General features: G+C 43.6%; 6 protein-coding genes, 2 long non-coding RNA genes and 2 pseudogenes across 19 annotated transcripts; 6 read left to right on the top strand and 4 right to left on the bottom strand.

The window, feature by feature from the left end:
* The first annotated feature begins 10,151 nt into the window (after nt 1-10,151).
* Nucleotides 10,152-10,270, top strand: LOC133497393 (5S ribosomal RNA; annotated as a pseudogene).
* A 61,374-nt stretch (nt 10,271-71,644) lies between these two features.
* On the top strand, nt 71,645-97,120 carry LOC133513854 (uncharacterized). Of its 2 annotated transcripts, none has more exons than XR_009798638.1 (3): nt 71,645-71,774; nt 87,780-87,858; nt 96,986-97,120. It is a non-coding gene; the product is annotated as an uncharacterized LOC133513854 (long non-coding RNA). The 2 variants fall into 2 exon arrangements; XR_009798640.1 differs by having other exon boundaries at nt 71,765-71,903.
* Nucleotides 85,625-91,517, bottom strand: LOC133513833 (transmembrane protein 26). Of its 2 annotated transcripts, XM_061844981.1 has the most exons (4): nt 91,351-91,517; nt 91,031-91,236; nt 87,705-87,846; nt 85,625-86,597 (listed from the first exon to the last, which is right to left on the bottom strand). In XM_061844981.1, the coding sequence occupies exons 2-4, from the start codon at nt 91,219-91,221 to the stop codon at nt 85,908-85,910; spliced, it is 1,023 nt and encodes a 340-aa protein (XP_061700965.1). In that variant the 5' UTR covers nt 91,222-91,236; nt 91,351-91,517; the 3' UTR covers nt 85,625-85,907. The 2 variants fall into 2 exon arrangements, with proteins under 2 accessions (XP_061700965.1, XP_061700955.1); XM_061844971.1 differs by lacking the exon at nt 91,351-91,517 and having other exon boundaries at nt 91,031-91,320.
* On the bottom strand, nt 97,085-124,345 carry gabrd (gamma-aminobutyric acid type A receptor subunit delta). The gene is made up of 9 exons (XM_061844956.1): nt 124,218-124,345; nt 110,566-110,681; nt 104,843-104,910; nt 102,517-102,737; nt 102,016-102,098; nt 100,190-100,327; nt 99,655-99,810; nt 99,270-99,481; nt 97,085-97,405 (listed from the first exon to the last, which is right to left on the bottom strand). Exons 1-9 carry the CDS (start codon nt 124,283-124,285, stop codon nt 97,085-97,087), a joined length of 1,383 nt encoding a protein of 460 aa, XP_061700940.1. The 5' UTR covers nt 124,286-124,345.
* Nucleotides 124,346-128,194: 3,849 nt separating this feature from the next.
* cfap74 (cilia and flagella associated protein 74) lies at nt 128,195-200,031 on the top strand. 6 transcript variants are annotated; one of them, XM_061844903.1, is made up of 40 exons: nt 128,195-128,337; nt 128,520-128,634; nt 128,812-128,902; nt 129,694-129,846; nt 131,995-132,093; nt 132,196-132,300; nt 135,226-135,399; nt 137,267-137,386; nt 137,676-137,778; nt 140,153-140,310; nt 141,004-141,214; nt 141,287-141,427; nt 145,378-145,533; nt 145,607-145,725; nt 150,105-150,171; nt 150,332-150,421; nt 150,768-150,950; nt 151,083-151,194; nt 152,595-152,701; nt 154,897-155,019; nt 155,108-155,229; nt 160,543-160,671; nt 169,655-169,742; nt 173,049-173,222; nt 174,446-174,579; nt 174,644-174,893; nt 176,149-176,277; nt 176,353-176,474; nt 177,511-177,645; nt 180,008-180,120; nt 180,224-180,279; nt 181,344-181,463; nt 181,528-181,683; nt 181,827-181,965; nt 184,632-184,786; nt 186,139-186,271; nt 188,391-188,509; nt 190,615-190,749; nt 190,935-190,977; nt 199,109-199,482. In XM_061844903.1, exons 2-40 carry the CDS (start codon nt 128,541-128,543, stop codon nt 199,444-199,446), a joined length of 5,196 nt encoding a protein of 1,731 aa, XP_061700887.1. In that variant the 5' UTR covers nt 128,195-128,337; nt 128,520-128,540; the 3' UTR covers nt 199,447-199,482. The 6 variants fall into 6 exon arrangements, with proteins under 6 accessions (XP_061700887.1, XP_061700900.1, XP_061700918.1 ...); XM_061844916.1 differs by lacking the exons at nt 128,195-128,337; nt 199,109-199,482 and adding an exon at nt 199,804-200,031 and having other exon boundaries at nt 128,368-128,634; XM_061844934.1 differs by lacking the exon at nt 128,195-128,337 and having other exon boundaries at nt 128,368-128,634; nt 190,643-190,749; nt 199,109-199,201.
* Nucleotides 180,454-182,521, bottom strand: LOC133513840 (uncharacterized). Of its 2 annotated transcripts, none has more exons than XR_009798631.1 (4): nt 182,432-182,521; nt 181,727-181,956; nt 181,531-181,650; nt 180,454-181,410 (listed from the first exon to the last, which is right to left on the bottom strand). It is a non-coding gene; the product is annotated as an uncharacterized LOC133513840 (long non-coding RNA). The 2 variants fall into 2 exon arrangements; XR_009798634.1 differs by having other exon boundaries at nt 181,316-181,446.
* Nucleotides 200,032-205,029: 4,998 nt separating the features above from the next.
* Nucleotides 205,030-238,057, top strand: gnb1a (guanine nucleotide binding protein (G protein), beta polypeptide 1a). Of its 2 annotated transcripts, none has more exons than XM_061844882.1 (11): nt 205,030-205,597; nt 223,900-223,999; nt 224,083-224,121; nt 224,275-224,381; nt 225,476-225,539; nt 225,995-226,157; nt 228,276-228,342; nt 230,040-230,241; nt 230,625-230,841; nt 234,050-234,166; nt 236,112-238,057. In XM_061844882.1, the coding sequence occupies exons 2-10, from the start codon at nt 223,943-223,945 to the stop codon at nt 234,154-234,156; spliced, it is 1,023 nt and encodes a 340-aa protein (XP_061700866.1). In that variant the 5' UTR covers nt 205,030-205,597; nt 223,900-223,942; the 3' UTR covers nt 234,157-234,166; nt 236,112-238,057. The 2 variants fall into 2 exon arrangements, with proteins under 2 accessions (XP_061700866.1, XP_061700873.1); XM_061844889.1 differs by lacking the exon at nt 205,030-205,597 and adding an exon at nt 205,717-205,737.
* Nucleotides 208,769-208,887, bottom strand: LOC133497368 (5S ribosomal RNA; annotated as a pseudogene).
* Nucleotides 238,058-238,523: 466 nt separating the features above from the next.
* Nucleotides 238,524-261,518, top strand: nadka (NAD kinase a). Of its 2 annotated transcripts, none has more exons than XM_061844864.1 (12): nt 238,524-238,683; nt 239,379-239,530; nt 243,000-243,083; nt 251,986-252,115; nt 252,196-252,304; nt 253,727-253,812; nt 253,894-253,996; nt 254,075-254,187; nt 254,843-254,942; nt 257,617-257,774; nt 260,112-260,194; nt 260,439-261,517. In XM_061844864.1, the coding sequence occupies exons 2-12, from the start codon at nt 239,379-239,381 to the stop codon at nt 260,584-260,586; spliced, it is 1,266 nt and encodes a 421-aa protein (XP_061700848.1). In that variant the 5' UTR covers nt 238,524-238,683; the 3' UTR covers nt 260,587-261,517. The 2 variants fall into 2 exon arrangements, with proteins under 2 accessions (XP_061700848.1, XP_061700856.1); XM_061844872.1 differs by having other exon boundaries at nt 238,531-238,688; nt 260,439-261,518.
* Nucleotides 261,519-262,087: 569 nt separating this feature from the next.
* LOC133513755 (solute carrier family 35 member E2A-like) lies at nt 262,088-279,117 on the top strand. 2 transcript variants are annotated; one of them, XM_061844831.1, is made up of 9 exons: nt 262,088-264,712; nt 267,538-267,997; nt 269,103-269,238; nt 270,742-270,869; nt 270,982-271,102; nt 271,173-271,226; nt 271,302-271,374; nt 273,740-273,885; nt 276,015-279,117. In XM_061844831.1, the coding sequence occupies exons 2-9, from the start codon at nt 267,715-267,717 to the stop codon at nt 276,163-276,165; spliced, it is 1,092 nt and encodes a 363-aa protein (XP_061700815.1). In that variant the 5' UTR covers nt 262,088-264,712; nt 267,538-267,714; the 3' UTR covers nt 276,166-279,117. The 2 variants fall into 2 exon arrangements, with proteins under 2 accessions (XP_061700815.1, XP_061700804.1); XM_061844820.1 differs by having other exon boundaries at nt 275,577-276,146.
* Nucleotides 279,118-288,358: the final 9,241 nt, after the last annotated feature.

The following is a 288,358-nucleotide window of genomic DNA, read 5'->3' as shown; positions in this document are numbered from 1 at the left end:
GTGTTGTGCGGCTTTTCTGAAGTCATACCTAAATGTTGACAGCAAATCCAAAGAAATTGGCCTCACTGTTCCCCTAACTTTTGGCAAAGGCTCGCAGGGGCTACTTTACAGTATGTAACTGTCTCTTATCTAATCTTCTGCTGTCATTCAGTCAAGAGTGAATGCCACGGAAGCGCCGACTTCAGTGCAGAAGGGACCTGGCATGTACCCGCTCTGCAAAGCTCTTTATCTGTGGCCAATCAAAAATAATTGCCTCCTCCTTCCAGATCAAGCCACCTATGTATAAAAGAAGAAAGATCCTTGAAGCACCCCAGCAGTTGGAAGCACATATTTGATTATGAATATGATGATGTTAAATAGGTGCCAGAATATCAACACACATAAACAAAGAGGTCCACCTCCTCACACCCACTCGAGCAGGGATTCATTTATAAACGGCGTGAGTCAGTCAGGTCGGCTTTTTTATCGCCGCTCTCGCTCCCGCACGTGGCCGTCCTTGTGCTGGACTCGGCCAATCGCGCCCGCAGGAGCGAGGACGATGAAGTCCAGCCGCAAATGGGCACAGAACCCACCGACCAGGGGCTGTGTTCCTCTCCGGTAATTGGCTCCGTTTTAGATCTTAATTCATTCAACAGATGTACGCCGGAGCTGCGAGCCGGGGAAGCGTCAACTGCGGAGGAACGTGCCCCGTGTGCCGCGGTGGCCTTGTTTTCTTCTGCTTGATTCTTTGGCAGCGCACGCCGCGATCTACAGTACACATCGCGCTTGGTTCCGGCTACATGTTTGGTGAAGCTAAACTAAACCGCCTTGGCTGAGATCCGGATCGCTCTGATTTGCACATGAATTCGATAAAAATACCCACACGGTGGATCCCCGCTGATGAATACATTTCTGAACGGTTGTGTCGACTTTAAAACTTGTGTTTGAAATATTTTATGAATACTTTGGCACTACTCAGACGGCAAAAATATGTATAATGTTCTGATTAACTGAATACATCTGTTTGACAAGAAGGAGCACGAATGAAGACGGGGCGAGAATAAATCATGGGATCGAGGGGAGATGAAAAGTGTTTATTTCAAACATGTTGCTTTGAATATCGCAGCCGTACGAGCGTTGTGAGTAACGTACAGTTTTCTGTTTCCTTTTATAAAGGTTGGTCAGGAGTAGCCGACGCTAAAGTTGGGTTTAAGGGTTCATTAAGGTTCCTTTCCTGAGCACTTTTCAAAATATTTCAGACAACGTGTTCACCAAGTATTTCTGTGTCGTCTCGCTTGGAATGGAAAGGAAATTTCCTTAGCAAGAACGAGAATCCGAAGTTGCCCGTCGACTGCTGCATTAGCTACTCCGGTTTGCTGCCACGTTTGTCGCTTGTGATAGAAAAGCTACTTGTGTGTGTTATTGTTTTACGTTTTGCGTGACAATGTTTGATTTCTTTTTGTATTTGTCTAACATTTTACTCGAACTCATTACCCCTTCTCATTGTTTTTTTAATGAAATGTTTAAGCGTACACTTTAATGGTTGTTTATTTACATTGCAGCCTGTTCAGTTAATTAAGGTTTTATGACTGTGAAGGTTTGAACCTGCAACTAATTATTCAAACCTAATTGCCTTCCACTGATCTGTTTTCTACTGGGGCAGCACGTTGGCCTTACAGTTCTAAGTTTTTATGTTCTCCCCATGCATGCATGGTTTCTCCAGGTACTCCGATTTCCTCCCACATCTCAAAAACATGCATGGCAGGTTAACTGAAGGCGCTAAATTACCCACAGGAGTGAATTTGAGTGTGACTGGTTGTTTGTCGGCGGCACGGTGGAGCAGCTGTGGAGCGTTGCCCTCACACTTCTGAGGACTGGGGTTCAAACTCTGACAGCGTCCGTACAGGGACCGAAACGCTCGTATCAGGGGATTCGGTACCACGTGCTCCCGAAGAACCTCCCACAGGACTCCCCGAGGGACACGGTCGTATGCCATCTCCAAGTCCAGAAAACACATGTAGACCGCTTGGGCGAATTCCCATGCACCTTCGAGTATCCCGCCGAGGGTGGGGAGCTGGTCCACTGTTCCGTGGCCAGGACGAAAACCACAACGCTCCTCCTGAATCCAGATTTTTCAAAATTTAACAATATTTTTGCTCTTTTAAAAGGATGATTTCCAGATGACTTAATTACTAAAGGGGCGGCACGGTGGATCAGCTGGTAAAGTGTTAGCCTCACAGTTCTGAGGTCCCAGGTTCGATCCCGGCCCCGCCTGTGTGGAGTTTGCATGTTCTCCCTGTGCCGGTGTGGGTTTTCTCCGGGCATTCCGGTTTCCTCCCACATCCCAAAAACATGCATTCATTGGTGACTCTCAATTGCCCCCAGGTGTGATTATGAATGCGACCATTGTCTGTCTCCATGTGCCCCCCGATTGGCTGGCATCCAGTTGAGGGTGTACCCTACCTCCTGCCCGAAGATAGCTGGGATAGGCTCCAGCACTCCTGCGACACTTGTGAGGATAAGCAATGTGAAAAATGGTTCTTTGTCTATGTCCCTAGCGATTGGCTGGCGACCACTTCAGGGTGTACCCCGCCTCTTGCCCAGAGCCAGCTAGGATTGGCTCCAGCACACCCGATAAGCAATATGAAAAATGGATGGATGGATGGATGGATGGATGGATGGATGGATGGATGGATGGATGGATGGATGGATGGATGGATGGATGGATGGATGGATGGATGGATTTTGACTGCTTACTCTGTTCAAAGTTAGCCAGTGAGTTCCAACTCCAGTCCATCCAAGCTTACCTGGGCCAAAGGCAGAGTACAACCCAAACTGGTCTCTCATCGGTTGCAGGTCCCAACAAGGACCCATTTGGTCTAATATTCAAACCCATGGAAAATTACTACGCATACTACAGTGAAGCCAGTGGATGTCTGCGATGAATATCCGGGTTCCCAACCTGGTCTGCACTTTAAGCATTTTTACGCCATCAGTTCAACTTTCACAACATTGGAGCAACTTTTTCTTCTTCAGTTCTATTGTGCAAGGTAGTGATTATCATATATAATAGTTGCATTAGTTACACATGTGCCTGTGAATAACCTGGCCTGCTGTGGTCCTAAATTATTAAAATGTCATATTTATTGATATTATGCACGGTGACGGTTATGATGAATAAGTGTTCATGAACAATCACATTACAGTCACTGGCGGCAGAACTGTGGGGCCAGTTGCCACGGCCACTGTTTGGGGACGTGCCCCTCTGTGAGAGGTAAAATCCATCCATCCATCCATTTTGTTTGCCACTTATCCTCACGAGGGTCGCGGGAGTGCTGGAGCCTATCCCAGCTGCCGACGAGCAGGATGCGGGTTACACCCTGAACTGGATTCCAGCCAATCACAGGGCGCATAGAGACAAACAGCTGCACTCACAATCACACCGACGGGGCAATTTAGAGTGTCCAATAAATGTTGCATGTTTTTGGGATCTCCGAGGAAACCGGAGTGCCCACCTGGAGAAAACCCACATAGGCACGGAGAGAACATGCAAACTCCACACAGGCGCTTCCGGGATCGAACCCAAGACCTCAAAACTGTGAGGCCAACGCGTTCCAGCGCCTCTGAGGTTTAAAAAAAATAAAGAATGATCTCAATTGCCCAAAAAAAAGAAACAAAAAATGTATTTCGGAGGATGTCAAAAGAGCTCAAGCATGGTTTGAACGGTCAAGTTTCAGCACACCCTTAGTTGGGGTAAGCAATTAATCTAACATGCATGTCAAAACACAAAAAGACATGTGCCAAAATTCAGACCTAAAATTTCTTAACTGTTATGTCAGCAACACACATCATAATTGATGTATGTTTTCCAACATTTATGATGCAAACTGGCTCCAGCTTTTCTGTGTGGAATTTTCCAGCTGTTCTTTCCATGTTTGCGTGGTATTTTTCCAGGCACTCCAACTTTCCTCCCGCATTCCAAAAAATATGCATTTTAGGCTAGTCGGAGGCTCTAAATTGTCCTCAAATGTGAATATGAGCGTTAATGCTTGTTTGCCGATATTGGATATTGTACTTGCCCTGTTATTGGGGAGACGTTGTAGTTTGAAATGACCGCAACTGCGCCAAGTAATGTATAATAATATCATGGTGGCGACCATGCTGTTTGTATTCACGAGATTAATGGATTGACTTTTAACTCTGTTCTTTCGGGAAAAAAACACGAGTATCTTATTTAGTCATGACATAATTCCTATTCAATGTACATGTTTGCGTTGAGAAAAACAACCTTGTGGGCCTCTCTGCTCTCTGGTGAGTTTTCGCTGAGGAGAAACTCCTGATAAGGACGACAACTGTTGGCTTTGCAACTCTTTTAAAGCTCCATAAACCCCCCGCCTCTCGACAAAAAGCCAATTATTTGCTCGCTTTATTTTTCAAATATGGCCTTGTCAGCTGTGAGTGGCAATTAATTCTTTTCAACACAACACACATTTTAATCAGTTTAAAAAAAATAAAAGTCATTAAACTGTGTGTGTTTATACATCGTCTTGTCTTGTTTCATGATTTTAATGTTTCTTTTAATGGCATGAATGTATTAACCATGGTACGTTTGTCTCTTCTAATTGTTCACAGTGGATTTGGCCACAAAAATCCATAAAAATATATGTTCTATGATGTCAGGATATACTGCGTCCTCGTCGCATGATGGCCCGTTTGACCCCTGCCATTGTCTCCTAATAATTGCTGCTAAAAATCCAACGTCCTCAATTCATGACGATGCCGTTTTCGTTGAAAATGGTCTCAGTGGGTCGGTGAAATTGAATCTTCCCTTTTTTTTTTATATTTTGACTGCAAATGTATTGAGCGTATCGCAAGTCTGTGCTCGAGTGTCCAGCAGTCTATGCTTCCCCCTTCATATTCCATCTGAAGAATCCCAACAAAGGATTTCATCCACAGAGGACGGGCCTGTTAATAGCCGGCAGTTTAACAGGATTAAGAGTTAAATACATTGCCAGTAAAACAGAAAACTTTTTTTAAGCCATTTCCGGAGTGATATTCAAGGTCCTTTCCAAGGTTTTTATGACCTTTTTTTTTTTTTTTTTTTTTTTTACCAGTATATGAAATGAAAACATAATGAATGCTCCATTCCCACCACGTCCCTGTGGTCTTCTACATTTTCTGTCCTGTCACCAGACGTTTTTCACCCCCCCAAGAGGTGATAGTCCTCTATTCCGCACATTTTTCCCTGAAGTTACAACACAAAAGTCTTTCTTCTCACCGTGGTGATGACTTACTTGAGTCTCAAAGCTCTGCTAAGGTCGGCCGTCTTATCTAAGAAGGCTGGCTGTTGTGTTGGTCTTGACAGAAAGCTAATGACATGCCGGTGAGTGTTCTGATCCGAACGCATTTATACTTACTTACCAATTTGCTGTTTTTACTCGATTCCTTTCTCACTTTTACTCTGCTGTGCGATATAATAGCTGTTACGCTGCAACCTCCAAATGTCGTGGTCGGCTTCCAATGTATTTAATAGTTTCAAACAATTGTTTCCACCCATCCGCTTAACCTCACGAGGGTCGTGGGAGTGCCAGAGACAATCATCTGTCATTGTGCAGGAGGCAAGGAACACCCTGAACTGGTCGCCAGCCAATCACACAGCACAAAGAGACGGACAACCATTCACAATCATACTTAGAGGCAATTTACCATGTATCATGGTCCTGCCGGACCAGCCCTGGCTGTGTGTCTCCCCGCACAGCTGCACTGATTAGGAGGCGGACACCTGCGCCTCATCGGCAGTGATTAACCCCTGTATATATTGGACCCAGTGGACGGTCTGGCTTTGCCAGATTGTTGCCACACATGCCCCGTTCCTGCACTCCCGTATTCTTGATGGTGACCCCTGTTTGCTCGCGGACCTGCTCTCTACGCCCGACGTCTTAACTACCGCTGCTCCACTTGACTGTCTGCCTGATCCCCGACTCTGGAACGAATAAACACTTTTCCCAAACTGCCTCTGCGTCTCCGGAGTCCTGCATTTGCGTCCTCCTCCATACGGATGGGCCGTGACAGCGTTTCCAATTAATGTTGCATGTTTTTTGGGATGTGGGGGTAAACATGCAAACTCTACACAGGCGGGGTCTAGATTCGAACCCCCAGTACTCGGAACTGTGAGGCGAACGCGCTAAGGCTGTTCCACCGTGCCGCCCATTTTTTCCGTTAAAATTAAATTTATTTTTTAGTTTCAAACAGAAATATGATTGTGAAATATGGCTTGAAAATCATGGTAAAGTGGAAAGTTTTGCTGAACTCCAATTGCTGCAATTTGTGTAACTCTCAACGAGTTTTGTGCACCTATTCAGTAGACAAACTCCAGGGAGTTGAACATCCATCCATTCATCCATCCATTTTCTTCACCACTTATCCTCACGAGGGTCGCGGGGAGTGCTGGAGCCTATCCCAGCTGTCAACGGGCAGAAGGCGGGGTATACCCTGAACTGGTTTCCAGCCAATCCCAGGGCACATCGAGACAAACAGCTGCACTCACAATCACACCTAGGGGCAATTTAGAGTGAATTACCAGCTGAGCCACCATGCCGCCGGGGGTCCAACATAGGGACCGATAAAACAGGGGACAACTTCTTGGACTCCTGATTATTATTCCAAGTACTGAGCTACACCTTTTTGCTGACAGCGTATGCAGGAGCGACGGTGCTGTGACGGTAAACTCGTACTTTAGAGCTTGTGGACGCTCTGAGCAGAGGGCGGGTCTCCATCCCTATCTTGGAACACTCGTGCATTTGAGTCTGCACAGAAGAAATAGCGATCTCGGTCTGTGAGCAATGGAAAGTGGAGATATCAGAAGAGAGGGTGGGGAGGGAGTTTTGGGCGTTTTCACTCCAGGTAAGGTACTCCACAAAGCTGGATGGAACTGAGTCATGCAACGAATCAGTACCTCGAGCTGTTGATTGGTGTGGCGCCATTGGTCATTGGTCTGAGGCTGGTAACCAGACGAGAGAGTGACCCCAATGCCAAGTGCTGCACAAAAAGCCGTCCAGCTCTCCGAGGTGAGCTGGGGATGCCCGTCAGAAACAACAACAGATGGAATGTCTTGTAGACAGAAAACCTGTTTGACCAATAAATCAGCGGTCTTCTCAGCAGACAGAAGCTTAGGGAGTGCTAAAAAAAATGGCTGTGAAGGTGAAATACACCCATACACTCCTTAGAGCCCCTCCCTCTCTGACTTGGTCGTGGCCCAAGCCAGCGTGGCTCCACAAAGACACCTGAATAAGTTTGATTGGTCAGATCTGTGGATAGTTCAAATATCAATGAGTGTTGTACCAAGAATGCACAGCACAAACCAAAGTTTACTTGATAAAGCGTGGGAGAAGGCACAAATAGTTCTCTGGCAGTCTGTGAAGGCAGATTGGGAGCAGGTCCAAGTGGGGGGGGGCATGAATGGAAGTTGACCGTGTGTCTGCAAAGCCAACAACTGTATCTGCACGGAAGTGAGTGATACGGACAACTCTTTTACCTTGCCGAGAAGTAGACTGAGAGTTTGATCAGGTCTGTCTAGGAGAACAGCTTTTCTGTTGAGAATTTCTCTGGCGGGTCCATTTCCCTTGGCCAGCTTGCACTGTTATGGTTTGCAGTACAGGGAGGAGACCCGAGACCAGATATGGGAAAGGCAGGTCAGAGTTCAGAGTGTTTATTGAGTTCAACAAAGGGATCAGGGGTCGCTGGAATTCTGGCAGCTGGAAATGTCTTTGCGTGAGGTCTTGGCCAGGTGATAATAACAACATGGCGGGTGTGCAGGCGAGGAAGCAGGTGTGGAGATTGTGGGAAAATATACCAGTTGGGATTCTTTGTACTCTACAAGGAGAAATGTGACACAAAGCAACTGACATCGTGATTAGAGTCGATCTAGCAACCAGGTGGAATTGGGGACTGGCTTAAGTAAACCGCTGACGGCGATGATGCATTGCTGTTCATCCTGGCTCAAATTTGTCTCTATCCACACACAAAACACTCAAGTCATACGTATTACATATATACATATTTTGTTTTAATCAAGTAATCTGTGAGAAATTTAGCTCAAAGATGATGTAAAGTGAATTTGAAATTATTGTATATGATAATGTTTTGATGTTTTCCACCGAGGGTCACCAAATGTTTTGAGGCTGAGGGCTACTTCCTGAGCACTGCTCATATGAACAGCTACATGACCTGTTTGCGGCAAACAAACTCCTTTTACTTTACAAATATATGAATACTAAAATTATACAATATTGTCTTTAAAATGTCCTTAATGTAAGCAAGTCAGATTCAAAATTTAAAACACAAACAATAAAAATTTGTGACCTGTACCATGTTCAGAACATGCCTCATGGGCGCTTAAGTGGTGTACCCACGGGGACCACGTTGGTGACCACCGTTTTAGACTAAACTACACGCAATTTAGATTGGCATTAATCACTAGTGGGTTTTAACTTTTCAAGACCGGGGTTCAGCCCCTATTGCTGGGGTCTGATGTTTTGTTTCGGGCAGTTTTTGGGTGATTTTAGCTCTTTGTACTCTGCACGGAAGACCTCAGCAAAAATTACTAGTTACCCTTCTGTTTAATGTGAAACACACACACACACATTCCATTCCACTCACTTCCCAGCCGCACTCACTCATCCAATCACAAATCCAACGCAGTGGTGTCATATTTGTATTTTGACAGTGAGCCAGAGAGGTAGGGAGGGAGGAAAGTAGGATGGATAGATAGATAGATAGATAGATAGATAGATAGATAGATAGATAGATAGATAGATAGATAGATAGATAGATAGATATAGATAGATAGATAGATAGATAGATAGATAGATAGATAGATAGATAGATAGATAGATAGATAGATAGATAGATAGATAGATAGATAGATAGATAGATAGATAGATAGATAGATGAATGAGTATAAATCTTATAACAGACAGAAAGACAGATAGATCGATGAATGAGTATAAAACTTAGATAGATAGATAGATAGATAGATAGATAGATAGATAGATAGATAGATAGATAGATAGATAGATAGATAGATAGATAGATAGATAGATAGATAGATAGATAGATAGATAGATAGATGAGTATAAAACTTATAACAGACAGAAAGACAGATAGATGAATGAGTATAAAACTTATAACAGACAGAAACACAGATAGATGAATGAGTATAAGATAGATAGATAGATAGATAGATAGATAGATAGATAGATAGATAGATAGATAGATAGATAGATAGATAGATAGATAGATAGATAGATAGATAGATAGATGAATGAGTATAAATCTTATAACAGACAGAAAGACAGATAGATAGATGAGTATAAAACATAGATAGATAGATAGATAGATAGATAGATAGATAGATGAATGAGTATAAATCTTATAACAGACAGAAAGACAGATAGATAGATGAGTATAAAACATAGATAGATAGATAGATAGATAGATAGATAGATAGATAGATAGATAGATAGATAGATAGATAGATAGATAGATAGATAGATAGATAGATAGATAGATAGATGAATGAATGAGTATAAAACTTATAACAGACAGAAAGACAGATAGATAGATGAGTATAAAACATAGATAGATAGATAGATAGATAGATAGATAGATAGATAGATAGATAGATAGATAGATAGATAGATAGATAGATAGATAGATAGATAGATAGATAGATAGATAGATAGATAGATAGATAGATAGATAGATAGATAGTAATGTTGGACTAAGCATGCCATCAAACCCTTTAGAATCGGTAACAAGAGCTCCACAGAATGTCGCAAAAACTAACAGGAGCTGCCGGTTGTTGTTGTTTTTGTCACTGCATGGATCCAGCGGTAACATCAAACTGCTTAGGTCCCTCAGACTCCTCGGCCTACAAACAAGCAGTGTTTACCACGAGCGCTAGACACCCCAGGGAGCGTTGACCCCATCTATGTAAATTCGCTGCTTTGCTGTGTAGCTAAATGTCGAGTACATTGTTTTACTCGAGACTGCAGCACGACAGCACGGCAATCATCATAAGAAATATGAACAGCGAATTGTCTGTGTGTGTGCTTAGAGCTGTAATATGTTTATTGTACTGTATTTGATCATTTTTGAAGATGCTTGTAAGAGCTTACGGCGATGCAACCCTGAGAACGCCAAACCCCGTCAGATCTCGGAAGCTAAGCGGGTTTGGCCCTGGTTAGTACTTGGATGGGGGACCGCGTGGGAAAACCAGGTCCTGTAAGCTTCTCTCCCCGGCTAAATACAGGGGGGTTGTATCAGGAAGGGCATCCGGCGTAAAACTGTGCCAAAGAAATATGCGTTCACCTAAGATGACACGCTGTAGCGACCCCTAACGGGACAAGCTGAAATGAAAAGAAGAAGTTTGAAGATGCTTATTAATGCTAGAAATTCTATTCATGTTTTGGGGGTTCATCATACCAGATCGCTTCTCCTGAAATGGGTCGTGGGCATGCTGGAGCCTATCCCAGCTGTCTTCAGGCTTGAGGCAGGGTACCCCCTGAACTGGTCACCAGCCAATGCCAGGTCAGACAGTGTATAGACAAACAACCTTTCGCACTTGTATTCACATCTTCAGGTAATTTAGAGTATTGGAAATTGGAGTATCTGGAGAAAACCCACCAGGCAGTAGGGAGAACATGCTAACGCCACATAGGCAAAACCGGATTTGAACCAGAGTCCTCAGAACTGTGAGGCAGATCTTGGATGAATCCTGGAATCTTAAATGTTTGAATGCTCGTTACTTACTTCAATGTAACTAAAACCTGTGACTCAGTGCTTAGCCATAAGGCCCAGTGATGGTTCGATATCCAAAACGATATGTGACATCTCAGGCATATTTTTAATCAGTAGTAGTAGTTTACGAGCTGATTTTTCCCTGAATAAAAGCGCTCATCCATTTTCTGGCCAGGGTGTCACCTAGAGCCCCATATTCTATTACACTGATAAACCAGTGGTTAAACATTTTGGGTCCCCATTAAAACAAATAACACTCCCCCCCTTCATCAACACTTTAATATCGTGGACCAATATGTTTTGTAGCCCTCGTGGGGGAGTTCCAGGCTCTAGGGAGTCATTGGAAATGAATTGAAATTTGCCTGACAGATCTTCATTATTTTTGCGTAGATTTTTTAACACACGTGTGGGAGCGCACGGGTCAGAGAATTACCAAAGTGGGATTGATATACCATGGAACATTCTCCTATGAGAACCTTCAGCGCTCAGTTAATTAGGAAAACACCGTTGAGTGAGAGGGGAAGTTGTTTGTGGCAAAACCGAAAGAGGCACCAACATAAGGCACCTTCAGGAGCCGTAAAAACAAAATGAGGAATGCTTCCGTGGATAAATCTTTCACATTTACAGTCTGGTCCGTAAACGGCCGTAATCGAGGATATTATGATCCATTTAAAAGAAAATCAATGCTTACTAGTTAGGTGTAGGTTACCCTAACGTTAAAGTTTCACCAGCGAATTATGCCCACTGTCACTCTGTACTGCGATGTCTGAGGAGTTTGACGACCAACTTCATGTCCTCGTTATCTACTACGAGGTCTTCCACTGAGAGATTACTGATAAGTTTCACTGTGGTTTTCTTGCGTTTCATTTCCCCAACAGACGAAATTCCATGGACCTAGCCGGTCGAACTAATCAGTCCGGTCAACGGCAAGCCATCTACGTTTCCTATTCTCTAGTATTTCATCATCTTCAGCCTAATGAAACGTCATCTTTTTCATGCTGACTGTGCCTCAGAAAGCATGAACCAAAAGTAATGTTAATGCCGGAAGGTTCCTGTGACTGTCCGTTGAACTTTTGGCTCCCACTTGATGTCAGATGTCAATTCGAGTCATTATTCAGCGCCTTCCTTTGGATCTTTTTCAGCTGCAACTCTTCTCCCACGACGTCAGTATTATTTGATTCTGAGAGTCTGTGTGGTCTATGGTCTTTGATGATGAATGATGAATGACTGCATGATTTATGAGTGATGGTGACGGTTGTTCCTCTATGCATCCATCACAACTTGAAAAAGGTCAAACATACAATCGGGTAACATCCATCCATCCATGATCTACCGCTTTTCTGGGTTGGGTCGCGGGGGAAGTAGCTTCAGAAGGGATACCCAGATTTCCTTTTCCCCAGCCACTTCTTCCAGCTCTTCTGGAGGGAACCCGGGGCGTTTCCAAGCCAGACGAGAGACACGGTCTCGCCAGCGTGTCCTGGGTCGTCCTCGGGGTCTCTTTCCGGTGGGACATGCCCGAAACACCTCACCAGGTCGGCGTCCAGGAAGCATCCGAATCAGATTCCCCAGCCAGCTCATCTGGCTCCTCTTAATGCGGAGGAGTAGCGGCTCGACACTGAGCCCCTCCCGGATGACCGAGCTTCTCACCCTATCTCTAAGGGAGAGCCCGGACACCCTGCGGAGGAAACTCATTTCGGCCACTTGTATCCGGGATCTCGTTCTTTCGGTCACGACCCACAGCTCGTCCCCATCGGTGACGGTAGGAACGTAGATCGACCAGTAAAGAGCTTCGTCTTTTGACTTAGCTCCCTCTTTACCACAACGGACCGATACAAAGTCCGCATCACTGCAGACGCTGCACCAATACGTCTGTCCATCTCCCGCTCCATTCTTCCCCCATTCTTTGAACAAGACCCCAAGATACTTGAACTCCTCCGCTTGGGGAAGGATCTCATCCCCGACCTGGAGAGGGTATGCCACCTTTTTCCGACTGAGGACCATAGTCTCGGATTTGGAGGTGCTGATTCGCTTCACACTCTGCTGCGAATCGCTCCAGTGAGAGCTGGAGTTCACGGCTTGATGAAGCCAACAGAACGACATCATCTGCAAAGAGCAGAGATGCGATGCTGAGGCCACCAAACCGGACACCCTCTACGCCTTGGCTGCGCCTTGAAATTTTGCCTGTAAAATTTATGAATAAAATTGGTGACGATGGGCAGCCATGGCGGAGTCCACTTCTCACCAGAAACGAATCTAACTTATTGGCGGCAATGGCGTCGAAACTCTGACAGCAGTCGTACCGGGACCGAACAGCTCGTATGGGCTAACATTACGTACTCAAATGAGTGGCTGAGGCCACTGTAGAAAAAAAAAAAAAAAAAAAAAGATATTAACTCCGAACAACAATTGGTCGTTAAACACGGACATGATCGCTTGCGGGAGGGAAGGCCTATTAATACGCCCGTTTGTTATTTCACCATCATTAAACTCAACAAAAGGCATTCTTATGCTCCGGGTTATTACTGTGCAAGTGGATATGTGATTATATTTGTGAATATTCAAATTGGAAAGGCTTGAGGAAGTAATCTGGAAAAAGGATACATCAGAATCAGATTTAATGGCCAAGTGTGTAAAAACACACAAGGAATTTTTCTCCAGTAGTCGGTCAGCATGCAGTGGAACTTGTGGAAACGAGATGGCAACTCAGCATGGACAACAAATATCCATCGCAGGCACAGGGAGGACACGGAAACTCCACAAAGGTTGGGCCAGGATTTGAACCCCGGCTCTCAGAACCGTGAGGCCAATGCTCTACAGCTGCTCCACCGTGCCGCCCACACCAGTTTAAGTGATGACAAATGTGAATTACAGGGCGGCTAAACTACGTAGGAATTCTTGGTAGATCGTATACAAGCACAAGAACTGAGCAGGGTGGCAGGCCCAAACCCTTCTCATGAGAGACGGCACTCAAGCAAAAAGCCATTTATCTGTTAAACACACCCTCTGGATAATTTATTGCCGTTATACACGGCACCCATCCGCAGGAAACTCGGCCGCCATCACCACTCAGGTAAACCAAAGTGACTGTTCTACTGAATGAGGTATGTAAAACCATTAGAGCAAATTGCAGGACCCAAAATGGCCCCCCCTTACATTGTGCTGCACAAACCGTGGGCGTCATGTATCACCAGAGACGCATCAGCTTTAAAGGGAGGAGGTGTTGAGGTCGCTTGTCACACGGACAGCTATATAGCTAAGTGAGAAATCCCAAGAGAGGGCTGACTAATGGCTTGATATCGATGCACATCCACACACGCCTTGCGTCTCCGTGACCTTTCGCTGTTAATGCCGTTTGCCACGGTCGGGCCGTGCATCACGGATGCTTAACTGTGCTTATTTACATTGGCTGTAGAGGCTGACATTTCTCAGGGACTCCCACCGGGTCCCGCGAAAATCCCGGGAATGGGAGTGAATTTCGCCACCGATCGCACGATCGGGCCGGGAACGTGAAGTGACCGCGAGTGGGTGGGAGTGGGAACTATGACAGCAAAGTCACCGGGAGTGGGAACCATAACGGGAGTGACTTTCAAGATAAATCCCAAAATCAATTATATAAACCATATAGAGTTGATTTCCCCTGCTTAAAACTGCAAAGAACAACAACAACAAAAATATGTCAATCTCTAATTGGAATTCTAATTCAAATTAATTATAGTAATTCTAATTTAATTAATTATTATTAATAATAATAATACAATAAATTAATTATCTTAATTCTAATCTCTAATCTAATCTCTAATGTTCTCCTTTGAATGAGTTTCCACTACTCGAGCCTCGAGCTTTACAGCTTGATGTTTACGTTTGGAATTCACACATTCATTCCATATTATCTATGTGGATACAGAGCCGTACAGGAAGTGAAGCAGTTCTCATTGCACTGCACTGTGTAAACTACATTGTTGAGATTGCCGCGGGGGATTTTGTCCTCGGGGTGAGCCAGCTTTTGTCTGAGGATCTTGTCGGCTTTAAAGTGTATCGGTATGTTAGCCATCCCTCCTACACCACTTATCCTCATTTAGGTCGCAGGTGATATTGAGCGTATCCTATGCGACTTGAGGCAGTACACCCTCCCCATAAGGACAAGCAACCATTTCTCGAGGTACTCTGACTGCCTCATGCATTCCGAAAACACTCAAATTCTGTTAACTGGCCTCTAAAAGCCCAAAAGTGTAAATGTAAGTGTGAAAGGTGGTTTAAGGTGGCCCAAAGTTGACTGAAATGGGCTCCAGTTCACTCGTGACACTGGAAAGGAGAAGCAGTATAAAATCAGTCACTGTGATTTGACGGGCGTGTACGCGCCTGCGCGCCATCCCACTCGCAAATCTGCACAGTCGAGCACGAAAAATCACATGCGTAAAATTTGTTACGAGTAGAAATACATAGATATTGAAACACGTTGCTTATTTTGTGTAGTCTTGACCAATGTTCTCTCTAAGCTGCGCAATTGCGCACTTGTCGCACACTCAGCGCACATGAAAAGTGAACCACAACCTGACGTCTTTTTTTTTCAACACGGAAGCACACGGTCTCTAACAATTGCGGCTGCTCAGCCTACTTCTACTTTCTAGTTTACCTGACACCGCCCCCCTCCGCTCTTAAAGGGGTACACACATAATTACAAACAGAACACACGCCCGTAACTTTATATCTGTGGGCATGACTGGTGGCCCACACCCGTAACTTTATATCTGCGGGCATGACTGGTGGACCACGCCCGTAACTTTATATCTGCGGGCATGACTGACCACAGCCGTATATTTTTCAAATGTGACTGACTGATAAAATGGAAAGCCGGACCATACTCCAAACCATCAAATTGGAACGAATGCAACCTTGATGTCATCGTCAGTTAATGCAGTATTTCCTCAAGTGTTGGCCTCCACTATAGTTGACGTTGTACCACAATAAGCAAAGTTGGCTAGCCTCTTGGCTCTTGTGGTCAAATTTTCAGGTAGCACTGTACCATAAGTTTTTTTGTTTTTTTTTCAACTGTGAAACAGTCTAGTACATGGAGCAATAATTCAAATTACAAGCCTCAATGTACATTTTTACTGTTCATGTCCCCAAGTAAAATAAAATAAATGGGAGGTTCACTGAACATGATTTTAATGAGGGAGTGGGAAAAACTGTTTGAATGCCTGCTAGTTTCAACTTGCATTGAACGATCGCGCATGCCCTACGGAAGGAGCTGGAAGAGTTGGTGGCCAGGATGTGGAGGGTCCGAAAGCAATTAATGAAAATGTCACGATATTTTTACAATTGCAATTGCCAACCCAATTCCAATGAAGTTCGGCTATTGTGTCAAAGAAATAAAGGCAGAATATAATGATTTTCATATCATCTTCAACCTATATTTAATGTAACATACTACAAGCATAAACTATTTAATGTTCAAACTGATGGACTTTGTCTGTAGAAAGTAATCATTAAAACTTTGAAATTTATGGCTGCAACACAAAAGCTGTGACACGTGGCAAATAAGACACAAAGTCGAGGAATACTCATCAAACACCCGTTTGGAACATATCACAGGTGTGAACAAGCCAATTAGGAACAGGTGGGTGCCATGATTGGATATAAAAGGGAACTTCCCTTGGATTTGTATATTATACCAGTCACTCACATTTGAAAAATGTACGGGTGTGGTCAGTCATGCCCGCAGACATAAGGTTACGGGTGTGGTCCACCAGTCATGCCCGCAGATATAAAGTTGCCGGTGTGTGTTCTGTTTGTAATCATGAGTGTACCCCTTGGAGAGCGGAGGGGGGCGTCGTCAGGTAAACTAGGATGTAGAAGTAGGCTGAGCAGCAGCTCGTTATAGACCATGTGCTTCCGTGTTCCGTGGTTCACTGCGCCGGATCGGTTTTCGTGTGCGACGGGTGCACAATTGCACAGCGTGATTTTTTTTTTTTTTTTTTTTCCTGCTCGTCTGTGCAGATCTGCGAGTGCAACGTCAAATCAGAGCGACTGAAGTATACTGTTCACATTTGTCCTTTAACAACTTGGGTTTAAGCTTCAAACCCGACTTTTTCCCCTTATCCGTCTGGTTAGTTGTTGTTTTGCGCTCCAGACGGGATTCAAAAGGTTTCCATGTCAGTACGGACTGGGGTGGGAGACGGGCGGGGTTGGGTTTAGGGAGGGGAGGCGGGAAGGCGGGGTCATGCCCCCCTGTCGCAACCATTTTGGTCGAGGCAAGGTGGGCTGCTTTTAGAATCGAAGTGCCCTTCAGATTGCTCACCGAGGCTCTCCCTGGAAATAGAGCCACAGGCTTCCACTCCATGAAACAATTCTTTCTGCCAATCCTCAGCGATATATCACAACAATCTTCAGACCCGTCTGACTGGCAGCGAAAGAAAAGCTTATGCCCCGATGCATCGTCTGTGTGTGTGTTTGTGTGCACGTGTCCATGCGTGTGTTTCTGTCTTGGGCCATTAAATCAACGGATAGGATATTTTTTCCATACAAGTCGCTGCCCACATATTTAGCTCTAGGTTTAGGATATCTGCCAACAGTGCAAGAGGACTGCTGACAACTGAAAAGACCTGGAGAAGTGATCGTTTTTCTTTTCGATGAGTGCCTATTTATTAGGTTTCACAGATCTGAACAACAACACACCCGTCGAAACATTAAAAAAAAAAAAAAGAAGCATAACCACTGACGTGGCACGGTGGTGCAGCTGTAAAGCATTGGCCTCACAGTTCTGAGGGCCCAGATTAAATCCCGGCCCTGCCTGTGTGGCGTTTGAACCCTGGTCCTCAGAACTGTGAGGCCAATGCTCTGCAGGTGCGTCACGGAGCTGTCTGTGGTTATAACCTCCCCAACTCCATCCATCCATTTTCTTCACCGCTTATCCTCACGAGGGAGTGCAGGAGCCTATCCCAGCTGTCAACGGGTAGTAGGCAGGGTACACACGGAACTGGTTGCCAGACAATCGCACCTCTCCAATTCAATTTTTTTTTTTAAAAAGAAAAAATAAATACTTTGAACAAGTGTGCAAGTAAGAGTGTGCACCCCATTATGATTGATTAAGCTCCCGAACGCATGTGAATGTTAAATTCCATCCTCAGCTTTGTTTGAAGTCAAAGGTGAGGACGGAATTTACTTGGGGTCAACAATCCAGAGCAATGGTGAGTGTGGAAAGGAAGTGGTTGGAACAGCTGGCGGAAGGTGTCTGGTGTTCTATGTGACAGAAGAGTCTCTGCTAGGATGACGGCAAAATTTATAAAACAGTGGTGAGGCCGGCCATGATGTACAGATTAGAGACGGTGGCAGTGAAGAAGCAACAGGAAGCAGACCTGGAGGTGGCAGAAACAAAGATGTTGAGGCTCTCGCTCGGAGTGAGCAAGTTGGATAGGATTAGAAGTGAGCTCATTAGAGGGAACAACCACAGTTCGAGAAAGCAGACTTCCATGGTTTGGACATGTTCAGAGGCGAGAGAGTGAGTATGTTGGTAGAAGGGTGACGAGGATGGAGCTTCCCAGGCAAAAGAGCGAGAGGAAGACCAGAGAGAAGGTTTATGGATGTTGTGAGGGAGGGCATGAGGACGGTGGGTGTTAGAGAGGAAGATGCACCAGATAGGCTTAGATGGAAAAAGATGACACGCTGTGGCGACCCCTAACGGGACAAGCCGAAAGGAAAAGAAGAAGCCACAGCCTCTTTTACCAATCAGGTTTTGGATATTTCTTAAAGTTTTGGTTGATCTCTTTATTGCTTGGCAACTGAAACAGGTCAAGCTCCAAATAATATTAGGAAATATATATATATATATATATAAGTCAAGCATCTATCTCATTTCATGTACGGTCCTCACGCAAAGCGCAACGGACTGATGCACAATTAGGACCGAGGCGCGCAGAAGTCGACTCATCGGGATGAGTCCGCATCGTGGTTCCTTCCAGCCCTGCAGTGTGTCTCCGACAGACTAATGAGGCCTTATTAATTCAGATCAGTGTGAATGATTACCTCATCAGTTCTATTCTCCGGAGAGCTCCAGCTTCTTTCTTAGCGCCGCTCAATAAAACGCGACATGGGACTTTCATATCGAAGCCAAAGTCTAAAGTGAGCACGGTCCCTCGCATGTGCGTGCGCGTGATCCTCGTGGGATTCGGCAACGGCTTAGAATTGTTTTAGGTCAGCCTAAAGGACTTGTATCCATTTTATCTTTCATGAAAAATAATCATTTCCATTCTATTTCGGAGAGGCTGCACTCCCACTAGCAGCAGGTCTCCGACAGTAAACACGAAACGCCCGCCCCGTCTCTGTGCAGAAACTAGTTGCCTAGCAATGAAGTCTCTGATTTTATGGGCTGTGAGGCTTACATGCACGAGGAAACAAAGGAATCCGCCAGGATTACATTGAAGGTTTTTCAAGAGTCAGGCCTGGCTGGTTTGCATGTGCACCTGAAAACTCCAGGTGACTGGCTGGTGTCCGCAAAGCCGGTTAGCGACACTCGAAGTCAAGAAAAGCTCCACGTTCTGCCAAACCTCACCGATCGAGCGCTGCAGTCTCACGTTCTCATAACAGATTTGATGAAATATTTAACAAAAAACTTTATCTCCAAGGGCAACACGGGGTTGGTTGGTTTAATCGCCTTTGGATTGATTGAATTGAGAGCTTCGGCGAGATGAAATGAAGCCTTTGTTCCGTCTTGTTATTTCGCCTCCAGGATTTCATTTCCCCGCACCGTCTCGGCGGATGTTAAAATTTTAATGGCGCACTTGTTAACAATATGATGCTTGAATGTGTTTGCTGTACCCAAACAACTTAACTGTTTGGAAGAACGTATACTGCAGAAAAACAGTGGTATTTGTTTGGCAATTTTTTTTTCTAACGCCCAGATTGTCTGATTGTCTCCGCAAACTTAAAGTGTGCAGTACCTTACAATATTTATGATGGTGATTGTTTGTTTCTTCATGCAAACCATTCATCGCTACACAATTTACAGCCCATATAAGGTAGCCATCATTTTAGCAACTTCCGGAGATCCATCCATCCCTTTTCTATCGCTTCTCCCAGGTCTGGTCGCGGGGGAAGTAGCTTCAGCAGGCGGATACCCAGACTTCCCGTTCCCCGGCCACTTCTTGTAGCTCTTCCGGAGGAATCCCGAGGTGTTCCCAGTCCAGCCAAGAGACGTAGTCTCTCCTTGTCCCCGGAGTCCCTTTCCCGTGGGACATGCCCGGAACACCTCACCAGTGATCCGTCCAGGAGGCATCCGAATCAGTTGCCCCAGCCACTTCATCTGGCTCCTCTCAATGCGTAGGAACAGCGGCTCGACACTGAGCCCCTCCCGGATGACCGAGCTTCTCACCCGTTCTCTAGGGTAGGGCCCGGACACCCTGCGGAGGAAACTCATTTTGGCTGCTTGTATCCGGGATCTTGTTCTTTCGGTCATGACCCACGGTTCGTGCCCATAGGTGAGGTTAGGAACATAGATCGACTGATAAACTGAGAGCTTCGCATTTCGACTTAGCTCCCTCTTTACCACAACAGACCGATACAAAAGTCCGCATCACTGCAGACGCAGATCTCCTGGTCCAGTCTTCCCTAACTAGTGAACAAAACCGGGGATTTAAAATAAAAAATGTTTACTGGAATGAAAACTTCATTTGCCAGGAGCTAACTCTAGCTTTGGGCATCTAATCGTAATTAAGACTTTAGTGGGATTTTTTTTTTATTTTTATTTTTTGTGGAATTCATAATTCTGACATGATACCTTTTTACAGTATTTCAAGTGTACTGTATTTCACTAGCTCAAAATGTGTTTTGTTTTGGGGTTTTTTTTTGTGCAAAGATCCGGAGCAACTGACTCAATTTTGAGTTTACCATCCACAACCAAGGACAAAAATACTTTAACAACATTCAAAATTTTGCCTTATTTGTACGAAACATATCGTTGAGCCGAAAATGTTTTATTCCACCGGCTAAATTGGGAGTTTAAGTGATTTTTTTTTTTTTTTTGTTCCTTTAATGGATTTATTTTAGTTGGAAAACACACAAGAATTTAGGGTTCGTGGACCAGGCTGGATGATCGTCGTCACACATGGGTTCCAAGAGAGAATGAGTTCTTGAGTTTTTGTGTGACTTGAGTTAATTCAGACGCCCCCCCCCCACCACCACACACACACACACACACACACACACCTCACAGGCTACACTAGCAATGTTTTAAAAATAAATAAGGCTTCATGTAACTGCAGCAACGCACTATATCACCCGCCACTGCTAGAGGAGTATGGCGTCAACAACATTGTACATTATACAACATTCCTTGAAAACGGGTTGTACTGGCAGGCATTTAAAAATCGTGTATTTCTACAGAATGTTTTATTGTCATCTTATATATCTTTTTACATTTTATTTCATGTAGGTTTAAGGAAAAGTATATTGTCGGGATGGGCAGGATATCATTATCTGGGTATGAAATTTTCATCATCATTTAGTGAGGCGGCACGGTGGAGCATCTGGTAAAGCGTTGGCCTCACAGTTCTGAGGACCTGGGTTCCGATCCTTGCCCCGCCTGTGTGGAGTTTGCATGTTCTCCCCGCGCCCGTGTGGGTTTTCTCCGGGCTCTCCGGTTTCCTCCCACATCCCAAAAACTTGCAACATTAATTGGATGCTCTAAATTGCCCCTAGGTGTGATTGTGACGGTTGTCGGTCTCCATGTACCCTGTGATTGGCCGGCATCAAGTTCAGGGTGTACCCTGCCATCTTTTCAATTCTTGTGAGGATAAGCAGCTCAGAAAATGGATGCGTTTTGGTGTTTTTTTTTTGTGTTTTAAAACTTAATTATTTGTAAATCGTGAAAATATAGACTCTGTAGAAAGCTATCTAACTGCAGAGTCAAAACCAGTTCAGGCTGTACCCCGCCTCCTGCACGGTGACAGCCGGGATAGGCTCCAGCACTCCCCGTGACCCTCGTGAAGATAAGCGGCAAAGAAAATGGATGGATGGATGGATGGCACTGATCTACAATATGTAATAAATCATTCACGACAGCATCGAAACTGGAATCGAAACAGTTTAATTTCTATCCATTTCCATCCCTGTTGGCGAGAATGAAATGCAAGTTTTGCTGTGTTTTTCTTATTTTGTCTAACCAGGCCATCGCGTGGATATGCTATCACCAATTCAATCATTTTATTTTAGGCCATTTTCGGTCTTCCTACGACCGATAGACGTAGGCGAGAAAAGCAAAGTCAAGCTCATTAGTCAAGCGAGGTTATTTCTCCCACATTCCGTTGTAAAATGACATTCAAAAAGAAAAGACGGTCGAGTGTGTGTTTTGTTTTGTTTTTTTAAATCAGGCAACCAGTGAGAAATACTTAGCCGAGCTCATCAGGGACAAAGCAATCGCCTGGCTCGACTTGCTCTCCCGCATCTCGCAGAATGCACGACGGCGAGCGTGATCAGCTTGTAACGCCGACGGTGATGTACATATTTGAAAAGGCACTTTAAGTAACGCACACCACACGAGAACGTGAGAGTGCCCGCTCGGCGGAAAGGAGTCTGCTGATGTTCTGCTGCATTTTTAATTCATGTCTTCTTACACATCACCCCCGCTCGCATCGCCCCAGCTCTTGAACAAGAGAAGCTCTGGGAGAGAAAATCTGCATCGCGTGGCTCGTGGAAAACTTTGGAGATGAGCCGGCCTTCCCGCCAGAGAGGCCCGTACATTTTTTTTTTGTGTGTGCGTGCGTCCGGATGCGAGATCATCTGCAGCTCTTCTTCGGTTCAAATCAGAGCCGTAAAAAGACAAGAGGATGCTTGGGCGGTTCGAAAACGCAACTGTATTGAAATTGTGTTTTTCTTTCTCTTTGTTTTACCTCGCGGTGCCGCGGAATTCCATTAACCGCCTGACTAAATAGATGAAGACGTTATCCGAACACAGAAAATCAAAGCTATGCATAAAATAGTCATGTGAGTGTTTTATCACAGGCAACACAGACAAAAGCCCCCCCCCCCCCCCCCCCCCGCCCCCCAAAACAACCCCCCACCCCACATCTCACTGAAAAATACACACCCTACCCGTTACATTGGCATGAAGACTCAAACGCAAACATTGCAGTCGTGCTGCAAAATTTACCGTATTTTCCGCACTATAAGGCGCACCGCAGTATAAGGCGCACCTTCAATGAATGGCCTATTTTCAAACTGTTTTCGTGTATTAGGCGCACCGCATTATAAGGCGCACGGAATAGAACAGGGGTCATCAACCTTCGTGAGAACTGATTGTACGAAGGGCGACATGACTCGTTTGCAGCAAACTTCAGTAAATAAATGAAATCATTTTTCTTTTCATTTTTTTGTATGATGTGACATTGCAGTTATTTTAAAATTTTAAATCACAAGCAAGTCTGCTTCAAAATTTAAAGCTGTGGTATTTTTAGAACATGCCTCGCGGGGTGAGTTAAATTGTCCGCGCGGGGTACCGTGCACCCGCTGGCACCGCGTTGGTGACCCCTGGAATAGACGCTAAAGTAGAGACTGGGGTTACGTTATGCATCCATTAGATGGCACTGCGGTAAAGGCTCCATATTGATTCATATTTATAAGACGCACCGCATTATAAGGCGCACGGAATAGAACAGGGGTCATCAACCTTCGTGAGAACTGATTGTACGAAGGGCGACATGACTCGTTTGCAGCAAACTTCAGTAAATAAATGAAATCATTTTTCTTTTCATTTTTTTGTATGCTGTGACATTGCAGGTGTTTTTAAAATTTAAATAACATAAGCAAGTCTGATTCAAAATTTAAAGCTGTGGTATTTTTAGAACATGCCTCGCGGGCGCCTTAAATTGTTCTCGCGGGGTACCATGCGCCCGCTGGCACCGCGTTGGTCACCCCTGGAATAGACGCTAAAGTAGAGACTGTGGTTACGTTATGCATCCATTAGATGGCTCCAGACTGATTCATATTTGTAAGGCGCACCGGATTATGAGGCGCACTGTCGGCTTTTGAGAAAATTAAAGGCTTTTAGCTCCGCCTTATAGTGTTGAAAATGCGGTGCAGTAATGTAAAGCGACAAATCATTTCAGGTATCACGCAAGTTAGCTCAGATTCATCAAGAGTTGACCTTTGCCCCCAAAGACGGGCCAATCATAGTGAAGAACAGAACTCTTTCCTGGTTACTGCAGCTGGATTGGGCACTGCAGAGTTTTTCAAGGTGTCACGGTGAACCAGCTGGAAAGCATTGGCCTCACAGTTCAGAGGATCGGGGTTCAATCCCGCCCCCGCCTGTTTGGAGTCGGCATGATCTGTCCGTGCCTGCGTGGGTTTTCTCCAGGAACTCCGATTTCCTTCCCACATCCAAAAAACATGCATTCATTGTATTGGAGAGTCTAAATTGCGCGAAGGTGTGATTGTAAGTGCAACTGTTGTCTGTCTCCATGTGCCCCGTGATTGGCTGGCAACCAGTTCAGGGTGTACCCTGCCATCATTTCAATTCTTGTGAAAATAAGCAGGTCAAAAAATGGATGCATTTTTCCAGGTTTGGGTGTATTTTTTGTGTTGTAAAAGTTGATTATTTGTAAATCATGAAAATATAGACTCAATTTGGAGGTGTGTTGTTGTCTTCTCCGGGCTAAACAAAAATAAACGTTAGCCGTAACAACTAAGTTATACTGTTGTTAGCTTGACGACCAAAATGCTAAAGCTAACTTGAGGCTTTTGATACTTAGTAAACTTAGCCATCTAAACTAATGAGGCTAGCGACATGGTGCATTTAGTTTTTTAACATTCTTAACTAGAACACAAAATTAAATGAAATCAATTGCTGTAAGTCAAACAAGTAAACATTACCGGCCAGTTTACATAACGTTTGGCGGGTTGGCTTTTACTTTGGTGTTCTTTTAACACCACTTGTTGAAACTGATCTTGACTTTGAGCATGACACACCTTGATGCTTGCTTAACTAAGTTCCCGTAAGGTTCTCAGAGGCCAGTTTTCTCCAAAATGTTGGTCAAATGTTGTGTTATTGTGTCATAGCAAATAGCTTTGATCACACCGATCCATATACAGTATTTTTGGTTGCTTTTCCTCTGCCGATGAGCCGAAGCCTATCCCAGCTAACTTTTGGGTACAACCAGAACTGGTCTCCATTCAAATGCAGGGGATGCGTCACCAAAGCTGCAGAAAGAGGTTGAACTCCTCTCCTCTGCTTTGCTCATGCAAGCCTTCAATCTGGACATGTTCTTCACCTGGTAGAAGGCTGTTCTCGTGATATGACGAATGAAAGTTAGATCGAAATCTATCGGGACACCAAGGTATGCGGTTTTAAAAGAGCGTGACACCAAGGATTTACGAACAGCGATTCTCTTTTCTGTAATTCCGATAACAATTATCTGAGTTGACCTGAAGGAGGTTTGGGTTCTTCCATTTATCCGTTCTACACAGTGATACAAGAGCCCAATTGAACTGGGTCATCAGGGGACACTTCAAGATATAACTGTGTATTGTATGTATTCCTATTATAGCAACATTCAGGTTCTGAAGAGTTTGACCCAAGGTTAGCAGAAACAGAACTAACCCTTTGGGGACCCCACATTTCATTGCAATTGGATGAGATTGAAAACGTCCAAAGGTTACAAAACAACTCTCGGACTGTTCCATTTAGTCCCATTAAGAGTTCCAACCAGTTCTGGAGTATGTGGACCCATTGTGTGTATCAAAACTCACATTGAGATCCGAGAAGACCAGATATTGACACACACATACCTCCAGACAATTTAGTATTCAGTGAATCTAACGTGAAAGTATTTAGTAGGTGGAAGGAAGCAGGAGTACTCCGAGAAAATCCACACAGGCACAGGGAGAATATGAAATCTCCAACCAGAAAGGCCTGAGCCAGGATCTGAACCTCTAAATTCTGGTGTCGATGTGCTCACAACCTGGTCAAATTTGCACTTAAGTTTTGTCCAATGACAAAAAAATGAGTGGATTAGATGCAGCAGCCGCTGTCAAACTCAAGTCAAGTCAGGTTTCTTTTTTCGCGCGACCCTTGTGAGGATATGCCGCTCAGATAATGCACGGATGGAAGTTTCTTTTTCCCTCCTCATGTTGGTACCAAACAAAGAACCCGATTGAGAGCACTTTCCCATTTTTCTGTCACTGCCAATGAAAAATTGCTTTGAAGAAAAAAAAAAAACATTTACTTGTCTTACAACTTCGTTTGATTGCTTCGACATTCTTTCCTCCGAGGTTGGCCAGTTTAAAGTCTCAGCATAAATCGAGTATGTATGTGTAACGTGGTCATTCATTCAACGTTGCCCGCAACAACTTCGAGGAACAATTCCCGGCTTGTTTTTTTTGTTTGTTTCTAAGATATGATCCGATAGTTTCCCCAGCCCTCATCTGCCGGCTACAAGAAGCCACCAGGCTGTGAAACCTGATATAGTTTACCAGAATTATGAACACATAAAAGAAAAATACATCCAACAAAAACAGCTGTGTGACTACATCAGAATTTTTGAGTGACTCACTTTAATCAAAAACCTTTTTAAAAAAAAAAAAAAAACTGCCAATGCAAATAATATTCATATACTGACATTTCCCCCGAGAATAAACATTTTGTTTTTTGGGTAAGTGTGATGATAACATATCTTAAATAGTGCTAAAATATTCTGATTTTGTTCAAATTTGTTTCGGTATCTTATATTCTGACGTTGTCGTTGCTGACCTTTTTTTTATTAGACCAAAATTTGTCACTTTCTATAACCATTTTATTTTTTATATACTGTCAAGAAAATACGTATTTGAACACACTGCGATACTGGAAGTTCTCCAACTTAGAAATCATGGAGGGTTCTGAAATTTTCATCGTAGGTGCATATCCATGTGAGAGAAATAATAATCTATAAATGACAAAAATCCAGAAATCACAATGTATAGTTTTTTTTATGATTTATTTGTGTGATACAGCTGCAAATAAGTATTTAAACACCTTAGAAAACCAATATTATCATTAGGTACAGGAGCCTTTGTTTGCAATTACAGAGGTCAAACGTTTCCCCGTAGTTGTTCACCAGGTTTGCATACACTGCAGGAGGGATTTTGGCCCACTCCTCCACACAGATCTTCTCTAGATCAGACAGATTTCTGGGCTGTCGCTGAGAAAGACGGGGTTTCAGCTCCCTCCAAAGATTTTCCATTGGGTTTGGGTCTGGAGACTGGCTGGGCCACGCCAGAACCTTGATATGCTTCTTATGGAGGCACTTCTTGGTTTTCCTGGCTGTGTGCTTCGGGTCGTTGTCATGTTGAAAGACCCAACCACGACCCATCTTCAATCCGCTGACTGAGGGAAAAGAGGTTCTTCCCCAAAATCTCACAATACATGGCGGCGGTCATCCTCTCTTTAATACAGTGCTGTCGTCCTGTCCCATGTGCAGAAAAACACCCCCAAAAAAACATAATACTATCACCGTCATGCTAAGGATGGTGTTCTTGGGATGGAACTCATCATTCGTCTTCCTGCAAACACGGTGAGCTGAATTATGACCAAAAAGTTCCATTTTGGTCTCATCTGACCACAAAACTTTCTCCCATGACTCCTCTGTATCATCTAAATGGTCATTGGCAAACTCAAGACGGGCCTTGACATGTGCTGGTTTAAGCGGGGGAACCTTCCGTGCCATGTATGATTTCAAACCATGACGTCTTAGTGTATTACCAACAGTCACCTTGGAAACGGTGGTCCCAGCTCTTTTCGGGTCACCGACCAAGTCCTGTCGTGTAGTCCTGGGTTGATTCCTCACCTTTGTAAGGATCATTGAGATCCACATGGTGATATCTTGCATGGGGCTCCACTCCAATTGAGATTGACCGTCATGTTTAGCTTCTTCCATTTTCTAATGATTGAGCCAACAGTGGACCTTTCTTCACCAAGCTGCTTGCCAATTTTTCTGTAGCCCTTTCCAGCGGTGTGTAGTTGTACAATTTTGTCTCTGGAGTCTTTGGACAGCTCTTTGGTCTCGGCCATGTTACAAGTTTGAGTCTTACCGATTGTACGGGGCGGACAGGTGTCTTTATGCAGCTCACGACCTCACACGGGTGCATCAGATTCAGGATCATACATGGAGTGGAGGTTGACTTTTAAAGGCGGACTCTTTGAGGGTCACAATTCTAGCTGATAGACAGGTGTTCAAATACTTATTTGCAGCTGTGTCACACAAATAAATCATTAAAAATCATACATTCTGATTTCTGGATTTTTCTTTATAGATGATCTCTCTCACAGTGGACATGCACCTACGATGAAAACTTCTGACCCCTTCATGATTTCTAAGTGGGAGAACTTGCTATATAGCAGGGTGTTCAAATACTTGTTTTCTTCACTGTATTATATATGTATTTCTTTTTTTTTATTTTGCGCAAAGGACTTTTCCAGACATTTCTCTATTTTATGTAGGCCTTTTTTTTCCAACACTTTCTTTATGGTCATCCATAATTGAAATTCAGGAAATTAACTTTTTTTTTTAAGCAGTTCTAAAAAAAAAAAAAAAAAAAAAAAACGGAGTTTCTCTTTCTTTCTTGTTGTGATCCAAACTCTGTGAGCCAACATTTGGTGCACTCTCCAAGTTTGAGCCAACAGCCCGTGCATCCAGATGTGCTTTGCATTCTGGGATGCAGCAGAGCATGCATTTACTTTCTTGCTTCCGCCCCAGAAGATCCAACCAAAACAACACAATCAAGAACATCCGCACGCATGCCGAGTGCTCCCTTTTTTGTTTTGTTTTATTGCTTGGATTTTTTTTTTTTTTTTTTTGCGCCGAGAAAACGTTGATGATCACAAAGTTTCCTTCAAAATAAAAAACAAACACGCGCAAAAAAAAAAAACGTAATTAAAGAGCCGTTTATAATGCCTGCACAAAGCGCGGTACGACGCTGTTGCTGATTGTTTTCATAGAAAATGTTGGAAACTGAGTTGAAAACGGGGCGAATGGCAACAAGCAAGCAAATAACATCTCATCTCCTGAAGGTCAACACGCTATTACATAAGAGTTTGTGTGTATTTGTGCGTCTTCCGTGGACAATATCATGTCCGATGAGAGAGCGTGTATCAGGTCTTCACACTGCGCTCGATCCTCAAGCGCAGAAAGAATCTCATTTCCCCCTCCTCGGCAAAAGGCTCGGGGTGTATTGATGCGCGGAACTAGCGGCCCGTGTAAAATTGACCATGAAAGTCACTCAATTCAGATCAAAGTCAATACAGCACCGCTCGCGCGTTCGATAGCTGCGGTGCATCAAAGGTCGCAAGGCGCCTTTGTGGGCAACTCCCCTCTCTTACGACCTTTGTCGGTGACCACTGACGCCGACGAAAAGCCGCCGTTTTGTCGACGGATGAGCTGATGGATTGATGGCTGCCCTTAAAATAGACGGCTAACTCCCGTGAAGGGGAAATAAGCGATCTATATATCGGGAATTACACAGCAGTGTTGGAACACTCGAGACTGCTTTGACCGTAAAAACCGCATTTTGAAGGTCTTGGTTTTGTCTCGGACTCCCAAAGTCCTCCTTGTCTGTTTCAGACTGCCTGGACTCTGGATTTCCCATCAGGACCGTGACTGATCTGCTATTTTTCTGTGTTAGCAACCTTCCACCATCTCCGTAATGACGGAAACCTTCGCTAACACAGACACATACGAGCAGGCGTGAAAGGTGCGAGACGTAAAGCGAGGAGAGTCCGAAGCGGGTTATGTTAGCTAAGTCGATGATAATCAAATTTGCCTTATTCAACCACAAAGATTGTGTTGTATATCATATCTTCTACCATAGTTTTTAACATTGCATGAGCAGCGATGCCTTTAATCATGTAACGCACACTGAGTTACCCCGTGTATGAAATGCGCTACACAAATAATGCTCATAAATTGACAACTTTAAGAATGGTTTGAATCCCTCAGCGGGTCAGTGGGTGACAAGATTAGGAGGGATGTGACACCGGCTGAGATGCTGCCATCTCCCGGGGTTCATTTACTTCAGCATCGCGGCAGAAAAGCGGCAATTTTCCAGCCCAGTTGATCCCTAGTTATTAATGCATTACCTCGGCAAGGCACTCACACACACACACATATCGCCTTGGAAACTTTTGTTTTTTCATTTTTACGACAGTTTACCTTTGTATCATGGATGGTGCTGCACAGACAAACCTTATTACCAAATTATCAGATCGTGTACGCCGCTAAAATAAAGGAAAAAGCATAAATCATCCCAGTGTCTCGCCGCAGTCAGTCAGACCTCCGGGATGCAATTTGTAGCACTGGTAACTTCGCGGGCTCTCTACAAACTTAGCAGTTTACCATGAAAAAAAAAATATTGCACACACGCCAGAAAAAAAATCATTTTATAAGTAAAATATTTATCCGAATGCAAAAAGAGAGGACCAGAATCACACCGTGATTCAGTCTAGGTCAGGGGTGCTAAATGCGTCGATCGTGAAAAAAAAAAGACGTCAGCCAATGTTCCCACTAAATTGTCCACCGCTGATGCGGTCTCTTCGCAGCTATTCTGCGTTGCGTGCAAAAAAAATAATAATCCAACGCGTTTATGGCATTTTGCAATGTGATTCAATGACTGAGGAATGACTGGTTGTTACATCCAATGGCACAATTCACACACGTACTGTACAAAATGAAAAGAAGAAGCCACTGGTTTCTTTTAGGCAGCGCACAGAACTTTCTCTAACAATGCCCACTGCTCCCCCACACCTTCTTTTTCCTAGTTTACCTTCTCCATATCCTATATCCAATGGCACAATTCACATACGTACTGTGAAACATGAAAAGAAGGCACTGGTTTGTTTTAGGCAGCACACGGAACTTTCTCGAACAACGACCGCTCCTCCGCCACACTTTCTTTTTCCGAGTTTACCTTACACCCGCCCCCCATTAAAGATGTACACTCATAATTACAAATGTTACAGTACTTACGCCGCCCACCAATGTGTTTTATAATGACAGCGTGCACCACCGCTGCTTTAGTTAGCAACACAGTCTCGGCAACGTAGAGCAAAGACGAGCTAGACATGCTGCTTATGTTTACTTTCAATATTAATGGAGAAAGTTAAAAAAAAGAAATGCTGTTGTTTTCAGATGCAATGACTGTCTGAGTATGTGAATAATCAAAGAAAAAGTGATTAAACTGGACAAGATTTTTTCTTTTTCGAGTGAGAAAGGTCTGGTCTGAAGCCATAGTAGAAAGTGCAGGATGAGATGGTGTGTCATTTTAAAATTCCACCTTGGCACAGCCCGATTCTCCCCACCCCCCCCTTCCCCACCTTCCCTGTCGACGGTAGCTCACGAGAGGCTGGAAAAGTAGATCTTGGGGTAAAAAAGACTGTGCACCCCTGGTCTCGGTGCTGGAGTCAACACCAAGTTTTTTCTATTGTCCCTGAACTCCAGAAAACTCTCAAATTAATGAATCTACCATCTGTATGTGACGTATCAAACTCTTGATAGTGAACGAATTTCACCTGCAGTTGGCAGAGCGAGGCAAGCTATGGGGAGGGACGGCTCTGCAGGTGTGTTCAGGTCACTGCGGGGGCATGAGGCAGTCGCTGCAGTCCACAGAAGTTGCTCGGGGAGTGCAGCTCATCCAGAATGAGTGCGATGCTTAAAAAACCCTTTATCCTGGACCAAGTCTTGCCAGAGACCACAACTCACAAAAACATTTTTGCTTAAGACAGCCAAAAAAAGTGACCTTCAAAATGTGATCTCGAGGACTCGATTGCTCTGGAGTGTGATTCCCAAATACTTTATTTACCCTTCATGAGGGTACAATTAAATTTAAGGGCAGCCATTTATCCATCACCTCATCTATTGACACACGAAGGCGTCTTTTCATATTTTGACGATGATAATGATCAATTTTAGTCTTGTCCCTCCAAATGAATTTTTTTCATGTGGTTTTCAGGCTTGTCTGTGTCCTGTCTGGCATATTCTAAGTGTGCTGTTTCTTGGTATTGTCTCATAAATAGCTTTATTATGATTATTTCTTCTTTTTTTGCCAACTCAGCTGTGTTAGCTATTTCGGTTGAAAGTACAGAGATGCTTTTTGAAGAGAAGCTTGTATCTCGTCTGCGGTTCCTTTTGGGTTTCTTTCGACATTTCGACCAATCCTTATCCCGGATCTGGCCGAAATCCTCGTTGGTCTACCTGACAGTGGCTTGGCATCAACAGAACCACAAATTTTCCCCTTCCTTGTCCATGTTTGGATCCATTTATAAATCTTGGGATTGCTTTATATCATTGGATTTTCTTTTCAAGTTGATCAAACTTTTCTCATAGGTACTTTGGGAGTACTTTGCCTTTCCCCACGGCTCAGTATCATCCGGGAAATCCTAGAAGAAATGTGTAGGGGGCTCTCAAGGGGCTTCAAAACTTGTTTATTTACTGCATACACAGACACTAATTGCATTCAAACAAGTCACGGGTGTGGAAACTTACCCTTAACAGCCTTTTAAATCTGAGTGTCAACGAGCGTGTATAGTACATACATTTAAAGGTATGTAAACTTTTGATCGCAGCCATTTGGTGGATTTCAGTCATTGTTATGATTTAAAAACACTGCACACATTTACATAATAACCAATGGCGTTGTCTGACCAATATTGCTAAATTGTCATGGGCACGGTTTGGCCACGGCCGTGGGCGGCGCTTCCTGTGAGGGGGCGTGGCCAGGGCACTGTCCTGGGCAGTGACATCTCTGACACCTGTGTCATAGCTGTGTTGCATTCGGGACTCGAATTGACCGAGCATTTAGGTGGTGAATGTGTCACCGGCATTGGCCAGTTCGTTGCGTATGCTTCACCGCACCCTTGGTTACGCCGCTACTGTACGTAAGTTGCAAGTTTAATGTAGAACAACCGTCGCCATCGGACCTCGTTTCATATTTTTAGACCTAGCGCTTTCGTGCCTCTGCCTCCTTCGACTGCTTAAACTGTGTGTGACCTTAGTTGGGAATAGAACCACTCTGAGCATTATGCCTTTGATTGGGAGTCCTGCATTTGGGTCTTCCCCCTGTGCCGCTGGTTCATGACATAAATTAAGTGTGTAGAGACTTCAGGCAAGATTTTTGAGGAACGAAGAGCTTTGTGTCATAACACACAAAACGATTGAAAAATTAAAAAAAAAAATAGTGGCCTCCACTAAAACGTAAATCTATTTTAAATGAATAATTACAATGAAAATCATTTTATTTTATTTTTTTGCCCTCAGGAAAAAGAAAAACTCATCAGAGTTGCACGCAACATCTGAAGCGGAAGTTTAACGGTGCAGTTTAAAGAGAACCATTCAGATTCTGACCCAAAAAAGGATATGTGACTGGGAAAATAATATGTATAAAGCAGATCATATTGGAATAAATATTGTCTGATGGAAATATGATCAAAGGTATGTGTGGCAAATGAGTAAAATAGAGGCAATTTACAGATAAACTGCTCTTCTCTGCAGTTGAGTGACTCGGTTCCGTTTCAAGAAAAGCTGAATGCAATTTGTGGAGCGGATTAGATACAGTTGATGTCTTTGCCATCAAAATGTAACACCCTGTTAAGCGCAATCTTATTTTGAGGGTAATATATTGCAATGGCCAATTAACAAGAAAAAAAAAAATCTCCTTCCTACCAGTCTTGACGCAACAAACCAAACTAGCGCCGGCTTCAAAAGACCTCCGAGAAATTTCCCGCTAATGCGCATTTGCCGCGCCGCGCTGGCGGCGATACTTTATGCGGATTGAGCAGCTCTCCTTTCGGCGCGAGCGACGCCGTCGGCGCTTGCTTGGTTTGGAGCGTGCGGGACATTAAACAGGAGGCCGGATTGATGAATGCCATTTCATTTTTCCCCGCTCGCAATGCCGAGAAACCCCTCGAGTGCTCTGATGTATGTCCTCTAATTAGAACGGGTCAGCTAATGAGCCTCGTTTGGGCTTGGAAAACTAATAAGGGAAATCTAACGCGGAGGTGGCGCCCCGTGGCAATTAGATAAGATACCAGACAAGCAGTATTTTTTCCAGCGCTACTGGGCGGGGGGGCAGTTGGACATCTTCATTACCCCGGGATAAATTTGTCCATTGCAGTCATCAATTGATCAAGATTGATCAGACCGAAGACACCGTCTTGTCAGAGCAAGTCGCTTCATTAACGGCCGCCTCGTTAAAGAGCACAATAGCTACGACGCCGCGTGACTGTCTGCCCAGAGAGAAAATCTTTTGAAAATCATAATATTAAAAGTGGATTCTGGACTTTTTTGTTTGTTTGATGTGAATTCTGCCTAGCAACAACTGGCCAAAAAAATAAACGAAACTGAGCAGAGAATTGCTGTTTAATCTGATTTTTAATCAACATTGCTTCACCTATAACTTAGCTGAAAATGGATTATTATTTCTCACAAGTACAGCAGCATGAAGAAAAGAATTGCCTTTTGGGGGGCGGGGTGAAGAGGGGTGAAATGTATTCATTTCATATTTTCTACATTACAACGTGAAACAAATCGACATGAGATTAAACGAATCACGTGATAACGTAAAGCATATCATGTTATAACGTGAAAGTTTCACACTATGGCATGAAATCAATTACATTATAACGGGAAACTTTTCACATTATAACGTCAAACATTTCACGTTATAACATGAAATGATTCACATTGTGCCGTGTAATTAACCCCATTATAATGTGAAACATATCATATTATAACGGGCTAGCGACCATTTTTTTGGGGGGCGGGAGCCCACCCGGGGGGGCCCACCCGAACCAGAACTAATTGCCTTTTTGGGGTTGAAGAGGGGTGAAATTTATTCATTTATCATTTTCTACGTTATAACGTGATTCGTATCACGTTATAACGTATATTGATTTCACGTTATAACGTAGCCCATGTCATATTATAACGTGAAAGTTTCACACTATAACATGAAATGAATTACATTACAGCGTGAAACCTTTGACATTATAACATAAAACTTTTCACATTATAACATGAAATTATTCACATTATAATGTGTAATTAACCCCATTATAATGTGAAACATATCATGTTATAATGTGCTAGCAACCTTTTTTTGGGGGGGGCGATGAGGGGTGAAACGTATTCATTTATTATTTTCTAAGTTATAACGTGAAACGAATCTACATTACAATATGAAACGAATCACGTGATAACGTAACGCATGTCATGTTATAACGTGAAAGTTTCACACTACAACATGAAATGAATTACATTATAACGTGAAACTTTTCACATTATAACGTGAAACCTTTCACGTTATAACATGAAATGAATTACATCAAAATGTGAAACTTCATGTTATAACATCAAATGATTGACGTTATAACGTGTAATCAACCACATTATAACGTAAAACATATCACGTTGTAACATGATAGCAACCTCTTTGTGTGTGTGTGTGTGTGTGTGTGTGTGTGTGTGTGTGTGTGTGTGTGTGTGTGTGTGTGTGTGTGTGTGTTACGGCAATACACTTCTGTACGGCTCACAAAAAATCCAGTACACCATAAAACCATCCAGGATTTGTATATGAAATTCGAGCTTGCAAGTAAAAGGAAATAATTGACCAAATTCCCGCTCGTATCACGGAAAACTGCTAAGTCGGGTCAGTCGTACTGCAAGGCGCCACCGCGCTTGTTCTCTGATCCTGGTACAAGGTTGTTGGGCTTCTGATGGTGAGAATCAACCTTGGTTGTACACTTTTGGTAATGTATGACAGTCTCATAAAAGTCCGACACATTGTACATCCTGCGCTGATTGCTGAGGGGCTCGTGACAGATGGCTGTGGCGAGGGGAAAATATCATTTTTTCAGCATTGAATGACTCACTACAATACTTCTAAATGGGTTTGAGCCGTAACAAAAACCTAATGGATCCACTGCACCGTCCTACGAGGCGCTCCATTTCTCCACCGCTCCATTCTTTTGCTCCGGGGCACAATATTTGGAAGAAATGCTGACTTCTCCCTGAACCATTTTGTTTTGTTCATCCTCTGAGCAATCGCAATCATTTCGGAATTTCTCCACATCTGTTCCTTTTTGCTGCACGGCAAAGATGCGCAACTTTTTGGGCAGATCTTGTTTTTCCACATTATTACAGAACTCCTGCTACAGTGCAAACAACGGCTTCCATCGTGAAACCAAAATAGTAACTCAGCAAAAATGATAACCTCTATTAATACCTGCATTTAGAATGCACCGGCATTTCATATCACTGACGAAGAGACCAAAAGTATTACAGCTCAGTAATATCGCAATATTGCTAAAAGAAACAAATGTAAAAACAGGAACCATTTTTTGCACATGATGAAATGTAAGCAGGAACAACCAAAATCATTCAGCATGCATCCGGAGCGGAGTTGCGATCGTTTGGATCTTGTACCCCGCGAAACCGCGATTTCGGTTTTGTCCATCTCGAGGGTAGGGTAGCCACCAAGGATGACGACCTGTTTGTAGCCGGCCACCGCGTCTTCAACCGCCGTTGGATGGAGTCTACGTAGCCCGTCTCGGTAGGCTTGTTCGTCGAACACTATGTCAGTGGGGATGTCGTTGTCTGTGTCCTGAAAGTATTTACGGACGTCATGCCAAAGTAAATGGTTGGGGTGGTTCGTTTGACACCGGGTCGGTGACAACGTAGCAGATACTGGCGGGCGAGTAGTTCGTTGTGTTGCTTCACTAGTAAGATTTTGGTCTCACGATGGAGGTGGTCCTGGTTAGCCATGGTCAGACAGCCGGTGGTGACTCTGAAGGCGGCGTTCTGCCGGGTCTGGAGCTTCTTCCAGTGCGATGGCTCAAGCGATTGAGACCACACTGGAGCACCGTAGTTGAGTACGAGACCTTCCGATGGCTTCGTACGTCACGTTGAGCGTCTCTGCTCTCGGGCCCCAGTTAGAGCCGGAGATGGCTTTGAGTATGTTGGTTGACACGTTTGGCCATGTACTCAGCGTGAGGACCGAAGGTGATCATGGTGTCCAGTACAACGCCCAGGACTTTTGGGCGGTTGACATTTGGCATCAGCAAACCTCTGCCCAAAATGCCGACAGGGCTCTCCCGACACGCAGCACATCTTCAACTGCGCAGCGGTTCCCACTGCGCTGACTGTAATGGACCCGTGGAACCGCCAGAAGGAAGTGGCCCCCTTCCTGGAACTAGAACTGGACTGAACAATGCGATTGCCTGGCTACAACAACCAAAACCATTGACATGAATGCATTCAAGAGATGAAAATGGCTTCCCCCTTCACTGTTGCCCATTTCCTGCATGATCGACATTCATGAAATTATCTTAAAATCGATCTACAGTCATATTGAAAATACAGCCGCACATTTTCCCTCGTCCATTTTTAGACAATAAAAAACAGTGTTCCCATCATGCTTGGTCGCATTGCAACAATTGTCTGATGTCCTTTCTTTTCCACGTCTGAGTCGCATCCTCCTGTTCTTTCAGTTCTTTGGATTCCTCCAAGGTTTAACGTTTACCAGTTAATGCCAAGGAAAAAATACCACTAAAAGGCTTTATCCAATGATCACCAATAGGGAAAAAAAAGCAGGCAAGAGCCAGACTGACATTCACCTTTAATTTATTCACAGTAAATGTATTTATTATTATTATTGTTGTTGTTATTATTATTATTATTTTATTAATATTAATTTATTTACAGCTCAAACCAACCCATCAGCAAAATCAGATTCTTACTCTTTGCTGGTCACTGAATTCTCTTTATTCATTGGGTTGTTAGAAATGGAAATTTTGTTAACACTTCAGTTGTAAATCGTTTTTCTTTTTGCAAATCTAGAAAAAAAGTCTAAATAAAACCAATGCACTGCTTTTAATAGTACAGTGATGCATCGGTTCTCAACCACAATCCCGTTCCAGAAAACGGTTCGAGAAGTAAGTTGTTCGAAAACCGAATCGATGTTTCCCATGACAATGAATGGAAAAATAAATAATCCGTTCCAAACCTAAAAAAAAATTGGGCTTTTTAAAGCATTTTTTGTTGCTTTTCCTGTTAATAAACTGCATAGTAGAAATACATGTATAGTTTAAATACTTCATATCGTAAAATAATTGAAAAATTTTCTTTTTTTTTTTTTTTTGCTTAAAATGTATGCTTTAGTAGTAGATTACGCTAGGCTCGGAGTACATTGCCGTGTATGTAGCAACTTTTTTTTTATTAACAAAAGTGCAGAATAACTTTAAAGAAGCAACTTGCCTTCTTTGGAGCCATGGTTGGGGGTTAAATACAGTAGTCCTCCATAAGAAGAAAAACAACAGTTACTGCGTTATACAGAATAACAAAAGTGCGCTGGTTGCGCCACACGCGTTATGCCATTTCCAGGTTTTTTTTTTTCAGGGTGGGGCGTCAGAATTGACAATAACAAATGCATCGTGGGTGGGTCAAGCGCTTTCGGCGCGTGTGTTATGTCATTTCCGTTTTTGTTTTTTTTTCGGGGGGCGTTCAAATAGACAATAACGAAGCGCGCCGTGGGTCAGCTGGTCTGGCCGCACGCAATGTTATTTCTGGGTTTCGTCGGGGGCGTTCGTGTACCGATTTTCATTCGAAAACAGAGGCAAAAAAATGTTGAAAAAAAGGTTTCATTCGACAACCAAATTTGTTTGAAAATGGGGACGTTCGAGAACTGAGGCTTTACTGTAGTAGTAGTAGTAGCAGTAGTAGTAGTAAAATGTGTCGCTGGCCTTTAAAAAATATTAATAATAACAGAAGCCTTCAAATGGCTTCCGGGCTGTAGTTGATGAACCGAACGCCGAGTTAAGTCACCCGATGCCGACGCTCATCAGAACCCAGAAAAGGTGTTGGTCGATATAGACAGGAGGAAGGTGGCCGCGGAAGTCGGAACCCGTCAAGGAGTGTGGAACAACTCACCTGCCGGATCAAGTAAGGATACGACTATTTCTGACCATTTTTGTGTATTTTTCAATAACAGATTCTTCTAAAAGGTCTGCCACTAAGTTTATGGGGACTGGAGGTTGTCCCACAAACTGTGATAAACTTTTGGACAAACTCTAAAATTGCCCCGAGGTGTGATTGTTGTTTGTTTCTATGCGCCCCTGCGATTGGCTGGCAGCCTCTTCAGGGTGTACTCCGCCTCATGCCCGATGATAGCTGGGATAGGCTCCTGCGACCCTCGTGAGGATTAGCGGCTCAGAAAACGAATGGATTTATGGATAATATTCTTTACTTTTCGTCAAATTTCCTTCAGAATTCTCGTGATCGAACGTCGCCCACAGTCCTACATTTTTCCCAGTTCGCATGGCGTCACAGTCCTGCCTTCTGTCGTGGGACCATCTTGAGTTTGGTGCTCCGCTCGGGGGCAGATTCTTCTTTTGATTTTTTTTTTTTTTTTTTCATTTTTGCAGCTTTATCGCACTTCCTTCACTGTCAGCGTATTGAAACGCAGCGAACGCACATGTGCCAACACTCCGACCCCGATGGGGCAATGAGAGCGTAAATAATCAATTTGAGAATGCATTAACCTCTAATTTGAAATATTTAGCAGCTGTTAAAAACAATTCAACAAAGCATCTAAAATGTCATTGTGATGGTTTTTACATTTTCAACAATTCGTGTGTCGGGGATACTTATACATTCGTTTAATATTGGTTGTGTATTAACAATGAGAATTTCAGTAGAACTTGTTGTTTTAAATAATGACACCACTTATAATATACCTCCAGGATTTTGCTTAACTGCCTCACAAAGAAGATATTAATGACGCCGATATTTCAAAGAATAATGTGAAATGGCAAAAATGCAGCTGGAGTGAGTAAACCTCGTTACATTTCAAGGTATTTACTTAGATACATGTTTCGATTTAGATAACTCTGGCATCTGGGTTTATGCGGGGCCTGTAAATTTATGGGTTTTGTTTTGCTGTTTGAAACTAAAATAAAAAAAACATTCCTGTCCATTTTTTTTGGGGGGGGGGGGGGGGCTGGGTGCCTATAGAAGCCTATAACATGGTAATAAGCCATAGTGTAATATATTTCTTTTTTTTACAGATGTAATAGGGCCATATTTTAGCCAAAAAATTAATAAACGTCACAATCCTATAACCTGATACCTTTTGTCCAATAATGTAATTAATAACTTGTTATATTATTGGCTGATAGCCTGGTTAAAAAAAAAGAGGACAAAAAAGATTTCTTTTTTTTTATAGAAATTCTATAGAAATCTATTGAATTTGTACAGAACAACTTGTTCGACAGAACTTAGGCTGTGATTTTCTATAGAATTTCTACAGAACGATAGAATTTCTGTAGAAATTCTATTGGACTTGGGTCCTAAAGTTCTATAGTTCTTTAGAAACAAAATTCGCCATTGAACAAAATTTTTAGCAAGGATTATTTCCAAACACTGAGCCCATAACGTAACATACTAATACATCCATCCATTTTCTTAGCCAGTTATCAGAAGGGTTGTGGGGACATACTAATACATATTTATTATATTTGTAATTGTATATTTAATATTGTATTTATAACATATACATATTTATATTTTATTACTCTTTTTTTAACCTCTCTTGCTCTCTATGTAGTTTTTAGCCTTTCAAGCTATCCCCAAATGAAGTGGATGTTTTAGCTTCAGGACTTTAGTTACGCTATTGGCCTGTTATTACATTGTGGTCCTTATACATTTTTAAAAGTGCAAATTTATGAAATTATGATCTTTTGTTGTAGTTATGTAGTCCAGTAGTTATGTATCCATCCATCTTCTTTGCAGCTTGTCCTCACAAGGGTTGCGGGGAGTGCTGGAGCCTATCCCAGCTGTCAACGAGCAGGAGGCAGGGTACACCCTGAACTGGTTCCCAGCCAATCCCAGGGCACAGAGACGAACAGTCGCACACACAATCACACCTAGGGGCAATTTAGAGTGTCCAAAGAATGTTGCATGTTTTTGGGACGTGGGAGGAAATTGGAGTGCCCGGGCAAAAGCCACGCAGGCACGGAGAGAACATGCAAACTCCACACAGGCGGGGCCAGAATCGAACCTGCGTCCTCAGAATTGTGAGTCCAACGCTTTACCGGCTGACCCACCGTGCCGCCCCTTTAGTAATTTAGTCATCCAGAAATCATCCTTTTAAAAGAGCAGAAATATTGTTAAATTTTGAAAAAATCTGGATTCAGGAGGAGCAATGTCATTTTTGTCCTGGCGTTGGAACTGTGAACCAACTCTAGACGCTCGGCAGGATCCTCGAGGGTGCATGGGTGTTCGCCCAACCGGTCTACATGTATTTTGTGGACTTGGAGATGGCATTCGGCCGTGTCCCTCAGGGAGTCCTGTGGGGGGTTCTTCGGGAGTACAGGGTACCGAACCCCCTGATACGAGCTGTTCGGTCCCTGTACGACGGCTGTCAGAGTTTGGTCCGCTTTGCCGGCAATAAGTCGGACTCGTTTCCGGTGAGAGTTGGACACCACCGTAAAGAGACCCAGAGGATGCCCAGGACACGCCGGAGAGTCTATGGCTTGGGAACGCCTCGGGATCCCTCCGGAAGAGCTGCAAGAAGTGGCTGGGGAAGGGGAATTCTGGGTATCCCTCCTGAAGCTACGTCCCCCGCGTCCCGACCCAGAAAAGCGGTAGATAATGGATGAAAATATCTCGTTAAATATTTTATACAGCTGATTAAGGCCACATTTTTTGTGTTTATAAAAGCATATGTTGTCACTTTTTGGTGTTTTGATTCTTTCAAGTGCAACAGCCTTAACAAAACTTTCTCCCTTTGTCACTGTATTGTTAGAGGAACTGAAGAATCAAAGCATTTTGTGGTCGGGACGCTCAAAGCTCTCCCCAAAAATGTTCTATGCGAGGTGCCTCGAGCTCTTGAATACGAGATGCAGCGCAGCCAGTGGCAAACACATTGTTTTGGTGGCCCAAGGCAAACGTACACGAGGCCCTCCATATGCTCGACGCTCCCGACCCCCCCCCCCCCCGACCCCCCACCCAAAAGCATTATTGCAGGAGAGACTCTGCTGTGTTTCGTCGTTTTGTCACATCTGCTTTCTGCGAGAGGCGAAGGAATATGTTCTCAGTTAAAGAGCAGAAAAAGAATCTCTCCCGACGGTCGTGCGTGCTAGCGTTTAGCCGGCGCTGACGGGGCAAAAGTGCTTTTTGTCGCCACCGCAAAAGACAATTTGCTGGGATCATTATTAGCAGGAAACTCTGCAAACTAAGATGTTAAAGGAGACATATTATGCAATTATTTTGGAATTTTAACCCGTTTGTTCTCGTGTCGTCCAGCTGAATACGACTTTTAACCCTACATCCGGGACCGGTACTGAGTTAGCGCTTGTGCGAGATGGGAAGCTGGAGGAGCCCGGAGCGGGAATTGGGGGAAAATGAGGTACCGTAAAGAGGAAATAAAATCATCAATTGTATTTTCACTCATTGAGTCAGTACGAATTAAGAGCTAACAGAAAATGTTAAAAAGCTAACACACAATGAATGAGAAACACCAATGAAGAGCTAACGAAAATTAGCATTGAACACGAAGCAACTCAAAAACATGAATTTTAGTACGCAAATGCTGTATAACATGTACAAACGGGCAAGAATACAATCGTTTCTTGTATCTATTGTCATGTGCAGGACTTGGCCACTGCCAAGAGGGGCGTGACCAGGTCACTGACAGCTGTCACCGCCCAGAGCTGTTTCACATTAGGACTGGAATTAGATGGGCATTTAAGTTGGAGTTGTTGTCACTGGCATTTGCCAGTTCGTTGCCTCGAGTTAGTGAGTTGCGTTCAAAACCAGCAGGACTCTCCACCACCGAGAGAAAGTGTAGTTTGAGATGTCCTTGTCACAGCGATTCTGTCCCACCTCAGTTTAGTCCCGTCTTAGTTCATGTTTCCAAGTTTGACTCCTCGTCATCAGACCTTGCTGCATGTCTTTTCGATCCCGCCTAGCCTAGCGTTGTTGTGCGTATGCCTTCTTGGACTGCTTACACCGTGTATGACCTAAACAACGCCTAACATCATGCCCTCGTCTCGGAGTCCAGCATTTGGGTCCAGCCCCGCACCGTTGGTTCATGACACGATTCTTCAATAAAGTTATTAGAAAATTTTATGGTGACTCCTACTTTCTCTGATAGCCCAAGTGTGTATCTCGATCTTGATTTTCACGCATTATATCCTTCAATATATCAAAATATTTAAGTGTTTTAATCTGTTTCTGATTCTGGTTTTTGGGACAATCTACTAAGAAAACCCAAGTACCCTCTCGCGGGCAGCGTCCCATTTTTGGGACGAGATTATAAATTAGTAAAGTAATCATATGATTTAACCATAAACAAAAAAGAAGTGTTATTTCCTTGATTGTGGCCTGTTAGGAGACTTTTATCTCAATAAGGTAAAAAAAAAATTGCCACCCTGCCCATGAATGGGTTATTAAATTTCACACTCAATGGGTGAGCTCAAAGTGCAGAGAAAGAAGTATTTGTATGCAAGCAATACATTTTTTTTATTAATTTCTTTGTCCCCTTTAGTGTTTACTATAAACTCTTGCCAGTATTGCACCCGAACGAATTCAACAAACGAACTCGTCGATGGACTCGTTCATAGTTAGGGCGCACGAGAACTAAATATCGCCGCCGCTACCAGTAGGAGGGGTTACATGCATGATCCAAGGCCAATGCATGCATGTAGAGGGCGGGGGAGTAAAAGAACGCAGCACAGTCTGCCTCCACAAATCCTCCAATTGGAAATATTTACAATGAAAAGTCGTTTAAAAAAAAAAAAAGTTACATTTTTGGTTTGCATTTTGAGATGCATCCTTAGTTTTGTCGCTCTGTCTCATTCCTTCCTCAGATTGTGTTGGTGTTTGCGCATTTAGGAGTGTAGTCCTGTGTTTTTTTTTGTTTTTGTTTTTGTTTTTTTTTTGCAGTAAGTCCTCATTAAAAAAAAAATAGAACATTAAAGCAGCAAGTTTTTCTTTACATTTTTGAGACTGTAGGGTGAGAGCTGCAGTGCGGACTGAATGGGTGTCAACAATGTGGAAATCAGAAAAAAATACAACAACTGTGATCTACTGCAGTTCATTTTTCAAAAATCCGAGCTTACTTCTTCATGTTAAAGGTCTAGTGCCATCCCTATAAACTTTCTAAAATAGATATTGAAATGAAAAATACATATAACATTATTCACTTCGATGTCTATATGAAAAAATAAATATGAGCGGAGAGCGCGTCATCCATGCGCAAAGTTGCGGAAGTGTCATTCGACGACATCCAAGTTGTCGCCATATTGGCTGCATCTACTTCCCGTGACGTCACCCCAGACATTCGCCATTGAAAACACGCGGTGGACCTTACTATGGGAGACGGACCACGCCCCTTCTGACACGGAAGAGAACGCCACACCGGGGCATTATTACCCTATTGTTTCCAGCCATATTTAGATGACATGCGGATCACCGCCAAACCACCTCCCCTCCCTATACACCTCCGCGGGGCGGTGATAAACGTCGACTTCCGCGGCGGACATGAGCCACCGTGGCGACGAGCCACCCCGGCCGACAAGGCCGGTAGCGATCCACGAGGCCTGCGGAGGCCGTCGTTCAGCGACAAATTTAGCAACCCAGATTTATGGTTTAGGCCCCCCCGCCCCCAACTATTGTTTTTTTTGTTTTTTTGGTTTTTTTTAGTAGCTTAAAAAACACCTACCAGTCATTTGGAACCCACGAAGCTCTCGTCCATTGCACCCTTGCGATCCATTTTTCATGACGAACCGGGTCTCTTCCAAACTTATGAAGGGTAAATCCATCCTCCCAAGTGTTCAACCAATGTCCAGCAATGCAACGAGCCGGCATTTTGGCTAACACGAAGGAACAACGAGCTCCCTTCCCAGAGGTAAAACTGATAGAAACAAACGAGTCCGCTTGATGGAGGTCCCGCCATGTACGTCACTTCCTGCTTCTTCTTGAAAACAAATCCCTCGAGGGGATTTTCATGGCGGGAGTTACAAAAAGCTGTTTGTCAAAATCATGTTTTGTGGTGAAAAAATGCATGGGTCCATGTCGGCTGCCGTTTTTTCATTAATAACCTACCAAAAATCATGCATTTCATGACAGTGGCCCTTTAAGTTTGAAAAATTTGTATTTAATCTTTTAACATTTTTTTCTTCATATTTTGTTGAATACATTTGACCTTAATCATTAAGTACCGTAATTATTATTATTATAAATTAATAATGTGCACCCATGTGTATAATACACCCCCCTCCTACCCCACGTTTACCTTAAAAATCTGGAAAATATGTATAATCTGTACAATGTAGAATGTATTTTTTATTTTCTATTATATATACAATAGAACCTCTAGGGTTGAACCTAATTAGTTAATTAATCATAAACTAAAAATCATGCATTTCATGACAGTAGCCCTTTAAGTTATAATTATTAGCTGACAAGATAATATGAAATTTTTCAAACTTTCCCACACCGCCTTTTGCACGGTGTCTTGTTAAACTTGTTAAACTTTAATTTATTTGCGTAAAACTCATTTTTACAAGCATCACATTGCAGCACGCTATTTTATTCCCGTCATGTCAAATTCATCTCATAATCAAAATGATGGGCGAAGTGACAAGAATGCCAAGATGATGTAACAACCGAGGAGAAGACGGTCGCCCCCCCCCCTCCGAAATTGTCCAAAATGTATTCCATTTTAACATCGGGTTGTCAGACAAAATATGTTGCGAGAGATCATATTTTTTTAAAAGATATTTGTGAATGAATAATTGATCATCCCAAGATTCATATCAAGAGAGGGTTATCACTTTGAACAAGCTGGGTGGAAAAAGCGAAACGCAGAAGTTTTGTTTTTTTTGCAAAACCCGAGGAAGTCGGGAACTGTCGGAAACAATAATAAGCCGCTTGAGGGTTTTTTTTTTTTTTTTTAAGGGGAGTTCACCAGATGTCAAAGTGGGAAGTTGAGTTCATTGCCACCATGCAGGGCTCGGATCTCAGGTTTTGGTCCACAAGACAAAGCAATAATCATCCAAATGGGCAGTTGGGGTCGTAGAGGGAGATGCAGGAGATAGGCTAAGATGGAAAAAGATGACACGCTGTGGCGACCCCTAACGGGACAAGCCGAAAGGAAAAGAAGAAAAAGAAGACAGTACTTATGCAGCCCATCAATGTGTTTTATCCGCTGCTTTAGTTCGCAACACAGTCTGGGCAACGTAGAGCAAAGACGAGCCAGACGTGCTGCTTATGTTTACTTTCAATATCAGTGGAGAAAGTTACAAAAGAAATGCTGTTGTTGTAAGATGAAATGACTGCCAGAGTATTTGGATAATCGAAGAAAAAGTGCGTAAACTGGAGGAAATTTCCCCTTTTCCGAGTGGGAAAGGTCTGGTCTGAAGCCAAAGTAGAAAGTGCAGGATGAGATGGTGTAAAATTTTAAAATTCCACCTTGGCACAGCCTGATTATCCCCACCCCCCGTTCCTCATCTTCCCCGTCGACGGTGTCATGCTCCTGGATTCCAGCCAGGGCTGGGCGTGGTCAGCTAATCTGAAGGTGCACACCTGCGCCTCATGACCTTTGATTAAGACCCAGTACATATAGGACCCGGGGGACGACTATTACTCTGCTAGATCGTTGCCTCTCATGCCTCGTTCCCGCACTACCGTACTCCTGAGGTCTACCTCCCGTGTACCGACCAACGCCTGTCTCCCGACCTACCCCGTAAGCCTGCCGTTACTGATCTTGCTGCTTGTTTGGACTGACTCCCTGGTAACCGACATTGGAACGATTAAAGGCTTATTCCGCACTGCTTACCTCTCACCTGAGTCTCGTCCGTGACAGACGGAAGCTCACAAGAGCCTGGCTGCTTGAAAAGTAGATCTTGGGGTAAAAAAAAGTCTGGTCACCTCTGGTCTAGGTGTTGGAGTCAACACCAAGTTTTTTTCTATTGTCCGTGAACTCTAAAAAAACTCTCAAATTAATGAATCTCCCATCTTATCCGTGTTGTTATTTAAAAATTCCACCTTGGCGCGGCCCGATCCAGGATGAAAGCTCAACTCTAAGGTTTTAGTCCACAAGACAACGCAATAATCATCTAAATGATGGTTGTTGTTGTATGTCGCTCCAAACTCTCGGAACCGCTTCACAAGTGTGATCGCAACCTGAACAAAGGAAAATTTTTTAAATAGTTTCGGTCCATCTACTGTTTTACGGTCACCGCCGTTCCCTAATGATAGCGCCAACTCTTGATCAAACAAACCACATTAGCGAAGCAATCGCAATGGAGTTTGTTGAAATAGTAATAATGAACTGTTAAGTGTGAACACACTCATAGAATATCATTCCAAAAAAAATTGAGAGTAGTTTTACAGTGGTTGCAATAGTAGCGGCTCTCTAGTGTATAATACTTTGAGGAGAGGTGTCTAACCTGAGTTCTTTCCTCAATCAAAATTAGGAACTAATCAATTAACTTCATGGTAGTTACTCCATACTTCTATTACAACTTTCCCCATTACTTGTGCACTTATTCCCTCTCAAAAGGTCTCCGAAATAATATTTCCTCTTATGAGTGAAGGTTGGGCGTCACGGTGGATCAGCTGGTAAAGCGTTGGCCTCAGGTTCAATCCCAGCCCCGCCTCTTTGGAGTTTGTTGTTCTCCGTCGGGCCTGCGTGGGTTTTCTCCGGGCACTCTGGTTTCCTCCCACATCCCAAAAACATGGAACATTAATTGGACACTCTAAATTGCCCCTAGGTGTCATTGTGAGTGCGACTGTCTCTTTGTGCCCTGCGATTGCCTGGCGTTGACAGCTGGGATAGGCTCCAGCACTCCCCGCAACCCTCGTGAGGATAAGCGGCAAAGAAAATGATGGATGGAGTTAAGGTTGTCCTAATTCAAACAACCAGGCTACCATATAAACTCCCCACCTTTTAAACTGAATTTCAGACAATCAAATAATATACCTGGTTATATAAAACAAAGTCAACATTTAATGATAAAATAAAGATTAAAAATTCAAAGCTGTTAACAAAACAAACACCCATTCAAATAAAAGTAAAAATAAAAAGTACACAATGCACAAATGACCTAAGCTGAGGGCCCAAATAAATGTGAACATAGCCAGCAAACAAAAGAAATTCAAAACCCAAATGTCCCTGCAGGGTTTCAAACGGCAGGAGTGAAGAAAGTCGAGGGTCGTGTCCACTTGTCCAGCACCATTCAAGTCCTCACGGACCGGTCCATTGCGAAGCTTTCGTCCTAGTTCGCGTCTTTTTCCTCGTGGTCCAACACAGGGCTCGCTAGCTTAATTGTCGCTAGCATCCTTGCGAAGTTCCATGCATCCACTTATCCTCTATATTAGCGGCTAACTCCACCACGTTACGACGTGATTTGAGTAGTCCACTCAAGTGACACACTATCACAATTGAACTTTCAACTGTCCTTGTCAAACACGTTGATTAATTTTGATAAATGTCCGCCATTAACTTTCCTTTTCTTCAAACCAGCCACGAGTCCTTCGCACTCCTTCCCGCTTCTCCCTCTCGCCTCCTCAACACGTCCCTTCCTGTCCATCTTAAACACAGGTTACAATAATAAAATGACAAAAGTATTTCTTTTCGCAAATTAATAAAACACATGAATACAAATCCCTCCAAAAGAAAATAAATTCAGCACTGTATAAAGAACATCTATAACCTAATTTCTACTCTATTTATTTGAACTTTTAACTGTAGCGATTTTTTTTTTTTTTAACCGGGTTACACGATATTAGTTATTTTGGTGTCGTGAGCAAACTTCAGAGCACTTTTGGAGTTCAAAAACCAAAAGAGCAAAGCTTAAGTTTGCACACCTTCAAAGCTAAAAATCACGACGCGCGCGTACATGTCAAGAGTGCGAGGGCGTTGACGTGCTTTGTCGCTGTTATTTACCGTAACTCGACAGCAGCGCTGCGTTTGCTTCGTGACAACTTTCCCCTGCTTAATTGGTCGCGGTTCACCTTTTGTTTGACAAAGCAGCCGCTGTCTGCTCACGTTCTCGCGTTGGAACGAACCTTTCTGTCGCATTTATACTGTCATGTTGAAGGTCAAGGGCCACGACAAAATTTGGGTTACAAAAAAACAAGCAAACAAGAAGAACAAAGTGCAGATCTCAGCCACAGTTGAAATATTGGTCGTGCTGATTTTACAGATTTAATTAAAATTTGTTCATTTTGATCTAGCACAAATCTCGAACCTTGATAAGCATGTCGTAGTAGCTAAAAACCAGCGGTGCTCAATGCGTCGATCACAATCGACTGGTCGATCGCGAGGCGGTCTTTGTCAAGCGCGGGACGCCGTTCAAAAAAAATAAAAAGACGTCAGCCAATGTTCCCTCTGAACTTTTGTGCACCGCTGTTGCAGTCTCTTCGCAGATATTCTGCATTGCGTGCAATAAAATTTAAAAATCCAATGCAAATTGAAAGTATAACATACAGTTATTCAATTTGTGGAGTTTTGCGATGTGATTCAATGAGGGAGGGATGACTGGTGGTCACAATTCACATACGTAATGTAAAAAAATGAAAAGAAGCCACTGGTTTCTTTTAGGCAGCACACGGAACTTTCTCTAACGACGACCGCTGCTCCGCCACACTCTCTTTTTTCCCCAGTTTACCTTAGATTGAGGTATAGATTAGAGGTAAGAGAGTGAGCATATTGGTAGATGGGTGCTGAGGATGGAGCTGCCAGGTAAAAGAGTGAGAGGAAGACCAAAGAGAAGGTTGATGGATGTGGTGAGGGAAGGCATGAGGGCAGTTGGGGTTGCTTCATTGTCATTAATGCTCCTGTGGCGACCGCTAACGGGACAAGCCGAAAGGAAAAGAAGAAAAAGACAGTACTTACGCAGCCCATCACTGCGTTTTATAATGACAGCATCCACCACCACCGCTGCTTTAGTTAGCAGCACAGTCTGGGCAATGTAGAGCAAAGACTGGCTAGACATGCTGCTTATGTTTACTTTCGATATTAATGGAGAAAGTTAAAAAAAAAAAAGAAATGCTGTTGTTTGAAGATGAAATGATTGTCGGAGTGTGTGAATAATCGAAGAAAAAGTGCGTAAACTGGAGGAAATTTCCCCTTTTCCGAGTGGGAAAGGTCTGGTCTGAAGCCAAAGTAGAAAGTGCAGGATGAGATGGTGTAAAATTTTAAAATTCCAGTTTGGCACAGCCAATCCAGCATGAAAGCACAGGCAATACAGTGCACAAAAATCTAATTCTGTATTTTAAATATAGGAAGCAACATAACATCAACCTTAAAACGGTTTGGGAAGAACCATCATCATTCCCCAACCCCCTCCTCGGTAGCTCGCGAGAGGCTGGGCTGCTTGAAAACTAGAGCCTGGGGTAAAAAAAAGGTCTGGGCACCCCTGCTATGAACCTTTTCATATGTGGAGGAAATTCAATTGACACCTTTAAACAAGTTCACTTGATAAATTTGGTGTTCTGGTAAATATAAATCCGTACCAAATGCATCGTGATTGATCTCACTTTTGGATTTTGGATTTCAGATTTGGCATTGAGTATCCTTTAGATAAGATTTAGTGTTTTAGTCTTTTGTTAATGTCCCCCTCTTTACTGGTTAGCAAGTTACTTTTGGATTCTTGGATGATAATGAAAAGAACCGAGACGGCGTTACTATTCTGGGCGGAACAGCAACACCGAAAAACGTTCTTGTAATCCCTCAAAGTGTCACAGATTTTGTTTTTGCCTCCGTTATTCGTTGTTCCGTCCACCCCTCCTCTACTCTTTTGTACAATGTGGTGTCGTTGATCTTTTTGCGGATTCCATTGAAGAATATCACATGGGTCGAGCCACCAAACGATGCTATTTGGTTCTGAAAATCCAATTAAAGTTCCATCATTTTTTTCACTGCTAAATATGATACAGAAAAGGCAATATTCTCCCCCTTGGTGGTGTTCTTTCATGTGGGTGTCTTGTGCGTTGTAAAGGTATGCGGATTGCCACGTAACGATTTCCAACAGTGAGCGTGACGAGCAAATATATGCGGACTGACACGACCCATAAGGCGTGGCTTGTTGAAGTCCGAGCCTCGCTGGAATTCCTGGATCGGGAAGTTTTCTGGAGATGCATGGATGCCATATAGAATCCATCCACCCATCCATTTTCTTTGCCGCTTATCCTCACAAGGGTCGCAGAAGTGCTGGAGCCAACCCAGCTACGGTATCAACGGGCAGGAGGCGGGGTACACCCTGAACCGGTTGCCAGTCAGTCGCAGAGACAGTATGAATACCATCACTGAGAGGTAATCGATCCCACACCAAAGTCAGCTATGTGTACCACTACACCATCAGTGACTCATTATGACGACATGTCAGACTTTAAATGTGGGATTGCAGTAACTCCCGTGGCGGAAGTGAATTGTCGCCAGTGAGACGCCCGCGGAGGCCATTCTGTATTTTAAAAATTCAATAAAAGCAACAAATGCTGCGTTTCCAGTGCTCAGGATCTCATGAGCAGGACTGGACCACGGCCAAGAGGGGCGTAGCTTGGCCACCGCTCCGGGTGATGTCATCTCTGATACCTGTCGCCCGTCACAGCTGTTTTACACGAGGCACCGTGATTAAACCAAGTATTTAAGTTGGAGTTTTGTCACTGGCATTTGCCAGTTCGTTGCTTTGTGTTAGTGAGTTGCATTCACTGCCTGTGAGAGTCTCCGCTTCTACATGTCACCCTAGTCACAGCGATTCTGTGCCCTTTAGTTTGATCCTGTCCTGTTGAGTTTGTTAAGTTTGCCCCACAGTCAACGGACCTTGCTGTGTGTCTTTTGGATAGCGCCTAGCCTAGCGTTTCTGTGGCTCTGCCTTGTCGGAGTGCTACACCGTGTATGACCTTGATCTTGAATAAAACCACGCCTAATATCATGTCCCCGTCTCGAAGTCCTGCAATTGAGTCCGCCCCCGCACTGTTGGTTCTTGACACAAGATAGTTTACATTAATCTATTCATTACATTTTCTGGAGACATGAAGGGCACTGATTCAGCGGAATGCCCCAAATATATATTTTTAATTTTATTCCCTAAGAGTAATGCTTTTGTAATGGACTGTAGAAAAAAATGTGAATTATTATTATCTGTTATAGGCGGCACGGTGGGTCAGCTGGTAAAGCGTTGGCCTCACAGTTCAGAGGTCCCGGGTCCCGGGTTCGATCCTGCTTCCTCCCCGGGCACTCCCGTTTCCTCCCACACCCCAAAAACACGCAACATTAATTGGACACTGTAAATTGCCCGTAGGTGTGATTGTTTGTGCGGCCGTTTATCTCGATGTGCCCTGCGATTGGCGGGCGACCGGTTCAGGGTGTGGCCCGCCTCCTCCAGCACTCCCCGCGACCCTCGTGAGGATAAAGCGGCTAAGAAAATGGATGGATGGATGTTATCTGTTATTTGTCAGATTTCTAATGTGACATTTACATCATGAGAAATCTTTGCTGAGCTTTCGCCTGATGGTCAACAATCCCACGGCTGCAAACGAGGCCAAACATTGTCTAACAACGTGGCGGACATCCACTCGATATGTGCGCATTCATGCAGTTCTCCGTTTAGTCGCGTAAATGAGGTGGCAATCCAGCCCCTCGGCTGTCGACTCCGCGCCGGGCGGATTGTCTGATTTGCGGCGGAATCTTTTCGGAGGCCGGCGATGCCATTCAATTCGGGTTGCGGGCGTTACAAACAGAAGCCATCAAAGTTGATGCAGGCTGGGATTTCCGTGCCTGTTTATTTGCGGTCTCCAAGAAAAAAAGGGGGGAAAAAAAGAGAGGAGCAGTTAAACAGCAAGCAAATTGGAGGGAAGAATGGCAGATAAGGGCTCACAATACCCAAAGCTCCGCTACACTGAGTCCCACTCACAGCGTGTAGGGCCCCTTTGGGTGTGCTTTTGTAAAAGCAAAAGTTGAATCAACATCTTTTTTTGTTGTCGTTGTTTTTGCGCGCGTGTGTGCATCACTTGATCATCACACTTGCTGCCTTCACAAACGGCTCCTGATGCTTTTCATTTTGACTTCTTTCCTTTGATTGCATAGTGAGTCACACGGTCGAAATACATTTTTTTAGGGTTTTCCTTCTCCCGCGTTTCAACATTTTACTGCCACAGTATGCAACATTTTACACGGTTCAGGTGATTTTGCGTGTTCATGCTCACTATTACATCATCCAAACTTAAATGATAGCACCGTCTCTTCTTGAGCAAAAGTAATGGAACAGAGGATGAAGAGCTGTTTTATATTGCCCTGCTGTCACTCTTCAAACATTAAATATGGATGAATGTGTACATTCATTATCAGTGCTGGGAAGTAAAGAACGAGTAAGGGAAGAATGAACAGATCGGTGCAGCGTCTACAGTGATGCGGACTTTGAATTGGTCCGTTGTGGTAAAGAGGAAGCTAAGTCGAAAGGTGAAGCTCTCAATTTACCGATCAATCTACGTTCCCACCCTCACTTATGAGCATGAGCTGTGGGTCGTGATCGAAAGAACAAGATCCCGGATCCAAGCGGCCGAAATGAATTTCCTCCGCAGGGTGTCCGGGCTCTCCCTTAGAGATGGGGTGAGAAGCTCGGTCATCCGGGAAGGGTTCAGTGTCGAGGCGCTACTCCTCCGCATTGAGAGGAGCCAGATGAGTGGGTTGGGGTGTCTGATTCGGATGCCTCTTGGACGCCTCCCTGGTGAGGTGTTCCGGGCATGTCCCACCGGAAAGAGACCCCGAGGACGACCCAGGACACGCTGGAGAGACTACTGCATGTCTCTCGGCTGGCTTGGGAACGCCTCGGAACAGATCTCAGTCGTAGACCGAGGGCTCCCCGTCGTAACCAATGATTACTTCCCGTGTATCCCACAGTCCATAAATTGAGCCGATTTTGAATACTGTATGAATTCACAGAAAAGTTTGACTGGCAGAGTTTTTCCACTCCTGATCGTGGCCGAGCGCGCTACCCGACCACCTGGTGATTAATGTGGTTATAAAACATGTTGGCCGAATTTTAAGTGTTTCGATCGTCTACCGAGACCTCGCTCATGTGCACTAGAGCAAAATAAGGACTGAGAGAAGAGCATCGGAAACAAATCAAACATGTAACTCGGGTGTGCTCCCACCTCCTCTGTCATCCGGAAGACTTTATTCGTCTCCGGAGAGCTTTGCCAGTCAACTTTAGCATGTCAACAAAATTACAAATGTGCCGCCTCTGGTTTTATTTTCAACATTTATTGCGCCATAACGCAAAAAGTTCAATTTACAGATGATTGGTAAGGTGGGAAACACATTTTGGAATGGCTTGACGATAAATTGGATCGCATTTGTCGCTCTTGTGAAAGCAAGAAAGGGAACAACCAAAAAATATTGTGTTGTGATGTTTGCTTTGAATAAAGACAGCATTGTATTCAATCGGAACATTAAAAAAAGAGCCTGTAAAGGAAAAAAACGTTTTTGTAACATTTCTATTTATAACATTCTCTGCCTTTAATGGGGTGGGTGATGGAACGCTGAAGCAAATACCGAGTAAGCCCAGGGAGAAGCAAACAAACAAACAAACAAACGAAGTCCACACAGGAAGGCTGGAGTCGAGACGCGCTAACCGCTAAAGCACCGAGCCGCCGTTGTTGAATTCCAAAAATGGGGAAGCAATAAAAGAATGGAGCTGATTTTGCTGACATTCTGAGGCGCACGATGACACTATTAGTCCTCCCCCAGCAGAATCCTGAACGGTGATTTCAGGACCTCAGCTGAGTTGCACTTGCTCGGACTGACTCCCTGATTGCGCAGTGCGAGGCCGTGGCGGTTCATCCTCAAATCATCACTTCCTTTTACTCCCCTGACCTGCACTCAGACTTGATCCTCCGTGCTTTGGCCAATCTTGCATTACGGAAAAAAATATTCCCAGTAAATATACAATAATTTGAGATGGTGTAGTGGTACACACGCCTGACTTTGGGGCGGGCAGCGTGGGAACTCTGAACTGTGAGGCCAACGCTTTCCGGCTGAGCCACCGTGCCGCCTATAACAGATAATAATAATTCACGTTTTCTTTCTACAGTCCATGACAAAAACATCCACTCTTAGGTAGTAAAATAAAAAATGTATATATTTGGGGCATTCCACTGAATCAGTGCCCTTCATGTCTCCAGGAAATGAAACGAATAGATTAATGTAAATTATCTTGTGTCAAGAACCAACGGTGCGGGGGCGGAAGCAAATGCAGGACTTCGAGACAAGGACATGATATTAGGTGTGGTTTTATTCAAGATCAAGATCATACACGTTATAGCAGTCCAGGATCCAAAAGACACACAGCAAGGTCTGATGATTATGGGGTAAACTAACAAACTCAACAGGACAGGACCAAATTAAAGGGCACAGAATCGCTGTGACTAGGGCTACTCTAACTTACGCGTAGAAATTGAGAGTCCCACAGGCAGTGAATGCAACTCATTAACACAAAGCAACAAACTGGCGAATGCCGGTGACAAAACTCCAACTTAAATACTCGGTCTAATCACGGTGCCTCGTGTAAAACAGCTGTGACGGGCGACAGGTATCAGAGATGACATCACCCGGAGCGGTGGCCAGGCCACGCCCCTCTTGGCCGTGGTCCAGCCCTGCTCATGAGCACTGGAAACGCAGCATTTGTTGCTTTTATTGAATTTTTAAAATACAGAATGGCCTCCACGCACGTCTCACTAGCGACAACTCACTTCCGCCGCAGGAGTTAATTTCACATTTAAAATGTGACATGTCGTCATAATGAGTCACTGATGCTGTAGTGGTACACATACCTGACTTTGGCGCAGGCAGCGTGGGATCGATTCCCTCTCAGCGATGGTGTCGATATCTGCCCCGCGACTGACTGGCGACCAGTTCAGGGTGTTGTCCGCCTTTCCCCCGAAGCTAGCCAACATAGGCTCCAGCTTTCCCGTGACCCTTGTGAGGATAAGTAGCTTGGACACTGGATGGATATACAGTAATTTTGACAAAGAAACAACGTGGTCCTCGTGTGTGATACGAGTTCAACTTTTTAGATCATTTTTTTTGTATTCACGTGAACGTAAATAGCCGATTACGAGGCTTAGCAAACCAGTGGGTAGTAAATGGTTGATCCAAGCGCCGCGGTGCATGAAGTGAGTTAGTAAATATTAGACCGCACGTACGGGCTCGAGTCATTCTTTAAAAGAAAACATAATAACAGTCAATTCAGGGGGACAGCAGGTGTGCGGCATCCAATTAGTAGACACAACGTGAAGCGCAGGAGGTGCAGAATATTAAATGTCCAAAAGACTCAAAGGAGGCCAGCAGCAATTTTTGAGCTACAGGGGAAATGTTCGTCATATTTCATAAAAAGGACATCCTGTGCTTTTGTTTGCTGTCATCAGAATGTCTTGAACTCTCGGGCTTAAATTTAGGCAGCGAGTCGGACTTCAGTCGCTTTGACACAACACGTGTGCTAACGTTGACTTAACCATTCACGCTGGATGCTGCGGTATTACACAGTTTTCTATGGAATTTTATTAACAGTATACTTAAAAAAATGTGTCTCTAAATAAATGCGGCAAATAAGGTAGTATATTTACGAGTTGGAAAGTGGAAAATACCTCTGTGTCCTTTTTACTTGCAGTGCATTTTGTTAAAAAACAAATCATCTGTAACACATTTTTAGCGCAATTTTGTATTTAGCGATCATAGTCTGAGGTATATGGAGGGCTTTAACTATTAAAATGGGCAATATAAACCTTTGAAGTGGGGTGATCATCAATTGCTTGTGAATTTTCACTCTGGTGGGGGTCAGAGCTTGTCTCCGAATCCCCTGAAATGTGAAATGCGAGGGCTTACTGTACTCCCCAATCTCCACATGGCTGTTTTGTTACCCGTTTCCTGATTGTGACGGCCAACCACCACGTGACGGAGTAAGTGGAGGCGATGTTTGTCGTTTGCCATTGTTGTTAATTGTTAGCAATGTGATTAATGAGTGCTTGTCTTAATACTGGAACAGTGCTTAAAGGTCAAGTGTCATCCTTATAAACATTGTAAAATAGATATTGTAATGGAAAATACATATAACATTAGTCACTTCAATGTCTAGACGAAAAAATAAATATGAGCGGCGAGCGCGTCATCCATGCGCAAAGTTGCGGAAGTGTCATTCGACGACATCCAAGTGGTCGGCATATTGGTCGCATCCCCTGTCCGTGACGTCACACCGTGACATTCGCCATTGAAAACACGCTGTGGCCGAAGAAGAAGAAGAGAACATCACACAATCGAGTGAAGTTACCAGGGGCAATATTACCCTATTGTTTCAAGCCATATTCAGATGATATGCGATCACGGCCAAGCCGCCTCCCCGTCCGATCCGACGAGGGCGGCCGGGGTGGCTCATTTTTGGCGCTGAGGTGGCTCATCACTTAGCCGAGCCGGGTTGCTTTACAGCGTTGTTCGGCGATGAACAACACCGTCAAGCCGGGGCGCTTAACGGCGTTGTGGTCGCACGCGGCTGAGTGCGGCATTGTCTGCAGCCTTCTTCAGAGCCGCCGCTGTCCGCGAGCCCGACAACTATTATTTTTTTTAGTCGCTGTATACACACCTACCTGTCATTTGGAACCCACAAAGCTCTCGTCCTTTGCACCCGTGCAACCCGTTTTTCACGACGAACCGGGTCTCTTGCAAACTTATGAAGGGTAAATCCATCCTCCCGAGTGTTCAAGCAATATCCAGCAATACAACGAGCCGGCATTTTGGCTAACACGAAGAAACAACAAGCGACCTTCCCGCAGGTAAAACTAATAGAAACAAACGAGTCCACTTGAGGGCGCTCCTGCCATCACTTCCTGCTTCTTCTCGAAAACAAATCCCTCGAGACAGGACATTTGTAGCGTGAGCTACGAAAAGCCATGTACGTCAAAATCACGTGGTGAAAAAATGCATGGGTCCATATTGGCTGCCATTTTTTCTTTAATAACATACTAAAATTCATCCATTTCATGACAGTGGCCCTTTAAGATTATTCACATTATTTTGTGAAATTGGCCAACACAGTCCTCCAGCATCTTCCTGTTTGCGCGTCTTCATCCCTGCCTATCGTGAATGGAAACTTTTAATTATTCTAAAAGTTCCCTGAGGTTTTGGGGACTTTCATTCAAAAGAAAGTTGTTTTTGTTTTGGTGGTTTTTGAAGACTATTGTTGTCTGCTCTCTGTTTCCACTTTTCCACAACACACTCTTAAGTCCTGCACCTTAAGTTTACCTCTAGATAAGACATTATTCCACTCAAAGTTTCCTCGGGGCTTCCCCAAAATAGTCATTTAATTCAGTTTCATTGTTTATTCTGCATTTCCCTTACAGGTTTGTAAAAGCCGATGCACGGCAAAATTGTTTTCCCGCCGTTCCCGCTTTGTCTCCGTCTGACTGTGGATCTCCGTCCTCGTGTGAGGCACTGATTGAAAGTCTTGCTGTCGGCAGTGTTGGTGAGTTTGCACCGTCCTTTTATAGCCTCGATTATATTGATGTGGCTCCCCATCTTTTCTTTTTAATCCCAAAGCCGTTAGGCAGGCGAATACACTCATTTGTTCAAAAACAAGGGCTCAGCAAATAGAATTCGGACTGGATGAAGCAATCTTTTAGCTGTGAGGCTCACATGACGAAAAAAAAAATCAAGTCAAGGAAGGGTTTTTTTTTTTGTAAAGTTTATGTTCAGTTTATAGGAGAGCAATGACATGATGGAGGCACGCACTCGAAGATTAGCCGAAGTAAAACCGAATATATGTGCGTGAATGAGAGGGGCGGAAGGGGAGGAGTGAAGCTCAATGGCGGCAGCACACGACAGAAATGAAAATTGAAGATTATTCTGAACTATTATCGAAGCGTGGATCGGGCTGGGTAAAGGGAAGTGTGGGTAACCCTGCTGAAGCTACTTCCCCCGCGACCTGACCCGGAAGAGTGGTAGAAAATGGATGGATGGAGGGATGGATGGATGGAGGGATGGATGGATGGATGATGGATGGATGGATGGATGGATGATGGATGGATGGATGATGGATGGATGGATGGATGGAGGGATGAATGGTGCAGGCTCGGTTAAAACTAATTTTTCTCCCGCAAAATTTCTCAGAAAGCCGTCAAGCCCAACAATCGTGCCCCTTCCATAAAATATTTGATGTTATATCCACAGTATATAGGCGTTACGGTGGAGCATTGGTCTTACGGTTCTGAGGAACAAGGGTCAAGCCTGGCCCCGCCTGTGCATGTTCGCCTCGTGCCTGCGTGGGTTTTCTCCGGTTTCCTCCCACATTCTAAAAACATGCAACATTAATTGGACACTATAAATTGCCCCTAGGTGTGATTTGAGTGTGGCTGTTTATCTCGAAGTGCCCAACGATTGGTTGGAAACCTGCTCAGGGTGTACCTCGCCTCCTGCCTGATGATAGCTGTGATAGGCTCCAGCACTCCTGTGACCCTTGTGAGGATAAGCGGATCAGAAGATGGATGGATGGTCTGATATATCTGTTACGTGTGTGTGTGTGTGGATGCTAGAACATGGTGTACACATCTGCCTCACAGTCAAGGATTCTGGGTTAGAATCTCAGCTTTGGCCCGTTTTGTTTCCATATTCTTCCCATGCTAATGTGGTTTTCTCAGCATGCACCCACGTTAGCAAAAAAAAAAAAAAAAACGCATGTCAGGTTATTTGCATGTGATTGAAGAGTGCCGTAGATGTAAACGCAAGCGTGAAGGATGCGAGAAATGCCCGTTTCCCAAGAATATATCCGGCCAATTTTACCACTGCTGAGTACAAGTACATTAGAAATTTGGCGATGCTGTTGTCAATTTTACGTGGCTTTGTAAAAGTTGAATCTTCTAGTCTCAATGCAGCAAATTTTCACTTCTGATCTTGTACATTTTAAAGAAAATGCATATTTTGTTGGAATACAACACAATTGTGATTCGTAAATTGGTAGGAAACTGCCGATTTAATTTTTTCATTTTCACTAATTTAAGATATGATTTTACTCGGCATGACGTTCACTGCCATGTTTTCCGTATTTGAGGTGTGTCGTATAATTTTCTAGGCAATGCCAACCCTTGAACATATAACAATGTTTACAGTTTTATGAATATTTCTTTCCTGACTAAATTCTGATGAGAAATTGTTGTTGACGGCATTGACAACACCAAGCGCAATAACAACTATCCAAATGTGTGAAATATGTTTATTCCCTGAATGGAGCCTGTTTGCCTCGCTACTAACCCACTTCCTGAAATAGATCCGCTCTAGTCACTGTCTGAAGTGTTCCGTAGAGGGGAAGACAAAAAAAAAAAGCCCTTTTGGTTGCCAATGTCCTACATAATGTAATTATTCAAACTATAATTTCAATGAAATGCCATCCATCCATCATCCACCCATCCATTTGCTGAGCCGCTTATCCTCACGAAGGTCACGGGAGTCCTGGAGTCTATCCCAGCTGTCAACGGGCAGGAGGCGGGCTACACCCTGAACTGGTTGCCAGCCAATCGCAGGGCACATAGAGACTTACAATCACACCTAGCGGCAATTTAGAGATTCCAGTGAATGCAAGTTTTTGGGATGTGAGAGGAAACTGAAGTGCCGAGAGAAAACCCACGCAGGCCCAGGGAGAGTGTACAAACTCCACAGGTGGGGGCCGGGATTTTAACCAGGTCCTCAGAACTGTGAGGCCAACGCTCTACAGCTGCTCCACCGTGCTACCCATCCATCCATCCATCCATTTTCTTGAACGCTTATCCTCACAACGGTCACGGGGAATGCTTGAGACTATCCCAGCTATCAACGGGCAGGAGGCAGGTTACACCCAGAACTGGTCACCAGCCAATCGCAGGGCACAGTCACACTCGAATCACACCTAGGGGCAATTTATAGTGTCCAATTAATGTTGCATGTTTTTAGAATGCACGGGGGGAACATGCAAACTCCACACAGGCGGGTCCAGAACTGCGAGGCCAACGCTTTACCAGCTGCGCCACCGTACCGCCCCACCGTGCTACCTTTCAATTAAATTATATTATAAAAATATTGAAAGCTGTGATTGTCTGGCAACCAGTCCAGGGTGTGCCCCGCCTCCTGCCTGACGACAGCTGGAACAGGCTCCAGCACGCCACTGACACTCGTGAGGATAAGCGACAGTGGCCCTTAAAGTCGTTGGTCAATTAGAGTCCCGAATGCAAGACAGCTGTGACAGCTGACAGACGTGGCACCGCCCACAGCAGTGGCCTGGCCACGCCCCTCAAAGGAAACGCCGTCCACGGCAGTGGCCAGTCCATGCCCATGACAGTTACTCTTGTAGTTTTTCACTGGGTACTTCCTTAGTATTACTCAAAACTATTTGGAGGGCTACTTCTTACTCTTAGCGAAGTAACAGTACTCTTACTTGAGTCGTGTAAAATGTTTGACTGCTCTACCCTCCTGTGTTCCCAAGGCCGTTTTGCAGCTCGAAAAACCATCAAATCCCCAAAGACTCCGCGGTTAAAATGCAACACCTGGCTCGCGACACCTGCAGGATTCAGCATCCAGCCTTACGAGGCTGCCAGATGTGCGTTCCCTTAAAATACGTCTTTGCATCAAATAGATCCGTTTCAAGCTGTGTTATGACAGGGATAATAAACACTAGTTCGGGTACCATAAAACTCGTGGTTCTCAAACTCGCAACCCCTGGGGGTCCGTAAATCGTTAGCAATAAATTGGACGGCATTATTTTCAAAAGCTTCTTACCTGCTTATGGGGATTGCTACGTCAATAAAAGAAAGCATCCTACACCGATATAACTCCTTTCTCGTCATATGGAAGACAATTTGGGTGGGGGGGGGGGGGTCCTTCCATGTTTGTTTCTGAGATGGAATTAAAATCGCTAGTCGCATTTTAAAAAAACAATAATAATAATTGCCAGCGTTAGGGGAAATGTCACTACATGCTTGATATTGATGAAGTTGGCAATATGGATCAGACTGCAAGATAGATTTGCTCGTTCACGATTACACAATCTCAGACTACTGGTATACAATTTTGCTGCAGACAGAATGAATTCTGATGGTTGAAATAAGTATTTAACGCACCACCATTCTTTCACTATATTTCCAAAGATATGATTGACGTGAAAGTCGTGATTGGCCAAAACTGCCTCGTGATCAATCGCGATCGTCGCTTTGAGCAACCCTGCTCTAAAGCCTCAGTTAACATTTGTGGTGCGCGTAAATAACTGTTGACAAAAAAAGTATGCACTTATGTTGCAAATTATGTATGCAAATCCATAAAAACATCGGTTTACTTTTTGACTTGTGGAACCACCAAGTTTCTGGATTACAGTTTGTGCTCAACCCTTGTCACGACCGTCCGGTACGGGGGCGGACCCAAATGCAGGACTTCGGGGCAGAGGCATAATGCTCAATGTGGCTTATTCCGGAAACTGGGTCGTACGCGGTGTAGCAGTCAGACAAGGCAGAGGTACAGAAACGCTAGGCTAGGCTAGGCGGGAGCCAAAGGCCATACAGGTTAGGTTAGGTTAAACCCTCGCTCATGACATCACTTTGCAGCTCGACAATAGCTTTTAATGGTATGCAGTACAGATTTGAATCACTGGTCCTCCAAATCAGCAAATCCATGAAGCCCCCAAAAAAATGTGGGGGTTTAAAAACCTCACCATCGGGATAACTCTAAGTAATAACATTCCAAGTCATAAAGATTTCCTCAATTCTCGGTTGGTTTCACAGTCAGACACACAGGTACAACCTAATAATTTTCCTCTTACAAGATGATTACACCCCTAACTGCTCTTTAATACGCCAATCTGGCTGTGAATATTCGTAGAGCAGATGTTGCCGAGAAGATGCTCGTTCGACACATTACGGGCCAAATATCCTCCCAGGAAATATTACCAGAAAACAGAGAGTCAATTTCAGTGTGGATGCAATTTTTGGGTCGGATTCTGTTGCTTCCTTTGCTCCCCTTGAAGAGCTGTGTTAGTTTTGATGTGTGATACTTTCACAGTTGGGCAGATGGACTCGGGACTCAAACAAAAAGATCTCAAAGGTAATTAGGGAAAGACCTTCCCGGCCATCAGGGACGAAAGGACAGATGAGCAATATCATTTGTTATCACCTTGTCATTTTGTTTTAAGATGATACCAATTGCAGGATGAAACACGTTGGGACTTCTGTTTAAAGGTCTAATCCACAGGATCCACATTTTATTTATATATCACACAAACGTAGCTAATTTTTCATTAAAAAAAAATATTTTAAAACACTTTCAACACAACAGAAACGAAATAAATTAGCGCCCAAGTGCACATTTTCTTTGGAATTTGAAACCGAGGCCCTGTAGAAGCTGCGTCCGTGTGACGTCACACCAAGACAACCCCAGAAAAGAAAATGGCTTCCTATGTAGACAATTATAGACGTTGCGAGTGGGATTTCGAGGAGATAGACAGCAGTGATGTAGACGTTTTTATGGAATACTCTGTAGAAGGGATAGGAACCGGTAGTAGCCTCAAGAAATCTACGTCCACCTTCTTGACGAAATAATCTCATTCAAACACGTTTAAACGTCTGATGCTTGCACACAACAGTGAGTGGTTTGTTGTTGTTTTTGTACTAGCGACGGAGTCGGCGCGAAACAAAAATCAAAACCTTCGGTATGGTTCTGCATTTAAAGTTTTAGCCAGTATTTGAAATAATGCACCTAACGCTTGAGAGCACACACCGCAGTGGTCGAATTTCAGCAAGACCTCACCGTCAACAGTACACTAACTTTATGCAGTGTCGAAATTTCTTCACCTCCTAAACATCACATGGATAAGGATATTAGCTGACATATGTATCTGTATCGGTATGATACTTACATTCAAAACAAGGTAGATACATGTCAATACTAAAGAATTGAACACGTACGTACTTACTTGCTACTGAAGACAAGTGAACGCTGCACCGGGTTTTCAAAGCAGTCCTCCGTGAAATACTCGGAACATATTACTGTCCACTTTGATATGTAAGTCCAATGCGCCCGCTTTGTCTTCACAAACCTGGTCCATAACCTGCCCATCTGTTCATCATTCGGCCATTCATGTAAGTTGACTCCGTCAGCGTTTGACGCCGAACAGCCGTAGACAACACACTTCCTCCCGATCTTTGCTAGCTTTTTCACTCTTTGGCTTATTGTTGCCTTGACGTGAAGTTGCATTCCGCGGAGTTACGGAACTTGCCGGATCTAAGCGACATTTCGGACAAAATCTCAAGACTGACTTTGACGCTAATTTATTCAACCCATTCATGGGCAGGGTGGCAAATTTTTTGCCTTATTGAGATTAAAGTCTCCTAACAGGCCACAATAAAGGAAATGGCATTTCTTTTTCATTTATGGTTAAGTTATATGATAACTTTACTAATTTATAATCTCGTCCCATCCCAAATCTAACTGCTCACTTTAACTGAAGAGTTATCCTCTCCTGATACCAAATTATGGCTTCAGATTAAAACAAATATTTTGATATACTGTAGGATGTAATGCGTGAAAATCGTGATGTCCCAAAAATGGGACGCTGCCCACGAATGGGTTAATTTCTGTTGTGTTGAGAATTTTTAAGATATTTTTTTTAATGAAATTTTAGCTACATTTGTATGATGGACAAAAAAAAATACATTTCCTCTCGATTAAACCTTGAACTTTGTCAGGCTGTTGGACCAGTATTGTACAATACTTAGCAAAGACTGGATGTATTTTAATATGAATGAGCTGCAAATAAACCCAAATGTCTTTTAAAATCATTGCAAACTGGGTTTTTTTGGAAAAAAAAATTACAATGATTTTATGACCGCAAGCTGCAACACACAGCTACGTTATTTGATCAGAGACTTTTTTTTTCCTCAGAGAATTCCCATTTCCTTTATTTCAAAATTTCAAATTGTTTTTTTTTTTATATTGTAAGTTCAACACAGTGTTTTTCTTTATTTTGTCTATTTTTATTATGTATGTACATTTTAATATTATGTATTATTTATTATTATTTTCTTTTCACACAGTAATGTGGTATTGTTATTAATTGTAAAAAAAAAAAGGGTTTTTTTCATTATTGCTATGTTTGTTTTTTGAATTTATTAATTCAACTTGGGATTTCCATTGTATTTTTGAAAATGTGTTTTTGAAAATTCCACTAAACTTTATTCATAAAAGACTGTAAAATAAAACAGATTGAGTTTTAAAAAATAGGATTGTTTTTATTTTAAAATTTTGAATTTTATGTGCACAGCACTTTTCTTTTTTTTAAATCTGTTTTTTTTTAACTTTATGTACACATAAAATTCTAAATTTTAAAATAAAAGCAATCCTATTTTTTAACTCAATTATTTTGGGTTGTTCAGTTTTTCTTCTTTTATTTTGCTCTTTTTAAAAAACTCCGGTATGACATTATCTTGCAGCATGTGTCAGTCGCATATAAAATGAGACGAATTCCCCCATCAATCATTCATGACTTTTTGCGTGTTCCCGTCATATTCCTTTTTGTCCTGCCAGCAGTTTGTTTTGTTGAGTCTTAACTTTAATGCCTTTTTGATCCAGCTTGTGATTGTTTCCCATCATTCCTCATCATTTTGGTGGACTGCAGCGCTGTCATCAAATCTTTACCGGTACACGAGCCTTCGCGGGTATTCCGAAATAGTAGACTTTGTGCACCTGCTTCGCGGCATACGCGGCTCGATTTAAAATCTATCAGTATGGAATTTGAAATGGAGGAAGGTGGTTTAAAGTCAGCTAACGAGAGGGAACAATAACGGGGGCGGCTCGGGGCGGAAGAACAGCTTTGCGTCTCTTATCTTACGTATTTTGCAGCATGTCGCTAGCACAGCTCATTGGTTCGGCCATTAGCAGGAACTGAGGAACAATTTTCATTTCTGTAATTTCCGGACTATAAGCCCCGACTTTTGTCACACGCTTTCAACCCTGCGCCTTATACAATGATGCGGTTAATCTATGCGTTTTTTTCTAGCGGCCGCTAGGGGGCGCTCGAGCAGAAACGGTAAGAGTGAGACTGGCGGAATATATGTGTCGAGGAAGACGCGAGTTTAATGTAACTGCGCTTTGTGCATGAATAAAATTAGCATGAAGACCCTCATCGTGGAAAACGCAAGAAGAAATCCTCATGACGCAGATTTCCGGTTAAAAGCAATCGAGCTGGCCGATAAAGAAGGAAACGGTGGTGCTGCACGTAAACTTGGCGTAATTTATCGATGGTGAGACGCTGGAATTGGGAGCGGGAAGAACTGGAACAATGCAAAAAGGTGTGATTGTGACTGCGACTGTCTCGATGTGCCCTGTGATTGGCTGGCGACCAGTTCAGGTGTACCCTGCCTCCTGTCCGTTGACAGCTGGGATAGGCCCCAGCACTCCCCGCGACCCTTGTGAGGATAGACGGCTAAGAAAATGGATGGATGGATGATTTTTTCATCTGTGCATGGGGTTTTATTTGAATAATTATGTGTATTATTTCGGAAAATTCAAAATAAAAAAAAGAAAATAATGTGAATTGTGTTTTATTTGATTATTTGTATTATTTTCGGAAATTCAATCTATAAATCTAGTATAGTGTGGGGGAAAAAAAGGACAATTAAATGCAATTCATGCCCATTCTGGTGCTGTAGCGTAATTTCCGAACTACAAGCCGCAATTTTTGTTACACGGTTTCAACCCTGCGGCTTATACAATGATGCGGCTAATTTGTGCATTTTTTCTAACAGCTGCCAGGATCGCTTGAGCAGAAACGGTAAGAGTGAGACAGGTGGAATATATGTGTCGAGGAAGACACAAGTTTAATGTAACGTTGCGCTTTGTGCATGAATAAAATTAGCATGAACAGAACCCTCATCGTGGAAAACGCAAAAAGAAATGCATAAATTGCGGCTTTCAAGTTAAAAGCAATCGAGCTGGTCGATAAAGAAGGAAACGGTGGTGCTGCACGTAAACTTGGCATTAATGTATCGATGTTGAGACGCCGGAAATGGCAGCGGGAAGAACTGGAGCGATGTAAAAAGACGAAAAAAGCTTTCCAAGGTAATAAAAGCAGCTGGCCTGAACCGTGTTGCTGCCGCATCTCAGTGACTTTTACCGGTATGCTTTGTTTTTTTTTACCCAGTCCTGTTAGTACTGTGTGTACTGGGTGAGGCTTATAATCAGGTGCAGCTTATAGTCCAGAAATTACAGTACTTGTATGCCATATTTCTCATGTCCATTTAAAGAAATACAAAATCGCCTGTTTTTAAAATACTGTTAGTGCTGTGTTGCTACCGTATTGCTGCTGTGTTACTGTCGCGTCACATGTACTTTTTCGAAAGAAAACCTAAGGTATCTTAGTAAAAATTTGAATACTCTTTCTGTATACGTCTTTCTTTGTAAATATCTCATGTTTCAATGTGGGCACATGCGGCTTATAGACAGGTGCGGCTTATGTATGGACAAAGTGTTTTTTCCTTTTACATGTACTGGGTGCGGCTTGTAGTCCGGGAATTACGGTTGTTCCCTGACCACGTCCATAACCTAAAACATTCGTATCTCAGTGAAATGAAAGACAATCTCTTTCATATTTTTCAGCCCTTCACCCAAAAAAAAGCAGCATGAGTTCAAAATTGGGCTTTCAATAAAGAAAAGGTTTCCTACATGGGCAGTTTCACGCAGTTCTACGTGTATATAGGGGCACGGGCCACTATGGCCCACCCCGACTCTCATGCAAAGTCAGCTCAGATGGCTCCAGCTCAACGCTCAACCTACAAGGGAACCAGTGCTGTTGAAAATGTTATCATCAAAGACAAGTAATTGCTGTCTGGACACTCGGCATCTAATCACGCAGAATAATCAATGTTGAAACAGAATTATGTCTATTAAGTCAAAGATGGCTAACGAGAGGGTAAGTTCAGCGACAAGTTCCTCTACAAAGCTCTCGACGGAAACGACGGCAAGGACAAACAAGCAGACGCAAGCTGTCGTCTCGCAGCGGGATGTTTTCTAACAGGTGTTTCCAGATGTGCTGCCCCGACTCTTGCTTTTCTTTTACGAGCCAAAGCTGTGAAGCAGAAAGTCCCGTCAGGATGGAGTTTTATGCTGAGACTTAGATCAGTAAGAGGCTAAAACCTGGGGAATAGTGTGGAGCAATCATGCAAATAGAGTGCATATTGTATTAAAGCAAAAAAAACAAGCACACCGAGGGGATCTGTGCCACTTTAAAAGTACACAATGGAAATACCGACGAAAACGAGAAACGATCTGTGGCTGTGGCAGTCTCGCATTCTGACAGCACACGATGTTGTCGTCCAAACTAGTAAGTCCGCTTGGCATTTGCGTCATTTTAGATGAGGTTAGACTGGAATCCCCTTGGACCGTGATGTTCGCAGATGATATTGTGATATGCAGTGAAAGCAGGGAGCAGGCGGAGGAACAATTAGAAAGATGGAGACATGCACTTTAAAGGAGAGGAATGAAGATGTGCCAGAGGAAAACAATATATGTGGGTGAATGAGAAAGGTGGAGGGGGAAGAGTGAGGCTACAGGGAGAAGAGATAGCGAGGGTGGACGATTTCAAATACTTGTGGTCAACAATCCTGCGTAATGGTGAGTATGGTAAGGAAGTGAAGAAACGGGTCCAAGCGGGGTTGGGACAGCTGGCGGAAGGTGTCTGGTGTTCTATGTGACAGAAAAGTCTCCCCAAGGAGGAAGGGCAAAGTTTATAAAACAGTGGTGAGGCCGGCCATGATGTGCGGATTAGAGACGGTGGGTCTGAAGAGACGACAGGAAGCAGAACTGGAGGTGGCGGAAATGAAGATGTTGAGGTTCTCGCTCGGAGTGACCAGGTCAGATAGGATTAGAAATGAGCTCATTAGAGGGACAGCCAAAGTCGGATGTTTTGGAGACAAGGTCCGAGAGAGCAGACTTCGATGGTTTGGACATGTTCAGAGGCGAGAGGGTGAGTACATTGGTGGAAGGATGACGAGGATGGAGCTGCCAAGGAAGAGAGAGCAAGAGGAAGACCAATGAGAATCTTGATGGATGTTGTGAGGGAGGACATGATGGCAGTTGGGGTTCGAGAGGGAGATGCAAGAGATGGGCTAAGATGGAAAAAGATGACACGCTGTGGCGACCCTGACGGGACAAGCCGAAAGGAAAAGAAGAAGGAGAGGGAGCCGAGTCTGTAGCTAAACAATCAATAAAAACGTTCCCATCTGAAATGAGTGGCAATGAAGGTACAATATACTTTCAATTAACAGTTAAAGTGATGAATGTACGTCAAAATGATGTGGCTAAATTACTGATTCCAATGCAATGCTTTGAAGAAATTGGGATCTTCTGTAATGGCTTTTGCTTTTCAAGTATTGACCACCGGCCAGCGTGGGATCGATTCCCGCTGAGTGATGGTGTCGATGTGTGCCCTGCAACTGACCGGCGGCCAGTTCAGGGTATAGTCCACCTTTCGCCCAAAGTTGGCTGGGATAGGCTGCAGCGCTCCCGCCACCCTCGTGAGGATAAGCGGCTTGGAAAAGGGATACGGATAAGTATTGACCACGGGTTCCTAGTTTTTTCCAGTCTCAAAAAAGATAAATAAATAAATAAATATAAATATAATGGGAGTTTGCTCTGGCAAGAATCGTAAATTGCAAAAACTTTTCATGGTAAAACTTCTCACAATCTCACAATGTCGTACTGTCAAAGCAAAGCAAAGGTAATTTATTTGTATAGCATACTTCATACGCAAGGTAATTCAATGTGCTTTACATGATTAAAGGCATTTGAAAACAAAGAGATAAACCTTTTAAAACGGGATAAAAACAATGAAAATGACAAACAAAATATTTTAAAAAAGACAAAACCGCATATCGTGCAAGTAATATGATCAAAAAGTGGATATATTCTAAAAAGCATGAGAAAAAAGAGGAGCTTTCACCCTGGATTTAAAAACATTCACCCAAGAACCAACGCTGTGGGGGTGATCCCAAATGCAGGACTTCGAGGCAGAGGCATAATGTTCAATGTAGTTTCTTCCGGAAACTGGGGCATACATGGTGTAGCAGTCCGACAAGGCGGAGGCACAGAAACGCTAGGCTAGGCGTGATCCAAAAGACATACAGCAAGGGTTGGATGACTCTGAAGCAGACTAACTAACGCAACAGGGCAGGATCAAACAAAAAGGCACAGAATCGCTGTGACTAGGGTTACTCTAACTTACGCGTAGAAGCGGAGAGTCCCGCAGCCAGTGAATGCAGCTCACTAACGGAAGGCAACGAACTGGCAAATGCCAGTGACAAAAACTCCAAATTAAATGCCTGTCTAATTACAATCCGAATGTGAAACAGCCGTGACCGGGGACAGGTGTCAAACGCCCAGAGCAGCGGCCTGGCCACGCCCCTCTCGGCAGAGGCCAAGCCTTGCTCATGACATCGTACATGTTTCTGGAAAGCATCTTCCAGAATCAGACTCAAGCTTTATTGGCCAAGTATGTGGCAACACAGAAGGATTTTGTTTCCGGTAGTCGGAGCTGCCCTAGTACGACATACATGTTGAGTATGAAAAACAAGAGACGCTTATAAAAACTCAGTCGTGCAAAGGATGCCGTCTTGTGACATTTAGAGTAGTTCGAATTCCCATTAGAGCGACAATCCAGTGCAATGACCGTTGCGCTAGGGGGTCAAGACTTCAAGCCATGTATCCATTTTAAAGCGACTCGTCGTGCAAAAACGCTCTTGAGGTGGTCCAGCACGAAGCGTTCCAAGGACTTCATGACCACACATATCGACAATACTTTCGGCCTCAGATTTTAAAAAGCACTTCGGAGCTGCCAGAATCGGGACTCGGGTTTCTCCCTGTGAGGCCATCAGCGGGCACACGGCTCAAACAATACTTGTGCTAATTTCACATATGTGTTTGTTGGGAGCGGCCCCTCCGCTGTCCTTATTAAGTCGTCGAGTCAGAGGCCTGACCGTGTTTCCTCTTCAGGACTGGTCTCCTGACGTGACCTGGCCCCCGTGACCACAGGCCCTGTTGGAAATTGGAAATGAGTGAAGTTTTCCCAGCTCGGAGAAAACTATGGGCTGGCAAAAGAAGCAAAGCGATTCATATTTCAACAATAAATCCTCTGCGGCCCGGGATGCTCTGTGGCTTTTCGATGCATATCCGGTCTCGGGTCTCAGACAAAAACTGCCATCGGGGAGGAAGGGTCTTCTCCCCCCCCAAAAAAAAAAATACATCTTCATCTCAAGACCCGAATTAGAATTTTAAATGCTGTCCATCCATCCATTTTCTTAGCTACTTATCCTCACGAGGGTCGCGGGGAGTGCCGGAGCCTAACCCTGCTGTCATCGGGCGCACCCTGAGCTGGTCGGCAGTCAATCGCGGCGCACATCGAGACAAACAGTCGCACTCACAATCACACCTAGCGGCAATTTAAAGTGTCCAGTTAATGCATGTTTTTGGGAAGTGGGAGGAAACCGGAGTGCCCGGAGAAACCCCACGCAGGCACGGGGAGAGCGTGCATACTGCACACAGTGGGAGGCCGGGATTCGAACCACGGTCCTCAGAACTGTGAGGCCAACGCTCTACAGCTGCACCATCGTGCAGCCTATAATATGCTCTAAGAAAGAAATTATTTAAATACTCGAAATCTAAACTACTGGAAACCAGAGATTTATGTTCTAATCATGGTGGCTTAACAGCGGCCTCACAGTTCCGAGGACCGGGGTTCAAATCCCTGCCCCGCCTGTGTGGTGTTTGCATGTCCTCCCCGTGCCTGTGTGTGTGTGTGTGTTTTTTCCCGGTTTCCTCCCACATCCCAAAAACAAGCAGTAATTGGAGACTCTAAATTGCCCAGCAATTAGCTGGCCCAGCCTCCTGCCTGATGGGTTTGGCTTCAGCACTGCCACGGCGCTCATGAGGTAAGAATGAGACCGGTGGAATATGGCGAGGAAGTGACTTTTGCCGGCCCTGTTAGCGCTGCGCTACCGTTAGCGCTGTGCTAGCGTGTTGCTGCTGTGTTAGCGGCGGTGTCTCATTGATCTTTACCGGTAAGTTTTATTTTAACCAGCCCTGTTAGCCTTAGCGCGGCGCTAGCATTAGCATTAGCGCTAGCACTAACGTTAGCACCGCGCTAGCTTTAAATCCTTTCTGTGTACTGTCTTTCTTTGTAAATATGTCGTGTTTCAATGTGGGCACTTGGGGCTTTTACACAGCTGTGGCATATGTATGTACCAAATAGTATTTCCTTTACAAATGTACTCTGTGAGGCTTGTAACCAGGTGCGCTCTGTCGGCCGGGAATTATGGTATTATTATTTGTTTTTTTTGTACTTCCATTTTGTGACTTCCCAGAGTTGATGTTTGTGTTTTTGTTAATTTACACTTTTTCCATTCATTTGATAAACACACAATGATATCAGACGTGTCACTTGGAATTAACCAGACGTGAAAATCGACTTTTAGGCAACTGGGCCAAGTTGGAGGCCGACCAAAATTATACTTTATGTGATGCCATCCCAGCTCACGAATGCACTAATTGTGAAACCTTTGGGACATTTCAATATTCGTGTACTACAACCCTGAAAATGTTGAGAAGTAGATTGGATGGACAGTGCAGCTTGGATACTACATCCAGAGGATATGATATTCAAAGAGATGGCACATTTGTATTCTCTTCAGCATGTCTATTAACCTGTAATTTATTATTTGATGTGGCGTGTAATGCACATTCACGGTGGACCTCTTTCACTCTGCCGACCACCGTACTCGCCGTTACATGCTGGAACAAACTTTAGACGCTCTGATGACTCATTCGCTGTCTCCCTTTTTTAACATTTGAATGTTAACGAGTTTATCTGCTGGACCAGAGACTGATGGGGCTCATTTTGTCGTGTTCGGATTATTCGATTCGGGTTGATACACGATAGGGAAATGGTGGCAGGTCCCCGAAACGTGCCGTGGTTAAGCAGTCGACTTGAAAACGACATGGATGATGTCACGCTTTGTTTGGGTATTGTGGCGCTGTCGGTGGTTAAGTTTGGCTTCCAACAATCATGTGATCAACGCGTAATGATGCTAGTTAGCGTAGCAGACGCGGGAAGTCTGGTAACGGGTTCTCCGGGTTTGGTTCCATGGCACATGTAGAAAGTTACAGTGGTACCTTGACTTACTTCTTTCTATTTGTTGATTAAATTTAAAATAGCATTCATTTCATTTTCTTTAGCCCCCAGAAAACCATAATATTTTTGTTACATTTTCCATCCATTATCTTAGCCGCTTATCCTCACAAGGGTCGCAGGAGTGCTGTAGCCTATCCCAGCTGTCAACGCGAAGGAGGCGGGGTACACCCTGAGCTGGTTGCCAGCCAATCGCAGGGCACACAAACAGACAAACAGTCGCACTCACAATTACACCTAGGGGCAATTTAGAGTGTGTTTTTGGGGATGTGGGAGTGTTCGGAGAAAAAAACCCACACAGGCGGGTCCGGAATCGAACCCGGGACCTCAGATCTGTGAGTTACATTTTTATTGAGGAAAATGAGGGGTGTGGCCTAATGGGGGTCAAATACCCCATGAACAAAACGGTGTCGATTCAGTTCTAGCATGTCCTCCGTGCTCCTTGCAAGTGTTTCCATTTTGTGTCCATTTGACAGCATCGGATTAGTTTACTAAGCGGCTGATTTATTTCTTGGACCACCACTTCATGGAGCACATCTCCCAAGTTTTAATAAAAAAAAATGTTGAGGAAAACAAAGACAAGTTTCTCTGCTACTTTTAAGAAGAAAGTGATTAATGTTGCTGTCGGAGGGCAACCATGAAGCAGATAAACAAAGCTGATGTGAGATTATGCTTGAGAGCCAAAGAAAAGGTTCTGCAGCTGTAGAACTGTACAGTTTTTAAGAGTTCTATTGAAATGGGAATCGTGGATGATCACTTATAGTGTCTGCCTCACATTACTGAGGACCTGGGTTCAAGTCCCGGCCGCGCCTGGCTGGATTTTGCACGTTCTCCCTGTTCCTGCGTGGGCAAAACATTTTTTTTTTTTTTTTTTTTAAAAAAAACCTCTGGAAATACGGCAAGTACAGAAAATCATCCATTGATCCATTTTCTTTGCCGCTTATCCTCACGAGGGTCGCGGGGAGTGCTGGAGCATATCCTAGCTGTCAACGGGCAGGAGGCGGGGGACACACTGAACTGGTTGCCAGCCAATCGCAGGGCACATCGAGACAGTCGCATTCACAATCACACCTAGGGGCAATTTAGAGTGTCCAATTAATGTTGCATTTTTTTGGGATGTGAGAGGAAACCGGAGTGCCCGGAGAAAACCCACGCAGGCATGGGGAGAACATGCAAACTCCCCACCGGCGGGTCCGGGATTGAACCCGGGACCTCAGAACCGTGAGGCCAACGGTTTCCCAGCTGCTCCACCGTGCCGCCTGACGCATCATATTTGCACATTAAGTTTATCAACTAGTTCTGGAACCAGAAATCAAGGGTTATGCGTTTTTCAACTGTTGATGTTTGGTTACCCAAAAATGGTTCCACTATCTCAACGTCATCATTTATGATATGACAATTTGAAATTTTGGTCCAGATTTTACAAAAATCATACACATGATTTGCCTTCGCGGGCCACATAAAATCAGGTGGCGGGCCACATCTCTCCCCCGGGCCTTGAGTTTGTCACTTGTGGTGTAGCGGTACACACGCCCGCCTTTGGTGCGGGGAGCGTGGGATCGATTCCCGCACAGTGATGGTGTCGATATCTGCCCTGCGACCAGTTCAGGGTGTAGTCTGCCTTTCGCCTAAAGCTAGCCGGGACAGTCTCCAGCTTTCCCGTGACCCTCGTGAGGATAAGCGGCTTGGATAACGGACAGATGGAGTCTAACTCGAGCAACGGGTCAGGAGCTGTCGTGGCCTCATTAAGTCAGCGGCCGAATTCGCCTCAAGAAATACGGCTAGAACAGAAGATCATCCATTGATCCATTTTCTTTGCCGCTTATCCTCACGAGGTTCGCGGGGAGTGCTGGAGCCTATTTTAGCTGTCAACGGGCAGGAGGCGGGGGACACCCCGAACTGGTTGCACTCACAATCACACCTATGGGCAATTTAGAGTGTCCAATTAATGTTGCATGTTTTTTGGGATCTGGCAGGAAACCGAGTGCCCGGAGAAAACCCACGCAGGCACTGGGGGAAGATTCAAACTCCACACAGGTGGGGCCGGGATTGAACCCGGGTCCTCAGAACCGTGAGGCCAACACTTTTACCATCTGATCCCACCATGCAGCCTACAGAAAATCAATGGTGCTTATTATACATGGGTAGAAGGGAATTCCTGATTTTAAGAGTCGGATTCTGAGGTGCATGTTTTACTCGAGACTGTGTCGCAAATGAGAAATGAGCGCAGCTTTTCCAACACTGAAAATGTGCCACATCGTCACCGTGGTCGGTGAATTTTGATGGAGTGGGTGACATCAAGTGACACCAAAAAAAATACGACATTATGGCAATTGTACTGTATTCTCCAGCCAAATGTATCCTTTTAACAATCGATCAGGAAATGTAGTAGCGCGCGGGAGAACCGACAATAACGCTGCCGCGGGCTGGCATTCCGGTCGTCAGCCAACGCGGTAACACGTCGACAGCACACCCGAGCGCATCCGTTCTTTGTACTCCCCAATTTACGGCGGTAGTCCCGGATGAAACGCCACTCTGCGGGGGCGGGCGTTGTCATCTCGGAGGTTTTGAATTCAGTCGAAGACTGCGGAGCTTGAGGATTGGAATCTCACCTTGTTATCCCTCTGCCGTGAGATTGCCTTTATCGGTGTCAGAACGCTCACGCCGTCGAAAAAAGTGCAGCAATTATCACAGGCTTTAGTTTAGGAAGCGTCGAGCGCATAAGTACGACGCACATCCTCCGTCTCCATCGAGACGATGTTGCACGCCACAAACCCACATCATTTAAAACTGCAATTCGAAACAGAAATTCAGTTTTACATCGTTCAAAAAAATATCGGATATTAAGTCAGACCAAAGTTTTGTTATTGTCAGTCAATTTGCTGAAGGCCAGAATCAAGACAAAAGTATTTTTTTGGGGGCAGTGTCCCATCACTTTCTTCAAAATCGCAAGTTCACAAGGCACACATCTCACTAGTACTCGGTACCAATGTCATGAAACTGTATGAAGTGGCTCAAATGTTTTGGACGTACAGTACTGTATTTCCATACGCATTCCAAAGTAGTTGGCGGGTATTTTACAACCTTTCGTACATGCCTTTTCATGTTTGCCCGTACATTTTTTTTTTTTTAAGACGTTGATGCCGCCGCCCCTGTATTTCAAAGTTGGGACGGTGTTCTCAGGCTTGTAACGCTTCCCTCTTTTTCCTCCAAATGTCATCACTCATTACGGCCAAACAGTTTAATTCTTGTTTTGTCAGATCGTGAGTCATGTCTCCAAAACTAAGCTCCTTGTCTTTAAGTCTGGTTTTTGTAAACTATTTTGTTTTTATGTTTCTTCTGGATTAATGGTTTCCTCCCGGGAGAGTGGCCTTTCAGCGCATGTCGGTACGGTACTCGTTTCGCTGTGGATAATGACACACTCTTCCCAACTTCAGGCAGCATTTTCACAAGTTTTTCCATTTTTCTTGGGTTGATTAATGCACATTTTGAAAAACACATTGATGTTTAAAGGTCACGTGTCATGAAATGGATGATTTTTAGTATGTTATTCATGAAAAAATGTCAGCCAATATGGGCCTGTGTGTTTTTTCCACCACAAAAACATGATTTTGACATATATAGCTTTTTGTAACTCCCGCCATGAAAATCCTCTCGAGGGATTTGTTTTCGAGAAGAAGCAGGAAGTAACGTAAAGGACAGCGGCGCCCCCTAGTGGACTCGTTTGTGTTCGTGTTAGCCAAAATGCCGGCTCGTTGCTTCGCTGGACTTTGCTTGAACACTCGGGAAGATGGATTTACCCTTCACAAGTTTGCAAGAGACCCGGTTCGTCGTGAAAAATTGATTGCACGGGTGCAAAGGACGAGAGCTTCGTGGGTTCCAAATAACAGGTAGGCGGTAATGCGCCCCGGCTCGACTGCGTTCAACAAGTACTGCGGCGGCTTTGAACATCCCCCTAAAAGCAGCACGGCACGGCTCGGCTCCATTATAGCCCACCACGATGCCGAAAATCAGCCACACCGGCTCAGGCGCCGCGTTCGCCGGTCACGTCTTCCGCGAAGGCTGCGCGTCGGGCTTTGGGGACGCGGGCGGCTCTGAATAACCCAGCCGAAAATGCCTCACTCTGCCGCGTGCGCGCATAAAGCGCCCCGGCTCGACTGTGTTGCTCAGTACTTCGGCGTCTGTGAACACCCCCCTAAAGCAGCAAGGCTCGACTCCGTCATAAGACACACCGGCCGGCTGCGATGAGCCGCGATGGCTCATCTCCGCCGCGGAAGTGGATCGGACGGGGGTGCGGTTTGGCCGTGATCGCATATCATCTGAATATGGCTCGAAACAATAGTGTAATATTGCCCCGGTAGCTTGACTCGGTTGTGTGGTTTCCGTTGAGTTTCCGTGTCAGAAGGGGCGCGTTTGTCTCCCATAGTTAGGGTGCACCGCGTGTTTTCATTGGCGAATGTCCGGGTGACGTCACGGACAGAGGACGCAACCAATATGGCGACCACTTGGATATCGTAGAATGACACTTCTGCAACTTTGCGCATGGATGACGCGCTTTCCGCTCACATTGATTTTTTTTTTTTTTTCGTATAGACATTGAAGTGAATAATGTTAGATGTATTTTCCATTAAAATATCTATTTTTGAATGTTTATAGGGATGACTCTCGGGCTTTAATACGCAGAACCCGTGTCATTCCTGACCAGTATGACGTCACTTGCGTATAATTTTTTCGGAAGATCGGATAAACTTGGCACCTTGAGCCATCTGGAAATTTCACGCAAGGATGAACCAGACTTGTGCAAGTCACACTTTAATTTTTGATATCGTGTATCATGATTCAGGTGTGCCTTTAAATTATGTACATCCGCAGGCTTGTCTCTAATTGCTGCAAATTTTGTCAATAAAAAACAAAGAAGGCTATCCTAAATTGTTTCAAACGCATTATGTGACTGAATATAAATTAAAACTTCCAGTTTTGAAGAAAGTAATGAGAAATTATCTGCAAAAAAAATATGTATCTCATTATTTGGGCATTTAGGAAACTAATTTGGTAATCCCAGTGACCTAAAACACTGGGATTACTCTGAATTCATATGAGACAGGAGAGGGAAAAATATGTATTTTGATTAAGTGTATGTAAACATCTGCTTTCAACTGTGTAAATCGTTTCAATCACTTTATTGAGTCCAATTCTACTTGGTGTGTACATATGTATATTTTTATATTTATTATTTTTATTATATTTTATTATAGTTTTTGGGATGTGGGAGGAAACCGGAGTGCCCGGAGAAAACCCACACAGGCACAGAGAGAACATGCAAACTCCACACAGGCGTGTCCGGGATCGAACCCGGGACCTCAGAACTGTGAGGCCAACGCTTTACCAGCTGATCCACCGTGCTGCCGTGGATGGATACATTTTGCATCAATTTTTTTTTTTTTTTTTTTTAGAGTTTTCACAAATAATACAAATAACCCGGAGGAAACCCACGTAGACACGGGGAGAACATGCAAACGCCACACAAGCAGGTCTGGGGGTCGAAGATTTGCTGGCAACCAGTCCGGGGTGTACCCTGCCTCCTGCCCGTTGACAGCTGAGATAGGCTCCAGCACTCCCCGGGACCCTTGTGAGCATAAGCAGCTCAGAAAATTGATGGATGGATGAATCATTTACCCATTGATGCATTTTTGTTGCACTTCTCCGAGCAGATAACACCCTCACTAACCAGAAGTACCTCCTTGAACATCCATCCACTTTCCGTATCGCTTATCCTCACTGGGTTCGCAGGGGTGCCGGCAACAATCCCGGAGCCCTGAGCGCCCTAAGATGGTCGGCAAGAAAAGAATAAATAAATATGTAAAATTGTTCTCGTATAATACGGAATCGCCAAGCTTTCCGGGGTGCTTTATTCGTGTAGGTAAACTGAGATACGCGCAGAGGAACAGTGAGGAAGCACCTGAAGGCACCATCACTGTTTGCATGAACAGAGGAGGGCTTGTGAGGGTTGATATATATATATAATATATATATATATATATATATATATATTTATTTATTATATATTTTTTTTAATCTATCTATGTGCACTGGAGTTGCGGGGTTTCATTTTCCTTCTATCTATGTAGGGCAGCCCGTGGATCAGCTGACATCCTCATCCTCCCACATGCCCACACAATCTCGTTAAAGCATGCAGTTAATCTGAAGAGGAAAAGGGCTCTCTTCACGAGCAAGACGCTCTTTCATCATGCCATTGTGTTGCCTTCAACACGTTGTCACAAAAGATTTCGCATATCCGCCTTAAAGCCAGGTGCCGGGGCGACTCTTCCCTTCGTCGCGGTCCCCCGCGATGCCCTTTTCCCCCCACTGGGAGTGTCACTCGGAATTGAGATTTTACACAGCAGGTGCACTTTTTTTTTTTTTTACCTCAAAATGTTCTTGTTGTCGAGGCAGAGCAATAAGAAGGTCTCTGCCTCGATTACGGCGAGGACGGAAACCGACTTTGGGGTGTGTCGATTTGCAAAGTCTTCCCATCTCACGCTTCTCATACCTCCTTAGCTTATTCCGAGTGCTCTGGTTTACCGCGCACACACACACACAAAAACATTTATTCTTCTACCCTCCAAGTGTTGTCACCCAGTGGCCCGCAATGGACCTTTCCGGTGGCGATCTCAAGGCCCCGTCACACCATGACGTTCTGGTCAGCGTTCTATTGCGTTTAAAATTAAACGTTGATGAACGCTGGTCTCGGTGAGAACTTTTGTGCATGTTGGAAACTTTTTTTCCGGACCGGCGTTCTCCGCCGACTCCCAGCGATCGTTGACGTTCACTAGCGTTCAAACGACGCTCTTCTGGCGCTATCCCGGCGACCACGGGCGACTACCAACGTTTCCTCAAACGCTATCGAACGCTGACCAGAACGTGTGACGCAACCTTAGCCTGAAATGGTTCATGTCCTCCCTGGAGGAAAGGAATTGTTTTGTAAACCTTTGGACGTTTTCAATCTCATTGAATGGCAACGAAATGTGGGGTCCCCAAAGGGTTAGTCCTTGCACCTCTACCGTTCAGTCTGTTTTTGCTAACCATGGGTCGAAGTCTTCAGAACCTGAATGTTGCCCATCATAGGAATACATACAACACACAGTTACAGTATATCTTGTGTGTATCTTGAAGTGTCTCCTGATGACCCAGTTCAATGGACCTTTCCGATGGCGATCTTAAGCTCCGCCCCCTTAGCCATGTCCCACAAGCTTCCAAAATGGCAATTGAACACAACATGTTTGAAGTCGATTCTCTATCGCGTATTCCAGATAATATTGGGGTATGTTTTTTGGCCAAATGCGTCAGACTTGCCCAAGAGAGTTCGACAGAGAGGTTTCAACTATTTCACGCTAGGATATGTACACGGAATTAAAATTTTGGACGGAGCGGAACGCAGTGTCAGAGTTGCAGCGAAATGTTCGAGATCGATGCAAAAACGTTTGACGCCTCACAAACTTCATATTGAAATCCAACAGGATGAAATAGTGGAATCGTACTGCGCATGTGAAGCTGGGTGAGTACTTTTTACTTTGAAAGGTCACGAGCAATATCACTGTAGTCTTTAGAAGTGAGTGGGTGTATTCATTTGACCCGACTCGTAATGGAACCCAGTGCTCTGTCTTAAAAGTTCCCTTGCGATACTGTCAAGTCAACTAACAGGAAGAGCACCTGTCCCTCTCCAGACCTGCAGGGGGCAGAGAAACCTCAATCACACAACTCTTCAAACTTCCTGTCAGAGGCCAGGGGCGGCCATGTTGCTTTTCAGCATTTCGAATAATATTTAGGAATCACTTTTACTACATTTGCCTCAGGGCAACCGCAAGTGCATGTTTCGCTACTTTGTGCATGAGCATGGACTTTTGTGTGCATGTTTGTGGTCAACTGGTCTGCAGCGCCGAAGGGAATTAAATGCTTCTATAAACAAGGGGTTAATGGACCTGTCCGATGGCGATCTTAACCTCCGCCCCCTTAGCGACGTCCCACAAGCTACCAAAATGGCGACTGAACAGAACAAGTTTGAAGTCGATTCGCTATCGTGTATTCCAGATAATATTGCGCTACGTTTTTTGCCAAATGCGTCAAACTTCTCAAAGAGAGTTCTGCGGAGAGGTCTCAACTATTTCACGCAAGGATACGTACACGGAATTAAGATTTTGGACGGAGCGGGACGCAATGTCAGAGTTGCAGCGAAACGTTGGCGATCGATGCACAAAAGTTCGACGCCTCACATACTTCATATTGAAATCCAACAGGATAAAATAGTGGAATCGTACTGCGCATATAAAGCAGGGTGAGTACTTTTTACTTGGAAAGATCACGAGTAAAATCATTGTAGTCTTTAGAAGTAATTGGGTGTATTCATTTGACCCGACTCGTAATCGAATCCAGTGCTCTGTCTTAAAAGTCTGATGTGATACAAATGGGCAAATCGACATTTCTCTTGCATGATCGCACAGTTAGTATCGCTAACGTGACTCTTCGGCATAAAACATGACACACTTCATTCAGCGGGTCAGTGATACGCTAACAAAGTGAAAATTGTTCTCCCTCAATGTATAAAGCACTGATAAGAATTCAATCAAACTCAGAGAAGATACTTCTCCCTCACTTACCTTCGAACATACATCCTTGGGTTTGTTGATATTGTCCACATTTAGTTGTACGTGCGCTCTTCCGCGAGCCTTAATCCATCGTAGACACTTCATCAACTGCGTTTTAGGCTTTGGAAAATGGATCAACCGGGCCCCTTCTAACCTAGCAGGATGTCTTTCAGCAGAATTGCACGTTCCCCAAGCGCATCCGAGGACCATTTTCTTCGTAACATTAACTTTTCCAAGCGCACGCTACTGGCAACCGGCATTGCTTGTGGGACAACATGGCAAGAGGGGCGTGTCAAGGCAGGGGTTAAGACAATGCGGCTATCTGATTGGCTATTATTGTACAAGTGATTGACAGGTCGGAAAGGTCCATTTGTTATTCTTTCAAAGTGAGTTTAAAGGTAATGAGAGGACCTGCTTTGATTGGCCGTGAAGCCAGCTATGTTTAATCACACGAAGGCGCAGAACTCCGAAATGACAAAAACCCGGTCTAATTCTCAGATCACATAAGTCGAGCCAAAATTGTCCATGTAAATTAGTAAATGTGATTTTTCATGGGAAAAATTTAAAGGGCAGGTTTAGGCCTGGACATTGATTATTTCTGATTGAATTGATTAATAATTGAGCTCCTGAAATATCTTTCATCGCCTTATAAGTTAAATAAAGTTGGTAGATTTGCTACAACCTATGGAAGCGTAATTGTCCTGTATTTTTTTGGAAGTGCTGCTCAGAGTTTGTTCCATTCTTATGAGGAAAACGCATCCAGTATGGCTTCTTCATTTCGTCCACAGTAAACCGAAAGCCGTTTCCTACCTCTTTGAGAGCATTGCGTCCTCCATCATTTCGCACGCCGGGGTGGAAGTGCCGCAATTTGATCCGGAGCAATGCGGGGCGGCGACCGGAAAGGCCGCGTGACGACCGGATTGGCGCTCGCGACCGGTTCTGTTCTTCATTCCGTAGCCGACCCCACGCCGCGTGAGAGAAGACGGGCGAGAGTGTCATCCATAAACCGTAGGAGGGCTGCAACCCGGCCCTCGTTTCAAACGAGAGGTATTGTCTGGTAAGAGGAGGCAGGAGGTTGTGCGGCAAGCGTTTATCCCCCCCCCCCCGTGCTCGAGTGGCTCAAAACCTTGAGACCTCAAACACTTATCTGTCCTTGTAGGCTCTTAGGGCTCGCCTCCCGCTCTTTTTACGAGCTGCGGCGGAATTCTCCTAAAGCGCACTACTTCAATCAGAAGAGGGGAAAGTGCGAGGGAAAAATCACAGCAAACTTGAACAACTCCCCCACATAATCACGAGTGGGCCTTTTCAGACATCATAAAAATGCACCGAGCACTCAAACGAGCTGATCGGGCTCAAGAGGAAAAGCCATCCTTTGAAAATGAAATAAACTTCTTAATTCGCCTACAATCTGTTACTGCGTGATGCCTCCAGGCTGTACATTCCAGCAATTCATTGCCTCACGGTGGCTACGTTTATTACCTGCACTTGTCACATCACCAGCATCTTCTTCTTCTTCTTTGTATCATCATCTTTATTTCACATTAAACCCAAACAGGTTGTACTACTTTCTCCATTCTACCTTGGTGATCACGCCACATAAACGTTTTGATTATGAAGGGGCTGGCTGTGTTATATGAGTGTGTTTCTTTGTGGTTGTCTTGGCAACACTGCCATCTCATGGTGATGCAAATCACAACCTGCGCTCTTCTCCGGCCATCGTCTTCAAACTCAGCACAGCGCAGACCTCCGACTTGGCCAAATATTCCTAATACCGATCACAGCGTCACATTGTTGCATTATTCACAATTAAGTGCAGGTGAAAATAAAATCAAAAGATTAAAAAAAAAAAAAGGTTTGTTTGCACAATTATGGTAATAACCTAAAATGTATTAATTCTAATAATAATACTTTAAAAAAAAAAAGTCCGGGGTGTACCCCACCTATTGCCCAAAATCAGCTGTAGCTCCAGCTCACCTGCAATGCTACACTACAAAAAATAATGGCGGATAATATGCATAAGTCGTTAAGATTTAAAAAAAAAAAAAAGGTTTGTTTGTAACCTAAAATGTATTAATTCTAATAATAATACTTAAAAAAAAAAAGTCCAGGGTGTACCCCACCTATTGCCCAAAATCAGCTGTAGCTCCAGCTCACCTGCAATGCTACACTACAAAAAATAATGGCGGATAATATGCATAAGTCGTTAAGATTTAAAAAAAAAAAAAAGGTTTGTTTGCACAATTATGGTAATAACCTAAAATGTATTAATTCTAATAATAATACTTTAAAAAAAAAAAGTCCAGGGTGTACCCCACCTATTGCCCAAAATCAGCTGTAGCTCCAGCTCACCTGCAATGCTACACTACAAAAAATAATGGCGGATAATATGCATAAGTCGTTAAGATTTAAAAAAAAAAAAAAAGTTTGTTTGCACAATTATGGTAATAACCTAAAATGTATTAATTCTAATAATACTTTTTTTAAAAAAAACGTCCAGGGTGTACCCCACCTATTGCCCAAAATCAGCTGAAGCTCCAGCTCACCTGCAATGCTACACGACAGAACATAAGAGATAACATGCATAAGTCGTTTGGCAATGTATTATTTATTTTCATATTTTGCATAATTACTCAACTACAACTTTTTTAATTGATGCAAAATGTATTCATCAATCTGTGCATGGGGTTTTATTGGAATCATTCTTTGTATTATTTGTGAAAACTAAGTAGAAATGGAAGCAAAATGTATCCATCCATGGCGGCACAGTGGAGCAGCTGGTAAAGCGTTGGCCTCACAGTTCTGAGGACCCAGGTTTGATCCCAGACCTGCCTGTTAGGAGTTTGCATGTTCTCTCTGTGCCTGTGTGGGTTTTCTCCGGGCACTCTGGTTTCCTCTCACATCCCCAAAAGCCTGCAACATTAATTGAACACACTAAATTGCCCTTAGGTGTGATTGTGAGTGCGACTGTTTGTCTCGATGTGCCGTGCGATTGGCCGGCGACCAGTTCAGGGTGTACCATGCCTGTTGACAGCTGGGATAGGCTCCAGCACTCCCTGTGGCCCAAGGGAGGATAAGCGGCTAAGAAAATGGATGGATGGATGGATGGATGGATGTGTCCATCCACCTGTGCATGGAGTTTTATTTGAATAATTATTTGTATTATTTCTGAAAATTCAAAACAAAAATAAAGAAAATAATGTGAATTGGGTTTTATTTGATTATTCGTATTATTTTTTTAAAATTCAATCTATAAATCTAGCATAATGTGGAAAGGACAATTAAATGCATTTCATACCCATTCTGGTGCTGTAGCATAATTTCCAAACTATAAGCCGCGACTTTTGTCACACTTTCAGCCCTGCGGCTTATGCAATGATGCGGATAATTTCAGCATTTTTTTCTAACGGCCACCAGGGGCGCTCGAGGTGAAAAGGTAAGAGTGAGAAAGGTGGAATATATGTATCGAGGAAGACGCAAGTTTATTGTAACGTTGCGCTAAAATTAGCATGAACAGACCCTCATCGTGGAAAAGGCAAGAAAAGCACATGACGAGGATTTCCGGTTAAAAGCCATCGAGCTGGCCGATAAAGGAGAGCTGCTGCACGTAAACTTGGCATAAATTAATCGATGGTGAGACGCTGGTAATGGTAGCGGGGAGAACTGGAGCAGTGTAAAAGACGAAAACTGTACTGGACGTGGCTTAAAATCAGGTGCGGCTTATAGTCCAGAAATTGCAGTACTTGTATGGCATGTTTCTCCTGTCCAATTAAAGAAATACAAAATTGCCCATTTTTAAAATATTCAAAATCTTATTTTATTTTGGGAATCTGAAATATTTTATTGCTTTCAACGTTGTAACTCACAGACGACAAATATAAATGGGACATAAATAAATGGAATACATCTCATGTTTTCATTTTCCACATCACACAAAATAAAAACCCTGGTACGTTTAGTAAAAATGTCAACAGCGTAATACAAATCTCTTGATATATTAAAACTGTATATGCACAATCAGCTTTTTGTTGTTTTTCTTTACACAAAATAAGTGAAGCATACTTGTGTCCATTCAGGCTCAAACAACGTTGTATTTGCGTGATTTTCTTATTAGTAGTCTTTGTCTGATCTCAGAAATGCAATTTAAAAAAAAAAAAAAAAAAAAATCTCTCAATGAACCGTTTTAAAGTGGGTTTCGGTGCTGGTGTTGAGTTTAAGTGCGGGTCCCCAGCTCGACCTCACTGCTCCCTCTCTGGTTCCGAGGGCTGCGTCTCGGAATTCTGCCCTGAAGTTGTCAGTTCAATGTCCGCCAGCTGCAGTTCTTCCTGCTGCCTCCCGCAGCACCCTCTACACCATCTCTTCCAAGAGAATTCTCCATATATGTTCTTCTGATGCTCCCACTTCACCACGCATATCCGGTAGAACTCTATGAGGACCACCAGGATGTTCTTGCAAGTGAAGAAGATCATCAGCTGGTTGAGCACATTTTCGTGTATCAAGAGGTAAAGGCGGTAGCACATGAAGGGGCCGTCTTGGAGTCCGACCGTCAGAAGCAAGATCCACACCTCACTTGGGCACCACGTCCTCACGTTCTGGACGATCCGGCCACGGGCGAAGCGGCCACGGGTCCTCCGGGCGTCCCCGCCTTTGTGAGTGAGCACCAGGGGGAACTGCATGAGCGCCCACGAGAAGAGACCCAAGCCGACGAGGAGCACTTTTTTGTTTTCCTTGATCTCCTGTTGCCTGAAGGTGTCAAAGATATCAAGGATGTCAGCGCCCAGTCCCACGTAGACCATCAGGAGCTGGGAGAGCTGGTCGCGGGACAAGTGTCCCATTGGCATCAGCCAGCGCCCGATCACCAACACGATGAGCATGGTTTGCTCCAGCCCAGTCACCCAGTCCTCTGGATTGATTTTCATATTAGTGGTCTAGAAGAAAAGTACAGCGTTGTTCACAGAGCATTAAGTTAACAATATGGTATAGTAGGCGTCGTTAACTTATTGACTTTCCAATGCAGGGTGTAACAAGAAATCTCGGCACAACTCAGTTACATTACGTCAGACTGCACTTGTCAGGGCAATTTGATTGCAACATACTTTTACATAACTTTTTATGTGGAAAAACAATGATTGATATTTATCTGTGTTAATGTGCATGATCTATTGTTAGACTTCATCATCAACTTCTGCACACAATTCCAATCCAATGTGAGTTTCATTGAACACCAATTCACCAATCAGATGGCACAAGGCAGTCACGTGACCCCCAAACTAATTCTTGAAATTAATTAAATTAAATTCATTAATAATTAATTCCCAATCAAAGGCACAAATTTTGGTGGTGGGGGGGGGGCCTTCGAGTGTTTCGTTAACAGATTCCTAAAATCAACAGCATTGTCACACAGTGCATTTTTTTGTCAGTGAGTACTTCCAAATATTTGGAGGACTACTTTAGATTTTTGCTTGAGTCATATTTTTCCACACTTAACAGTTTCTCTTGAGTATGATATTTGGCTTCTCTACCCTCCTCTGACAGGTGTCGATGAAGTGATTAAAGATTAAAATGGTTTCACAGTCATAACAGCCGTGAGCAAAACAATAATTACAACAAACCTTGACTAAAATCCTTTCGTCCATTCTTGCAAAGACTGTCTTGAAATGATCTCATCCAAAAACAGGTGAATAACAATAAGATGAATCAACCTTCTTATCAAATAATGTTTGTAACTATCACGTCGGATTAAGTACCAGGGGAATGGGTTATAATATAAATAGTCAAATGAGTTACAGTATGCAGTAATATGTAAAGAATGTGTCAGCTCAACATATCCTAATGACAACCTTTGACACTCCCTAAATGTCAAATATAAAAACCTGCCACACAATTTCCAAAGAAACTGCAAGGTAAGCATTACAGAAGAATGGAGATCAGTTCTACGCCGTCCCCAGACCGCAACTCGTGTCAGTACTTTTTAACACATTTCCTGGACTGCTCCCGCGGTTGCAGTTCAAAAAGGTAGTTTTTAGGAAACCTACCACAGATATCGGGATCCTTTTGAAGAATTTGTAGTTCATCTCTGATACATTGGCATTGACGTTCCCTTCCAACAGGCTCAGCTCCAGCACCCAAATGGAGGGGACGACGGTGCACAGGTAGAGGAACACCATCGGGGAGAACCTAAAAGAGAAGGTTGGTTTCTTTTTAATGCATGCTTTGAAAATACTTTGGAGAACGAAACGTGTCATTGGAAAAATGTTAAAACCAAGGATTTTATATATCTATATATATATATGTTAAAACAGAGTTTACTACAAGTTTCAAACCGTTCAAGAACAGTCAAGCAAAGATTTATAGGACTTGTCCAGGAAGCTGCCTGGAATCACAATCTTTGAACCAGGTTAAGTTGTATCATAATTAGAAAAGTATGGAGAACAGAGGGACAACACATGATGCGAAGCATACCGCATCCTAGCAACAAAAACAAACATAAGGGAGGTAGTGTTACCACACTACCATGTACAAGTGTGAGTTTTATTGGAGGCGCGAATGCCAACATAACATGACGGATAGAGCTCGTGCACGTGACGTCGCCATTTTCACGGCGCCGTATTGCCGGTCAGAGCCGCTCGACGTTGTGGGAGACATTAAACCGGACAACATTTACAATACCCGGGAGCTGTTGTGCTGTTGGTTGTCACAACAGACGAGACGGATATTCAAAGACATCGTTCGATGGAATCCCAGCTGAAAAAAAACTGAAAATATTGATGGATTTCGGCAATTAAACGTGATGGCTGGTGCCCAAACAAAATAGACACACGCCTGTGCAGCGATCGCTTCATTTCAGGTAGGAACTATTCTTCTCAATCTCAAATTACCAAAAAGTATTTATAATGCCAAGTTGGATCATTTGAAAACAATCCGTGTTCAAAAAAAAGAAAAAGTCTGCCGCAGAGGTTTACAGATTAAGTCTGGTCGCAATCGCTTCCCTTTACGCTCCGTGGAGACGACTCTGTCCTTTTTTTTTAACCAGTGGTCATTTATTTAAATATTGGTATTTGTATTGAATAATAGCTGAAAAGATTGATGGATGCCGGCAAAGGTTAACGTGTGGCCGAACACGCTTCTGCGTTCACGGGCCGTCAACCGGCCACTATGTGGGATTTATTCCTGATGAGAGCAGAAGTATTCGTACGCGTCCAGACTTTTCTTCGCTTTCAAACTTTTCCGTGTAAATCTCGACGACTTACTCACCGGATCCATGTGTAGATCCAGTTGTCCAAGACAAGCGGAAGCGAATTAACAATCCAATTTCTTGTCGCCGAAAACCTCGATTTCGGCATTAAATACAGGATCCTCTATGCTGAGTTTATCTAATTTTTCCACGTACCGTCGTCTATTTTCACCTTCTAAATGTCTGACGGTATTGGACAAGTGCTACAAGACATATTTCCGTGTCGTCTCCAACCGACTTAGCATTGAGCAATGCTCATCTTGACCGGCAATATGGCGAGATAAACAAAAGTCACGAGATTTTATGACGTAGGTGCACAAGCTCGATACTCTGCTCACAAATGCCACACACTGACCGCAGTGCCACAGTGGACTAAAACCAGGTGGGGAGGGGGGGGGGGGGGCGAAAAGAGGGGGAGATTCTTTTTACAGCCACGCACTACAGAATAAAGAGGTCAATTTCTTTCCTCGGAAAGTATCATCTTTCAGAGGGGCAATTATTCTCATCATAAATGCAAATCCCACTTGACAGTGCAAAGCCTCGAACTTCAAAGTAATACGCAGAGGGAAAGGGAGAGGCCTGAAGAAAGCGTGCGCGGCGTCTGACGATGAGCAAGCACCACGCAAAACACTTGCAGTATTATTACCTTTACACTCTTGCATAATGGAGGTCGGCCTCAGTTCATTTTTACTCAATACAGACCCCCTCTTGTTATGTCACCACCCCCCCCCCCAAAAAGGAAGACAAATTTTCAGCCAGAAAACTGGTTTTCGTTTGTTTTACACACAATGATGGGCATGATGCAAGCTGTCTCTTGTTAAAGTACCAGAACAGGTCACCGTCCGAAAACCAGTTCTCCCAGAAATGCACTGGGATTTTTGTACCAAAAAAAAAAAACCAATTGTATCCACTATAATTAGTAGAGAAACTGGATTTTAGGTGGTCTCATTAAGACATTTTTGCAAATATTAACTGGACAAAATCAACAATACTGTACTCCCAATAACAGGAAACTCATAGACTCCTGCAGATGAAATCCCAGATTACCATATTGGCTTTAATATCACGTAAAATTTTACAGAGCCACCCAGTGTAAATTATCACAGATACCAATTTTCATACTGTATGGCGGGGGTCGGGAACCTACGGCTCGCGAGCCATACGTGGCATCTTTTGGTCGAGGTAAAAAAAAACTGTTTCAGATGGGCATGGCTTGAAAAAAAGTGTCACCATGCAGATACGAACGAAAACTGTATCAATATGTCTAACCGAACACATACAAAAAGTGGACGTTCCCGGCAAAGTGCTGTGCACTCTGTGCTCCGATATGATCAATTATGGAAGCCAAGGAGCAAAAACATATCCCGGAGCATATCCAAACCAGGGAGCACAAAGGTAAGTTGGACGTAAATTTCTCAAATATTATATAATTGATAACTGTCAATACCATTAGGCCTATCTGTAGCGCTGGCCGTGTAGATCACACATTTTAGCGCTCACTTTTATATTTCATGATCTCTCTCTCTCATATAATATACAAATTACTTGTGTACTTATTTCTGAAGTATAACTCGTAAGTGCAGTAGCCTATTATATATGTATATATATTGATATAAATTTCACTCAGTCTACATTTTCACGTCTGACGTTTGGCAAAATGATTTTGGTTGTTTGAACTCATATTTGAAGTTTTCAAAATATTATGATTGCCATGTATTGACACTGTTAGACGTAACCAGGTCACCGTTTAACAGAGTTTAAAAAAAAAAATTCGCACCCCCTTTTGAACTCCCCCCCAAGGCAGACATTTTTTGTGTTTTTCCAAATTGGTCATTCTCATCCCTGTAGTGCAAAAAATACGGTACTTGTATCATTCTAACAATTAATGCATCGTCTTTGTCGCTCTCCCACCTCAATAAATTCAATTCTGTTCGATCGGTTGACTTTGGTTTTCAGTAAACTTCATTTAAAATTCTAAGAAATCACATAGACTTCTTAATAACAATGTAAAAACATAATAACGCCACTGTGACAGTAAAACTGTTCCTGCGTAAAAAGGATTCACAGTCTCCATTCCGCTTGATCTAACAGCCCAAACAGGACACGGGGGAGGGGGGGAAGCATTACCATTTCCACTCTGCATTTCGGGTGTACTTCAGGGTGATGGCGAGCTCGATAGCCAGTAGAGTGATGCCCAACAGGAGCAACCAGTACATTGGTCCTCTTACGAGCACCACCCGCCACACTGTCACTATGCCGTGAACCGCAAACAGGATGCGGCTCAGCAGGGCCAGAACGATGTTCACTAGAAAGCACATCGTTTCCAAAAGAACCTGCACAGAACATTTTACGGAATGAATAGCGCCAACCCCCGTGCGGTTGACAAAGAAGCCGCGAAAACGGCTCCTCCACATTGAATCGCGCCTCGCAGAACAATTCCAACTTACACAAAATGGACGGTGCCACACTTGTAACACGTGAGCGGGAACGAAAGAATTGCAAAAACGTCCTCGCTCATGAAGCCTCGCGCTCCGAACGCTGCCCTTAAATATTAATACCGCAAAACAGCAGCGCAGATGCACGCACGCCCGTTAATTAGCAAACGGGATTATGGTATCGGAGCTTCGACGTGCGGTGAACGGAAAACAAAGAGCTTGCTGGTGGATTACAGTGATGACTTGATTATGACATAAGAAATGTCACCCTTTGTATAATGCTCGGGGAAAGCCTTGTTATAAGGCCTACATTATGACTTTTATTGACTTTAATTTACTCCCCCAAATCTGAGTCAATTTTCAATATTGGGTTTCACATGAGTATGAAGCGTCATACAAATTCATTAGTTCTTCAGTAACCGGAGGATCCGATTGGGCTGTTTTCTCTTTTTGCTCTGCTACCCAGGAGAATGAAGGTTATGTAATTCTATTTAATAAGCATGAAATGCTCAAATATTAAATATTCATAATCTGCAAAACTGAAAATGTCCTTTTTTTTTCCAGTGAGTATCAGTGTTTAATCATTTGTGGCTTCATGTGTATTCGCTTGTTTCTTTTTGGCTCAAGTAATGATCTGTACATACTGCAGTATATGCTGTTGTTGATAAGCTCAGCCAGGAATCCTGTAAGTAATCCATTAAATACTCGAGTTTTGTACAGAAGTAACTTCACTTGTTCACTTGTTTGACGGGTTTGCTGCTTTCACTTTTTGTCTTTAAGTCTATCTTGAGGTTAAACTGTGCTATATAGTTTTGTTTTTTTTTTTTGGGGGGGGGGGCAACCAATAAATTCAATTGCAGTTCTTTGTCTTCAAGTTTTGTTGTTTCTCGCAAAGACAAATTAAATCGGTTTGATGATGCGGGTTATCTTTTTTTCAAAATATGTGTTAAATGCATTAAATATTAATACACGGTGGAGCAGCTGGAAAGCGTTGGGCTCACAGTTCTGAGGTCCCAGGTTTGATCCCGGCCCCGCCTTTGTAGAGTTTGCATATTCTCCCCTTGCCTGCGTGGATTTTCCCCGGGCACTCCGGCTTCCGCCCACATCCCAAAAACTTGCAACATTAATTGGACACTCTAAATTGCCCCTGGGGTGATTCTGAGTGCGGCAATTTGTCTCCATGTGCCCTGCGATTGGCTGGCGACCAGTTCAGGGTGTACGTTGACAGCTGGGATAGGCTCCAGCACTCCCCACGACTCTTGTGAGGATAAGCAGCAAATAAAATGGATGGATGGATGGATGCATGATGTATATAAATACAGTGGGATTGCAACAAGATGCAAAGCACGGGTAACATTCAAGAACACAAAAGCAACATCAAATTTGAAAAAAACCCTCCAAGGTTCTAGAATGAGTTTTTGTGAATAGGTGAAATTACATCAACGATTTACAATAATGGGAAGAGAAAATTATGGTGTCAGAAATTAAGCGCTCATTATCCAAAGCATAATACGTCACATGTTAAACACAGCAGTTGGATAGCACGTATGACAAATCAAAAGACAAAATGCGAGGGATGAAGGTTGATACGATACTCAAATATTGTATTGACTCGATAAAACTGATTTTGAGCATTTCGCAGAAATACTTAAAAGTAAATAAAGGGAATTTTTGTATTAAAAACTAAAGTGAAGTAGATGAGACTCACAGATAAACAGGAAGTGACAGTAGCTTCAGTGAAGGCTTGAGCACAGGGAAAATTCAGACTGATGTTCATCTCCGGACTTTAGGCAACGACTTGCTGCAAATGATGACCATTGAAGTATTAGAAATGATTAGGTGTACACTTTGTTTACAAAAAAAAAAAGTATAGTTATTTTTGAATGATAAATCTCGTTTTTGGTGGGTGTGAAACGACAAAGAGTTTACACTTCAGTCACAGCTTGATTGATTTCAGTGTGGAAAAGCAAAACCCGACGACCTCAATGGTATGTAGTGTAGATCACAAAATTAGGGCAAAGTACGGCCTGCGGGCCACATCCGGCCAGTCCACAGTCCGACCGGCCCTTCTTCCCTTTATGACGAGAGTCACCATCTCTGATCTATACATCATGGCCGGCCTCACCACCGTTTTATAAACTTTGCCCCTCATCCTAGCGGAGACTCTTCTGTCACATAGAACACCAGACACCTTCCGCCAACTGTTCCACCCTCCTTGGACCTTTTTCTTCACTCCCTTACCACACTTTCCATTGCTACGTATTGTTGACCCCGAGTATTTGAAGTCGTCCACCCTCGCTATCACAGAGCAGACTTCGATGGTTTGGACATGTTCAGAGGCGAGAGATTGAGTATGTTGGTAGAAGGGTGCTGAGGATGGAGCTGCCAGGCAAAAGAGCAAGAGGAAGACCAAAGAAAAGGTTGACGGATGTTGCGAGCGAGGACATGAGGACAGTGGGTGTTCGAGAGGCAGATGCACGAGATAGGCTTGGATGGAAAAAGATGACACACTGGCGACCCCTAATCGGGACAAGCCGAAAGGAAAAGAATGTTTTTGGTAGTTGTCATGAGCAAGGCCGGACCACCTCTGACATCTGTCACCGCCCACAGCTGTTTTCTATGTGGACTCTAATTAGACCATGTACTTAAATTTTGAGTTTTTTCACTTACGTTGCCAGGTTGTTTCCCTGCGTCAGTGTGTTGCGTTCACTGCCAGTTGAATTCTGCACCACTGAGGTTAAGTATAGTGTTGAGCTACCTTCATCGCGGTGATTCTGTGCCCTTTTGGTCAATCCCGTCCTGTTAAGATTGTTAGTTTGCCCCGTCGTCATCGGACCTTGCTGAATGTCTTTTTGGATCCTGCCTAGCCTAGCGTTTCTGTGCCTCTGCCTTGTTTTGGACTGCTTTTTTGGTATCGACCCGCTTCCACGTCCAACATCATGTCCTCGTGTCGGAGTCCTGCATTTGGGTCCGCCCCACACCGTTTGTTCGTGACAGTCCTGAGAATGGTGAATAATGAGTTTGTAGTTTGTGTTCATTGTGTCAGCACACACTTTGAATTATTTTTATGAATGTTGATTAAATGGTGATCCGTTTGTAAGGGTAGAGATGTCATGTTAAAAATATTCACCCACCGATGGTGAGGATACAGGCAGAACAATCTTTTGAGTGAAGCCGGCATTGCTCGTGAGATAGCTTCAGGTCGCTTTTTTTCAAAGTTAATCCCGCAGCCGTCTCAAACCGTGACCTGCCTCGCGTGGGCCTGCTGTCTCCGTTTTCAGTGACAGCCCCCTCCCAACACCCGAGAAATGAGGCACGCCTGCGTAAAGCGTTCAAAAGGTACGCCGAGAATCGTGGAGCAGATAAATTTTTTTTTTTCCCTCGCCTCTTGATTGTCATCTGCCATGATGTCATCTCCGGTGGGCCGGGGGAAAGTTACCTCCCCGGGAGAAGTTGGTCGGCAGCTGTCGGAAAGCGGCTATCTCCGCACATTGCCAGATCTGATAACGACAGCCCTTATTGGCCTGGTCCAACAAGGGGAACGAAACGACCACCGAGCAGCTATTGCCAGATTGTCGATTGCCTCTGGGGAGTTGCTTCAGCTGGTTTGCAGCAGTATTTTAATATCAGAACCAACAGTGTCGGATGGGTAACCTCCAAAATATAATCTATTTGAATATAGTCACTGAATTATGAGTTACAGTTCTTAGGTCTCAGTCATGGATGGGTTCCTGACACTGATCACCTTTTAGAATAAATTAAGGTTTCATTTTTATAGCCATATGAATGAAGTCATGTCACTTTCAACCCCCCGTTATGCTTTGGAATTGCCTTCAAGTAATTGATTTTGCCCGTTGATGTCATGAGCAAGGCTTGGCCGCAGCCAAGAGGGGCGTGGCCAGGCACTGTCACCGGTCGGGCATGTTTCACATTCGGACTGTAATTAGGCAGGCATTTAAATTGGAGTATTTGTCACTGGCGTTTGCCAGTTCGTTGCTTTGCGTTAGTGAGTTGCATTCACTGCCTGTGGGACTCTCCGCTTCTACTCGCAAGTTAGAGTAACTCTAGCCGCATCGATTCTGTGCCCTATTGTTTGATCCTGTCCCGTTGAGTTGCTCGCCCAATAATCATCGGACCTTGCTGCATGTCTTTTGGATCCCGCCTAGCCTACCGTTTCTGTGGCTCTGCCTTGTCGGACTCCTACACCTTGCATGACCCAGTTTCCGGATTAAACCACATTGAACATTATGCCTCTGCCTCGGAGTCCTGCATTTGGGTCCGCCCCCGCACCGGAGTTTTGTGACAGTTAAGCATCTATCCAACTTCCAACCCGCTTATCCTTACAAGGGTAACGGGAGTGCTGCAGCCTATCCAAGGTAACGTTGGGCGAAAGGTAGACTACACCCTGAACTGGTCGCCAGTCTGTCGAAGGGGATCTAGGGAACATCTGGTCCTCTAAAACTAAAAATCAAGAAATAACACACCTTGCCACTCCTATCCCAGAATATAGGCCAATTGTGCAAAAAAACAGGACATCAATGTCGAGATCAATAAGGTGCCACTGGGCTTCACTTTGGAAACTACATAAACATTAATTGTGGGGGATGACAACTGACCCCCGCTGTGTATAGTGAAAATGTACAAACAGTAAAATACAAAAAAATTGATAAGATTAATGTACGGTGGCTCAGCTGGTAAAGCCTTGGCCTCACAGTTCTGAGGTCCCGGGTTGAAACCCGGACCCGCCTGTGTGGAGTTTACGTCTTCTCCCCGTGCCTGCGTGGGCTTTCTTCGGGCACTCCGGTTTCCTCCCACATCCCAAAAACATGCAACATTAATTAATTTATGAATGTCCAATTAATGTTGCACTCTAAGTGCGGCTGTTTGTCTCCATGTTCCCTACGATTGGCTGGCAACCAGTTCAGGGTGTGCCTTGCCTCCTGCCCGTCGGCAGCTGGGATAGGCTCCGGCTCTCTCCGGGACCCTCGTGAGGATAAGCGGCAAAGAAAATGGGTGGATGGAGAACACAGCTGTACACTTTTTTGATTTAAGCATACAGGAGAATATATTCTATTATAGACTTTTTTTTTTTCATATTTTTGGACATGCATGTACACTGAGACCAATGGCGGAAGAAGTCCTTTAATGGCGAGGAAAAAAAGGAGAAACGACACTTTAAACGGGGTCCAAAACCAAAAAAAAAAAACAGTTTGGAAGGAAACGGGTGGCAGACCACAATGGGGGCGAATCGCAAAAGGGCAGGATGGTGATGGCGCAAGAAGAGAGTGAGAAAGTTATCAACCATGCAGAGTAGTAAGAACATTTCATCTTGTTGTACTTGCTCGGTTGGCGCTTGGATAACACGCGGCCCACTTCAGATGGTGGCTAAGCCTTTGCTGGATATAATGTACGTATGTATGTTTGTGTGTGTTGTTGTTGTTGTGAGGCGGGGCGTGGGGCCATTATCGTATGTGCACGAGCAGGTTGATGCACTTCTTAAAGCTGTCCAGGACCGTGCGACATTGCATACTTTTGCATTATTCGTCTGTTTGTGTTTCCATTTTACATTTGAAGGTCACGATCAGCCTTCCTGGAACACGTCAATCCCTCTCGAGTTATTTTAGCGTCCCCCGCGGTTGTGTTTCAGCTGTCAACGTTTGGAGTTGTACAGCTCCAGCAGTATCGTATTTATGTACAGTCCCTCCCGGATGGCAGCCAGGGGCATCCAAGTTCCGGTTCTTCCCTCTCACATGGTGTACGCCACCCAGTAGATGACATTGACCACGGCGAAGGTGAAAGGGAAGACGGCCCTGGCGTAGATGTCGATGGTGTCGGCGTCGATGGGCTTGCAGACGCACTTGGAGCAGCACTTCTTTTCTTCCTCGCTATCTTTCATCTGTCCGGACCTCCTCCTGGACTCGGACTCTTCGGAGACGGCCTCCCCCGGGATCTCGCTGCTGGAGCGCTGCGCTCGGCTGTGGCGATTGGAAATGACCACGCCTTGGTTCATACCGGTGACCGACAGGGAGAACAGAACCATGGCCTGCTTGCCGTTCTTCACGATGGACTGCAAAGGACACACACAGACGCTTGTGAACAATCTCTGAGGACAAAGACAAAAATGCACCCTAAAGTTGCACATAACTTTATTGGGAAAAAATTATTGTATATCTTAATATTAACTGTGGTTAACTTTTTTTTTAACAGTTGTGAATGGAGGTGAAAACAGTTAATGAAAAAAAATGAGAATTTTTTAAAAAATGTTGTTTTTTTGGGGGGGGGGGGGATTACAGCTGACTTAATTTTTAGTACCACCTACAAAAATACTCAAATTTCAAGGTACCACATGACAAACATTAAAATAGCGCAGAATGGTTGAATGTAGAGAAAAAAAAATGAGACCGATCTTTTAATCTAATAAGTGTGTTCAATTTTATTGTATCCACTATATCATTTTACAGTTTGAACATAAATATTGCACTTGAATATAGTGTGAGTTTAAAAAAAAAATCATGATTTCATTCAAATGTGCTGCATATAAAAATGTTACTTTAACAAATGTTTTCAAACAGTTGTGAAAGATAGCGTGCAAATATTACGTGCAATGTCAATTTAAAAGTTAAATACAACAAAATTATAGTTTGCCAGCAATTCTTTTGGATATTACTAAAGGGGTCCTGCGTACTCCTTTGAGAAACATTTTGTTTTGGGGGGATCTTTGAGAATGTTGGTGCTTATTGATCATTTATCAAACCAATTGTAAGGACTTTATGCAGAGAAAGGGCGAGAATGTGTTCCATTTATTTTGGAGCTGATCTGGAGAAATATCTGTGAAAGTATAAAATTAGATAATGATCCAATTTGTGACTGTTTGAATGTTGGTTTAAGATGTTGCCCATATTTCAAAAATGAAATGAACATTTCCTAAGGCATTTGGCAACCTTCATTTCAACCTTCAATATCAGGTTGCGTAATCATGTGAGTTCTCCCAGCCAATCAGAATAAGAACATAATGAAAGATAAGGGCAATATATACACACACAAGTCTCAATCTTTGTTCCCCGAATCTTATTACAAGGAGTCCTCGGGTTAAGACAGTCTTGACCTAAGACGTTTTGACTTTACAACGCCCGTCCCTCATCCTCCATTTTATCTGTCTAATGCTTGACCGTGTTTGTGCGCCGGGAGTATCTTTGCATTTTTTGCCCTCCTTTTTAGACATTATGCCCCCAAAGAAGAAAGCTGTGTCTTTTAGCAAGGATTCTGCAGCCAAAAGAAAATCCATTATCATGGAAATGAAGCACAAGATCATAAAAAGATTGGAGGAAGGAGAGACACCAACACCACCGAGGCTTCAGTCGGTCGACCATGGTGACAGCGATCAAAGACGAAGCCCGTATTTTAGAGCACGTGAAGGGTTCTGGTCCTATGTCGGATACAATGATCACAAAACAAGGTTCTTTGATACTTGTCGAGATGGAGAGGATTGAGGACCAGGTTCCTTGGCAATAGCTAAACACAGCCTCCCCTTCTTCTTCTCCATCCACCTCTCAGCAGTCATGCTAAGTACATCATCTTGTTTCTTTCAATGTATTTGTTATTGATGTAAATTCATATTTTAATGGTGGAAATTGACTTAAGTCGAAATTCTAGTTAAGTCGCTACTCTCGGAACGGATCTCAACCGTAGACCGAGAACTCCCTGTATTGTGCTATATTGATAAGATATAAATTAAATGGGATCTTATAAGATTGTACATCTGTACTGAAGGTCAGAATTATAGCTCAGTGAGAGAAAGATATTTATATTTTAGAGGTTATATTCCTCCCTAAAAGGAATTCCCAGTCCCATGACGGGACATTATGGAAGATCGATCTCTGCGATTGAAAGGACAACTCATTGGACACAACGCTGCTCACTGGGTTGCTCACCTCAGAACCGAGCTTGTTGGCCTTCACCTTGGCTTTCTCTTTAAGTCTGTAGTCAGCATTGTAATGAGCGAAGGCGTACTCGATGAGTGCGGCGAACACGAACACGTAGCAGATCCAGAAGTAGACGTCCAGCGCCTTGATGGCTGATGCGCGAGGCAGGGAGGAGCGGGCGCTCACCATCAACGTGGTCATGGTCAGAACCGTCGTGATACCTTTTGGGACATAACATGATTATGGTAGAAACGGTTTAGATATGTGACCTGTGTCAAATTTTGAACTTGTTTTCCAGAACTAAAGGGTACTGGAGTAAATTATAACTGATGTGTATCAAATATTGAACCAATCTTTTTTTTTTGTTTGTTTTCTTGACTCGTCCAATACCAACCTAAGGATACACGAGCAGGGACCGCCGATTGGCTGATCCAAAAGGACACCCATGACATGGCGACCAGTAATATGGAAGGCATATATGACTGGATGATGTACACGCCTCGGTTACGTCTTAGCTGGAAGCGAAGGCTCAGTCTTGGAAATCTTCCCGCTGTGAAGAAAAGGACAACCAGTTGTTAATTGCATTTTTTGAAGAGCGTAATTATCAGTTTGAAAATGTCTTATGAGTTGAAATTCAGCTGTTCTTCAGATGTGCTGATGCTGGGAAATTTTTAGCACGGTCGTTTGTGTGTGGCGTCCAAGCTTTAAATGGTAAGATATTAAGATGTGCTGCGAACTTCAGTTTTCGTGTTCTATACTGTCCTGTGGTTCCGTTCCTAATCCTTCTCTGTGGCATGTTTTTTCTGCGCACAGAATAAACAATAAATAGCACTCCAAACAAAGGAATAACTCGCTCGATGTGACTCAGAGCACAACGAAATGCATTAAAACACTCCAGAAAGTCACCCTTGACTGAGGTGGAAACTCACCAGATTTGAAATTCATCATCTCCGTGACAAAGCGATAGTCTGTGATGGTGAACTGTGACAGCTCCAGTTTGTCCAAGCCGTGGATGTGCCGCTGGCTTTCCGACCAGTGGTACACGATATCCTCTGAGGAGTAACCATCTAAAACAGATACACCCGGTAAAAAAAAAAAATTGAGCAGTTCTGGCCAGTTCCAAAGGGTATATTTTCATTCATTTTCATTTAACACTCTTGAGGTTGACCAAGCTGGTAATTGGCATTCTTTAACATTTAGGGCTACCATATTTCACATTCCTTAATTTTGCTTTTGGCAAAGAGAAAGTCAACCAAAGGTGATGTTTATTTGTATATCTTCTTCTACTTTCGGCTTGTCCCGTTAGGGGTCAGCACAGCGTGTCATATTTTTCCATCTGAGCCTATCTCCTGCATCTTCCTCTCTAACACCAACTGCCCTCATGTCTTCACTCACGACATCCATCAACCTTCTTTTTGGTCTCCTCTCGCTCTTTTGCTTGACAGCTCCATCCTTACCACCCTTCTACCGATGTACTCACTCTCTCGACTCTGGACATGTCCACACCATCGAAGTCTGCTCTCTCGAACCTTGTCTCCAAAACATCCAACTTTGGCTGTCCTTCTAATGAGCTAATTTCTAATCCTACCCAACCTGCTCACTCCGAACGAGAACCTCAACATCTTCATTTTTGTTTTCTTCAGTGCCACCATCTCTAATCCTTGCATCATGCCCAACCTCACCACTGTTTTCTCAACTTTGCCCTTCATCCTAGCGGAGACTCTTCTGTCACATAGAACACCGGACACCTTCCTCCAGCTGTTCCACCCCGCTTGGACCCGTTTCTTCACTTCCTTACCACACTCACCATTGCTCTGGATGGTTGACCCCAAGTATTTTGAAGTCTTCCACCCACGCTCTCTCTTCTCCCTGGAGCTTCACACTTCCCCCTCTACCCCTCTCTTTCACGCACATGTATTCCGTTTTACTGCAGCTAATCTTCATTCCTCTCTTCTTTCCCGTGCATGCCTCCATCTTTCCAATTGTTCCTCCACCTGTTCCCAACTTTCACTCCAGATCACAATATAATCTGTGAAAATCATGGTCCAAGGGGATTCTAGTCTAACCTCATCAGCCTACCCATTACCACAGCAAACAGGAAGGGGCTCAGAGCTGATCCCTGATGCAGTCCCACCTCCACCTTAAATTCCTCTGTCACACCTCACCATTGTTCTGCTGCCATCATACATGTCCTGTACTATTTTAACATACTTCTCTGCCACACCAGACTTACGCATGCAGTACCACAGTTCCTCTCTTGGTACTCTGTCATGGACTTTCTCTAGATCCACATAGACACAATGTAGCTCCTTCTGACCTTGTCTGTACTTTTCCACTAGCATCCTCAAGGCAAATAATGCATCTGTGGTACTCTTTCTAGGCATGAAACCATACTGTTCCTCCCAGATAGTTCTGTCCTGAGTCTATCCTCCACTACTCTTTCCCAGAACTTCATTGTGTGGCTCATCAACTTTATTCCTCTGTTGTTCCCACAGATTTGAACATCGCCTTTGTACTTGGTGTTTATTTATATAAAAACCAACATTAGGTATATTTTAGTGGGGGGGCTTCACCCCCCACTACTAACTAAGCATTTTTCTTATTCTGAATTTTATTTGCCTGAGGTGACTGACCAAATCCACTCATGCAGAACCGCCATGAAATAAATGCACGCAATAGTTTAACCTTTTAACATGTGTAAAGGAAACTAGCAAGGCAAAATGACATTTAAAAAAATGGTCAATTTGCAGCTTACAACTTTCCAGGTCAAGCATGCACTCCTGTTCGTCCATGGGGTACTTTGTCAGGTCCATGTCACATGCCACCGTTGAGGTAATTCTGTGGAGGGTAACGCATCAATTAATCAACATTCTCAACATCTTTGTAGTATTTTTCAAGAAATGTTCAATGTTGACACCGAATGAAAGACGACGCTGCCACGGCGATACATTTGTATTTTTTTTTCAAAAAGCAAAAAGTGTTAAAACAGTGTTTGATTTTCCCATCTTCTCAAATGCCGCGCATCTTTCGTGACAGTAAAGTAGTTCCGCTCTGCAGTGCAACTGCTGGCTGCAGAAGCTGCCACCGCTTCAAGATGAATGAGTTAAATCTTCAGAGGTTACCATAGAAACTGTGTTTATTCCCTTCTCGTGGCATGAATAATGACGCGCAGTAAGTAGATGTCGGTGCACATACTCCAGCGCAAACATTTGAAATAATGCCGACATTATCGGCGCCTCAACTCGTCTGTCCGTACCGGCTGCTGTATAGAATGACGCCGTTGGGCTGCAGGCGGATCAGTTTGTTCTCCACGGTCACGTCGTGAAACCAAGCCGATTTGGCGTTGACGATGAAGGTGTCGGGCAGCCAAAGCTTGTCTACGAAGCGGCTGTCCAATCCCAGCGTCTTGTTGGTGTGGTTGTAGGACAGGCGGTCATCGTGCCAGCTCTGCCTCAGGAACACGGTCATGGTGTACTCCTGCCAACAGTCGCACACAAACATGGGAGGGTGAGTCATGGACGCACCAACGGACCATAAGGAAGAGTTCTTGGAGACATTTATGCAGCTTAAACATTTATTTCATTATGATCATTGAATTAAAAACATCACACTGAACCCTAAAAGACAATAGACTGTTTTCGACCATGTGACTACATCCGGGGCACCTGGCCACGTTCGTTGGGTTCACGCTACTGACGCGCCATTCACTCTATGGCTTTTGCATACAGACCGAAGTTACACAAGTATTCATACGACTGTTAAAAGTGACGCATGACGGCTAAAAATGTCATGGTCCAGCCACGCTGATTGGTAGGCGCACACCTGCGCCTCATGCTGGCTGATTGGCCCCAGTGTAGACAGGACCATGGGGACGACTGGTTCGGCGCCAGATCGTTGCAACTCATGCCCCGTTCCTGCACTCCTGTATCTCTGATCGTGAACCCGTGTGTACCGACCTCCGCCTGTTCTCCGACCAACCCCGTAAGCCTGACTCCCTTGACACTTCTGCCTTCCCTGATCGATCTCCCGTGTACCAACTCCTGCCTGCCCGTGGACCTGCTCTCTACACCGCTGCTGCACCTGACTGCATGCCCGATCCCCAACCGTGGAACAATAAACGTTTTTCCCGAATTACCTCTGCGTCTCCCGACTCCTGCATTTGGGTCCTACCTCTGTATCGATGGGTCGTGACAAAAAAGACTTTCAAAAGTTATTAAGACTCATTAGATGTTGTTTCAAGAAACCGTTACGACAAGAAGTGCGCTTTGACGACAATATTGACCCACAGGCCTTGGAGAAACACAAATGGACCACACAAATGTGGGCGTCGGTAACCGATCCAGACATCATCCACAATCTCCTCTTCTCGACAAGCGCTCATACCGTGGACAAACTAAAGAATTCCAGAGGTCTGGAGGCCTACAACTAATTCATCAATGGGCGGCTTCGTCATGCGGCGGTTTCCATTGGAAGCAACCTGTGCCTCCACACTGCTAAGGTTAGCGTACCACACAATGAAACTTAAATATGTACAGTCAGGATTGTGTTAAATTATGTTGATTACACCAGCGAAAGAGGTGTAGATTATTATTTTCATTTTTGTTTCCGAGAGGGCAAGGTTCGACCGGGACGAGTCCCGAGTGGATCCCGAACCTTTTTCTCCACTTCCACGGCTACATTTTTAACTCAACTCACGAAACAGCTAGCGGTGCGGCACTCGTTTTTTGTAAACTTATTATAAGGAAACAGAAAATACATATTTTGGAGACATGCACTGCATTCACACACGAGTGTTGCACTTGGCCGCTAGATCGGCTCTGCTGATACGAGACAGCCACAGTTGTCGCCGTTTGGTTGCTAACCGCTCCGTTTTCTCGCAGTGGTTCTTGATCGCAGCTGGCGTTCGAAAGAAAGACGACGTTTGAGCAACCGATAACATAGCAGTGCACCCCCATTCATACGCCTTTCCGAAATGATTCCTGCTTAGTTACGTGTGTTTACGTGAATTCACCAAACCAAGATGGCGCCCGCGTTCGAAATCAGAAGGTGTGTGACGTCAGTCGAAAACTGTCTATAAAGGCTCCTGTTTTGATTGGTTTTGAAACCCTACTCCTGTTGTTTGTCAAAATGACCTCAACAATGTTGAAGTGTGTTGGATGACTCCAACATGTCATTTGTTTATTTTTGAGGAAAAAAAGAGGAAAAGCGCTCCCCTCCGCCCTTCATGGAGCCTGGGGGAACCTTCTAAGGGGGCGTCGGACACGGCGCCATTCAAACCAGCACCGCCACTGCCTCTGACTTAAATGCAATCACAGTGATCATTTTTCATGCACACAATAAAATAAAATCCCAGGATGAATGCAGCTTTTCAAACAGATGTCTTTTTTTTTTTTTTTTTTTACCACACAGCGTATTAAATGATGAACCTACAATGTGGAAATCTGTCAAATGTATTCACGCTATCGGCTTCCAAGCCCTCAAGAGGGATAAATGGGGATTATGAAAATTGAAAATCTGCGGTCTTTGCTGAATCTTGATTTTTTTTTTTTTTTTTTTTTTTGCAGGGAACGGCTCAACTTTACCATGTTGGCTTCGGAGATGTGATCGATGCTGGCCACTTCAATCGCCATCGCCACGTTCACGGGGGGGCCTGCAGGGGGCACAAGTGAGAATAGAAAAAGCAAACACATAAACACCCGCGCTACGACATCACACGTGTATTTCCCTGTCACATCTCCAACACTCCTATGGCGCGCACAGAGATTAGGCATCATCCAGTGGAACCACGCTAAGTGTCACTTCACACCACGCGCCGTCATAAACACCGCTGAGCTTCCGTGGGCTCACACGGGGGGGCGAGCTTCTGCTGGCGTCCGTGCAAACACGCACATGCATACAATATACAAACATATGCGCACGCACTCTGCAGTTTGGCATACGATGAGCACGGAGCACGCCCGCGAGCCTCGAGGCCCCGAACTAGGGGGGGGGGAGCTCAGCGATGCATAACACAGACGCCGTTTAGGCTGAACATTATGGAATTGTACATAGCCGTTCCCCACCCGTTCATCACTTTCCTTCTGGCAGTTGTCGATGGCACGTCAAACGCCACTGGCCAGACCCTGCATGTACGCCTTGAGGCAATTTACACTGTACATGTCAAGGTCATCAGAGGAGAGCATAGTGTTGTGAGGCATTCACTGGACTCGAGCTGATACAGGATCCGGCACGTGCACACATAATCCCGGGGTGGTGATCAAGCACTTGCCCATTCCTCCCGAACCCAGAAAGGGCACTTGCCTCATCCTGGGCAAAAGGAACGGTGCCTTAGCACCACTTTGTGTCTCTGTGTGCCGTGCCCGCTTTACACGTACATGCCATCATAACAACATATCCTCGTTTCATCTTTTTGCATTCTGTTATTGCAGGGGTGTCCAAACTAAGACCCGTGGTCCGCTTTCCTTTTTTAGTGGCCCGTGGCGTATACACAAAATAACATTTAACATGCCCTGCATCCACGGTGGATCAGTTGGTAAAAGCGTAGGCCGCGTTCAATCCCGGCCCCGCCTGTGTGGCCTTTGCATGATCTCCCCGTGCCTGCGTGGCTTTTGCCCGGGCACTCCAATTTCCTCCCACATCCCAAAAACATGCAACATTAATTGGAGACTGTAAATTGCCCCTAGGTGTAATTGTGAGTCTGTCTCCATGTGCCCTGCGATTGGCTGGCAACCAGTTCAGGGTGTACCTCCTGCCCATTGACAGCTGTGATAGGCTCCAGCATTCCCCGCAACCCTCGTGAGGCTAAGCGGCAAAGAAAATGGATTGATGCCCTGCATCATTGGATCCTGCAGGTTTTTTTTAAATGGTGGGAGGGCAGTGTGGAAAGTTTGAGAGTCATAAAAGTGGACGAGTTGCAACACTCAGAATCCCAATTCATGATTACTTCAACGATAACTACTACTACACGGATTTTTTTAAAATACAGCTTTTTTTAAGATATCAGACAAATTGCATAGTTACCAAGTCATTTTTTTTTTCAGAAAACATTTTTTAAAACCGCAACAAATTCAACCGGCGAGAAAAGTCCATTTACCAAGATTCAACCTTTCTGAATTAAAACGGACACATACATAAAGAAAAGCAATTTTTAGCAAGCACATTATGTTTTACTTTTAGTTTAACAATATGCAAAGATGTAAATAAATATTTAAAGGTACCATTTCTTTACTGCGAATACAAATAAGTGAAAATTTGTTTAAACTCCACTTTCGGCTTGTTTTCAATGAAATGTGTAGAAATTGTTGTTTTATTAATCAACGTCGACTTCAACACACTCCAGGATTGGATCTATTTTAGTGTGTTCCAGAGTTGTGCGCTAGGCCAAAGTTGTTCTTGTTTTTAATAGCTGCAATTCTTCTTCTTTTCCTTTCGCCTTGTCCCGTTAGGGGTCGCCACAGCGTGTCATCTTAGCCTATCTCCTGCATCTTCCTCTCTAACCCCAACTGCCCTCATGTCTTCCCTCACCACATCCATAAACCTTCTCTCTGGTCTTCCTCTCGCTCTTTTGCCTGGGAGCTCCATCCTCGTCATCCTTCTACCAATGTACTCACCCTCTCGCCTCTGAACATGTCCAAACCATCGAAGTCTGCTCTCTCGAATCTTGTCTCCAAAACATCCAGCTTTGGCCGTCCCTCGAATGAGCTCATTTCTAATCCTATCCAACCTGCCCACTCCGAGCGAGAACCTCAACATCTTCATTTCTGCCACCTCCAGTTCAGCTTCCTGTTGTTTCTTCAGTGCCACCTCTCGTCTCTAATCCGTACATCATGGCCGGCCTCACCGCTGTTTTGTAAACTTTGCCCTTCATCCTAGCAGACACTCTTCTGTCACATAACACACCAGACACCTTTCGCCAGCTGTTCCAACCTGCTTGGACCCGTTTCTTCACTTCCTGACCACACTCTCCATTGCTCTGTATTGTTGACCCCAAGTATTTGAAGTCGTCTACCCTCGCCATCTCTTCTCCCTGGAGCTTCACTCTTCCCCCCACTTTTCTCATTCACGCACATATATTCTGTTTTACTTCGGCTAATCTTCATTCCTCTCCTTTCCAGTGCATGTCTCCATCTTTCCAATTGTTCCTCTGCGTGCTCCCTGCTTTCACTGCATATGACAATATCATCTGCGAACATCATGGTCCAAGGGGATTCCAGTCTAACCTCATCTGTCAGCCTATCCATTACCACTGCAAACAGGAAGGGGCTCAGAGCTGATCCCTGATGCAGTCCCACCTCCACCTTAAATTCCTCTGTCACACCTCACCATTGTTCTGCTGCCATCATACATGTCCTGTACTATTTTAACATACTTCTCTGCCACACCAGACTTACGCATGCAGTACCACAGTTCCTCTCTTGGTACTCTGTCATAGGCTTTCTCTAGATCCACAAAGACGCAATGTAGCTCCTTCTGACCTTCTCTGTACTTTTCCACGAGCATCCTCAAGGCAAATAATGCATCTGTGGTACTCTTTCTAGGCATGAAACCATACTGTTGCTCGCAGATACTTACTTCTGTCCTGAGTCTAGCCTCCACTACTCTTTCCCATAACTTCATTGTGTGGCTCATCAACTTTATTCCTCTATAGTTCCCACAGCTCTGAACATCCCCTTTGTTCTTAAAAATGGGAACTAGAACACTTTTCCTCCATTCTTCAGGCATCTTTTCGCCCGCTAGTATTCTGTTGAATAAGTTGGTCAAAAACTCCACAGCCATCTCTCCAAATTGCTTCCATACCTCTACCGGTATGTCATCAGGACCAACTGCCTTTCCAGTTTTCATCCTTTGTAGTGCCTTTCTGACTTCCCCCTTAGTAATCATTTCCACTTCCTGGTCCTTCACTCTTGCCTCTTCAACTCTTCCTTCTCTCTCATTTTCTTCATTCATCAACTTCTCAAAGTATTCTTTCCATCTATTTAGTACACTACCGGCACCAGTCAAGACATTTCCATCTCTATCCTTAATCACCCTTACCTGCTGCACATCCTTCCCATCTCTATCCCTCTGTCTGGCCAACCTGTAGAGATCCTTTTCTCCTTCTTTCGTGTCCAACCTGGTGTACATGTCTTCATATGCCTCTTGTTTAGCCTTTGCCACCTCTACCTTTGCCCTACGTCGCATCTCGATGTACTCCTTTCGCCTCTCCTCAGTCCTCTCAGTATCCCACTTCTTCTTCGCTAATCTCTTTCCTTGTATGACTCCCTGTATTATGGGGTTCCACCACCAAGTCTCCTTCTCCCCTTTCCTACCAGATGACACACCAAGTACTCTCCTGCCTGTCTCTCTGATCACCTTGGCTGTCGTCGTCCAGTCTTCCGGGAGCTTCGGTTGTCCATCGAGAGCCTGTCTCACCTCTTTCCGGAAGGCCGCACAACATTCTTCCTTTCTCAGCTTCCACCACATGGTTCTCTGCTCTACCTTTGTCTTCTTAATCTTCCTACCCACCACCAGAATCATCCTACATACTACCATCCTATGCTGTCGAGCTACACTCTCCCCTACCACTACTTTACAGTCAGTAACCTCCTTCAGATTACATCGTCTGCACAAAATATAATCTACCTGCGTGGTTCTACCGCCGCTCTTGTAGGTCACTATATGTTCCTCCCTCTTTTGGAAATAAGTGTTCACTACAGCCATCTCCATCCTTTTTGCAAAGTCCACCACCATCTGCCCTTCAAAGTTCCTTTCCTGGGTGCCGTACTTACCCATCACTTCTTCATCGCCCCTGTTTCCTTTACCAATATGTCCATTACAATCTGCACCAATCACAACTCTCTCCCTGTCTGGGATGCTCAGAACTACTTCATCTAGTTCCTTCCAGAATTTCTCTTTCAACTCTAGGTCACATCCTACCTGTGGTGCATAGCCGCTAACCACATTATACATAACACCCTCAATTTCAAATTTTAGTCTCATCACTCGATCTGATACTCTTTTCACCTCCAAGACATTCTTAGCCAGCTCTTCCTTTAAAATAACCCCTACTCCATTTCTCTTCCCATCTACTCCGTGGTAGAATAATTTAAACCCTGCTCCCAAACTTCTAGCCTTACTACCTTTCCACCTGCTCTCTTGGATGCACAGAATATCAACCTTTCTCCTAATCATCATGTCAACCAACTCCTGAGCTTTTCCTGTCATAGTCCCAACATTCAAAGTCCCTACACTCAGTTGTAGGCTCTGCGCATTCCTCTTTTTCTTCTGACGCTGGATCCGGTTTCCTCCTCTTCTTTGTCTTCGACCCACAGTAGCTGAATTTCCACCGACGCCCTGCAGGTTAGCAGTGCCGGGGGCGGGCGTTGTTAACCCGGGCCACGACCGATCCGGTATGGGATTCTTTAGATGAACGCTCATATTTGTTTTGCACAGTTTTTACGCCGGATGCCCTTCCTGACGCAACCCTCTGCATTTATCCGGGCTTGGGACCGGCCTACAGATTGCACTGGTTTGTGCCCCCATAGCTGCAATTGTGTGTTATAATTACTTAGTATACGTTTTACCGTGCTTACATAAATTAAAAGCATATGAGCTATAATAGCATTCTATTGTTGTTGTTGTTGTTTTAATAGTACTGCATTTGTATTGTTCCATTCATCAGTCTGCATTGATGCATGATGATTGGTCGACTTGGTGTACGTGCTCCACGTGTCCGCCTTTGCACATCTGATTTAATATTTGAGATTGAAAAATTTGCCTGTGCGGTCAATGAATGGTGCACATTTTGCGGCCGTTATTCAAAGTGCTTTGTGCTCGCATCCTCAACAGCATCCATCCATTTTATTTGCCGCTTATCCTCAGGGAATCCGAGCTGTCGACAGGCGGGTGGCGGGGCACACCCTGAACTGGTCGCCAGCCAATCGCAGGGCACACCGAGACAAACAGCCGCACTCACAATCACGCCTAGGTGCAATTTAGAGTGTCCAATTAATGTTGCGTGTTTTTGGGATGTGGGAGGAAAGCCACGCAGGCCCGGGGAGAACCTGCAAACTCCACACAGGTGGGGGCCGGAATTGAACCCGGGACCTCAGAACTGTGAGGCCAAGGCTTTACCAGCTGAGGCGCCGTGCCGCCCTCTCACTGAATAATGATGCATAAAAAATTGGACATTGCGACATATCTAAGGTAAAGTTATGCTTAGGATGGGCGCAAATGGGCACAAACGGGCATCAGGGGGGACGGGGGGGGGGGGGGGGTGGGGGGTGTAATGCAATCCAATGCCATGGGCAGTCGACGTCGTACTCACCTCCGATGCCCGGGCGAAAGTTTCGGGCATAGCCCTTCATGAGCTCATCCAGGTTCGGCAACCAGGAGATTTCAATGTCGGTACCGACATAGTCCCCAATGTCACTCAGCATGGCTCTGAAGGAGACAGAGAAAGAGCAAACGCAGCAATCCTTAACACGTTTTGCGCTCACGTGGGAGATGGGATACAAATTTAAACACTGCGTACAAGGGGGGGGGGGGATGATGAAGGTGAAGTTTGTCAGGTTTTTACACTACGTTCTGACTCCCAAATGTTCCTTTTCTGAACACTCAGCAACTGTCTATTTTCCTCCATTTAATTTAAAGATGAACCCGCTCGAAGTGTTCATCTATTTGGTATCTTTATTTTTAAATCCTTGTTAAATAAAAACTAAATACTTCACATTATAAAGGGAGCACATTGAAATGCTTGCAAATTCTTCATTTGTACCATGTAAAATCGATTTTTAATTTTACACATATTCTTTTACTTTAACATTCTTTTCTAAATGTGTTAGTCATCATAATAATGCTATACTTTGGTAAAATATTTGTTTTGTAAAATATACTGTAATTGCTGCATTAAATAGATTCATAATTGCTGTCTTATTGTTAGTAGAGAAGGATTTGTTGTGTAGTATGTTTGTATGTACATACATATTTTGGTATATATGTATGCTTATATTATTATTATTATTGTATTATTACGAAACAGACAGAATATAATAGATTATTTATTCTGAAATGCATATTTTAAATCCATCTGTTTTCCTTTCATACCCACAAAGCATAAAAATGTCCACCACTGGGCCGACAACTATTTATTTTATTTTTTTTTTTGTTATTCCACAATGGATCACGACATTTTCTCAAATGAGTTCTCATTATAATTCTAAGGCCAATATAATATAATAACAATAATAATTATAATAGTAATAATCACAAAAAGTAAAAAATGTATAATATTATATTACTTTTCTTTGTAGATTTTTACAGTTGTTTTAGATTCCTGAAGAGTAATTTTTTTTGTGTTTATTTTTATTTTTTATCCTGGTCGGTATTCAGGGAATTGTTACAATTGTTACAGGCTTTCATTTATTTGTTTGTTTGTTTTCAAAATAATATTATTATTATTATTATTGTATTATTATGATACAGACAGAATATAATGGATTATTTCTTCTGAAATGCATATTTTAAATCCATCTGTTTTCCTTTCATACCCACAAAGCATAAAAATGTCCACCACTGGGCGACAACTTTTTTTTTTTTAATTCCACAATGGATCGCGACATTTTCTCAAATGAGTTCTCCTTATAATTCTAAGGCCAATATAATAATAACAATAATAATTATAATAATAATAACAAAAATAAAATATGTATAATATTATATTACTTTTCTATTATTATTATTTTTATTTTAGATTCTGAAGTCATTTTTTTATTTTTTTTATTTTTTATCCTCGTCGGTATTCAGGGAATTGTTACAATTGTTACAGGCTTTCATTTATTTGTTTGCTTGTTTGTTTGTTTGTTTTCAAAGGAGGCTCCAGGGCAGTTAAAAGTTGCAGTTTGCGTTTGGGATCAATGTGCAGTACAGGTTCAACACCACTAGGTGGCGGTTTTGGACTCTTAAAACTGCGACCCTGTGAAGAAGGGGCGCCATGTCTCCTGCTTCCAAACAGCACACACTGCATCTTATTGCACTTGACAGAATGTCAAGTCTCCTCCGCACATCTTCCATAATGAGATTTCACTCAATGCAAAGACCTTTCATCTCAGATTGACTTGCAGGAAATAAGCGGCTGACGTTCGTAAAAGCGAGCGCGTCCCGCCTCGGCGTCGACGGTGACGTCGATGCGCGAGGCCTCGATCGGATGCAAAACCACGCCGCGACCTTTGGGAGAAGGTCGCACCATTTGATGAAAGGCGCCTTCCCAGGAAGCGTGACTTTCACATTTTATAAAGGCTTGCAGGGAAAGCGTGCGTTATCGTTCATCCACGTGAAACGGCATTGCTTCCATCCTTCTCCCGAGTGAAGTCATTTTGTAGCAGCGGCGGCGGCACCAGCGACGGTATTTTTAGCTTGGCAATCACTGGCATGTCTGAAAAAAATGGGATCATTGTGCAAATTAATGAATCGCTGTGTGACTCCTGGACTGTGTTCACAAAATGGTCACTTCTCAATGTGGAAATTGAGCTTTTTCTTTCTTTTCTTTTTCTCCACGACAGAAGAGCGTTATGACACGACAAATTTCGAACGGGCCTCAGTCACAAACGTGCGAAGATGAACCCGTAAAGAGGAAAGCCATCAAGATTTGAACTGGGATCGACACAACAAATCCACGACGGCGAAGAAGAAAAAGATTCAAGATTTGCAGATTAGCATGACCTGAATGAATGAGAAATCCCATAGACATTCATTCATTCATTCGTTCATTCATTCATTCATTTTTTCATTCATCTTCCGTTCTGCTTATTCTCACTAGGGTTGTGGGTCCACACAGATCAAGAAAAAGAAATGAACAACCTCGTAGGTATTTTTCATTCAATGACTGAATTTATCCCATACGTGGGCAGCGTCCCATTTTTGGGACATCGGGATTTTCACGCATTATGTCCTTCAGTATGTCAAAATATTTTGAGTGTTTTAATCTGAAGCCATAATTTGCTATCAGGAGAGGATAACGGAGTTATTTCCCTTTCCTTCCCGACCCGACGTGGCTGCCTTCAAGTACACACGGAGAGAAGAAAAGGAGAAAGGTCAGTGTGCAACCAAGTTTGTCTTCAAAATGCTAATCCATTAGTATTATTCATACGTAAGTGTCCTAGAATGAGAATCAATTAATAAACATATCTCTAGTATCTACCACTTCGTGGAACTGATAACATACCCGTCCCAGTTTTGGGACACTGCCCGCGAGAGGGTACATCTTTTTTGCCCTTTTGTTTTATGAGTTAAACAAAAAAAGAATTATTTCCTTGATTGTGGCCTGTTAGGAGACTTTTAAATCAATAAGGCAAAAAAAAATGCCACCCTGCCCATGAATGGGTTATGTTAAAAATGACTTGGACAATTGTGGTATTGTTCTCACGATGTATTATAATGCCCCCCCCCCCCCCTCCACCATCTCCGTGTCCCCCACATCTACATAACATGGACATTTGACTTGTATATCCGTCAATGGCATGAACCGATAGTTTTTCGGCAATCAGAAGTCATGTCTGGGCACGTTTTTGGCAGTACTCGCATATCAACATTACTCCTTCAAAACGACATTACACAAACAAGAAAATCAGTGTAGCGCATACAAATAATTGTTTTTTACACCTATTGTTGCACCTTTTTTCATCCTATATTTTTTTTAAATAATTGAAAACTATATATCTATGTTGGGGCGGCCCGGTTGCGCCGCCGGCCCCGCCTGTGTGGAGTTTGCGTGTTCTCCCCCGCGCCCGTGTGGGAAACACCGGCACTCCGGCTTCCTCCCACATCCCATAAACATGCGACATTAATTGGAGACTCTAAATTGTCCCTAGGTGCGATTGGTTGTTTGTCTCTATGTGCCCTGCGATTGGCTGGCGACCAGTTCAGGGTTTAACCGACCCTGCCTCCTGCCCGTTGACAGCTGGGATAGGCTCCAGCACACCTGTGACCCTCATGAGGATAAGCAGCTCAGTAAATGGATGGATGGATGGATGTTGTATCTTCCAAAAAAAAAAAAAAAACGATTCTAGCTATTGTATGTTATTTATATGAAACCAAAAAAGTGTAAAACTAACAAACTGTGCACCCAAAATCCTGGTTTGCTTTTGAAGTCACGGTTCAGTTTCCATTTGAGAACAAAAGTCAAAACGTACAATTATTGTGTGAACACTGGAGTGGATTTTCAAAATGAAACCAAAATCTGGCTCCACGTTTTGCCTTCAAATCACGAGCGAACGTCCAGCCGAGCAAAAGGGAATACGTGGAGAAGCTCTTCAAAGACACGTGCGGGCTCAAACATTTGACTGCTCTCCAGGGGAGTTGCGTTAAACATTTGCGCCCGCAACCCCACCAGGACAAACATTTCAGTGTCGAGTTCCTCTCTTCTTCCTCTCTTTCAACGCCGGGATCTTCACTCCGATCTCTGCGTGTCAGCCAACACCTTCGAATGACTTTGATGCGGAGCAAAAGCTTTGAGATCTAATTAGCTTTGCTGCAGACGGCGGCACAACTAGACACACACAAGAGCGGACCGCTGATCCTTTACTGGGAGAACTTTTTTTATTATTATTATTTTATTAGCAGCGTGGTGAGAAGTGTGTAAATGTATAAATAATCCAGTTGCATGTCGATAAAAAGCTACTTCTACCGATCAATAAATAAGTGCAGTTGGAATGTTTCAGATGTAGGCATTTAAATGTTAATATTAGCTTGATTTAAAAAAAAAACATTTTCACAAAAGCACATGACAAATAACATTTTTGCACTCAAATGTATCTCTTGCGGGCGTTTGATGTTGATTGCAGGATATTTGTTTATCTCGCAGGAAGGAAATGTAAGAAAAGCTCGTGTGAGAAAACAAGAAATAAATCCAGAATTCTGACTTTGAATTGTTTGAGTTCTGGGCTCATATCAAATGCATAGACAATGTCAAAAAAAAATAAATTAATAAAGCCTCCGTCATGCAGCTAGTTATGCAAAATGTCAATGAACTGGCTGACGGGGCTAGTGAAACTTTTCCAAACCGAAAGTGGTTGCAGTGGACTACATCCATCCGAATATTTTCTAGAACGCTAGTCCACATTAAGACCAGAAACCTGGGCTATTTAAAAATGTCTGAGTTGAAAAGTGAGAATTCCTTGAAAATGTATAAAGAATCATGTCCTATACCTATTTAAAATAAAAAAAAATGTTATATATATATATATATATATTATTATTATTATTATTAGCTGTAAAGTGGGATCTAGTGTAAAAAATGTCCAGATTTTCTTATTTATTCAAGTTTGGAGTTCACTGCGTCAAGCTTTTGTTTTTGCAGAATCCTAAAATGTGGCAAAGAATGCAAAAACTGCAAAGCCCTTAACAGCGCCAGAGGAAAAAATGAAGCTTACATTCTTTTTTTTAACATAAAAAATGCACACTCCAACCATCCAAAATGAATCATGAGTTTTAGGTCCATCAATCACCACTAGATGGCAGACATAACTACGTGGCACTTCATATGATTGTTCACCATGAAAGCAGACAAAATCTTTAGGAGCAAGAATAAAATATTGTGTTCCCACGCTTGTTTAAACATTATTCTGAGTAATGCCTTTTACCATTTCAAGAACCGATCGAGAGTGAAGGCTTGCATGCGTCAAGCAGACCAGGAGAACCTCATCCGTGCTTTTATCTCAAGTAAACTTGACTATTGTAACGGTCTTCTAACTGGGCTCCCCGAGCTCGTTCAGAATGTTGTGGCCAGCACAAAGCTATCAGAGTGTGTAACTCCAATTCTAAAGTCTTTAAACTGGCTTTCAGACCGTTTTAGAACCATTTAGAACCATCATGACACCATGAGTGTTAGCTCCGAGGTGCAGGTGTGCATCCACGACAGGGCCGCCATCTTTGACGGCAAAGCTACGACAACTAAATAAGGACAAAAAGAACAAAATACATAGGTACTGATATGATTCCTGAGGCAGAAAATCTACTGTGGATAAGATTAGGGATAGGTACACGCGCAGCGTAGCTAATTGCAAGTGCGCACTGCAGACCGTGCAACCGGCAACCCCTCCAAAATGGAGTATGAGGAGAAAATATCGCACCATTACCAGTGAACAGCCATCCGATGCAAACTACTACTCGATAAGTGACATTCTGCCGAGGACGTCGCTGAATCTCACACAAGTCACAGTCACGCTTACATGCTAACCCGAAACATAAATTTACGCCGACGGTTCGTTAAAACGCACATTTAAGGAAGTATAGGTAATATAAATACACAAACAATAATGGTTACCGTCCTTATCACGGAAGAAAAGTTCAGCTGTGCACAACTCAATACATGCCAGGTCTATAAAAGTACACGAAGGACATCGATTTTATATTTCAAAACAGTTTGACGGTTTGTTTAAAGTGCATGCCCTCCAAAACATGGGACACGTTTATTAGCGTTGCATACACGTTTGGACAAGCGGCAGGACGGGCGAAGCGCACCGGGGCTCCTTCAACAAAGCAGAGGGAACTTTCGTGGCCATTAAATCCAAATATTTCGCTCGTTTATCGCACCTCCAAGTTCCTTGTGTAGCACGCTTTGCAAAGTTTTGCGGATCAAGACTGAAATTGGGAATTTGGTTCTCCCCTGATACCCAAACGTGCTTAAAGAGATCACATTTTACACACATTTATGATAAAGAAGACAAATTGACGAGAACAAATGAAACAAAAAGCACTTTATCCCCCGAAAATTGTGTTTGTGATCAATCAAATAGCTTACAGAATTTTACTCTTGACTGGTCATCCCGCAGTTCTTCGTAGAGTCAAAACCAGTAAAAAAAAAAAAAAAAAATGTTAAGTCGATGTTAAATCAGATGAGATGTTTTTTTTTTTTTTTTTTTGCAGTGTACAAGAGCGCCCATCTTCAATTGTACTTTAATCGTTTTAATTTGTTTTTGTTTCTCTGTTTACATTTTTTTTTTTATTTAAATGTAATTTAAAGCACGGTGAGTTACCTTGCGTATGAAAATGCGCTGTATCAATAAGTTTTACTTTGCTTTGCTTCAAAGGACACATCGATAAAATAAGGGAGGGGGAAAAAATCATAATGCTTTACAATAGTGGATTATGAATCAAAGAAACCACACAGCTCCGCCTGTTGACTGATATTTCTCCCGATCGCGTGCCGCACTGCTTCGAAGTATCTCCCCAGATTCCGTTTTCTCTCCCACAATATCCCTCGCGTTATCCAACCGGAACCATCTATTATTAGCCGCGGACTCGGGTCGGCGCATCCAAATGTGCGCGTGGCAGCTCGTCGGCAAAGGCCGACCGGGATCGTCGGAAGTGGCGAGGGCAGGGCCCGACTTTCGCCACGAGCAACTTCGGTGGAACGCGGGGGAGCGAGAGGGAGTCATTCTTTTCCTCGGAGTGGGTGGGCGGTTGCGGCGATGCGGGGGAGGCGGCCGCAACTTTCGGCGCGTGCCGTCCGAGGGCAAGGGAGTTGACGCACGGCGAGGTGGAACGAGCACAGCCGACACTTCGCATCGTACGGGGGAAGAAAATAACATCGTGACTGGATGGAAAGAGGGACGAAAAAAAACATAACAAAAAATCAAACAAACAGCCAGAAGCAGCAAATTCAACCCAAAACCTGAGCAGCAGCTTCACTCTGCATAAGGCCCTTGACACAATTCGCCACGTGAGCCTCTGAGGAAATTGCAGCTCAATTGGTTGTTTTGTTTTTATTTTTTTTATCCCAAGATTTTGGCTCTCGTGAGGGCTTAGATCAGATTGTTTTTTTTTTTTTTTTTTTTTTTTTAAGTACAGTATGTGGGGTTATGCTGGGTTATTCATTCTAGAATAAAACGGGAATTTTATCCATAGACCAATAGAGTACCAGTGCATCCATCTATCTATGTTCTTAGCCGCTTATCCTTATGAGGGTTGCAGGGAGTGCTGGAGCCTATCCCAGCTGTCAACAGGCAGGAGGGGGGGGGGGTACACCCTGAACTGGTTGCCAGCCAATCGCAGGGCACATAGAGACAAACAGCCGCACTCACAATCACACCTACGGGCAATTTAGAGTGTCCAATTAATGTTGCAGTCACTGATGGTGTAGTGGTACGGGATCGATTCCTGCTCAGTGATGCTGTCGATATTTGCCCCGCGACTGACTGGCGACCAGTTCTTGGTGTAGTCCAACTTACGGCAGAAGTTAGCCGGGTTAGTCTCTTGCTCTCCTGTGACCCTTGTGCGGATAAGCGGCTTCGATAACAAATGGAATTCATGTCAAATGGTTTTTTGTGACGTGGGAGGAAACCGGAGCGCCGGGACGAAACCCACGCAGGAGCGGGGACAACATGCAGACTCCGCACAGGGAGGGCTGGGATTGAACCCGGGTCCTCAGAACTGTGAGGCCAACGTTTTCCAGCTGCACCACCGTGCCCAGTACCAGTCCATGATTTTCATGAAAACTCACACCACTCTGACCCATCTGACACAACCTTGGTGGTTTCTGTTTAGGATATGCAGAGAACACCTCACGTCATCATCTAAGCCGCTCATCCTCACAAGGTTCACGGGAAAGCCTGACCCTATCCCAGCTATCTTCGGGCGACAGGCGGACCGCGCCCCGAACTGGTCGCCAGTCAGTCGCAGGGCAGATATCGACACCATCACTGAGCGGGAATCGATCCCACGCTGCCCTCAACCAAAGGCTGGAGTTGCAAAGACCACATTTACGTCAATTCAAACGAGACATTGTAGTACGAGAAAAGTACCTCATTTATGACGTATTTGTAGCAACCGTCGAGGGGATACACGAGCCCATATCTGCAAATCTGCTGTCGCGATAGAGACACTTTATTTACATCTCGGTAGGGTTCTAGTTTGATGGCTGTGGTACCTTCAGGTTCTAATCTTCTTCTTCTTCTTCTTTTCCTTTCGGCTTGTCCCGTTAGGGGTCGCCACAGCGTGTCATCTTTTGCCATCTTAGCCTATCTCCTGCATCTTCCTCTCGAACCCCAACTGCCCTCATGTCTTCCCTCACCACATCCATAAACCTTCTCTCTGGTCTTCCTCTCGCTCTTTTGCCTGGGAGCTCCATCCTCAGCGTCCTTCTACCAATATACTCACTCTCTCGCCTCTGAACATGTCCAAACCATCGAAGTCTGCTCTCTCGAATCTTGTCTCCAAAACATCCAGCTTTGGCTGTCCCTCTAATGAGCTCATTTCTAATCCTATCCAACCTGGTCACTCCGAGCGAGAACCTCAACATCTTCATTTCTGCCACCTCCAGTTTAGCTTCCTGTTGTTTCTTCAGTGCCACCGTCTCTAATCCGTACATCATGGCCGGCCTCACCACTGTTTTGTAAACTTTGCCCTTCATCCTAGCAGACACTCTTCTGTCACATAACACACCAGACACCTTTCGCCAGCTGTTCCAACCTGCTTGGACCCGTTTCTTCACTTCCTGACCACACTCTCCATTGCTCTGTATTGTTGACCCCAAGTATTTGAAGTCGTCCACCCTCGCTATCTCTTCTCCCTGTAGCCTCACTCTTCCCCCTCTACTTTTCTCATTCACGCACATATATTCTGTTTTACTTCGGCTAATCTTCATTCCTCTCCTTTCCAGTGCATGTCTCCATCTTTCCAATTGTTCCTCTGCGTGCTCCCTGCTTTCACTGCATATGACAATATCATCTGCAAACATCATGGTCCAAGGGGATTCCAGTCTAACCTCATCTGTCAGCCTATCCATTACCACTGCAAACAGGAAGGGGCTCAGAGCTGATCCCTGATGCAGTCCCACCTCCACCTTAAATTCCTCTGTCACACCTAAGGCACACCTCACCATTGTTCTGCTGCCATCATACATGTCCTGTACTATTTTAACATACTTCTCTGCCACACCAGACTTACGCATGCAGTACCACAGTTCCTCTCTTGGTACTCTGTCATAGGCTTTCTCTAGATCCACAAAGACACAATGTAGCTCCTTCTGACCTTCTCTGTACTTTTCCACGAGCATCCTCAAGGCAAATAATGCATCTGTGGTACTCTTTCTAGGCATGAAACCATACTGTTGCTCGCAGATACTTACTTCTGTCCTGAGTCTAGCCTCCACTACTCTTTCCCATAACTTCATTGTGTGGCTCATCAACTTTATTCCTCTATAGTTCCCACACCTCTGAACATCCCCTTTGTTCTTAAAAATGGGAACTAGAACACTTTTCCTCCATTCTTCAGGCATCTTTTCGCCCGCTAGTATTCTGTTGAATAAGTTGGTCAAAAACTCCACAGCCATCTCTCCAAATTGCTTCCATACCTCTACCGGTATGTCATCAGGACCAACTGCCTTTCCATTTTTCATCCTTTGTAGTGCCTTTCTGACTTCCCCCTTAGTAATCATTTCCACTTCCTGGTCCTTCACTCTTGCCTCTTCAACTCTTCCTTCTCTCTCATTTTCTTCATTCATCAACTTCTCAAAGTATTCTTTCCATCTATTTAGTACACTACCGGCACCAGTCAACACATTTCCATCTCTATCCTTAATCACCCTTACCTGCTGCACATCCTTCCCATCTCTATCCCTCTGTCTGGCCAACCTGTAGAGATCCTTTTCTCCTTCTTTCGTGTCCAACCTGGTGTACATGTCTTCATATGCCTCTTGTTTAGCCTTTGCCACCTCTACCTTTGCCCTACGTCGCATCTCGATGTACTCCTTTCGCCTCTCCTCAGTCCTCTCAGTATCCCACTTCTTCTTCGCTAATCTCTTTCCTTGTATGACTCCCTGTATTTTGGGGTTCCACCACCAAGTCTCCTTCTCCCCTTTCCTACCAGATGACACACCAAGTACTCTCCTGCCTGTCTCTCTGATCACCTTGGCTGTCGTCGTCCAGTCTTCCGGGAGCTTCGGTTGTCCATCGAGAGCCTGTCTCACCTCTTTCCGGAAGGCCGCACGACATTCTTCCTTTCTCAGCTTCCACCACATGGTTCTCTGCTCTACCTTTGTCTTCTTAATCTTCCTACCCACCACCAGAATCATCCTACATACTACCATCCTATGCTGTCGAGCTACACTCTCCCCTACCACTACTTTACAGTCAGTAACCTCCTTCAGATTACATCGTCTGCACAAAATATAATCTACCTGCGTGGTTCTACCTCCGCTCTTGTAGGTCACTATATGTTCCTCCCTCTTCTGGAAATAAGTGTTCACTACAGCCATCTCCATCCTTTTTGCAAAGTCCACCACCATCTGCCCTTCAAAGTTCCTTTCCTGGATGCCGTACTTACCCATCACTTCTTCATCGCCCCTGTTTCCTTTACCAATATGTCCATTACAATCTGCACCAATCACAACTCTCTCGCTGTCTGGGATGCTCAGAACTACTTCATACCTTCAGGTTCTAATATGATGTCTTAATTCAACGCAGCACAGGTCTTCAAATCAGGTAAAGTTGTGAAACTTCCTCTCAGCGCTTTCCACGGCAGAAGCATGTTTCTTTCCCCATCACGTCACGTTCGACCCCCGCTGAGCAGGTTCGGGGTGCGCGGACGGGCCTTCCGTGACGTTGTGAGCCCACCTGCTCACCTCACTTGGCGTTCATCTCCAGAACAAACAATGCATATGCATTATGCAAATGATGTCACCGAGTCCGTCGGCACGGAAGTGAAGGCAACTGCTGGTGCTTTTGTGCGGGTGACTTACATTAAATGTGCAAATGGTGGTACGGTATACATATTTTATACTTTATGTTCACGTTCCTATTTAATGCATTGCGTGGATGTATAAAGTCTGCACATGTCTTTAAATGCCTGTTTTTGCCTGGTTTTGTGATTAAAAACAAACAAGGTAAATCATATTAATAAAGGTACAGCAATATGTCATGATAGTGCCACCACCGACCTTCACTGTACTTTTGGTGAAGAGGCACAAACTTCGACGCTGGTTTAAAATTTTCACAAAAACATCCATTTTCTCAGCCGCTTATCCTCACGAGGGTCACAGGAGTGCTGGAGCCTATCCCAGCTGTCAACGTACACCCTGAACTGGCCGCCAGCCAATCGCAGGGAACATAGATACAAACAGCCGCACTTATAATCACACCTATGGTCAATTTAGAGTGTCCAATTAACGTTGCATGTTTTTTCGGATGTGGGAGGAAACCGGAGTGCACACCCGGAGAAAACCCACGCAAGCATGCAAACTCCACACTGGCGGGGGTGGGATTGAACCCACGTCCTCAGAACCGTGAGGCCAACGCTTTACCGGCTGCGCCACCGTGCCGCCTTAACAAAAACACGTGCACAATATTTGAAATACAAGAGGAAAATTCACCATCACCAAAAAGGCATCACGATTTGGGGTTGGGTTTTGTTTGTTTGTTTGTTTGTTTTTTCCCCATGCCTGCTTGGGTTTTCTCCAGGTGGGCACTCCGGATTCCTACCACACTCCCAAAAACATGCAACATTAATTGGACACTCTAAATTGCCCCTAGGTGTGATTGTGGGTGCGACTGTTTTGTCTTAATGTGCCCTGCGATTGGCTGGCAACCAGCTCAGGGTGTACCCCGCCTCCTGCTTCGTTGACAGCTGGGATAGGCTCCTGCACTACCCGCAACCCTTGTGAGGATAACCGGCATGAATGGATGGATAGTCAGCTAATAAGCATAACTTAACTTTAAGAACTAAGTTCAGATTTTTGAAAAATGAACTTAGTAGTTCACAGTTGTTGTTTGTTTTTTTATTAATACGTTGCTGATTTCCCTATTGTTGACTCCCATTCATTCCACGCTTGTAGCCAGCTGCAGCTCTCACCCTACAGTCTCAAAAACACAAAGAAAAATGTATTGCTTGAATGTTAATTTTTTTTTTTTTTTTGTCATGAGGAATTAAAAGACAAAAAATCAGGACTGTTTTTAGCTGGTCTTAGAAAAGGTACACGGAATTATGAATAATTCCACACAGCAGTGTTAACGCGAAACATTCGGTGCTTCTGCTCGAAAGGAAACCCACGTCAGGAAAAGCCAAAGAGAACATCGAAGCTTCATTTCGGGCTAATCGGACGCATTTTAAATTGTGGCAGGCGTGTGCTGAATCCCGTTCAGAATAAGTTTTGATATGGCTGCTGAGTTCCCAACACAGCAGCCACATCCCTTCATTTATAATGAGTGCAACCATCTGCTTACTTGTCTTTTTTTTTTATTTTGTTTTTTTTCCCAATTAAATTGTACTTGTTTTGAGATTATTATTATTTTAAATGTATTTTAAAAAATTGTATTTTTTGTTATATTATTAGATATTTATTATTACTGCTAAAAAAAAACTGGAATTTGAAAAGGAGTGTGTACAGTATACGTTTTTTTCAAGTCCACACACAGTATGCACAGTATACAGTTATGCCACGCCGTTGTCCGAGCCGCTTATCCTCACAGGGGTCGCGGGAAAGCTGGAGCCTATCCCAGCTAACTTCGGGCGAGCGGCGGACTACGCCCTGAACTGGTCGCCAGTCAGTCGCGGGGCAGATATCGACACCATCACTGAGCGGGACTCGACCCCACGCTGCCCACAGAGTAAGTGTGATATTCTGTTCATACATAGTTTGTCTCAACTGCTTATAGATTTTTGTCACGTATCGTGCTGCTGACTCGTCTTGATGCTGTTCCCATTCATTAACGAATAACAGTATCGAGCTATTGATTTATTCGTGTGAATATGGTGAATTCGTAGCGAAATATGCTATTTTAACGCCAAAACAGGAATTCACATTTCAATCGAAATGTCCTCATCTCATATGCAGCGCTTTGCTCTCTACTCGGCTGCGTCCAACTTTTCCCACATATTGAATTATTGATGCATTTTGTACTAACAATAAACAGCAAACCTGCTCCCGCAGCCCCATCTGAAAGGTAACCGGACACCTGTAAGACGTGAAATTCGTGCTCATCTCACCTGGTGAAGAGATCCCCGCCTACAAGGAGCAGAGCCAGAGTGCCGAGCAGGATATTTGGCAGATCCATCTTCACGTGAGCTCGAAATAGCGCCAACCGATGCAAATCTTGAGTTTCTCCTCGGCGGAAAACGATGCCGGGGGGGGGGTAGTGGCGGAGGGAGCTTTGTAAATGTTATTTTAAGGAGCTTTCCTTGTGATCCGGCGATGCGAGGAACAACAAAGTAAAAGTGCGTGCCTGACGCTGATGAAAACGATGGAAACAGTCATGATGACGACGAAGATGACACCGTGGCGCACGGGGAAAAGGCGCACTAGGGGAAAAGCGCAAAAAAAAAAAAAAACCCAAAAAAAAGTCCGGTTCCAAGCCGCAACGGACCGACCCGGCGGCAGCGCACTGCAGCCTCCTACTCCTCTTCTCCAGCACCAGGCTGAAAGAGAGAGTGAAAGAGAGAGAGAAAGAGAGAGAGAGAGGACTCACTAATCTGTTGTTTCCCCCCCCCCCCCCCCCCCCCATCTTGGCATTTTAACACCGCACTCAATCTGGCCGCATAGACACAAATGGGAGACTTTTGGATATTATAATACAGCATTATGTAATGTCATCGTACATACATACACAAATCATCCCCATTAGATCATATGGCGCCTGGATTTGGACCATTACAACTTAATACCGTTGCTGGCTGACTGCTCATAAAAATGATTTAGAAAACATACAAACAACTTTGCTTCTTATATTCGCGTGGAAACATATTTTGAGAAACGAGCCCCCAATGCACACATTCTATTCTAAATACCGTCATTTACCAAAGGACCCGAGAACCAGTTTACCGCGTACACCGCCGATCTCCCAATACCGAGCGGGATTGGCTCCAGCTCACCCGTGACAATCGTGAGGACAAGCGGCACGGAAAGTGGAAGGATGGATGACAGCGACGCTGTCACGTGAAGAAAATTGCTCCGCTTCAATACTGATCAGCTAGAAATGCTCTGTCAATGTCCCCCCCCCCCCCGTAGCACTTCATCAGATAGGGGACAGTATCCGGCGTGTGCAACAAAAGATTTTGCACAGCTCACAGATTTGCCGTTCTTTCTGATCCGGTCCAAACATTTTTTTTCCGCTGAATTTGGATTTAGAAAGATCAGCAATAACACTTCTGCGTGACATTGGGAGTGTTGGTGAAGGGGGTGGCATTGCTGTAGTTAAAATCAAAAATCTATGATAGGAACAATTATTGTTTGCAATGAGAAGTTATTGAACCGAAGCCGTTTCTATCTTGGTCCTGAATTGAAATTAGACTGTCATGCAACTCTCTTGCGTCGTTGGATTAAATGTTTCTTCTTGAATCAGACGCAGATACGGAAGTGTATTGCTGTCACCCAAAAAAAAATTAAAAATCTTGGTCCTAAAAGCAGGATTTTTTTTTTTTGTGCATGTGTGTGTGACTGCAATACGCTTCCATCATCTCCCAGTGTCCTAATCCCATATCAAAATAAAATTTGATCAAATAACATGCTCATTTTTCTTATTAGGGGTCCGCCATGAGTTACTTGTTGTTCACAGGTTCTTGCGTGAGTTCGTGTGTCCCGATAACTCAGGGGGAAAAAAATAGCTCGAAAAACAGAGGGGGATAAATTAGCCCGAAAAAAACTGAAAAAAAAAATAGCCTGAAAAACAGAAAAGATTAGCCCGAAAAACAGAATTTTTTCTGTGTGTGTGTGACTGCAATACGCTTCTGTAATCTCCCAGTGTCTTAATCCCATATCAAAATAAAATTTGATCAAAGCAAATAACATGGTCATTTTCCTTATTACGGGGTCCGCCAAGAGTCACTTGTTGTTCACGGGTTCTCGCGTGAGTTCATGTGTCCCGATAACTCTGGTGGAAAAAAATAGCTTGAAAAACATCGGGGGAAATTTTGCCCGAAAACCAGAAAAAAAAATAGCCTGAAAAACAAGGAGAAAAAATTAGTCCGAAAAACAGGGGGAAAATTATTAGTCCTAAAAACAGAAAAAATACCCCGTAAAAGAGGATTTTTGTGTGTGTCTGTGTGTGTGTGACTGCAATACGCTTCTGTAATCTCCCAGTGTCTTAATCCCATATCAAAATAAAATTTGATCAAAGCAAATAACATGGTCATTTTCCTTATTACGGGGTCTGCCAAGAGTCACTTGTTGTTCACGGGTTCTCGCGTGAGTTCATGTGTCTCGATAACTCTGGTGGAAAAAAATAGCTTGAAAAACATCGGGGGGAAATTTTGCCCGAAAACCAGAAAAAAAATAGCCTGAAAAACAAGGAGAAAAAATTAGTCCGAAAAACAGGGGGAAAATTATTAGTCCTAAAAACAGAAAAAAATACCCCGTAAAAGAGGATTTTTGTGTGTGTGTGTGTGTGTGTGACAGCAATACGCTTCCATAATCCCCCAGTGTCGTAATCCAATATCAAAATAAAATTTGATCAAAGCAAATAACATGGTCATTTTCCTTATTACGGGGTCCGCCAAGAGTCACTTGTTGTTCACGGGTTCTCGCGTGAGTTCATGTGTCCCGATAACTCTGGTGGAAAAAAATAGCTTGAAAAACATCGGGGGGAAATTTTGCCCGAAAACCAGAAAAAAAATAGCCTGAAAAACAAGGAGACAAAATTAGTCCGAAAAACAGGGGGAAAATTATTAGTCCTAAAAACAGAAAAAATACCCCGTAAAATAGGATTTGTGTGTGTGTGTGTGTGTGTGTGTGTGGTGTGTGTGACAGCAATACGCTTCCATAATCTCCCAGTGTCGTAATCCAATATCAAAATAAAATTTAATCAAAGCAAATAACATGGTCATTTTCCTTATTCCAGAGTCTGCCATGAGTGACTTGTTGTTCACAGGTTCTCGCGTGAGTTCGTGTGTCCTGATAACTCAGGGGGAAAAAATTAGCCTGAAAAACAGGGAGAAAAAATTTGTCGAAAAAACAGGAAAAATAGTCCCAAAAACAGGAGGAAAAATATTAGTCCTAAAAACAGAAAAAAATAGCCCACAAAACAGGATTTATTTATTTATTGTGACAGTAATACGCTTCCGTAACAGAGATCTTAAGAAAAACCTTTTGGTGTACTGCTAGATTCTGACCTGGCTTTCGAGCGACATATCAAATCATTCACTAAAACGGCCTTCAACCTTCCGTATCCAGAGTGAAGGCTTCCATGTGTCATACCTACCAAGGAGAAGCTCATCCTTGCTTTCATTTCAAGTGGACTTGACGATTGTAATGGTCTTCTGACTGGACTCCCCAAAAAGAGGATTAAACGGCTGCAGCTCATTCAGAATGCTGCAGCTCGGGTTCTGACCAGAACAAAGTGGTCAGGGAACATGACTTCAATTCTAAAGCGCTACACTAGCTTCCAATCATCTTTAGAATACATTTAAAAGTTCCGCAGCTGGTTTATTGATCCCTGAACGACTCAGGTCCTAAATACTTGAAAGAAGGGATCTCAGACTGACAGATGAAATAATAGAGCACAGAGTCCAAAGCAAACATGGTGAAGCAGCATTTAGCTATTATTATTATTAGCTATTCCAAATTCAACAATTTGCCAACAGGAGTGACGTCAGCCCCAAGTTTGGGTGTTTTTGAGGCCAGGTTTTTAAAAAATATATATTTTAATAGTTCCTTTTTAGATCATTCCCACTTTTAAAGGGTATTTCTAGAACTGTACACTGGTTTGATTGTACTTTTGTCCCTTTTTAATTGTCTATAAATGTTTTTCCTTTGTTTTTAAACGCTTTTCATTCAGACAGTGAGTTACCTTGTGCACGAAATGCGCAATATAAATCAGTTGGCTTCGCTCAAGACGCATTATTAATTTAACAAGAAGATATAAAAAAACACGTATCCCAAAATACGTCATTCAAATCATAAAGCTGCTGTTTCTATGCAGGACATTATTGCATAATTATGTCAGCCTCTGTTTGGATGTCGGAGCGGCGACATTTTTACTTCCGGCTTCCGGTGTTTCCTTGGAAACCGCCAAACACGCTGAACTGATTGTCAGCAAATACAAAAAAAAAAAAAAAAAAAAAAGTAAAGTAGGGAGAGCGTCGAGAAGAGTTCAAAACGGCGAGCTCGAGTGAGGTAATTGATAATTGCCCGTATTGTGTTTTTGCGTGACTTCCGGCACATTAGCAGCGAGAAAGCGACGTGTTGACGCTGCCGAGGATGTCGCTGCGTCCCAACACACACAACCAACTTTCCCCTCCTCGTGTAACTCTTGTTCACCCAGCGACAACAACGGAATGTGCTTTTTAATCTCACAGGTTGCTCGTTCCGAGGGGAACATGGAGGAGGCGGACGACGGATGTGAATGGGACGTGGCGTCCGATACCTGCGAACTGGCAACCGATCAGTTTAGCTCTGACGAAGAAAGTGATGGTGAGCGGGTTTCATTAATTTAGTTCATGGAAACCTGAAATATGAATAGCATTTGTCAGTTTAATGTCGGTTTCATGCTTACATTCGCTCCCCAGTGATGTTGCCAATCAGTTTGCAGTCCACTTTAACGCCATTGATATCATATTCGCTTTCATTATTCATTATTTGTTTCGAAAGGCAAGGAAGAGGATGACTTTAAGACGGACGACTTGAAGGATGGAGAAGTAAACGAGTTTCCTGACCTGGAATGGTTGGAAGAATTGTACGAGTGGGTAATCCTCGATTTGCTCAGATAATGATCGTTCTGAAACAATATTTCAGAATTGTTTTTGCGCTCATGATCTTCTTCTTTTCCTTTCGGCTTGTCCCGTGTCTTCTTTTTCCATCTAAGCCCATCTCGTGCACCTTCCTCTCGAACACGCACTGTCCTCATGTCCTCCCTCACAACATCCATCAACCTTTTCTTTGGTCTTCCTCTCAGATTAGAGACTCTGAACATGTCCAAACCATTTAAGTCTGCTCTCTCTAACCAGTTCTTCTTCCTGTTGTCTCTTCAGTGACACCGTCTCTAATCCGTCCGTCATGGCCGGCCTCACCACTGTTTTCTAAACTTTGCCCTTCATCCTGGCGGAGACTCTTCTGTCACATAGAACACCAGACACCTTCCGCCGACTGTTCCACCCCGCTTGGACCCGTTTCTTCACTTCCTTACCCCACTCTCCATTGCTCTGTATTGTTGACCCCAAGAATTTGAAGTCGTCCACCCTCGCCATCTCTTCTCCCCGGAGCCTCACTCTTCTTATTCACTCACATATATTCTGTTTTAATTCTTCATTCCTCTCCTTTCCAGTGCATGCCTCCATCTTTCTAACTGTTCCTCCGCCTGTTCCCTGCTTTCACTGCCGATCACAATATCATCTACAAACATCATAGTCCAAGGGGATTCCATTCTCACCTCATCTGTCAGCCCCTCCATTACTACCGCAAACAGGAAGGGGCTCAGCGCGGATCCCTGATTTTTACACTCATTATAATTCCTTGCAATTTCACCCCCAAAAGAGAGAACGATAGTGACGATGACGTCGCGGGTGAGCCGAGCGAAGAAAAGCAGAGGACTTTTTCGGCGACAGCACGGATGTTCAAGCTGAGACGGAACCTGGACCAGCTGGACAGCTTCCACAGACAGAAGGAAAGCGCCCTGCTGAAAGCCAGGTTTGCTGCACACCACTGAGTCAATGCTACTTTTGTTTTCTTCCTGCTACGTTGTGGATTCTATATTTTTTCCCCCCCTATGTAATCGACCCATGCTAATTTTCAGCACATCACAAATACCATGATAGGGATGAGCGAGTCCTCGAGGGTCAACTGTCAGTACAGTACAGTTCGGCCAAAGGACAGTACGTCCCCTTCTGGTCCCTCACGTTTCTCCGTCTTCAAAGTCTTCTGCTTATTTCACATTCTGTCAAAGATTTCCACACATGAAACATGAACGGCGGGTAGCATTGCAGCACCTTTTGTGGCCAGAGCATACTCGAATGAAGCTCCCCGGTTGGGCCAGACTTCAAACCCCCTTCCACGTCGTTTGTACCATTTTCAGACCGGAGTAGACGTGACTTTATTTCGGGAGTTTTACTCCTTGCGTATTGCAACCATCACAATGGACGAAGCGTCATAGAATTCTTCAAAATGTCTATCATACTGTCTACAGTATTTTGTCATCAGGACCGTGAAGAAATGCGGCGAAATGGGACAAAAGTTGCACCAATGACTTGCAGAGATGAAAAAAAAAGGGACTGACGTGCCACCATGGAGCACAATGGACCGCGTCCAAGTTCCGTTACAGCCTATTGGGTTTAGTAGCATTCAGTTTATTTACTCCATTTTATTACAACCGATTACCGTAATTTCCGGCCTACAAGCCGCGACTTTTTTCACACGCTTTCAACCCTGTGACTTATGCAGTGATGCGGCTAATTTGTGCATTTTTTTTCTCACGGCCTCAAATGGGCACTGGAGCGGAAAAGGTAAGAGTGAGACCGATGAAATATATGTGCCGAGGAAGTGACTTTTACTGGTATGTTTTTTTTTTTTTTTTTTTTTTTTAAACCTGCAATGTTAGCGCTGCGCTAGCGTTAGCCCTGTGCTAGCATGTTGCGGTGCTACTGCCGTGTGTCTGTGTGTGTTTTTTTTTTTTTAACCAGCCCTGTTAGCACTGTGCTAGCGTGTTGCTGCCGAGTTACTACCACGTCTCAGTGATTTTTAACGGTATGTTTTTTTTAACCAGCCTTGTTAGCGCCACGCTAGCGTGTTGGTGCTATGTTACTGACGTGTCTCAGTGATTTAGGCATGTTTTTTTTAACCGGCCCTGTTAGTGCTGTGCTACCGTGTTGCTGCCGCACTGGTTTAGTTTTTTTATTTTTTTTGTACCGGTATTTTTTTTTGTTGTTTTTTTTGCCAGCTCTTTTCATGCTACCGTGTTGTTGCTATGTTAAGCTAAACTAAGGTATTAGAACTTAGAAAACTCTTCCCGTGTACCGTCTTTCTTTGTAAATATCTCGTGTTTCAATGTGGGTTTAAATGTGGGCACTTGCGGCTTTTACACAGGTGCGGCGTATGTATGTATGTACCAAATGGTATTTCCTTTACAAATGTACCGGGTGAGGCTTATAAGCAGGTGCGCTCTGTAGGCCAAAAATTACGTTAGCTTTCTCCTCCGCACTGTAAGCGCTACGGCACATTTTTTGACAGTTTAAAAATCTGTCTGAGCATTCACGACATTGTCGGCCGGCCCTGTTTCCCACCCCGTCCCCCCACATTATGTCGCATCCATCCCGTGTTGTCTATGGGTGGCCTGGGATGTGATTGTTGCTAGGTACATAATATAAGCATAGCTACTCATAATCAGATTCCGTGTGTCTGAAACTTTGCCATAGACCCCACTCAGTTTATTTCCATAGCAACTGATTTTGCAGTGAGCAAGGAAGTCGTTTCCATGCCCGTCATTTGCTGTTCATTTCCTCCCTTTGGAGGGTGTGCACTACGGGTCATGAAGTGCCCGATGAGGCACGATGCAGTCTCCAGCAAATGTGTGGATCATTTCCTTTTCCCCGAAAACCTTTTTAAAGTCACCGTGGCGCTTTGCTGCATTATGATCAAACGCGAGTTAAATGGAACCGAAGCGCTCCCGGCTTTTAACCCATCTGCGGCTCCCGCCACATGCCATGTGTTGTCATTTTCTTCTCACGACGATCTCTTCTCCCTGTCACAGTTTTGTTGTGGCTGCGCTCTTTCTATATTAGTTTGTCTCGAACCGGCTTTTGGCTGGAATGGCCTCAATTGGATCTGATGCTCCATTTACAGAGAAGACCTGAACCTCTTGCGTCAGAGCATTGAGAATCTACTGGAGCAGCGGGACGTCTTGGAGCGAGAAATCGAAACTCAAGAAGCGGCAAAGAACGGGTCAGTTTCTTTTAATGACCGTGCAGTAGACGATAATATCGCAGCATGTTACTGTTGTTTCCTCCAGTCTCTACTTTCCACTCTGTTCACCTCACTCCGCAGTGTGGCAGACATTCGTTTGCGGGCCCAGCACAAGAATCTGTGTTACGAGCTGCAGAGGGAAGAAGAGATTGAGGCCCACACCAACGATGAGCTGAGGCAACAAGAGTGAGTTCCGTTTGGGGGGGTTTTGGCAGGGACTAACTAGCGGAACCACTGTTCTGCACAGTAGGTGGGTATGACCACAGATGGAGCCGTAAAAATAGAGGAACCTGGCAAGGTGCAGTCCGGCATAGACCGGCTACGCCTCGGAAGTTGCCACTCGTGTAAATGTACATTTATAGTAGATCACTGAACAGTTTGGAGTAGAGTCATGTGATACAGCAGTGTCTATTGTACTGGGGGGGGCGGCACGGTGGATCAGCTGGTAAAGCGTTGGCCTCACAGTTCTGAGGTCTCTGGTTCAATCCCGGACCTGCCTGTGTGGAGTTTGCATGTTCTTCCCGTGCCTGCGTGGGTTTCCTCCGGGCACTGCGGTTTCTTCCCACATTCCAAAAACATGCAACATTAATTGGACACCCTAAATTTGCCCCTCGGTGTGCCCTGCGATTGCCTGACAACCAGTTCAGGGTGTACCTTCCCTCCTGCTCATTGACAGCTGGGATAGGATCCAGCACTGCCGGCGACCCTCGTGGGGATAAGCGGCGAAGAAAATGGATAGATGGATATTGTACTGGGACAGGAGTGCCAAGACTTTTTTTTTTTTTTACCCCAAGATCTACTTTTCGAGCAGCCAGCCTCTCGCAATCGACGATTTACAAAAATGCAAAACATATTTATTTTAGTATAAGTAAGTATATTGAGGATTCTTTGTGTAAACGTAAATTTGTGTGCTTTGCATAGCCGCATGAGCCAGTATTGCACAACATAATTAACTTTAAACATTTTTTGTAACTATCTCAATTCACATTGATGATCACTAAACACGGATGAAAATGCACACCTGGGCTGTGTCACTCACGTCAGCGGATTCGTCCAACTGCAGTGAGAAACACTCACAATCTCGGATGTCCTGATGCTGCAGGGATTTTATTGAAGATAATATTCCCGCCTTATTTTTAAAAGATCAGAATAATGAGCCAGCTATGCCTCTTTTACCATCTCTCCGTCTTGGAAGCACTTCTTGTTTTGAACGATGATGTGACAAACCCGAAAACGATGCTTAAATTGTGTGAAAAATGACTGCTGTGCGGCCAATTGGAATTTTACTTCGTTCACTTTTCTCATTCTCGTCTTGCTTTTCTGCATAATCCGTATTATCCAAAAACAGTTCGAAAATGCCGCTCCACATTTCCACTGGCAGATGAGGCAAACGCACTTTGAAAATGACATCGTGACAAATAAGTTCGCCTCCTGTTCTGTATGAAAGTGACATGTTTTTGTTTTCTTCTTGACTCCAGCATCCATACTCATGTTTGATAATATTTCTTAAGCAAGGGCTTAATTAGTGGGGAACTCACTGAATAGCATGTTTTCCTGTACTAAGTATTGTTGTTTGTACATGCTGAGTTTGCACATGATGAGTTAAAGGTCAGAAAAATACGCCGCATTGAGCACCCCTGTATTGTCATATACAAACATCTACTGTATGAATTCAATTACATCATCATTGTGTGTCACTCTTTGGGTATAACTAATCAATTTACGCACAAGTAAGCGTCACAATACACTGCTCACTTGTGAGCTGAGCTCAATAAACCTAGAGAGTTGGAATTTGTGACTTTTTGTGGGACAAGAAGAGGGACTCCAGATAACCTGCGTTTGAGACGCGACACAAACATTTTATGAACCAGGTTAACACTGCTTGAGGCGCACAGATGTGAACAAACATCAACAGTGTGCATTCCTTGAAAACTGGTTGTACTACCACATATTTTAATGGTCATGTTATAATACAAGCTTCGCTCTGGATGCTTTGTCGTGATACTAGTTTCCCTCTTTCCGCAAAGCATCCAGAGATTGTTCTGCTCCTTTGGTGGACGAAGAATTAGAATGATGGAGGCACGCACTGGAAAGGAGAGGAATGAAGATTAGCCGAAGTAAAACAGAGTTTGTGCGTGAATGAGAGGGGTGGAGGAGGACGAGTGAGGCTGCAGGGAAAAGAGATGCGAGGGTGGACGACTTCAAATAGTCGGGGTCAACAATCCAGAGCAATGGTGAGTGTGGTAAGGAAGTGAAGAAATGGGTCCAAGCAGGTTGGAACAGTTGGCGGAAGGTGTCTGGTGTGTTACGTGACAGAAGAGTCTCTGCTAGGATGAAGGGCAAAGTTTATAAACAGTGGTGAGGCCGGCCCTGATGTACGGATTAGAGACGGTGGCCCTGAAGAGACAACAGGAAGCAGAACCGGAGTACCTGAGTATCTGTTAAAATGTTCCCGTACAGCAGATAAAGGTGTTGATCTCGGCTTAGCTTGCGAATGCTAGAGAAAACAGACCTCCACTGTGGCCAAACATTTAACATTTATATTAAAAGTGGTAAGGAAGGGAAGTTGGCGGAAGGTGTCTGGTGTTCTATGTGACAGAAGAGTCTCCTCTAGGATGAAGGGCAACGTTTACAAAACAGTAGCAGAAATGAAGATGTTGAGTGAGCAGGTTGGATAGAAGTAGAAATGAGCTCATTAGAGGGGCAGCCAAAGTTGGATGTTTTGGAGACAAGGTTAGAGAGGAAGACCAAAGAAAAGGTTGATCCACGTTGTGAGGGAGGACATGAGGACAGTGGGTGCTAGAGGAAGATGCACGAGATAGGCTAAGATGGAAAAAGATGACACGCTGTGGCGACCCCGAATGGGACGAACCGAAAGGAAAAGAAGATGCTTAATGGACATGTGTACACTGGTAACAATGAATTCATCTTAAACAACTTTTAAGTTAAGAAGATGTTGGTGTCAAATCAATCAAGTTAATAATGAGGCGTTACCAAACATTTCTTAGGAAGAAGGAGCTGGTGGAGTTGGTGATCATTTTTTCGTACTATCATCATTGAGGAACTGAGTTTCCTTTGCAAATAATTACAATGTATTTGTCTTGCATGTAGATTAGAGCTGAGTGAGGTGGAGCTGGAGGTGGGCAAGTTCTCGGTGCTGCGGCAGGAAGTGCAAGAAGAGGAGCGGGTCTTCCACATCTTCAAAGCCCAGAATGCCGTGAAAAGGCTGCAACAGGAGAAGAACAACAGCCATATCCTGCAGCTAAAGATTCAAAATCTCAAAAAGTTGGAAACTTTTCTTTTTTGGGATTGATAGATTTGATATATACTTTTTTTTTTTTCTTCATACAGACTTAAGAAATCATGATCAATGACATATGAGCAGTGTAACTCTGCCACGCAGTGATGCCTTGGCCTCCGAGTTTAAAATTCCCCTTACATCACAATCTGATTTTTTTTCCTGATTTATGCACAACACAATAGATCATAATCAGTCTGTGACGTGGTTTAAATTTGACATCTGCGCGTTTTGTCGACTGAATGCAAAAGGCAATAAGCGGCATAAGACTCGCAAAACGGGTGGATTTGAAATTGCCGCCGTCGTTGAGATGTATTTTTACTTATTTTCCGCACTTATAAGGCGCACCTTCAATGACTGGCCTATTTCAAAACTTTTTTCATATATAAGGCGCATAGAATAGACGCACCTGTAGAAGCTGGGGTTACGTTATGCATCCATTAGATGGGCTGCATTAAAGGCTCAATTTTGATCCATGTATAAGGCGCACCTGATTATAAGGCACACAATCAGCTTTTGAGAAAATTAAAGGCTCTTTGGTGCGCCTCATAGGCCAGAAAATACGCTAATTCATATTCAATTACCTGCCCATTTTGTGGTTAGGACGCACCCACTCAGTTGCACGACCGTGCAGCATTTCTCAATTTTTAATGCACAAGTCTCAGCAATTTAGAAGCATATGTTTTACATCAATGGGTTTCTAGAGTTGTAATTATTAATGTAACTGTGATGAAAGAAATAGCGAACCTTCCTTTCATTGTCATGGACGTTTCAATTCAAATGAGTGTGAGAAAACGACGAGCATCATTTCAAAATATAATGTAGCCATCTTTTAATTTTCACCCACTTGCCCTTTCAGATCGTGTTCCTATTACCGGGCCAATCAGCGCTTGGTGAATCGTGCTTCTCAACTATAGGATTCCGTGATACTGACCAATCAGAGCCAAGATGTTTTCGATATTTAAATTGGTCCATCGAACCATTCATAGCTAAGCTTATTTATTTATATTTTGCATATTGATGGCGTTTTCAACTGCCAGGTGTAAAAGACTTGCCTTAAAGGACATCAAAAACTATGAAATTTTTTTCTTTTAATTGATGGAAGGGTACCTTTAATTCTTTGAGTGACCAACTTTGTAACTCAATTTACTCATCCAACTGTCCATTTTCTGAGCCGCTTATCCTCACAAAGGTCTCAGGATCAATTTCGCCCTAACTATTTTCATTGGAATACATTCAAATGGTATTAAATTGTTTGAGCCCCATAAACGAAATTTTTTATTACGTTTTAATAAGCAAAACACAACTATTGTAAAACAAAACGACATACATAAAACAAGAAAATGCGGGCGTTGTGGGGGGGATTTATGAAGTTTAATTCAGCCGGAGGTCACACACACACACACACACACACACACACACACACATAGTGATGTGTCCCTTTAAGGGGTGTGGCCTAGAGTGTGACATCACAAGCTCTGATTCCAGCTTAGGTTGGCATTTGAGTGTTTACATGTTTGTCTAGTTGAGGAAACAGCTGAAAGCGGCGATTGTCGCCTAACTTTTTTTCACTTTACACGAGAGGCAGTTTATGCGAGGCATAATCGTAATTCAAATTTTGGCTTGCATCACAAAGCAAAAAAAAGAAATTAATTACCTACCAAGTGACAGCTTGTAACTCGGGGAAAAATAAAAACTCAGCGGTAAGTCAAGGCACCACTGTAATTGCATAGAAGACGTAACTATTGCAATGGTTACAATCAAACCCAACTGCAGTTTCCAAAAGGGGAATCTTTTTTTTTTTTTTTTTTTTTTTAACCATTGGTGTGTTTGTTGTATATCTGTCATCCATAGTGCTGACAGGAAAAATGCAGACATGATGGAGAAAACGGAAACGTCGAGCGAGAATAAAATTGAAGATGGCCGGACAAACCGCAAAGTAGGGGCCAAGTACTTGAAGGAAACTATCAGGAGGTAATCGAAAATGAGTATAAGCGGCAGTACTTTTACATCATACGGAAAAAAATTTCTGCGACACACTTCATAATAAATATGATTCATTCATTTCCAAAGTGGTTTCACCCGTGAATTGGAATTCTTCCTCTTCCCGGGATGAGATCCATCCATGTTGTTTGAAAGTCATCGAAATGGTGAAATAATTCACAAGACCTACGAGATCACTCGTACCAGCTGTTGTCAAGGACATGGATAGTGTTGTGTTGTATTCGTATTATTAACCCTTGTGGTTGTCCTCTTCATTTAGAATGCAGCAGCAAGAGGTTGAGAGAGAGCAGAGGAAGCGAGAGTCCATGCAAAAGAGAATACAGGCTGTCAAGTTACTGAAATCCAACATCGAAGCTACTCAAGTAAGCAGCAGGACGCCCTCAACGCCCGCCTATAGCAACATATTTTGGGAAATGAAGATATGCAGAATAGAAACCAAGCATTTACCGTCTTCGTATAAACTGGAATGGAACATGTCGCATTAGCCGCGCAGTTTCTCCTCAACATGTTTTTGACAGTTCTGAACTGAGGCTGTAAAATAGCATACATCATCTTGAATTTTAATTCCCGCAACCATGGTAACATACGGCTATTTAAAGTGCGTCTGCCTCTATACCTGCAAGCGGTTAAATAAAACTAAAGTAAATGAAAGCCGTTTAGCTGCGTTTTAATGGATGGTGCAAAGCATGATGGGTATAATGTGACCACATTCCACTTCCATGGTATCTTGAAAGTCCAACGCTATCACTTATGGAAGGATGAATTGAATTGAAAACAAAATTTCCCTTGAGGAAAAAAATGGAAATTAAAATATTCAGTTACAAATTTAAATTGTTGATATCGTAAATAAAATTCAACTACTGTCATAATGCATGATAAAGAAAATGTATCTATATGAATCAAAATAGAACGACTCATATATTGATTGGATGTGCATTTTAGGAAGTAGGAAGCCAGGGTAGTTTTATCTCTGGTTCCATGATTATTATGAAACTTCTTAATATTTGTATTCTCCGGTATCATTCTGTGGTTGCGTCACCAAAAAAAAAGCCCCAAAGTATATGTATCGCAACATTTTGTTGAAATCACATGCTATATGCTGACGTCTAGCGTGAGTTTTTGGGCAACCTTTAGACTTTTAGTTATATTTTCCGCCCAATCATTTCTCAATCAACTGGCAAATGGCATGACCATTTTTGAGGTTCTACTGTTTTAACATACATACCATAATTGCCGCACCCGATTATAAGGCTCACCCAATACATTTTTAAAGGAAAAACCATTTTGTACATAAATACCGCACCGCACCTGTCTATAAGCCGCATGTGCCCACATTAAAACTTGAGATATTTTCAAAGAAAGACGGTACACAGAAAGAGTTTTCAAAGGTTTAATAATATACCTTAGCTTTTCTTTCCAAACAGTGCCTGTGATGCGGCAGTAACACAGCAACAATCCGGTAGTAACACAGCACTAACAGGGCTGGGTAAAAAAACATACCGGTAAAAGTCACTGAGACTCGGCAGTACACAGCAGCAACACGGTTCAGGCCACCTGCTTTTATTACCTCTGAAAGCTTTTTTTCATCTTTTTACATTGCTCCAGTTCTTCTGCTGCCGTTTCCGGAGTCTCACCATTGATTCATTTATGCCAAGTTTACATGCAACAGCGATGTTTCCTTCTTTATCGGCCAGCTCGATTGCTTTTAATTTGGAAGTAGATGAGTGCAACCAGGATTTGAATTTGAAATGTAAAGTGAAATGGGATTTAAATTTGAAATGCCACAGAAAACGGGATTTGAATTTGAAACAGTGATCACATTTTCAATAGTTGTAATTCAGTGTAACTTTTCAATGTTAACAATTCAACCGGCTCCAATTCGCTGTCTAAAATTCACCGTCTGTGCCACCAGGCAGGGTTTCCTCAGGTCAGAACCGAACACCCAGCCAATCCAGTTACACTTTCGTAGTATGTGACGTCACGTGACTAAGAAAGCGTAACTGCGATTGGCTGGCTGTTCTGCCTGGTGGCACAGACGGGGAATTTTAGACAGCGAATTGTTGCCAGTTGAATTTCAGACAGCGAATTGTTGCAACTATTGGAAACGTGTCTTGTCACTTCACCTTTGAAATCCAAATCCAGTTTTCTGTGGCACATCATATTTAAAACCTACTTCACTTTACATTTCAAATTCAAATCATGGTTACACTAATCTACTTCCATAATTTAACTTGAAATCTGTGTCATATGCATTTCTTCTTGCATTTTCCATGATGAAGCTCTGTTCATGCTAATTTTATTCATGCGCAAAGTTACATTAAACTTCCGTCTTCCTCGACACGTATATTCCACCTGTCTCACTCTTACCTTTTCTGTTTGAGCGCCCCTGGTGGCCGTTAACAAAAATGCATAAAATAACCGCATCATTGCATAAGCCGCAGGGTTGAAAGGGGTGACAAAAATCGTGTCTTATAGTCTGGAAATTACAGTACATGTTTTTTATGGTCACTACATGACTTTCTATGACTGCATCAATCGTAATTTCCCCAAAATTCGGTACATTAAATTGTGTACTATTTGAAATATTAGCACTATAACGTCTGCTTGCATTCTTTTGGGTGTGAGGATAATTCATCCATACTTACCCCGAGATTAGGATCTATAATTTGTGAAAGTCTGTGTGAAAATACTGGGTTGTTTTGGTGTTCTCTCATGAAGTTCGCATTGTTTCTTTAGGAAAACTTACGGGTCAGACACAGCCGAGCCAAAGCAAACGCCCTGAAGAAAGAACGGCAACAGAAACGTCTGAAAGAATCCTTGCAGGCCCAAGGCATCAACAGCACCAGGCACATATACCAAAAGAAACGAGACGAGGAGATGAAACGAAAGCAAGAGTATGTCGTCCCCTCTGCCGGCATGTTCTCATGAGAATTTCGAAGGAAAATGTATGATCTTTTTGAACTGGACTGTTTTCCTGCTCAGCCTGTGCGTGCAAACCATCGACACGGCACACTCTGAAAAAAAATGCAAAACAAGTGGTTGGAATTGTTTCATGAATTCATGAAGTAAAATCAATTCTTCAACTCGGTCGCTGATGGTGTGGTGGTACAATTGCCCGACTTTGAGGGTAGTGTGGGTTCACTTTTCTACTCAGTGACGATGTGAATTTGAGTGTGGATAGTTGACTGACTGGCGACCGGTTCATTGTGTAGTCCGCCATTAGCCCGTAGTTGGCTGAACAGGGTAAGCGCTACTGAGAATGGATAGAGGATCTTCAAGTAACTCCCACCACCTCCCCCACATATTGAAATTTGACAATAATTGCAGCAAATATGTCCTCCGCCCCCTCCCAAATCCTCCGAAATTAGTGTGAGAACAGGCTCTTTCTCCTCTCCTCTCCTCTCCTCTCCTCTCCTCTCCTCTCCTCTCCTCTCCTCTCTTCCCCTCTGCACTCCGCTGCTCTCCCATTTGCATGTCCTCCACTCCCACTCCGCGGAGCAGCGTGTAGGTGTTTTCTCTCGCTGCGTGCCGAGGTCTACGTGACCCCATTTCTGTATAATCCTGTGCTGTTGATGTGCTCCTCTCAGGGAGTTCAAGGAGAGACAGAAGGCGAGGAGACTGGAGATTGTGGAAAAGCTCCTGGAGGAGGAGGAGCTGGTGAAGAGTCGAAAAGCACACCAGGCGCCCTTGCCAAAGACCAAAACCGGTCACAAGATCCTTTCCCCGGGCAGGATACGAGAGAAGCTCCTGCGTTACCTGGATTCCGTGCACCCGTCAGGCACAGAGAGAGACACAACAGTGGGTGGATGTTCTAAGGCGTGATGCTATTTGTGTGAAATGACAATAAGAGTCGTGTATGTTTTCCATCAGTTGAGAAACTTCAGCGCTAGCGGCTCTTCGTCAGAGTCGGAGTACCAGGAGGACATTATCCCAAAGGAAATGCAGCACCCGAGCCTTCCCGACAGCCTGGAAGAGCCCGAGTTCTGCGGGCTGTGGGACCAAAAGTTCAAGGTGAAATGAAAGCCCCTGCGCGCTAAAGCTAATCCCCAGAAGATGTGAACACACATAAAAAAAAAAAAAAAAAACATCCCATTGGCCACTCATTTAATTAGGTACAGTTATTAGTATTATTATTATTATTACAAGTACTGTACTAAATATGTTAGAATAGTACAGGACATGTATGAGGGCAGCAGAACAGCGGTCAGATGTTCCATAGGTGTGTCAGAAGAATTTAAGGTGGAGGTGGGACTGCACCAGGGATCCGCGCTGAGCCCCTTCCTGTTTGCGGTAGTAATGGATAGGCTGACCCACGAGGTTGGACTGGAATCCCCTTGGACCATGACGTCCGCAGATGATATTGTGAAAAGCAGGGAGGTGGAGGAACAATTGTAAAGATGGAGGCACGCACTGGAAATGAGAGGAATGAAGATTAGCCGAAGTAAAACAGAACATAGAGGAGGAAGAGTGAAGGTCCAGGAAGAAGAGATAGCGAGGGTGGACGACTTCAAATAGTTGGGGTCAACAATACAGTGCAATGGTGAGTGTGGTAAGGAAGTGAAGAAACGGGTCCAAGCGGGGTGGAACTGTCGGCGGAAGGTGTCTGGTGTTCTATGTGACAGAAGAGTCTCCCCAAGGATGAAGGGCAAAGTTTATAAAACAGTGGTGAGGCCGGCCATGATGTACAGATTAGAGACGGTGCCACTGAAGAAACAACAGGAAGCGGAACTGGAAGAAGCAGAAATGAAGATCCTGAGGTTCTCGCTCGGAGAGAACAGGTTGGATAGGATGAGAAATGATCTCATTAGAGGGACAGCCAAAGTTGGTTGTTTTGGAGACAAGGTTAGAGAGGAAGACCAAAGAAAAGGTTGATGCACGTTGTGAGGGAGGACCTGAGGACAGTGGGTGTTAGAGGAAGATGCACGACATGTCCAGAGGCGAAAAACTTGAGTATATTGGTAGAATATGCCAGAAAACATTGATTGACTGGACTTCGGTAAATACTACAAAAATAATCTCCTTGTACTGTGCTCACGAACTCAAGTGGCGCTGCAGAATAAAATGGTTTGCTCAAAGGCAGCTCCGTGGCACTGACTGCAGCGTGTCTTGTCGCTCACTGGCACCGAGGTGGGTTGGCTCTCGAGCTCATCCAGCAGCCCACACATGAAATGTAGGGCGACAGGCATCACTTCTCGTTGTGCTGGTGCCTTTGATGCCTCGGAGCGAGCCATCGTGCAGCTCGGAGGCCCCCGAGAATGTGACAAGTGGAGTGTAAGTGATCTAACAGACCCGACTCGTGCCCTCATCAAAGCGCCGTCTCGGCATCGTTAATGACCGGTAATAGATGAGCGCGGCCATCAGAGCGTGCTCGCTAATTGATGCGTTTCTGCCAGGCAGGTAATCAAATGACGCTTTTTAACATTTACATATATGAAGATGAACAATGCTTTTTCATTTTCTATGTCATCTATTTGACTACCTAATGTAAATCGAAAAACGTCTGCAGAGACCTGTGCAAATGGCAGGTTTTTGTAATATAAAAATTCTTTTCATAGCTTTTTCCACCATTAATGGGGTGTTCAACCTGTATAACCCAAATCAAAAAATAATAATAATCTTTCCAGGAGGTGAAGTCGAAATAAACAACTGAGGAAATCAGATTGAAACCTGTTAAATTGGAGACAATACTGTACATAACTGCCCCATTTTTAGTGCCTCCGATTAACCCCAAATAAAGTTTCCTGATCCACATTTGCTTCCTAGCAGAAGCCTGAAGATTTGGTGCTGAGTCTTTTGAACTTCTTGTTGTTATTTTGGTGATTTTTCTTTTGGAATTATCGCCAGAAAGTTAAACCTTGGGTTAAAAGGCCTGGATTTTGACTCTTTAGGCCTCTATAGACTTATTGTAACATAGATTTAGTATAAAAGTGTTTCTTTAACATTAAAAAAAAAAAACTTCTTGGTTTTTGTCTTACGAGTGCCCAGAAAAGGCCCCTTCGACAGCTTCGACAGTTTGACCCAGTTTTGTATCCACATTGTCCATATTTGGTGAGGACCGCCCCCTTTTCTCTGATTGGTTGACACCGTGTGGACGACCCACTTGGGAGAGCACACCTGATTGTTATGTTGACAGCGCTGACTGAGGCACGGAAAGTGAAAGCGGAGATCTTCGCTAGTGATGTAGATAAACTCGAGAAATTTGAACGACCTTATTTCAGGCCTCTCTTCAGAAAAAGATCTCGAATTTTGGAATATGTGGATTATTTCAATTCATATTTCACTTTTCCTGGGGCACCAAAAAGACAATATCCATCCATTTTCCACACCGCATATCCTCATTAGGGTTTATTAGGGATTAGGTACTCTTTCACACAGGGCAAGGTGACTTTGTATTTTTTTTTCCTTTTTGAATGAAATCATTTGTCATTTGAGGGATAATTGTCTGGTGTTTACATTTGTTTGATGATCTTAACCATTAAAGTCATATTAGAATTTGAGAAAGGGGGCTAGTATTTTTTCAGAGGACTGTAAAACGCTGTAGTGGTCCGAATGTGGCCCCTTTGATTTTGGCACTTGTGGTCTGGACACCTGAGCAAAACGCAGGATTGTTGTCACATGCACTCAACGGGCAGTACTTTTTCAAAGTTGCTGTCAGCCTCTTGCCAGCCTACTTAACCAATTTTCTTCTCATTTTCATGAAGCTTTGAGTTCAGTTTCAGTTCTCGGGAATGTCACTGTTGTGTCGCATTTTGTGTTCTCCGGTACATTAATACTTGAAAACTCCTTTGGCCTCTTCTGCTAATTGCTACCCTTGAACAACGAGACCCTTCTGAAGCCGGCCGGGCTCTGCGGTTGTAAGATGTGACCCAGAACCCAGACCCAACCCAAACAGAAGCCTTGAACAGCTGAAATTTATTTGGGGTGTATCAGAGGCAATTTAGATGGTGGCAGCTGTGTGCTATTTGACACGTAACTTGAGTTTGAATGTGATTGGTTAATTCTGAACTAAGCCAAATCCCCAGTCATAAGAGGATGTGTGCACTTGTGCAACCACATTATCTGAGTTGTTGGTTATTACTTGCCCTCTTTTTCCGCCGTTCAGTTGTATGGGAATCGTCACATATTTTGAAATCATAATTTTTTTTGTATCAATCCCTGTCATTTGAACACTGGTGACTTTTTATCCACTGCAATGTCGAGATTGCGTCCTACAAGCTTTAAGGAAATATTTAGCATCAAGTGTATTGTTTATGCTGGCACGGTGGCTCAGCTGGAAAGCGTTGTCCTCACAGTTCCGTGGTCCCAGGTTCAATCCCAGTCTGCATGTTCTCCCCGTGTCTCTCCGGGCACTCCGGTTTCCTCCCACGTCCCAAAAACGTGCAACATTAACTGGACACTCGAAATAGCCCCTAAGTGGGATTGTGAGTCCGCCTGTTTGTCTCTTTCTGTGCCCTGCAATTGGCTGGCGACCAGTTCAGGGTGTACCCCGCCTCCTGCCCGGTGACAGCTGGGATAGGCTCCAGCACTCCCTGCGACCCTTGTGAGGATAAGCAGCTAAGAAGGTGGATGAATGGATGGATTCTTTATGCATGAGAAACACATTGTCCAATGTCTCAAATTTCTACGAAACTGTCAAGTAACAAACATCAGATAATTCCGCTCATGTAATTTTTAACATGAAAAAACATTACGTTGCATAACGTTAACTTTGAAATTGGCTCCTGCAGTGAAAAAAAAAAAGTATATATTTATTTTTGAGTTCCAGGTGAAGCTATATTTATACACCAATAAACTGCTTTTCATCAAGCAAGCACTTTGCTCGACTGATCTTAAGCAGTTTTTTTTTTTTTTTTTAATGCTGATGACCTTTGGTGTCATTATGTTATGTTTTTTAGAATACCATCGGGATTATATACAGTATGTATCATTTCATCTCTAATTCCATCCTTTTGCGACTGTAGCCCCCCTTGAATGAGAAAACAACGGTGACACCAACAGAAGTGAAACGACAACCTGCAGTGGTTTGCCGAAAGGTCAGCACAACCCCCAAAAAAGTCGGCGGGAAACAGATCAAAGGGCCTTCGTTCACCAGTAAGCCAGAAGTCATCCTGTTCAAGGTACTCGAACAAAGTCACGATGGGTATTTTTAAAGCTGTCCGAGTATAGAGTAATATGGTCTATCTATTTTAGGACTTTGAAGTGGGAGAAATCTATAAAAAGAAAGTAATCCTGACTAACATCAGCTATATCACTAATCACTGCAAGTTCCTCGGGATGTCTGCTCAACTGCAGGATTTCATTATGCTCAAGTAAGTCATGTTGCGGCACGGTGCATCAGCTGGTAAAGCGTTGGCCTCACAGTTCTGAGGACCCGGGTTCGATCCCGGCCCCCGCCTGTGTGGAGTTTGCATGTTCTCCCCGTGCCGGCGTGAATTTTCTCCAGGCACTCCGGTTTCCTCCCGCATCCCAAAAACATGCAACATTAATTGGACACACTAAATTGCCCTAAATTGTGATTGTGAGTGTGGCTGTCGTCTGTGCCCTGTGATTGGCTAGCAACCAGTTCAAAATAACAATGCTTGATATTGACAACCCTGTTTGCGTTTGAAGTTTGCCGTTTGACACTTTAGTCGACAAATCTGAATGAGAAGGTTCATTTTAAAAGTAACAAGGACGGTTTGGAGAGCTGAAGATATTTGAACATTTCTGCATGCCACTATTCATTTAGCATATTCTCGCCATGAGACGCACAAGCACAAATGAACGCGATCCGATCGGAAAATTCCGCCATTACAGCTTCAGACGCGCATTAAAGCACTTAAATCAATGTCTTCGCTGGCAGTGTTGTCAAAGCAGCCTCAAAACATCTTTGTGGGCCGAAGAGCGTTCATTATCGCTCGGAAACATCTGCTTGTGTGCCGCTGTTTGCCGCAAGCGCTTGTCATTTCGACAATACGGCGGACGTGAGAGGCGAGCCTGTCCTCCCACGTGCGGACCGCAGCTCGCGTCACGACGCTTAAAAACCCCTCAACTGCTGTGAGTCAAGTCTACTTCACTCTCTCAGCTTGTTCAAATTGCACCAGGAAATGCAGTGGTCACCGGGATTCGAACCGCATACGGCATTCTCATCAGCGTGCACACCCCCAAACTTTGATTTGATTCCTCTCGTGAGCTACAAAAGATATTCTGCAGACGCTGTCCAGACATATAAGCTATAATCCACTCGGCTCTTAACGCATTCACATGCTCATTATTCATTATTGTTTTTACTGAAACGACAGAAAATTCATTTCCATTTTTAGAGGTTGTTATATTAGCAAAACACAGTGTTACAATTTACTAGCAAAGTATAATACCTTAGGTATTACTAATTACTGTCAGCGAGGGGAGGGGGAGAGACAGAGAGAAACACCAACCCACGTTTTCTGTACACCCCCTCAGTTTCTAAAAATTAACTAACCGCACCCACTCCTTGGCCAGCGTGGGCGCATTTGTGCCACAATCAGCTCAGCATTTTCACTACTGGAAATGTTACAAATCTAGTGCTTTGTTGATATCTATATATGTATACACACATTTTCCTGGCCGCTTATCCTCACAAGGGTCATGGGAGTGCTGGAGCCTATCCCAGCTGTCATCGGGCAGGAGGTAGGGTACACCCTGAACTGGTTGCCACTCAATCGCAGGGCACATAGAGACAGACAACAGTCGCACTCACAATCACACCTAGGGGCAATTTAGAGTGTCCAATTAATGTTGCGTGTTTTTGGGATGTGGGAGGAAACCGGAGTGTTCGGAGAAAACCCACGCAGGCACGAGGAGAACATGCAAACTCAACACAGGCGGGCGTCACAAGGGTCGCTAGAGTTACTGGAGCCTATCGCAGCTATCATCGGGCAGGAGACGGGGTACACCCTGAATTGGTTGCCAGCCAATCGCAGGGCACATCGAGACAAACAACAGTCGCACTCACAATCACACCTCGGGGCAATTTAGAGTGTCCAATTAATGTTGCGTGTTTTTGGGATGTGGTTCGGAGAAAACCCGCGCAGGCACGGGGAGAACCCGCAAACACCATACAGGCAGGTCCGAACCCCACTCCTCAGAACTATATGTATGTATGTATGAACAATGATGGCGGCACGGTGGAGCAGCTGGAAAGCGTTGGCACCACATTTCTGAGGAACCCGGTTCGATCCCGGCCCCACCTGTGTGGAGTTTGCATGTCGTTCCCGTGCCTGCGTGGGTTTTCTCCGGGCACTCTGTTTTCCTCCCACATCCCAAAGAAAAACAGGTAACATTAATTGGACACTCTAAATTGCGCCTCAGTGTGATTGTATGATTGTCTGGAAACCAGTTCAGGGTGTACGTTGACAGCTGGAATAGGCTTGAGCGCTCCCCGCGACCCTTGTGAGGATAAGTGACTAAGAAAATGGATGGATGGATGGATGGATGAACAAACATTTTTATTTGTTGGTGTGCCATGAGATTGTTGTAAAGTACATGGCTTGGCTCCATTAAAACAGGAAATGACTCCTCTGGTCAGATCATGTATTCATGTGGCATGTTTACAAACAAACCACTAGCACTAGCCTGCTAGGCTGCATCACGTTTTGTCGCTTGCCCAAAGATAACTGGAACAGGTTCCAGAACTCCTCCAACCCTTGTTACAATTAATGGATGAAAGCGGTCAGATGAACATCTTTATGAATTACATTTTCAACAAGGTAATAAAAACGGATGAAAAAAAAACAATTTGTCTCGGTATCTCCGCCACACTTTTGACACTGCTGGGAGACACGTAAATGACGCCAGTGCGGCATCACGCTTTTGCAAATTGCTGCGTATCTTTTCCCGTTTGGCCTCATTTGCAGCGCTTTATATAGTGCCGTCGTAGGCTTTTTCCAACTTTGTCTCATTCAGCGTTTAATCCCCAGTGAACTGTTCTATTTTACTTTGCCTGCCTCCTTATTTCGTGCCTTGGAACTAGAACAGAAGAACGACACTGACAAGATGAGAATTACCCGATAAGAGAAATTCCGATGAAACGTTTTTTGGTTTTTTTTTCAAGTTCCCATCAAAGTGCTCACACCAGGTGGAACGCTTTCATACAATTCCAGGTCAGAGCAGCAAACTGGAAGTTGTTCACCTGACCGTTGGAACAGCAACACAAAAAAGGCTTCAATGAAGCCCACTTGTTGGTCGCACGTAGTGTGCACACGCTGAAAAACAGCAAAGTCAGTCAGAATTGAAAGTCTTTTACTTTTTTAACACAATAAAAACACAATAGTGATGCAGAGTAATGGTTTAGCATCCATGACAGTGTGCACACTTTGCTGATTATCCTCACAGTTTTTCCAATCTGATTTCCATCTCTGGCAGCTCAACCTCTTGTGGCTCCGTCACACCATGACGTTCGTTCTATTTTTCAGCGTTCTCAAATGAGGATGACACATCTGCCGTGTGATTAACGTGTGTCTAGCGCATGACTAACGTGTGTCTAACGCACGAGAAGCGTGTAAAAGCGACCGAATAAGATACCCCTAAAAACCATTAGCGTGTGCAAACGTGTCGTTGGGGCGCGACGAGCGACTTGTCAACGTTAGACGAGGGTGTGACTAAACAGGTGAATAACGACAGAATAGCGTTTTTCTGGCGTGTAATTTTTACAGTGGAACGGGAGCGAAAACGTTGGAAATTTCATAGTCACTTCAGTTGTTCTCATGAGTTTGAACAGTCAGCATCATGCCGTGTAGACGAAAAAAAGGTGGGGTGCGGACTTCAGCAACTAGCGCTGCAAGTAAGAATACAAAGGTTTATATACCCATATGCATGGACGTTTGGGAAATGCACGAATGACGCTAAATGGACGCCAAACGACGTTCGTTTGACTTTACGCTGTGTGCGCTAGGCGATCGTTCAGTGGTCGTTGACAGGTCGCCAGTGAGTCGTTCACTGCAGACGATTAAATAAAAACAAAGTAAAGCTCGAGTTACGACTGACTAACGATAGCCAAACGCGTGCAACGCTCGGCGAACCTTAGTAAAACGTTCCACGAATGTTTTGAACGTTCGTGGAACGTTTAAAATTAAATGTTGATGAACGCTGGTCTCGGTGAGAACTTTTGTGCACGTTCAAAACTTTTTTTCCGGACCGGCGTTCTCCGCCGATCCACAGCGATCATTGACGTTCACTAGCGTTCATACGACGCTCTTCGGGCGCTATCCCGGCGACAATGGGCGACTACCAACGTTTCCTCAAACGCTATAGAACGCTGACTAGAACGTCATGGTGTGACGGGGCCATTACATGGATATTGATCGGTGCTGTGCAAAAAAATGTGTCTAGTGCCCTTTGGCCAGCTGTCAGTTGGCTGTAAACATGCTATGGATGCACACGTTGCGTGCAGAATCATTTGTTTCCTTCCTTATCTCAAATTTTGTTAGAGCTATTATGAATATAAATTACATTTATTCCCAACAATAGCCATACTTTTTTTTCCCTCTCTGTACAGCACAAACTAAGAAGGGGGTTGACTTTTAACCTTCTGCTCCGAGGATTTAATCTAAGGCTTCTATTCTTTTGTTGTTGCGAGCATAAAGAAATTCACTGAAAACACGACATTTTCTTTTCCATTTGAAAATTATGAAGCCGATTTTTGTTGACTAACTGTGATATCGTTCTGCAGCTTTCAACCTCCTGGTCCTTTATCGACTGGGATGTCCTGCGAAATGCAAATTACTTTCCACCCTTCGGTCAGTAGCCCAGTTATTGTGTGGTTTGTTTGTTTGTTTACATGTTTTTTTTTTTGCTTGGAACCACATGTTATGTCAAACTAATCCTACCTCTGGAGTTGGGACCTGAAATCTTGTCGTCCCACAAAGCAAACACTTTCCTTCTTTGTGACCCCTGCAGATCAATGAAGACCTGGAAGGAGAGGTGAACTTTGCCTCGGCAGCAGGTCGCTTCTCTGTGCCCGTCAGGTGCACCATAAAGAGATGCGATGTAAGGGGTGCGCTGTAACCGGCTGTTACGACTGAGTAACAACAGTTTATATATATATTATATATATATATATATTGAAAAAAAAATAGTGCTCAAATTGAAAATATTTTCTCCTTTCTTGGCGACATGAATTATGATGTTCAGCAAAATTTTATAACATACAGTGGTGTATAAACGATTGGCGGAAACAACTGAAATCAAGTGTCAATTAAGTTAATTTTTGGCACAGCCATAATGATAATACATTTAAGCCTAGCTCTATTATATATTATTCTCAAATTGGAATGTCCAAGTATTCTGGCATGTTGATGCTTTTTCTAATGTGACTAACTTACTTTATCTCTAGTTGGAGGTGGACCACCAGTTTATTGACTTTGGGTCGCATGTCGTGGGCCAAATTATTTCGCGCACGATCACCTTGACCAACAAAGGCGCACTAGCAACTCGCTTCAGTTTCGACACTACGAAGCCCGTTCCGGAAATTCACCAGGTCCAGATGCCGTCCCATCGCTCGGCCGACACGCAGCAGGTCGAGACGGACGCTAAAATCTTGTCTTCCGTTTAATGTTGCTGAAAATGCAGAAAAAAAATTGAATCAGTTATGAGAAATGTGTTTATAAGAATCTTTGGAAATTAATTCGCATGTGATGATGAATGATAGGACACAACGTGTGCTGATCAGAATCAGAGCTCTGCATCTTTGGCCTCCAGAGAACTGCACAGTATGGATCATGTTTTGGATCGGTCTTCAGTATCCCGGCAGGGCCAACGAGGTAAAGCAAATCAAATACACGAGACAAAAAAGTAAATTATTACAATTGAATTCATTATATTATCTTTGTGCAGCGCAACACGAGACATAAATGTTTGTATTTTTGTCCGAAAACCACTATAATAGATAAACACGTCATATAAAAACATGCACGGTGGTAAAGCGCTGGCCTCACAGTTCTGAGGTCCCGGGTTCAATCCCGCACCCGCCTGTGTGGAGTTCGCATGTTCTCCCCGTGCCTCCGGTTTCCTCCCACATCCCAAAAACATGCAACATGGACCCTAAATTGCATCTAGGTGTGATTGTGAGTCCGGTTATTGGCTGGCAACCAGTTCTGGGTGTATCCCGCCTCCTACCCGTCGACAGCTGTGATGGGCTCCAGCACTCCCCGCGACGCTCGTGAGGATAAGCGGCTATGAAAATGGATGGATGGATATGAAAACATGTTGGCGAAAAACAGACTTTTGTTCTGCTGTTTTAGTGGAAACTGCAACAGATGTTTTCCACCCAAAAAAAAGAGAGAGAATATTATGAAATGTCCCCAGTCGACTCTGCAGAAAATTAAGTAATTTTGCTTCTTTAGTCGTGAAGCAAGTCTGAACTGTCCGAATTCCTGATTTTCTGTCAGCGTTGTACCGAGCTGAATGTCACCGAGCGCAAGTGTGTCGTCCCTTTGGATGGAGTTCAGCTTCCCAGAGCGATGTCACATGGCATCCGACTGCAAATTAGATACCGACTCAACACCGATTTGGCACCTGTCAATTCCACACAACTGAATTCTTAATGACCAACTGATGAGATTTGTCAAAGAGAATCCAGGTTAAATACTAAAAAGTACACACAAGCGCACGACAACCCAAAGCAGGCTTCACCTTGTATTGCTCGCACAGGAAAAGACAAGCAAGTCTCATCTCGAATGTCGCGTCAGTCGTCGTCGTTGCATTCAGCACTTTCCTCCAGCAAGGCTTTGATAAGGTGCTCACGCTGTCCTCTGAATCGTGTACAATGTATGTTAAGATGTTGCTCTGTCTCTTTTTGTCCTTCAATTGATGGCTTTTCGGGGAATGTTTTTGTCTTCGTTTTTAGTTATTTGATGTCTAAAAGAAAAACATTTTGTACCGCTATTACCGTAATTCCCGGCCTACAGAGCGCACCCGAAAGAGTTTAACGCGAGCGCGGCGCTAACGCTCGCGTTAAACTCTTTGTGTTCCGAGGCTTATCACCAGGTGCGCTAACGCTAACGCTGCATCACCGCATACACCGCAGGGTTGAAAAAAGGCGCGGCTTGTTGGCCGGAAATTACGGTATAATTTACGCTACCGTCCGTGATTTTGGTGTCTTCTCAAGCACGTTTTGTCCTCCAAGAACAGAAATTGTTATCCTGACTGGATATGTCTGCAGAATCGCAAGTTTCAGCTGCAGACCCGAGATCTGCTTCTGTGTCTTCCAGCATGCTTGGCCAGATGACAGAGGCCCTTTCTGACTCCTGTGATATTCGAATAGGGAATGTAAGTGTTGTAATGACATCACGTACACTTTTCAAGTGGCAGCATGTAGGTTCAAATGATTTACATCACATTGTTTGTAAATATAATAATTGATCGGCTGGTTGCTCCGCCTCACACACAATCCCAGTGAGGGTAAGCAAAATAGAACATGGATAAATTGATGCTTAATAATGGGAGTTTTGTTCAGTGTCCTGATTTCAACAATGATTCCGATGGTTCACGTTCCCACTGGTCCCAATTTTAATGTGCGAAACCCACCACACGTCCGTGGAATTTGTGTTATTTGCAGACAAATTCATAAGCTCCACGGACGTCTGGTGGATCAAATTCACCAAAAATCGTGTCAAGACTACCATTAGGTCTACCTATTGCGCCGGACTTAAGTCTGAGCGGTCTCGAGTTCAGATCGACATTCTGCCACCAAAATGTGACAGTGAACCTTACGCTAGCGCAAAGTCAGGATGGATCAGTTTTAGCGCTGTCGCAAATGTGCCATTTCCAAAAATCCAGCGCATAAAGGCCAGGGCCGACACATGCAAACCAGAATCCTTTTGATCGTGTGGCAGATGCTCACATAATTGAAATTCATGCCTCTCCAAGTGATTATCCATCCATTTTCAAAGCTGCTTATCCTCACAAGGCTCACGTGAGTGCTGGAGCCTTTCCCAGCTATCATCGGGCAGGAGGCAGGGTACACCCCGAACTGGTCGCCAGCCAATCGCGGGGCACATAGAAGCAAACAACCATTCTTACTCACATTCACAACAAAGGGCAATTAATTCAAAGTGATTACATTAATTCGGTAAAAAAATCACTGTGAAAACTGACACTCTTTACAACAAAGTGTCAAGTACAGTCTGAAACCAAGATCCCCTGCGTATTATTTGGATTATATTGGATTTTAATAAAAAAATCTATATGTTCCAATCTTAGCATACTTCATTGTCGTGTCAAACTACACTGCACCTTAAACATTTAAAATAGGGAATTGAACTGACGGTGAAGAAGTCAGCCAAGAACATTTACACTTTTGAATTACCTTAAATTCAAAGTTCGTTTGTCTTGAAAATAATGTAAGATGCCAAAGACCTTGTAAGAAATTTCTATTGGACAGTGTAATAACCTTTGGAATTTGAAATTGTGGGTTGTGCGGAAAGACTTTGTTGAGATTGATTTACCTTCACTTTAATCTGGCCATCAAACGCAGGATTATTCGTGACGAATGGGTTGTTGATCACTGAGGTATCACGACGTACGATGACCCCCGTACAAGTCTTGTTCTTCGCTTTCGTGTTTTCCATGTGCTACATTAGCCCGTGCGACGTTCTTGAATTGTTCAAGGCCCATTACGTCTCTGAAGCAGCAGCTAATGGCGCATCACCTTCTCCATCTGCATTTGTTATGGCCTTATGTTATTGAACGTTCTCACATGCCAGCCCGTCTGTCAGTGCCATTTTGACTGATACCGTACTTGCACGCGGCCTGTTTGAAGGCTCTGCTGTGTTATGGCAAATAATACATCACGCTTTCTCGGCCCGACAGTACTGGCTTTATTATAGCGTGAAACATTTGTTTCGTAGCTGTTGGATTGTATGCTCAGTTGAGTGATTTTGGTGGATGAAATATCAGTTTTGTTTCCCGAGGAGAAATGGTGAAACTGTCCCGCATTCATCGTGGTGTATTTTATTCTGTCTCACATTACCGTAATTCCCGGCCTCCAGAGCGCACCGGCTTACAAGCCTCACCGAGTACATTTGTACATATGTACGCCGCAGCTGTGTCAAAGCCGCAAGTACCCACATTGAAAGTTATTTACAAAGAAAGACGTTACACAGAAAGAGTTTAACGCGAGCAGGGTGCTATTGCTAAGGCTAACAGGGCCGGTAAAATAAAACTTACCGATTAAATATTACTGAGACACGCCAGGAACATAGCAGTAACATGCTACCACAGCGCTAACAGGGCCGGTAAAAGTCACTTCCTCGGCAGATATATTCCACCGGTCTCATTCTTGCCTTTTCCACTCAAGCGCCCCCTTACGGCCGTTATAAAAAAATGCACAGGTTAGCCGCATCCCCGCATAAACCGCAGGGTTGAAAGGGTGTGGAAAAAAGTCGCGGCTTGTAGGCCGGAAATTACGGTACATACATTACATGATTGAGTTGGGGTTCCTCCCCCCCCCCCCCCCATCTCAGGTAAGAGAAGGTGATATTGGACCTTTTGAAAGCGTCAAGCTGGAGATAATATTCTCTCCCACCGTTCCCGGAGAAGTCAAAGTGGACCTGTACATCAAGTTTTCGGATCCGACCAGCTGCCCAGTAAGAGAACGAATGTTCGTCGTCATCTAACGTAGGATGATGGCATTTTGTTTCAAGATGGCAACTGAACGCACGCCGGCTCCAACAGATAGCCATCCTGGTGAAGGGCGAGGGAGCGGGCCTCCCCGTGTGGGTGGTGGAGCCCAATATCGACATGAAGATCTGCATGTTCGACCACCTTTACCAAGAGGTTGTCACACTCCAAAGCAGGTACGTCTCAAATCTCAACTTTTCGTCCCAAAGTGTTCCTCCGTACGCGCCGACGGCGGCTATCGTATTATGTTCAATTCCCAGAATAGCCTCGTACAGTTGATGAAGGATTAATCAAATCATTTTCAAAAAGGAAGCCGCTTGAAGCCAATTGCGATTCAGAAATAGCATCAGATCATTTGCCAGTGTAATGTCTCATTAATGTTCAACTGACACCATGAGAGTAGCTCAAGCCATAAATACATCAGAGATACAGTATGCCTTGATAATATAAACAAATCGCTTGCTTGTTGTCAGATTGCTTAAAGCCCAAGTGTCATCCTATAATAGATATTCAAATGAGAAATACAGATAACATTATTCACTTCAATGTCTATACGAAAAAAAATCAATGTGAGCGGAGAGCGCGTCATCCATGCGCAAAGTTGCAGAAGTGTCATTCTACGATATCCAAGTGGTCGCCATATTGGTTGCGTCCTCTGTCCGTGACGTCACCCGGACATTCGCCAATGAAAACACGCGGTGCACCCTAACTATGGGAAACAAACGCGCCCCTTCTGACACGGAAACTCAACGGAAACCAAACAACCGAGTCAAGTTACCGAGGCAATATTACACTATTGTTTCGAGCCATATTCAGATGATATGCGATCAAGGCCAAACCGCATCCCCGTCCGATTCAATTCCGCCGGTGTGGCTTATGACGGAGTCGAGCCGTGCTGCTTTAGGGGGTTGTTCACAGACGCCGCCGAACGCGATGAGCAACACAGTCGAGCCGCGGCTGAGTGAGGCATTCCCGGCTGGGTTCTTCAGAGCCGTCCCCGTCCGCAAAGCCCGACGCGCAGCCTTCGCGGAAGCCGTGACCGCCGAACATGGCGCCTTAGCCGGTGTGGCTGATTTTCGGCGCCGTGGTGGCATATAATGTAGCCGAGCCGTGCTGCTTTTAGGGGGATGTTCAAAGCCACCGCGGTACTCCATGAACACCGTCGAGCCGGGGCGCATTACTGCGCGCACGCGGCTGAGTGAGGCATTCTCGGCTGGGTTCTTCAGAGCCGCCCCCGTCCGCGCAGCAGCCAATGCCGACGCGCACATCGACATATTTCGTACGCGGATATTTTGTTATGTTATGAGAGACCGATTACGTGATCCGCCCCAAACTATTTTTTTTTTTTTTTTGTAGCTGTATACACACACCTACCTGTCATTCAGAACCCACAAAGCTCTCGTCCTCTGCACCCGCGCAATCCATTTTTCACGACGAACCGGGTCTCTTGCAAACTTATGAAGGGTAAATCCATCCTCCCGAGTGTTGGTGCAATACCCAGCAATGCAACGAGCCGGCATTTTGGCTAACACGAAGGAACAACGAGCTACCTTCCCGGAGGTAAAACCAATGGAAACAAACGAGTCCACTTGGGGGCGCCGCTGTCCTTTACGTCACTTCCTGCTTCTTCTCGAAAACAAATCCCTCGAGAGGATTTTCATGGCGGGAGTTACAAAAAGCGTCAAAATCATGTTTTGTGGTGGAAAAAACACATGGGCCCATATTGGCTGACATTTTTTTCATTAATAACATAAACTAAAAATCATCCATTTCATGACACGTGACCTTTACCAGTCCAGATTCACTTTAATACTGCATTTTTCTAACCTTGCTTCACTAAAAAAGCTATTTAATTATTATCGTGATAAGTGTTACCGTAAGTGTTTTTAGTTTAAATGTCATTTAACATTTAACTGACATTTCGAGACGCCCTCCGGCCATAATGTCGATCGTTTCTTGGTCTCTAGGTAGTTGTCCATATTTATGAAAGGAAATGTGAGATTGCACGGCTTGTTTCTGTCCTGCAAATGCTCAAGACAAGACTTGCATCCCTGCACTGAGTGTATCAATAATGCATACTGGAGCACAGTAATATTGTGTTATTATGATTCAGTAATGTGACTGAATGAAACAAGTGATAGGTGATATTGTTTACTGATCGCTAAAATGATTTGTAATGAGCGGCACGGTGACTCGGCTGGTAAAGCGTTGGCCTCACAGTTCCGAGGACCCGGGTTCGATCCCGGCCCCGCCTGTGTGGAGTTTGCATGTTCACCCCCGTGCCTGCGTGGTTTTTTTTTGGGGGGGTTCCGGTTTCCTCCCACACCCCAAAAACATGGAACATTAATTGGACACTCTAAATTGCCCCAAGGTGTGACTGTGACTGCGGCTGTTTGTCTCCACGTGCTCTGCGATTGGCTGGCGACCAGTTCAGGCTGTTAACCCCGCCTCCTGCCGGTTGACAGGTGGGATAAGCTCCAGCACTCCTCCCTTGTGAGGATAAGCGGCTAAGAAAATGGATAGATGAAAAATACTGTGATTGTTTTTCAGAAATTGGTCCGGATTTCTGATATTATTATTATCATCATTGCCATAGTATTGCCTGTATCTGCGTGGGTTTCCTCCAGGCACTGCGGTTTCATTAACTGGACACTCTAAATTGCCCCGAGGTGTGTTTGTGAGTGCGGCTGTTTGTCTGTACGTGGCCTGCGATTGGCTGGCGACCAGTTCAGGCTGTTAACCCCGCCTCCTGCCCGTTGACAGCTGGGATAGGCTGCAGCAGTCCCCGCGGCCCTCGTGAGGATAACCGGCAAAGAAAATGGTTGATTAATATTCCATTTTTGCAGTATTGAAAGTTTTTTTTTTGTTGTTGTCGTCGTCCCCCCCCCCCCCCCCCCCCACAGGGCTCCAAAAATGAATGTGAAAATTCTAATTTGGCTTTTTCAAGATGTGGGTCATTTGCACGGGCGTCTATTTTGGAATAAAAACTCGCACTCCAAAATGGTCAGTTCATCCGACGAAAGTAGTCCAAAAAAAAAAGTAACAAGTAAGTTTTTACCCCCCTATTATTTTACAAAAGTGTAAGCAGGGGCCTTGATGGGTTTGCAAATTCCCACGGGAGAAACCAATTTATATCTCCAGTTGTCACGGAGGCTTGTTGCCACGGGCGAAACCATCTGTTGGAGCGCTGAGAAAAATGGGTGACCTCATTGATGTGGACCTGGGGATGCACATCCCATGATGAGGTCATTTCTGACGGAGAGAAAAGTAATCCTGAAAGAAAAAACCTGAAAGCTTTGAAATTGCCTGGTTTGTATATATCTATCCGCCCATTTTGTGACCCACTTATCCTCACGAGTGTCACAGGAGTGCTGGAGCCTATCCCGGCAGTCGTCGGGCACGGGGAAAAACATCCAAACTCCGCACACGTGGGGTCGGGATTTGAACCCTGGTCCTCAGAATCGTGAGGAAAACGCCCGAGCGCACAGGTGTCAAACTCAAGGCCCGGGGGCCAAATCTGGCCCACCATGTGATTTTATGTGGCCCGCGAAGGCAAGTCATCTGCGTCAAATTCCATGATTCTTGTGAAAGTCAATAAAAAAAAAAAAAAATTCCAATTGTCGTGTGTCATCAGTGATGACGTTGAGATATTATTAGCATTTTGGCGCGTAGCCCGCGACAAAAACGAGCTCGACACCGTCCGTTCAGTCCCTCTGTTGGAGTTTGCGTGTTCTCCGCGTGCATGCGCGGGATTTCTCCGGTCACTCGGGTTTTGTCCCACATCCCAAAAACATGCAACATTCATTGGACACTCTTAAATTGCCCCTAGGTGCGATCATGAGTGCGACTGTTGTCTGTCTTCGTGTGCCCTGTGATTGATTGGCTGGCAACCTGTTCACGGCTTACCCCGCCTGCTACCTGGTGACAGCCGGGATAGGCTGCAGCGCTCCAGCCACCCTCGTGAGGATAAGCAGCTTGGAAATTGGATGGATATACATGTAAATAGTAAACTATATCTGCAGTATAATGTAACTGTATGTGATGTTTTTTTTTATATTTTTTCAGAATTTTGCCAAACCAAAGGTCAACTTGCCTTAAAGGTCACTTGTCCAGTATGCTTGCTTTCCAAAAAAGAAAGTTTAGTATAACAAAAATTGTGCTCTAACGTCTTCTTTTATGTATTGTACCCAATGTAGAGTATGTTTTGTTAATGAAATCAGTACACGATTGCTCTTTGCTATAATGAAGTACTGTAACACGATGCTTATCACGTTTTCATAATATTCAAACTTTGAATTTCAGTAACGTTTGTTCCACTTCATTTTCACATTGCAGTTTCTGTTCACTCAGTGTCATGTGTGGCTTCAATGCAGTTCCGTCGTCTTAACTGTGGCGTCATTAGCCGGCTTTTCGATCTGTCACACGGTCGGCCATTGTGAAAATTCTGGTCTTTTTTTTTCTGCCCAGACAAACGGCAACTTCTTCTTTGTCCTTAACCTTCACCACCCCATCCAATCACAAATCGCACTCATACATTCTCGTGATCTCAAAGAGTTGGACCATATAAAACTCATCTTGTTGCGATGAACTTGACGGCATGTTGTTCACTCTAAGCTGCGCTACAGCGCAATTGCGCACTTGTCGCACACACTCGGTACACATGAAAACCGATCCAGCGCAGTGAACCACAGCCCGATGTATTTTTTGAGGGGGGAACTTTTTTTAATGAGCTCCTGCTCAGCCTACTTCTACTTCCCAGTTTACCTGACACCGCCCCCCTCCGCTCTTAAAGGGGTACACTCATAATTACCAGCAGAATACACACCTGTAACTTTATATCTGCGGGCATGACTGGTGGACCACACCCGTAATTTTACATCTGCGGGCACGACTGACCACACCCGTATATTTTTCAAACGTGAGTGACTGTTTATATACTATAGCGAGTAGCCGCCTGTTGTGTTATGTGAACGGCTGTTTGTTTTACTAGTTTGCGAGGGTATGAAGGTATTTGAATGTGAGTGGATGAGCGAGTTGTCTCAATGTCAATGGATGAATGAGATGTAAATGTAACTGTCTATCTGCACTGATGGTGTATGCGCCATCATCTAGGCCATAGGTGTCAAACTCACTTTTGTCGCGGGCCACGTTGGAGTTACGGTTTCCTTCATCGGGCCGTTACGACTGTGAAACCGTAAAAATCTTTGCCTGCCTCATCATAATTTGAAATTGTGGTCCAGTTTTGAACAAAAATCTCGGAAGTTCATGCACATGATTTAGCTTCGCGGGCCACATAAAATCCTGCGGGCGGGGGGGCCAGATATGGCCCCCGGGCCTTGAGTTTGACACCCGTGATCTCAGCTCCCTCAAAAAAGTAAGGCAGTTATGTAAAATCTTTGTTGTTGTAATTTAATTGAATCTTCATATATAATCCATATCCTTTCAGATGTCAGTCTTATGATAATCATCCATGTGTTTTTCCATGCCAGCACCAGCACAGCCTTGAAGCTTACTTTTGAGCTGTGGCCGGAGATGAGGAAACACATGGAGATCATACCGAGGACCGGCTTTCTCCAGGCTCAGTCGAGCTTCACCGCTCACCTGAAGTTTGTGCCGAGGTACGGGCCACACGCAGAACACGCAGCCGTAACGGAATCACTGGAGCGCCCGTCATCTAATTTGCGAGGAAAAGGACTCGCACGGGATGCGTAACACGGTCTCACCAGGCTGTAATTTTAGAAAAGCCCGCATAGTAACGCTAATCACACGCAAACAAAGATCGGAGTGCAGTAGTGAACGCCGGGAAATCGACCGAGAGACTCGCAGGGCAAATATGAGATGCGTGCACGACGTGGGCGCTTGCGTTCTTCTTCCCACCTTCTGTTCCTTTGTATCTCGACAGTCTAATGCATCGATAGCTGGGAAGTTATGAATTACGGTGAAAATATGGCAAATTGTATTAGATGACAACGTGAGGGGCTCTCCCGGAGCAGCGAGGTGGGAGGAGAAAGTGGGGGAAACGGCAGTAATCTGCTTTAGTGAATCAGCAGCGGTTTAAACGTGAGGATTAGAACGCGAGTCGTGCCGCATGGGCTCAGCCTCAGCCTCCGCCCCCTCCTTGCTGCCGCTCTACTTTGCTTCTTCTGCACTGCTTCTCCCACTCTCACACAGACTTGTATTTTTCTTAGCCTTTCACCTCCGTGCTTAACTATCGTTTTTCTTTTTTCTCTAATTAGTTTTTCGTACTCCCAACAACAAGTCCTAACTCACAGCTCTCGCCGGGCTTCACGTGATGCTCTTCTGTCAACTGTGTTCTTTGTTTGTTTGCGAAAACTCTTAAATCCTTCTCATCCCATCGTGAAAACTGCTTTTTTTTTGGACAAGCTCGCATTCACAATACACTTTTTGCCCTTGGAGATATGCTAGCACCGCACTAACACTAGTGCTAACGCTAATGCGAACGCTAGCACTAACAGGGCCGGTTAAAATAAAACTTACGGGTAAATCTCACTGAGACACGCCAGTAAAACAGCAGCAACACGCTAGCACAGCGCTAATGCTAGCACAGCGCTAACAGTCACTTCCTCGGCACATATATTCCACTGGTCTCATTCTTACCTTTTCCGTTTGAGTGACCACTTGCGGCCGTTAGGGAAAAAAAATGCACAAATAAGCCGCATCGCCGCATAAACCGCAGGGTTGAAAGCATGTGGAAAAAAGTAACAGCTTGGAGGCCGGAAATTACTGTACTTAAATTCATTACTTCTCCCTTTTTACGGTAAATAAATCATAATATTGTGAAGATCAGACTTTTCGGAAACCGGTCTCATTCTTACCTTTTCCGCTCAAGTGCTCTCTTGCGGCCATTAGAAAAAAATGCACAAATCACAAAGAAAGACGGTACACGGGAAGAGTTTTCAAATTTTTAATACCTTAGTTTAACTTAACATAGCAACAACACGGTAGCATGAAAAGAGCTGGCAAAAAAAACAAAAAAAATACTGGTACAAAAAAAAAAAAACTAAACCAGTGCGGCAGCAACACGGTACCACAGCACTAACAGGGCCGGTCAAAAAAAACGTGCCTAAATCACTGAGACACGGCAGTAACATAGCACCAACACGCTAGCGTGGCGCTAACAAGGCAGGTTAAAAAAAACATGCCGTTAAAAATCACTGAGACGTGGTAGTAACTCGGCAGCAACACGCTAGCACAGTGCTAACAGGGCTGGTTAAAAAAAAAAACACACACAGACACACGACAGTAACACAGCAACATGCTAGCACAGGGCTAACGCTAGCGCAGCGCTAACATTGCAGGTTAAAAAAAAAAAACAACAACATACCAGTAAAAGTCACTTCCTCGGCACATATATTCCACCGGTCTCATTGTTACCTTTTCCGCTCGAGTGCTCTCTTGCGGCCATTAGAAAAAAAAATGCACAAATTAACCGCATCACCGCATAAACTGCAGGGTTGAAAGCGTGTGAAAAAGATCGCGGCTTGTAGGCCGGTAATTACGGGAAATAAATTGTAATATTGAGAAGATCAGACTTTTCTGAAGATTTGACACCATTTGTGGATAAAGACGCTCAGTCGTAATCCCAAATAAATAAATCAGTCAATCCATTTGTCCGAATCTATTGACAAAACACACATACAGCGACGTTTGGCGGTATTTGCACAATAACTGCATTTTTAGGATTTATTCTTCATGGGTTATTGTCATATAATATGTATCAATAATCAAAGCAAAGACAAAACAAAAGAAAAATCCAATTTTATCTTATTTTTATGATGTTTTTATATGGGTTAATATCGCCTATGCTCATACAGCCATTTCAAAAATTTATTAAGGATTTAAAATTTTAGGAATTTATAGTAAAAGTTCATTTTTAAGTATTTGAGGAAAATAATTTGCAGGCAGTGACCATGTAGATCAAAGATGTTCTGCCATGCCTGCATGTTTTTCTCCATGATCTTCTGTTTAGCCACTTGGCCATTGAAGACTATTCCATATACCGTAATTTCCGGCCTATAAACCGCAACTTTTTTTCACACGCTTTCAACCCTGCAGTTTATGCGGTGATGCGGCTAATTTTTGCATTTTTTTATAATGCACGCAGAGGGACAGTCAACCGGAAAACGTAAGAATGAGACCGTTGGAATATATGTGCCGAGGAAGTGACTTTTACCGGCCCTGTTAGCGCTGCGCTAGCACTGTGTTAGCGTGTTGCTGCTGTGTTACTGGCGCGTCTCAGTGATATTTACCGGGATGTTTTATTTTAACCAGCCCTGTTAGCGTTACCTCGGTGCTAGCGTTCGCACTAGCATTAGTGCGGCGGTCGCGTTAGCACCACACTAGCACCACGCTAGCATTAAACTCTGTGTCTCTTGCTGCGCTAGCTATAGTGCTGTTCTAGCGTGTTGCTGCTGTGTTACAACCATGTCTCAGTGATTTTTACCAATATTTTTTTTAACCGGCCCTGTTAGCACCGCATTAGCACCGCGCTAGCATGTTGCTGCTGTGTTGTTGGCGCGTCTCAGTGATATAGGGATGATTTTTTTATAACCGGCCCCGTTATTGCTGTGCTACCGTGTTGCTACTGTGTGGCTGCCGTGGCTGTTTTTTTTTGTGTTTGTTTTGTTTTTTTACCAGTCCTGTTCGGGCTCCCATGTTATTGCTATGTTAAGCAAAGCTATGGTCTTAAAACTTTGAAAATTCTTTCTGTGTACCGTCTTTCTATGTAAATATCTCGTGTTTCAACGTGGGCACTTGCGGATTTTACACAGGTGCGGCTTATGTATGTACCAAATGGTATTTCCTTTACAAATGTACTGGGTGAGGCTTATAATCGGGTGCGGTCTGCAGGCCGGAAATGACGGTATTTGCCTTCCAAAAAGTCGCTTTGGCAGTTTGTTTACAGTCTGACTTGCATCCGCTCTCACCTCAACAAATACTGTACCTGTCTTTTTGTTTTTTCGACGCTGTTGCTTTGGCCTTCTCGTAGGTTCACGCTGCTTTCCCCTCCTCCCCAACCGAATGTTGCTGCCCAACACGGACTGCTTATCTGTAGTTCAAATCAGACAACTACCAAATGACCAATACCTGATATCAATTCCAGGTTTTTCTTTCTTGTGCGTTTGTCTTGACGTTACAAAGGAAGGGGCTGAACCTCGTCATCATTTGTCATCTCCAGCCCGCTGCTGTCCAAATTCCGTGGCACGTCATTGTAATTAGAAACTGTGTTGCCCTTCCACCCGTCGTTTAAATTTTAAAACCTTTATCGCTTTCACTCCTATGGCCTTATTCCCGAGCACGCGCACAAACTTGTTCTGTGTGCTGTTAAATCTAGACCCAAGAATGAGTCACAACTTTCCTGCAGATTCTTGCTCTGCTTCCTGTCCACAGTCAGACTTCTGCCTGCCCACCATCTTTTTCCTTCAGTGCATCCTTCTCTCCTTCTCCCACTTGCATTTGTCACCTTCCAGTACACAAACCCCCTCCTCATCCTACACTGTAAATCCATCGTATTCTTCCAAATTCTCAATTTCACGTCAAGGTCGGCGGTTCATTCGCTCGTGAGTCTCTGGCCGCGTGATTGGGATGCTCCTCGTTGTCCTGAAGGTGTCCGCAGAATGCAGAATATGTTTTTAGTGGTTTAATTTCCCAGGATTTGAATGATGAACAAGTGATGAGTGGCCATTTGACCTGTTTGTTGAACAAATTGATCACATGACCAGAGAGTTAATGGAACTGCTTTGTTTCAAATAACAACGTGAGTAATGCAAACATGCTACCTCGTCAAGAGAATTTGACCTACCTCATTTATCCACCTTTTTAAATTATTTACAGTAATTTAACCCTGATTCAGATTATTTGATTGCGAAATAAAGACACGTTTTGAAGGAGCGGGTTGTGGCACTTCTGACGGCGGAGTCATTGGAAAAGTATCCCTTGAATCAGCGGTTTTAGGCTTAATCTCGGAAGAGTGTTCCACAGCTGCGGTTCCATCTGATAAAAGGGAGATTACAAGGATGATTTCCTGCAAACAGATTACGTGGAACGGCACGGCCGGCGCTGCCACCGCCAAGCCCGCCGCCCCTGCCCCAATCGCCATTAGCGCCATTTTTAATTAAGTTGACAGAACCAATATAAACAAACTTTCTTGGTTATCATTATTTATGTGAAATGTCATTGAGCATTTTTTTTTTCGTTTATGCATTTGTACAAAATACAATCTCTAAACCTTTTAATCCATGTTGTAATCCCCTTTATAATTACTTTTTAATAGTGAAGTCAAATCCGTGCAGGGATCCATGTTGCAGTGGGATGTAATGGTTTAAAAACAAAAACAAAAAGATGCGTTTTGTAGTTTGTGGGCCCCAAAATGCTTCTCAAAGGAGGACAACCTTATTTTTCCGATTTTTTTTGTTCACTTTTTTTTTGGGGGGGGGGGGGGCAACTCTGAAAAAACATTTTTTCTTTTTTTTTTTTATAAATTTTAATACAGTAGCACCGTAATTTCTGGACCATAAGCCGCACCTGATTCTAAGCCTCACCCAGTACATTTTTTACTCATACATAAGCCACACCTGTCTATAAGCCTCATGTGCCCACATTGAAACATGAGATATTTACAAAGAAAGACGGCATACAGAAAGTGTTTTCAAAGTTTTAATAATACACCTCAGCTTTTCTTTCCAAACAGTGCCTGTGACGCAGCAGTAACACAGCAGCAATCCGGTAGTAACACAGTACTAACAGGGCTGGGTAAAAAAACAAACCGGTAAAAGTCGCTGAGATGCACAGCAGGAACACCGTTCACGCCACCGTCTTTTATTAGCTTTTTACATCGCTCCAGTTCTTCCCGCTGCCATTTCCGGCGTCTCACCAGCGATTCATTTATGCCATGTTTACGTGCAGCAGCTCCGTTTCCTTCTCTATCGGCCAGCTCAATTGCTTTGAACTTGCCCATTTTCCATGATGAGGGTCTCTTTGTGCTAATTTTATTCATGCACAAAGCGCGAAGTTACATCAAACTTGCGTCTTCCTCGACACATATATTCCACCTGTCTCACTCTTACCTTTTCTGCTCGAGCGCCCCTGGCGGCCATTGGAAAAAATGCACAAATTAGTTTTATCATCGTATAAGCGTACGGCCATGCTACCCTGAGAACGTTCGATCTCGTCAGATCTCGGAAGCTTATCGGGTTTGTCCCTGGTTAGCACTTGGATGGGAGACCACCCGGGAATACCAAGTGCTGGAACCTTCTTTCCCCTGTTGCGTCGGGAAGGGCGTCCGGCGTAAAACTGTGCCAAACAAATATGCGTTCATCTGAGATGACACGCTGTGGCGACCCCTGATGGGACAAGCCGAAAGGAAAAGAAGCAGAAGCCGTACCATTGTATAATCCGCAGGGTTGAAAGCGTGTGACAAAAGCTGCGGGTTATAGTCCGGAAATTGCGGTAATGAGCATCAATCAGTCACAGATTTTCGCTGTTCATGGTCCGCCCCGATCCTTATCCTCTGGGAATAGTTACCTCAAATGTAAAAAAACAAGTCGTGTATGGCATCACGCAAAAAGTCCACAGATATTGTGAGACTTCACATCAGCAGGTATCAATGATAAATTAATGCCACGAATATGTTTTCCTTTTTGTTTTTAATTTTGTGAAGCCGCCTCAAAGGTGTAGCTACCAAGAGTGCCTCAAAATTTGATGCTAAATGCAAAATGAGCAGTCCGGTTGATACAATGTCAATTGCATACACATATTTATGTTACGAAGGAGTTTATTACATAAAAAGGATGAATGGCTAATGATTAGCATGAAGCTGATGAGAGGAGCTTTCTCCATTTCTACTGGAATGTGTATTTTTTTTTTCCATTTCACAACAAGCTGTACAGAATCTGTTACTTAAATGGTACATACTGACAAAGCAGCCACAAACAAAAGATGTGCTGACATCTGACTGCTGCTCAACGCGTATTACATGCAACACTAATTGTTTCCAGCTCAAACGACACGAGGTGATAAACATCTTCCGGGTGTCTTCTACGGTTTAATCTAATTTTAGTTTAACGTCTCTTTTTTTTTTTTTTTTTTTTGCTTGTATGGCGGGAATGTTAAAAGTATCTTTAGTCAATCAGCATTCTTGGATAAAAATGGATCGGGATTCATGAAGGGTCAAGTAAGTCATTTCTCCAGCTAACCCGTGTCGCAGAGTCACTACCAGTGTTCCCTCTACGCTGCGCACCTGCGCAATTGCGCACTTGTAGCGCACACTCAGCGCACATGAAAATCGATCTAGCGCAGTGTACCACACTACTTCCTTGTTTACCTGACACCGCCTACCTCCCGCTCTTAAAGGGGTACACTCATAATTACAAACACCACCCACCCACCGGTGCTTTAGTTACAAACACATTCTGGGCAACGTAGACCAAAGACAAGTTAGACATGCTGCTTATGTTTACTCTAGATAATAATGGCAAAAAACAAAAAGAAATGCTGTTGCTTTGATGAAGTATGTGAATAATAATAATGAAGATAAAGTGGTGAAACTGGCAATAATTCAGTTTTACACCAAGAAAAACAGACGGGGATATCATTGTGATTTAAAAATAAATAAATGAATCAAAATTGGAAGCGACATTTCAAATTTACAGTTTATATTTGGCTCGGTTTGGTTATCAATGTATATATTTTTTTTTGTTTGTTGCCATTTTCATTGCAAGTTTTCAAAAACCCAAATAAAATTGTTCTTGAAATGTTTCTGATGGTAATGTAAATTCTGTAATCTGAATCTTTTAACGAGGCAGCTAACGTCAATGGATAACACCGATCTGACCACACTGCATACGCCTGATGTTGCTCCCAGTGGTGAAAGGGGGCGCTCACGGGCTTAGCGCGTTTGCTCAGGCACGTCAAAACTTCAGCCGTCGAGGTTCCGTGTTCATCTGGGTGTAATCATATAGCACAGATGACGCTGTGGATAATCTTGCCAGCCACAAAGAAAACGGAACACACCAATCTGTGAAGGAGGCTGACAAATCTGAAAAGTCATCCATGCTCAAAATTCCCCATAGCATATGGGCCTGGTGGTATCCCGCCAGGCTTTTCCACTCGGGCCTGCCAAGCTAATTCAAGAGTGACTTTCCAGCGAGCGACTCTTATTAGCATCCAGCGCCAGAGTGCTTCCTTAAATACAATCTCTGCACTCTTTGCTCGGGCTACAACTATTCATTTTCATCACTCCCCTTTGTTCAAGCAGAGATTTCATTTTGGGCATTTCAGGAAGCGATTTATTCTTGCTCCCGGCCATAAATAGGTAGAACCACGCATTTCCAGCGTGTAATAATAACGCCTGCGGTTTATGAAACGCACACTTGTTGGCAAACCCTGAATGCGACAGATTTCTTGCTGACAACTCGCCTCGAATGCTTTTGATGAAGAAACCTGCTGTCATCTGCAGCGCCTTAAAAGCGCCATCTGCGGCGTTAGCTCTCAAACCTTCATCCAACATTAACAGAACGGGCGAAAAACAAGAGAAGCGAGGTTGTTTGTAAAGAGCAACTGGCTTCCGAAGAGAAAATGCGAGAGGTGCTAGACATTTCTATATTTGGAACTCTTTTGTTGACATTTGACCACTGTATGTTTCGCCTGTGACATCCATGAACAGCTTTTTGTTTATATTCATCAGACGTGTTGCTCTTGGCGACGAAGGGTATTTGAGGGAATGCCGTTTTCCATCTGCATAAGTACTGGTCCTCTTTGAATCATACGTCTCCTATCACCATGGCTACAACCTACAGCAGTGTGGAGGCGTGCACTGCGTCTCTCTCTCCTGCTTTCCCTGGCGAGCCGATCCCACAGTCGTGGGTTAAAGTAAAATAATGGGCCTTCTGGGTCTGAATCCTCGTCTTTGTTCGAAAAGCTCACTAGTCGCTCGTGGCTTTTTGAGTTTTGCGATCATAGACGCGAGCTAAATTGTTGGCGGTGTTTGTACTGGTTTTTTTTCTATTACCATGAACAAAAATGTCGTTTTGAAGTTTGACGGTCTACAGTGGAACGTTTAGGGTGTCACGAACACGGGGGTGTCCGAATGTTTTCCTCCTTAGGCCGCGTACAGAATTCAAGGCTGTCGGGGCGAGCCACCTTCAGCTTTCCTGAAATGTGCTGAAAACAAACAAACAAACAAGAATACAGGAAAATATGGCCTGTTATGAGCATGGCCTGGCCACTGGCGTTAGGGTCGTGGCCGGGCCACTGCTCTGAACGGTGCCACCTCTGACAGCGGTCACAACAGTGTTGCCTTTGTGACTCGAATAGATACTTTTCACGCGACGTCATGAGTCACATGACTTTCGTTTACCACGCCCACTGGATGGCAAAAGTACAATACAACTCACCTTTTTTAGTGATCTTTTTGTGAATATTGGCTTGCGTATGAGCGTCTTACGAGCTTGTCATTGTGGTATTTCATTCTGCGGCTTACGGTTGTAAGAACAGACAGCTAATTTACTGTGGTATCCTCCACACTTGTTTCATATCTTTACGGAGGTCTTCGGGCTGTAACAGTGTCTGTTTCTCTACCAGGAACACCTTACCCCAAGATGCTAACAAGTATTTCGACAGCGCTACGAGTGTCCTGGAGGTTCCAATGGCAGTGCAAGTGGCAGGACAGGTTGTTATGATACTTAACATTAAAATTGTGTAATTTCTATTTTAAATCTCCATGCAATTCTAGAAACATTGTCTTCATCAATGTTGCCTCTAAGCTGCGCACCTGCGCAATTGCGCACTTGTAGCGCACACTCAGCGCACATGAAAACCGATCCAGTGCAGTGAACCACAGCGTGACTTTTTTTTTTTTTTTTTTTTTAAACACGCACACGGTCTCTAACAAGCTGCTGCTCGGCCACACCATGCCACACACGCTACTTCCTTGTTAACCTGACACCGCCTACCTCCGGCTCTTAAAGGGGTACACTCATAATTGCAAATACCGCCCACCACCAGTGCTTTAGTTAGAAACACAGTCTGGGCAACGTCGAGCAAAGACCAGTTAGACATGCTGCTTATGTCTACTCTCGATGATAATAATGACAAAATTAAAAAAAAAAAAAAGAAAGAAATTATGTTGCTTTTCAGTATGTTAATAATAATAATAATATTATCAAATATTATTTTACTCTATTTATGGCCGGGAGCAAGAATAAATCACTTCCTGAAATGCCCAAAATGAAATCTCTGCTTGAACAAATAATAATAATAATGAAGAAAAAGTGGTGAAACTGGACAGGATTTTTCTGGTCTGGTCTGAAGCCAAAGTAGAAAGTGCAGGATGAGATGGTGCATAATGTTAAATATCCACGTTGGCGCAGGCTGACAGAGGATGAAAGCACAGACAATATAATCTGTATTTTAAAAATAGGAGACCTCATAACATTCACCTTAAAACTGTTTGGTAGCATCATTCAGCTTTCAATATGCATTGCTAAACATATTCTATAAGCAATAATTTAGTTTTGCGCCAACAAAAACAGACGGGGATAACATTGTGAGTTAAAAATAAATAAATGAAACAAAGTCGGAAGCGACATTTCAAATTTACAGTTCATTGTTGGCTCGTTTTGGTTACCAATGTATTTTTCTTTTTGTTTGTTTGTTGCCATTTTCATTGCAAGTTTGCAAAAACAAATAAAATTCTTAAAATTTTCTGATGGTAATGTAAATGCTGCAATGTGAATCTTTTAATGAGGCAAGTAACGTCAATGGATGACACCAATCTGACCACAGTGCATACGCCTGATGTTGCTCACGGTCGTCAAAGGGGGCGCTCACCGGCTTAGCGTGTTTGCTCAGATACGTCAAAAATGAGAGGGAACGTTGGTCTCCGTCCTAATCCCGAACAGAAGCTGAGCCACCGGAGGTTGGAAGTTATTTAGCTGGTTATCCAAAATTATCTCGTACCCCCAAGGCGCAATTGCTCCATGGGTGTTAACAAGCCAAGCATAAAGGTTGTTCCGCATTGTCTGAAGGAAAATGGCTCTCCGCTGAACCCTGGCTTCTAAAATACAGAGCAGCTGCTCAAGCATCGGTACTGCGCTGACGCCAGCCGTCTTTTTATCCCGGTAAATCAAAATGTATTCAGTTCTCCTTCCAAATGTTCACCTTCCCCGTCGTCCCTCTCCAGGCGTGATTCCCTGTCCCAGCGTGGACGAGGAGAGGCAGAGCTCTGACAGTGAGCCAAAAGGCAAGGCCAGGATGTTCCCGTGGCGCACCAAATGTGTCACCTCCGAGCCCGGAGCTCCTGGCACGAAAGCATGCGCGCACGAACATTCTTGTAAGGTCAAGAACCGATATAGCCTGCAGCGTTTGAGAGATAATGTTTGCAGAAAAGAAAAATAGAAATTGGGATTTTGTTGGCGAGGATTTACACGACAAGACACAATGTTGACCACGTGACAGTGATTGGCGTCACTCTTTCTCCTCCACTTACATCGACGACGTCCACTTGAATGAATGAATGCCGCACATCAAGTGGGCGCCTTCCCAGCCGCTAATCACGACACACACTTGCGGAGCATCTGCAAAGATGAAGTTTATGCTGGAGTTTAAAGGGCCACTGTCGTGAAATGCATGATTTTTAGTGTTATTAACGAAAAAATGGCAGCCGGTATGGACCCATCCGTTTTTTCACGACAAAACATGATTTTGACGTAAATGGCTTTTTGTAACTCCCGCCATGAAAATCCTCTCGAGGGATTTGTTTTGGAGAAGAAGCAGGAAGTGACATATAGGGCAGTAGTGCACTCAAGCGGTCTCATCTGTTTATACTAGTTTTACCTGCTGGAAGGTAGCTCGTTGTTCCTTCATGTTAGCCAAAATGGCGGCTCGTTGTTTTGCTGGATATTGCTCGAACAGTCGGGAGGATGGTTTCGCTCTTCATACTTTTCCAAAAGATCCAGTTTGTAGTGAAAAATGGATTGCAGAGGTGCAAAGGACGAGAGCTTTGTGGGTTCCGAATGACAGGTAGGTGTGTCTACAGATACTAAAAAAAAATAATGTCATCTATAAATCAGGCTTGCGAAATGCGTCGATGTGCGCATTGGAAGGCTTCCGTGCAGCCGCTGAAGGATGGATCGGGCGGGGAGGTGGTTTGGCCGTGATCCACGTATCGTCTAAATATGGCTTGAAACAATAAGGTAATATTGCCCTGGTAACTTCACTCGGTTGTCAAAAAGAGCTTCCGTGTCTGAAGGTGCGTGTTCGTCTCCCGCAGTCGAGGCCAAAGCGTGTTTTCAACGGCGAATGTCCGGGGTGACGTCACAGACAAGCGATACAGCCAACATGGCGACCACTTGGATGTCCAATGAGACTTCTGCAACTTTGCGCATGGATGGCGCTCTCTCCGCTCATATTTATTTTGTCGTATAGACATTGAAGTGAATAATGTTATATGTATTTTTCATTACAATATCTATTTTAGAATCTTTATAGGCATGACACTTGGGGTTTAAATAGCACTTGCGTATCCAAGGCAGACCAAAGCAAAAAAAAAAAAAAAAAAAAAAAGCTTATCTCCCAGATTACTTTCGTGATCCGAGGAGAAAATCGGTCAACGCAGGAGTAGGCGAGGAGAGTCATTTCAGATGAGTAGTTTTCAGGAAAAATGTATATAAATAGCGGGCTTCTGGGAAGATTGTGCAATGTTGATATTGTATGCAATATATATGTATTGAAGATTATAAAATGCTCGCCACTCTGATAACCCGTAGTAGAGCTGTAGTAATGCTCGGCATTTTAATTTTGTAAAAAAAAAAAAAAAAGAATATGCAGGATGAGAAAATTGGGATGTCCAAATAAACAATTACAAATTAAATAAAAGTGTTGAAGATTACAATGCATTGCTGTATACTATGCTGATGTCAATTGCATTGAGAAAATATTCAAATCTTCAAAAGGCTTGTCATGCTGATTTATTCAGGTGCAGCCCGTCATTTACACGGTCCAAGCAATTGTGACATCATCCGACTTGAAGTTTGGTCAGAGCGAGGTGGACTTTGGCTACTGTTCCATCTACCAGTCGGTCAAGAGCAGCGTTCGCCTCACCAACATGTCCCTGCTTCCTCAAGAGTTTGGCTTTGTTGGCCTTCCAGAGGTACTGTGTCTTACTTAAGCGCTGCAAAAGTGTTTCAGTATATTACAGATTCTGCGATTTCCATCCGGTCTCGAGCGGAAAAGGTAAGAGTGAGACCAGTGGTATATATGTGCCGAAGAAATGACTTTTACCAGTATGTTTTTTTTTTTTTAACCGGCCCTGTTCGCACAACTCTAGCGTTAGCCCTGTGCTAGCGTATTGCTGCTGTGTTACTGCCGTGTCTCAGTGATTTTTACCGGGTATGTTTTGTTTTGGTTTTTTTTTTTTTTTTTTTTTTAACCGGCCCTGTTAGCGCTGTGCTAGCGTTTTGCTGCCGAGTTACTGCCGCATCTGAGTGATTTTTAACGGTACGTTTTTTTTTAACCGGCCTTGTTAGTGCCGCGCTAGCATTAGCACTGCGCTAGAGTGTTAAAAGTGAATTTCACAGTGAATCAATGAATTTTACCAGCATTTTTTTTTTTTTATCAGCCCTGTTAGCGCCACGCTGGCATGGTGCTGCTGTGTTACTGCCGTATCTCAGTGATTTAGGTATGTTTTTTTTTCTTTTTAACCGGCTCTGTTAGTGCTGTGCTACCGTGTTACTACTGTGTAGTTACCGCGGCTGTTTTTAAAACTAGCCCTGTTTGTGCTATCGTGTTATTGCTATGTGAAACTAAGTTACAAGTTTAAAACTTTGAAAACTCTTTCCGTGTACCGTCTTTGTAAATATCTCGTGTTTCGATGTGGGTTTCAATGTGGGGACTTGCGCCTTTTGCACAGGTGCGGTTTATGTATGTATCATATAATATTTTCTTTACAAATGTACTGGGTGAGGTTTATAATCCGGTGCGCTCTGTAGGACGGAAATTATGATAATCGCAATCTGCTACTCGGTAATCCACCTATTTGCAAAGTTTTTTTTTTTAGGGGGGAACCTGTCTGTAATTTACTAAAAAACTTGCCTATTTGATGTTTTTGTGCTTGAAACAAAGTTATGGCAAGCATTTATGGAGCCATTTTAGAGCTGATTGGTGCCAAGGGATGAACTTTATTATACACACTAAATCCCTATCTAGTAGAAAAGTCGGATTTTTCCACCATTTTGTACATACTGTATATTTGATCGTTGGATAAATTAAAATTTGTGATATTCCCTTTGCTTATTATAAGTAATGTATGTATACTTTGTATAAAATGTGTATGTATATCAAGTATGTATTGTTTATGTTCCACTCACACCGCAGTTTGTCGAAGTCCAACCGAACGACGGCTTCGGCACGCTTCTCCCGCAAGAAACGCTGGAACTGGATATTATTTTCAGCGCCAACAAAGCAAAGGAATACCGTTTCAATCTCAGTTGCAAGTCGGGAATTAACAGGTGAACTCGTAGCCCTTGATCGTACGCGGCTGAAACGAGAATTGAACTTGGTGTTTGTCTTCAGAGTGTTCCCCCTCGCTTGCCGCGCCATGGGTGTTTGCCCGACGCTGGCGCTCTCCCATTCTCTGGTGCAGTTTGGGCCCACGGCGGTCGGCGACCACTCCACCGCCCTCCTTTACCTCACCTATAACCAAACCGTGCGAAACCAGTCCAAACAACGACCCTCCGCCGGGGCCAGACTCTTTTCTTTCACCCCACCGCAAGACTCCAGCATCAGTATCACTCCTTCCGCAGGACGCCTGCTGCCTGGAAAGGTTCGAGAAGGTTGGGGGGTTTCTTCCAACTTCAGGCATACATTTAATAATCATTTGGAGTCATTTGTTATTCCTCAAATTGTTCAGTACTTTGGACTTTTCCATCTTGTAGTTTAGTGGTTAAGAAATTCCAAATCCTACTGGAAGTATTTTGAATTTGCATGACAAGCTTCAAACCCAGAGTCGGTGATGGTGTAGTGATACTCACGGCTGACTTTGGTGCGGGCGGCGTGGGATCGATTCCCGCTCGGTGTCGATATCTGCCCTGCAACTGACTTGTGACCAGTTCAGGATGTTGTCCGCTTTTCGCCTGCAGCTAGCTGGGATAGCCTCCGGCTCTCCTCTGGCTCTTGTGAGGATAAGCGGCTTGGATAATGGGTGGATCCATTCAAACTTATTCTAGCCAAGAGTAAATAATCCGCTATTTGGGTTTGATTTAGTGAGAAAATGGTTCGTCTGTACATTTTTGTTTATTTTCCATTCTAGGTCAGTTAAATACTTTCGTTTCCTTTATTGCAGGACTGAAAAACAATCACAGTATTTTTCCTCCATCCACTTTCTTAGCCGCTTATCCTCACAAGGGTTGCGGGGAGAGCTGGAGCCTATCCCAGCTGTCAACGGGCAGGAGGCGGGGTACACCCTGAACTGGTCACCAGCCAGACAAACAGCAACATTCACAATCACACCTATGGGCAATTTGGAGTGGTCCAATTAATGTTGGATGTTTTTGGGATGTGGGAGGAAACCGGAGTGCCCGGAGAGAACCCAGGCAGGCACGGGGGAAAACATGCAAACGCCACACAGGCGGGGCCGGGATTCAACCCGGGACCTCAGAACTGTGAGGCCAACGCTTTACCAGCTGCTCCACTGTGCCCCCCCCCCACCTTTTTTAAAAAAAAAAAAAAAAAAAAAAAAGAAAGAAAACATACAAACGAACGCATCTCACTGATCTTCCAGTTCATCAGCAAGTCATTGCCGTTATTCCAACACGACCGGTTCCGGTGGATCACCGGAGCTGCACCTGCAGTGCTACGACGCCCTCTGTTGTAAATCCGACAGAAGTAAATGTCATTTTTAAAACGTAATCTTAAAAGTAAATAAAGGCTGCACGTTGGAAGAGCGGTTAGCAAACCTCACAGTTTGAAGTCTGCACATTTCCCCCTCTCTGAGCAACCGTCCAAGGGTTCTCTCGGGCTTTCTCCACATTTCAAAAAAAACGCATGCGTCTGCCTTCATCCTTGTTCCTCCACCTCAGAGGTGTTTGGTCCTGGTCACGTTCAAACCCAAATTGGAAGACCGAGATATCAAGGAAGAGGCCCTGCGTCTCCTCCTCAAAGCCAAGCAGACCAACGAGGAGGACATTAAGAAACTCCTTGAAGAGGAGGTGGAACTTCACTCTCCTTGATTTTGCATATTTTCATGTACTGTCATGGTAATTATTTTACTTCCCTTTTGAAAGGCAAGAAGGGAGGCAGAGCCCAGTAAAGGGAAGAAATTGTCCAAGAGCAGCAAAATGTCTGATTTCTCTTCCAAAAGTGCAACCCCAGTCCCGACACCACCTCCCGACAACATCGACGCAGGGTAAGAGTACGTTTGAACGTTCTCCCTTGAATCAATTGTTTTTCAGAACCCTTTTACTCATGTGATGCGTGTTCCAAATAGGCGAAAACCAGTCAACAATACGGACATCGTTGTTATTAATAATTAAGGTTTTCTTTATTGCCAAAACTGTTCATTGTTTTCGTGCTGCCGTGTTCACTCATCCACGCTCTCATCTCTAAAATGAACATAATCCGCGTTATATCTTGTTTGCTTTTCTTTTCAAATGAAAGCGGTGAATTTCAATCAGTTCACTTCAGTTTCTCCGCTTTTAGTATTTTTTAAATGTCTTAATTTTTCTCCGCAGCGTCGTCCTTCGGTTATGCCAGTTAACTCTTGCGCACTTTTTCGTGCAGTGTAAAAATGATGTCGCTCCATGCAAACTGTCCTATCATTTGATTTTCGCCTTGCAATTAGAAGAGCTCTTCCTTTCTTTCTCCATTCAATTTCCCGTCATTCTCATGCAGGCGTCACGGTGGAGCAGCTCGTCAAGCGTTGGCCTCACAGTTCTGAGGTCTCGGGTTCAATCCCGGACCCGCCTGTGTGGAGTTTGCATGTTCTCCCCGTGCCTCGGTGGATTTTTTCCGGGTGGGCGCTCCGGTTTCCTCCCACAACCCAAAAACAAACATGCAACATTAATTCGACCACTCTAAATTGGCCCTAGGTGTGATTGTGAGTGCGACTGTTTGTCTCCATGTGCCCTGCGATTGGCTGACGACCAGTTCAGGGTCCACCCCGCCTCCTGCCCGTTGACAGCTGGGATGGGTTCCGGCACTCCCCGCGACCCTCGTGAGGATAAGCGGCAAAGAACATGGATGGATGGCGTTCTCATACAAATTGATTTTAGTTTTTGTCCAAAGAATCTGACTGTTGGAGAGTGATTTTTGTTTTTTAAATGTGAAAATGGTGGTTTAGTGTACAATTTGGTGGTATTGTCAAAATACTTTTGGGCGTCTGCCTAAATTGGGAGTTAGTACGAATTTTATTTCAAATCAGTCATGGCGGATTTTATTTCTAGAGGTCAAAGGTTTGAGGAGGCGAGGGCGTCGTTGCTGCATTCATTCACGTCGCGCTACACCGAGCACACCATCCCCTGCTTTGTGTCGGACGGAGACCCCCCCGAGGAAGACAGGCAGGCCCAGCCAACGTGGAGGTAAAACAGCCGGAAGAGCAGTTCCAACTCTAGAACCGCTTCGAGCAGTAGTTCCCATTGGTCCGTGAGGCGAAAGTCATGACAATATAATTTGCAATAAATTACATTTTATTGAGTGTGTACCTACAAATGAGGACTGGCGCGCTAACAAAACAAACATACTTAAAGTGCCACTGTCATGAAATGCATGATTTTTAGTATGTCATTAATTCAAAAAAACAGCAGCCGGTATGGACCCATCCGTTTTTTCACCACAAAACATGATTTTGACGTATAAGGCCTTTTGTAACTCCTGCCATGAAAATCCTCTCGAGGGATTTGTTTTTGAGAAGAAGCAGGAAGTGACGTACAAGGCAGCAGCGCAGTCAAGCGGACTCGTTTGTCTCTATTATAGTTTTACCTGCGGGAAGGTAGCTCGTTGTTCCTTTGTGTTAGCCAAAATTCCGTCTCGTTGTATTGCTGGATATCGCGGAAACATTCAGGAGGATGGATTCATTCTTCATACTTTTCCAAAAGACCCGGTTCGTCTTGAAAAATGGATTGCACAGCTCCAAAGGACTACAGCTTTGTGGGTTCCAAATGACATGTAGGTGAGTATACAGCTACTAAAAACTACTGGTTTGGCTGTGATCCGCATATCATCTAAATATGGCTCCAAACGATGGGGTAATATTGCCCCGTTCACTTCACTCGGTTGTGAGATGTTCTCTTCTTCGAAAAGAGCTTCCTTGTCAGAAGGGGCGTGTTCCGTCTCCCATAGTAGGGGCCACTGCATTTTTTTCAATGGCGAAAGTCCCAGTGTGACATCACGGACAGAAGATGCAGCCAATATGGCGACCACTTGGATGTCAAATGAGACTTTGCGCATGGATGACGCGCTCTCCACTCATATTTGTTTTTTCGTGTAGACATTGAAGTGAATAATGTCATGTAATAGTGTATTTTTCATTACAATATTTTAGAACGTTTATGGGGATGACACTTGAGCTTTAAATGAATTACTTATTACTGTGACGTATCGTTTGAATCTGACATCCTTGCATGCATGGGACATTTCTACTTTTTAGCTTCTTTACGCTCTTTTCTTCAGTAAATTTGACCACGAGAGCCAAGGTGATCTCAACAAAATACTTGGGTCAGAAGTTTCCAACGTCGATAAATCACTACTCTTGCGACGTTCAGCGTATGTGGGCACCGCGTCATCGGCGACGTTCAGGGCAATTGACTCCGTCATTCTTCCACTGGGCGCCTTTCTTCTCGTACGTCAAACAAAGTGAAAAGGCTTCGCCTCCTATTGGCTATTTCGCGAGTCGCTTTTTCGAAGAACCAAGGTTGGAAAAGCCACTGAATATAGCGGCGTGTCAATAACTCGGCTAACGCGCTGACTGTGCTTTTGTAGACGAGCTCCTATCTGATTGCAACGTTGTTGTTAGTGAAAACAGTGCACATCACCTTGTGACAATGGATAAATCTTGTATTTTATTCAGTTATTGAAAAATGTGTCTCTTGCGAACGGTTCCTGGACTCCATAAAATTTAGGTCCCCTGATGTCCTTAATAATGATGATGATTTTCATGTGTGGGCAAATTATTAGGACGTCTGCCTCAAAGTTTCTAGCTTGGGCCAAACTCCTGGAGGAAGTTTGCATGTTCTGCTCGTGCTTGCGTGGGACTTCCTTCGGTACTCCCGACTTCCTCCCATTTTCCAAAATCATGTACCGTAATTTCCGCCCTGTTAGCCGCCACTTTTTTCACCCACTTTCAACCGTGCGGTTTATGCGGTGATGCGGCTAATTTGTGCATTTTTTTATAACAGCCGGGGGGGGGGGGGGGCACTCGAGCGGAAAAGGTAAGAGTGAGACCGGTGGAATACATGTGCCGGTGAAGTGACTTTTACCGGTCCGGCCCTGTTAGCGCTGCGCTAGCGTGTTACTGCTGTGTCTCAGTGATTTTTACCGGTATGTTTTTTTTTTTTTTTTTTTTTTTTAAACCAGCCCTGTCAGCACGGTGGTGCTAGCGTTAAACACTCTGCGTACCGTCTTTCTTTGTAAATATCTCGTGTTTCAATGTGGGTTTCGATTTGGGCACTTGCGGCTTTTACACAGCTGCGGTACTAAATTGTGATTCCTTCACAAATGTACTGGGTGAGGCTTATAACCGGGTGCGCTCTGTAGGCCGGGAATTACGGCATATTATTTTAATTGACGGCTAAATTGTCCGGAGGTGTAAATGTGAGTGTGAGTGAGAGGCGATTTAATGGATGACTTGACTCTACAAATAAAAATTGATGGATGACATTTAGGAGTGGAAAGGATGAGTGTTGCACGCACTCATTTCATCTATTCTGTATCATATCTCCGCAGCCCTCTCAATACTGTCTACTTGAAGCTGCAATGTCCTGCTGTACAGCCCCCTCTTGTGGTGGTATCCAGCAATATCAGAAATTACGCCTTGGATTTCCAGCAAGTGGCAGTCGGTTAGTAGCGTACAGTCAGGAGATAATTCCCAGGGGTCATTCCAAATATGCATGTGTACGGTTGTGATTTCAACTTGGTGCTTTTTTGTTTTTGTTTTTTTAGGAGAGAGAGTGATTAAACGATTTTCAGTGCAGAACATTTCGGAGGAATCCTTAGAGGTATTATTTCACCATCAAATATTGAGAATGTAGTAGGAGTAGTCGCAGTTTTTGTTGTTATTGTTGTAAACATTGTTGTTTGTTGTTCTGAGGTCCCGGGTTCAATCCGGGGACCGCCTGTGTGGAGTTTGCATGTTCTCCCCATGCCTGCGTGGGTTTTCTCCAGGTGGGCACTCCAGTTTCCTCCCACATCCCAAAAACACGCAACATTAATTGGACGCTCTAAATTGCCCATAGGTGTGATTGGGAGTGCGACTGTTTGTCTCTTTGTGCCCTGCGATTGGCTGGCAACCAGTTCAGGGCGTACCCCGCCTCCTGCACCTTGACAGCTGGGATAGGGTCCAGCACTCCCTGCGACCCTAGTGAGGATAAGCGGCAAAAAAAATGGACGGATGGATGGATGTTGTAGTTCTACATTCAACACACCGGACAACATAATTTCCATAAGAAAATGGATGGATGTTGTAGTTAATTTGTGGATAGTATGCACACTTTGCCATGAAAAGCTGATTCTACAAACAACAACAACTTCCTTTCAGCTTGTCCCGTTAGGGGTCGCCACAACGTGTCATCTCAGATGAACGCTCATATTTGTTTGGCACAGTTTTTACGCCGGATGCCCTTCCTGACGCATCCCCTTTTATATTAAAGATATCTTCTTTTCTATTCACGAAGCTGTAGTTTGGTTGAAAAAAAAAATATCACAGCCTAATAACTGCATCACATCGATTGGTGTGTTGTGTATATATATATATTTGCGGATAATGTTTTTCATGGTGTCGTTTTCGATTTCTAATTCTGCCTGCCGGCTAATTGTGCATGTTTCTCAAGGATGGTTTCTCAAGAAGGTTTGGTTGAAAAAATTATAAAAGCCTAATAACTGCGTCACATCGATTGGTGTGTTTTATGTATATAATGTCTTTTATCATTGTTGCTTTCGATTTTTAATTATTCCTGCCGGCTAATTGCGCATATTTCTCAAGAATGTCTTCAATTTCTCCTGCTGCCATGACTCAACTCGACAACACTTTCATGCCACCATTGTTTTTGTGCTCGTTTCCAAGTTGAAGTCATCACTGCTGGATATTTATGGCCCCTTTTCGCTTCTTAACTCCCTCCGGGGCATCGGACCTGGAGAGAAACACACCCTGGTGTTGGCCTTCTGTCCTACATTAGAAAAAAAGGTTCAAACCGAATCACGTATTGATGTATTTTCAGCGGTGTCTTATCAGGTCTTCTGATCTTTAGTACTGTGAGACTTTGGAGGTGCGTTGTCAGAAGATGACCCTGGCCGTGACTCTGCGGGGGGAGGGTGTGGTTCCCGCTATCACCTCCTCTCACTCTGGAGGTCTCTTGGACTTTGGTTATGTGCTGGAAAAGGAGAGCACATCACAGGTCCTGAAGGTGAGTCCGATACCTCTCGCAAAGATTTAGTGAGCTATGTTACCCCCGATAGGTAAATCCAGTCCAAATGGTCCAGATCTTCAAATGGCTGAACTGTAAGATCTTGTGTTGTTGTCACGACCGAAGCCTTGCGTTCGTTGTAGCTCCAGAACAGCTCGGCTGTCGCGGTGGGTTTCAAGGCGATGTTGTACAGCCTCTCGCCCTCCAAGATTCAAAGCGCTGATGAGAAGGTGGCCCTACTGTTGGGTGGTTACACAGACTCGAAGATCCAGCCTGTGGTGGGTAAGTAGGCGGATAGCTTGCTACACTCATAATTACAAACAGAACTCACACCCGCAACTTTATATCTGCGGGCATGACAGGTGGACCACACCCACAACTTTATATCTGCGGGCGTGACTGACCACACCCGTACATTTTTCAAATGCAACTGAATCTTCAATCTTCTTCATATGATTCGTAAGCTGGCAAGACGGATCTATTTTACATTAAAAAACCATTCAAACCTACACCCGTGTCACGTCCCATCGGAACGAGAGTAGGACCCAAATGCAGGAACTCGGAAGACGCAAGGTAGTTCAAAAAGAGACACGTTTATTATATGCAGAGGTAGGGGATCGAGCAGGCAGTCCGGTGCAGCAGCGGTAGTTGGGACGTCGGGCGAAGAGAGCAGGTGAGCGGACAGGCAGGAGTCGGTACACAGGAGAACAATCAAAGCAGGCAGAAGTAACGAAGGAGGCAGGCTTACAAGGTTGGTCGGAGAACGGACGAAGGTCGGTACACACAGGTTCAATCAGGGATACCAGAGCACACGAACGGGACATGAAGATCAACGAACTGGCGCCGGCCAGTTGTCATCACGGTCATATAAATCCATAGCATAATCAGGCTGCATGAGGCGCAGGTGTGCACCTTCCAATCAGCGCACTTGCGCGGACACCCGCACCGCTCGTGCTGGAGCGGCAGGATCATGACAACCCGCAACTTTATATCTGCGGGCATGACGGGTGGACCACACCCGCAACTTTACACCTGCGGGCATGACTGACCACACCCGTACATTTTTCAAATGCAACTGAATCTTCGATCTTCTTCATATGATTAGTAAGATGGCAAGACGGATCTATTTTACATAAAAAAAACATTCAAACCTACACCCGCAACTTTATATCTGCGGGCATGACGGGTGGACCACACCCGCAACTTTACACCAGCAGGCATGACTGACCACACCCGTACATTTTTCAAATGCGCCTGAATCTTCGATCTTCTTCATATGATGAGTAAGATGGCAAGACAGATCTATTTTACAAAAAAAAAAAAAAACATTCAAACTTACACCCGCAACTTTATATCTGGGGGCATGACAGGTGGACCACACCCGCAACTTTACACCTGCGGGCATGACTGACCACACCCGTACATTTTTAAAATGCGCCTGAATCTTCAATGTTCTTTATATGATGAGTAAGATGGCAAGAAGGATCTATTTTACAAAAAAAAACATTCAAACCTACACCCGCAACTTTATATCTGCGGGCATGACAGGTGGACCACACCCGCAACTTTAAACCTGCGGGCATGACTGACCACACCCGTACATTTTTCAAATGCGACTGAATCTTCAATCTTCTTCATATGATTAGTAAGATGGCAAGACGGATCTATTTTCCATAAAAAAAACATTCAAACCTACACCCGCAACTTTATATCTGCGGGCATGACGAGTGGACCACACCCGTAACTTTACACCTGCGGGCATGACTGACCACAGCCGTACATTTTTCAAATGCGACTGAATCTTCCATCTTCTTCATATGATTAGTAAGATGGCAAGACAGATCTATTTTACCAAAAAAAAAACATTGAATCCTAGCTACTGAAATTTATGTGGAAGAGCGTGTTATTGAAATTGTTAGTAAAGATTGACGGGGGGGGGGTTAAAACACTCCACACACACACACACCCTGTCATGACACCACGCCCCCCAGTTTGAAAACCACTGGGTTAATAAGAGGGACTTTAATTGTGGCAGGGGTGTTCTAACTTCCATTTAACATGAGGTTGGATGTGATTGGTTACTTCTGATCCCACCCACCCACACACACACACGCACACCCACCACCACGCTTGTGTAATCACTTCATCTCATTTATTTTTACTTCCCCTTTCTATAAGAGTTTGTCTCTTTTTTTCAATTATGGTTTACAGGTTACAGGTCATATTAATGGTAGGAAACTTTGCAAAATGATTTTTCATCTTCACTGTTTACTAATAATAATGTGATAGAATCCATCATTTCAACAGGCTTGTGTAGACTTTTTAAATGAAACTAAAGGTTGTGCTGGCAAAATTACGCAATCTCACATACTGATATGCAATTCTTTCGATGTGAAATTCAGTTTTATGTCAAAGAAATAACAGATTCATTCTTTTATTGCAAAACTGTTGTCCCGTATTTTAGGCGCATATAATAGACTCTACAGTAGAGGTTGGGGTTACGTTATGCATCCATTAGATGGAGCTGCACTAAAGGCTCTATTGATCCGTATATAAGGCACACCTGATTATAAGACGCACCTTCAATGAATGGCCTATTTTAAAACTTTTTTAATATACAAGGCGCACCGCATTATAAGGCGCAAAGAATAGACTCTAAAGTAGAGGTTAGGGTTAAGTTATGCATCCATTCGATGGAGCTGCACTAAAGGCTCAATATTGATCCCTATATAAGGCGCACCTGATTATAAGGCGCACCGTCGGCTTTTGAGAGAATGAAAGGCTTTCAGGTACGCCTTATAGTGTGGAAAATATGGTAATTGTGGTCGATGTGAATTGGTGTTTTTTATGATCCACCTCATCTGATGTATGAGAAAAACAAACAGATGTATCCGTGGCAACCACCTTGGCAAAAAGTATACATTGTGCGTATGTTGTGTCTTGCACAGGGACCCAAAACTACAATGGGCTGAGTGTTTTCAGTGTTCAGCCTGTGGAGGGAAGCGTCGGTGCGAGACAAAGCCAGGACGTGGTTGTCACCTTCCACCCTGATCACCCCTCGGTCAACTATTCAGATCAGCTCACCATCGAGCTTGTCAACAAGGTCACAAAAAGCAACACGCAGATTTCATGTTCACTAGGCCATGCGTTCTAAAACTTTTTGAATCCAAGGACCCCCTAATGGGGAGAATTCCCTCCATCTAACTCTTGCAGAGCTCCTGCATGTGACGTCATCATTTTCACGGCGCCATATTGCCGGTCAAACAGAGCCGCTCGACATTGTGGGATACATTGAACGGGAGAATATTTACGATACCGGGGACTTGTTGTGCTGTTGGTTGTCACAATAGACGAGACAGATATTCAAAGAGATCATTCTGTGGAACACAAGCTGAGAAAAGACCAGAAAATATCGATGGATTTCGGCAATTAAACGTGATGGCTGGTGCCCAACCAAAATACACGCACGCCTGTGTAGCGATCGCTTCATTTCAGGTAGGAAATATTCTTCTCAATCTCCAAATACCAAAAAGTATTTAGAATGCCAAGTTGGCTCATTTGAGAACAATTCGTGTTTAAAAAAACTGTCTGTCGCAGAAGTTTACGGAGGTTAAGTGTGGCCGCAATCGCTTCCGTGTACGTTCCGTGGAGATGACTCCACCCTCTTTCTTTTTTTTTTTTTTTTTTAATCGTGGTTAATGAATGCAAGTTTGTGTAAAACCAGGGGTCGTTTATTTAAATATTGGTATTTGTATTGAATACTAGCTGAAAAGATCGATGGATTCCGGCAAAGGTTAACGTATGGCCGAACACGCTTTTGTGGGATTTATTCCTGATGAGAACAGATCCACTAATGAAGTATTTGTATGCGTCCAGACTTTTATACGCTTTCAAACATTTCCGTGTAAATCTTGACGACTTACTCACCAAATCCATGTGTATATCCATTTGTCCAAGACAAGCGGAAGCGAATTAACAGTCCAATTTCTTATCGACGAAAACATTGACTTCGGCATTAAAAGACGGATCGTTTATGCCGAATTTATCAAATTTTTCTTCGTACCTTCATTTATTTTCACCTTCTGAATGTCTGACGGTATCGGACAAGACTCTGGGGGTCCTGCTACAAGAAATATTTCCGTGTCGTCTCCAACCGACTTAGCTCTGAGCATTGCTTAGCTTGACCGGCAATATGGCGAGGTAAACAAAAGTCACGTGATTTTATGCCGTAGGTGCACGAGCTCTATATATCGTTTACCTTTCTTATGCCAAATAAAAATACTACAGCAATCATCCTTAACCTTAAATGTCTTCATAAAAAAAAGAAACTATTTCACATGAAATACATTTCCTCAGTTTATCCAGATTGGTTTTAGGATTTAAATCTTTAGCCACCATCGCAAGGTGGAATTTCTGTCAAACCAGCGTCAGCGTGATTCTGTTTCTGTGCACTAGACTAAACTTTGTGTCTTGGACCTGAGAGGCGCGGCGTCGTCACATAATATGTATCTACATGGAGGAGACCCACTGACAGTTCCTATTGAGTCCCTTCTTCCTCCACTAATAACCAGTCAACCTGAAGTCGGAGGTACATTAGCTTCTGCCTTCATCTCTGATGTTCTCACATTATAAACCAGATGATTAATAGTATGGAACTGATCAATGCTACTCTATTGCTATTGATGAAATGACGTTCAAGTGCATTATCCAACAAGCCGGTAAAGCAGTGGTATTTTTCAAGATGATTAATAGCTCCCAGGCTCACTGCTTGAGCTGAATGTGCAATTACAGTGTACATTACAACCTCGGTTCTCGACTAAAATCCGTTCCAGAAGGCGGTTCGAGAAGTGATTTGTTCAAAAACCGAATCGATGTTTCCCATTACAATCAATGGAAAAAGAAATATTGCGTTCCAAGCCTTGAAAAATTGAGCTTTTTATAGCATTTTTTAAAAGCTTTTCCTGATCATAAACTGCATAGAAATACGTGTATAGTTTAAATACTTTATACAATAAAATAATTTGAGAAATATATTTGCTTTTTCTTGAAATGTATGCTTTAGTAGTAGAGTAGACTGGGAGTGCATTGCCGTATCTGTAGCGACTCGGCCCCGGCCTTGTAAACATTTTTCTATTAACAAAAGTGCAGAATAACTTTAAACAAGCAATAATGAGGGGGGAAAAAAAGCAAATAAAATTTTTTTTACAAAAAGTAACATACAAGAACTTTAACTTGTAACTCAAGTTAACGAAATCTTTGAAACAAAACAAAAATGTAGATATGGTAATGGAATAGAGCATTATTAAAGTTCACAAGTAAAAAGCAATGTAAAACTATCAACTATTGTATCAAATCTCTTGGGTGGGGGTGACTCGCCCCCTGGAAGTTCTTTTCTTTTCCCAAAGAACTCATCTAGTGTCACTTCTTTGGAGCCACGATTGGGGGTTAATAGTCCTCAATAGGAAGAAAAAACAGGCAGTAAATGTAGCTACCAGGACACGTCTGCGTACGGAGGCTGCGTTATACACGATAACAACGCGCGTCGTGGGTCAGCTGCTTGGGCCGCGTGCATTATTTCCGGGTTTTGTCAGAGGCGTTGCGATTGTACCGATTGTCGTTCGAAAACAGAAGCAAAAAAAAATCAAAATGTTCATTCGAAAACCAATTGACCCCTCCGTACAGGGCACTTAACCACGCCTCCTGAAGTGACGTCACGCCACGTGCGCTGACGTAAGACAAACAGTAAAAATGGCTAATACAACACAATACCTTCTGAACTGAGACAGACTCTATGCTTCTGATTTCATTCAAATCAACGATATATTATAGATTCTAAATACAATAAATTCTTAACTGAGAGAGACGCCATGCTTCTGATTTCATTCAATCATTCACACGTAGCAATGTTATGCTAGCGGAGAACGTCTCATTCATTTATACGAGACGTGTATTAAAAATCAAATTTAGGGCATATCTTCGTGCAAACACCGTCTGGTTAAGCTTCTGGCCGCGAGCCGGCAAGAAATCAATACGTTTGTGCAGTCCGATCGTCGCTAAATATCGCTCAACAAATAATAAGTGTGTCAATCGTTCTCACGTAGCAGTGTTATGCTAGCGGAGAACTTCGATTTCATTTATACGAGACATGTTTTGAAAATCAAATATAGGGCATACCTTCGTGCAAAGATATCTGTTCCGGTTGATATTAGATGGATTTAGTTGATGATGCGGTCTTCCACAAAGTTTGACCCATCGAAGGCATTTTTCGTACTGGGTCTTCGGTTTTGGAAAGGGTACGAATGGAACTCCACCAACTAGCCTTTCAGGATACCTGTCGTCACTATTACAAAGTCCGTGACTACACCTCTTAACCATATTTTTTGTTAAATAACCCAAATACGCGATAAAACGCTAACTAACCCTATACTGGACCATTCAATGTTGTCAGAGAAAATGGCGGGAGCAAAAACGGGCTTTGGTCTATGCAGATCTCTGGCCTCTGATTGGTCAGTGACGCCTATTGCGCAATATCCACGGAGGGGTCAATTTGTTCGAGAACGGTGACGTTCGAGAGCCGAGTCTTCACTTTACTACAATTTCTGCGAGATAATTGCCGCCACCGAAGGTTTTCTTTGCTTGTCACGAGAGAGTCATTTCATTTTAGGAGCGAGGGGAATGAATTAACATTTTCGGCTCTCCTCCACCAGGACACTCAGAGGAAATGGAAATTCCCGTGTTGGTCACCCTGCGAGCTAGCTACAGTATGGGAACCATCAGACCTGCGGTCAGAGAGTTGCAAGTAGGCTGCATACGGGCCAGTAAGAAGGTACTTGGGCAGATTTGAAACTTTTACATAAAGAGGACGATCGTGTGTTATAAAGGGGTCAATAATCTTTTGAATATCAAATTGCACAAAATACAATTTTAATATTGTACCTCATTCACTGCTGTGGACATTGATACTCGAGAATGCGAGTGCCGTAATTTCCGGCCTATAAACCGCGCCTTCGGTTTGTGTGGCGATGCGGCTTATATGTGCATTTTTTTCTAACGGCCACAAGGTGGCACTCGAGCGGAAAAGGTAAGAGTGAGATCGGTGGAATATATGAGCCGAGGAAGTGACTTTTACAGGTTGTTGTTTTTTTACCAGCCCTGCGCTCGCATTGGCGTTAAACTCTGTGTACCGTCTTTCTCGGTAAATATCTCGAGTTTCAATGTGGGCACTTGCGGCTTTTACACACTTGCGGCGTATGTATGTAGCAAATGGATTTCCTTTACAAATGTAGTGGGTGAGGCTTATAACCAGGTGTGCTCTGTGGGCCGGGAATTACGGTACATGGACAAATATATTTGTCAGGAACATTTTTCAATGGTCTGGGTTGGAAGAGGGTCTTTCCGAGCTCGTCTGTGTGCTAAAGCGCGATAACTGCTATGGATTCCTGTAAATCCAAGTGAATATGAAATCAGCAAAGTTTTTGAGTAGAAGATAAAGATTAAGGGGTGAATCTTGCCTTGTCATATCGATTTATGAGGGACAAAAATGCCAACATGTTGGAAGTCGGACAAGTTTTTTTTTTTAAATCTTACAGTACTGTTATTTCATCTTATCATACGCCACAATAAAATTTTAGACAAAAATCTTGTCCTGGAAGGTTGTAGTTAGGCCATGAAAAAAGTAAAAAAAGTATTTTAATGTAACAAACGACTGTAACGGACCTCTCCCCTCCATTAGTCTGTTAAATTGCGGCTGAACTGCATCCATCCATCCATCCATCCATTATCTTGGCCGCTTATCCTCACAAGGGTTGCAGAAGTGCTGGAGCCTCTCCCAGCTATCAACGGGCAGGAGGCGGGGTACACCTTGAACTGGTCGCCAGCAAATTGCAGGGCATACGGAGACAATCATCCGCACTCACAATCACACCTAGGGGCAATTTAGAGTGTCCAATTAATGTTGCATGTTTTTGGGATGTGGGGGAAACCGGAGTGCCCGGAGAAAACCCACACAGGTGTGGGGAAAAGAAATCAATTTCTCAATCTCATGTATCTTTTTTTAAATGTAATGACATAAAAGAAACATATTTTTTATTATTATTATATATTATATAATATATATAATACATAATATGATAATAATACTTATTAAAATATTTGCAATATAATATATAATAATCTAATATCTTCTTCTTCTTTTCCTTTCGGCTTGTCCCGTTAGGGGTCGCCACAGCGTGTCATCTTTTGCCATCTTAGCCTATCTCCTGCATCTTCCTCTCTAACCCCAACTGCCCTCATGTCTTCCCTCACCACATCCATAAACCTTTTCTTTGGTCTTCCTCTCGCCGTTTTGCCTGGCAGCTCCATCCTCAGCACCCTGCCACCAATATACTCACTCTCTCGCCTCTGAACATGTCCAAACCATCGAAGTCTGCTCTCTCGAATCTTGTCTCCAAAACATCCAGCTTTGGCTGTCCCTCAAATGAGCTCATTCTTTTTTTCTTTTTTTTTTGTCAGTTCTTTTATTGTCACCGAGCACAATATTCTTTGGATGTTGGAAGATCAGTCGAAATATGGGAACTGCAAAAATGTCCGGCAATGAATGAGTTTAAAAGCCTGAATATGGATCTCCACAATGGATCGAACTGGATCGCTTTGAGGACTTTGTCATGCGCTCCAATATCCACGTATAAGAGATGAAAGCAGATTCTTTAGCGATTAGTGAAGGTGGTAAATTACAGTTTTGTCACTGCTGTCATTTTTGTGCTGTGTCTGTAAAAGATCGTATGACAGTGCATAATCAGGTCCCATTATTGAAAAATTGTTAAGGCATCCATTCAAGTGCCCAATGCTTTTAAAGTGAAATATATATATATATATATTTTTTTATAATGCAGTGATTATATTCTGCCTGCTTGTTTGGTCCAACCCGTTCAGGGGAGTGATTTTCTTTGGGACAACGTAGCTTCTTTGCAGCAGAGGGGCTTCAGTGTGGAGCCCACCAAAGGCAACGTGGAGGCGGGCAGCAGACGCTCCGTCAAGCTCACGTGGACCCCCCAGAGTGGACACAAGGTCAGGGAGATTGACATTTTGCCTTCTCTTTTGATTCGAAAACAAAAAGAAGCAATGTTTTAAAAAAAAAAAAAAAGCAACACAGGAGCTCATCAAAACAGCAAGTGACATTTCTAATTAACACCGTTCCAAATAGTTACTTGCCAGTTATTGTGTTTTAACGATGTCAATCATTTGTGTTTCAGCCCAATGAAGTGGTCCAGATGTGCGTGCCCCTCACAGTAAAAGGTGACGAAACGACAGTGTACAACGTCACCCTCATGGCTTTGGTCTCCACTCATGTGGACTGATTCCTTTTATTTTTCTCGATATTCTTTTATTGAGGCAGAAGACAGAGAAAGATCGTTCACCACAATGTGTTGCCTATCTGATGTAGTTGAGAATATCAACAATAAATCTGTGTGACGTAGACACAAGCGCAGACTGTGACCGAAATAATTTAAGATCATCCAACAAATGTAAATATCGGACAAATATAATCCAAGTGAACTTTGAATTTTGTGAATGGTGTAGGGATTTGCGAGTTTGGACCCTAGGCGTGTTCACGAATGATTAGAAAAAGTTAACAGCAAATGGATTTACGGCAAAGGAATGTGCAGTATAGACGTCCGGGTCTTATCTCGGTATCTGCTGCACACGAGACGTGTGTCTTCTGGCAGGATCGCCAAAGAAGAAGACAAGAGCTGCCCAGTAACATGAGGTTTTTATATGTATGGGTTCATGGTAGAAGTGGCTGCCCCCCCCGTGGTCAGATCCTGGGCCGGGATGGTAACTTTCCGCTCCTTATCTGGTGTCGTTCGTCTCCACGGTAACACCTGGGATTATTATTAGTATCCCATCCCGCCAGCCGGTTTTCTGCGTACCAAGATCAAGGACAACCACCGGCTCCACAACACATCCTCGTCTGATTAGCAAATGGGCAACACTTTGTCCGTTGATTAAATGTATAAGGTCATATTTAAGCAAATAATAAAAGTGCAATAAAAGTAAAATAGTCTTCAATGGGAATTTCATTCTTTTGGAAAAAAACAAATTCTGGCCCTGTGTGGGGAAATGTTCAAGTGGCACGTAGCATGATTTCTTTCCTAAAAGAAAAGATTCTGTGGAAAAAATAATCGTACCTTAAAACTAAAATCTGGTTTGGGCATCCTCAGCACTCTTTCATATCGTTCCTTACTGTTGTGTCATGAACACTGGCCTGAACTGAGGCAAGGGGGCCTGAAGGTCTACTTTACAAGTTGTCCTGGGTTCCTTTGTGGCTCCCGGATGAGTCACTGCCGTTCTCTTGCGGTTGTCTTAGGCCGGCCACACCTGAGAATGTTCTCCACTCTTCCGTCTTCTCCACGCGAGGATTATGTCTCCCCCTTTGGTTTGCTTCGGAAATGGCTTTTGTATCCCTTTCCGGACCGATCGACGTCAATTACTTTATTTCTCGACTCTTTTGGAATTTCTACGACTCGTGTCAAATTGTTGAGCTTTAGATCATTTGTCTGATTTAATTTCGTCGGGACAGATTTTGTTTGAGTGATTTCTTGACTGAACATGTTTGGAAGGTCCCGGACTGGGTTGTGATCAGTGAAAATGAAGCAGAATTTGAGATTAGCTCCAACTAAGTCATGATTTAACAACAGGGTAATTATTTGTATCACTTTGAATACATTGGTACCTCTACTTATGAAATTAACCCATTCTGGAAGTCATTTCGTAACCTGAATTTTTTTTTTCGTAAGTAGAAACGCATTTTATATGTAAAGAGCCTAATCCGTTCCACCGGTCCTCAGAACTGTGAGGCCAACGCTCTATCCAGTTGTGCTACCCACTTTGATTATAAATGTTTGATATTTACATTTGTTTTATGATCTTCACCATTAAAGTGGCGGAAACTATGCAAAAATATAAGAATTTGAGTGGGGGGCCGATACTTTTTCACGCTACTTGTAATCTTTGTATGATCTTTCTTCCGGAAAACTTTCTTGAAGTCATGAGGTGTCCCAACTCTTGTTGCACTTTGTGTAAGAGTGCAATGCAGCACATCCGTAAACTGTGGTCTCTACACTGCCTTAATTTTCAGATGTGGAAAAAAAAGGAAATTCTTACAACAGCGTGGTGATGTAGTGGTTACCACTGTGGCGTCACAGTAAAAAGATCCCAGGTTTGAGTCTCTGTCTTCTCGGGCCTTCCCCCGTGGCTTTCTCAATAGCTGCAGAGCCACCATGACGTGGTGTGTAGAGCTCGTGCACGTGACGTCACCATTTTCACGGCGCCATATTGCCGGTCAAAAAGCTGCTCGACAGCGTGAGGGGCATTGAACCGGAGCGGAATATTCACAATGCCCGAGACTTGTTGTGCTGTTGGTCGTTACAACAGACGAAACAGATATTCAAAGAGATCATTCTGTGGAATACCAGCTGAAAAGACCAGAAAAAAATCAATGGATTTCGGCAATTAAACGTGATGGATGATGCCAACCAAATACAAATGACTGCGTAGCAATTGCTTCACTTAAGGCAGGAATTATCATTCTCAATCTCAAATACCCAAGAAGTATTTATAATTTGTTGTTAATAATAAATTGGCTCAGAACAATGTGTTAAAAAAAAATAAAAAAAACACAGGGCGTCATTCAGTAATCCTCTCCCTGATACTTTTTTTTTAATACGCATTGTTCTCAAATGTTTCAAATGCGTATTTAAAAAAACAAAGTAAACAAGTCTGTCGCAAAGGCCCCAACACGTTTCCGTGTACGGGAGCTGAAGCCTATCCCGACGGTTTACTTTCTCTTTTTTAAATGTGCACCGGACTCATTTGAGAACAATGCATATTTAAAAAAAAAAAAAGTGTCACGGAGAAGTTTACCGAAGTTTAACGTGTGGCCGCAACACGCTTCAGTATACGATGGAGACGACTCGCTGTCTTTTTATTTTTCTTATCATAGTTAATGATTGCAAGTTTATGTAAAACCAGGAGTCATGAGTTTAAATATTGGTATGTGTATTGAAAAAATCTGAGTGGCTCCATCACTATGTGGGATTTATTCTTGACTAAGAACAGATCCAGCAACGAAATATTTGTACATGCCCCCCTGAACACCAGTCTGGTGGCCATCCAGACCAACCAAACGCGAGGCGTCCGGGTGGACAGGTCAGGAGGACGACCCGGACGCCAAGCACCAGGGTCCGCACGGGGCGATTCGGGCGGACGACCTCTGTGAGGAACCAAACGCCGAAGCAGGAACCAGAACGAGGCAGGCAACTGCTCCGGACGAGAACCTCCCACGCCGTGGTTGCGAGACGACCAGGGACTGGTCGCCACCGAGGCTTGGTCAGGAGGCAGCCGTGGATTGGTCACCAACGAGGCCAGGTCCTGAAGCGGCTGTGAGCCCTCAGGAACGAATAGGATGATGGAGAGAAGGACCAGAGCCATGACCGCCACCATTACCATCACAGCCATCCCGAAGTCTCTCCAACTCCGGGGTGGCTCATCAGAACTCCCCAGCTCTTGTCGCCGTCGAGACAAGGGCGTGGGACGGCCGCGGACCGGTCGCCGCTGGTACTCGTGGACAGGAACGTGAGGCGGCTGGGGAACCGTCGCCACCTCCTGGACAGGAACGTGAGAAGGCGGAGGCAGCATCACCAACTCCACCTCCTCCTGGACGGGAACGTGAGGAGGCCGTGGTGCCATCGCCCCCTCCTGGACGGCAACGTGAGGCGGCTGAGGAACCGTTGCCACCTCCTGGACAGGAACGTGAGAAGGCGGAGGCAGCATCACCAACTCCACCTCCTCCTGGACGGGAACGTGAGGAGGCCGTGGTGCCATCGCCCCCTCCTGGACAGCAACGTGAGGCGGCTGAGGAACCGTTGCCACCTCCTGGACAGGAACGTGAGAAGGCGGAGGCAGCATCACCAACTCCACCTCCTCCTGGACGGGAACGTGAGGAGGCTGTGGTGCCATCGCCCCCTCCTGGACGGCAACGTGAGGCGGCTGGGGAACCGTTGCCACCTCCTGGACAGGAACGTGAGAAGGCGGAGGCAGCATCACCAACTCCACCTCCTCCTGGACGGGAACGTGAGGAGGCCGTGGTGCCATCGCCCCCTCCTGGACGGCAACGTGAGGCGGCTGAGGAACCGTTGCCACCTCCTGGACAGGAACGTGAGAAGGCGGAGGCAGCATCACCAACTCCACCTCCTCCTGGACGGGAACGTGAGGAGGCCGTGGTGCCATCGCCCCCTCCTGGACGGCAACGTGAGGCGGCTGAGGAACCGTTGCCACCTCCTGGACAGGAACGTGAGAAGGTGGAGGCACCATCACCAACTCCACCTCCTCCTGGACGGGAACGTGAGGAGGCCGTGGTGCCATCGCCCCCTCCTGGACGGCAACGTGAGGCGGCTGGGGAACCGTTGCCACCTCCTGGACAGGAACGTGAGAAGGCGGAGGCAGCATCACCAACTCCACCTCCTCCTGGACGGGAACGTGAGGAGGCCGTGGTGCCATCGCCCCCTCCTGGACGGCAACGTGAGGCGGCTGGGCTGAAGAACCGTTGCCACCTCCTGGACAGGAACGTGAGAAGGCGGAGGCAGCATCACCAACTCCACCTCCTCCTGGACGGGAACGTGAGGAGGCCGTGGTGCCACCGCCCCCTCCTGGACGGCAACGTGAGGCGGCTGAGGAACCGTTGCCACCTCCTGGACAGGAACGTGAGAAGGTGGAGGCAGCATCACCAACTCCACCTCCTCCTGGACGGGAACGTGAGGAGGCCGTGGTGCCATCGCCCCCTCCTGGACGGCAACGTGAGGCGGCTGGGGAACCGTTGCCACCTCCTGGACAGGAACGTGAGAAGGCGGAGGCAGCATCACCAACTCCACCTCCTCCTGGACGGGAACGTGAGGAGGCCGTGGTGCCATCGCCCCCTCCTGGACGGCAACGTGAGGCGGCTGAGAAACCGTTGCCACCTCCTGGACAGGAACGTGAGAAGGCGGAGGCAGCATCACCAACTCCACCTCCTCCTGGACGGGAACGTGAGGAGGCCGTGGTGCCACCGCCCCCTCCTGGACGGCAACGTGAGGCGGCTGAGGCTGAGGAACCGTTGCCACCTCCTGGACAGGAACGTGAGAAGGCGGAGGCAGCATCACCAACTCCACCTCCTCCTGGACGGGAACGTGAGGAGGCCGTGGTGCCATCGCCCCCTCCTGGACGGCAACGTGAGGCGGCTGAGGAACCGTTGCCACCTCCTGGACAGGAACGTGAGAAGGCGGAGGCAGCATCACCAACTCCACCTCCTCCTGGACGGGAACGTGAGGAGGCCGTGGTGCCACCGCCCCCTCCTGGACGGCAACGTGAGGCGGCTGAGGAACCGTTGCCACCTCCTGGACAGGAACGTGAGAAGGTGGAGGCACCATCACCAACTCCACCTCCTCCTGGACGGGAACGTGAGGAGGCCGTGGTGCCATCGCCCCCTCCTGGACGGCAACGTGAGGCGGCTGGGGAACCGTTGCCACCTCCTGGACAGGAACGTGAGAAGGCGGAGGCAGCATCACCAACTCCACCTCCTCCTGGACGGGAACGTGAGGAGGCCGTGGTGCCATCGCCCCCTCCTGGACGGCAACGTGAGGCGGCTGAGGAACCGTTGCCACCTCCTGGACAGGAACGTGAGAAGGCGGAGGCAGCATCACCAACTCCACCTCCTCCTGGACGGGAACGTGAGGAGGCCGTGGTGCCACCGCCCCCTCCTGGACGGCAACGTGAGGCGGCTGAGGAACCGTTGCCACCTCCTGGACAGGAACGTGAGAAGGTGGAGGCAGCATCACCAACTCCACCTCCTCCTGGACGGGAACGTGAGGAGGCCGTGGTGCCATCGCCCCCTCCTGGACGGCAACGTGAGGCGGCTGGGGAACTGATGCCACCTGCCGGACAGCAACGTGAGAAGGCGGCGACACCATCGCCGCCACCTCCTCCTGGACAGGAACGTGAGATTGAAGTTTTATTTTGGCAGCACGGTGGATCAGCTGGAAAGCGTTGGCCTCACAGTTCTGAGGTCCCGGGTTCAATCCCGGACCCACCTTTGTGGAGTTTGCATGTTCTCCCCGTGCCTGCGTGGGTTTCCTCCGGGCACTCTGGTTTCCTCCCACATCCCCAAAACACGCAACATTAATTTGAGACTCTAAATTGCCCCTAGGTCTGATTGTGAGGGCAACTGTTGTTTGTCTCAATGTGCTCTGCGATTGGCTGGATACCAGTTCAGGGTGTACCCCGCGTCCTGCCTGTTGTCAGTTGGGATAGGCTCCGGCACTCCCCGCGACCCTTGTGAGGATAAGTGTCCAAGAAAATGGATGGATGGAAGTTTTATTTTAAACATGGAATAGAAAACTATAGAAAAAAAATATGTATACAATAGACTTGCGCAGTACTGAAACACCATGTACTAACGGTCCAAAAAGGAGCAAGAAGAAGTTAACATTTGTTAAATTGATAATGAGTGACTTTACATTAAGATTTTTATCATACAAAAGCATTTGAACATACGATAGTGTTCAAAAGCTCCACCATTAGATTTGTTTGAGCAATACGACATCTGCCATATAATTGTCTCTCTCTTCATTAAGAAACTATCAGACAATATAAACAGCATCATGAAGAGTTCATGGCTAATATTTCATTTGACTCCGACGAGCAGGTAGTCGCCGACCTAAAACCTCAAAGGGAAGGGACCAAAAAGCGATTATGGCAACAAAATGCTCTTATGGTTTGCGCATGTGAACAGCAGATGTCAGCAATGGCGCAGAGTAGTCCGATGACCTCTTCTGCCTCCTCTCAGATACGTGCAGTAAGCATTTATCACAGATTGGAGGAGATTATACTAAAGCAGATTAATGCACCCCAACCTGCCTATGAAAAAAAAAGCAAGGTCATTATGAGCTTAGCCTCGTGTAATGTCTCGGGCTTTTACGGAGCGCGTCCTACATCATATTAGACAATATTGCCGTTATTTTGCCACTTTATCTAATCTGATTTTTGCGCTGATCTCTTTTGCTAATACTGAGCGATGATGCCATTTACTGCCTCCGACTGTGGTGGTCCTCAAACTTTATGTGAACACTCATTGGGTTTGTAAAAATAATCATATCTACATCAACCAGCCACAGAATTAGGTACACCCGATGAACACGATGACGTCCATCCGTCCATTATCTACCGGTTTTCCGGGTCGGGTCGCGGGGGAAGTAACATCAGCAAGGATACCCAGACTTCCCTTCCCCCAGCCACTTCTTCCAGCTCTTCCAGAGGGATCCCGCGGCGTTCCCAAGCCAGCCGATGGACATAGTCTCTCCAGCGTGTCCTGGGTCGTCCTCGGGGTCTCTTTCTGGCCTTTGCCATTCTGGTTATTTTCCAATCCATTTTGATGGTTGTCTTCTGTTTTCTGCCACAGGACTCTGGGTTTGCTCTTCCATCCATCCATCCATCCATCAGCTCTTGCTTTTCCAGGTCAGGTCACGGAGGAAGTAGCTTCAGCAGGGATACCCAGATTTCCCTTTCCCCAGGCACTTCTTCCAGCTGATCCAGAGGCGTTCCCAAGCCAGCCGAGAGACACAGTCTCTCCAGCGTGTCCTGGGTCGTCCTCGGGGTCTCTTTCCGGTGGGACTTGCCCAGAACACCTCACCATGGAGGCGTCCAGAAGGCACCCCGAATCAGATGCCCCAGCCACCTCATCTGGCTCCTCTCAATGCGGAGGAGCAGCGGCTCGACTTAGCTCCCTCTTTACCACAACGGACCGATTCAAAGTCCGCATCACTGCAGACGCTGCACCGATCCATCTGTCGATCTCCCACTCCATTCTTCCCTCACTCAAGATACTTGAACTTCTCCACTTGGGGCAGGATCTTATCCCCGACCTGGAGAGGGCACACCACCCTTGTCCGACTGAGGGCCACAGTCTCGGATTTGGAGTTGGTGATTGATATGATGAGTACAAAAATTGGATCTTGGTTTATCTTGCCCGGACGTGGGTCACCCCCCGCCCCCCTGGAGCCAGGCTTGGATGTGGGGCTCGAAGGCGAGCGCCCGGTGGCCGGTTCTGCACCCTTGGGGCTCGGCCGGGCACAGCCCGAAAGGGTAGCATGGGTGGGTCCCCCTTCCCATGGGCTCACCACCTGTGAGAGGGGCCATAGGGGTCAAGTGTGAAGTGAGTTGGGAGGTGGCCAAAGGCCGATCCCCGGCTACAGAAACTGGCTCTGGGGACAGAATGACGTTCATTATTTAAATAATTACAGAGTTAATGAATGTTCAACTGAGATTTTCAGAGAGGGAGTCTTATATTAATATAATTTCATCCATTCATCCATTTTCTACCGCTTTTCCGGGTCAGGTCACAGGAGAAGTAGCTTCAGCGGGGATACCCAGACTTCCTTTTCCCAGCCACTTCTTCCAGCTCTTCCGGAGGGATCTCGAGGCGTTCCCAAGCCAGCCGAGAGACAGTCTCTCCGGCGTTTCCTGGGTCGTCCTCGGGGTCTCGTTCCGGTGGGACGTGCCCGGAACACCTCACAAGGGAGACGTCCGGGAGCCATTCGAATCAGATGCCCCAGCCACCTCATCTGGCTCTGCTCCATGCGGAGGAGTTGCGGCTCGACACTGAGCCCCTCAAGAGATGACCGAGCTTCTCACCTTGACCTTGGCGATCTGATCCCCGGCAATATGATTTCATGATATATCTAAAAATAATAAAACATTTAAATAGGTTGCAGAGGTGTCAACTGCATTGCATGTTGTTGAGAGCTGTTTTTAATATTTTGGTTGATATCTAACAATCACACTCACCATTAAGCTGAGATGCAACACATTTTGGGCGGGGGGGTTCATGATGATCAATGAACCTCCAATTGTGGCATCTAATTAAATTTTCAAATTGGCACAATTTTAGTTGTACACTGTAATACACTAAAATTAAGCTTTATAATTAATTCAGTAATTTATTATTTGAAAGAAAATGTTACTGATATCCCCATATCTGATATCTGATACCTGCACAGCACAGCCCCCCCCCCTTTTTTTTTTTGTGCTCAGATTGCGTCAAAAAGCGTCAAATCGGATGAATAACTTCTCCCCCGGGTGGCCCGAAAGCCGGCGTAAGTCGCTTCGCAACGCACGCGTGCAGACAGGCGGGAGCGTATCCAGGGGCAACCAAATCACAGCGGCAGTCACCTTGGCCAGATGAGTCCCGGTGGAACTCACACCCAGACTCTGCGTGACAAGCAAACACACACTGGGTTAGTGTTTCAAACTCATGCTTTGATCAGGGACTTGATTAAATGGCGGCGACCGTACGTGCTCACGATGCTCGACAAATCAGTGGTGATCGCGAAAACAAGCTCGCGTGGGTGACGGGGGTCATTTCACTTTTCTATGAACCTTCCACAATTTCGGGTTTTGTTATTTCTATCCTGTTATTGTCCAAACCTACAGCGCCAAGAGAAAAACTAACATTTCCTCTTCTCAAATTAGCATTTTATTAGATATATCACATCTTTAATGTTTGAATGTACTGTCAAAATATAAAAGTTATTCAACTGATGATACAAGTAAACATAAAATGAAGTTCTTGTACTGTATACTGATTTTATGTATGGGGAGGGAGGGCCAGTATTCAAAGCTACCTGACCCAGTGTGGAAAAAGTAAACCTACTAAACCTAATAGTACCTAGTACAGCCTCGGTTCTCGACCACAATCCGTTCCAGGAGGCGGTTCAAGAAGTGATTTGTTCGGAAGTCAGATGGTATTGAGTCAAGACAGCTCGATGATGGTTTCAGCCGCTGAACAGGTTTTCTCTACAGTTTTTTGATCAACTGTGTCAAATTCTGACATTGTAATAGTTTTCTCTGCTTAGCTTCAGATCTCGTATCAGGTTATCATTTTTCTGATTTGTGCTTATATTTATTTTGTTTTCACTAAAATAGGCAAATTCCTTTATCAGCTCTAGGAGTTGGGGGCGGGCGGGTTCTCGTCAACCACAGCAAACAGAGTCTGAGTATAGTTGAAGTTGCTGACTAACTCTTGGGTGAAATTACAAAGACTTTGTCTGTAGAGCTCCTAGTCAGTTTAGAGCTTAGATTTTCTCCACTTGCGTTCTGCATTCCTGCACTGGCGCTGATTCTCAAGCTGACGTCTTGACGGTGCAAATATTTTTGAAAGTGCCGCGCTCACTATTAGAACTACAATCATAAGGGCGCAATAGTGAGCCAGATAATGAATCTTTTGTTTTTATTTGATTTGATGCCGGAGTCAAATACATTAGATTCTCGCACGGTCTGTTGCACAAGGAAGTTTGCGGGGCAGTGTGGAGCAATAGAACGGCAAGCACGGCCCTTTATTACACTGTGTTCCAAATAATTATGCAAATGAGTCATCTCTCATTTTCCTAAACACTTGATACAAATGACAGCTGTCATAATTCAAGTCATCAACTGTCAGAAAATAATTCAAATGTTTTTGAGCAAACCTCCTAATAATAGTGTTTTTCTGTATAAAAAACGCATAGTACACTTTCAATTAAGTACAACAGAATTTCTAGACATTTAACAGGTTTTAAAGAACTAAAAATCCAAATTTATTGAATTTGCAGCATTAAGGGAACATTTACTGAAATCATAGAGAAAAACAATTCAAGTTACATTATGACCAATAGTTATACACAACAGAGTTTCAAGACATTTGACAGATTTTACAGAACTGAAAACTGCCATTTATTGAATTTGGAGAAGTCGGAGGACATATTAAACGAAATCAAAAACGCTCTCAATGAAAAACGACTACGGTGTGAGATGAAAACCCTGATTTCACAGCAGCTTCACAATCCTTAAATCCATTTCTCTTGGGAGTTCTTGGAGAGTTTCTGCCTGAGTTTCTTTGAAATGGAACATTGTTATGCTTGGAAAGGATTTTGTTAATGAAAAGGCTACTTTTGATACCATGGAAGGATCATTTTAACACTTTCAGGAACCCGGCTACATGCTCCACGATTTACAGCCAGTCTGAAACTTGGATCAGTCACACCTCTTTGGTGGTTGTACCCAAATTTCCAGGTTACGCGTGGGTGTGTCAGAAGAGTGAGCAAATGTGAAAGATGCGCAAGCCTTGTACGTAAAAGAAAAAAAAAACTTGGGGACGAACATGCTGCTAGACCCGCAAACAAGCTGTCACGGACATGGGGTCAGACACAAATGCAGGACTCTGAGGCGCGGACATGGTTTTCAAGGGTGGTTTAATTCAAGGCTGAGGTCGGTACACAGGTAGCAGTCCAAAAAGGCAAAAGCACAAAAACATAAAAACATTGCAAAAGGCAAGGTCCAAAAACATGAAAATCAGGTCAGATAACTACAAAATTGGATTAAGACACTCCCGAAAGACAAGATCCACATCTCCAACTCACACTTTAATCGAGTATCCACTAAGAACCGTCCTGGGACCACGACACCTAGACTACAGATCATTATGAGGGAGGTGTCTCTGTATGTCTCCAATCCATAAATATGCACGGGAAGTAAATCCCTGCTGATTTCTCAGCTTCAACCAGAGAACAATTTCTCTATCCATTGAACCATTCAGTGAGGTACGCATCCAAAGTTAAGTCCTGTGCCAGACCATCTCTTTTGGCATGCAAATAACACCGTACAGTACTGGGTGTAGCGGTTGTTGCGCTCATGTAAATCAGATAGACGGCCATTTTCTCAGCTTCAGCAAGGTCCATAAAAATTGGGAAAGTCGACCCTGGTGGAGGATTTCCAGGCCTAGCTAGTGAAACTGTTTTGACTTCCCGCTTCTTCTTCGGGAGGTTTTCCCTTCAGTTTTGTCTTCAGAAAGTGAAACGCATGATCAGTTGGATTCAGATGATATCATCCATCCATCCATTTTCTTTGCCGCTAATCCTCACGAGGGTCGCGGGGAGTGCCGGAGCCTATCCCGGCTTTCTTTTGGCAGGAGGCGAGGCATGCACCCTGGACTGGTCGCCAGCCAATGCAAATAACACACACAAGAACAAGCACCACGTGGAAACTGGGTAAAAATGGCCACCGACAACATAGATTTTAATTAGCACTGCATAACCACCGAACGCCGATCTTGAAAACCTAATTTGGAACCTCCCTTCACCCTTGTTTAAAACCGCTGGGCCCGGCTTGATGCCATGATTTGAAACACTCAATTCATTTTTTAAACTAGGCCCGTCACATTCAGATGTTTAGAATCGATTTGATATTGATTATTCCATTGATTAATCCGATTTAAAAACTAATGTGATAAGTAGAAATCATGTAAACTGAATAATTTTGCAATTACTGAGCCGCCTGTGTGGAGTTTGCACGTTCTCCCCGTGCCTGCTTGGGTTTTGTCCCGGAACTCTGGTTTCCTCCCACATCCAGAAAACATGCAACATTAATTGGACACTCTAAATTGCCCATAGGTGTGATTGTGAGTGCGGCTGTTTGTCTCTACGTGCCCTGCGATTGGCTGACGACCAGTTCAGGGTGTATCCCGCCTCCTGCCCGTTGACACCTGGGATAGGCTGCAGCACTCCCCGCAACCCTTGTGAGGATAAGCGGCAAAGAAAAGGGTTGATTAAGATTTCATTTTTGCAGTATTAAAGTTTTTTTTTCCACAGGGCTCCAAACCTTAATTGATCACCAGCCAATCGCAGGGCACATCGAGACAAACAGCCGCACTCACAATCACACCGAGGGGCAATTCAGAGTGTCCAATTAATGTTGCATGTTTTTGGGATGTGGGAGGAAACCGGAGTGCCCGGAGGAAACCCACGCAGCCACGGGGAGAACATGCACACTCCACAAAGGCAGGGCTGGGATCGAACCCGGGTCCTCGGAACACTTAACCAACTGAATCACCGCGCCGCCACGATTATTTTCATAATAGAATTTGTTTTTGTCCTTTTCAATGACTTGTTTTTCTCTGTGGGGGGTAACACAAATAATTGTTTGCCAATTTCAAAGCAAACTTTTGAAAATGTATTCTTTGTCATGAAGGACGATAGAAAAATGAAAATATTGACAACTGAGAGCCTGGAATCAGTGGATTTGGACAATTTCGTGTTAAAACAGGTGCAAAAAAATTTATCAATTATCAAAATATTTCTCAATTTGTTGATTAATTCCTCGTGACACCTCAACAAGAAACCCTACCCTGCTAAAAAAAAAAATCTATAGAAAACTATAGAATTTTATAAAATTTGTACAGAACAACTAGTTCTGTTAGAACTTTTGCTGTGAATTTCTCCAGAGCAAAAATGTTTCTATAGAAATTCTATATGACTTGGGTTCTAAAGTCATATAGAATTTCCTCAGAATTTTTTTAGCAGGGTAAACTTGAAACCTAAACCCCGGCTAGAAGCTCTTTGTTAAAACCCGAAATGAAGGATGATAGAAACATGAAAATATTTACAGTTGAGAGCCTGAAATCAGTGGATTTGGACAATTTCGTGTGAAAGCAGGTGAAAAAAAATTCATCGATTATCAAAATATTTGTCAACTTGTTCATTAATTCTTTGTGACACCTCTATTAGAAACTCTACCCTGCTAAAAAAAAAAATATATAGAATTTGTACAGAACAACTTGTTCTGTTAGAACTTTTGCCGTGATTTTCTATAGAAATTCTACAGAACAAAAATGTTTCTATAGAAATTTTAAAGGACTTGGGCTCCAAAGTTATATAGAATTTCTTTATAAAAAATAAAAAAAATGTTAGCAGGGTAAACTCGTAACCTAAACTCTTTGTTAAAACTCTAAATGAAGGATGATAGAAACATGAAAATATTTACAGTTGAGAGCCTGGAATCAGTGGATTTTGCCAATTTCGGGTTAAAACAACAGGTGAAAAAAAATGAATTATCAAAATATTTGTCAATTTGTTCATTAACCCTACCCTGCTAAAAAAAAAATCTACAAAAAACTATAGAATTTTATAGAATTTGTACAGAACAACTAGTTCTGTGAGAACTTTTGGTGTGATTTTCTATAGAAATTCTACAGAGCAAAAATGTTTATAGAAATTCTATAGGACTTGAGTTCCAAAGTTATGTAGAATTTCTTTAGAAATGTTCTACAATTTTTTTTTTTTAGCTGGGTAAACTTGAAACCTAAACCCCGGCTAGAAGCTAATTGTTAAAACCCTAAACCTGGCTTGAAACGCAACTTTGAATTAATAAAGCTTTACTGGTTTTGGGTTTGTTTGTTTGTTTTTTTTGGGGGGGGGGTCAATCTTTGTTGTCATAAACAGCCACTTTCGGTGCACCGTGAACGCGTCAGGAGTCGCCGAAGATGGCGGCATTTCCCGATTCCTTGAAGTGGTCCGCCGACCCTTGGCCGCGCGCGCCGTGACGCCTCCCGAGCGCGTGGGGTTTCCCGGAGCCGAGTGCAGGGTTACCGCGCCCATCTCTGCTGTTTGATGGCCGCAGGAAGACGCCGCTGAGATCCCGACGCCCGCCGAGGAAGGAAGAAGAAGAAGAAAAAAAAACGGACGACGACGCCGCTAGAACGAAGGGATTTTGTGCGGTTCAGGTGGACATTTGTTGAGTTTTCACGCGGGACTCTAAAGCACCTATTCTAGGGGTAAAACACCGCCTCGTAGCTGCTCGACCGTGCCGGTTGTGTGTGCGTGCGCCCCCGCCACCCAACCCCCCCCCCCACTTCGGCGGGTCAAAACTGTTCGTTCGGGGAGTGCCGCTCTTCGCTAGCAACGCTTGAGCTACATCCGAACGCCCCGACTGGAGAGAGGAGAAGACGAGCTTTTCTTGTTTCCAGCTAATGTGATTTTTTTTTCCCTCTCCAAGCGCTGATTCCATCTGAAAGCAGGTAAGGAGTACTGTGGTATTTTTTATTTAAAAAAAAAAAACAACTTGATAATTTCTATACGTCGCTAGCTAAGGATGCGGAGATGACCCGAGTTAAGGGGTTAACTAGTTGGGTTGACGTTAGCCTGCCCCTCGCTAACGGTAAGTCATCGCTAAACCAGTATGGTGTATGGAAGACCACATTGGTTTAAGACAATCGGAACATTTGTGTAACTTTGGCATGAAGGCTCCCAGTGGTAAATGGGAACTGTGCTACTGGGTTATTTGGTAATAATGCTCGTCTACGCCCTGTTTCACCAGCAAACGCGACCACTTTGCTGTGCAAAATGAAAGCTAATCAGGATTCCCGTCCCGGTTATCGCCAACAAGTCGACACGTCGGCCCATATTTTCCACGTCTTTGCTTCACGCAATGCTAGCCCAGACATCTCGTACGCCCGGTGGGCTTCCCCCTTAAAACTTGTTGTAAAACTCGGATGACCGACGCGATTTCTGCTCCCCAGGGGAACGTTTTGAAACGAATCGAATTTAAGGTTTCTCCTCGTCTCGGTGCAAATCGTAGCATCGTGCAGCTCGCAACGAGTCTAAAAATGGCTTCTTCGCCAAAGCCGAATCACCACCACCACCCCCTGTTTTTTCGTAGCGAGTCCGAGCAAGTTAGCCCAGCGCTGGCCGGAGCCTGTCGTGGCTCGCGATGGGTGTGTTTCGCTCAATCGTGACAAAACTGGGCCATGTTTTTTTTTTGGGGGGGGGGGTGGAGGGGGTATTTTGCAAACTTATGTTTGCTTAAACCTCGAGGGTGTTACTATTAATTGCTCCGCTCAGATTATTTGCGTAACACAGTTTTGTAGCTGGAGGATTTTTCTTTTCTGAGTGTCAAATTAGCCGCCCTTATTACCGCGAGTGGAGCTTGCTTTTGGACCGAATTCGACTTTAACCGGAACAATAATCAGGCCGCACGGGGGATATAACTTAATTGTAGCATAATTAGCCTATGACACCATGATAGGCTTGTTTCAAATCGCAAGGGGTTTACATGGGGTTTTTGGTCCTGGGCCCGTAGCGTCCAAATTTTACTATATGCATTTTTTTTTTCTGGTCGTGGGTGAACTTCTCGGTGTAAAGTCGAGCAAATGAGCATAATTGGCTCGGTGCAATCCTGTTATCTCGAGCTCGCTCGGCTGTGTCACAGGGGCGAGCTGTTAGCGGCTACATCGGTGTGGGCCGCCTCAGTTTGTACAGCGTGAACACAAAACCCGATGAAATGATATTTCTCAGGTCAAGATAAAGCCTGAAAATGGCTCAGCGTGCGTATTACATTTAGTTTAAAGTTGAGAAATGGTTGAGGGGCTAGCAGGACGTGTTGCTGAATCGTGCGCCTCCTCCCCAAATGAGGGGCAACGAGATTCCGCTGAGCCATTTTTTCCGTCGGCCCGGAGAACTCGCGAATAGGTGGTCAAATTGAAGTCGCGTTGTCGATTATTATTTTTTTTCCTGTTTTTGCACCTCTCTTAAATATAACCGTTCGTATTTCCTCGGTTGTGCCCCCCCCTTCCTGCACCGCCTCCAATGAATGGGTTCCTGTATCGAGGGCCCGAGTTGCTGCACTCAACAAGATGGCGTTCGGAGGCTTTCTGCCACTCGTAGAGACGGCAGGCGAGAGTCGGGCCCGCTCGCCTTCGTTCGTTTACCCTGAAATCATAAAAGAAAATAAAACTATGTATGAATTTTTTTGTTTTTTTTTTTTGCTCAACCCATGTTGTTTAAAGCCTATTTGTTTCCTCGCGAGGCGAATGTAGTGAGACGTCTGACAACATAAGTAGGGAGTTGACGATCGTGAATAACTACAATTTCATTTCTGAACACATGCAATGTGTGCATTTAGACATTACTTTTTGCAATGTGTGTACATGGGCGTTTGGAAATTTTTTTAGTGCCCCAATATTTTGTAAGAATTACACCAGCCATCCTCAAGATTTGGTCATCTTTCTGAACAAAACTCCCCAATGAGCTCATATCCCTTATTTGAATGATTTGCTTTGAATCCATGATGTTTGCTTTTGAGATCAAACCTTTATTAAAAGTAAAGGATTGATGTAACGTGTGCAAGGTAGAACTGGAATTTAGAGGATGAGCAGAGTTAATGCTTGAAACAAGTCTTAACGTTCTCTTGAAAATTACGAATAAGTCACTGGCACCTCCTGAATATTTTTTTTTATCTGTCACTTAAGTATCAAATGACAATTACTCACACATCTGAATGCCAAATTTCTGACTTTATTTGAACAAAGGCATGTTTTCACTATAGTCCAACTTGGGTGGTTCAGTCCAATCACACACCAGTTAAAAGGGGAATTAGGAGCTTGCATTAGGAATTGTTAATCTGTAAAATCGTCCAGATCACAATTTATTTCACTAAATCAACATTACTTTGACATTTTCTATATGTGTGTATCTTTCATAAGTATGCAGCGCATCTTAATAGGATGGGTGTTACTGTTATTATCCATATTTTCTCAGAAGGTGTCTTTTGTTTTCAAAAAAGAATTGTCACTACGATATGAATTTTTAATCTTGAATTGTGGGATAGAAATGGGATTTTATTCTTAGTGTTCAACTCTGGAATTATATGACTGGTCAATGTAGATTTTTATTTTTCCCCACAACAAACAGTATTTTCAGCTAGTTTGAATTATTTTTTTCTATACATTTTTGGGAAGAAGTTGGAATTATACTGTCATTAATTGATGCACCATCTTGATTTGTTTGGACCATCCTGACTTGGGACGAATGCATTTTTGACTTCCTCTGCATTTGTATTACAATGAATATACTGACCACTTCATTGACCTCTTGGCTGGTGTTTGGTATTTCATTCTTCATCTGTTTCCTCTGTCCTCCCAGCTTCGGAGAGAGAGAATTTTTGCACTTTGATGCTTAGAGTGGACCCCCAGACTGAGGAAACTTCTAAATCAGACGGCACCCACCTTTGACTGACTTACTCTCATTGATCTAACCACATCAGTGGTCTCCTTATCTCCTTTTTTCCTTTCGGCTTGTCCCGTTAGCGGTTGCCACAGCGTATCATCTTAGATGAACGCATATTTGTTTGGCACAGTTTTACGCCGGGTGCTCTTCCTGACTCAACCCTTCTGCATTTAGCCGGGGAGAGACTCTTACAGCAACTGGTATTCCCAGGCGGTCTCCCATCCAAGTACTAACCAGGGCCAAACCCGCTTGGCTTCCGAGATCTGACAAGATCGGGCGTTCTCAGGATAGGATGGCCGTAAGCATCAGTGGTCTCCTTATCACAGGGTATTCCCACCCATCCATTGGAAATTTTCTATAATCAAATGAACATTCCAGCCAGGTAGTGATGGCAAGTGCCTCCTTGGGTGCCAAACCTGACCATGTTGTGTTCATTACTTCCACTTGGACTTATAACCACCACCTTGCACAATAGAAATGACCAGAAGGACTTAAACTAGACTTTATTCAGAAATTGCAGTAAAGACTGTGCACCAGCAAGAGACAGGGAAGGGTTAACTGCATCAAAATGTAGTAATAATAATAGTCAGGTGTGAGTGTGCCATTAAATGACGTACATGCTATTTTAGCACATGTCTATTCATACTCTATGGGTGATAGGAACCACTGATGGTCCTTTAGCGGTGAAGAAGATTCACTGGTGCTCTGAGACCATTTCAGTTTCTATGTAAATAATTTAGAGATTGTACTTGGCACCATTAGAAGGTTGTTGCCTGAAAACCTTTCATAGATGGCAGCGTAGTCATAAAATGACCAAAAATATTCCGTTATTTATCAAAAGGGATACTAGTGTCTGTCAAAGTAATGAACGCCTGACCATTATATGGCCTGTGGGCCACATCAGGCCCATCCTCAGTCTCTAACCGGCTATGGAAAATTTGCAGTGCATTTATTTTTGAGATCTGAACATTATTGTTCAAATTTCCAAAACCCTTTACCAACAATGCCAGCAATATTGGGCCCCCTTTTTTCCCCAAAATGTTTAACTCCTGCATGGTGTAAGCATGTTACTAAAAATTTCAATCAAAGCATATCGATGGATTGAAGTTTGAAACACAAAATGAGCGCTAGTTTTTAAGAATCAGATAAGGTAAAGGATTTTATGACACTTGTGTCACAAATCAGACAAAATGTACTTTTCCAGAAATCATGGTACATCAATCGGTAATGTGTGAGCAAAACCTTGACTTTTTGGTAGAAAATGGCTGGATGTTTCTTAATTGAGATTATTTTCAGATTTTTTTCAATGGAACGTCTCCTTGAGCCATTTCATTCTCGGCTAAACCGAGAGCAAACTAATCATATAGTTTATATTTCAATTAGCAGAAAAGAAGAATAATAAGTTTGTCACGTCGCTATACCCTTCAATCATCTTGAAATCGTGCAAACTTATGATTTTGGATGCTGAAATCCAGTAGCATTTTCGTCTTCGTCATAACCACCAAATCTCATCTAAATTGAGGATAAAATAATAAAAAAAATACAGTAAAGGGATTTACTGAGAACATTATCATTATAAAATAAGGATGAGTTTTTGTGAAACAATTTGCGGTTTTGGTAAACTTCCGCGACATCCAGTTGGGTGAAATCTGGTAGATCAAAATTGAAAGAAAATTGTGGCCAGTTATCTGCATTTAGTTACTACATATCCACAGTTGAAGCCAGAAGTTGACATACACTGCAAACGCGCTTCATTTTTTTTTTTTTTTTGTCTCACTGTCTGAAGTCAAGTCAGACTGAACCTTTCCTTTTTCAGGTCACTCAGACACCAAAACTATTTAATTTTGTTAAATGCCACAATAAGGAGAGAATTTCTTAGAGAATTTTACATTTTCTTCAAGGTCAAAAGTTTACATACATTTCCTTTATCAAGTAGCATTTCCCTTGAACTGCATGACTTGGGTCAAGCACTAAGTAACCTTCCGCAAGCTTCTGACAGTACACCGGTAGAATCCTGGCCCATTCCCCCTGATGGAACTGGTGTAACTGAGTCAGGTTTTTCGGTTGGCTTGCTCGCACACCCCTTTTCGGATCTGGCCACAAATGTTTGATGGATTCAGGTCAGAGCTTCATGATGACCGCTTCAAGACATTGACTTTAACCTCAAGTCAGTTTTTAACAATTTTGGCAGTATGCTTATGGTCATTGTCCATTTGGAAGACCCATTTTCTCCCCAAATTTTAGCTTCCTGGCTGATGTCTTGAGACATTGCCCTACTATCTCCATGCAATGTTCTTTCTTCATGATGCCGTATATTTTATGAACAGCTTCAGTTCCTTCTGTACCGAAACAGCCCCATAACATGATGCTGGCACCTCCATGAGTCATAGTTGATCTGATATTCCGAGGTCTCTATGCTTCCCCCTTTTTCCTCCAGATGTAACCTTGGCCGTTATGGCTCCATTTTAAATGGATCAGACCACGGGACATGTCTCCAGAAGTTAAGGTCTTTGTCTTAGTATCTTTTTCTAAACTGTATTGTCTTTTTTTTGTACTGGACTCATTTCACTGATTTTATAATTGCACTTTCTTACCAGCTTCATCCAGCATCTACACAAAGTCTTTAGCTTTTGCATTTCGCACATTTCGGATCAAAACACATCCTCTCTGGGACACGGAGCCCGCCTCCTTCCTGAGCGGTGTGATGGCTGGACATTCCCTTGATAATACTTTTGTATAATTGTTACAGATGAACATGGCACCTTCGTGCATCTGGTAATTGCACCCAAGGATGAGCTCCACGATTCCTTCTCTGATTTCTTTTGATTTTTTTATTTTTATTTTTTTTCCCCCCATGATTTCCAAAAAGTAAGCAGTATTTGAGGTGTGGCCTTAAATTCATCCAGAGGTTTCAAAAGCCATGACTTCATCTTGGCTTCTCCATGTTCTTTTCAGACATACTGCCGTACTTTTTATGTACGTGAACTTTTGACCTTGAAAAAAAATAACAAAACATTCTTTTAAGAAATTTTCTCTCTCATCGTGGTATTTAACAAATATAATGTTGGTGATCCTGACTGACCTGAAACAGGAAAGGTTTAGTCTGATTGGACTTTAGACAGTGAAAACAAAAAAATGATTTTTTTTTGTATTTTGTGAGGGAAGAAGGGATTTGCCCTGATCATGATCTGATACTTAAGTCTTGCAACGTCCATTGAGTAGGCAGTTGTTACTCATAATGGCAGCACACTTGAATTTTAGAAAAATTTATGCATATATAGCTGTAGATTTTTTTTTTCTTACTGCTTGTGTATCCTGTAATGTGTAGATACATGATTTGACTACTTACAATTTTATACATTTCATAATTAGAACAGCGATAGTGTTTTTCGCTTTACGTTAATATTGATCACAATTGAGGTTGGTATATTGGTAAGGTTTTTGGAGTATTTCAATTTATCACATGGCCCATTTGGTAAATTGCCTGCCCCTGATATAAGGCTTCATTTGTACAGGAAGTTACAAAGAGTCAATGAAATGAACCGAGTGGTAGTGATGACAGGCAAAATAATGTGTGGGTATGCACCACTGGTGCTTATAGAGTGAAACTAATCTTTTCTTTTAGCAGCTGGACTATGGCAAGTGCCAGTAGAAGTCTTGTTTCACTGTACCTTTTGAACACAAACCATTGCTTTACTAGCTTACCATCCAGGATCACAAATCAACATAAAATGCGGTTTATAAGGGTCGACTGGTGTGCAGTACTGGCTAATCTGATCAGTCTGGTTTCATGATTATTATTATTATTATTATTATTGGTTCGCATAAAATAACCTGAATGTGAAGCACATTATCGAGCAGGACCCGTATCAAGATCTAGAGATCTGTGAATCCTTGCAGCTCCAGTAATTTAAATAAAACAACGCCGCAGAGCTGTTGTTGTGGCAAAGAGTTTTTGTTTGCGCTGCATTGGGCGGGAAGACAAGATAGTAGTTTGCCTTTTGCAGACTAAATGGAAAGTTGCTTATGTTAGCATTAGCTGGTACTAGGTAGCTCTGTTGAGCGAATGTCAATTATGCAAAGAGTTTGATAGTGGGTCGGCTGTCACTGTCTGAACCGCTTGCCATCACTGAGCTGACTGTTCCAGGAAGTTGGGTTTGGATAGTGTTGCATTCTCAATCACTTTTTTTTTTTCTCTTCTTTTATCCGCTTTGTTTACAGCTCACCACATAGTATTTGGTCCACATGATATCATGTTTCTTCTCCTCTTCTTGATTTCTCAGCAGACTGGGCATGTATAAATACATAGCTGCCACTTAATGTTTAAGTCATGAGCACCCAGAACAGCCAAATTCAAAGAAATACATTGAAATAAAATATATATTGATGCCATAACATGTTAAGGCCAAACAAACAAAAAAATTCTGTGGTTCCGATTTCCTACATTCCAGGAGTAGGGTCGGTAGGTAGTTTTTTTTTTTTGTAGTTTTTTTTTTTTAACAAAATATTTTTACTCCGTCTCCAGCACCTGGTACCCCCATTGTCTCATCAGTTCTCAGGCTCTTTCTTGCATAACAAGATCAAAATCCATGGACCAAAAAACACGAAACAATGTCAAAAATTGTACGTGGCATAACATGAAAACTTAACTTGACTTTACGGCTGTCATGCTATGACATGGGACGAGGCAGTTACACTAGCTGACGCTCGTGAACGCGCATATACACGCACAACGATCTGGCAACAAGTGAAATGGAAAAACAAGGTTTGAATACACAACGTAATCAGCGCTCACAAGGAAGTGGCACAGGGCCACGCCGCCGCCCGCCACAGCTGCTGTCAAACACCCGACTTAACTGTCTTTCGCGGCAGCATGTGGAAAGCTCACACAAAACATCCACTTTCAATGCTATTTACAACCTCCCAGCATGCTCTGCGGCGCCAAGGTCCTCCTCACTGCCACAAAGCATGCTGGGAGCATGTAAATAGTGTTTAAAGTGGATTTTTATGTAAATTATTTCTTCAGTCATTGGTTTTGTTTTATTAGCTAGTTATGTTATTCTGTTTGCTGTGGTGTGATATTAGTTTCGCTGTGACACCATGAGTGTGACCAACATCTTGAGTAATGAAGTGCCTACACTTGTCAGTGTGTGGGGAAATACAAGCTGCTTACAGATGTAAAGTGCCTGCCTCGTCAGCTCCATCATATGGTAGCTTGCATCTATGCTAAAACATGCCAACGTGCGTGATAACAATGTGACCAGTGTGTTCAAGTGGAAGAAGTCACACAGCAACATTTACGCATATCGGAAATCATTGTACACATAAGGCGTGATGTCCATTCTGGAGACAATTTAAGACTTTTGTACATCTTGTGGTTGCAAAAATATGGTACATATATAATACATTGTGTTTTAATTGTGCATCTATTATTCACAGATTTTCTTTATTCTGGAGTGGGGTAGGGTAAGGGACTAACACCCCCCTGCGAATGACGAGGGAACACTTATGCACGACAGCAAGGCGGAGTAAATGTCTTTCTCGGAGCCGATCAATAACGTCATTGATGGGATCTGCGAATGATGACATCAAAACAGTCATGTCTTAAGTCAGTTTTTAACTTCAAATTTTGTGGAATTTGGGTGATCACCACCTCATGACAGCACTTGACGACAATAAAATTGCGCAATATCTGAACTAAGTATTTTATTTGTTTAATTGTAGCTGCAAATGGTAAGATTGTGATCTAGAAATCTTAAAATATATACAGTATCCATTTTTCATCACTCAAAATATGCGGCACATTCTCAGACGCCGACACGCCTCCCAGACAGCACCTTACAGTCCTCCGTAAAGGTGACTTACTATAGCCCTGATTTGCAGACGCTGCGGGTGAATTTTCAGGATTAGGTAAAATAAATATTCAGGCAGTTATTTTGCAAATATTTATTTTCATTATTAAGTGAGAGAGAGCTCTTTTTCTATTGTATTGCAATACCCCTCAGCATAGGACAATGAGGAACAGGAGTCACCGCTGGGTTTGTTGCTTTTTTTCAAATAACACATCGCCAGCCTGCCCAAACTCCAACAATGAACTGCTTGGTTCCACTCACTCTTCCATCTAACTTACTCCGCCCCACCTGCGCTCTTATAGGGGTACACTCATAATTACAGATCTTGCGCTTAAATTTACGTCAAGGCTGCGATTTATGCTATGGAAGTCCAAAGGATGATGACTTGATGCTAGAATGATAATTTAAGTTCAGCTTTTTAATTCATTTGAAAGATACCTTCAACTGTTTTTTGTTTTTATTTTCCCCAAGAGTTAAAAATGTTTAATGAATAAAATTTCATTGTCCTAAACATGGAATATTGCGTGGATTTCATAAGCAACACATTATTTTACAAGCGTAAAGATATATGCACACATACATTCTCTATAGGGTGTATGGACACAAAAAAATAAATATATATATATATATATATATATATATATATAAAAGCTGACATCTTCCTTTCAGATGTTAAGTGCTTGCGCCTCCCAATGTTGTCTTTTCCGTGGAAACCGGGTCGAAATGGCTCTTTGAGTGTTAAAAGTTGCCGGCTCCTCGTTTAGCCACAGAAAAATGGAATTAATCATATACAGTGTTAGTTAGTTAACCTGTTAGTTTTCAATTTTAGGCCAACATCATGTACCGTATTTCCCGGCCTACATAGCGCACCTGGTTATAAGCCTCACCCAGTATATTTGTAAAGGTAATAATATCATTTGGTACATACGTGAAGTACACCGCAGCCGTGTAAAAGATGAAAGTGCCCACTTTGAATCAGGAGATATTTACAAAGAAAGACGGTACACAGAGTTTAACGCTAGCGCCGTGCTATCACCGGACCGGTAAAAGTCACTTCCTCGACACATACATTCCACCGGTGTCACTCTTGCCTTTTCTGCTCGAGTGCCCCCTTGCGACCATTAGAAAAAATGCACAAATTAGCCAGATCATCGCATAAACCGCAGGGTTGAAAGCATGTGGAGGAAAAATGTTCGGGCTTATAGGCCGGAAATTATGGTGTATGTAATCTCTGAAAACTATTATTGTGTTATATCATGAATACTGTATATGTAACCACTTCTGACAGTGCTACAACAACTTTGTCATCAGACCCTGGTAGCCTTAAACCTGACCCCTAAATTCATCTTTTTTTCCCGCAATCTCCATTTCTAATCATTTTTGTTCACTCCGTTCATTGACAAGGATATATATATATTTTTTTACCATTCTACTGAGAACAGTGTTTCCAGCTTCACCCTTCGCAAGCATTTCGAAGTGTGCCATTGTGACACACCCCCAAAGGGACAGAAAGAGTCAGAGAAGAGATTTGGGTCGGATATTTGTTGTAATAGAAACACAATAAAATGCGTACACTACCAAACGGCTTCATGGAATTTTAGACAATTTAGTAGTCATGCGCCACTGTGACCATGAGTAAACTTCATGATGCCATCTTAGTTGGTCAACAGTCAAGAAGATTGAAAATGTTTTCCGTCACAGTTGTTCTTTGCTGCATTCTTTGATCAAATGTCAGTTGAAGGACTGAAGCAGTTTTTGCCAGCATTTGCTAATTGCGATGGCAAAATCTGTTTTTATTACGTTATCCTTCTGTAAAACTGCAGCAGTTTCACTGAAATGCAAACAATGGCTGTTGCGCAACTTTCCATCTTCACTCCTAAGGTTTTCTCACTTGGCTCAGGCAAGAGAACAACTGCCGACTACAATACCACAACCCACTTGTTGTCTTTCAAGTAATCCTCCAGGGGTCTGATGGCTCATGTTATATTTGCAATGCTTTAACAGCTATACTGTGTCAGTTCAGGGCCCTATATCTGTTCCTTTTTTCTAGATTAACAATCTAGTAGGCCATAGAAACATGACGTTGCCCGGAATTATGGATATTTATATCAAATACTACCTGCTTTTGTTGAAGACACAAAGCCTACAACAAAGAAAATCAATTACAAGTAACAAAATATATGAATAACTGGTCTCCCCCTTGAGTGAAACAAAACCTGTCATCACTCAATTATAAATGTGATCATTTAGCTCTTTATATACTTAAACTATTGTGAAGCCTTAAATTCAAAAGCTAAAGAAAATGAGGATCAGTACTAATATGTAAATTATAGATTCAGTTTTAAAACAGTTAAATATTCCACCACTTTTGGTGGAAACCCAATGCTGTATCGGGTATATTTACTTATACTGTACTCAAATGTGCTTTAGTTGGTTCTGATAGATTATGGAAGATTTTACAAATCTATCAAATAAATTATACTGTCAGCCCTTTAAATGTCACGGCTGCGGTGGCAATCAAACATTACATGACCACACTGATGGATTCATCGCAAAAATTCCGACAAGCAATTTTCAAGGGTTTTATTTTTTCCTCATAAGATGTTAATCATACAATACCACAACTAAATGTGACCTCATATCAATTAAATGCATAAAAAGCCTAGAACCTCTTCTTATTCAATTCTTGCCCCTCTCAAGCAGTGCAATGAGTGAATAATGACTTGTTGTGAATTGTACGTCAATGGCCTAAATGGTATCAAAGGTCTGTGATTTTGCTGAGGAACTAATAGGAGAAAAAATTTTCCATCAGAGGAATTATGAGCCTAATCAATTGGAACTTTCTATTCAGAACTATGCAATTATCTGCATGTTCCTTTGTAGCCACAGAATTTTGCTGTAATTTTTGCCCAGCAAAAAATGGGTTATATGGCCTTTGACTTTTTATTTCAAGCCTCACTAATTTTCTTGACTCCTATAAATATTTAAAATCTACCTATTCTCAAACGGTGATCAAAAGAGTTGATCTTCCTTATCTGTCAATATTTTACATTGGAGCCACAAAATTTTAACGTTTACACCAAAAATACTGTATGATAACCCACTTTATCAGGTGTCACAGTTTTTACATATAGAATATGAATCGAAAGTATTGTAGAAAGTGCTTTCTGCAACGGTTTTGATTTATTCAACAGGATGTTTTTGAGGATGTCAGTCTGGGTGGAGTTTTTACTCAAAGTCTTGGAGCAAAGTCTTTCTGTATTTTTAATTGTATTTTACGAAGTCCGTTGTAGCAGCACTCTTGATGACCTGGTTGCATTTCAGCCGCATTTAACATGCATCACTTCCTAAAAGCACTTAGAGACTTCCACCCAACAACCAGACGGCAACGCAGGATAAAAGATACATGCCCAAAGTGTTCAAATTGCCATCTTGGTATGAATCCCGAATGTCTTCCTCATCCCTTTACCTCTGCTCTTTGGAGGGAACCAACATGATTCATCCAACCTTTTGGCTTTGGTCTATACTTAGCATCTTGGTATCAGTCATTGTTATTTAATAACGCTGGCCATTGGCCTAATCTACATCTGACTGACCTAATTTCGGTGAATGCTCAGCCTATGCTCGCTTTGGACTCTCAGTCCCCCTCCAGCACGGTAGCCCATCCTTATGGCGTGCTTCGGAGGCCAACTTTTGCCTTTTGGCTTTGTTTTTCATGTCGAGATGTACCCAGTGAACTGGTAATGTCATGCAGTAATAATGTCCGTAACCCAGACCGCTGTATTTGTAATACGAGCAACCACTTTGTCCATGTACTCTATTGCCACATCCGCTGAATGCTTTGACAAAGGAAAAGAGACGAGAAACCCCTTTCGAAAAAGGAAACTCCTGCTTCATGATGCTCGGTCCTCTTACCTGGATTGTAGTACCTTGTAGAAAGGCACAATGACATTTTTTTTAATAGTTAGCTGTTAACCACTTTGCCAAAGATTACCTACAATTGGCAACAAAAGTGGTGGTGTGACAAATGCAAGAAAAGGGCACAGTGTAGATCCATCCAGCCATCGGTTATCCAAGCCGCTTATACAGGGAGTCCTCGGGTTAAGAGGGTCTCGACCTAAGACGTTCAGACTTTTATAACACCCGTCCCCCATCCACCCTTTTGTCTGGCTAATGCTTGTACGTGTTTGTGCACCGGGAGTGTCTTTGCATTTTTCACCCTCCTTTTTGGACATTATCGACCCAAAGAAGAAAGCTGTGTCTTTTAGCAATGCTTCTGAACCCATAAGAAAATCAATTACCATGGAAACAAAACTCAAGATTATAAAAAGATTGGAGAAAGGAGAGACACCAAGACCGCCAAAGCTTCAATCGGTCAACCGTGGCGGCAATGATTAAAGACGAAGCCCGTATTTTAGCGCATGTGAAGGGTTCCGTTCCTATGTCGCATACAATGATCACAAAACAAGGTTCTTTGATACTTGTCGAGATGGAGAGTGTTGAGGAACAGGTTCCTTCGCAATAGCTAAGTACAACCTCCCCTTCTTCTCCATCCACCTCTCAGCACTAATACTAAGTACATCATCTTGTTTATTTCAATGTATTTGTTTTTATACAAAATATTTTGATGTAAATTCTGACTTTATAATGTTGGAATCCCCGACTTAAGTCTAAATTTGAGTTAACTCGCTACTGTAGGAACGGATCTCAGTCGTAGACCGAGGGCTCCCAGTAATTATATCTAAAACTTGGAGACAGTGGGCTGGGGAGCATCCTTATAAACCCCCCTGATCAGGTGGTGCTTGTCTCTACAATCGAAACCAGCTTTGGGATTTTTCCACTTCTCATCTTGGCCAAGCATTGTCGTGGGCTTCAAATCACCCATACATACCAATTAATTTAAATACACATAGCACTTGCATGTTTTATGAAGGACAGGATGATGTGGTTTTACTTGGAATGCATATTGATGATGCTCTGCTGGTATTGTGGTTGTAACTGAGCTTGCATTTGTAGTTTCTTTTAGTCTTTGTACACAAATACGACCGTGAAGTCCCGTGATTTTGCTTGCTAAAATGCATTGTTTTGATGCTTATTTTGAAACCACTATGCAGAAAGCATAGTTGAGATGGAAGATGTCAAAGCACTAGCAAAAAAAAAAAAAAATTGAATCCAGCCCAATTTCAATGCACGCCCCCGCTGCCTTATGACATCACAAAGAAATTCCCCCCATCCGCTCACTCAACGAAAAAGAACCAGGAAGACAGCGGCTTGTCGTGATTGGTTGGTAACTTTAGAGCTCCTTGCTCAGCCAGGCAAACGCGACGTGCCGCTGGAGGAATGAGGAGGTGACCTATGTCTCCCTCGCCTGCACCATGAACACCGTTACTCAAAATTTTGCCCAGTCATTTATTTTAAATTTTATTTTATTTACATACAATAAATTTAAAATACGGGCCATTAGGTTAAACGATGACTTGGTGAGAACTGTTTTCCAAGCCCATGCAGCTTCTGTGTATAGGACATGATCCACTGGACGTTTACCCTTGATTTTGAAGTAGGGACCAATTCAATTTCTTCTTTTTTAACCTTTGTTGCTGACCAAAGTTAAACACTCCGTCCCAAAAAAAACTACAGTCCACAATAGTTTTTTCTCCCCAGGCTTGTGGGATTTTTCAGTACCAGGTGAGCGTGAAGAACTGATTGACCTTGCTTCGATTCTACCCCCTGTCTCTACACCTACTGGGTAGTTCTCCATGCATCTAGTCGATATTAAATTTAATAATTCAAATTTACAAGCGGCCGAAATGAGTTTCCTCTGCAGGGATTCCGGGCTCGGTCATCCGGGAGGGGCTCAGTGTCGAGTCGCTGCTCCTCTGTCTTGAGAGGAGCCAGATGAGGTGGCTGGGGCATCTTATTCTGATGCCTGCCTGACTTCTCCCTGGTGAGGTGTTCCGGGCATGTCAAACCAGAAAGAAACCCCGGAGACGACCTAGGACACGCTGGAGAGACTGTCTCTCGGCTGGTCTGGGAACGCCTTGGGATCCCTCTGGAAGAAGTAGCTGGGGAAAGGGAAATCTGGATATCAATGCTAAAGCTACATCCCCCGCGACAACCTGGAAAAGCAGTAGAAAATGGATGGATGGACAGACTTCGAAAAGTCTGGCTGTGGATGTATGGATGGAAATTGAATTAAAGCCCAAATATGGACAGAGAGGGAGGCTTTTTCAAACAATGATTTTCTTAATATTCTGCTGTCGAGTCGTAGAGACGCATAAAAGGCTTTTTTTTTTAGGTTCAAATTCCACCTTTAAGATTAAATGCACAGGAATGGCTGAACAAATCCCCATCAACCAAAACTGAGTACCTTTTGGACCCTTCTTGGCCTCCTTTTTTGTTTTTTTTTTCCAAAGGCTTAATTTGGAAGTTCCAACTCTCCTCTTTTTCACTTGTATTAGTTTAATCTGGCTGTAATCCATCTTTTCGTTTGCATCAGAGCTGATTGTAGCTTGCACTTTTTGTGATCATTTAGTAGCCTTGTGAAAGCCCAAATTGTACTGCCTGTCACACAACCTATCTGAAGAATTATCGTTTGATCAGAGGGGGGAAAAAGGTCCTTTTATATACTACGGCTTGGGTAACGTACAGGGTCCCGTTTCTTGAACAAGGAGGCTCAACCTGAATGGTTCAGATTCAATCTTTTTAGTCCACGTTTAAAAAGAATTAAATGAGAATTCTCAGCCTTGCAGGTCAGATGGTACCTTGCAGATTTATAACATAATATATGCATATTTGTTATACAATGTTCATCTTTTACACTTTTCAATGTTTGTGCTCTATGAAAAAGAGTGGGCTTTGCATGGTTTGTCGTAATGGTCACTGATGCTGTATCCGTACACTCACGTGAGTTTAGTGCAAGCAAGCGTGGGTTCAGTTCTCACTCACCAAAGACACTTATGTGCCCTGCGACTGACCAGTTCAGGGTGTAGTTCGCCTTTCGCCCAAAGTCAGCTCTCACAGGCTCCAGCGCCCCGACACCCCCAGCCGAGATGAGTTGAAAATGGCCAGCACGGTGGACGACTGGTTAAAGTGTTTTCCTCATACTTCTGAGGAATGGTGTTCAAATCCCAATCACGCCTGTATGCAGTTTGCATGTTCTCCCTGTGCCTGCGTAGGTTTTCTCAGAGTACTTTGGTTCCCTCCCACATCGCCCAAAAAAAAAAACGTGCATTAATTATAGACGCTAAATTGCCCATAAGTGTGATTGAAAGTGCAAATGGTTGTTTCTACGTGACCTGCGATTCATGGTGTACCCCACCTCCTGCCCACAGATAGCTGGAATGGGCTCCAGCACTCCCGCGACCCTTTTGAGGATGAGCCGCTGAGATGCGGGTGGTTTGTAGTAATGCGAAATGCCGATATGCGTCTGTGTGGATTGCAGTTCCTCCCCTGCTCGTTACTATGCAGTGCATGAGATGTCTGCACCGATAGGAGGGGTTGGAAAATGCGAAGTCTGCTTCCCTCCCCCGTTCCCTCTGTCTCCCCCTCCCCTCCCGTCCACCTCTAAAAATAGCTGGCTGAAAGGAAAGACACCGAAGTCAATGCAGTTTCTATTGGGCTGCTACAGTATTGGCCTCACCGTCACAGGTCGTTACGGCTTGATTCTTATTTCACTCAATGATGAATCATTTTGAGTACAGTAGTTTTCTAAAAGTTAGTAGTTATCCAAACAATAGTGAGTCAAGTCATATATTTCAGCCTCAGTGTATAATTGCCTGAAGAAATATGTAAAGCATTTAAGCACATTTAAATCAAATTAGGCGGCCATTGAAGCATTCTGTCTCGGGCATCTCGGTCTGACAATTGCTACCACAGCACCTGAACCGTTTTGGTTATGTAAATGTGTTGTTGGTTATGGTTATGCCATCCAAGGTGTACCTCAACTATTGTCCATTGGAGATTCTTTGTGTACACAATTGGGAATGGGGAAAAAAAATCTCTGGATTGTTCACCTGTAACTCCGACATTGGATAAAGCTGCTCTATGGCTCACATGTTAAGCATTTATTGGATGTACAGTATGTTCTAGCACAAATTAGTTTTTAATGTTGTACCAGTAACTACAGTACTTGGGCACCGTCAGCGGCCACTGTACTTAACAATGGTCACAGTTCCCAAACTGTTCTATTTTGAAGAATGGACAAAACGAGTTATGCACTTAACTGCCATTTTTTGCAAATCTATAGTGCCTCAGTGACTGCTAGTTTCAGCGTCTTGCAAACCAGTATTGTCTTGACAGTGGTCTATGATGTTGCGAATAAAGTGATATCGCCTCAATGTTTAAAGCTTTAACCAGTAGCACGTTTTAATGAGAGAACAGAGACTTGTTAAATATTATCCCAAGATATTTCAGCGGGACGATTAGGAGTTATAAGGCTCCTGACCTAGAGAGAGACCCTTTTATCAATACTAACCAGTCAGGTGACTGTTAGCTACTGGGTTGCTCCATGAAAACTAAGGTGTCCTTTAGAATGTGTCTGTACTACCTTTAAGAATAAGCAGCACAGAGAAATATTGGGGTAAGATGAGCTAGTATTTTTTTTTTTTAAACAATGTATGGTTGGGGTTAAAAGGACAAGGTGACAAATTATTTTTTTGTACTTTTTATTTCATGGTCAACTTCGTGTATTGTATTAGTTGCCATTGCCACGACTGAAAGCCATAGTTGGTCACTGTGTTCCATTTTTTTTTTTTTTTAATGTGATTTGTCTGTATGGAAACTACGTGAAAGTGTCGAGGGTAAGAGCCTCAACCAAGGATTGGGGTCATCTGAATAGCCACTGCTTTTGAGATCATCAGCAGGTTTTGTCTTAAACGGATTTGGTTGGAGGCGCTGAATCAACTGTGTCCCAGGATTACAGGAATGACATTGAAGGATAGTTGAGCGTCTCGAGGCCAGAGCATCAACACTTTCATCTACCTCCTCCCAACAATCGCGCATCTTTGGTTTACCTGGAGTGCTGCAAAAATCCAACCGGTGCTGTGGGTCTACCTTTCTGCTGGAACCTTGCCTTGTTTTAGTAGAATTTTATTCGGTTATTATTATTGTTATTTTCAAATGACTTCCTTTATTCCTTACCGTTATGGGCTATCAGCTGTTTTGTGTTATCCTCTTATGAAAAATGCATTCTCAATTGTTAAGCTCTGCGTGTCTGCCAAGTCCTTGTTGCTAGGTAACGGTTTGAGCATGGCAAGAGAAATCTTGAGTTGTCTTGAAACTGTTTGTCTCTTGTGAGTCTGACTTTGCCCCCTGAATTTTAGACATCCAAATGTATTAATCTAATGTAATTGCAGAGAAATGTTTACTTTGTCGGAGTCGTTATTGAACAGCTGTGTTGGATCTTACATAAAGATGTTACTTTATATACTATAATAACTAATGCAATCTTGTCTCCCTCAAACCAGAGAGTCTAGGCGGCGGAGCGAAGCACACCATTAGCAGAGGAAAATGAGTGAACTGGATCAGCTACGCCAGGAGGCTGAGCAGCTCAAGAACCAGATCCGAGTAAGTCAGACTCACTGCTCTCTCTGTTTGCTACTGTACAAACAAATGTAGTCCTGAATTCAAATCTTGTATTCTTGTTTTAGGATGCCAGGAAAGCGTGTGCTGATGCTACCCTGTCTCAGGTAAAGTGTTAAAATTGTGTACAGCTCTAGTCAACATTCTCATATTTCTTCATTTTAATAAATGCCACTCACATGCATTTACACTGAGAACTGTTTTGTTATGATTTGTTGCCTATTGGTAAAAAAAATCTTTCTCCTCTTAATCCCGTTTAGATTACAGCTAACATTGACCCCGTTGGCCGAATTCAGATGCGCACTCGCCGGACACTGAGGGGGCATTTGGCTAAAATCTATGCCATGCACTGGGGCACTGATTCAAGGTACTCTATTCAGCTCCAGTCAGTCCATTAACTAAATATTTCATGCCATCGACCCACATCCTCCTAAATGCAGGAAATGGATATAAAAGCTTGCTTGAGTATCTTTGTGCTGGGTGTTTCTCCTCAGGGCCCTTGTCAAGTCCTGGAATTATACAACAGCTCTATCTTGCATCCACAAGCTTCTCTATTTTTAACATCTGCCCAAAGCCATCGATTAGATTAACATAAACCCAGTGTTCTAACAAGTAAACTCTAGTGCATTTAGACGGTATAATCCTACATGTTTTTGTTGAACACACATTGGACATGCATTAATCACACGCTTTACACTCTGTGCTGTGGTTCAGGTGTCTGGTATGTGGGTAGTGGAAATTATTCTGTCTTGATTGCAACGATTCATTGAGTGATATTCCTCACTTCAAGAAAAAAAAAAAAAGTTTTTGCCCAGATTGTGTCACACCCCTACAGCAGCCATCTGAGCTACTTCTTGTGTGTGGAAGACTGTAATGTTGCCCCACCTTCGCACCACTCAAAACCCCATGCAACAATGCGCAACTTCCTACCATCTGTCAGCTTCCTTCTGTTTCATCTTCTAGTGTTTCATTTGCCGTGGGGCTTTGGTATTTATTAGACTACCAGCTGAGATTTTGCCTCACAGAAAGAGGGTCACATGTTTCGACCCAGCATCTAGGCCGTGTCTGCTCTTTTTAGCCCCATGGACACATGTAGGTGCAGTAGGGTGTCGACTGTTAACCATAGAAATGTCTAAATATGCACAATACTAATCTTTTCTAATAAAAAGAAATTGTGGGTGATGGTGCTGATCTCTGTGCGCCATGGTACAGGTAGTTAAGATTTCCAGGCTCCCAGTAGGCCCCGCTATGCTTTGCTCACTGCTGTCCCTGCTCCTTTGTGCATTGGTGCTGTCGCTGTAGTTACTAAGGCTCAGTCCCAATCGCCCCAAGATCTTCATTTTTAGGGCGAAAAGAATCTGAATCATTACCACCAACTCAGCAAACATGTTAAGAGATGTGCCATCCCCACCCCCCATAGAATGAAAATGAGAATAAAGTATGAAATTTCTTTTTCATCAGGCTTTTGGTCAGTGCTTCCCAGGATGGAAAACTCATTATTTGGGACAGCTACACCACAAACAAGGTAAATTCATTGTTTAGTATATTAATGACAGTCGTCCAAGTCCATTTCCTGTTGGAAAACTATTAAGACACTGAGGAGGTATTTTCCCAAAAGAATTTTTGAGAACATCTGTCACATTAACATAAATTGACATTTGCGTTTGCTGTGTGTACATATAAAAATGAATAAACATGAGAAAATTTGGGATTTTCACATCTCTTTTTATGACAAACTAAGGGTGGAACCATCGTCGTGATGTTTATAAGACAGATTCATATTAAACATTGCGGGTTCATAACTAACCCACCAGTTCAGAATCTCTGAACTAGGTTAAGGCTGCAATTATTTTGTGTCCAAGTAACACTATTTTTGTATTCTTCCTTTGAAACGATAAAATAATAGTATCGCGGACCAGGTCAATTCCCCCTGTGTCATTGTGTGTTTTTCATCATGTCAAATATTTTCTCTCTCTGCAGGTCCATGCCATTCCGCTGCGCTCCTCTTGGGTGATGACTTGCGCCTATGCCCCTTCTGGTAACTATGTTGCCTGTGGGGGGTTGGACAACATCTGCTCCATCTATAACCTGAAGACCCGCGAAGGAAATGTGCGTGTTAGCCGTGAGCTGGCTGGACACACAGGTAGGCTGCGTATCGAACTGATTGGCTTCGTGTCCATTTACTACAAACTTGGAAAATCCCCATTTACTGCTGTGTACATTGTGTGAATTGCTCCTCTTGGAAATCCCATTTTAGGATCCTTAGACTTCGTTAAAAGAAGAGGGTAATAAAAAAAAATCATCTGTGCCCTGCTGCCACTTCTGGTGCATTTGTTTTCTTTGTATGAACATTGACCATGCTTTGAGTTATAATTTAGCCCTTGAATGATTTTCACGTCAGAGATACACCCCCAAAGGTATTCGACTGGCAAGGTGATTTCCTTTTTGTTGTTTACGGACGATATTTGGATTTCAGATCAAAAGATGTGGGGGTAAAAATGTTCAGAATTACAGCTTTTGTTTCATGCTATTTATGTATAGATGTTACAGAACTCGGGACAAGAGCATATTTTGTTTGAACTCTGAAGGCAAATGAGCTTAGGAGTGAATACCATTGAATACTTGTTGGCAAAACTCTCACTACAAATAATGGCATCAAGCCTGGAACCCATTGACTTCATCAGACTTTGGTGTTCTTCATTTGAAATGACATTCCAGCTCTTTACTGGAACCTCTTTCCGTTCTTGATTGTTTCGAGGTGTTTCTCCCTTCTTTGTCCTGTTCGGGAGGTAAAATGCATACTTATCGAGTTAGCATCCGGTTATCGATTTTGTCCAGGCTAAGACCTTCCACTTATGCGCTCTGATGAAGTCCTTTGTTGCGTTGGCAGTGTGTTTTGAGTCATTGTCTTGTTGCATGATGACGCTTTTCTCCATTGGTATGAAAATGGCAGACAAAATGTTTTTTGGACTTCAGAATTCAGTCTGCTGCCACCATCATGAGTTACAACAATAAAGACTAGCTGGCCTGTTCTGGAAGCAGCCCTGCAAGCCCAAACCATGACATTCCTACCACCATGCTTCACAGATGAGCTTCTGTTTTGGATCATAAGCAGATACTTTCTGTTCTCCATACTTTGGCCTTTCCATTACTTTGGAAGAAGCTAATCTTGTTCTCATCACTCCATAAATCTTTGTTGTAAAGCATTTGTGGCTCATCTCTGGACTGCTTTGATAAATCCAATCTGACCTTCTTATTCTCTTTGGTGAGTGGTTTGCATCGTGTAGTCTGGTCTCTCTATTTCCTCTCTTGAAGTCTTCAACCAGTGGATTGTGATACTTTCACCCTTGCCCTGTAGAGGTTGGCATTGATGTCACTGGCAGTTGTCATTTCTTGACAAGTCTCACAATGTTTGTAATCAACTGCTGTTGATACCCTTGGCCCACCTGTTCAATGTGTGGTGCTCAGTACACCAGTATTTTTTTCCTTTGTCACGACCTAAATTGTTATGGCCTTGCCCAATGATTGTGCAATTGCTCTGATCGATTTTACCTTCCTCCGATAAACACTTCTGTCTTGATGTTTGCTGAACAGCAAATGCAGTTTACACAGGTGAAACTCAAAGCCCAAAACAATTGCTGTTTCAGCAATGAATCGAAATTACAACACCTGAGCAACGAGAAACACCCATCAGTCACGTTCCAATACTTATGCTCATTTAAAAAGTGCGCGTGTGTGTGTGTGGGGGGGGGGGGTCCAAACAAAAGCTACTGTATCTGCAAATATGACTAAATAAAATCTGGAATTCTGAACTTTTGCTAATCTTTTGATCTGAAGCCCAAATGTCTTCAATATCCAACAAATACAGGAATTGACCTTGCCACTCCAATACTTTTGGAGGAGACTGTATATTTTAACCATGTTCTGTGATCGCTTTGTGCAACATACTGGAACTTTAACAAATAAAAGTTTTGTGCTTGAAGGCAAAAATCATTCATCTGATCCGCGTCACATGACACAGGAAGTGTGTCAGCATTTAAGTTCTTGTTCCTTCGCCTTAGGGAGGGGCGCACGCTCAACTAGTTTAAGATTGGGGAAGCAAGTTGAAAAGTGTCGAGTTCAATTCTTGTGAATATTATGAAATGAATGAATTCCATAGTTTTCTTGTGTTGATGCCATGGAACTGGAATGTATTTCATAATGTGGTAGGTTTTCGAGGGACTCAGAAATAAATATTCAAACTTGATGATGTTGCTAACAGGTTACCTGTCCTGCTGTCGCTTTCTGGATGACAACCAGATTGTCACCAGCTCTGGAGACACCACCTGGTGAGTTGTGACATTGCACCCAATGCAGTTCAACATCTGCTGCCTCAAACATGACGTGTTAGTTTTCACCATCTTGGCTAATTTTTTTTCATTTTTTTAAATAAATGCCTAAACTAATACTAACAAATTTCATTTTAATTTTAAATAGATGCTCAAACCAATGCTAACATTGAGGCATAAAGACTTTCACGTTAGGCTCACATATTCCTTAACCCCTTTAGAAACCTGTTTTTTTTATAAGTTAATATTACTAATCGTATTTGTACTATGTCAGTTTTAGTAATATTTCAGTTATCGCAAAGCTGCCAATATCCAGAAATCACTTTGGAATTTTTTTTTTTTTTTTTCAACGATATTACTGTGGGAGTCATTGCAGTGTATTGTGGAATATAATTGAAATAATTCTGCGTACTGTTGAATTGCACAACATAATCATTACTTGATAATCGCAATTCTTAATCAGTTATGGCTTCAATATTTATTTTAATATATTTATAGCTATAACTTTGTTGTAGCGGACTCATTTGGAACCAAATGTCTTCTCTTGTTTGCAATTTGGGGATATTATGTGATTACTTCTGTTGCTGAAACCCTGCAAATTTCCCCATTGTGGGTCAAATAAAGGTTAGCTTGTGTTATTTATTATAGTAATTCACTTTTGAACTTATAGGACAATTTTGTCAAGTGACATCAAACTAGTGTGTTGACTTACTAATTAATTTCCAGTTCTGGTCCCTGTGTGACTGTCTAGCGTTAGTGCATTCCAATGTTTTCTCGGGACAATCTATCTATTATCAAAGATGGTTAATGTATACTATAATGCCATTCCAGCCAGAACTATGTGACAAATGTACAATATTTTTGTTTTGTGTTTTGAAACTTGATGTCACAATAGCTTAGCACTGACTACAGTGTCTTTCTCCTGTTATCTAATCTTCATCCCCCCCTCGTGATAACGATCCTAGTCGGAAATTTAGCTTATTCCCTGCCTTGGAGGCAATGATTAGTGACTTGTTTGACATCGGAGAGGAAGGGAAAGTTCACTTCCGCTGCTCTGCATCATATTTAGCCGTATTAGCTCCAGCTCATTTGTAGCTAGGGTGGCGTGCAAAGGCATGCAACGAGGATTTCCTCTAGTGAGTTATATTGTTTGACACCAGACACGAAGAGAACATTTGCCGCCGCAGCTCGACATCTTAGCTGCCTTAACTTGTAGGTACCTGGGGCGGCACATTAAAGCATGCAACAAAGTTTCCCCTTCACACCCAAACAGTGGAAAGCAGCTAGGTTGTCCGACTCTTCATTATAGCCTCACCGGGGTTTTTTGTATTTATTATTTGTCCAATACAGTATATACGACTGTGCGGCCGACCATGATTTTTTTCTCGCGTCCTAACATCCTTTCGCCACTGTTTCGGTGACAAAAGTATTTGGGCCCAAAACAAAAGATGAACTTTTGGGCCATTTCGGACAAAAAAAAAAAAAAAAAATAGGTGCATCACTAATCATTTTGTCTTCATCTGTGAGTGCATCACATTTTAGTTACTGATTGTATTTTTACTGCCTTGAATGAGTCTTAAATGATGTTCCATTTTAGAGTTTAGTCTTTCACCTTTTCATAATCGTTTAGATGTCCTCGCCTTAATTTTTCTTCAGTTAAGTTTTATATTGATTGTGTCCCAATCACTTAATTTCAGCGCTCTGTGGGACATTGAGACTGGACAGCAGACAACTACGTTTGCTGGCCATACTGGCGATGTCATGAGTCTTTCTCTGGCGCCCGACACCAGGCTGTTTGTGTCTGGGGCTTGCGATGCCTCAGCCAAACTCTGGGACATCAGAGAAGGAATGTGTCGGCAGACCTTCACTGGCCACGAGTCGGACATCAATGCCATTTGCGTAAGGCTCCCATCCTACACTCATCCACTTGAGATGCCCATGAGAAGTCGGTTTTGCCTTTTGTCAATTAATTGTTGTTATTGTGGAAATTGAAAATTTTGTAAGGTTACATGGTGTCATCTTTGAGTCAGTCAGAACTTTGCAACACACAGTGCAGATAAATTAAGCTTCAGAAATATTAACAGGAAGTGATGTTTTCATCCAAAGATGACTATTGTCTGTTTTTGCAAAGAAAAAATGTCCGAATCATCACTCACTTAAGAGCCTCCGATCATCCCCATTATGTAGAATTCAACACCTTAACTGTAAATGTACTGCATGTCTTTTAAAAATGCAAAACATTTTAGTATTTGCAACAATGACAAAACTCTTCTTCCTTGCAGTTCTTCCCCAATGGCAATGCCTTTGCCACAGGCTCAGACGATGCCACCTGCCGGCTGTTTGACCTGCGTGCTGACCAGGAGCTGATGGTGTACTCTCATGACAACATCATCTGCGGTATCACCTCTGTGGCGTTCTCCAAGAGTGGCCGCCTGCTGCTGGCTGGCTACGACGACTTCAACTGCAATGTCTGGGACACTTTGAAGGCCGATCGTGCAGGTGAACTTTGCTGGATGTAGTGCATGTTGCGCCTTGTTCTTCATTGATATTTGTATGTTTGCATTTCACAAAAAGTAAGGCCCTTCTCCCAGTCCACAAAAGACATGTATACTGCATTTGCTAACCCTCGAACACGCCCTCAGCTCGCCCTTCTTAAAAAGTGAGACCTCCACCCCAGTCTGGCAGTAGAGCTCGTGCACCTACGTCACCGAAGTCACGTGACTGGCCACATTGATGGTCTAGCAAAGCATTCTTCAATGCAAAGTCGGTTGGAGACGGCACGGAAATATGTCTTAAAGCACAACGCCCTGAGTATTGTCTGATACCGTTAAACATTTAGAAGGTGATAATAAATGAAGGTACGTGGAAAAATGAGAGACACTTGGCATAGAGGACCCATATTTAATGCCGAAGTCGATGTTTTCGCCGATAAGAAAATGAACTGTTAACCCGCTTCCGCTTGTCTTGGACAACTGGATCTACACATGGATCTTGTGAGTAAGTAGTCGAGATTTACACGGAAGAGTTTGAAAGCGTAGAACAGTCTGGACGCTAACAAATACTTCGTTGCTGGATCTGTTCTCAATCAAGAATAAATCCCACATAATGATGGAGCCGCTCAGATTTTTTCAATAAATACCAATATTTAAATAAATGACCCCTGGTTATGATTGGAAACACGGGCACACGTTAAATTTTGGTAAACCTCTCTGCGACAGACGTTTTGTTTTTATTTTTTTTAATATGCATTGTTCTCCAATGAGTCAAATGCGTACTTCAAAAAAGAAAATAAACCACTGGGATAGGCTTCAGCCCCCGTACATGGTAGCGTGTCGGGGGCACGCGTTAACCTACGTAAGTCTCTCTGCGACAGATGCTTTATTTTCTTTTTTTAATTACGCACGGGACTCATTTGAGAACAATGCATATTAAAAAAAAAAAGTATCAGAGGTTTACTGAACTTTAACGAGTGGCCGCAACAAGGCTTTCGTGTACGTTGGAGACGAGTCCCTTTTTTTTTTTTTTTTTTTTAAACACATTGTTCTGAGCCAACTCATTAATATTAACAACAAATTATGAATACTTCTTGGGAATTTGAGATTGAAAATAATAATTCCTTCATAAGTGAAGTGATCGCTACACAGTCATGTGTATTTGGGTGGGCACCATCCATCACATTTAATTGCTAAAATCCATCTATCTTTTCTCATCTTTTCAGCTGGTATTCCACAGAATGATCTCTTTGAATATCTGTTTCGTCTGTTGTAACGACCAACAGCACAACAAGTCTCGGACATTGTGAATATTCTGCTCCAGTTCAATCTCCCCCACACTGTCGAGCAGCTCTTTTTGACCGCCAATATGGCGCCGTGAAAATGGTGACGTCATGTGCACGAGCTCTAAAGGCACTGCCCCAGATCTCCACACAATGTTTCAGAGGCCTGTCACATTGTCAGCCAAACAGCCCCAAATCATCCAGTGCCTTTAGGAATTTCAGGTACATCGTATCCACCCTCTGGGGCCCTGCCACTGAGAAGCTTTTTAACATGTTATGCGGTCAGAGGCAGGCACACCATTCCAACAGTGTACAGCTTTGATAATACATTACTTCGGTCTCTCCTAATTTCGTTGAAGCCACCCAGAAGTCCTTCTTTATAAATTCACTTGAACTCTTACCACTGTAATATACAGCTGTTCACAATAATTGAACCGCTTCACATTCACGCTGAAGTGACTCAGTAAGCAGTGGTAGTAAGTGTCAATTTTCGCAGAGGATAAACACATGCATGTGGCTATTATCAGCCCAGTGATGGCCCTTTTCTCAAAAGCACGGAATGTCTTTTTGCTTGGTGATGTCTGAAGATGTGTTGTGGCCTGTTTTTTGGTAGTGCTCTGGCAGGCCAATGCTCGCTAACTGTTTAATACTTCGTAATCAGATTTTCTTCTGTGAAACAGTGCTGTTAGACATATTGCACGGTGCAAGATGTTATTAGTGTGCAATAAGACAAACTGAAGTTCAGTTTTTCATTTACTATTTAAAGCAGAAGGTATTGCCTACACGTGCTGAGGCACTCAATAGGAATTAATGAATACTTTACACCTATTGATCGCTAGGGGCTCACATTTGGCATCTATTTTTAGCAGTATTTTGAGTGTAGTGACCTATCAAAGTTTGACACTGTTCTGTGCTGCTGGTTGATTTTTTTTTTTTTTTTTTTTTTTTTTTTTTTTCTCCCCTACTCAAAATTAAAATATCCCATAGAAAATCGTGCAAAAAAAGTACTCCATTTTGGGGTCAATTTTTGTCATCATTAAACCTTGAGTAACAGTAGGCAATGTTTGAGATTACGTTGTGGAAAAATGGAGAGGGAGGTTTAGTGTTCTTAACTGCCATGCATTTTTATGACATTCTTGGTAAGTGAGTCTCCTCAAATTCAAACTAAATGAAATTATTTTATTAGTGCACCGTAATTCCCGGCCTACAGAGCGCACCTGTTTATGAGCCTCACCCAATACATTTGTAAAGGAAGTACCATTTGGTACATACTCAAGCCGCAGCTGTGTAAAAGCCGTGAGTGCCCACATTGAAACCCACAAAAACATACCGGTAAAAATCACTGAGACATGGCAGTAACACACTAGCGCAGCGCTAACAGGGCTGGACTGGTAAAAGTCACTTCCTCGGTACGTATATTCCGCCAGTCTCACTCTTACTTTATCCGCTCGAGTGCCCCTTTTCGATCGTGAGAAAAGATGCACAAATTTGCCGCATCACTGCATAAACCGCAGGGTTGAAAGCGGGTGGAAAAAAACGCCGCAGCTTATAGGCCGGAAATTACGGTACCCTTTTTTTTTTTTTTTTTTTCCCCTACTGGACAGGAATATGTGAAGCACTGCTTTGTTTGAACAAGTTTTTGTTTGGTTGTTTGCTCTCTTAGTCATCATAGGTGTACCAATCTACTGTGTTGTCACACAAACCAAACACTTTTGAAATCAATCCTCAAGATGCTCTCTGAGATGACGGCTCGTGTGCTGAAATTCCGCGTGATTGGCTGGGATGGGGTGTGATTTAATTGATTTGTTGAGTTGCATTGTCATGATGAAATCCTTCCACAAGTCTTAAAGAAAATCTCTTGGGATTCATGCATGTCCCAAGTTTTGTGACCGTAAATTCTGAGCTTTTCCTGGGTCTTCACTGTGTCCACAGGCGTCCTGGCCGGTCATGATAATCGGGTGAGCTGCTTGGGTGTGACTGACGACGGCATGGCAGTGGCAACAGGGTCCTGGGATAGCTTCCTCAAGATCTGGAACTAAGAGTCTGAAGGTGTGGAAAAGCCCCAAGGTGGTCACTTTGGGTTCATTTTTATCAGGGCTGGGCCAAGTTTGGTCCCATGTGTCACCAAATTCTTTAATCCGTCCCACATAAGCATTAACATTACAAAGAGTCATATATGTGTGATTTATTTCAATATTTAATTTAATAATTGGTCAGTTGATTTATTGTAAATAAAAGCATTGGTAAAACTGTTTTGTTTAAAAATAGTTACTAAATGATCATTATATTTCAATTTGTATTTTATACTGTTAAAAATGAGGTTTCCCTCACCTGCGGTTACTGGGAAATCCCCCGCTCTCATAGTTCCTTCTTCTACATAGTGAGGTAACATGTTATATCCTAACCTTAAAACAAAAGTACACACATCTGTACGTTCGCCATGTTTGTCTTTCTGAGACGTCCATAGCAAACATGAACACTCGGCGACAAGTTGTAGAATGGCAGACGAAGGATGGATGCAGATGTTTCAGACTGGCCGGAAGTTAGCACAATGCTAGCGCAGCGGTAACAGGGCCGGTAAAAGTCACTTTCTTGGCACATATATTCCACCAGTCTCACTCTTACCTTTTCCGCTCCAGTGCCCCCTTGCGGCCCATAGGAAAAAAAAAAAATGCACAAATTGACAGCATCACCGCATAAGCCGTAGGTTTGAAAGTGAAAGTCGCGGCTTACAGGCCAAAAATTACGGTATCTACTTTTTAAATGTAATATTTTGTAGTACAGTACAGTATTCCACACAAAATGTTGATTGAGAGGAAAGTCAAGGTCTTCTGATGTGTACTATACTATTTGTCAGGGATTTCTGAAACTGTGGTCTTGGCACGATCAGCTTTTGCCCTCTGAAATTTGATTCCTCACTCAAAAACGTACTGTAATACAACCAGTCTTCTTCTCTAATGTAAAAGGAGCTAAAACACCTAATTTGCGGAAGCCAATTTGTTTTTGTACAGAGGAGAGGGCTTGAGTTACTGCTGGGATGTTGAAAGGATTGCGCGAGGTCCATTTGTCAAAGGCTGTCATTCATAATCTGGACCATCTCACCTATGGTGGCCTGCCTTGAGTCAGACACTAATTGAACTTGCTTTGTCACTAGCTGCAGTCGTATCAATCAAATAAAAGACGTATCAATCTATTGTATTTTCCGCACTGTATTGCCCACCTAAAAGCCTTTCATTTTCTCATAAGCCGACAGTGCGCCTTATATATGGATCAATATTGAGCCTTTGGTGCAGCATCCATCTAATGGATGCATAACGTAACCCCAGCCTCCACTGTAGCGCCTATTCTATGCGCTTTATAATCCGGTGCGCCTTATACAGTGGTGCCACGGTTTTCGTACAAATCATTTTTCGAACGAATTTTTTTTTTTTTTTTTTGCTTTGGTTTTCGAACAAAAAACGGTAGTCGAACGCTCCGACCAGCTGACCCACGACGATTCTATCGATCTAACCACCCCCCCAATTACTGCTTGTTTAAAGTTATTCTGCACTTTTTTTAATAAAAAAAAAAAGTTTACAAGGCTGGGGGCCGAGTTGTGTGCACTCACAGCCTAGCATATTCTACTAAGCTAAAGCATACATTTTATGCAAACAATAAATATTTCTTTCTTAAATGATTTAATTATCTAAAGTATTTAAACTATCCATGTATTTCTACTATGCAAAAAAAATCGCTTGAACTCTTTTAGGCTTGGAACGCATTATTTCATTTTGCACTCATTGTAACGGGAATACGTGCTTTGGTTTTCAAACGTTTTGGTTTTCAACCAGCCTTCTGGAACGGATTGTTTTCGAGAACCAAGGCACCATTGTATATGGGAAAAGTTTTGAAATGGGCCATTCATTGGAGGTGCGCCTTGTAGTGCGGGAAATACGGTAATTAGCATCTCTGTTGAGTAATTCTATCAACTAACAGTGGTTTGTTATTTTTGCAGATAGTATCCAGACTCCAAAGTGGCGTGGGAAGACCATTCCAACATCACAATGTTCAATTGTATTGCATATCCAATCTTTTCAAAACAACACGATACTGACTCCAAACACCCCAAAAACTATTAAGGGCAAAATTCCTCTCTCTCTCTCTCTCTCTCGCTCCTTCCTCCTTAAAAGAGCACAATTGTCTGTCACTCTCTCAGCTCCCAACTATATAGGTCAAGGGAATTTGGTTGTCTCAAAATGGATGGATGGAAAATTGTGCATTCCTCCCATGACTGGAGGTTGAGTTGAAGATTACGCAACCAGCGATCTAACTCCTTAACAGCTTCTTGGCCATCTTTCAATGATTTTCTTCCCTCCTCTCTTTTGACGTCGATCCATAGGTTGTCTGTTAAAATGAGGATCAAATCTTTTGTTTTATTTGCTAATCTTTACATGTTTTAAAGCACGTTTTAATTTGAAAGCATCCTTGGGAGTTCAACTTTATCCCACTGGAGAACAAAGCGAGAGAATTTTGCTTCAATATGGAGTCCCCGAGTCTACTTCTGGCCCTGCTGTATATTTAGACCCACCAAACTTTAATTTTTTTTCTTCTTCTCTAGTGTAGTCCAGAAATCTGTTTGCACAAAAATGTAAACTTTGCATATATAGAATATTGTCTAAAGAAAAAAAAAAAAACTAACCAAGCACATGCTGTGATAAATGAATGCTTGTTTTTAAAATGCAAAAGAAAAAAAAAAGAAAACATTTAACCATTCTTACACCTTTTTGTCTGGCACCAGTCTAGACTAATGAAATGAAGATTAATCTATTGGATCATAATCCACCCGACCCTTTCTTTATTTTAGTTTCACGTTTTTTTTTTCCTCCCCTTCTGTAGTTTTGTGTTGCTGTGGTAGGGACCACCGGGGTGGGGGGGATGAAAGGCGGTTGCGACTGCTGAGGTTAGGGAAGTTGCTCCGCTTTAGCCAGACCGCGTTCCCGAACCTCCTCGAACAGGGATGCCCATTCCGTGCTTGGAAATGCAGTTGCTACTCTGAATGATATGTTGTATAAATCAATGTTTGAAAATAATATTGAAGCTTTTTAAGTTAAAAAAAAAAAAAAAACTTGAAAAAAAATTGGTCGTCTGCCATGGGTGGGTTATCTCTTAGAATCGCATGCTGTAGAATTGCTTAAAAGATGCATATGAAATTAAGTCTTGTTTTTCTTTGAGAAAAGAACCTGTTGAATATATCAATACAACGGTATTTATTTTTCCTCCCCCTCAGTTTTGACTTTTTTTTTTTTTTTTTTTTTTTGCTACTCCGTGCATACATAACAAATGTCAAAACTATGCACATGAGAAGCAAATCCTACATTATTAACAGTTGCTTAGTCCACACTTGGGAGGGATTCCACAAATTTAGATGTAAATTGTACACACTTGCATATATATACACACCCACGTCTAATCACCTAAAACATACCAATGGGACAAATTTTCATCCTTCTGTAGCAAACAAAATTTCACTTACAAAGAAAAACATTTTCTAACTTTTTTTTTTCTGTCCTTTAATAAAAAAAAAAAAGATCTTGCAGCATCTGGATGGCAGACTTTTGTTCCCTTCTCCTTGTAAACAGACCCTCTTCCTTTTAGCATTAGTGCCGTTTTTTTTCTCTGCAAAATTCTGTACAAAATTAAAAGATGTGCTGTAATTGTGCGTTAGGCCTGGAGTTGGCAAAAAAAATAAAACATTAAAACCGAATAAAAAAATTTCCCCCCCAAAAAATCCCCTTTCTCCATCAAATAACTGTAGAGCTCTGCACCCCCCTTCTATTCCCTTTTCACCTTTTGTATTTAATTTTCAAGTCAGTCAGTGTACAACCGAAAGCTGGATGCAAGATAGAAACTATATTAAAATGTACTGTTATTTAAGATGTAATAAAAAGCAGTTTGAGATGACCTGTTGTCGAGTCTGATTGAATTACAGCGGTTCCTACAGAAGCTCAAATGTTACCAGCAGTTTGTTTTAACTTCCGATTACGTTAAAGATCAACTTTTTTATTCACTGTTCCAAGCTGTCTGGCTTGCATCAGCTCATTTACATACTTGATACAGTATTTCATAGCTTAAACACTTATGGTATACGTCACCTGACCGACTTGCCTTTAACCTGCAGACTTAGGACCTTGGTTGCCACCTGTTGGCCAAAGTCTCAAATGACACATGACCTGTCACCGATTATCGACACTTGGGGGGGGGACTTGTCCGCGAACTGAACTATGACGGACTAATACTATCAAATATTTGAAATTTATTTCTAAAAGCTGAATTGTAGATGACTTGTTTGACAGCTTTTGAGCGAGTTTGACCGATGGGGTCCTTTTAGAGTCACGTGTAACCATGACTACGCTAGCTTGCGTCACCAATACGCGTCGTCTGATAGGCTGGCGCCTACCCGGAAGTCGCGGTCGTTAATAGTTGCCAAAGTTAAGATGGTGAGCTGGTAATATTCATCCATTCAGGCTTAAAGTTCTCGACAGTAAAATACGACCCGAATTCGTGTCGCCGACTATAACATTGCTTGGGTAAGGTCAGTTTTTGTGATAAATTACCTATGACTATGTTTTGCGCTGAATATGCCATTCCCCCCCCCCCCCTCCTGTAGCTTCACATTAGCATGTTTAGCCGTGGATAGCAGCTGGTCGGCAATCATTCACTTGTTGCTGAAGTCTGACGCACTCCCTTCATTTTATTTATTTTTTATTGTTTTGCAAATTACCCTTTTAAAGCAAGCAGACGTTCATGTGGTGGAAGAGTATATTTAACGGTGTTAGCAAGCGTTCGTATCAACAAAGCTGCCAAAGCCACCCTTATATAATCAATGATGAACTCTAGTTCTGGTTGATTATAACAGGAAGCAGCTGTGGTTTGCATTAATCCAAATAAGTATCATGATGTATTTAAGAATTAATTTCTATGTATTCTGTAGAACTGGCTTCCGAGGTTTTAATCATACGGCAGTAAATATTGCTTATTTCCCTATTAAACAAAAATCAGTATCTTGAATGCAATATCTTCTGTTTTTTTTCTCCCTTATTATTATTATTATTATCATCAAGACAGTCTTCGTCATCGATTGATATTGCAGCTACAGATGAATCATTTTTGCCTGCTCTTACTTCAGTTTATTTGTGATTGATTCTTTACATGGAAGCGTAATTTCATTTTAAATGTAGCCAAGGTTGATGAATAATGGATGCATTTGCTCAACTAACTTGAGATGGACGGCGGGGAAGAGGTGCGGGTGAAGGCGTCCCCTTACTGCTGGTCTGCTCGCGATGGAGGGAACCTCACCGGACCCCGCCTGGGCCGGCGCAACAAGAAGTCCCGCAGTCTGAGCACTTCCTCAGCCAGCAGCTCCTCTGACTACAGGTACTTGCACTTTTGAAGTTATTTTACACCTACATTGTAGTTATTTCTGGATTATTAATCCATGGTAAAATGGTGGATGATTGAAATTTAATAGATGAGCGTAGCAAACGTCTGTTAGGTGGGATGGATTTGGGAAAAGTACTTGATAAAACTTTTCCGCGCTGAAAGGAGCGGGGTTGAAGTTAATCAGAGTGAAGCCCGTTTATACGTTGCAAAAGAGTGATTTGTCAACAGGTTGGTAATTTTTGGTGCAAGGCATGTGATTCCAAGGTGTGAGTGTGTTCCCGAGGTTGTCTCACCTCACTTGCAGAACTGCACGAGAGAGCTGGAAGGGGTGCGGTGTTATTTGACAGACTTGTGGGCCGACCAAGCCATGCAGTTAAATAGTTCATTTTATGATGTTGGGTAATATGTTTTTGTACATACTGTACATGTTTTTTAAACGAGGGAATTTTTTTCCCACGAAAAAGCACGTAAGACGTGTAAGACTTTTACATTATCTGTAGTGGGGAAAAAAATACTTTATGGCTGCAACTAATGATGATTTTAATCATAAATGAATGTCAATTATTTTTTTCACTTAATCAATCAGATTTAAAATATATACAGTAAAGCCTCATTTCTCGAACGTCCCCATTTTCGAACAAATTGTTTTTTTGAATGAAAACTTTGAGATTTTTTTTTTGCTTCTGTTTTCGAACGAAAATCGGGACTCGAACGCCGCCGAAAAAAGCCAGAAATAACATATTAACGCGGCTAGACCAGCTGATGCTTTTTTGTGAATTCCCACGCTGCCGAAAAAACCCGGAAATAACAATGCACGCTGACCCACCCGTGACGCGCTTCGTTCTTGTCTATTCGAACGCCCCCCGGAAAAAAAAAAAACCTGGCAATGACTTAACTCGCGCGGCGCAACCAGCGCACTTTTGTTACTCTTAACGCAGCCTCCGTACACAGAACGTGTCGTGGTAGTGACTGTTGTTTTTCCTTCTAATCATGGACGGCCATATTAACCCCCAAACATGGCTCCAAAGAAGGCAAGTTGCTTGTTTGTTATTCTGTACTTTTGTTAAAAATAAATAAATAAAAAAAAGTTCACAAGGCTGGGGGCCAAGTAATGCACTCCCCGCCTAGCGTACTCTACTCCTAAGGCATACATTTTAACCAAAAAATAAAAATATTTCTTAAAGTATTTTATTATATAATGTTTTTAAACTATACATGTATTTCTACTATGCAGTTTATTATAAGGAAAAGCTTTAAATATGCTTTAAAAAGCCAAATATTTTTAGGCTTGGACCGCATTATTTCTTTTTCCATTCATTGTAATGGGAAACATCGATTTGGTTTATCTTGAACCATTTTCTGGAAGGGATTGTGGTCGAGAACTGAGGTGTGTATATGTATGTATATATATATATATATATATATATATATATATACATACACACATAACTTAATGTTAGGGGGAAAAGTTGCAAGGGGGAAAAAAACAGTTTCAACGCCTTTTGTGGTATCGAGAAATAAAGCAAATCTCGGAAGAGTGGAGGACAAAGAAGCAGAACATATGGATAATTTTGTCACTTGTTTTTCTGTAAATGTAATGGGAATATTAAAATTGGAATTTTTTTGGTTTTTTTTATCCCGGGGATCATATCTTTCAGCCCTACCTCTTACTTTTCATTCAGTGTTAGATTTTCTGATGGGGAATTCCACACTTGACTGCACCTTTTCCGTCTCCCGTGCTGTTTTAATGTCTTCTTCTTTAGTGATTTATGTGTGGCCATGTCGGTATGTGCCATTTACCTGCCTGCGTTTGTTAGTCGGGTTGTTCTCGCCCACCTCTTCCTCCACGTACCTGAACTCGTTGTTGTTTTCCTCAGGTAGGGCATTTAATTAAGGATGATTGGAGCAGTCATGCACAATTACAACAGCAATGTCACTGCAAGTTTCGTCTTTTCCTTTATTTTTGAAAGCACCTCAGTGTACTGTTCGACACGAGTTGCGTTTTAACACCCCCACACATTGCATACAATCTCATGTAGTCATCGTTGTCCTGTAGGAAGCCATTTGTTTGAAAGGGCTCGAAGATTTGTTCACCGTCAGTGTCGCAAAAGCTCTGTCGGTGTGCTTTAGCAATCGTGATGGGGCTTTTTCGCTGTAGGGGGAAGTGAAACATTAAACGTGGTTTCCCGTGCCATCAACCCTCCATCCAAACAGTTTCTGAAGAGGCTACATGAACAACGTAATGTTTAATGTTGACACCACCCTCCCGCTTCTTGTCAGTGACACGCAATGTGACATATGGCAGTGTTAATTTGTGAACGAGTGTTTTAAGAGCTGATAATGAAGATTGTTTTGATTTGAGTCAAAATTGATGTACAAACAAAAAGTTAATGCAGAGGTTTCAAAAGTGAGGAAGAGAGGAATGGAATGGCATTTGCTTTTACATTGAGGCAAAGAAGGAGTCAGCCACCAATTGTGCTAGTTTAATGCTCTGACAGAGGGAAAGAGGTTGTTTCCCCAAAATCTCCCAATACATGGTTGCGGTCGTCCTTTCCCATGTGCAGAAAAACACCCCCAAAGCATGATGCTACCACCCCCATGCTTCACAGTAGGGATGGTGTTCTTGGGATGGAACTCATCATTTGTCTTCCTCCAAACACAGTTTGTGGAATTATGACCAAAAAGTTCCATTTTGGTCTCATCTGACCACAAAACTTTCCCACATGACTCCTCTGTATCATCCGAATGGTCATTGGCAAACTTAAGAACGGGTTTTGACATGGTTTAAGCAGGGGAACCTTCCGTGCCATGCATGATTTCAAACCATGACGTCTTCGTGCATTACCAACAGTCACCTTGGAAACAGTGGTCCCAGCTCTTTTCGGGTCATTGATCAAGTCCTGTCGTGTAGTCCTGGGCTGATTCCTCACCTTTCTAAGGATCATTGAGACCCCACGAGGTGATATCTTGCACGGGGTTCCACTCTGATCGAAATTGACCGTCTTGTTTAGCTTCTTCCATTTTCTAATGATTGCTCCAACAGTGGATCTTTTTTGACCAAGCTGCTTGGCAATTTTTCCGCAGCCCTTTTCAGCCGTGTTGAGTTGTACAATTTTGTCTCTGGTATCTTTGCCCAGCTCTTTGGTCTTGGCCAGGGTCAGAATTCTTGCTGATCGACTGGTGTTCGAATACTTATTCACACAAATAAATCGTTAAAAAAATCATACATTGTGATTTCTGGATTTTTCTTTTTAGATTATCTCTCTCAAAGTGGACAAGCACCTATGATGAAAATTTCAGACGCCTCCATAATTTCTAAGTTGGGGAAGTCGCAATATAGCCGGGTGTTCAAACGTTTATTTTCTTCAGTGTAGCTGGCTTCAAGTGTACATGTATAAATTCAATAAAGTGTCGACAATTGATGCTCTCATGCTAACCTCAGATTGTTTTTATTTACCTTTAGGAGGACCCAGTCGCTACATGGACCAAGCCCTGTGACTACATTTGGTCCAAAGGCATGCATGGTACAGAATCCACACGCAGTCATGTAAGTTTAGCAGGCCATTATTGTTGCATTTACTGATTAGCACACACTAAAGGAAAATTCAGATTTTTTTTCTTTTTTTTTTGGGGGGGGGCAGATTGTGAATCTTTTTATTTTCATGTGTATGTAACAGTACAATTCTGAGTTCAGGCTTTTTTAACATGTGGATATAAATCAGCTATGTATTCATTGTGAGTTAACGCGCACTAGTTATGCTTATCTAACGTGCACGTCAACAAATGCAAGGAAACGTAATTGTTTTCGACAAAACAGACACTGAACAAAAGCAATGGCAAATGCTGGAGCAGAACAGACTCTGTGTAGACTTTGATAGATGATGTTGGTTCCGGTCGCACAAAATCCTTGAAACTGCAACAAATAGCCGAATAGGAATTTTTGTGACATCACACGTGAGATTTTGAGATCAGCCACAGAACAGAATTTGCAGTTTTGTGATGTTTCTGTTGTGTCCACAGACAAAACGACCAAAACTGTTAAATACCTGATTTAGTTTGTATTTATTTTTGCCAGTCGGGTCTGTCACACATTAAAGAAGAAAAAGTATTTTTAAGCTTTGGAAAAAAAACCTTGTATGTACCAGGCCTTAGCAAGCCCTTACCCCAACTATAAACTGAACCCTAACCTATGACAGTCGACTCAAGGCATGTTTTTTTCTTTTTTTGTTTAATTCGCATATTACAAAAGTAAAGTGTATATGTGTCTGCGTTAAAATGAGGACTGTTGTCAAGTTACACTTTGCCAGGGGTTGGGAACCTTTTCGACCGAGAGAGCCATAAATGCCAAATATTTAAAAAATGTAATTTCAAAAGAGGCATACAATATTTTAAAAACTAAATACAGGTGTATTTGCACATTTATGTAAGACCAACACTTTTAGAGTACAATAAGTCTCTGAATTCTTTTAAATAATATTGTTACGCTGTTGCTAACCAAGGATGACAAAAGTACTTCATACGTTGTTAGTTTAAGCTTCATGTAGGCGTTGAGACTTCCGTCCGTTAACCGTAAACGCAATTCAGTTTGATTTGTCATCATGACGGTACGATACTGAACAATTCTTGGCGACAAAGTCATGTGGAACCATGAAAAGAGCCAGGTATGTCCCGCCAGCCATAGGTTCCCGACCCTTGCACAATGCCAATAAAAGTTGATGAAATAATGAATGTTATGGCACATCATCGCACTCAGTTTAATGTGATTGTGTTCATGTTCGAGTTTGGCCTGAGAAAGAATTACGCACAACCTGCAGTTGCCTCATTTTGTCGGGGTTTCTGCAATCAGGAACCAGAAGTGCTTTTGAAAGATATTTGTTAATATTGGCCGATGAATGAATAACACGTTTCAAACTATGTCAGTTTTGAATTTATTCTTTGTACTTGTTAAAATTACACCTTTGCTTTAGTTGCTCCTAGCCTAAGATTGACTATTTTCTCAAGTCGGTGGGGATGCATGTGAAAGAAACAGATTTGAGACTGTAAAAGAATTAGTTTGTGATATTGTTGATAAAAAAAAAACTAAATGATATAAATATAATCATAATAATCACTGATTACGGTACAACTTTTCTTCCACCAGACTAAGCTATCGTAACGGGGAATGTTTTCAACCATTTCCATGCGGAAACGCTGTTGCGCTCGCGTGGCACATGACGCTTTCTCTTGGCGAAAGTTGAAACGGAAACCCCTCCTTGACTTTCAATGGAAGGGGTGTGGTTTTGATACTGTAATGGATAACCTTTTTTGGTCTGAACGATGACTTTGTGCTGCAGCCATTCACCTCGGTTGCAGTAATGTCCTGCCCAGATCGTGATGTAACGAATAATAATGAGCCCATTATGAGTCGAATATTTTTGGAGCCTTTTGTTTTGGCTTTGTTTTCTAAACCAGATATTTCCAAGCTCCGCTGAGACTGTGAGCATCACCTCATCTGTTTTTCATGTGAATCACTTGCCGTTCTGAAGGTTCAATGGAAATCTAATGCCACTCGCCTAGTTTTTTTTTAAGGTCTTCTCCTTTCCTTTTATTATTCTCCAACCGTATGTCAAATAATCCCTGTCACTATGACGAGCGGTGTAGAAAATGATCCTAATTACGACATTACACAAGACAAACACCACCAGCAGGTCATGTAGCGACAGGTTTGTGGCTTTGGAAATATTTAGTAATGCCCCTCATCTATTCTGAGAACTAGGAGATAATTCATTGTACTTAAAGTAGAAACATTTCAGCGGCAACAGTTATATTACAATATGTGTTGACTTCTGAAGCCACTATTATTGTTGTTTATAACCCGCGCACACGCTTTGACACGGTTTCACCGGACAGGGTTCGATGACGTCTGCATTTGCAGAGTGGTGACAAGCCGTTTCCATATTTATTGGCATTTTCTATCTTAAATGGCAGATATTCGTCCGATGTGGAAAGCTCATTTTTCACCTTTTAAGTCATGATAAAGTGGCCAAGCTAAAATATCAGTTCCAAAAATACATGATGACATCATTAAAAATAGAAAAAAAAATCACTTCCTCTTGTTGGGAAGTGGTCTTAAGATTTCTCTTGACAAAAATGAGCTTCATGAATCACTAACGTAATGAGTGTTTTGGGTTTTTTTTCCCTTTAACTGAAGCATAAAGTAGAGCCTTTTGCCTTTTTTTTTTCCCCATTTGTTTTGAAACTCAGTTGTTTTGAAACCCGATTGCACACATTTTCACTTCTCTGAGGGAGTGTTCCTGTTTGAACGCAGCGTATTATTACAGGAGATAAAGTGCTTCCGGGCAAAGTAGTGTCTTCGTCTGTGCTTTTTTTAAACACACCTGTTGAAAAATAATACAAATACAGGCAAGCCCTTCCCTAAAATAGGCGTGTTTGGCAGAGAGCAGTGTGGGTGTGGTTCAGAGGAAGCTTAAAAGAAGTGAGAGGTTCGATTCAGCAGCAGAACGGGCGAGGAGGGTTTAGTGTTAAGTCCTCACTGGGACAAATATAGCAGTTGTGAGTCTAGCTTGTAAAGTTGTTAACGCTTACCTGCCCCTGTTCCCCGCCCACAACTCCATACTCGCACCCGGAGGGCCCTCCGCCGTGGACAGAGGCTCATCTCTGGGCTTGACAACAGGAACCGGCTAGTTCAAGGATGTTGGCGGCGACCGGGCGGATCACCGTTCTCCAGGTCTAGCGCGAAGTGGCATCCGTCCGCGTCACATGTGTACAGCCATGAAGGTGGTACTGCAGGACGCGCCGGGCAACAAAGAGAACAAAGTGTGGAAATGGTGAGAGGACTACCTTAAGCATCTTTGGCGTATCAGAATATGCAACCCGGGCGAAATATTAACCCTCGCTGCAGTGTGAGAAATATTCAACTCAGTGCTGGCAGTGCTGTTTGGTTTTGGACTGGGCCCACCTGGTGAAAGGGGGCCAGATATTGAAGTGTTCATTGAGAAGCAGTTCGTGAGAGGATTACAGGTTGTTTCTGTTTGAAATGCTAATGTTGTTTGAAATCACAGTGGTTTAAAGACGTCAGCGCTGGATGAATTTTAATGTAACTGGGCTGTTTTAATACACGTGGAGCCGTCTGTCAGCTGTGGCTACCTTACCTTTAGGGATTGAAACAATCATTTATTTGCTGAATTGCAACTTGATGCAGTTGACACAAGTTGGTGATTGCATTGCTTGGTGGCAACCGGCAGAGGCGGTTTTGAGTTATTCGCAACTAGTTTGTAATACAAACAGTAATAATGTGAATTTAGCTGTGGTTTGTGGCATAACATTTATTGATTAAGGGTTGAGATCCTTCCCCAGGTGGAGGAGTTCAAGTATCTTGGGGTCTTGTTTACGAGTGAGGGAAGTACGGAGCAGGAGATCGACAGACGGATCGGTGCCGCATCTGCATTGATGCAGACTTTGAATCGGTCCGTTGTGGTAAAGAGTTGAAAGGTAAAGCTCTCAATTTACCAGTCAATCTACGTTCCTACTCGAGCTGTGGGTCATGACCGAAAGAACAAGATCCCAGATACAACCGGGCGAAATGAGTTTCCTCCGCAGGGTGTCCGGGTTCTCCCTTAGAGAACGGGTGAGAAGCTCGGTCATCCAGGAAGGGCTCAGTGTCGAACCGCTGCTCCTCCGCATTGAGAGGAGCCAGATGAGGTGGCTGGGCATCTGATCCGGACCCCTCCCTGGTGAGGTGTTCCGGGCACGTCCCGCCGGAAAGAGATCCTGAGGACGACCGAGGAAACGCCGGAGAGACCATGTCGCTCGACTGGCTTGGGAACGCCTCGAGATCCCTCCGGAAGAGCTGGAAGAAGTGGCCGGGGAAAGGGAAGTCTGGGTATCCCTGCTGGAGCGACTTCCCCCGCAACCCGACCCGGAAAAGCAGTAGATAATGGATGGATGGATGGATGGATTAAGCATTGTTGTTTTACCGGGGCGATGGGGGGATTATTCTTAGATCAAGATACACAATGTAATGCTAAAGTCTCACACTAGACTTGTTATTTTAACAATACAATTATGACCGAAGAGGATGTAAGTACATTGACACTGAGTTTGTGTTTGCTTGTTTTTTCATGTAGTTGTTAGCAGGTTACTTCCTGGTTCATGAACGGTGACTAACAGACGGGTGGTGCCATTCTGATTCTGAAATGTTCCATTGATGCCACATGTGTATTAGGTACCTCGGTGGTCCTTGACCTTGTTGGAGGTCCTGAAAATTCAGACACATATTCACGGAACCCTTTATAATTACAATAATAAAACGTTTAATTTAAAAATTGAAATCGGGTATTTATTAGTACACAAAATGAACCACATTAGTTGTACAAAGTTATTGCGTTCAAATAGCAACCAACAAAGCGTGAATGTCTCAAGAAAAGAAAAACAATCCTTGTTTGAAACCAAAATAACAAGGAAAGAATGTTTTGGGGCTCTTCTACATTTTTTATGTATTGATAGCAAATGCTTTTACATTGCTTAAAAAAAAAAAAAGATATTTTCGATGATAATGCTTTGCCTCCGATCGGGCCGTCACGCCCACCAACGTAGCTGCTGCGGAGGGACACCGGCATTTGTAGTTTTGTCTGTAAATTGTTGTTAGTGCTCTGAAATCACTCCGCTAAGCCCTCTCCAGGATTCACCACCTGACACCACAGCAACATCGCTCCCTAATTGAAAATTTCAAAATTTGAGGCGGATTTGTTACGGATTAGGCTATTTGCATGGTAATGTGCTTCTACTTGCGAAAAATTCACATTACAAAACGACTTCCGTAATGAATTCATTTCGTAAGCCGAGGTACCACTATAGTATGAAATATATGAATATGAAATCATATTTAACAAAAATAATAGCACTGTATTTTGATTCATTTTTTTTCCACCCATCCTCAATCAAAGGAAGTTGAATGTCTAGTATTGTCGGTGCAAATGAAGTTCCCTATTAAGGTTTTGCTGTTGTTGAACTTCTGTCTTCAAAAGTATCTGTAAACAACTTTCAAAGGTGCTGGAGTGGAGAAGGAATCGTTTCCTCCCCTCCCCCCCCCTTTTTTTTTTTTTTTTGAAGAAATATAAGAATATTTTCATTGTGGAGTCAATTCTTTTATCCCAGTCTAAGATTACTCTTGGTGTTCATGTTGTGTTCAGCCTCATGTATTTTTTTTTTTTTTTTGACACCCCAAAAATCTTCATTGGTGAATGTGATCTATCTGTCTGTCTGTCTGTCTGTCTGTCTGTCTGTCTATCATTATATAATTTGTTTTTTTTTTGTGCAATCCCATGAATAAAATCAATTGCCGACCACAACAAGGGTATACCCCGTCTCTCGGGGTATAGGCTCCGGCACACCCGTGACCCCAGTGAGGATAAGCGATATTGAAAAATGATGGACAGATGGTTTTACACATTTTATACTGGCTACATTTTTGCCATTTTACTTTTTTTTTTTTTTTTGTTAAATTGAGATGGAGTGAGTGTAAAATTCAATTTCTTTTAACACCCCTGTGTAAATGCTGATTCGGTAAATTGTATGAACCCTGTCAATTTAAAAAGTTTAAAAAATATTTTCAATAGCGCTCTTCCTCGTCGGGCTCAGGAGTCAACTGGAGTCTGTCAAAGCTGACTTTGGGTGAAGGGTGGAGAGCATCCAGGACTTGTTCTGTGCCACATCTTGTTTATGATGAGGTGGGGGGGAATTCTCCTACAGGAATCGACCATTCAAAATATGACCAGACCAAACATCAAAGTGGGATGCTGAAGCTAATATGCAGCAGCTCAAATGGCCGTGAGGTTAAAACAAACAAACAAACAAAAGTAAAGTAGTTGGGTGAAAGTATTCGGTTTGAGTCACTTTTGCATTCAATTGCTGTTCAGATTTACACACATAGTCAAGTTGCTGGTTGACTTTGCGTTCGTAGAGGCGTTATGAGGAACAGCGGTGCCTCGGTTCTTGACCACAATCTGTTCCAGAAGACGGTTCGAGAACCGATTTTGTTCGAAAACCGAATCAACCGCACACGAGTTGTTGATTCCAGGTTTTTTTTGGAGGTTCGTTCGAATTGCCAAAAACAGCGTCGTGGCCGGGTCACCTGGTCGGGTCACGAGCGTTCTGTTATTTCGGGTATTGTTAGGACCGTTCGAGTACCGATTTTCCTTCGAAAACCGAAGCAAGAAAATCTTGAAAATTTCTTTCGAAAACCGGTTTGTTCGAGAACGGGGACGTTCGAGAACCAAGGCTGTACTGTATTTCATTTGCCCAAAACCTGACTTGATGTCCCATGAAAATAGTCTTTTTGATCCAATACCTGCACAACAGCAAAACTTGAACTTCACAAATAATGATGTAATTATCATTATAATGTCCAATAAGATGCACAAAATAGTTTGCATGTAGTTTATCTAACATGACCACAAGTAGCAGCCACACTCTCTTCATAACTGTAATTACATGCCCAACTTGTCCAACTATGTACAACTGGTAAATCAGCATAAAGTTACACTGCCTTGAAAAAGTATTCATATTATCTGGCACACATGGCCCTTTACATTTAGGCTCAGAAATAAAAGTTTGCTCTCAAAGCATCTTCTTCCGCGCTGTCCCCTTCATGGAAAATGGGACTTTTTGATCTTTTCTTTCAGCAATGACTTTCTTCTTGCCACTATTCCATCTTGGACATGTCCCATCAGAACTGTGGATTTCTGCAGCTCCTCTTAGCTGCATTTCTGTCCAGTGCACTTCTTGCTCACTCTTAGTTTAGGTGGTAGCACCCATGTCTTGGTAGGTTTGCATTTGTGACATACTTTATCCGTTTTTGGACGATGGATTGAAACAGTACTTTTTGAATTGTTCAGAGATGAGGATATGCATATTTTTTATAACCTAACACTGCTTTTAGTTTCTCTGCTTCATCCCTGACCTGTCTGGTGAGTTCTTTGGTCTTCATGGTGCTGTTATTCAATTGTTTTCTAACAAGCCACTGAGCCGTGCACGGAACATTGACTGTGTGTAATTTTACTCTCAGTTGAGGTGGACCCTATTCACTACTATAATTTCTGGCCTATAAGACACGACTTTTTTTCACACGCTCTCAACCCTGCGGTTTATCCGGTGGTGTGGCTAATTTGTGCATTTTTTTCTAACGGCCGCCAGGGGGCACTTGAGCGGAAAAGCTAAGAGGGAGATCAGTGAAATATATGTGCCGAGGAAGTGACTTTTACTGTTATGTTTTTTTTGTTTTTTTTTTTAAACCGGTCCTGTTAGCGCTGCGCTCGAGTTAGCGCTGTGCTAGCATGTTGCTACTGTGTTACTGATTTTTACTGGTATGTTTTTTTTTTTTTTTTTTTTAATCCGCCCTGTTAGTGCCCCGCTAGCGTGTTTCTGCTGTGTTGCTGCCACATCTCAGTGATGGTGTTGTTTTTTTTTTTTCTCACTGGCTCTGTTAGTGCTGTGCGACTGTGTTGCTACACACAGTGCAGCTTTTTTTTTTTTTTTTTTTTTTTTTTTTTTTTTAGGGTAGTATGTTTTTTTTAAACCAGCCCTGTTCGTGCTACCGTGTGGTTGCTATGATAAGAGTTTGAAAACTCTCTGTGTACCGTCTTTCTTTGTAAATATCTCGTGTTTCAATCTGGGTTTCAATGTGGGCACTTGCGTCTTTTACACAGGTGCAGTTTATGTACGTAGCAAATGGGATTTCCTTTACAAATGTATCGCGTGAGGCTTGTAATCCGGTGCGCTCTGTAGGCGGGAAATCAGGGTAATAAGGTGACTTCTGAAGGCAATTGATTGCATTAGACTGTATGGTGGTATTAGAGTCCACTGGGCTGAATACAAAGGCAGAGCACACTTTTCAGACTTTTATTCACTTAACATTTGGAAACATGTCCTTTTGATTCCACTTCACATATTAATTCTACTTTGTGTTGATTTATCACATACAATCTCAACAAAAAGGTTTCAGTTTGGTAAATTTAAGGTCACAAAACAAAGTTTATGGGGTGGAACTACAAGGAACTGTAATCTGCAAATCCTACTGTCTGCTTCTAAGCAATTCTAATGAATCATGCTTTTTTACTTGCATTTTATCCCGGAATTCAAAGACAACCTTCAACAAAAAAATGTTCTCAACTGGTATTTCCTATTCACTCATCTTAATGAACTTTTTCTCACTCATATGCTGATGATTTGTTGTTGAATTTCGCCCAAAAAATATCCGCTGGTTGCCGTCAGTTTGCGAAAGGGTAAAACCCAGCAGACGACACATGGGATTCCACTGCAGACCTGAAGCTCTAATAGGATAGAGGCTACACACTGCTGCTTGCATGCACTTTAGCTTATTAAGAGGGCTTACATCAGCCTAAGAGCCCAGGCTCATGTGTCATTAAAGTTTTTGTTTACGTGTTTACCAGGCACATTCAGGACCCCGCCACCCAGCGGCTAACGTGGAACACCCCTCCCAAGAGTGTCCTCGTAATTAAGAAGATCCGAGACGCCACCTTGCTTCAGCCTTTCAAGGAGCTCTGCATTTTCCTCACTGAGGTCTGACAGTGACAGTGGACATTAAGTTTTTATGTCAAGCACGTATGTTGTGTGGCTCATCTTGTGTCTTTGTGTTTTAGGTCAAAAACATGATTGTTTATGTGGAGAAGAAGGTCCTGGAGGACCCGGCCATTTCTGGCGATGACAACTTTGGGACTCTTACCAAGAAGTTCTGCACTTTCAGAGAAGGTATGAAAACCTTGTGAGGTTAGCATCTACAATTATAATTTCCGGCCTATAACCTGCGACTTTTTTTCACACGCTTCCAACCCTGTGGTTTATGCAGTGATGTGGCTAATTTGTGCATTCTCTCTGCGTGTTACCAGCCCTGTTAGCGCGGCGGTAGCATTAGCATCAGCTCGGCGTTAGCGCGGCGGCGTTAGCGTTAAACTGTGTGTGTACAGTATTTCTTTGTAAATATCTCGTGTTTCAATGTGGGCACTTGCGACTTTTACACAACTGCGGCGTATGTATGTACCAAATAGTATTTCCTTTACAAATGTACTGGGTGAGGCTTATAAACAGGTGCTCTCTGTAGGCCGGGAATTACGGTATATGCTTATTAAAGAAGTGCACCCAGCGTTAGATGAGCAATTCCCTAGCGCTGTCAATCACTAAACCTCCACTTAATCCAGTGTCTTGCAAACTGCTTCCACCTCAGGGTAAACATTTGGGTTTAGCCTAGGGCTGGGCAATATGAGCTGAAAATAAAATCAATTCATCGCTCAGACGGAATGTGACCATAAGTTACAGGCTGCAAGGTGTCTTAAGTCCAGCTGCCTCTTCATCACGTTGCAGTGCGCATCCGAGTAATATGCGTCTTCCTTCCTTGCGTCTTAATGAATACCCAGTCAAGAATTTTAATACAAACTATTTCTTGTAATAGTGAAATTAGCTCGTTTTAGTGATGGCTCTGTCTCATGCAGTGAGCTAACCTTTATCCCACCCCACAAACTGCTGAGCCATTGGTAAGGCCAGCTTTTTTGAATGACGACCAGGAGGTTGGATTTTGTCTAGCCAGTTTGTGACTTCCATTCGCCGTTTGTTTTCTAAAACCAGCTGCTAGCACAACCTTGCATAAGCAGAGTTTCAATATATGCATTTCTCTCATGGAATTTGCCATGATAGTAATTTGGTTGCTTCAAAGTTGATCTTTGCAACATCGACCAGCCAAGCTGCTAAGTCATTGGCTGAGGAACTATGTGTGGTGGTGGTTATTTGGTTGTTTAGTAGCAGCTAGGCCAAAATACAGGACAAAATTAACATTTCAAGAAAAAGGTATTTAACAAAACATTTCCATGGTCATTAAATTTCACACTTTTATGGGTGTGCAGGTACTCCAGACACACAATTATTTGTACAGAGAGAGAGCGAGAGAAGGCATATGTGCCACTTACCATAATTCCTGGCCTGCAGAGCGCACTTTGTTTTAAGCCTCGGTACACAGAGAGAGTTTAACCCTAGCGCGGCTTATAACCAGGTGCGCTAACGCTAGCGCTGAATCGCCGCATGAACCGCAGGGTTGAAAGCATGTGAAAAAAGTCGCGGCTTGTAGGCCGGAAATCACGGTCCTTTTAAGAAATCATTAAAAGGTCTTCATCTGTTTCATAGATCTTGATGACATATCCAACCGTGTGGACTTCATCATCTGTCTCGGCGGAGATGGAACTTTGCTGTATGCGTCTTCGCTCTTCCAGGTGTGTGTTACTTGGTGTTTTTATGACGATCGCTGTTGTGGACCACAACTCTTCAATCCTTTCCGCATTATCGACTTGCAGGAGAGCGTTCCGCCAGTGATGGCCTTCCATTTGGGCTCTCTCGGCTTCCTGACGCCTTTCAAGTTTGATACCTATCAGTCTCAGGTCTCCCAAATTATTGAAGGTATTATACGGCGTATGTTCCTCCAAAAAAGTTGTTCAGAGACATATTTTTAATTACTAATATAACTATTGTTTTTAGGTGATGCAGCCATTGTACTGCGCAGTCGCTTGAAAGTGTGTGTGCACCGCGAGAGGGAAAAGGGTGTCATTCTGACCAATGGCGAAGTGGACAGGAAAGCCACAAACTATCAGGTAATGTCAGCACCACTGGTGGAGAACCATTGATACCACACTTTAAAAGGTCAAATCCAACATTTTTGCATAATTTTTTTTTTTTTAATCAAAAAGCCACAAAAGTGGTTCTCCCCCATGATGACGTCATTTACAGTCACCTCCAAGCACCAAAGCAGCTGAAAGTTAGGAACCGGCAGGAATGTTCCTGTTGCCGTGTGGTTTTATTTCAAAGGACACCAAACACAATCAATGACAGTGGTCAGATGTGATCAAGGGAAATGGCTACAATCTGGGGGGAAAAAAAGGATGTTTATATGCTCACATGGATCGCAACGTGATAAGAGCCTACGTAATCAAAAGAGATCACAATCTGATCTCATGAGGCTTGACAAACCGTTGTTCGAACATTTCTATGGGATTTTCCAGATATTTGGTCTCCAATGCAAAATCTGCTTCAGAGCCTTATGAAATTTAGATTGACTTTGTGCATATCCAATCACTGGTCATGTTTGATGTAATATGGAGAATTTTTGAGGGGTATTTCGATTTAGGTTTATTTGCATTGACTTCTGGATTGAGTCTCCGTGTTGTGGCAGCCTTGCCAATGGTCAATTGGAGCTTGCACATGAGATGAGGATGCAGAACGTCACGGCGCGTTCTTTATGTGTTTCAGGTTCTGAATGAGGTGGTGGTGGACAGAGGGCCTTCTTCCTACCTTTCTAACGTGGACCTCTTCTTGGACGGGCACCTTATCACCACAGTGCAGGGGGATGGTAAGTGAGCACATTATTTTTGTCCTACGGTTAAGTCAGCCAGGGTTCATACCTGTTTGCTTTGGGTTCGGCTTGGCAGGGATGTTTGTTTCTGTGATGGTGTCAAACCTGCTCCAAGGTTTGTCTTTTAATCTTGCATCATCGGTAGTTTTCCCCAAGCGTGTCGCAGCGACAACACGGTGGCTTGGCACATTTCATCATCCTGAAGTCTGCGTGACATACAGGGTGTAAGTCTGAAATAATTTTAGTTGTTAGTTGTTGCATTATCATGTCCAAGTCACACGAGAGCACACTGTTGAAATCTTTTGTGAAGAATTTGATGAATTTTCAGTTGCTGGGGGTGAAGTCAAATACAAAAAAAAATGCGTATTGTGTTTGGGGCTGGGGAATTCTCTGGGGAAGCGCTCTGTGCAGCCTCGGGCAGCGGGATCTATTTGGGTGGACACCCCCCCCCTTACCCTCCCATTAACGCATCTGGTTCCTCAGTGCCAGGCCATGTACATAATCACAGTATTTGTGTGCATGTCCGTGCATGCATGTGGTTGTGTGCGCGTGTGTGTGCGTGTCTTTGCTTAATGTTTGATGTGATTTACTGAATAGACAGTGGTAAACACAAGCAACATACAAAAATATTTATTTTCCGTCTGTCTGTTTCCACCATCACTGGCATTACCACTCCCCCATTCTTTCGCTATTTCAGTCCTTTGCACAACACTGGAATCAGTCCATTGAAAAGCTTTGTTTCATATAAAGTGCAAGCATACAAAAGTGAATGAATGTCATGTTTTTGTCACTTAACTTTAATCCCTCCAGATGGCCCAGTATTAGTAGGTAAAGCAAGGTTATGTTTTTATTCCCTCATTAATACACGAGGTAAATCATTTGTGCCTGACTGAGCAAAGGAATTACAGTAAAGCCTCGGTTCCCGAACGTCCCCATTTTGGAACAAATCGGTTTTCGAGCGAAAATTGAAATTTTTTTTTGCGGCTATTTTCGAACGAAAATCGGTACTCTAAGGCCCCCGACAAAACCCGAAATTATCATGTTGCATGCGGCCAGACCACCTGACCCACGACGCACTTTGCTGTGAATTCCCACGCCGCTGCAAAACCGCAGAAATAACATAATGTTGTGCTCACCCACCCACAACCGGAATAACATTGTGCGCGGCGCAAGCAGTTGACCCACCTGCAATGCGTTTTATTGCTAACGTATTAACCCCTGATCATGGCTCCAAAGAAGGCAAGTTGTTTTTTTTTTTTTTTTTTTTTTTAAATTATTCTGCACTTTTGTTGATTAAAAAAAGCTTACAAGGTTGGGGGCCAAGTTGCTACAGATATGAGAATGCACTCCCAGTCTAGCTTACTCTACTACTATAGCATACGTTTTAAGAAAATATATTTCTTAAATTATTTTATGATACAAAGTATTTAAAGTATAAATGTATTTCTACTATGCAGTTTATCATCAGGGAAAAAATTTAAAAATGCTTTAAAAAGCCTAATTTTTTTAGGCTTGGAACGCATTATTTCTTCTTCTATTCATTGTAATGGGAAACATCTATTCGTTTGTTGAACAAATCACTTCTCGAAACGTTTTCTGGAACGGATTGTGTTCGAGAACCGAGGCATCACTGTACTAATAAAAACAAAATTACACGATGAGACCCAAAATCAAATCCCAACACTTTAAGAGTCGGGAATAATGAAAAGCTGAAAACAAACATAGCTTATAAAGATAAACCCAAAATAAAAAGGAGAAATAGACAGATTTCTGGTGATCATAAAAACACAAAATTGTTTCACTTATTTTCTTTCTGGTTCTTCAAATGCTCAATAAGCCTGCACCCACCAACCTGATGTGGGTCTGGGATTGCAGTGTACTAAAAGGTCTTAAATTCACTTTTAATAGTCAGACTTCCTCTCACATTCCAAAATGGTTGTTTGAAAATTAAATTGTAAATAGGTGTGAACCCTTTATGTGTGTGTGGCCTGCAATTGGCTGCCAGACCTTTATAGTGTAGAGTTTATACCTCTCAAATGAGGACAAATGCAATAGAAAAATGGTTCTGCGCTTCTGTGCACGTCACGGCCAATAGCGCACACCGCCCAGCAGGCCCCGCCTCTTAAAGGCACATGCATGTTCACTGATACGATACATACAGTATTTTCTATAGATACTCCATCCATTCATTTTCTGAGCCACTTATCCTCAGAAAGATCGCAGGAGTGCTGGGGTCTATCGCAGCTTTATTCGGGCAGAAATTAGTCTACACCCAGAACTGGTTCCCAGCCAATCGCACCTAGGGACAATTTAGTCTCAAATTGATGCATGTTTTGGGGATGTGGGAGGAATCTGGAGTGCCCGGACAAAAAAAAAAAAACCACCCTGCCAAGGGGAGAAATGCGAACTCTACACAGACCGGGCTGGGAATCGAACCCCGGTCTTCAAAACTGTGAGGCCAACGCTCCACAGCTGCTCCATCGTGCAGCCCAGAGGGATATAGTAAATAAAAAAATAACTTTGTAACAGTTCCTAAAAATGAAAACCTGTATTGCCAACTTTCCTAATGGTCCTATTTCGATAAATGACATATGATGTGACTTTACAAAGTCTTACATGTGCCTTGCTTTAACCTGCAATGCCCTGAAGAAATCCTGCTTTGTTCCCACAGGCGTGATTGTGTCCACGCCCACTGGCAGTACAGCATACGCAGTGGCCGCAGGAGCCTCCATGATACACCCCAACGTGCCGGCCATCATGATTACGCCCATCTGCCCTCACTCCCTTTCATTCAGACCCATCGTGGTGCCAGCCGGAGTTGAGTTGAAGGTACACGCGTGTTATAGACACGAGCCAATTGCAAATGAGAACGCTTTGTTGTCCAATGTGTTTTTATGTGAATACAAAAATTATGCTATATAGTGGTAAAAACACATTTGCGCCCTCTTACCAGTCCACTATGCGAAAAAGACCAAAAAAACAAAACAGAGAAAATATTTAGGTAAAAGCGCAACATGAGCCATCCACCCTTTTTCTGTAGTCACTGTTGAGCCGGAATCTATCCCATGTGACTCGGAACAAACGGTGGGCTACACCCTCGACTGTTCACCAGACAATCGCAAGGCGCGCGTGGACAAACAACCGCACGCAGGACAATTTAGTCTCCAGTTACGCGAACGTACAGGTTTTGCACTGTTGGAAAGGATTAGGCAATTTACTCCGAAAAAAATTCACGTTACGCAACGACTTCCGGAACAAATTAATTTTTTAAGTAGAGGTACTTGTGTATACACCTGGTTAGAAGCCTCACCCAGTACATTTGTAAAGGAAATGCCATTTGGTACATACATAGGCCGCACCTGTGTAAAAGCCGCAAGTGCCCACATTGAAACACGAAGTATTTACAAACATGCATGCATAGTATGCTAACGCTAGCGCCGCGGTAACAGGGCCGTTTAAAAAAAAAAAAAAAAAAAAAAAAACAACAAAAAAAAAACATACCAGTAAAAATCACTGAGACATGGCAGTAACATGCTAGCGCAGCGCTAACAGGGCAGGACCGGTAAAAGTCACTTCCTTGGCACATATATTCCACTGGTCTAATGCTTACCTCTTCCGCTCGAGTACCCCCTTGCAACTGTTAGAAAAAAAATGCACAAATTAGCCTCATCACCACATTAAACCGCAGGGTTGAAAGCCTGTGGGGAAAAAAATCATGGCTTATAGGCCGGAAATTACAGTATTTCTGAAACTAAATCATCTTCAGATGATTTGAATTCAGTGACATTGGATAGCGTCCCCATGGCACAGCTGATAATCTCTCACAGGACACTTTGTGTCCTGGCACACTGGTTCAGTGATCTCATGCAGGAGTGGGCAAACCTTGGCATGCAGGCCACATACTGCCCACTCATTTCTTTAATGCAACCCACCAAGTGTTGACATGATCGAGAGTCCTTTCACGATGTTTCCGTTAATTTTGCCATTTTTCCCCTAAAGCCGGTGAAGTAAAACATTTTGATCAATATATGGAGTTTATTTTGAATAGTTTTATGATGTACATTTATTTTGTTAAAACTTTTCTGATAATAGTTATCCATTGATTAAGACATTTTTAATTAGCATGATATAATTTGATTTAAAAAAATAGTTTAAACCAGGGGTGCTCAATGTGTCGATCACGGGACGGCGTGCCAAAAAAAAAAAATGCAAATTGAAAGTATAACTTACAGCTCTTCAGTTTGTGGCATTTTGCAATGTGATTCAATGAGTGAGGGATGGGACAATTCACGTATGTACTGTAAAAAATGAAAAGCAGAAGCCACTGGTTTCTTTTAGGCAGCACACAGAATTTTCTTTAACAACGACCACTGGTCCGCCACACTCATAATTAGAAATGTTAACAGTACTTACGCAGCCCACCAATGTGTTTTATAATGACAGCGTTCACCACCCCTGCTTTAGTTAGCAACACAGTCTGGGCAACGTAGAGCAAAGACGAGCTAGACATGTTGCTTATGTTTACTTTCGATAACAATGGAGTAAGTTTAAGGAGAAATGCTGTTGTTTTAAGTATGTGAATAATCGAAGAAAAAGTGTTTAAACTGGACAAGATTTTCTCTTTTCTGAGTGGGGAAAGGTCTGGTCTGAAGCCAAAGTAGAAAGTGCAGGATGAGATGGTGTCAAATTTTAAAATTCCACCTTGGCACAGCCTGATTTAGGATGAAAGGACAGAAAATACAGTGCACAAAAGGCTAATTCTGTATTTTAAATACAGGAGGCAACATAACATCAACCTTTAAACGGTTTGGGAGCATCATCATCATCGTCGGTACATCGCGAGAGGTTGGCTGCCTGAAAAGTAGATCTTAGGATAAAAAAAAGTCTGGGCACCCCTGGTTTAAAATATATTTTGCATAGTTTGATAGATTTAATTTTTTTTATGAAATGAATTTTTGCTTTTTTTTAACATCTATGAATGTTGTATCCCATATGTCGATTATTTAAAAAAAAAAAATAATAATAATAATAATAAATCAAACTTGGCCCTTTAGCACAAAGCTTCCCTGCATTGAGAAGAAGATGCAATCTCCGCTTCTGTGGCCAACCGTTTTTCACTTTTAACGTTCGGCTCTGATGCGTTTTTTTTTTTTTTTCTTCCCCCAGATCATGCTGTCACGTGACGCCAGAAACACGGCGTGGGTGTCGTTCGACGGGCGACGCCGACAGGAGATCTGTCACGGAGACAGGTCGGTACACATAGTGACACAATTCAGGAAATGAAAAAAATAGAACTGGCCCAGTCGCTGTCTCCGCACTCTTTGCGCAATGCAATCCGGAATCTTTGCGCGACACGTCTTCTTTCACGTAACCCCGGCGAAGTCGGTCGGCTGCCAGCGGCTCTGATTTACAAAACAGTGCTTGTCCAAATCCCCAGGATTGCCTCACAAGGAAGTCAGGCCGCCAATTTCTTTCGCTTTCTCTCTCTTTCAGTATTGCCATCACAACTTCCTGCTTCCCCGTTCCTTGCATCTGCTTCCACAACCCTGTCAACGACTGGTTCGAGAGCCTGGCCCAGTGTTTGCACTGGAACGTGAGGAAGAAGCAGAACTACCTCAGCCTGGAGGAGGACGAGTTCTGAGGCGCTTGGTCTTTATTTTGCCGTCACCTTGCTCTTTCTAACATTCCCGTTTTTTTTTTTTAATGGTTGAAGGCCTCGAGGGCCGTTGGGAAAAACTTCTTACGGAGAAAACCAGCACCGTTTTTTTTTTTTGGGGGGGGGGGTTGTATCGCATCAGAATGGGACAGCAGAAGTTTGAGAAATGAAAAAGATGTTCGTCTAAAAAAAAAAAAAATTCAAATGGACTACGGCTCACAGTTGGTGCTGGATCATCCTTTTATTTCTTTGTCATCCCAAGGCGTTAAATCAACATTTTTGGGGTGTCCCTGCGCAAACGTGCCCCACTTCAAAGGTTTATTATCATAATACTACACCGACGGGGTGTCGTCTGATCGGTTTATTTGTTTTTACCACCCGTACGTTCCTTTTTTCTTTCGAGGTGAGGGTGTTGCACTTTAGTGGCCAAATCTCGTGTTGTCGCATCTTTGTGAATTTGCGTAAAGAAAGCGAGTCAACATCGCAACGTGTGCCTTACGTTAACGTCGACCATTGACACTGGAATGAGTTGGGGGGGGCGGGGGGGGGAGTACTTTTCCAGTTTTACACCACGGCTGCTTTATTTTTAAAAACAAATGCATCAATCTGTCTATTTTCACAGTAGCCATTCCCACGTCCGTAGTTTGTTACTCACGTGCAGCCTATATATTTTTTAATGATAAATACAGGTTGTTGTTGTTTCTTATTGTGAAGACTCCCAAGCCATAGTGAAAGCAGCCATGTGGCCTAACCTGACGCTATCTCGTCGCCGCGGCAAAAATTCCGAGTGAATATGTTGCATTGGAAGGAAAAGATGAGCAAAGAGGACCAATTGAGCTCTTAAACGCAATGTACTGTATATATGTGCCGCTTTAATATGTATTTTTTAAAAAAAAAAAAAAAAAAACGTTTTATTAACCTGTTTACAATGTATCATTGAGGAAAATAAATCTGTTTGGTACTGTTTTTTTTTTGTTGTTGTTGTTTTTTGTTTTTTTTTTTCCACACTCCAGCGAGAGATCACCCCGAGTGTTCGAGCAATATCCGGCAATACAACGAGTCGGCATTTTGGCTAACACGAAGGAATAACGAGCTGCCTTCCAGCAGGTAAAACTAGTACAAACATACGAGCCTGCCAGAGTTTGCTGCTGCTTCATCTCAAAAATAAATACCTCGAGAGGATTTCCATGGCGGGAATGACAAAATTGCTGGGTCCGTTCCGGCTGGCTTTTTTTTTTTTTTTTTTTCCCCCCCATTAATAACATACTAAAAATCATACATTTCATGACAGTGGAGAGCTTTAAAAACCCTGAAAAAGAAAAATGGCTGTTGCACTGTCCTCTTGAAAAGATTCCAGCTGTCAATGATTGATTGGAAATGGCGTGTGCACGGTTTCGTCATTGACTGCACCCCCTCCCTCCCTTCCCCCAATTTATGAAAATGCGCAGGGTCCAGTCACTCAGGGCTCGAAGGGTTAAGCCACAATCCAAACGGTGACACGGCCACCGGTCCAACCTGTACGGCGAACTGAATTCCTCGCAACGTTCCCTCAAGGAAACGTCGTACACGCGTGTCCCCGAACAAAAATCGGAATGCCTTCTCCTGTTTCCAGGAAGTGTTTGTTCCTTTTCTACTTTTGAACTTTCCACAAGTGCGCGTCTTTGTTAGATGCAGAGAATTCCTCGGTCAGCGGCGGCTGTGAGAAGTACACAATGGAGCTGGTAACCGCCCTCCGCTGATGTCAATGTAGTTGACAACATAATTAAAAAAATATATATATTCAGTACGTGTACCTGGAACATAGCTGGCAACATCACTGAGAAGCGTCAGACTAATTAAACCAGAAACTGGAGGCGAGCCCGATTTTTATATCCAGCTGGAACTCGGCGACCTCGCACACCAGCTCGGGCTCCTTCCGTACCGCAGAGGTGACATTCCGCGTTCATATAGCCGCCTCCTGCAGCCGGGGATCGGGTCGCCAAGGTCCCTGCACGTGGCCACCTCCCAGTTCGCGACCCCGATGGTCCCTCCTACAAGCGGTGAGCCCACGGGAAGAGGGACCGATGTTACCCTTTCGGGGTACGCCTGAGTGTAGTGGACACCGTGCTCACCTTCGGTCCTCACGCTGAGTACACGGCCAAGCGCGTCAACCAACGAACCGACATACTCAAAGCCGTCGCCGGCTCAAACTGGGGGACGCTCACCGTGACGTACAAAGGCATCGGAAGGTCCGTCCTCAACTACTTCGCTCGAGCCATCGCACTGGAAGAAGCTCCGGACTCGGCAGAACGCCATTTTCAGAGTCACCACCGGCTCCCTGGCCATGGCGAACCAGGACCACCTGCATCTGGAGACCAAGATCCTAGCGGTGAAGCAACACAACGAACTACTCGCCCGGTAGTATCGGCTACGCTGCCAGCTACCCGGTGTCAAACGAACCACCTCAACCGCAGTTACTTCGCCATGACGTCCGTAAATACCGTCAAGACAACCACGAGGACATCACCACCGACGCGGTGTTCGACGAACAAGCCTACCGAGATGGGCTACGTAGGGTCCGTCGGACGGCAGTTGATGACGCGGTGGCCGGCTATAAACCGGTAGTCATCCTTACCCCTGAGCTGGACAAAACCGAAATCGATCTTCCGCGGGCCACAAGATCCAAACTGTCCCAACTCCGCTTCGGACGAAGTACTACGCTGAACGTAACGGACTCCCTTCCTGGAACTAGAAAGTCGACTGAACAATGCGACAACGGTAATTTCGCTACTGGGGTGATCGGGGGACACAAACCCCTCCACCACAATGAGGTGACGGTTCAAGGACGGGAAATCTTATTTTGTTGTGTCGAAAGCTAGCATAAATTTACCTCAATCAACTTTGGGAATTTATGCCAACCGGTAATTTGATATAACCCTAAACAAAGATTAGCAAAGTCGCTGTGATTAATAGGGGGGGGGGGGGAATAACTCAGATTGAAACAGGCTGGCGGTATGGTGGGGCAGCTGCCTGTGTGTCGTCTGCACGTTCTCCCCGTGCCTGTGTGGCTTTTCTCCGGGTGGGCACTCCGGTTTCCTCCCGCATCCCAAAAAGATGCAACATTTATTGGACGCTCTAAAATTGCCCGTAGGTGCGGTTGTGAATGCGGCTGTCTGTCTGTCTCCATGTTGCCTGGGATTGGCTGGGAACCAGTTGAGGGTGTACCCTGCCCGCCTCCTGCCCGTTAACAGCTGGGATAGGCTCCAGCACTCCCTGTGACCCTTGTGAGGATAAGCGGCAAAGAAAATGGATGGATGAATTAAAAACTGGCTCCATCTCATGGTCACTGAGGAATTTACGGACTGGGTGACATCTTATCTAGCAAACGCAAATGTGGACCATTGCTATGCTTATGTTGTCATAGATCAAATAAGCACTTTTATGCTTTTTAACCAGTATAATATTAATATAATAATCTCACAGTTTGGAGAGCTGAGAGAGGGTGGGGGGCTGGGGCCATCAACTTTGTGCGACGTATCGAAAGGTGCCGGAGTTGTAAAAAGCACGACAGACTTTGAACGCATCGTTAGTTGAGCTCGCGAAGTTTACAAGTGGACCCGTTAAGAAAATAAAAGAACTTTTATATAGTGGATGGATGGCGAGAGACAATAAAAGACACATACATCAATTAAATGCACAAAATAAAGTTGTTCCAACTATTTATTCCTAATCAGTGTGAAACAGAACAAGAGTGGCAAGATTGTTTGACACCTTTTACTTCGAAGGGACAATATTGACTCCTTTAAAAATACGAACTTGACGTTTTAGCCGCCACGTCCAAAAGTCAAGCGCGCAGATCAGAGTCCCTCCGGTAGATTAGAAAATGTTTGTCTGCATTATGTGCGGCCTCTCGGGCTTCCGTATCACGCCTCGGGCGCCGACGTGACTGCCCTAGTGCCCTTTAGCCTCGCGCACCTTTGCGCCCCACGTTGCCGCGAGCAGCCGCTGAGCTAACGTCAACGTGCAATTTCCTGCTTGTGTTTGCCCTGTCTGTTGTGTGGGTTATTTTTATTTATTTTTTTTGGGGGGGGAGAGCTGCTTGGTCGCCACCGTGGAGCGGTTCGTCTTCGTGGTAAGGTTCTGTTCGTTTCCGTTTAGTTTCGCGTGCATTGCACCCTGAGCTGGACTGGCTTGTGCTCAATGTTGACAAGACTGCAGGATCGAGCATGTTGCAATGAATGAGCAGCGTCGATGAACAGTCAACATATGCTCTGCAGTCCTTTTTAAATCCGTAAAATGTGTTTTTATTTTTTATTTTTTGTGGTGTGTGGAGATGCAATGTTGCTGCCGTTGTCACAGCGAAGAGTTGGGGGATATTCCGTCTACGTTGACACCTCCGCCCCCGTTTATCGCGGTGCATTGTTCGACAGAGTTAGCTAAAAAGTCGACATAAAGAAAAAAGGGTTAATCTTATAGTTTTACCTCTCTCACAGACACACGTGTGAATATGTCAAAACATACATGCATACATTTATTAAAATGATGTAATTTCATTCAATAGAAATCTGCTATCTTTACCGTTGTGGATGGAAACGCCATAGACAAGCTAATGGAAATTAGCAACGAAGTTAAAGCAGGGGTGCCCAGACTTTTTTTTTTTTCCACGCTAAGATTTACTTTTTAAGCAGCCAGCCTCTCGCAAGCTACCGAAAAAGGGGAGAGGAGGGGGTGAACGATGCTCCCAAACCGTTTTATGCTTGATGTTATGTTGCTGCCTATATTTAAAATACAGAATTAGCTTTTTGTGCTCTGTATTGTCTGTGATTTCGTCTTGGATCAGTCTGTGCCAAGGTGGGATTTGAAAATGACACACCATCTCATCCTGCACTTTCTACTTTGGCTCCAGACCAGACCATTCCTACTCGGAAAATAGAAAATCTCATCCAGTTCAACCAATTTTTCTTCAATTATTCACATAACCCCGACAGTCGTTGCATCTTAAAACAACAGCATTTATTTCTTTAACTTTCTCCATTATTATCGAGAGTAAACATCAGCAGCATGTCTAGCTCGTCTTTGCTCTACGTTGCCCAGACTGTGTTGCTAACTAAAGCGGGGGTGGTGGACGCTGTCATTATAAAACACATTGATGGGCTGCGTAAGTACTGTAACATTTGTAATTATGAGTATACGTCTTTCAGAGCGGGGGGGGGGTTAAGGTAAACTAGGAAAGAGAGATTGTGGCAGAGCTGCGTTGTTAGAGAAAGTTCCGTGTGCTGCCTAAAAGAAACCAGTGGCTTTTTCTTTTCATTTCTTTCCGATACGTATGTGAATTGTGCCATTGGATGTAACGACCAGTCATCCCTCACTCATTGAATCACATTGCAAAATGCCACAAATTGAATAACTGAATGTTATATTTTCAATTTGCATTGGAGTTTTTTTGTTTTGTTTTTTTTTTGGCACGCCATCCCTCATCGACGCATTGAGCACCCCTGACTTAAGCTAATTCTAAACATTCAAACAACTGTTAAGTTAGCACACGTAGAGCGGCAATGCATTAAAAAAAAAAAAAAAAAGAACATTCAACAAAATCAGGGTCATGTATTTTTCTCTGTTCTTTTGGAAGAATAAATATTTAAAGAGCAAAGTATGGATTTAATGAATTACCCTGATGGGGCGTCCACGTCTTGCCGTTACTACGCTGCATGCTTGTATCTCGTAGTCCTGAGGACTGTCTAGGTCAGGATGTTGTGGCACAACGCGGTATTGTACTGCAGGCACACAACTGTTAAATTCAGATTCTTGTTTCGAGCTCGTGCACGTGACGTCGCCGTTTTCACGCCGCCATATCGCCGGTCAAACGGAGCCGCTCGACATTGTGGGAGTCGTTGAACCGGAGGGGAATATTTACAAAACCCGAGACCTGTTGTGCCGTTGGTTGTCACAACAGACGAGACAGATCTTCAAAGAGGTCATTCTATTGAAAACCAGCTGAAAAGACCGGAAATTATCGATGGATTTTGCCAATTTAACGTGATTGACGGTGCCCAAACAAAATAGACACACGCCTGTGGAGCGATCGCTTCATTTCAGGTAGGAATTATTCTTCTCAATCTCAAATCCCCAAGAATTATTTATAATCCCAAATTGGCTCATTTGAGAACAATGCGTATAAAAAAAAAAACTGTCACAGAGGTTAACGTGTGGCGGCAATCGCTTCCGTGTACGTTCCGTGGAGACGACTCCTTATTTTGTTTTCTCCCCCCAATCATAGTTAATGAATGCGAGTTTGTGTAAAACCAGGGGTCATTTATTTACATATTGGTATTTGTATTGAATACTAGCTGAAAAAAATCGATGGATTCCGGCAAAGATTAACGCGAGCCAAGTACGCTTCCGCGTTCACGAGCCGTCAAAACCGTCACTATGTGGGATTTATTCTTGATTGAAAACAGATCCAGCAACAAAGTATTTGTATGCATCCAGACTTTTGTACGTTTTCAAACTCTTTCGTGTAAATCTCGACGACTTACTCACCGGATCCATGTGTAGATCCAGTTGTCCAAGATAAGCGAATTAACGGTCCAATTTCTCATCGGCGAAAACCTTGATTTCGGCATTAAATACGGGTCCTGTATGCCGAATTTATCTCATTTTTCCACGTACCGTCGTTTATTTTCACCTTCTAAATGTCTGACGGTATCGGACAAGGCTCTGGGCGTCGTGCTACGAGACATATTTTCGTGTCGTCTCCAACCGACTTAGCATTGAGCAATGCTTAGCTTGACCGGCAATATGGCGACGTAAACAAAAGTCACGTGATTTTATGGCGTACGTGCACGAGCTCTATACTCTTAAAAAAACCTCCTAAAATACAATCGGCAAAAAATAAAATAAAATCCTGCAATATAAGCAGGGATTTGTTCACTCACTGTGTTCTCCGTTGTGTTGCAGGTGCTGCAGGCGACGACACCAGAATGTATTCGATCCGAGATCAAGCAAAGAACCTCCCGTGACTGACGAGAAGATGCCGTAGTCACCCCCCACTTTCGCCCTCAACTCCCGTTTATTTCCCGTCGACCCGCCTGCATCCCCCCCCCCCCGCGGGGACCCCGGGCAACAGGGGGGGCGATGCCGGGCGGCCGGCAGAAAAGCGGCCGGCGCTCGCTGTGGCGCTTTCTGCTCCCGCTCCGCTCGGGTCAGGAGCGAGTGGTGCTGGCCCGCAGCGAGAGCCTGCCCAGCGACCAGCTGCTGAAGATCACCGTCACGGAGGCCGCCGTGATCAAGGCTGGCTCGGGGGTCTTGAACCGCCGCTCCCTCGCCTACCTGGCTCTTTGGTACTTCTTCAGCTTCTGCACCCTCTTTCTCAACAAATACATCCTGTCGCTACTGGAAGGGCAGCCGAGCATGCTGGGTAAGGACAGACGACATGCGGCGGAACCTCCAAGGTTGAGCGTAAGCCGTGTGAGGAAACTACAACTGCGACCTTTTGTTTATGCGGTTTCTCTAAGGGACTGGGCCCTGCCATCAATGGCAGACCAAAGACCTTTGCCCCCAAATAGGGTTATCATTGCTCACAAAAGCCAGCCAATGAGGGCAAAGCACTAATTCCAAATGGCACGGCTCAACTCACTTCGACAAAGTTGAACACGAAAACGCCAAATACAGTGAAGCCTCGGTTCTTGACTACAATCCGTTCCAGGAAACGTTCGAAAACCGAATCGATGTTTCTCATTACAATGAATGGAAATAGAAATAATGCGTTCCAAGCGTTAAAAAAAATTGGCTTTTTAAACTTTTTTTTTTTTTTTTTTTTTTTTTAGCTTTTCCTGATAGTAAACTGCATAATAGAGATACATATATATTTTAAATACTTTATGTAATAAAATAATTTAACAAATATGAATATCATTTCTGGGTATTTTTTTCAGGGGCGTTCGAATTGACAATAACAAAATGCATCGTGAGTGGGTCAACTGCTTGCGCCACGCGCGTTATGTTATTTCCGGCGGCGTGGGAATTCACAACAAAGCGCGTCATGGGTCAGCTGGTCTGGTCGCGCGCAATATATTGTTTCCGGGTTTTGTCGGGGACGTATGAGTACAGATTTTCGTTCGAAAACAGAATTTAAAAAAAAAAAAAAAAATCTCAAAATTTTCGTTCGGAAACTGATTTGTCCGAAAACGAGGACGTTCGAGAACCGAGGCTTTACTGTATGTGATTTATTTTTTTTTATTATTTTTTTTTGTGTATAAAAAAAGCACAAGTACCCCCCGCCCGTCGGCACATTAGCGTTAGCACCACCGTGTTAGCGTTAAACTCTTTCTGCGTACCGAGGCTTATGACCAGGTGCGCTCTGTAGGCCGGGAATTACGGTACATTTTGGTGGTGGCCAGAAAAAAAAAGACCTGTTCAACAATAGAGGTTCCAAAAAATGCGGTTTTAAGATCTTTCAAGCATTTATTTATTTTTTTTGTGTCATTGATTTTGTCCCGATGGTTCCTTCCTTTCCGGGTCAGGTGCGATTCAGATGCTCTCCACCACCATCATCGGTTTCCTCAAGATGTTTGTGCCCTGCTGCCTTTACCAGCACAAGTCCAGGAACGAGTATCCACCCAACTTCATCATGATCATGCTCTTCGTTGGATTGATGAGGTGACTTCCCCGAAGCGAATTACGCGTGGAGAGGGCCGACGTCCTCAAAAGCGAGCAAAAGAGCAATGGCAGTTTTCCTAATGGTGTTCCGGCGAGTTAAAAGTCAACGGTGAACGGTTTTCCCCAGAAATTGTCATCGGGTTTTGATCATCTGGGTAGAAGGCAAAATTGTGTGCTGTAAAAATGGATTCTATGTAGGCACAAGGCTTTTCCAGAATTTTTACGGCAACTTCGGGGGTTGCGTATAAAACACGGGAAATGGTACTTAGGGTAATTTCCGGCCTACAGAGCGCACCTGGTTATAAGCCTTGCCCAGTACATTTGTAAAGGAAGTACCATTTAGTACAAACATACGCCGCAGCTGTGTAAAAGCCACAAGTGCCCACATTGAAACCGAAATTGAAACATGAGATATTTACAAAGGAATATGGTACGCAGAAAAAGTTTAAAGCTAGCACGGCGCTAGTGCGGTGCTAACGTCTACCCTAACGCTAGCGCCACGCTAACACTAGAGCTAATGCTAGTGCTGCGCTAAAGCTACCACTAACGCTAACAGGGCCGTTTAAAATAAAACATACCAGTTAATATTGAGAGACAGTACACAGAGTTTTCAAAGTTACCTTAGCTTAGCTTAGCTTAACATAGCAACAACACGGTAGCACGAACAGGGCTGGTTAAAAAAAACAAAGCAGCCGCGGCAGCTACACAGCACTAACAGGGCCAGTTAAAAAAAATAAAAAACATTCCCAAATCACTGAGACGTGGCATTAACACAGCAGCAGCACGCTAATGCGGCGTTAACGCTAGCGCGGCACTAACATAGCCGGTAAAAAAAAAACAAAAAAAACACTGAGACACGGCAGTAACACAGCAGCAACATGCTAGCACACCAGTAGTGGTAGTGCAGCGCTAACAGGGCCGGTTAAAAAGAAAACATACCGGTAAAAGTCGCGTCCTCGGCACATATATTCCACCGGTCTCACTCTGACGGTACTACGGCGAAGTTGTTACAGTCTTTCATTCACGTCGTTGTTGTCACGTTCAAATTGATGGAAATTGGTGTATCTGCAAATAGGGGCGTGTGCAAGAATTATTCCTCCGGTGCGTCATCCTCTTGAACAAATAAACGGAACCCTCAATCCTCGGTCCCACAGTTTCACCCCCACCCCAGAGTACATTTCGCCGTTGCACTGCGGGTGTGAAACTGATGTAAGATTCACAGAGCAGACACTTTTGTTTCCCTCCCATTCCGTCGCGTAGTAGACGAAAGAGGACCCAAAGTCCAAGGTCTTGGTTTCAGTTTCGATTGAGTCATTCTGCGCCCCGAATTGATACCCGCTAGTGGTCTGATTTTTCACCACAAGAGAATGTCAACAAGCGTGAGTCACCGAAGGCCTGTTTCAGGGCAAAGTAATTCCGAATGGTGGAATTAATATCGCGCAACCAACCTCACGAGTTAGTCGTTGGTCGGAGTCTCTTAGGATCTCCGTGGCTGTTTTCCAGGTTCACCACGGTGGTCTTGGGCTTGGTCAGCCTGAAGAACGTCGCCGTGTCTTTTGCGGAGACTGTGAAGAGCTCTGCGCCCATTTTTACCGTCATCATGTCCCGGCTGATTCTCGGGGAGTACACAGGTACGTGAAGGATACGCTTTGAATTTTCTGCTACCGGACTGTGCGAATGATTGCGGTCTGAAGTGGACCCAGACCGACGTAAACGGCGGCGTACTTTGTGATCCGAACGCAGGCCTGTGGGTGAACCTCTCCCTGTTCCCCGTCATGGCGGGCCTGGCGCTCTGCACGGCCACCGAGCTCAGCTTCAACCTGCTGGGCTTCTCCGCCGCGCTCTCCACCAACGTCATGGACTGGTACGGGACGCCGGCGCCTCGGCAGCGCCGCGGTGGCGCGCTAGGCTTAACCCTTTCCCTCCCGTCTCAGTTTACAGAACGTCTTCTCGAAGAAACTGTTGAGTGGTGACACTTACAAATTCAGGTAAAAAGAGAACGAGTAACGGTACAAGTGAAATAATACCTTGTAATATCTTTCTTTTTTTTTTTTTTGTTCCAGCCCTCCAGAATTGCAGTTTTACACTAGTGCGGCGGCAACCATTATGCTCATCCCAACCTGGATTTTCCTCTTGGTAGGACAATTAGTGAATTCTGTCTTAACAGTGTAACTGCTATTATATACTCTAAATGTATTTTAGTAAGTGTCTTCCCACTCTTGTGTACAGTGGTGAACACATTTAGGCATAATTTCCGGCCTATAGAGCGCACCTAATTATAAGCCTCACTCAGTACAAAGGAAATACCATTTGGTACACACATAAACTGCACCCGTGTAAAAGCCGCAAGTGCCCACATTGAAACCCACATTCAAACACGAGATATTTACAAAGAAAGACTGTACACAGAAAGAGTTTAACGCTAGCGCCAACGCTAACAGGGCCGGTTAAAATAAAACTTACCGGTAAATATCACTGAGACACAGCCGTAACACAGCAGCAGCACGCTAGCACAGCGCTAACACTAGTGCAGCGCTAACAGGGTTAGTAAAAGTCAGTCCTTCGGCAGACACCCATACCGGTAAAAGTCACTTCCTCGGCACATGTATTCCACAGGTCTCACTCTTACCTTTTCTGCTCGAGTGCCCCCTTGCGGCCGTGAGGAAAAAATTCACAAATGAGCCACATCACCGCATAAACCGCAGGGTTGAAAGTGTGTGGAAAAAAGTCACGGCTTGTAGGCCGGAAGTTACGGTAAACATGCTCGGATTTCACACTTATTGAGTTTGTGCGAGACGAGGCCATCATTATTTCAGTTATTTTTGTTTGGTGATGCTCTGCCGTGAGAGTCGTTTTACGTAAAATGGGTGCCTTGGTGCCCACATTGAAACACAGGATATTTACAAAGTAAGAAGGTACACAGAAAGAGGTTTCAAAGTTTTAATACCTTATCTGAACTTAACATAGCAGCAACACGGTAGCACAAACAGAGCTGGTTAAAAAAAAAAAAAAAAAAAAACTAAATCACTGCGACGTGGCAGAAACACGCTAGCTCGGCGCTGACGCTGGCGCCGCAAAACATACCTGTAAAGATGAGAGACATGGCAGTAACACAGCAGCAACATGCTACCACAGCACTAACAGGGCCGGTAAAAAACAAAACAAAACAAAAAAAAAAACATACCGGTAAAAGTCACTTCCTCGGCACATGTATTCCACCGGTCTCACTCTTAGCTTTTCTGCTCGAGTGCCCCCTTGCGGCACAAGACAACAAAAATTCATAAATTAGCCGTATAACCGCAAAAACTGCAGGGTTGAAAGCGTGTGGAAAAAAGTTGCGTCTTATCGGCCGGAAATGATGGCACAGTCCAGACGTATGAAGCGTTTCCTTATAGACTTGTTCAATATTCGTGACCACTCATTATCGTAGCATTTTCAATTTTCATGGAGAATGTCCATCTTTTTACACAGATATGAAACATTTTTTTTTTTTTTAAATCAGAATCAGATTTCGTTCCTGTTGAGGACTGAGAACAACAATAAACATTCAGGTAATCGGAAACTATCCTTTATAACGGCGGCACGGTGGCTCAGCGTTGGCCTCACGGTTCTGAGGATCCGGGTTCAATCCCGGATCCACCAGTGTGGGAGTTTGCATGTTCTCCCCGTGCCTGCGTGGCTTTTCTCCGGGCACTCCCGTTTCCTCCCGCATCCCAAAAACATGCAACCTTAATTGAACACCCTAAATTGCCCCTAGGTGTGATTATAAGTGTTTGTCTCGATGTACCCTACGATTGGCTGGCGACCAGTTCAGGGTGTACCCCGCCTCCTGCCCCTTGACAGCTGGGATGGGCTCCAGTTCTCTCGTGACCCTTGTGAGGATAAGCGGCTTGGATAATGGATGCATGGATATTCTTTATCAAGGTCACACTCGTGCAAAGATGCAGACTCTTCTAGCGTTTAGAAGAATTTATTTTTAAAATTGCAAGAAATATTATGTTTTACTTTTTGTTTTTATTCCTGGAACTTGGGCAAACTGATGAATAACTCATAATATTTTTGTAGTAAAACATACTTTGTGTGTGAGTGTCATATGGTGGTGTATTACCCGTAACATATTGGTTATTACCGATGTTTTTAATTCAAAGCAGCGACGGCATAAGCCTTTCCTCGTTTTTTTTTTTTTGCCAGTCTGTATTGTCGGGACGTACAGGATTGTAATATTTATAAGCATGGCACAAAATATTTGTGCAATTTTTGTTTTTCAATCTATCGAGGCAGCAAAGTAGTCGGGGCTTAATTGCACACTCTAATTGCTAAATATTAAAATTCTCAACGTCTGCTTTGCAACCAAAAAAAAACCTCAATTTCAAACGATTAAAATGAACAATTGGCATTGGTTTAAAAAATAAATAAATGAAAAATTGATCTGAAGTGATTTTTTTTTTTTTTTGACCGTCCCTGGTCGGAATTTTGCCTGATGCTCGTCTCCTTTTTCTAGAAAAGTCCGCCAGCTGAGAAGAGCGGCCAGACGTTGACGTTGAGCCGGGACATCGTCGTGTTGCTGCTTTTCAACGGCGGCCTCTTTCACCTGCAGAGTGTCACCGCCTACGCGCTGATGGGTCGCATTTCTCCAGTAACCTTCAGGTAGAGTTTGATTTGATTTTTTTTAATTTGACTAAACTGGTATTTTTATATACCATAATTTCCCGCCTATAAGCTGCGACTTTTTTTCACACACTTGCAACCTTGCGTTTTATGCGGCGATGCGGTTAATCTGTGGATTTTTTTTTTTTTTTTTTTTTTTTCTGACGGCCGCAAGGGGGCGCTTGACCGCAAAAAGGTAAGAGTGAGACGGGTGGAATATACAATAAAGCCTCGGTTCTCGAACAATCCCGTTTTCGAATGAAAATTTCTGTTTTCGAATGAAAATCGGTACTCGAACGCCCCCCCCCGTGTTGCGCGCGGCCAGACCATCTGACCCAGACGCGCTTCGTTGTGAGTTCCCACGCCGCCGGAAAAAACATCGCGTGCGGCGCAAGCAGCTGACCCGCCTACGATGCATTTTGTTATTGTCGATTCGAAAGCCGGCAGAGAAAAAAACGGAAATGACATAACGCGTGCGGCGCAACCAGCGCACTTTTGTTATTCTGTATAACGCAACCTGTGTACACAGACGTGTCCCGGTAGTGACTGTTGTTTTCTTCTTATGGAGGACGACCTACTCTACATTTTAAGCAAAAAAATAAATATATTTCTTCAATTATTTTATTATATAAAGTATTTAAACTATACATGTTTTTCTACTATGCAGTTTATTATCAGGAAAGGCTAACAAAAAATGCTTTAAAAAGCCCAATTTTTGGGGGGCTCGGAACGCATTATTTCTTTTTCCATTCATTGTAATGGGAAACATCGATTCGGTTTTCGAACAAATCCCTTCTCGAACCGTTTTCTGGAACGGTTTGTGGTCGAGAACCGAGACATCACTGAATGTGCCGAGGAAGTGACTTTTACCGGTTCGGTCCAGTTGGCGCTGCGCTAGCGTGTTACTGCCGTGTCTCAGTGATTTTTTTTTTATTTAATTTATTTATTTTTTTCTGCTTTCAAAAGCCTAGTTTTTTTTTTTTAGGCTCGGAACGCATTATTTCTTTTTCCATTCATTGTAATGGGAAACATCGATTCAGTTTTTGAACAAGTCACTTCTCGACCGTTTTCTGGAACGCATTGTGGTCGAAAACCGAGGCATCACTGTATGTGCCGAGGAAGTGACTTTTACCCGTCCGGCCCTGTTAGCGCTGCACTAGCGTGTTAGCTGTGTCTCAGTGATTTATTTTTTTACAAGTATGTTTTTTTTTTTTTTTTTTTTTTTTTGGGTTTGTTTTGTTGTTGTTTTTTTTTTTACCGGCCCTGTTAGTGCGACGCTAGTATTAGCGTTTGCACGGCGGCGCTAGCGTTAAACTTTCTGTGTTCGTGTGCGCTCTGTAGGCCGGGAATTACGGTACTTCCAAATACACAACCATATCAAATTGACTGGCATTAAATTCACTTATTAATCTCTCCCACGAGAGCAGAAAAATCTTTCAGGCATTGAACATTTAATTGGGAAAACAATGTAGTGGTATTTGAAATTTTGTAATTTTTCCCCCACCCTCCAGCACGTTTGATTAAAAAATGATAAAATGATTCTATTTGATTTGAACGCACGTTGAGCCAGCTCGCACTCTCTCCTACTTCACTGTGATTTTCGGACTCCCTAAATCCGTCTCTTGTGGTGTTTTGTGCAAATTTGGCAATCAACCTCGCGGTCGCTTTCCACTGACCCGTCTCCTCCTCAGCGTCGCCAGCACCGTCAAGCACGCCCTCTCCGTGTGGCTGAGCGTCATCGTGTTCAGCAATCAGATCAGCGCGCTCGGCGCCACCGGCACCGTCCTCGTGTTCGTGGGGGTTTTCTTCTACAACAAGGCCCGGCAGGCCCAGCGCCAGCGCTTGCAGGCCACGGCCGCGCGGCAGAATTGCAAACAACTCTCGCAGGACCGGGACCCCAGACAAGGCCCCCAGTCCCACTGAAGACTCGGGATTTGGAAACTCTCGGAATCGTGACTTTAAACAAATGCCCGGATGTCTTCTTCCCCCCCCCACCACTGTGCGGGCATTCCACAAATGGAGGACCGGCGACTCCTGCCGAATGTTTAGCGGCGGTCGAGGCTCGCGTTGTTTGGATTTGACAAAATGAGAAGCTCAGGGTGGCCTCCATCTTTTTTTTTCGATTCCAGGCTGGGCCCCGCGAATGTCGTCGGCGCAACGTACGCCGCGACTGCCGCGCCGCTACGCTGTGGAAACGCGCCACCGGGCACGACCGGCTCCCCCGCCAAAGTGTCCGTTTTTGACCACTTGAAGCATTTTAAGATGCATCTTGAAAAATAATATGAAATAATCCAATTACTGCATTCCAGGAATGCTCTTCCTCCGTTGTGATTAGATTCCTTCCCAGTGGATGCTGGGATCGAACCTTCAACTTCTTGGAGAGTTCGTCAAAAGCTTTGCTCAAAGGCCGCGCGCGTGTGCAGAGCGTCTTTCCGCGCCACATTTTCAAGGTAAAATCACGTTTTGGCTGAAGTCGCGGCACACCTGCTAATGGACCTTTCCGGTGGCGATCGTAAGCTCCGCCCCCTTAGCGACGTCCCACAAGCTTCCAAAATGGCGACTGAACAGAACAGGTTTGAAGTCGATTCTCTTATCGCGTATTCCAGATAATATTGCGGTATGTTTTTTGCCAAATGCGTCAGACTTGTCCAAGAGACTTCTACAGCAAGGTCTCAACTATTTCACGCAAGGATACGTACACGGAATTAAGATTTTGGACGGAGCGGGACGCAGTGTCAGAGTTACAGCGAAACGTTGGCGATCGACGCAAAAACGTTTGACGCCTCACAAACTTCATATTGAAATTCAACAGGATAAAATGGTGGAATCGTACTGCGCATGTAAAGCAGGGTGAGTACTTTTTACTTGGGAAAATCACGAGTAATATCATTGTAGTCTTTAGAAGTGAGTGGGTGTATTCATTTGACCCGACTCGTAATCGAACCCAGTGCTCTGTCTCAAAAGTCTGATGTGATACGAATAGGAAAATTTCTCTTGCATGACGTAGCGCATTTACGTATCGCTAACCCGACTCTTCGGCATAAAACGTGACACACTTCATTCAGCGGGTCAGTGATACGCTGACAAAGTGAAAGTTGTTCTCCTGCAATCTATAAAGCGCTGATAATAATTCAATCAAACTCAGAGAAGATACATTTCCCTCATTTACCTTTGAAAATACAGCCTTGTGTTTGTTACATTTAGTTGTACGTGCGCTCTTTCGCAAGCCTTAATCCATCGTAGACACTTCGTCAACTGTGTTTTAGGCTTTGGGAAATGAATCAAGCGGTCCCCTTGTAACCTCGCAGGATATCTTTCATCAGAATTGCGCATCTGAGGATCATTTTCTTCGTAACATGAACTTTTCCAAGCGCACGCTACTGACAACCAGCGTTGCTTGTGGGACAATACGGCGAGAGGGGCGTGTCAAGCCAGGGGTTAAGACAATGCGGCTATCTGATTGGCTATTATTGCACGAGTGATTGACAGGTCGGAAAGGTCCATTAACATGCTGGGATTCACTTTTTTTTTTTTTTAAGAGATGTGTTCGTTATTAAAATTGTCCTGAATGGAAGAAAATATACAATTGTTCTTCACTTGCAGCCACAACATCCTCCACTCTTTGATTTTCTGTCAGGATTTATTTTTTTGATTTTTATTTTTTTTTTTGGTCCTTTCATCTCTGCGATTAGTTATCGCTGTCGTCGGACCATCTGCGCTGTAGTCCATCGGGCGAGTACTCACCCTGCTTCTTTCCCAAATGCGCCTATTTGCAATTTCCATCCATCCATTTTCTTTGCCGCTTATCCTCACCAGGGTCCCGGGGAGTGGCGGAGCCTATCCCAGCTGTGGACGGGCAGGAGGCAGGGTACACCCTGAACTGGTCGCTAGCCAATCGCAGGGGATATCAAGACAAACAGCAGCACTCACAATCGCACCAAGGGGCAATTTAGAGTGTCCAATTAATGTTGCATGTTTTTGGGGTGTGGGAGGAAACCGGAGTGCCCACCCGGAAAAAATCCACCGAGGCACGGCGAGAACATGCAAACTCCACACAGGCGGGGCCGGGATCGAACCCGGGTCCTCAGAACAATGAGGCCGACGCTTTACCATCTGATCCACCGTGCTGCCCCTATCTGCAATTTTTTTTCCTTCAATTCTATTCAGTTTCTTTTCCTTTTTTTCCAGCCTGAAATGCTTCTTGGCTACTTATTCAGAAATCTTTGGAGTCTAAAAAATATATAAATATATATTTTTTTAAATCCCCAATGCCGTCATAATGCCTGTCAATTATGCGCAGCTTTTTGCTATTTGCAATCCGGGCCCGACCCTGATTTTTTTTACTTTTTTTAATGGATGGAACCAAATGCTGTAGAACCTTCGAGGAGCAAGCTAAGCTAAACTGGGAACCCAAATTTTGAAATTTGAGCTGTGGGACTGACTGGCGACTAGTTCAGAGTGTCAGCCGCCGATCGCCCAAAGTCAGCTTGGGATAGGGTCTGGCGGTTCCCGCCTTGTGAGGATTAGCGGCTTGGAAAATGAATGAATGGGTGGGTGGACGGTTCGGGGAGAGCTGGAACATTAGTCCCGGTTTCAATCAGTTCTCGATGGGCAGCCCAAACTTCCTCAAACTGTTCCCACGAAGTTTTAAGAATACAAGGCAGAAAAAGTCAACTTTATGTAATGTGAGTTTAGTGACGTCATATAGGAAGGAACATGCATGTGCATTTGCCGTCGTCTTTTTTTTTTTTTTTTATTTCATTGACGGTTGCAGCAAAAGGCACGTTGGCCTCGACCCAAAACATTTCACTAATACCCAGCGGGACTTTCCAAACTGGCTTTTCTTTCTCTTAAGAGCTGCCAGCAAAGTTCATTTGCATCTCGTAAGAAAAAAGAAAAAAAAAAGCTTGTTCGTGCATTTCTTTGTTTTTTTTTTTTCGTTTGTTTTACATTTCAGTATTGCAGCGCCTCAAGAAGCAGATTTTTTTAAAACAATTTTTTTTTTTTTGTATTTTTAATGTTTTAGCAGCTGTATTTTGAGTTTATTTGTTGTAAGAAAATGTTTCATATTTGTGGATTCTCTTGTTTGTATTCTGAAATCCTTCAAAAGTGCCCCCCAATATTCCTGTAATCATTTTAATTTTTGGAGGCCGAGGTTCAACATGTGGTGATTTGCTCTCAATTGTGAAAGGTTCCAAACTGGAAAATGTGTTTTTAAATGAAATATTTCAACCGGCAAATGTCTTGTGGGTTTTTTTCAAATGAAATATTTGGCTGTGTGCAAATCAAACGGAGAGGAGGTATAATTATTTCCAAACGTGATGCGCCGAGGCCCGAGTTGAATTATGGAAATCTTTTTTTTTTTTTTTTTTTTTTTTAACCAGAAGAATTGTATGAGGGTATGAAAATGTCAATAATCAGTCAAATCACCCCCTCTCCCAGCAAATAGTAAAAAAAAAAAGTATTAGTAATTAATGACTAGTTTTCAACTTACTCAATATTTTTAAAGTTATTTTACTCTCAATCCTGTTTTTTTTTTTTTTTAAAGCTTTGAGATGGTTTTATATAGACAAATATGTAATAGTTTTAAATGACCGTTTTAGGTTTTCTGGGACGGTGCAGGTAATTTTGCCTCTTTCATTGCCGTCGGAACGCTAACACTCCCAATTTTATTGCTTTGTAACACATTTTCTTGCTTTATAACACATTTGCAGATGGTTGGAGCATTTATGCAAGTCAGGACAAGAATAATTTGACTAATAAGGAACAGGATGTGACCCTTGCAAGGAGAGTCCCAGAAATATTCTGGAGCGCTTGTCCTCTTTCGGGTCACCACTAACTGGAACCTGTCCAAGCAGAGGTGGCTTCCACCCTTGACCTTTGCCCCCGACCCCTCACCCCCCCCCAAAAAAAAAGAACAATCTGAATAATTGAACTGAAATGTGAAGTCTCGCTTGTGACCATACCCATGATAATGTTTACTGACGTAATTTTGTATTTGCCAGAATTTGAACAGTAAGTTGCACTTCACAACTGTCGGGGGAGCCCCAGAACCTTCTTTTGGAAAGCATCACCACTCACGAGATTCGTGCACCGTCACGCGCGCTCTCTCTCTCTTTTTTTTTCTTTTTTTAATTAAAGTTCAAACAAAAGTAATGAATGTTAATATAAACGAGCAATGTTTTCTCCTCCCGAGACTTTTGGAAGATGGCTTCTTTAAGTGGTTGGATTGTAGTAATAGTGATTCTATAAATAAAAAAAAAAAAAGACTGGATGGCTCACTGGCCACCAAAAGTCGCCATCCGCCATCTTGGTACTCCCAAAACAAGCATGCCGACCTGTGCGCTAATCGCCAGTTTCGTGGCTGTGAGAAAACATTTCACAAGTAAGTTAGAAAGATTTACTTTGACACTGTTAAAGTTTGTTTGCAAAGAGTTATTTTTTTTTAAATTTTCCGGTGTGCTGAATTCACTTGAACAAAGTTTTGTTTACGGTTGATGTTGTACACCGTTCACTCTGCTTCACCTTTGTAGGCCGACGGTTTTTCGCAAAAAAGCGATGTCAATATTTTCCCAAACTTCCTCAGTGGATAAGCAAGAAAATGCATTTTCTGTGAATTTTTTTTGTTGAATTTCATAATACAGAACTGTGCAAATTGAATTAGATTTTCAAATGCGAGGAAACGAGTTGAAATTTTGTGTCTGAAAAAGGACGTCGCAGAGACAACAAATGAACAATGCGTATTTTTTTCCCATTGCAAGTCCTTGTTTCCAAAAAATATATCAAACTGATTGGCTTAAAATTGAATGTTTTCATGACAAAAAAAGCTTAGTTTTTTGCTATGTTATGATGATAGTAGAAAAAGTGAACTTGTCACGGAAATCGGGCCCTAGGTAATTTGGTAGCCACGGTTTTATGTCTTTCATTTGCACTTAGCCTTTTTTTGGCGAACCAAAAATCCTTCATGTTACCAAAATTGAAAACATAACAAGCTCACGCGACCACCTTTAATTCTCCATGCCAAACTTTGAGGGAAAACCTCGCCATAATCCGACCTGTGCAACCTGTGCCCTCCACACGTTTTGGGAGTACCAAGATGGCGGCCAACTGGCTTCAACCAATCGTCATACCGCTCGATGTGGATGCGCTATCCAGTCTTTTTTTTTTATTTTTATTTAATTTTATTTTTTAGTAGTAGTGCCCGTTCATTCCCGTTCAGAGTTCAAAGTCCCCCTGTGCACAAAGGTGAGCGCTCCCTCTAGCGGTAATTCCTGAGATCTACGCGGCGAATGCGATCCAATCCTTTACTATCCCAACGCAGTCATTTTCACCAAATATGTTACTGAACAGGTTTTAAGGGCGACGTTGCTTTGCATTAGCCTGGACACTTTTCGGCTTTATAAGTAGACGTTGGCCATTTTTTGGACAAAAAAAAAAAAATTGTGGTAATTGAATGCCGTTCCACTGATTCTGGACTTGGATGCATTATTTCCAATTTTTTTTTTTTGTAATTCACGAAGAGGACATGATGCTAATTTCATATTAGCATCATGTACTTTGAGGTTTCTGTGGAAAATATCCCTGACAGATGGTCAATTTTTGCGGAAATAGTCAACTGTTTTGGATTGCACGGGGACGTTACGTCAAGCTGGTTAGCAATATGGCGCCCTCTCCTGTTACTTTATTTTCTCTACGCGTTAACTGGGCGTGTCCCTCCTATTTGCCTAAAGTCAGCTAGGATAAGCGCCGCCGCCAAGCTAACGACTTTGAGTGGCATAGAAAATGGATCAGGCACGTGCACAGGCATTCTTTGAGGCAGGTGCTCAAGTCCCCAAAAAAGGGAATCCGTTGCCAAAATGATTTATCCAGTTAAGAACAAAAAAAAACTAGAACACATTTGACTTTTTACTGTGTTTGTCTTTGTTGTCATTCAGCACTGTCAATAAGGGTTTTTGTTTGTTTGTTTTAATAATACAAAAATGGGACCAACTTAAAATGTTTAAAACTTTTGAGAGGTTCTTAGTCTAAAACCTGTAAAACTCAATTGACAGAAAAAAAATAAGGAGGCGAAGTTAAAATACACGACTGGCACATAATGTGATTGCATAAGTGCTCACACCCTCAAAATGAATGTTCAGAACCAAGCAATGGCATTCAGAGTCTTGTTTAATGGGGCAGCACACACCTGCCACCATTTAAAGGGCCTCTGATTAATCCCAAATAAATGATGGTGGGAGTGTATTTACAACTCTTCCAAAGACTCAAATAAATTCAGCTCGAATATGGAAACCTGCCATGATAGATACGTTGATCCAATTTCATCTTGATCTGAGAAACTGGTACTTGGGGCTTACCACGGGGGACTACTAAATGAGTTGGAGGAGTGCCTGTTTTGGACCAGTAAAATACAGCGGCGGAAAGAAGTTTTTAACATGTCACCATTTTTCTCACTAAATAATCAAACGGCAATCCCAATTCTTGTAAGTGCAAATGAGCTGATTCAGTCCCAATTGATGGCTTACAAAAAAAAAAAAAAAGTTTGATCGCTAAGGTGGCAATCAAGACACTCGTGATGGTTAAGACCATTGCCGAGTAATTTTTCCAAAACATAACTATAGCGTTGGTCGCAGACGCATCTCTACGCTTCTGAATGTTCCAATGAGCACGCTTGGAGCCATAAAAAGTAAGCAGAAAGCCAATCATACCAGCATAAATCTGCCTCCATAAGATTACTGACAGAGGAGTGCAAAGAATAATCAGAAGAGTTGTCCCAGATCCCACGACCACCTGTGGAGAGCTTCAAAAGGAACCTGGAGTAAACAGGTACTGCTGTCACAAGGGGAAACCGTGAGTAACGCACGCTCACCACGCATTACGCCATTGCTGGGAAAAAAAGAAATGCATGTCGAGACTCGTTGAAGGTTTGCTGAACAACATTTAGATTACCCAGTTAAATACTGGGATGATATACGGTGGTCCGATGAGTGCAAAATGGAACGTTTTGGATGCCGTAACGGAAATGCGTTTGTAGAGAAAGGATAGTACACATCACCCAAAAAAACTCCAAACCAAGAGTGGTGAAGTTCGGAGATGGGAACATCATTTCGGCAAGTTGGACTGCTAAACTTCACGTTACTCGAGGAACGATGACTGGGAAAATGTACCGAGACGTTCTTGGCAAAAATCTGCCGCCATCTACCAGGACGGTGATAAATTCAATGTGGGAGTAGAAATTTCAGCAGGGTAATGATCAAAAACGTACTGCCAAGGAAATTCTCAATTGGTTTAAAAAAACAAAACCAAGATAGAGCTGCTAGAACGGCCAATCACCTGACTTGAATCCAATCGAGAAATCTCTGGAAAGAACTGAAACTCCAGGACCATAAAAGAAGCCCACAAAATCTTCAAGATTTCAAGACTTTGTGTGGAGGAGTGGGCCCAAATCACACAAGACCAAAGACTCGACGCATCTTCAACCTGTCATTGCGGACAAAGTACCAGCTGACGCGTTCCATACTTTTTCTTTGTGTCATTTCACATTATCACACACAACTTTATTCACGATCTTATTTGTTCTACGTCGATGGTATGTGCGGATCACTCGGTTTTTGCCCGACATTTGTCAAAATATTAACGTCAATAGTGAATACTCGCTTCTCGAACGTCCCCGTTCGAGAACAAATTGCTTTTCGAATGAAAATTTCGAGATTTTTTTTGCTTGTTTTCAAAGGAAAATCAGTACTCGAACGCGCCGCGGAAAACCCCGGAAATAACGTAATTCGTGCAGCCCGACCGGGTGACCTATGACCCGCGTTGTTATTGTGTATAACGCAGCCTCTGTACGTAGACGTGTCCCGTTAGCTCCATTTACTGACAGTTTTTTCTTCCTATTGAGGACTATTAACCCCCAATCGTGGGTCCAAAGAAGTGAGACTAGATCAGTTATTTGGGAAAACAAAAAAACTTCCAGGGGGGCGAGATTTGATACATTAGTTTTGCATGACTTTTTTCTTTATGAACTTTAATAACGTTCTGTTCCATTAGCATTTCTGCATTTTTCTTTTGATTTCGCTAACCCGAGTTACGAGTTTATGTTTTTGTATGCTACTTATTGTAAAAATATAATAAAAAATATACATAAATATATTTTTCCCCCCATTATTTCTTGTTTAAAGTTACAAAAAAAGTTGACAAGGCTGGGGGCCGAGTCGCTACAGATACGGCGATGCACTCCCAGCCCAGCCTACTCTACTACTAAAGCATGCATTTTAAACCAATAAAAAAACCTTTCTTCAATTATTTTATTATATAAAATATTTAAACTATACATGTATTTCGACTATGCAGTTTATAATCAGGAAAAGCGAAAAAATATGCTTTAAAAAGCAAAAAATTTTTAGGCTTAGAACGCATTATTTCTTTTTCCATTGATTGTAATGGGAAATCTTGATCTCGTTTTCTAACAAATCACTTCTGGAACGGATTGTGGCCGAGAACCGAGGTACTTGTTTTTAGCCGCTGAGATCTGTTCAACAGAAAACAGTTTGGATTCATTTCTTTTGGCTAATATCTGCTAATGTAGCTTTAACTATGCTGTCCGTGATAATAGGGTTAGGTTAATTTTTTTATATATATATATATATAATATATATATATATGTATGACCAATGCAGCCCTATGGGGGCACAAACCAGTGCAATCTGTAGGCCGGTCCCAAGCCCGGATAAATGCAGAGGGTTGCGTCAGGAAGGGCATCCGGCGTAAAAACTGTGCCAAACAAATATGAGCGTTCATCTAAAGAATCCCATACCGGATCGGTCGTGGCCCGGGTTAACAACGCCCGCCCCCGGCACTGCTAACCTGCAGGGCGTCGGTGGAAATTCAGCTACTGTGGGTCGAAGACAAAGAAGAGGAGGAAACCGGATCCAGCGTCAGAAGAAAAAGAGGAATGCACAAGCCTACAACTGAGTGTAGGGACTTTGAATGTTGGGACTATGACAGGAAAAGCACAGGAGTTGGTTGACATGATGATTAGGAGAAAGGTTGATATTCTGTGCATCCAAGAGAGCAGGTGGAAAGGTAGTAAGGCTAGAAGTTTGGGAGCAGGGTTTAAATTATTCTACCACGGAGTAGATGGGAAGAGAAATGGAGTAGGTTATTTTAAAGGAAGAGCTGGCTAAGAATGTCTTGGAGGTGAAAAGAGTATCAGATCGAGTGATGAGACTAAAATTTGAAATTGAGGGTGTTATGTATAATGTGGTTAGCGGCTATGCACCACAGGTAGGATGTGACCTAGAGTTGAAAGAGAAATTCTGGAAGGAACTAGATGAAGTAGTTCTGAGCATCCCAGACAGCGAGAGAGTTGTGATTGGTGCAGATTGTAATGGACATATTGGTAAAGGAAACAGGGGCGATGAAGAAGTGATGGGTAAGTACGGCATCCAGGAAAGGAGCTTTGAAGGGCAGATGGTGGTGGACTTTGCAAAAAGGATGGAGATGGCTGTAGTGAACACTTATTTCCAGAAGAGGGAGGAACATATAGTGACCTACAAGAGCGGAGGTAGAACCACGCAGGTAGATTATATTTTGTGCAGACGATGTAATCTGAAGGAGGTTACTGACTGTAAAGTAGTGGTAGGGGAGAGTGTAGCTCGACAGCATAGGATGGTAGCATGTAGGATGATTCTGGTGGTGGGTAGGAAGATTAAGAAGACAAAGGTAGAGAAGAGAACCATGTGGTGGAAGCTGAGAAAGGAAGAATGTCGTGCGGCCTTCCGGAAAGAGGTGAGACAGGCTCTCGATGGACAACCGAAGCTCCCGGAAGACTGGACGACGACAGCCAAGGTGATCAGAGAGACAGGCAGGAGAGTACTTGGGGTGTCATCTGGTAGGAAAGGGGAGAAGGAGACTTGGTGGTGGAACCCCAAAATACAGGGAGTCATACAAGAAAGAGATTAGCGAAGAAGAAGTGGGATACTGAGAGGACTGAGGAGAGGCGAAAGGAGTAGTACATCGAGATGCGACGTAGGGCAAAGGTAGAGGTGGCAAAGGCTAAACAAGAGGCACATGAAGACATGTACACCAGGTTGGACACGAAAGAAGGAGAAAAGGATCTCTACAGGTTGGCCAGACAGAGGGATAGAGATGGGAAGGATGTGCAGCAGGTCAGGGTGATTAAGGATAGAGATGGAAATGTGTTGACTGGTGCCGGTAGTGTACTAAATAGATGGAAAGAATACTTTGAGAAGTTGATGAATGAAGAAGAAAATGAGAGAGAAGGAAGAGTTGAAGAGGCAAGAGTGAAGGACCAGGAAGTGGAAATGATTACTAAGGGGGAAGTCAGAAAGGCACTACAAAGGATGAAAACTGGAAAGGCAGTTGGTCCTGATGACATACCGGTAGAGGTATGGAAGCAATTTGGAGAGATGGCTGTGGAGTTTTTGACCAACTTATTCAACAGAATACTAGCGGGCGAAAAGATGCCTGAAGAATGGAGGAAAAGTGTTCTAGTTCCCATTTTTAAGAACAAAGGGGATGTTCAGAGCTGTGGGAACTATAGAGGAATAAAGTTGATGAGCCACACAATGAAGTTATGGGAAAGAGTAGTGGAGGCTAGACTCAGGACAGAAGTAAGTATCTGCGAGCAACAGTATGGTTTCATGCCTAGAAAGAGTACCACAGATGCATTATTTGCCTTGAGGATGCTCGTGGAAAAGTACAGAGAAGGTCAGAAGGAGCTACATTGTGTCTTTGTGGATCTAGAGAAAGCCTATGACAGAGTACCAAGAGAGGAACTGTGGTACTGCATGCGTAGGTCTGGTGTGGCAGAGAAGTATGTTAAAATAGTACAGGACATGTATGATGGCAGCAGAACAATGGTGAGGTGTGCCTTAGGTGTGACAGAGGAATTTAAGGTGGAGGTGGGACTGCATCAGGGATCAGCTCTGAGCCCCTTCCTGTTTGCAGTGGTAATGGATAGGCTGACAGATGAGGTTAGACTGGAATCCCCTTGGACCATGATGTTCGCAGATGATATTGTCATATGCAGTGAAAGCAGGGAGCACGCAGAGGAACAATTGGAAAGATGGAGACATGCACTGGAAAGGAGAGGAATGAAGATTAGCCGAAGTAAAACAGAATATATGTGCGTGAATGAGAAAAGTGGAGGGGAAGAGTGCTCCAGGGAGAAGAGATGGCGAGGGTAGACGACTTCAAATACTTGGGGTCAACAATACAGAGCAATGGAGAGTGTGGTCAGGAAGTGAAGAAATGGGTCCAAGCAGGTTGGAACAGCTGGCGAAAGGTGTCTGGTGTGTTATGTGACAGAAGAGTGTCTGCTAGGATGAAGGGCAAAGTTTACAAAACAGCGGTGAGGCCGGCCATGATGTACGGATTAGAGACGGTGGCACTGAAGAAACAACAGGAAGCTGAACTGGAGGTGGCAGGAATGAAGATGTTGAGGTTCTCGCTCGGAGTGAGTGGTTGGATAGGATAGATTAGAAATGAGCTCATTTGGGGGACAGCCAAAGTGGATGTTTTGGAGACAAGATTCGAGAGAGCAAACTTCGATGGTTTGGACATGTTCAGAGGCGAGAGGTGAGTACATTGGTAGAAGGATGACGAGGATGGAGCTCCCAGGCAAAAGAGCGAGAGGAAGACCAGAGAGAAGGTTTATGGATGTGGTGAGGGAAGACATGAGGGCAGTTGGGGTTAGAGAGGAAGATGCAGGAGATAGGCTAAGATGACACGCTGTGGCGACCCCTAACGGGACAAGCCGAAAGGAAAAGAAGAAGAAGAAGAGAATATATGTATGACCCGCTCGCTCATTTGTGTTTTGCATTTTCCATCCAGTGTTTGAGCAACTCTTCAAAGCTAGAACACAGAAGACAAACGAGTATTTTCTGGATTCTTCTATCCAGTCGATTTTGTGTGATGTAACCACGGCTCTGTGAGGCCAAGGAGGTTTCAAACCTTTTTGCGTTCCACGGCGCGTTATCGTCGCGTACTTGTCACGCGGGCGCAGTCGGCAGTTCCGAAGCATTTTTCTTGTTGTTGTTGTGTCATTTCCCTCGGGTGAAGCGTCGCGGCGGGGATGTCGGAGGTTGCCGCTGGCCGGGGCGCGGGGTGCGAGCGGGAAGGCTCGAATCAGGGTTGCCGTGGAAACCATTGTATTTCCCTGCGCTGTGATTGGTGCCGCCATCTTGTGCAAGTATCTGCTATTTCTGTAACGCAGGCACGAGTGCAGTCACAGGACACACACACACACACACACCATCAATTTACACAAGGATTCGGGTTTCATTTCCAATTTTGTACAATAACACTATTAAGCCCCGCACATTATACAGTGAAGAAAAGAAGTATTTGAACACCCTGCGATATTGCAAGTTCTCCCCCTTACAAATCGTGGAGGGCTCTGAAATTTTCATCGTAGCTGCGTGTCCACTGCGAGAGAGAGAGAATCTAAAAAGAA

This window comes from Syngnathoides biaculeatus, chromosome 2 (assembly GCF_019802595.1).
Source record: "Syngnathoides biaculeatus isolate LvHL_M chromosome 2, ASM1980259v1, whole genome shotgun sequence".
NCBI lineage: Eukaryota > Metazoa > Chordata > Actinopteri > Syngnathiformes > Syngnathidae > Syngnathoides > Syngnathoides biaculeatus.
The sequence above is the reverse complement of the archived record's forward strand: the minus strand, read 5'-3'. Positions and strand labels throughout refer to the sequence as shown.

What these genes read in the sequence shown, in the direction of transcription:
- LOC133513833 (XM_061844971.1), bottom strand. Translation starts at nt 91,317, where the DNA reads ATGTGGAGGAGCCGTTTTCGCGGCTTCTTTGTCAACCGCACGGGGGTT. An exon ending in CGAAATGCAGAGTGGAAATG is followed by an intron (nt 87,847 to 91,030) that starts GTAATGCTTCCC and finishes CTTCTCTTTTAG; the next exon opens with GTTCTCCCCGATGGTGTTCC. An exon ending in AAAGGATCCCGATATCTGTG is followed by an intron (nt 86,598 to 87,704) that starts GTAGGTTTCCTA and finishes CTTTTCTTCTAG; the next exon opens with ACCACTAATATGAAAATCAA.
- gabrd (XM_061844956.1), bottom strand. Translation starts at nt 124,285, where the DNA reads ATGGATCTGCCAAATATCCTGCTCGGCACTCTGGCTCTGCTCCTTGTA. An exon ending in GATGATGAATTTCAAATCTG is followed by an intron (nt 99,811 to 100,189) that starts GTGAGTTTCCAC and finishes TTTTCTTCACAG; the next exon opens with CGGGAAGATTTCCAAGACTG. An exon ending in CCCTGCTCGTGTATCCTTAG is followed by an intron (nt 99,482 to 99,654) that starts GTTGGTATTGGA and finishes ATGTCCCAAAAG; the next exon opens with GTATCACGACGGTTCTGACC.
- cfap74 (XM_061844903.1), top strand. Translation starts at nt 128,541, where the DNA reads ATGGAGGAGGCGGACGACGGATGTGAATGGGACGTGGCGTCCGATACC. An exon ending in TTTCCAGCAAGTGGCAGTCG is followed by an intron (nt 180,121 to 180,223) that starts GTTAGTAGCGTA and finishes TTGTTTTTTTAG; the next exon opens with GAGAGAGAGTGATTAAACGA. An exon ending in CAGTCAACCTGAAGTCGGAG is followed by an intron (nt 186,272 to 188,390) that starts GTACATTAGCTT and finishes CTCCTCCACCAG; the next exon opens with GACACTCAGAGGAAATGGAA.
- gnb1a (XM_061844882.1), top strand. Translation starts at nt 223,943, where the DNA reads ATGAGTGAACTGGATCAGCTACGCCAGGAGGCTGAGCAGCTCAAGAAC. An exon ending in CTGATGCTACCCTGTCTCAG is followed by an intron (nt 224,122 to 224,274) that starts GTAAAGTGTTAA and finishes AATCCCGTTTAG; the next exon opens with ATTACAGCTAACATTGACCC. An exon ending in AGCTCTGGAGACACCACCTG is followed by an intron (nt 228,343 to 230,039) that starts GTGAGTTGTGAC and finishes ACTTAATTTCAG; the next exon opens with CGCTCTGTGGGACATTGAGA.
- nadka (XM_061844872.1), top strand. Translation starts at nt 239,379, where the DNA reads ATGGACGGCGGGGAAGAGGTGCGGGTGAAGGCGTCCCCTTACTGCTGG. An exon ending in AGCAGCTCCTCTGACTACAG is followed by an intron (nt 239,531 to 242,999) that starts GTACTTGCACTT and finishes ATTTACCTTTAG; the next exon opens with GAGGACCCAGTCGCTACATG. An exon ending in GTTCTGCACTTTCAGAGAAG is followed by an intron (nt 252,305 to 253,726) that starts GTATGAAAACCT and finishes TCTGTTTCATAG; the next exon opens with ATCTTGATGACATATCCAAC.
- LOC133513755 (XM_061844820.1), top strand. Translation starts at nt 267,715, where the DNA reads ATGCCGGGCGGCCGGCAGAAAAGCGGCCGGCGCTCGCTGTGGCGCTTT. An exon ending in GGTGACACTTACAAATTCAG is followed by an intron (nt 271,227 to 271,301) that starts GTAAAAAGAGAA and finishes TTTTTGTTCCAG; the next exon opens with CCCTCCAGAATTGCAGTTTT. An exon ending in CAACCTGGATTTTCCTCTTG is followed by an intron (nt 271,375 to 273,739) that starts GTAGGACAATTA and finishes TCCTTTTTCTAG; the next exon opens with AAAAGTCCGCCAGCTGAGAA.